The sequence below is a fragment of the Bos mutus genome, chromosome 14, assembly GCF_027580195.1.
Source record: "Bos mutus isolate GX-2022 chromosome 14, NWIPB_WYAK_1.1, whole genome shotgun sequence".
NCBI classification, from domain to species: Eukaryota; Metazoa; Chordata; class Mammalia; order Artiodactyla; family Bovidae; genus Bos; species Bos mutus.
In genome coordinates, this window is record NC_091630.1 from 34,393,503 (window position 1) to 34,681,860 (window position 288,358).

Consider the following 288,358-nt stretch of genomic DNA (forward strand, 5'->3'; position numbering starts at 1 on the left):
CCACGGAATTCTCCAGGCCAGAATACTGGAGTGGGTAACCTTTCCCTTCTCCAGGGCATCTTCTTAACCCAGGCATCGAACCCAGGTCTCCCGCACTGCAGGCAGATTCTTTATCAGCTAAGCCACAAGGGAAGCCCAGGAATACTGGAATGAATAGCCTGTCCTTTCCCCAGTGGATATTCCTGACCCAGGAATTGAACTGGGGTCTTTTTCATTGCAGGCAGATTCTTTTACCAACTGAGCTATCAGGGAAGCCCATGGACTATAAAGTCCATGGAATTCTCCAGGCCAGAATATTGGAGTGGGTAGCCGTTCTCTTCTCCAGGGGATCTTCCAAACCCAGGGATCTCCCGCATTGTAGGCAGACGCTTTTACCATCTGAGCCACCAGGGAAGCCTCATCTTGACCCAATTTGAGTATTATCAGCCCCATTTCTGATAGAATTATGGTAGAAAAAGATACCTAATGAAAAAATTTATGAATGGTATATTACATATTTATTTTGAATGAGAAATGTTTACTGTAAGATGGAATTTACAGCTTAAGTAAAAAATTCTTTCATGACATTCTCATATCCACACCCGAGTTTAATGCCAGCATGGTCTGAAAGTAAAGTTGACATAGGTTTTCCAAAAAACGTTATAAAAACATACTGTGAACAATGTAGTAACATTTTAGAAGGCACTAAAATTTAAATATTTAGATGTTGCACATGAGAAATTACTGTACATGAGCTCCATTAATGAGGTTAACATTAGATAATCACATCTCCATTTCCAAGCTTCAAAAAAGGAAGAAGAAAGTTCTTTTAGTTTTACCCCCATTTTAAAAGGACAAGATACTTTGGGCAGGCTAAAAGATTCATTCTCTTGGGCATTTTTAAAGAAAAATGCTACTTTTTCTAGAGCCTTATAAAACATTATCTATGATTATGGGGTTAATATCAAACAGCCTTTGCTTTTCTTGGCTTATAACATTTAATTTTCCATTGGTTAACATGCTAGCTTTTTCTGTTCTTTTTGTTCTTGGGTAAGTGAATGATTTATTAGACCTGGTACTCAGTTTATGAGCTTTTCTCATTTCAACTTGAAGAAACTGCAAATATTTATAGAAGATGAACCACATGTATTTGTTCCTGAAAAATGTCAGAATTTAGCACTCAAATCAAATGCCGAACAGAAGCTATTCCCTAACACTACATACTGCGGAGATTTAATTTCCATTGACATGTTTTCCTAAACAGTTTTTCCCACTACAGTAATTCCTAACTCAAAAACTACTGAAATCTTCTGTTAAGTATATGCTCACATATTACTGAGTTATGGGCACCTAAATAGTCCTACAGAATTTCAGAAAGATTCCCATCTTTAAAAAATACAATAATGAATGAATGAATCCGTTAACCATATGCCACGAGGGAAACACTACATGAGACTATGTTTGAACCAACTTTCCTTCTTTTCAGTTTGCTCTCTGATCCTTCAAGGCCGCTTTGCTTTTATTCACAAGGAAATTCTAAATCTAGGCAACAAGAATTCGGGAAATGAACCAACAGTCTACCACCCACAAAGGCAGGGACTGGCTCTACCAATAATCCCCTCTGCCTAAGAGTCAAACTCAAACACATGCTCGCTCAAACAAGGAATCACCATGGAGGGACTGCAAAGCAGTATATATAATGTTCCTGAAGGTAACATGGCAATAAAAAGCCTCAGAACTGTATATACCCTTTGACCAGTAAGTCTGCTTCTAGGAATTTATCCTAGGAAAACAAATTACATGTGAGCAAAAACCCAATATCCTCAATGGAGAGCCCCGGAGCACACCCTTGGTCACAGCTCACACGGAGGCTGCTCCACACCTACCACGGCTCCCCACAAGCCCGCTGGTGCTCACACCACTCTGTAAGTAATACACCTGTCTCCTTCTCTCCTCTCCTCTGGACAAGGAGAGTCAGGCACAACCTGTCTGTGTTGTTGTTGCTCAGCTGCTAAGCAGTGTCCAACTCTTTGCAACCCTATGGACTGCAGGCTTCCCCATCCTTCACTGCCTCCTGGAGTTTGTTCAAACTCATGTCCGTTGAGTTGGTGATGCCATCCAACCATCTCATCCTCTGCCGCTGTCTACTCCTTTTGCCTCAGTCTTTCCCAGCATCAGGGCCTTTTCCAATGAGTCAGCTCTTCGTATCAAGTGGCCCATCTGCCTAAGGGCACACTAAAGGGAAAAGAAGGGAAAAGAGCCAGGGTGGAACCCAGCTGATTGATCCTAGGGTCCCAGTGCTGCCTCCAAAATAGTGTTGCAAAAAAAAAAAAGGATTTCTCTTCTTATCTGTTACCCATTCCTTCTGACTATCTTTCTAGGGCCATGTCTTCAAAGGGAAAATCACAGCAAGAGTCTCACAGGCATACCTCCACCATTTTGGGGACTCACTGATTTTGGTGTTATACAAATGGCAGGATTTTTAAAAATTTTCTTTAAAATGAAAAATTATTACAACTGTCCTTTCCCACTGAATGTAGTACTTATTTCTCAATTCCTCTTTCTCCACTCATAAAACTTGCTATTAGCAGAATTATTAATACAGTTCATGGTATAAAAAAATAAACATGAAGTCCTCAATTCAAACACATACACACACACACAGAATGAATTTCATTTTCATACAAAACATGGTCCTTTAGCAAAATGATTTTTTTTTTAAAATTCTTGTGCCCTGTGAATGGCCTATGAGCATGGGGACCGGCCAACCATCATCTGAAGAAATGAAAAGCCAGCCACAGGAAGTACACCAAGCGATCCCAGGCCTGAGAACAAGGGGTGCCAGGGCAGGAGCAGGAAGCCTGGGCTCCAGCTGCGCTCACTGGCAAGCGAAGAAGTCCGAGAATTCAGAGCAGGTGCCAGGGCTTCCAGGTCAGGCGTCGGGACAAGCAGCACAGGACCGGTGGTTGAAATGTGGCACCGAAAAGGTAACAAACGTGATGAAGCCTGTAGGTGTGAACTGGTGAAACTTTTGGTCGAGCCTGCTTTATCGTCAGAAATACACAGGTATAAGCAAAAGAAAAATAAGAAGCTAAACATAATGTGTATATATATACACACACATATTGTCTAAAACCAAATGAGTGAGCACTCAAGATTCCTTTATTTTTATTTTATTAATTGCTAGAAAGACTTTCCAGTATTCCAATGTGCTTCTTCTAAGAGCTACCCCAGTGTGATCTCAAGAGTCTATGTTAACTTCTTTTTCTGGCAACTTCCTCTTCTTAGTTGTTGTATTCTTGAAGAGCCTGGGCCATGAAGAGCTTGCCTAAGTTCTGGGCAGTGAACTCCTTGATGTTCTGGCAGTAAGTGTTAATCTGGCCTGTGCATTCAGGAAAGTGAAAAAGAGTCATAATGTTCCACAAATTGCAAAATGACCTAGAATACTAGTCACATGATAAACTCAGCATAATACAGAATTTTATTATGTTTTGAATCAATAACAAAAAAGAAGCAGACTCAAAGATACAGAGAACACACTAGGGGTTACCAGTGGAGAGAGGTAAGGAGGGAGGCGTAATACAGGGGTAGGGGAATAAGCGGTACAAACTATTAGGTATAAAGTGAGCTAGAGGCTACACAACACAGGGATATAGCCAACATTTTATAATAACTACAAATGGAGTATAAACGTAAAAGCAACGGAACCGCTAGATTGCACAGCTGTTACTTACACAATATTGTACAGCAACTATACAGCAATAAAAATTGTTTTAAAAGAGTTAAGAATTCTATTCTCTCATAAGGGATAATAAACAATTTCAGTTGTTTTGAAGATAAGCTATCTTCCATTCTTGGTTACATGGAGAATGAAGAAAAACGACAACTTTTTAAAAGACAATCAGCAGTTACTAGCACATGTTAGTTGTCAATCAAAATGTACTGACAGTGTAGATCAGACCAACACTGTAACTAAGAGAAGTGAGAAAACACCACTAGCTCTTCTCAGTCAGGTAGAAAGGAGACACCAACCAAAGAACAGAAACTGACCAGATCCCCCTGCCCCAGATGCTAACAACTACAGGAGTTTTGAGTCCATGCTCTGGAAGTATTAACAGCCTCCTGCTGCACCTCCAGAGCCAAGACAGAGCCAGAGTGGGAGTCCACGTGAGGGGAGGGCTCCATTACTGCCCGAGTCCTCAGATGAGTGATCTGATCTGATGCGACAGTTACACATTTCTTAAAAGTGTAAGAAATACAATTTTGCTTAAACTGGACCTTAGGTAAGAAATGTGTCTCAGTTTCCCAAATTTAATTTATACATGTACCAGAAAGCTTTAAGGAATTTGGAATTTTCTCCTGCTCTAAAATATGTCAACAGAAATGAGAAACTGTAGAGGATCAGCTTTTCTGTGAGTTGGATTTTCACACTAACAAATCTCTTGGACAACTGGCTGACTAAAACAAACAGTATTCAACCACATTTACATAGAAATAAGTTATTACAGCTCAGTAAGAGCATGAATGTTATATATTCAACATCAGGTCCTAGCACAGGACAAAAGGCCTCCACTACCTTAAGGCAGTGTTAAATGTTAGGTATCCCCTGAGAAACTCCATCCAGAGTTACACTCATGTTGCTACAATACGAGTCAAAGTAAGGGAGATGCTTCTTCGAGTCAAAAACTACAATTAATTTCACATACCCACATTCAGGCCAGGCTCAATCAGGCTAGAGCACCAAAAGAGGGGTTTCAGCTAAATGATCGTTTCCATTATGAGACAATAAACATTTTCTCTTGGTTTCTATGTTAGATGATCCACAATAAAAACTTTCTCATTTTAGAAAGTTGATATAATCCCACCTCAGAAGTGTCTGTTAAGATAAACACCGAGTGGAGCACTGAAAAGGACCTTAGAAATAACAAGGACTGACAAACTCTTAAATTTCAGAAATTACAGATGCCAGATTCAAGTTCATCATTCAACCATTTGAAATACACTATCTTACTGTTAGTGAACCTCCCACCGTCTTCCGCTTCCTAAAGAATAAAGAAAACCAGCCATGCTCTGCACGGCCAGCAGTACCTGCAATGAGCAGAGAATCCATCCTGGCAGGGGGCTGGTGCGGTTTGAAGAGTTTGGACAGATCCTCCTCAGGGAGGGGGGGTTCTCCTCGGCTCTGGCGCTGCATGTTCTCCTGCTGGCGACGCTGCTGATACTAAAATTCAGACGGGGGACGGCTGGGTTACTGTTCTCTACCCAAGGAGAAAAATAACACCTCCCTCACTTATGCGATAAGCAGAAATCCCACTGCTTTGATTCCAATCTCGGTTTTATAAACGCAACCCTTCCTAATCCTTGCCTCTAAGAGGCTAAATATTGCGACAGTCATGCCAATCAAAGAAAACTTTGTTATAAACTCTAGTGTCATTCTGAGTTCTAAGAGTCTAATCTAACTAATGATTTGGAAAAGCAAAACTGGTTATGTGAGGGGGCTTCAAAGGCAAAGAAGCTCAAGAAGAGTGAGCAAAAAGGGAGGAACTTGACCATTTATGACAACAGGGTAATAACAGCACTACAAGTATGATGCATCCTAACTTACAGAACTAAGTAATGAAATACCACAGTGTAGAATTTTTTCAACTTTATCTCTATTGACCAAAAGAACAATAATATTGATGATGTTACTATTATAACATCACTGTAACAACATACTATTATCATAATAGTAAATACTATTATTATTCTTAACAACAGATAAACCACCACAGCTGAGAATGAGTATTAGTTCAGATAACACTTCAAAAACTTTCAAACTCTGGATTCTATGATTCAACGCAGAAAAAGTGGGAGTATATATAAAGACATAGACCAACTATAAACTTACAGTTCTAATTACAATCAAGATGCTAATAGCTGTGAACTGCTTAAAACAGCAAAGGGAGTAATAGCCCATGCACAGCCTTAAAAGGTCAGGTAATGGCAAACCCAGCAGTATCCACAGGACTGGAAATAGTCAGTTTTCATTCCAATCCCAAAGAAAGGCAATGCCAAAGAATGCTCAAACTACTGCACAATTGCACACATCTCACATGCTAGTAAAGTAATGCTCAAAATTCTCCAAGCCAGGCTTCAGCAATACGTGAACCGTGAACTTCCAGATGTTCAAGCTGGTTTTAGAAAAGGCAGAGGAACCAGAGATCAAATTGTCAACATCTGCTGGATCATGGAAAAAGCAAGAGAGTTCCAGAAAAACATCTATTTCTGCTTTATTGACTATGCCAAAGCCTTCGACTGTGTGGATCACAATAAACTGTGGACAATTCTGAAAGAGATGGGAATACCAAACCACCTGACCTGCCTCTTGAGAAATCTGTGTGCAGGTCAGGAAGCAACAGTTAGAACTGGACAGGGAACAACAGACTGGTTCCAAATAGGAAAAGGAGTACGTCAAGGCTGTACACTGTCACCCTGCTTATTTAATTTCTATGCAGAGTACATCATTAGAAACTCTGGGCTGGAAGAAGCACAAGCCGGAATCAAGATTGCCAGGAGAAATATCAACAACCTCAGATATGCAGATGACACCACCGTTATGGCAGAAAGTGAAGAGGAACTAAAAAGCCTCTTGATGAAAGTGAAAGAGGAGAGTGAAAAAGTTGGCTTAAAGCTCAACATTCAGAAAACGAAGATCATGGCATCTGGTCCCATCACTTCCTGGCAAATAGATGGGGAAACAGTGGCAAGTGTCACACTTTATTTTTTTGGGCTCCAAAATCACTGCAGATGGTGACTGCAGCCATGAAATTAAAAGACGCTTACTCCTTGGAAGAAAAGTTATGACCAACCTAGATAGCATATTCAAAAGCAGAGACATTACTTTGCCAACAAAGGTCTGTCTATTCAAGGCTATGGTTTTTCCAGTGGTCATGTATGGATGTGAGAGTTGGACTGTGAGGAAGACTGAGCGCCGAAGAATTGATGCTTTTGAACTGTGGGGCTGGAGAAGACTCTTGAGAGTCCCTTGGACTGCAAGGAGATCCAACCAGTCCATTCTGAAGGAGATCAGCCTGGGTGTTCTTTGGAAGGAAAAATGTTAAAGCTGAAACTCCAGTACTTTGGCCACCTCATGCGAAGAGCTGACTCATTGGAAAAGACTCTGATGCTGGGAAGGATTGGGGGCAGGAGGAAAAGGGGACGACAGAGGATGAGATGGCTGGATGGCATCACCGACTTGATGAACGTGAGTTTGAGTGGACTCCTGGAGATGGTGAGGGACAGGGAGGCCTGGTGTGCTGTGATTCATGGGGTCGCAAAGAGTCAGACACGACTGAGCAACTGAACTGAACTGAATGGCAAACCAGGGTAGGCTAGTAAAAATTTTAAGTTCTTAGATTCCTAAAGAAGGGAAGTAACTTGCCTTGAGAAGATTTCTATTTACTATAAGGCATGAGAACAGAAGTTAGACAAATCTAAAAAGGGTTATGAATGGTGCTAAGAACAAATGTCAAGTGTAAAAATTTATGACAGAATTCCAAAAAAACTCTCTTAAAATTGGTTCCCAGAATCAACTGTCTCATTAGTGACAGATTCTCAACTTGATCTTCCAGTTGAGCCTGAACTATAGGAAGGGCCAGTAGGAGAAAGGATCAAGATGGTTTTATTTTCCCCAGAGACATTCAACATTACTGTCTTCATCACCATCTTTTCAGTTAAAAAAAAAAAAAAAAAGGTATTTTATGTATGCTGAAAAAATACATTTTAAATTTCAGTAAATATATGAACATTGAAATTAATTTTTAAATAAAATACTCTCAGAACAACTTAGTTGTGCTTAGAATTCTATAGTTACCAACACCTAAAGTACATTGTAATGAACAGACTAATCAAACACTCGCATGGATGTACACCCTGGAATCAACTATCTATGAACCAAATGCTAAGAATATTCTGGAGCAATATAGTCCAAAACAGTATTCCACGAACTGTGAGAATCAATCATGTGGCCTTCAGGCAACACTGACAAAGAAAAGTATGATTGGCCAGAGCAGTATGGATGTGCATATGAGAACATCCAGGTAATCCTAGGGTTTTTCTGTATTATACTATCTGTTTCACAGCAGTTGGTCTGTGATACGTTATTTGATAGGTTATTTCCTATCAAAATTGCTTGCTCTTAATCACAATTGCTCAGTTCTTAAAATGAACTGGAGATTGATAACTGTACTGCAATAAGCCACTAGCAGACCAATTATAGTTAGTAAAGAAATGAGCTGTGACCCTCCAGAATCTCTCTGCCTGATTTTCTCAATAAATGTAGCCCTTATTTGCATAACCTTGGCATTACCATCTGAGCTTAAAATACTAGCTCTCTTCAAGATAGGTATTATTAAGTACAACTTGCAAATAATCTATTAGGAACATATTATATAAAGAATAATCTTTTAAAATACGATACAGAGTTACCAGCTAAGAGTCAATGATTTATTAATTTAGGTCATTTTGAAGCTGACTCTTGAAGCATCACACTTAGAAATGAATTCTATGTTAGCTGATTTTCCCAGATACCAACCTGATGTTTCTGCTGCTGCTGTTTACTCGTGTTCCTCATGTACGTGTTATATTTAACTATATCTTGACTCATTTCATCCACTCTGTCCATCAGCAACTGGAGTGTCTTCCCCAAGTGATTGCTGAAATATAAAGTACAGATACTGACATGTCGAACTTTTAAAGTTAAAGCTCTGCCACTGCTCTAATGTGATCTGCCATTTGCTTTAAAAAAAAAAAAAAGCACACACATACAAGAAAGCAAGGGTGGAGGAAAGAATGTGAGTCAGCACGTTATTAAACTTTCTGTATCAAACCCACAACTGTAACTACAATGGTATTTGAAATAGTTCAGTTTCTTACTGTCAGAGCATACACACGTCAAAACAGTAAACAGTTAAACGTAACAGCGGCAGGGTTATCTAAAACGTGTACTTTTGGAACACCAAGTTTAACCTAAGCTCACTACTCCTTACACTTCCTTATCCCCACCACGGCCCTCCCTAACTGTGCTCCAGACATTCAGATTAGAAGTCACAGAAAGGAAGAACCAGGCAAAGAGACTTGACACTTCTGGCACGTGATTTCTCTACCTGGCAGGTTCTGAAAGAGTAACAGCAGCATTTATTCTGCAAGGCCAAATGAAGAGGGCTCCTTTCCCTCTACCCTTCCTAGAATCTGAAATACAGTCATTTTTCATCTTTTCCTCTCCAGAAATTTCGACTGTAGCTTACTTACCAAAATCTTCTTATAAAGTGATGCTAACGGCTTGTACAATGCCCATCATATTCACTGATTTCCTCCTGCAACAATCTCCTACCATGGTGAGGCCCACTACACACAGATGTAATCTAAAAATAACTAGCTGACAAACAGGATTCACTCATTCGTTCCAAAAGACTATTTACTAAATGACTATTCTGTTCCAGTCTCAGTGCTGTTACTAAGGAGCGCTGTTAATGAGGAGACGACAGTGAATGAGACGTTCCTAGTCTTGCTCTTCACTAGCTTACAGTTGACAGGAAGAAGGGAAGAGACGAGATAGACACTTAGATAGTATGGTCAGAATATTTCTTTTAAAAGACGACAGGTTGAAAGCAAAGGATTAGAAGGCATCAGCCATGCAAAAAGTATTCTAGGTGGAAGAAAGCACAAGTGCTGAAGGCCTGAGATGGGCAACAACTAGACAGATTTTAAAATATGGGGCCTGATGTGGGAGGAACAGAGACAGGTTAGGGAGGTCAGACAAGCACGTATGAGGAACTGCTGGCTGTCCATGCAACACTCCAAGAACACAGTGCAAATGAGACCTGTGACTCTAACATGAATGGTGCCCTGGTGACATGCTGCTGCTGCTGCTGCTGCTAAGTCGCTTCAGTCGTGTCCGACTCTGTGCGACTCCATAGACGGCAGCCCACAAGGCTCCCCCGTCCCTGAGATTCTCCAGGCAAGAACACCGGAGTGGGTTGCCATTGCCTTCTCCAATGCGGGGAAAGTGAAAAGTGAAAGTGAAGTCGATGAGTCTTGTCCGACTCTCAGCGACCCCATGGACTGTGGCCCACCAGGCTCCTCCATCCATGGGATTTTCCAGGCAAGAGTACTGGAGTAGGGTGCCAATGCCTTCTCCACCCTAGTGACACGTTTTGCCTTAAATTTTAAAATGACCACCCTGGCTGCTATACAAAGAATACACTGGAGAGTAGAAACCAGAAGATGGTAAAGAGTCAGAAAACTAAAATCACGGCATCTGGTCCCATCACTTCATGGCAAATACATGGGGAAACAAAGGAAACAGTAACAGACTTAATTTTTTTGGGCTCCAAAATCACTGCAGATGGTGACTGCAGCCATGAAATTAAAAGATGCTTGCTCCTTGGAAGAAAAGTTATAACCAACCTAGACAGCATAGTAAAAAGCAGAGACATTACTTTACCAACATAGGTCCATCTAGTCAAAGCTTTGGTTTTTCCAGTAGTCATGTATGGATGTGAGAGTTGGACTATAAGGAAAGTTGAGCGCTGAAGAATTGATGCTTTTGAACTATGGTGTTGGAGAAGACTCTTCAGAGTCTCTTGGACTGCAAGGAGATCCAACCAGCCCATCCTAAAGGAAATCAGTCCTGAATATTCATTGGAAGGACTGATGCCGAAGCTAAAACTCCAATACTTTGGCCACCTGATGCAAAGAACTAACTCATTGGAAAACACCCTGATGCTGGGAAAGATCGAAGGTGGGAGAAGGGGACAAGAGAGGATGAGATGGTTGGATGGCATCACCGACTCAATGGACATGAGTTTGAGTAAGCTCCAGGAGTTGATGATGGATAGGGAGGCCTGGTGTGATGTAGTCCACGCGGTCACGAAGAGTTAGACAGGACTGAGTGACTGAACTGAACTGACAGAAGTGCTGGAAAGAATGAAGAAAAATTAGAACACTCACACATTTGTAGTGAGAATGTAAAACAGTGCTGCCACTGTGGAAACCAGTTTGGTGGTACCTCGAAGAGTTAAACACAAAGTTATCACATGACCCAGCAATTCTATTCCTAGGTGTGTATATAAATATATACATACACACACACTCAAAAGAACTGAAAAATCATGCTCGTACAAAAACTCGTACGTGTATGTTAATGTCTGAATTATTCAAAACAGCCAGAAAGTGGGAACAAGAAAAGGATAAATAAATTGTGATACATCCATATAATGGAATACTACTGCATCATAGAGAATAAAGTATTGATCCATGAATGAAACTTAAAGGCATTACACTAAGTGAAAGAAACCAGACACAAATGCCACTTATCATATGGCTCTATTTATATGAAATGTCCAGAAGAGGCAAATCCATAGAGACAGAAAGTAACAAGTGACTGCAAGGGGACGGGGGATGAGAATTGGTACTGAATGCACAATACTGCAAATATATTAAAAATGGTTAAAATGGTGCCTTCCTTTTCTGTGAGTTTATCTCTGCTTTTAAAACTGCACACACACACACACGAAATACACTGTGGTATTAGACAGTAGTGGCAGTGGCATGCACTAGCCCCGTGGCAGTTAGCACGGAGGAAAACGGGCAGAACTGAGAGAGGAATCAAGGGTGACTCCCAGTTTCCATGCCTGAGCAGATGCATGGTTGGTTACAGCACTTAAGACAGAAAAGAGCCTGAGGAAGAAACAGAATGGGAATCCTGGGAATGAGTAAAACTAGATCCAGCTAAAACATGAATTCTATATGGATTCCATCTGTAACCTAAACAAAAAGAACACTTTGACTCTTCATCTTAAATAGCAGACAGAGCACAGGTCTGGCCTCTGTGGGTGTGTATAAATCAATCTTTTAATTCTAGGTTTGGCACTGCCTACCTTACCTTGAGAGCTTGGCCTGATGACTTAACCTAAAAATCAAGTGCTTTTTGCAAATTAAATCTTATTTAATATTTATCTTATTATAATCTTGTGAATCACCTTTAACTTTCAGATATTTCTTCTTCCTTGGAAATCAGATTAAGTATTCACTCTGGTTTTTTTTCCAATTTCTTAATAGTCTGATTTTAATTCATCTGTAATTTGAGCTGATAGTGCAAGATGAGGATTAAAAATATTTTTCCCCCAATATCTAATCAAATGTCCAGATCGACTGATTATTTACACTGCTTTCCAAATAACTTCTGAAATTTAACAATACTGTGTCCTCTCGCATGCATTCTTTCAATATACATTACTAAGTACATACTTACTTTCCCAGTCACACTCAGAACATTCTACTGAGAAGAAAGGAACACAAAGAGAGAAGTGCAACACAGTGGTGGGAGACTATAATAGAAGAGAAGCATAAAAGATAGTTTGATAGGATCAGATGAAGACCCTCCAGATTATGTGACAGCTGTATTTTGAGTTTTTGAAGAAGTTGGAGACGGGAGCTGAAGACAAGGAACACGGGGAGGGACACTTCAGATACTGTGTGTAGGAAGCCTGTTCAGAGACACTGGCATGAAAAGTGTGACACATCTGCAGAACCACAATTAACTCAGTACATCAGAAGCTCCTCGGAAGAAGGGCAAGATGAGGGGAAAAAGAGAGCAATGAACCTGAAGAGGCAAACAGTCACACAGCAGAGACTCTTGGAAGCCAGGGCTAGAAGTCTGGATTCTATTCTAAGGACAGACAAAGGGGTCTCAGCCAAAATTCTAAGCAAAGGAGTAATGTGATCATACACTTTAGTTTTAGCAAGATAACTGCAATGAAAGAGGAAAAGGTCAGAAGCAGGAAATTAAGAGACTGTGAAAGTAATCAGGAAAAGAAATAATGAGCCCCTGACCGAAGGTAGCCACAGACAAGGATGAAGATGAGATCACCCCAGGAATCACATACAGGAAGACAGACCCCAAGGAACACATAGTTTAGGGATGAGCAGAGGAAGGCTGACTGTGGAGAAAGACAAGAAACCCAGTAGTAGAATCCTAGACTCAAAATATTTCAGGAAGAATCTGTTATCAGCACTTTAAATGCTTAAGAGTCTACCATATCCAGCAATATCGTGATTAAGTCATCTTGTGTGGCTTGAGCAAAAACTCTATCACAGAATAGATGGAACACTGAGTGTTTAGGATAAGTGGGAAATGAGTAAATACAGACAGTGACATGCAGAAAATCCTATTAAAAAGTTTGTAAAGGAAAAAATGAAGTAAATGGTGAAAGGAAATGGATAAACTGATACAAGGTCAAAAGCTGTTCTTTTTGGAACTTCGTCTTTTAAGATGAGAGAAGCTTAAACAAGTTTAAATGTCCTTACTTATTCTTAGGAGATGCACGTTCAAGTATTTAGGGGTTAAGTATCAGGTCTGTAATTTACTTTCAAATGGTTCAGGGAAGAACCCATTTATGTCTACAAAGAGAGTGGGTGCAAAGGTATACAAGTAAAGGTTTATGCATGTTTATTGTATGACTTAACATTCTTTCAATTTTTCTCAAGAGTCAAGCATTTAAAAAAAAACTTTTTATTTTTTTTAAATGGAGAAAGCCAGTCAACAAATGTAACAGAAAAGAATCAGTACAAAGAGGAACTGGAGATACTCAGGAAAAAGGGTGCAGAAAAAGAGAGACCAGATGAGACCTCAGGGAGACCCTGAACTCTCATGTTCACCAGTGAAAGAATTGAAGCCCAAAGAAATACGAAATACTGTAATTCACTACAGGATTATTTGTTATATAAGTCATTTATATCCTGAAGTGCAAAGAAATTCAGAGAAGGGAAAGGTCAGCCCCAATCCTTGACTGGGTGATGGAGGAGAGGGTAGAGAGACAGGAAAAAGCCACTGAGGAGAATTACTGCCACTGCAGAGAAACATCGAGTATTTGTTTCCAGATCTTGTATCCGGGAGTCTGACTGCACCGATTTCAGCAACAAGAAAGGTACTACCAGAACAGACCTTCCCTCACCACCAAAAACTGTCTTTCACGTAAAGTACTAGCGTCACGTGTTATATAGGCAAATGTTATACTGGAAGAGCGCAAGCACAGGTATGCGGACTGTAAACATCTCCTAACAGTCTGTTACAAGAATGCTCTTCAGAAACCTAACCAGCAAGAAATACTTGAAAATCTGCACAGTTCAGGTCTTGAAGGCTAAAAGGAATTAACAATAATACAGAACTGTTTCACAGATAACGTTCACAGGGAATCAGGTACATTACCAAGAGCAACTTTATGGGGATCTTTTCAGTACCAGTGCAACCAGAATACTGAAACAGAGTTACTCCTCAGAGTCTCAATAATACAGTCTTTTCTTTTATTGCCCAGGAAACAAAGAACTGGAAACAGATAACTTAAACAGATGTGAACCAGGACGCACAGTGATAGGCCTGCTCTGGCTGCAGTGTCAATTTGTCCTTACTATCCTTCATGTATGATGCCCGCACTTAGTTTATTTTTTAAAGAGGAAAAAAAAACAGATTTTTTTTCATGTGTGAAAAACTGAAGGCTTGTGTAACACATTTTTAAAAATTAATAAAGGCTGTTATGAAATAACCACACCAAAACTTCCATCTAATAAAATTGAGAATCAGAATTTTTCAAATGAAAGGGAATGTAGTATGTTTTATTCATAGCATAGAGCAAATTTATCAGGTAAATCAAAAAACTGATATACACATATGGGTTGTGAAAAGCAAGACCAAGCAAAGTGTTTATGGAGCTACTTCAGAATGATTTCTGAGGCAGTTTCTTAGAAAAAATTTGTATGGCAAATGATGATTAACATCATCGTGCTACTAATGTTAGAAATTAAAATCTGAGAGGCATGAAGGTTACATTTATTTCAGTGTTTTAAATTAGTATTATCAATTCGGGTCAATGTAGCAGTCCATTAATATAAGCACAGCTTCAGGGTTGCTTCTTTTTTTCTCCCCAAAGGAATAGCAATTTACCCTTTTAAATAGCTTCACATGGAAAGCAAAGGCCTTTTCCTATTTCACATAAAATACAGAAGATAAAAACTATAATAAAATAAATATTTGTCCTGATCTTAGTTGCTATGGTGAACTAGGAACAGTTTCTTGGCTATTACAAATGCTGCTTTGGACAGACAGACATTGCAGACCAGCTCACTGGTAATGGGAAAGCAGAGAAGGGCTGTATTTGTTTTGTATGATCAATAAAGGAAGCTTGGGAAAAGGTGAAGACATAAATTATATAAGCAAAAGCTTTCACATAGTAAATTTAAAATTATTATATAACTATATACTTAATACATCAAATTGTAACCTTGCATGTTGAAAAAGGTTCTTAGCTCAGTGCTTTAAATACAGGTGTGCCAAGTGTGTTTGTGAAAGCAATCAAGAAAAATATGACCTTCTAAAAGAGACAAATTAAAGGACTATTATGAATGTATGTTTGCAGTCAAACAGTACACTCTTTAGTGCCAAATGAGCCTTACAACCTGGCTGTATTACTTAGCACTCCGTTTACCATCCAGTTTCCATCTCCTTCCTCTGTAAAGACTTTCTAATGGTCTCTGTGATGAGTTCAAGCAATGGGAAGGTGGTTCTTCAACCACAGCCCCACCCGTCCTGGTGCATGGACAAGAGCACTGGGCACACTGTGCTTCCGGGTTTATCCTCACTTGGCTTAGACTGAGGAAGCACAAAGCCTGTATATTCTTTTGTAAAGCTTCTATCTGGGATAACTAAAAATCTGATGAATACCTGAGCTTCTGTTCCAAGCTGGCTGCTTTAAGAAAACACACCTTGTTTTTCATTCAGCAGCTGCATATTCATAGTTTACCTACACCTACCTGCTGATAGCTTCCTCCCGCCACAGAGAACAATCACTAGCATCAAGCTTAAAGAGCATTTAGGAGGAGCCACTCCAGTACTCTTGCCTGGAAAATCCCATGGATGGAGGAGCCTGCTGGGCTACAGTCCACGGGGTCGCACAGAGTCGGACACGACTGAGCGACTTCACTTTCACTTTTCACTTTCATGCACTGGAGAAGGAAATGGCAACGCACTCCAGTATTGTTGCCTGGAGAATCCCAGGGACGGGGGAGCCTGGTAGGCTGCTGTCTATGGGGTCGCACGGAGTCGGACATTGACTGATGCGACTTAGCAGCAGCATACTTGACTCTGTTCATATTTCTGTTAAAAGCAATAAATGAGGGGAAATGAAACATTAATTCCATAAAGGAAATACCCTGTTTTGGCACACCTCAGTCAGCATTTTACCAATATAATAAATAGTATCTTAGCAACTAGATAGCTAAGGCAGTCAGGATGGGGCAAATTATGTTACCACTGGCTAAGAGAGCAAAAACCAGTGTCAGGTTCAGAAAATTCTAATTTTGATTGAAAATTCAAGTGGAAAGTTTACTGCTATACAGAGTCTACATCTGAACAAGGGCAAGTGCCACAGTAAAACAAACAAGCATTTCTGGTTTTCTCCTACACATTATTAAGTATCCAGACATAATACCATAGCCTCTAATGTTCGTGTACAATAAATAAGGCTGAGCCACATCAAAAAACCCCTCCTCCATGGGCATTTACCATCTCAAAGCAAAAATGACACGGCAAGGCAGCTGTCAGCTACAATGACAAGAGGTAATTAGTATTCAAACCTCATCTCACTTTATCAATAACCATGGTGCTCTTCCAGGCTTCCCTCATGGCTCAAACAGTAAAGAGAATGCCTGCAATGCCAGAGACCTGGCACTGCAGGTTCAATCCCTGAGTAGGGAAGACCCCTGGAGGAGGGCATGGCAACCCACTCCAGTATTCTTGCCTGGAGAATCCCATGGACGGAGGAGCTTGGTAGGCGGCAGTCCATGGGGTCGCTAAGAGTCAGACACGACTGAGCGACTTCACTTTCACTTTTCACTTTCACGCATTGGAGAAGGCAATGGCAACCCACTCCAGTGTTCTTGCCTGGAGAATCCCAGGGATGGGGGAGCCTGGTGGGCTGCCGTCTATGGGGTCACACAGAGTCGGACACGACTGAAGTGACTTAGCAGCAGCAGCAGCAGCAGGACAAGTACTATGTGCTGTTACTATGTCTTAAGAACCTCCCAACATGCTTAAGTCATTTTTTTCCCCTTGTTTCACAGGTAATGTCTAAATTAAAAAATCTTTTGCAGAAAGTGATTTAAAAAAAAAGGGGGGGACTTTTCATGAGACAGGGTTGCTTACCTGCTAGCAAGACTGAGCAATTCATGTTTGTCTGCTACAGCTGACTTCTTCTCTAGCTCCCACATTAGAACGTTGATCAGATGTGAATTTTTAATTACAATCGGCACTTCTTCAAACATGTGCTCAAAGGTGATATTTCCCTTTTTCAATCTGCAAAGCATGTTAAAAATACTTTATAGTCTGGTGGTCAGAAGTAAGTGTTAAAGTGACTATTTCATACATTTTACATTTTTCCTAATTACAGGCCCTCTTCAGGGTTTTTGTTTGTTTCATTAGCAATCTTTAAAAAAGGGAGAGAATTACAGAATCAAGCACAAGTTGAGTGATTTGAACAATTCGGAAAATGATCTGAGTTGGAGCTGTAAGACCAGAAAATAAGACTCTTGGCCACAGAAACAATTCTTTCTTCATAATCAGGTATCTTTGAAATTCCACATACTAAAAAATGCAAATGTCATATGAAATTATGCTATATAATCTATATCTAAAATATTTAAAACAAACAGCTAGAAAAGAGAAATACTCTCATTCTTGGAAAGTTCACTTTAAAAACCAACTGAACTCAAAGAGATGAACAATGAGCAGGACACTCACAGGCTATTCCACACACAATGGTTGAAAACACAGCAAGAATACAACTTCTCACAGTTTAATTATAATTACCATACCCAGGAGATGTTCATGAGTTAGCTTTTCTTTTAAAATTCTTTGTATGTTAATTTCTTTAGGAGCCAAATGGGAAATTAGTCATGAACTGTCTGTCCCAAATGAAGTCAAAGCCACTAACTTTAATTTATTAAGAAATACATATTCCTATAATTAACAGAAAATGAAAGAATTCGAAATTTAAAAAAATTTTAATGTAAATATCCCAGTGCCATTATGCAGGATCACAAAACAGCTTTAATAATTAGTTCTCTGCATTCCTGTCACCTATAAAATTTCCCAAAAGCCACACTCCTTACTAAACCCTTAAAACGTTGTCTTTCCACACCCCGTCCCCCACAATGAAACAGGAGGTCAGAAAATAAGACAAACGGCTCACAACTGTTCTGACACAGAGCTTACAAACTGACAGCCGCTGAATACCCATCCCATCTCCTTTTATTTAATCATGTATTTCTTCAAATCCAGTAGCTAATTAATTCTCATTCTAACTGCATTCACCCATGGTGAGAACAACAGATGAGACATTCCATAAAGAACAGTTTAAACATGGAAAGGGAGAGATCAAGGGGCACTCAGCCATGCAGACACTTCTACCGTCCACATGTCAGAAGCATTACCGCACCACCGCCGAGGACTCAATTCGTGTGGCAAACTAGTATCTTAAAAGAAAAATGCCCAGTCCTTAACATATGCCTTATAGGCCCCCAAACACTTACGCTTCGGGAGAAAAATCCTTTTCTTTACAAACTTCCATCAATTTAGGAGTCAGTCTGTATGCCTTTAGTGAGAGAGACCCTTGGGCAGTTTTTATGGGATCTCAAATAAAGAAAAGAGAAAGAAATTACTAAGAATTTTGTCACTACCAGTGCTCAAATGACACTGGTTCTGAGCACATTCTGTTAATTATTGTACAATCTTAGCAAAATGAAGATCAAAATAAACATAAATGAAGAATAAAATAAAAATCAATGAAGATCAGAGCACAATCTGAAGCAGATTCAAAGCAATATAGCAAACGCTAAGTGAAAAACTATCATCCTACTTATACTAGGCAGAATAACTTCCACCTGAAACTATAAATATAAGATACAAAATACAGTTATTTTCAGATCTACTCAACTGGAACCAGCAATCTTCACAAAAATTAAATACAGCATATGTTCCATACATCTTATATATATCTTGCATAATTAAAAGCAAAATACTAATATTAAATATGAAAACTCCCTGGATGCACTTGTGTATTTCCTCTATCCCTAATTTAAATGAATGGCCCTGCAAACACTTTATCCATCCTAATAATCACTGCTCACATTTTTTTAGTTAAAGCAAATTCTAAAAACAAAACCACTAAAGTCAAGGTGCAATCACAAGTGTCTTTTTAGCTTTAAAGAAACTAATTTTGTCAAAACTAACTGCTTAAACACTCCAAGAGTAAGGGAGCTTAGCACTTGCTGCATGATAACGGCTCCGGCATGCCAATATTCGCCTAAAACCTGTGTTAACATTCATGTTGCCTGAAACTTAACACAGTGAAACTTTTAGCAATAGGTGATAAAATGAAAACCAAAATAGATTGAAACAAGTGGAAAATTCATCAAGGTCTGATGATGCAATGTTTCCAGCCAATATAAGTACACTTTAACAACTTGTTCTTTACTGTAATCCAATTGTTAACATACTGAAACAATTTGGGGGCAGCTCATAAGATTGATCGTATTCATTAGTATTTTTTCTGACAGATACTCAGGACGTTACATTTACTTCTCAGCTGGAAACTATATGCAAGTCTGCCAGATATGGCAAACTGTGAGTGTTTGGGGAGGGGGAAGGCTATAAAGCTGTTAAATTGCCTACAGTTCTGATACAGCACAGAACATCTGGTCTGGAGAGCTTGAGGAAACACCATTAAATTGGCCGAAAAGAAAAAAATCTTTGTGCTAAGAAACAGTCCAGGTTTTGTACGCTGCTGTCAGAGGTATAAAAAAAAAAAACTTGGCACACTGTGTTATGATTGGTCAGTCACGTACAGAGCCAGACACTCTAGCAATCGGGGTTTGTTAGACATCTGGTCTAGTTCCACCAGCCCCTTCAAATGAGGGAGGGGAGATGGAGGAATAAAAATGAAGCAGCTACTCCAGCATTCCAAAATGTACACATCAGGGCTCTGATAGCAAGAAAAATAAACAGAAAGAAGGAAACCCTGTCTAGACTTAGCTGCTGCTGAGGCTGCTGCAGAAACAGGGTTGGTATTTACTTGGGAAGGCCTGCCAGGCTGCTCTTAGAGGCAAAAGACAGAAAGCAAAAATAGTAGTAGCAATAATATTAAGGGAAGAAAAGAATAATAAAGGAAACTCCTACTAACCGTAAATGAGAACGACAGACTCCTCAATGGCATGCTGGTAACTGAACTGAGAATCCAGAAGGGCCCGGGTGACGAACGAGCCGTAGTATGTGGACTGGTACCAGCCCACGTGGAGGTGGTCGATGTTTACATGGCGCAGGCTCCGCATCATCTCCATCTGATATTGGACTAGATGATGGGCACGAGGGGGACAAAAGAACAACTGTTTAATGACATCACCTATATGAAAAAACAAGCCTTTTTGGAAACAAATTTCTATACAGCTATTTCTTATCTACAGGGAACATTTTTCCAGATTTTTAAATTCACTCACTTTACAATAAAGAAAACAAATTAAGCCTTCAAATCATTAGGGCATTCCTTTTCTCATTAGCCAAAAAACATTCTGTAGAAACAGTATTTAAAAACTAATAATATTAATAGTAATGATAGTATATTAGTAGTAATATAATATAGTATAATAGTAATAATTTTAATAGTAATATTAACAGTAATAATAATGCTTTATTGCAAACAAGTAATTATTTATTAAATGTGGTCTCTTTTAAGAAGAAATTTATGAATTACTAAATTGGTTGGCTGTAAGAAGTTTTGTTTGAATGAATAAGTTGAGAGTAGTTATCACTGTTTTCAACAAAGCTTTTAGAACTAAGAAGTTAAAACCATCAAGAAAACTAATGGGGAAACAGTTAACTACCACATGATTTAAGTATGAATAGGACACAAGCTGCAGCTGATTAAAAATATAAGAATTCATTTTTGCCTTCGTCTGGTGCCCCCTGCTGCATGTGCTAAATTTTAAAAAGAATTTTTTTCTTGTCTGGGAGTTCCTTTACATTAAGTAATCAATATTACTTATTAGATAAGTCATATGCTAATCACCATGTATGGAACGGAACAGTTGAATTAACTTTTATTGTCAATGACTATAATATACATTATTAACTCAAAGCCGTATTACCAGGAAAATCGGTGCAAATTGACAATACAATAAATAATGTATTTTAAAAAGCAATATAGCCCAATAATGAGTAGCAAATACGTAAAACAGGAGAAAATTTTATAGTTAGTGTAATAGTCAAGCTATTTCTGTATAATAAACGCACTTAAACATACTTGTTTAACTCAAATCGAACCATTTCATTTTTTAAATTTTTAATCAGGTTTCAGCAAAAGTGGGTTAAATGTCATTTCCTTGGTCACAGTGCTATGGTTTTACAAATCAAACAAAATTTAGGATCAAAGAATATAAAAGAAACTTCCTCAGATGGACATGGTCTTTTCAACGCCTGTTACTAGGTAAAGAAATTATAAATCTGCTTATTCCAACGAAAGTTGTATTTCTCATGATAAAAGATGGCAGCCAACTCATCAACTATTCAGAATTAAGTGCTTTTTGAATTTTTCTTTTTATATACAACATGATGGTCTCAAGAAGCAGCAGTCTAAAATTAATACGGTGATCCTGTATCAAATATCTCTTCTCTTAATTTTTTCACTCTCAAGCATATAAGAGATCCCCTTCCTAGCCAGTTAAGAGATTTCCATCAACCACATAAAACTGGGATAGAACCACTACTATGATCTCTGTTTTAAAATTTCACAATTCTTTTAAAGTAAAATCACTGATTCGGCTAGTAAATTTTAATCAAATGTAATTTATGAATGAAAAATTCTAACATTACCAGTAAAACAGGAGCCAGAGCTAAATTTAGTATTTGTTTTAAACGGACAGGAAAGTAGAGAGAGAGATCAATTACAAGCAACTGACAGTGCAGAACACGACTGTATGGTATGAGCTGTTTTTAAAACAGGTCCTTCTTAAACACCTGTCAACGTACAATTTAGTTACAAAATAAGCACAAATCAGATTCTACCAACTTGCAATAATAATAAAGAAAAGACTTGGAATCTAGCAATCTAGGTTTTCATGCTGGCGCTGGGATTTCTCTCATGGGGGATCTTGCTGTCCTTCTCTGATGCTCAGTTTTCCTATCTCCAAAAAGATCTGAGAGCTCATCCCAGTCAAACTGCTCTGACTCCACACTGCTCACTGGATATGCTACTTGTAAGTAATGATTTTTCTATAAACTAAAGCCAGGCCTCTAGCAGGCATTAATAATTAAAATAAAAATGCCTATCTCTAAGAAATATTTAATCTTACTAATAAGTCAAACAGCCTGAATACAACAGATTTAATAATAGCATTTTCAGGAAGCATGAAGTAAAACATCTTACAATTGGTAGCAAACATCCAGATTCCTTCTTTATACAGAGTCTTACCTTCCTCAAAGCCCCTTGAATAAGGATAAGAAGGAAAATGAAGTATTTCTCTCAGCGAGAAAAGAGACTAAGAGATATGAGTGAAGCCTGTTGCCTTATGGATTTACCATTGTAATAAAAATTTATTTTTAAGGTCACAAGAGCTTTCATATGATGAAAAAACAAATTTAAGGGTTAAGAACAATGAGAGGGGAGTTAATAAAACTGTTCTTGAAAAATCTACAATGAACTGAAATTTCACTATTACACAAAAAATATGTGAAGTTGCAGGTCATTCTTCATCTTGGTTTATAGACTTTAAACCATTCATTTTTTAAATTAAAAAACACATTTTTTTTTTAAATGAATGTTTTCTTGGAGGTATCACAGGGAAAGAAAGGATCTAAAAAGACTGCAAGTGACCCTTGAAAAGGTGAGGCTGGGGTGCCAGAGCTCCAAAGTGAACCTGGGTGGTGCACTGAGGCCCAGTCCTTGCTGCAACTACACAAGAGGCTCCAGGAAACGCACAGTGTAAACAAGCGGTGGTCAGGCACTCAGTCGTGTCTGACTCTTTGCAACCCCAGGACTGTAGCCTGCCAAGGTCCTCTATTCATGAGATTTCCCAGGCAAGAATACTGGAGGTTGCCATTCCTTTTCCAAGGAATCTTCCTGACCCAAGGATCAAACCTTGGGTTTGATCAAACCAATGTGTCTCCTGCACTGGCAGATACATTCTTTATCACTGAGGTACCAGGGAAGCAAAGCTTAAAGAAGTTACTTTGATTTAATTTTAAAAAATTCTAAAGAAGTCATATTTACCCTATTATATGCAAGCAAGAGACAACTCAAAAACAGCCAAGTGAATTTTTATCTCTGCGGTCTTTTAGGTCCGTGTCCTTGTTCTAACGTTCACACAAGACATGACAGACTGTTGGCGCCTTTCTCAGTTTTTCCCTTCCTCCTCCAACCCAGGTTCTCAAAAAGTACAAAATCAACCCCTACAAAAGCTAAACTCTCTCAAAACTGTGCTCCCAACACTCCCACCAATCAACGTAGCTGAGCTGCCACACCAGCTGACACGCATTTATCCCTCTGACAGAAGGAAGAGAGTTGTGACACAGTGGCACGGCAGCAAACTTCACATAGGAAATAAGGGATGGTCATTCCAGATTCTCATCTCCCAGGCAAATGCCACTGCTTTAGTGGCTTTGCTGATCCCTCTCAGGAGTTATGCTGGAGGTGAAAGGGAGAGATACCGGAGGTGGGTAGGTGAGGTATGAACAAGAGACCCAGTTTAGCTAGGATACTGGATGAACTGGGATGAGAGGAGCTCATGTTATCTGGAAGGGACTGTGAGGACGGGTGTCCCAGCCCACAGGCTTTGGTGAGTGGGGACTGCTGCCATTTCCTTCTCGTTCCCGGTCATCCTCACTTAATACCCCCTAACCCCCCGCTGGAGTTTTAAAAGAGGGGTAGAAAAGATGTGACTACACAGGGAGATAGGTTCACTTCTAGCCAGGGACTGCCTCACACCTCCGAAGGAAGAGAATCAGCAAAAAGAAACACAGGAGAAGGAAAAGAAAACCAAAAGTTCCTTGATATAAAGTGCCACAGCTCCCTACTGTGGAGTTAATGCGGATTAATGAAATAATAAACAAGCCTTTACTGGCAACTTTGCTGAGTTGGTTCAGGGTTACAGACACTTTCATTTTTGTTCTCCAAGTTCTCGGATTTAACAGAAGCCCAGGCAGCAACTCCAACCAATGACACTCACTTCTGAGTTAATGGCTAAATATTTCTGGAGAACTTCCCAAAGATGAATAGCAAGGAAAAACCTTTTGGGAGAGGGAAATACTTCAAAATTTATGATAATACTCAACAGAAAGGCTCAGAATTGTGTAGTGAGAAGTTTATGAAAGAATGTTTTAAACATTGTTCATTTAAAAAGCAAACACACCCTCTCAACTGAGGAGAAGCAGTGCATAGCAAATGAATTTCAAAGACAAATTGAAAGTTACTGCTAAGCCAACTCAAATTACTAATACACAAATTACACTTAGATGCAACTGAGGTGGTGCTACAAAACTTGGAAGGCTATAAAAATGAAGTTTTATAAATCTCTTCAACCTCTACAATCATCTTAATTGGTTAAGCCTCTCCCAAGCAAAGGACAGCATGGTTTACAATACTGAATAACTGTTCAGTTTGGCACCAGTATATTCATATTCACTTTTTCCAGATATCTTCTTTTCAAAACAGGCAATTTTAAATTGCCTAGAGCTAAAACTGTCTTAACTGAGGCAGGGTGCCCAATAGTTAACTATTCCTTTCAAAAATCCATCACATTTGTAGGGCTTTCCCTAGTTTTTATCTCCAAATATGAAAACACTGAAAATAATATGCAGTCTTCTATTTAAACGCTATGCTGGGACTCACACTGGCAAACAACCAAATAAGACTTTGAGTTCTCCCTAAGACCACTGGGAAGGATGGTGGCTTAGAAGCTTTTCAGTTCAGCAGAATAATCAGTTAGTATTTTTTTCACCTCAAATTTCCCACCTTCATTTTAAAAATCATCTTTATTTTATTATTTTAAGTGAGCCCTCATGAATGCAATTTATCACCAAAAAAACAGGAACAAGGAATTAACACAGTTGGCCAGGTGGGGATGAGCTGAAAGAAGAAAACTGAAACATACTCTAAAACGATCTGTCTGGCAGATTTGGGGGGGGAGGTGGGCACGCAGTGAACTGGGGAGAGCTTACAGATGTCTTTTTAGAGAACAGTTAAGGAACCAAGGAATAATCTAATTTAAATTTTAAAAATTAAAAACAATTCAACAGATCTATTATTTGACTACTTAACATTGTAGCAAATAAATCTAAATCATTTAAAAAATACAATAAAACCACATTTTAAAATGTGCATATGTATTGACATAGTGTGGAGAAAAAGGGAGAGAGCTAAGCAACAGGAAAGAAACTAGCACTTAGTGAGCACTTATTAAGTCAGCCTTCCTGTTAAGAGGTCTACACATGGTACTTGACTTTATTCCTCAGGATGACTCTAATGAGACAAGCAATCATGATTATTGACATCTTTTTAAAAAGTTGTGTATTACAGCATGTGAAGGGGCAGGACTCAACTGGACTTCAGACTTTCTGACTCTGAAGCCAGGCAACCACCCATTTACAGGATCTCATCTCTTCTTATTAGTAAAGTTGAGAGAATTATTTCTGAATCAATAAAGCATAACAGAGAGAGAGTAGAAACACACAATTTCTAGGTTTTCAGAAACCATAGCGTGTGCATGTTTGATCACTAAATTAACCAATAATTTAGCACTACCAGTAAGATTTTAAGTGATAAAACTACCATCAAGGATTTTTAAATGTCAAAGTTGAGAATTATCACAAATATATAATCAACCTCCTAAAACACTGCATTCTATGTTAGTATTTTAAACTTCTGCCAAGATTACTTTGTAACCAAGCACTGGCTCAGATCAAAGATGCACAAACACATCAAGAAAAGGAACAAAGAGAGACCAGATGTAGTATACATGCTCTTTGCAGCAAGAACAAACTAAGCTCAGCCAAGAGATGCAAACAGCTTTAAAAGCAAGCAAGCAAACAAAACCCCACAACTCTGAAACAAATCGATGATTACCACAAGCATCACAGGGAAAATACATCAAAATTTCCTATCTGTCCTGGCATTAGGGCTGTCCTAAGGACGGCTTGTAAGAAAATTATCACAAAGCTCCCTCCCAGCAGCGCCACAGGTCACAGCGAGTGCGGATGGGTTATCAACCGTGAGGCTCTACCCCAACTACTCGGTGCTTTCCCCTTCATGTCAATTTCCTGCCAAGTGACACATACGTCTCAGGCAATGTTCAAAGCTAGAAGCAGATGTAGATTTAAGCAAACAGAATGTGCATTTGAAAAAAACAAATAAGAGTCTACTTTGGGTAGGAGAAGGTAATGGCACCCCGCTCCAGTACTCTTTTGTCTGGAAAATCCCATGGACGGAGGAGCCTGGTGGGCTGCAGTCCATGGGGTCGCTAAGAGTCGGACACGACTAAGCGACTTCACTTTCACTTTTCACTTTCGTGCATTGGAGAAGGAAATGGCAACCCACTCCAGTGTTCTTGCCTGGAGAATCCCAGGGATGGGGGAGCCTGGTGGGCTGCCATCTATGGGGTCGCGCAGAGTTGGACATGACTGAAGTGACTTAGCAGCAGCAGCTGCTTAGGGTGGAGTACACGTTTCTTAAACGTCCATACTCTCTTCACCAAGTCTGCATTTATGTATTCATCTGTTTTCCCCTCAGTTAATATACCTGTTCTTAAGATCACTCTGGGATTGCTTAAGAATTATGGTAAAAGCTCAGTTTCTCAAAATAAAGTGTCCAATATAAATTCTACTCTACTTAGACATGAATCTATTCTATTTAAAATGAAATAACAAAAATACTTTCTTAATCTTACCAGAAATATCCTTTAAACTGTTCATTTGTCCTGGGTGGTTTAATTTCTTCTTTAAAGTATTTATGAATTCTGACATGTAACTTCTTCTGTATGCAAATCTGGGAAAGGGGGGAAGGGGATATGTGTGCTACTCTACCTTTTAAAACCAGCAAGAGCTTAGAAAACTATTGGAAGCCAGAGGGTTTTTTAAGGGGTTTTAATGTAACTCAAGAAGTATCCTATGAAACAAACTGGATTCTTCACAGAAAATACTACTGCAACAAATTCATATAGTTGTAAATTTGTCCATAGGGGTTCTTCAGGCAAGAACAGTACAGTGGGTTGCAATACCCTCCTCCAGGGGATCTTCCCAACCCAGGGATCGAACCTGCATCTCTTATGCCTTCTGCATTAGCTGGCAGGTTCTTTATCCCTAGCGCCACCTGGAGAAGAAGTCGCCTATGAAATAAACAGGATTCTTCACAGAAAATACTATGTATATACACAACAAATTCATACTCTTATGAATATGACTTGTTACAATGAAGAGCACAAATGTTAGAAGACCAAATGAGAATCTCTGGATTTAGAAAAATAAATATTTCATGCTCTTTTCATGAGGACAAATAACACTCCAACATATTTACAGATATATATACCATGTACTTGTTTAATGTTGGCACAAAGTGAGGTGCTAACAGAAATATGTCAAAATTGTGATTGTTGTTAATGTACTAGGGAATGGTCACAATCATTAAAAAATTATACATATATAGGTAGATGTTGCTGTTTACTAAGTCGTGTCTGAGTCTTTTATGACCTCGTGCACTGCAACCTGCCAGGCTCCTCCGTCCATGTGATTTTCCAGGCAAGAATACAGGAGTGGGTTGTCATTTCCTTCTCTAGGGGATCTTCCTAACCCACGTATCAAACCTGAGTCTGCTGCACTGGCAAGCGGATTCTTTATCACTGAGCCATCAGGGAAGCCCCAGATAGGCAGACAGATAAAAACTGATATATCTCCATCTTAGCATGTTCATGGAGCACAGGAAGTAGCTTGCATTAAAATGTAATCAGTGAAATCACATCTAAGGGAAGTAAAATTAAAGAAGGTGGAAATTAAAGGTGAGGCAGAGACCTGAACAAAGTGAAGCAAGCCACAGATATTTTGGTTAAAACACACAAATTTAGCTCTGAGCACTGGCAATCAATGGAGAAGGAAATGGCAATCTGTTTCAGTATTTTCGCCTGAGAAATCCCATGGACAAGGAAGCCTCACCGACTACAGTCCATGGGGTGGCAAAGAGTCAGACACAACTTAGTGACTAGACAAACAAATGGCAATCAAGGCAAAATGGAAAACATGATGATTTATATTATCCAAAAGGGGGAAAACCAAGATCTCAAAGTAGATTTTCTCTAGTTCTTAACCCTAAAATAAAATTTTCACGTGGGGTTTTAAAGGAAAACTATTATGCAGCTTTTTGAGATGCAAAAACATTTTTCTAATAGAACAATTACAACTGATTTACCTTTAAAAAAATAAATCTAGGTTTTTAAAATAAAACAAGGAGAGACTGTCTCATGATTATTTTTTCATAAAACAGAAAACAGTTTGTACAACTTAGCAACAGAAGAAGCAGCAGCAGCAGAAGAAAAGAAGGGCTACTGAAATGAATTAACAGTTTCATCCTATAAGAAACTACCTAACAAACTACCTACTGAACTACTGTAAAAAAACAGACTGGGGTGCATCAGGAGTAAGCACTAAACGCTTTAAATAAAGAACAAATGATCTTCTTGGAAGTACTGTTTGCCGTGTAGGAGCAAACCTGTTCATTCTGAAACCATTTACTGAGCATCACCTGTGCTGGGAGCTTGATGAAGTTATGCTGACACGATCTTTAAAGACAGTCCCTCCTTCAATACGAGCTGTTGGTTAAATAACGCATTTATCTCTCTGTACCTTAATTTCCTCACCTAGAAAACAGTGGTTTCAACTTCCAACCATCTGATGATGGCAATTTTAAAAACGTACCTCCAGTCCGGACGACTGCTTGCTTGTAACGAGCATTTTCAAGGGGGAGTTCCATAGGTAATGCACTCTGTAAAAGCATGCACTGACTTTTATCAATCCCACCCTCCACACACACCTACTAATTTTGTTTTCTCCCTCCCTGAGAGGTCCTGAGTCACCAATCTTGACCACCTTCTCCCATATTCAGCTCATATAATACTCTACCTGCTCAGTAGCTCTCAAATCTGTTTTCTCCAAGGCAAAAAGCACTTAGAAGTTTTCTAGAATTTTAACTGGGAAACTGCTTATAAGAGGCCAAGAAGAAAAAATTTTAAAAGCACATGTGAAAGTTGCTCCCTCCTCCTAAAGAGAAATACTAGAAAGAAATATGCTGAAATGGTCAAGAAATACACTGAAATGGTAATGGCAACAGTTCTCCAGGGTGTGGGATCAGAGATGATTTCTGTTTTCTTATTTATTCTTACCTTTATTTTCCTTAGTTTTTAGCAAAAGGAGTGTAAAATACATATGATATTCAAGGAGTTGCTGCTGCTGTTTAGTCACTCAGTCGTGTCTGACTCCCTGCAACCCCATGGACTGTACCCTACCAGCTCCTCTGTCCATGGGATTTCTGAGGCAAGAATACTGGAGTGGGTTGCCATTTCCTTCTCCAGGGCATCTTCCCGACCCAGGGGTCAAACCCACATTTCCTGCTTGGCAGGCAGATTCTTTACCACTATGCCACTTGGGCCGTATTAAAGGAGTACATACACATGTATCAATAAGAGTTTTCTTTTGCTGGCCAACTTATTACATTTAACAGAGTCACCAAATAATCTGGATACCAAAGCTCCTAAACTGTGGGAGCAGAGAATTCGGCACAAGATTATTCAGAATCTGAAGTAGCCAGCCTGGTCTGAATCCTGTCTGCTATGGACTGAACTGTGGCCATCCCAAATTTGTAGGTTAAAGGCTGCAATGTGATGGTATGTGGGGACAGGGCCTTTGGGAAGGAACTGGTTTTAGTTGAGGTCATCAGACTGAAGCCTTCACAAGAAGGGAGTAAGTGCCCTTATCAGAAGAGATACCTTAGAGCTTCTTTCCTTTCTCTCCATCCATGGGCAGTACTGAGTAATGAGGCTGTGTGAGGACACAGTGAGAAGCTGGCTACAACCCAAGGAGACAGTGTTCACTAGACACCAACCCTGATAGCATCCTGATCTTGGACTTTCAAAGCTGAAACTGAAAAATAAATTCCTGTTGTTCAAACCATCCAGTCTATGGTATTCTGTCATGGCAGCCCAAACCCAATAAGACCTCGTCTAAATTTAACACACATTAGTTGTGTGATCTATGACAAATTATCTCAGCCGAGGTGTCTGCTCTTGTAAAATGAGAATAAATCAGTATCAACCTCGTGAAGTCATAAAGAGGATTAAATGAAAGCCTTCACAACAAAGCAAAGGCCTTCTGAGGATTACTGAATATCCTCAAGAAGAGTTCAACAGGTTTGCACTGTCACCTATTATTCAGAAATGCTATTTACAATCTAGAGCCTATGGAACTTATCTGAGTCGAAAGTTTTTGAGAACTGGGTTTGGTTAACTTGGTCCCCAAGTATTGAGTAAATTCCCCATTTTCATCTGCATTTTGGGAAGACAGAGAAATCAGGAAACTGGGGAAGAGAATCAGAGGTAGTATATGTGACAAGAAAGTCCATGAATTTGTAACATCAACTTCATGAAAAAGAATTCACATGTGCAAATATGAATATGATCAAAAAACAACCTACCATGAAAAAGGATTACAAAAGGAAAAAAATACTTATTAGATACTAAAACTATAAGCTAATTATATTCAGTACAATAAAGAACAGATTCAATAAAGAAAGAGACAAGCTACAGAAATTAGATTTCGAGAAAAGGTAATCTTGGGTGTTCTATTATTACTGTGTATATAACAATATAATTGCATTGTACTATATAAGTTTCTATCTCCTGATTCCATTTGTAACTCTTCGGAAGGAAGGAAGGAAGGAAGGAAATCAGCTTCCTCCCCCACCCCACAACAGGTGACTTTACAAACTACACTGAGAACAGGAGTGGAAACGGGAAGGAGACTGAGCAGCAGCGTGCCCCCTACAGAAGACACTGACTGGGCATACTGCCCACCCAAGTGACGGGACTAGACTCAATTTCAGTACAGCACACACCTTTCCAATGTGCCATCTACTGCTTCCTGGGGTGAACCACTCCTTTACCTTCAAAGGTCAGGACAAGTGGATTAGAAAATTCGTATTAAAGATGTTCTCAGAAGCAAGGGGCTTCCCTGGTGGCTCCGATGGCAAAGAATATGCCTGCAACACAGAAGACCTGGGTTTGATCCCTGGGTCAGGAAGATTCCCTGGAGGAATGCATGGCAACCCACTCCAGTGTTCTTGCCTGGAGAATTCCAGGGACAGAGGAGCCTGGTGGGCTACAGTCCATGGGGTCTAAAGCTTGAAGGATATAATCTTGTAAGAGTGTCCTTAAATACAACCCAAAGAAGGGAAAGCTGGCAGGAATGGCAAGTGACAGGAGTTACAAAAAAGGAAAGGTTAGGAAGAGGAAATAATTTTCTACAGATTAGTTACATCAACAAAATAACCATACCCCCTATCCAACCCTTTCTTGCCTGTCTCTTTGCCTACATGCTCAGTTCAGTTCATTTCAGACACTTAGTCGTGTGCGACTCTTTGCGACCCCATGGACTGCAGCACGCCAGGCTTCCCTGTCCATCACCAACTCCCTACACGCTCAGCTTCATCCAAACTTATTTTTACATGGTAAGGAATAATGAGGTGTATGCTGAGAACATGACCAAGCAGAAACCCTCATAGCCACCACAATAAATCTGAGGTTTGATTCTCGTGGCTTGTTTTCAATGAGGCCCTGTTACTTCCCTGTTACAATCTCCTTTTCCCAAAACCATATGAATATACGCTTTTGTGGAGAGAGGGTGTAAAGCTTTCACTAAATTCTCAAAGGGGATAAGATCCAACAAAGAGTAACAAGCACTGAGATACAGTGGAGAATGAGCCAAACATGATCCTGGCTCTCAGAGAACTACCATTCCTCTAAGCATGCCGTGGAGGGGGATGAGGCGGGGCAGGGCGGGGGTGGGGTGGGGGGTGGTGGGCAGCAGGGAGAGACAAGATGAGAAGCAGGAATCAGTTCAGTTCAGGGGCAGCCAAACAGATCACCAAAGACACACCATCAGAAAAAGGAGAAATGACAGGCCAAAGTTCCCGAGCAAACACCAGTTTTCAGCAGGACATGCACCAGATGGTCACTCTTACCCCTGTCCTACCAAGACCAGGAAGTCCATCATGGGAAAAGGTGGACAGAGGTTTCATCCAAACGACTCTGCAATTTAGATTAGTAATTCCCAGGGTAGACGAGAGAAAATACTCGCATTTACCCACCAGGTGATATGACTGGAGCTATTAATAGTAAGCTAAGACTGGTCTCAAGGTAAGGAGTGGAAAAATAATAATAATAATAAAGGCAAGGAGTGGTGATCCCAACACAGAGGTAACCCTTCTTCATTTGAGATGAATACACACTCTGGGGAAAGCTGGTCTCTAGTAAAAATGTTACATTCTAAAAATAAACTTAGCATAAACTGTGTTCTGCTATGTTGCAAACGTCCCTTGGAATACAGTTCTAGAGTCACACACACTGAAAGCCTTCCTCAAGCAACCCAGTGATCCTGTTGTCTTTGGCAGCTGTCACAAGGAAACCTCTAGAAGCCATTACTGAAGCTGCTCTAATCATATGCCACTATGTAATCTGAGGCTCCTGAAGATGGTTTTCTATGGTGGGCCTCTCAGAGAGAAGATGAAATAGAGAGTACAGGTGAGAAGCAAAAATCATTGAAAGGCAAAAAAAAAAAAAAATTTATTATAGAAAGATGCTGGAAGGCTACAAAACAGACCAAATAATTCTCTTCCACAATTGGCAGGCAGGATCCTGCCAGATGTTTGAAATAGAATTAACCTCTATGGGCTACACTGATAGAAATAAACTGCACAACTATAAATAAATATCTAGGGAAGCATAAATAACTATCTAGGGAAAGGCTATCTTTGTTTTACTTTCCCTGAACTTGATTGTTCAACCCTCACTCAAACCACCAAAAAAAAAAAACTGTCCCTCACTGCAGTATCCAGATATAGAGCCCGCAGCTTGTGCCGAGGCTTTAGAAAATGTGCCAAAGGCAGATCAAACAATACCTACTTACAAAGCTAATAAGTTTAATCAGAGTATTTGCAATGTTTCAAAGCATTTTCAAACCAGGTAGTATCACCTTAACAACAAAAGCCCTCTTTTATCCCCAAAGGATATGTATCTATTCCTTGCAGAAAAGACTATGATAGTCAGATAAAGGCAATACAAACAGCTTATAGATGCTTCCTTCTTCTATTTCGGGGAAGAAAAATCTTGAATAGCAAATTCGTCCCTTCATATATTCACACTGCAATCTATAACATGCTTGTCCAGAAACAGGGCAAAAAAGACAGAACAGGTCCCCGCAGCTGACATTCTAGTAGAGAGGAGCGGATATGACACAAGGGGACAGCTAGCATTCCTGGGTCTACTCAAATGCTCAATGTTCCCTAAAGAGAGTAACTGGGTAATCCCATACAGTTTTCTGGGCCTTTAAAATGAACAAACTAGCTCTGTTAATAACCACCAGGAAATCAAGCTTGGGAATCAAAGGCCTGGCTACTTACCTTGCAAAATAATACAGTGCGAAAGAATAGTTGCAGACTGAGAAAACAGCAGACTTGAATGGCTCTGCCATTATATACAATAAAATAAGGCAGAGGAAAACCTCCAAATAACCAAACTGCCCTTAAAAATACAGCTTAAAAATCATCTAATTTTTAATTTACCTCAAATGAAAAAAATGATTTGGATTAATGCTTATCACATGGTGACAGTGATCACAGTAAACAGTGGCAAAATGGCAGTGATTACCCGTGTGAGAAATCTGACATTTTCAGAGTTAAGGCATGGACCAGCTAAAAATCCTCCATGAATAAAATTTCACGTGCTCCTTTTCCAGGTTTTTAAAGTGGAATCAATTATCTCTAATGGGCCTTTGGGTGCGAACATTCCAGAGGTAAATGGGAGCGGGGTTAGTTTCACTAAAAATATAATTGCGAAACCCTAACAAGAAGAATGGTCAGAAGAAGGGAAGAAGTAACAAGAATCCCAGTTAAGACGTGACAAGAGTGCTAGACTACCGAGCGTATGTGGGTGCTCACAAAGAAAACAGGCCTCAGGCTGATCTCTGAAGTGAGGAGGAGAGGGTCGAAAAACACTAATTTTCCTCCCTACACAATTTCAGTTCATACTAAGAAGCACTGAAACAATCTCACACGTGAATCATTTGTAGAACATTTAAATGGATATTGGCACTCAGAAAAACCACCGATTTCGAGTTTTTAAAATGTTACCCTAAGTTTAATTACATACATAAAAGTTTAAATAAAATTAAAAACAAACAAAACTGCTGTATATCAGTGGCAGAGATGATTTGCATTTACCTCGGGGGCTTAAATATACAGCCTGGAGATGGAAGACTTGGAGTACAGGTTATATATCTAAGAAGTTTCTTCTCTCCTTCTGTTTCTACTAAATTAGCAGTTCCTTAATCAGACTTGTAGGTCATCAGGAAAAGCAGCCAGTATTTTTACTGTCAGATGATCCTACATTTATGAATGAATGTAACAGACTAGATTCTAATCCTTGATTTCACCAAGTTCCAGAGCTACAGATGTAGTTTTTAAAATAGGCCTAGCTATCTCTTCAATTTCTTCCTCTAATAAACTAGAACTATCAAAGCTCAGTAAAGTAGGAACACTTTACTCATCCCAGTATCATAATCTCAATGTTTAAAAGTGTGATACTTTTACTCAAAATTAATACTGTAAAGCTTCTCATGGTATTGTATGTTTAGCTAAAACATGCCATTTAGCAAATTATTTGAAGGAAGAAATGGAAATAGTTTTTATTGGCACTTGCTACAGTTATAGAGAAGGCATCTATACAAAGATTCCAGCAGGCATCTTTCTCCTTACATGCAGGTTAGAAAAGCAGGGTCAGAGTTAATCTCCTGTCCCACATTTTTAATTGAATATAAAGATAAATATTGAAAGACTGAAATTTTAATTTTATTATTTTCAATATTTCCTTCCATACTAAATTAAGGCTAGAAAGCATAATAGCATTATTTTATCAAGTCTAAAACTAAGCATACGAAAGAGAGTTGGCAATTTTAATTCCAAGACACCATGGATTAAAAGACACCTAATTTCATAAGAGTTCAGACGCAAAGCCAATGAACCTGTTACCTGTAAAGAAAGCAGTGTGTGGGCAGGCACTATGGCAGCAATGCTCTTTTCTTGTCAAAAATACAATTGTATTCTATCAGTACCCTAATATACTTTTTCTGGCCTATATAACTCACAAAATAGTTAAGTAAAAACTCTCTTCTCTTTAATCACGGATTTCCCATGATAAACAATAAAATCACCTGGCACTTTTCCTTCATACAAGAGTAACATATATGCTAAGACTGAATGCTTTTGTGCACATCAATAGTGAAGCTGAGTATCTAGTAACATGCACATATAACAGCAAGTCCTTCTGCATATTCTACACAATTGAAAGTACACAATATTAACTAGCCGTCATTTTGTAAAGGGAAGGATACAGGTACTCCACCTTCTCTCCAAACATAGCATTTCTCATTAACTTTGCTGTCACTTTTACAAGGTTCTCTGCAACAGTGCGACTTCTGCTTGTGTTACTTAAAAAAAAAACAAAGAAGTGCTACTTTGAATGCTGCTCTGATAGATGGGACTCTTGTCCATCGTTAGCAACAAGATTCATTATACTTGGAAATAATTCTTTGGAAAGCAATACAGCTTAAACAACAATGAGGGAAATCATTCAATAATACAATAATTTAATGTAATATAATATGAAAGATAAAAAGGGCTTTCCTGGTAGCTCAGCTGGTAAAGAATCCATCTGCAATGCAGGAGACCTAGGTTCAATCCCTGGGTTAGGAATTTAATGTAATATAATATGAAAGATAAAAAAGGTAAAAACACTCTAAAATTAAAAATGTTAAACACATTTTAAAACCTTAGAAGGAAATATACCAAATTATTAACTATCACTGTATTAAAGATATAAGATGGATAATTTTTCCTTTTTCCAAACTCTCTGAAATACTGTTCTATTAATTTTTTACAATTCAAAGAGTGTACTTAAAACAAGAAAAACTTAGCAAGGGCTGAAAGTTCAAATAGAGTACATTCTGTTCTCTAATTCATAACAAAATTTGCATGCTCACAAAAGTGATAGTTAAGTTTAAAGATATAGATAAGATAGGAAGAGAAAAGGCAAAAAAGAGATGCAAGATTTTGAGTTCAGTAACAGAAGCATTTCAAGAAGTAAACCAGATGTTCCTACTATGGAACTTCAGCAGAGGGTCCACCAGACAAATTCATAATGTCAAAGGCTACATTCAGATCAAAGAGCATAAAAATAGGGTCCATTTGCTACAGAATTGTCCAAGACACTGAAGGGATCAAGTCACACTAAGCTCTCAGCAAAACTCAAAATCAGCCGAAGGCTGTTGAGTAGGAAAGCAGTGCAAAGATGAGAAGACTGCTTCCTCGAGCATGTCACTGGGAAAAGGAAGCTCCGCAATGGGGTCCAAGCACAGAGGTCAGAAGAGTCTCATTTGAGGCCATAAAAAAACTTAAGTTACCAACAGTAATTAGCAAATATTCATTTTATTTGTTTTTACTGCCAAAAAAGCAGTAGAAGCTTTACTTTACTTCTTTCTCCCTAAGCATCTCTCTTCTACTTTACTGTTCTATAGATCAAGTAATATTACGATCCTTTCTCCAGGATTTCTCAAAACCAAATGAAAAAACTCTTTTAAAAAAGACATCCCTGTCGTCAGAAGCACCATGGATCAAATGCCCTCACAAAACACTTTACAGGTCACATTTAAGAGGGCAGACGATGCATACTCTGACTAAATTACCTGCAATAAGTAAATAGCGAACATTATTCTAAGTGCTTGGTCTGTATCTAATAAATTTACCTTTCCTACAAAATTAAAATGGAATTTTACTAAAGACCTGCAGGGTGGCATGAAGCCACTTGAGCAGGAAATGTTTGATTTCTTGGAAATAAGTCTTAGCTTCCAATTGCCAGTTACTTCGATTCAACAACCTAATCAAGAGAACATATAAAAACGAAATGTTGATATGCTGTTTGCTATGGTTGTGATGCACAAACTTTCCCCAGGACCTCTGCTTAGATGATAATCATCTGACACTGAATTATGACTAGTACACTAAGTGCCTGTCCAGAGAAAATCAACTACACTCATATGATTGTTGAAGGTCAAAAATATCTCAGAACACCTACCATCCACAAACAGTAACATCTTACAGACGGTGTCATAAAATAAAAATTTCAATACACATCTGCTCTCCTATCAGGAATAAGAACAGATAGGGCCATACTCCAGACATTGTCACAATGCCCTAAATACCGAATTTATCTCTTTAGTATCAGAGATCAGCCTACTTCCTTACATAACTTCTGCAATTTTGAGTGTTCCTTGTGTACTAATCTGCTCGGGCTGCTATAACAAAATACCAGAGAAGTTTACTTACTCATGGTTCTGAAAGCCGGGGGATCCAAGATCAAAGTGTTGGCTCATTCAGTTCCTGGTGAGGGCTCTCTTCCTAGCTTGCCAGCCTTCTCCCTGGGCCTTCACATGGTAGACAGAGAAGGACAGCAAGCTCCTATAGGGGCTCTAATCCTATCAGACCAGAGTCCCACCCTCATGGTTTCATCTAACCTATTACCTCCCAAGGCCCCATCTCTAAGTACCATCACAACAGGGGTTAGGGTTTCAACATATGGACTCTGGAGGCACACAGACATTCAGTCCCTAACAAGGTCTATTTAAATTTCTCAATTTGTAAATGGTGCGTGTGGATAGGGATGTATGACAAATGCAAAAATGTTTATTTAAATCATAAAAAATTTATTAAAAAAGACTGATATTAATATCCATAAAAAGAACTGTAAGGAAACAATACCAAAATTGGGCAGAAGCAAAAAATAAAATCTCTGATTATCACTAAGATGCTGTTCTGTAAATGCTCTGGTCAAAACAGTGCTCAATGATTATACAACCCAAGCAGGTTACATACATTGAATTCTTTTAATTTTTGCCATCTTTATTCTTCCGAAGCCACAAGATGAATAATAATAGTCTACATTTATTAGTAGCCATCCCAACAGTTCTATGGTGTAGGTATTATTATCCCCATTTTACAGACAAGGAAAGTTTAAGAACCGTCCATTACGGTAGCACAACTTTAGAATGTAGAATTTTAAAGAAGAAAATAAAACCTGTCTCTAATAATTCTCTATCTGGAAAAAGGACTATTCACAAATCTGTAACCTTTCACTTAACTATTAATAAAAAGAGCCTGTCTTTGTTCTGTGTTTTAATCTCAAAGAGAAGCTATTATGCTACAACCACTGGAGAGAGCCAAGATGAAACTGGGCAGAAAGGATCAAGTTTTCACCAGATGGAAGTCCTGCAGACATGAGGGCTTTTTCCAAAATATTTGATTGAAAGTAGGAAGAAACAGAGTGTATCTTCTTAAATGCACTATAAAACTGTCCTTGCTGGATCCCCCACTAAAGTGAAGATGTAGAATGAACACGAGTAAAGCAAAGTTTCCAAAAGAGAAGATGCCAGATTCCTCCCTTTCTTCAATTAATACTCATTTTTAATTACCTTGCAGCTATTATATTCATATTATTCCAAAGAAACAAGATGATGCATTCTTCAACATGATCACTACTTTTACAAAGTTAACACTCCTAACATTAACATAAAACTGCTAAACCATTATGGATGGGAAGGAAAAACACAGAAATCTGGAATATCATGAAATCTTTTCCAGACTCAGAATTATGACCAGTGCTAAAATTCAAAGATTGAAGGAAATAGATAAGAAAATAATTCTTTTGAACTGTAAGCATACACTACAGGAAGTATGCATAGCATGAAAACATTTTATAGTGTTTATAAATCAACATCCTGCAGATGTTATGATTAAGAATATCTACAATTTGTTCAATTATAAAATGTTTTAAATTGTCAAATTAGCAAGAAACTCATATTTGCTTCAAATACTTTTTGGGAAGGAATATGTAAATCATAAATAGTTGTTGCACAACCAACAAAGAACACTACTTTACTGTTCATTTCATAAGAAGTATATTCTTGAAATATGCATCTTCCCAAACCTTTTCGTGCAGAATATACACACACAGTATCAATGACAAAAGTATAAAATGTGGCTGTAGGACAATTTATTTGATATTATGCAAATCACCCAGTCTTTCAGGTTATAAATGCCTGTGCCTCTTCTCTTATTTATAAATAGCCACAGTCTGCATAAAATGAACTTCAAATTCTGATTTCTTAAAGAGTGACTGATATAAGAAACTAACCAGAAGTTTGCCCTAAAGAGAAATGGAACATCTGGTAAAATGTGTACATGCTTCAGGATCTCATCTGCTGCTAAGGTTAGTATTCCAATGTGATGGCTGTCATCTCCACGCTAAGTGGTAAAAGCCTCACGTACTGAAGAGGCATCTTCTTCAACCACAGAGTGCGTTCTTTTTCTCAGCAATGTGCTAACAACTGGGCCTCACAGAGTACTCGGAGAACTATTTCTGTAATAAGTACACCCTTCAGTTCAAAACACAGACCATTCAATAGACTGCTTTCACCATGGGGTTGCTGATTGCATCCCTCTCCCACATATTTTAACCTCAGCATTAATCAAGTCAAAATGTGTGCTACTTCTTGTCTGTGATCCATCAATCTATTCTGCTTTTATTTTTCAATTCACCAATAAGAGAACCCAGAGAAGAAATGGAAGAGGAAAACTGAGAGAAAGTCCAGGTGACCAGGAGCTATGGCATTATTAATTCGAAAAAGAGCCGCTTTCACGAGCACACCATGCTCAGTAGCCTTCCTCCTCCATTTACTTTTAACTTTCAATTTTCTGCCATAAACAGCAACAACAAAATTCTACACTTACTGCAATATAAATTGCCTTACATTTGTGACACTTTTAAAAGCCCCTACTGTGCCATCAAAGGTTCCCAAACAAGGAAAGATCTGCACAGCAGGAGAGGAACCCACTTACATTTTCTAACAGCTGTGAAGGATCAGTCCCCTCGAGTAACAGAAATCAAATGCAAACTGAAAAGTGTTTAGAAATAAAATGTTTCCATCACCTCACACTATCAGCTACTTCCATTAGTATCCAGGAAAGGGACATGGATTTTACTCAGCATTTTAATACAATAAACTTTACTGACAGTAGAAAAGAGAACACAATTACAGACTAATCCTACTATTAAACACAGGAAGTCATCAATGAAGAAAATGAATACTAAACTTCCCATTTCAGCCGCTTCTCTACTGGACTAAACAACGAATCACAAAAGCCTTAGGGAAGAGTTTACAAGTGTTATTTATGAAGCTTGTTTAGGGTTCCGTATTCTGAATTAAAAACATATTACTTAAAATATAAAACATTTAGCATCACATCAGGAATTGATTTTACACCAAGTTCAAAGACGATGATAAAGCCCTATGGAGGGAATTTCATATTATTGTGATGGTTCTGTAAATATCTTGACTACCTACTAATCAGAAAGGATAACAAAGTCTACAGGTCCTGGAAAATAAAAGATGTGTGACCAAATGGGCTCAAATCATCCATAATACACTAAAAATAGAAGGATGTGAAAAGATACTCAAACATCACTACAGAGTGAATCCCAGCTCTCCAGTTCCAGATGACTTCCGCCTGTTATTTCTTGAGCACCTATCTCAATTCACAGATACAAAGGTAAAAGTTGACAGCCAGCTTTAAATCAAGACATAGTCCTTGACTTAAAGCAGCTCAGAGTAAGTAAGAAAGCCACATTAGAAATGTTTGTGTTAGTCGCTCAGTCGTGTCCGACTCACTGGGACCCCATAGACTGCAGCCTGCCAGGCTCCTCTGTCCACGGAATTCTCCAGGCAAGAATACTTAAGTGGGTTGCCAAGCCTTCTCCGGGGGATCTTCCCGACCCAGGGACTGAACCCAGATATCCTGTATTGCAGGTGGGATTCTTTACCCCTGGCACCACCTGGAAATCCCATTAGCAATACCACACGATAAACTGAAGGTGTGTGGGTTGCAGAGTTAACACAAAGGGGAATACAGGGACGGGCAAAGAAAACTTTCTACAGAGGTTCAAAACCTGTGCTGTTTTGAAGGATGGGTAAGAGCTTGCCAGGCAGAAAAAGTTAAGAGCTATAGCTGAGCCTGAGCAAACTACCATGCAAGGTATAGAGTATAAAAGACTCCAAATTTTTAAGGAGCTCTATAAACAATCTCATACTATATAATATGCACAGGGAAAGGAAGAAGAAATAAGGTGGAAACCACACACCTGAGCCAAATCTCAAAGTGTCACAGGCCAGGGGGACATGGGCTTTACTCTGCGGGTACAGAGGCGCCAAACAACGGTTTTAAAGTAGGAAAGTGACACTCTGAGACTTCAAGATTTTTTTTTTTTTTTTAAGGTATCACTCTGGAGGGAAGAATGGACTAAAAAGGAAAAACTTGGGCAAGAAACCTGTTAAAAGGCTACCACAATAATTCCAGCAAGAGATGATAATGAAAGCCCGAAGTTAGGTAGTAATGTAGATAGAGTAGTTAATATGAAAAATGGAATATGCTCAACAACTTTACATGTTGACTTTAAAAGGGGCTTGTGCAAAAAGTTTACATGAGCCACCAAGTAAAACATCAAAATTCCAAAAGGCATTTTAGGCTGTGTACTGCATTAAAGTAACACTGCAAAACAATTTAATTAGTAAGAATCAAAGTTTACACATTCAAGAAAAGGACTAGAAATACACACTGTGCCTTTTCCAACCTTGGCATTCCAGTAAAAGACACAAATTACCAACTGTTATCACAAAATACATTAATCAACAGTGCAGCCTAAAATATTCCAAATAAATAACTGCTATAATTTGTAATTACATTATTTGTTACTATACTATACTACCTAGAGAAAAATAGATGTAGAAATTCAAGAGAAACTGTTTCAGCCATTTGATGGGTTTTACGAAGTATTTTCTACTTGGCTCAATTTTTTTTTTTTCCTTTTAAGTGAGAAGGGCCAGGAGAACTTTGTTTAATCTGGGGCATTTTTACAGGGTTTTAAAACAGCATCATTTCCAAACTGCTTTTCCCATGACTGCTTTCATTCCTGGAATGATTTTCAAATATACTGAAAATCACCTAAATTTACAAAAATCTCTAACAATGAGGACTGCAAAGTTATTTATGTACTTTATGATTCCTTTTAAAGATACTTGTAACAAAAACTTGGTCACAAAAACAATCTATCATTCATTCAAGTAAGAAACCTAAAATGCCCAAGACACCAATCTGGCAGGAATCAGGCCTGACTACTGCCTACACATACTTATACTACAAGCTCTCTCTCTCTCTTGTCGCTAAGTCACGTTCGACTCTTGCAACCCCATGGATTATAGCCTGCCAGGCTCCTCTGTCTGTGGGATTCTCCAGGCAAGAATACTGGAGTGGGCTGCCATTTCTTTCTCCAAGGGATAAGACCTTCCCGATCCAAGGATCGAACGCAGGTCTCCTGCACTGCAGACAGATTCTCTACAACTGAGCTATGAGGATAACACAAGTTAAGGTTAGTTAAAAATATAGTGCTTCAGAAAGCCAAGAGACACCTTCTGACCACAGCTTAAATGTAACACAAGAAAATGTTACTGTCAATGCAAAGCAATAAATAAATAAATAAATACTATATTTAGTCAGCCCAATTTAACCCATAATTTTCCTCACTTTTATCTGTATGATAGTCACATAACTTGGAAAAACTAAAGAAACATTTGAATACCAAGGGAAAAGTTTCAAAAATTCTGAAAGAAGCAACATCAAACTCACCATAAATATGTGAGAGAGTAGGGAAATGCCTTTCTCTGAATGAGCTCCAGTACTAGCTCTAAACACAGAACGGTGTCTACTCTCTCTGGTACCCATATCTTAAGGAAAGGTCCTATACGGCCAACTTCAGCAAACAAAACACTTTGACAGATACAGTGCTTTTAAAAACCAAGACATCTTACATAGAAATTGGAAACAATTCAATAGCCCATTGAGGACAGAATGAGTAAATAAAATGTGATATTCACACAATAGGATATAGCAATTAAAAAATGAATGAGCAACAGAGGATGAACCTCAGAAATATAAGGCTGACTAAAAGAAGCAAAACAAAGAAATCGTAACTGTCATTACATTTATAAAGTTCAAAGACAGACAAAATCAAATAAATAATACATAAAAACACGTAAAACTATGCAAGATAAAGCTTCACGAAAAGTCAAAATCCTAGGTATTTCTAGGGGGAACGCAAGGGAGTTGTGATCAGGGAGATTTGAGGGGTTATATCATATTTCTTAACCAAAGTAGCAGTTCCGTGGATGTTTGCTCTATAATTGTTCATCAAATTGTGTTTGTTTTATGTACTTCTCCTGCAAATAGGTGTAGGAATTCAAGAGAAATTGACCCAGCCATTTGATGAGTTTTATGAAGTATTTTCTACTTGGCTCTTAATTGTTTTTTTACGTTAGAAGGGCTAGGAGAGATTTCTTTAATCTAGGGCCTTTCTACAGGCTTTTAAAACTGTACATATTCTTAAAAACTCAAATACAGCCAGAGGCCCTATCACATTAAAAAGCAGGATTCTCTGTATTTTAATTAAAACTATTACAGGTAAAATGAATCACACCAGTAGCAAAGTATACATAACATGAACATATCTCAGAAAATCCAGGGGGGTCTGACATCTTAATGCCGAATCTACTCCTCCCACATGTGATAATATATTTCTACCTAAAATAATCACTATCACTTTAACAACTGCTGAAAACATTTCTATTTTCACAATTACTACTAAAAGTCAGTCTTACTAGTTCTTAGAAAATACTAAGCCCAGGCAGGACCTTCTTCTTACTGGCCCCCACTCCTTTTTGTTGTTGTTTCCTAGAAGCAAAAAGTCAGCCTAGAAACTTGGAGCTGACAATTCTCTGACACATCACTAACTACTGAAGTCATTTGTCTATATTCTGAAAACACAGCAACCTGAAACAATCAGATGGAGGGCAATATAACTAAAAAGAAAAATAGCTCATCTCTTTCTTTATCCCTGAACTCCACCACGACAGCACTTTAAAATACAAAATGGTTCAGGGGGACAAGAAATTTGAAAAGAAGTTCTAACTGAGCAGAGGCAACTTACTTTGCTTGCTAAGTATTGCAGACACTGAAGCCCAGGAAAGGGTGTACTGAAATTATTAACTCTTCCGACTGCTGTTAACATTACTTTTGATTCTGACTACCATTTCTAGGTTAACTTATATTAGGGTCTAATTATAACCTACTTTTATTATTCTCAGTGTGTAAAAGAAAAATGTCTTAACATAATAGATGCAGCAAATATTCAAAGATTAGTTCTGCTCCATGTATTCACATTAAAGAAAATTTAAAATACAGGTAGAAAATGCTTTAAGTATATTTGCTAAATTAAGCAAGTGACTAAGAAGAAAGCCACCATTCTTAACATATTAATGGCTCTGACAAATGTGAGAATGATATGAACAAGTATCATAGCTAAGGCAAGGAATTTACACCCAAATTAGTGACAGTGTTGTATCTTTGAGTCAACCCCAATGTTCACTGTTCAGATAAACACTGTTGCCTAGTATTCACAGACCCAGTTCAGTTCTGTCGCTCAGTCATGTCCGACTCTTTGCGACCCCAAGGACTGTAGCACGACAGGCCTCCCTGTCCATCACCAACTCCCGGAGTTCACTCAAACTCAGGTCCACTGAGTTGGTGATGCCACCCAACCATCTCATCCCCTGTCGTCCCCTTCTCCTCCCGCCCTCAATCTTTCCCAGCATCGGGGTCTTTTAAAATGAGTCAGTTCTTCGCATCAGGTGACCAAAGTATTGAAGTTTCAGCTTCAACATCAGTCCTTCCAATGAACACCCAGGTCTGATCTGCTTTACGATGGACTGGTTGGATCTCCTTGCAGTCCAAGGGACTCTCAAGAGTCTTCTCCAACACCACAGTTCAAGTGCATCAATTCTTCAGCACTGGGCTTTCTTTATTGTCCACTCTCACATCCATACATGACCACTGGAAAACCCATAGCATTGACTAGATGGACCTTTGTTGGAAAAGTAATGCCCAAGAGGCACTTAATAAACAATCTTAGTGCAAGCATGACTTATTACATAATAAGCTTGATGGCAGCTCCTAATGAGAGCAAATATTTAAGTTAGGAGGTACAAGCAAAACTTTCATTTTCTATTTTAAACAACTGCATCCACGATACACATACATACCACACTTTGAAAGAAATGCTGCTAACAGTGCACAGAGCAGACTCCAGTTCAAGACCAAATGCCACCTTTTGGTTTTGACTATCACTCCCTCTCCGCTCCCTACAAACCCAGCATGGGTAGTCGGGGTTGGGGGAGGCGGGGTGGAGGGGGGAGAAGGGAGACACATGCTTAAAAAGCCCCAAGGGCACTCCGAACAATGTATTCAAGTGTTCTTTCTTTTGGTTGTTTAACATGTACTAAATAATCTTGCATTTCTTGCCTGCCACACTTTATGCACTTTTCAGTTATTTGAATTTTAATTTTGCTTCAGAACACTACTACCAGGAACTTTTATTAAAAACAAACTTTTTAACGGCTACAAAAGACATGCCCTTCTATTAAAAATAGAAGGGAGAGAATAGAACTGGACATTGGGAGATTAGACACAATTACTTTTGACATTATTTCTCTTGGAACAAAGGTTTCTCATAGCTAGTGAAATCACCAATAGAAAATTCCCTCTTCCCAGTGCTCACTTTTTAACACTGGCAGACAAGGTCCTGTTTTCTAAATTAACAACCTGCTAAGAAATCCTCCACAGTCAATAAAGCAGAAATAGATATTTTTCTGGAACTCTCTTGTTTTTTCGATGATCCAGCGGATGTTGGCAATTTGATCTCTGGTTCCTCTGCCTTTTCTAAAACCAGCTTGAACATTTGGAAGTTCACGGTTCATGTATTGCTGAAGCCTGGCTTGGAGAATTTTGAGCATTACTTTACTAGCGTGTGAGATGAGTGCAATTGTGTGGTAGTTTGAGCATTCTTTGGCATTGCCTTTCTTTGGGATTGGAATGAAAACTGACCTTTTCCAGTCCTGTGGCCACTGCCGAGTTTTCCAAATTTGCTGGCATACTGAGTGCAGCACTTTCACACCATCATCTTTCGGGATTTGAAATAGCTCAACTTGAATTCCATCACCTCCACTAGCTTTGTTCATAGTAGTGCTTTCTAAAACCTGCCTCTTGAGAAACCTATATGCAGGTCAGGAAGCAACAGTTAGAACTGGACATGGAACAACAGACTGGTTCCAAATAGGAAAAGGAGGACGTCAAGGCTGTATATTGTCACCCTGCTTATTTAACTTCTATGCAGAGTACATCATGAGAAACGCTGGGCTGGAAGAAGCACAAGCTGGAATCAAGATTGCTGGGAGAAATATCAATAATCTCAGATATGCAGATGACACCGCCCTTATGGCAGAAATTGAAGAGGAGCTAAAGAGCCTCTTGATGAAAGTGAAAGTGGAGAGTGAAAAAGTTGGCTTAAAGCTCAACATTCAGAAAACAAAGATCATGGCATCTGGTCCCATCACTTCATGGGAAGTAGATGGAGAAACAGTGGAAACAGTGTCAGACTTTATATTTTGGGGCTCCATAATTGGAGAAGGCAATGGCAAGCCACTCCAGTACTCCTGACTGGAAAATCTCATGGACAGAGGAGCCTGGTAGGCTGCAATAGATGGTTTCGCTAAGAGTTGGACAGGACTGAGCGCCTTCACTTTCACTTTTCACTTTCACGCATTGGAGAAGGAAATGGCAACCCACTCCACTGTTCTTGCCTGGAGAATTCCAGGGATGGTGGAGCCTGGTGGGCTGCCGTCTATGGGGCTGCACAGAGTCGGCAGCAGCAGCAATCACTGCAGATGGTGATTGCAGCCATGAAATTAAAAGACACTTACTCCTTGGAAGTAAAGTTATGACCAACCTGGATAGCATATTGAAAAGCAGAGACATTATTTTGCCAACATAGGTCCGTCTAGTCAAGGCTATGGTTTTTCCAGTGGTCATGTATGGGTGTGAGAGTTGGACTGTGAAGAAAGCTGAGTGCCGAAGAATTGATGCTTTTGAACTGTGGTGTTGGAGAAGACTCTTGAGAGTCCCTTGGACTGCAAGGAGATCCAACCAATCCATTCTAAAGGAGATCAGTCCTGGGTGTTCATTGGAAGGACTGATGCTGAAGCTGAAACTCTAATACTTTGGCCACCTCATGCGAAGAGTTGACTCACTGGAAAACACTCTGATGCTGGGAGGGATTGGGGGCAGGAGGAGAAGGGGACAACAGAGGATGAGATGTCTGGGTGGCATCACCAACTCGAAGGACATGAGTTTGGGTGAACTCTGGGAGTTGGTGATGGACAGGGAGGCCTGGTGTGCTGCAATTCAAGGGGTCGCAAAGAGTGGGACACGACTGAGCGACTGAACTGAACTGAAGAAATCCTCCTAGCATCCCACTCTGACACCACCCTTTTTACTTATTGGACTGAACTAAATCTAAAGGACTAGAGGGATAAAAGCACAGAAAGATAAAAACATATAATTGTGCAAACACTTTGAAAGGCTCTCAAAATCCAATAAAAGTTTACAATGATGTCAATAATATGAAATAAACTAATAGAAACTGGAGAAAAGAACAATTCCCTTCATAAAACTTACCCAAGATTCCTCTTAATGGCAAATTCTCAGTGCATTCGAAAAGACTGTTAGATGTGCAAACATACAAACTATGTACTTTTTCAGGACTTCAATTACATATAAGGCATCAATGCAGTAAGGGCCAATTAAATTGCTGATTTATAGAAAAGACCACCTCACTTATTATCTTGTACTAAAAGTAAATATTGCTTTAAAATCTAACCTAAGTGGAACTTAGGCAAAACATTTAGAGAATGTATTGGTATAATAAATGACTAAGAATCAAGACAGGATTCCACACCACAATTAAGGAGGACTCAGGAAAAGTACTATCTGTTTTTCAAAAAGTCCTTTACCTGATACCCACACTGAATATACATCTTATATAGTAGCTCTGAGACTCTAATGAGTACCTCTCATTCCTATGACCTCTGACATCACCACTCTTCCTGGTTTTTGAAAATGAAAGTCACTCAGCCATGTCTGACTCTTTACAACCCCATGGACTGTACAGTCGGTAGAATTCTCCACAAAATTCCATATTCATATTCATGTATTGAATAGCATACACATGTCGTATATGCATATGGAATTCTCCAAGCCAGAATACTGGACTGGGTAACCTTTCCCTTCTCCAGGGGATCTTCTCAACCCAGAAATGAAACCCAGGTCTCCCGCATTGCAGGCAGATTCTTTACCAGCTGAGCCACAAGGCAAGCCTAAGAATACTGGTGTGGGTACCCTATTCCTTCTCCAGCAGATCTTCCCAACCCAGGAATCAACCGGGGTCTCCTGCACTGCAGACGGATTCTTTATCAACTGAGCTATCAGCGAAGCCCAATAAGCAATAGTCATGAATAATAATAATAAAGACTTGATATAATAATTAATAATTAAGACCTGATAAAAGATCAGCATATTTCAATGACTACATCAAGAATGAGATCCCAAAGCACTATACAAATTGTTTCTGAAATAGTTTATTATTTCTGCCTGAAATACAGGGTCCAATGACTAGGGCTTCAGAATACTTACACAATGGAGAGGGCTGGGGTGATATTAGCATGATACCAAATTTCTACTACATATCATGCTTAATCCTTGTATCTTGCTTAGTCTTCTTGAGGAAAAAAATCCATATAATTTAAGAGTAAAATTAATGAAGTGTAAATCTGACTATAAAATATGTGAGGCAGAACACCCTTGCTCCAAAAATAGAATGAAAAGCACAAAAACAAAAAAAAAAAACCTTTTTAAAGAAAACAAAGCAAATGAAACAAAACAGGAACAGTTAAGGCAGCATATGCAGCCAAACAAAAAAGGCTAGGATACCAAGCCTCCCTGTGTTACAATAAGGGTACAGACACAGTAGTCTCACTGTGGCTTTTCCAAGGAGTTCCAGATCACCCCTAGGGAAATGCTTAACCTGGATGAAAATTTTTTATAAGAAAGAATTAAAAAAGGATAGAATTTTAAGATTTTAGAAAAGCATTTTAAAAAAAAATGCATGCCTATTTATATACACCTGGATGTGTGTGTTAGTCACTCAGTCGTGTCCAACTTTTAGTAACCTCATGGCCTGTGGCCCACCAGGCTCCTCTGTCCATGGAATTCTCCAGCCAAGAATACTGGAGTGAGTTGCCATTTCCTTCTCCAGGGGATTTTTCTGACCCAGGAATTGAACCCAGGTCTCCCACCTTGCAGGCAGACTCTACCAACTGAGCCACCAGGGAAGCCCTGGTGGATACTGAATACTGAAGACATCTGGATACTGAAGATCTATTGCTGCCTTCACCAACCCAAAGGCTGGCAAATTTGCTCACTTTCCTCCTTTGTTCTACTACCAGTAAATACCTTGCTACAGACTGGGAACAATATGGGGCTTTACTCTACCAGTGAGCTTTATGAATTAAACTGGAATCAGGATGGTTCCTAGGTGACACAGTGGTAAAGAATCCGGCTGCTAATTCAGGAGACCTAAGAGACATGGGTTAGATCCCTGGGGCTGGGAAGATCACCTGGAGAAGGAAATGGCAATCTACTCCAGTATTCTTGCCTGGAAATTCCATAGACAGAGGAGCCTGGCAGGCTACAGTCCACAGGGTCACAAAGTCGGACATGACTGAGCACACAGCACAGGCAGGTACACAGAATGCCCACAGCCCTCTATTGTCCATACATAAGTCACTCTCCCTATTCCTTACAGCACCACTTCAAAGAGGTGGGGCTCCTTCTGCATTAGGTTACATTTTTACCCCCTTTACTAGGAACCTCTTTCTGAGCCTATCCTCCTCACACTGAATTAGTACTAATGGTTTATGTTTCTTCCCTCAGGGCCTACATCTTTATTTGTTCCTATTAAATATCACACTGTTTAAAAATCTTCTAAATTTCAACTTGCCCTGATTAGTCTGAATTATACAATGCAAATTAGACCTCTCAACAAGGCTTGATCTTGAAATGCAATAAACATAATCGCAACTGATTAAGTTAAATTATGCTACCACAGAAGATAGACTTTACATATTTCATATGCTTCCAAGCTATAATGAACTCTAAATTGTACCCCAAATGTACCCAGAGTTACGCTTTTGTGAAAAATACAGTATCTACCACTCATTAAGTGTTTACTATGAATCAGGTACTGTCTTAATGTTTTACATGCATTCTTACTTAATCCCCAGAACAACCCTAAAGGTAGATGGTATCACCACAGTCAAGAGCAGATCACATTCGACTGCAGCAAGATCCTATCCCTGAACCCCTATACTAGAGAGGTATGATCATGGCTAGTAGGTATCTATGGTTTCACATGCAAAATAATTCTAAGAGCAGTTATTATTACCGTAGCTTTAACATGTTGATCGATGTGATATAAAATAAATTCGACATGGCTGATTATTCAAAAAAGTAAACCTATACATTTCCTACACATTTAATTCAAAATTGAGTTTAAGGTGCAATTTTCTAGATCATCATGTAAGTCTAGTCTACAAGTTTAGACTTAGCTGTCACTCACTAATGCAAATTACCCAGAAGACATCAAACTTCTCATCTCTATCCCTTTGGTCATTCCCACTACCAATGCTCAAACGGGTCTTCTTGCAGTTTAATATTTTTTCTTAAACCAGATCTGAATATTGTTAAAATACAAAAACCTTATATAGTTGCCCACTGTCAGTGGTACAAAGGTCAAACTCTTCAACAAAATGATCAAAACTAATATACCCTGTGTTGTAGGTATCGACTGTCTCCACTTTACAGAGGTGGAAACTAAAGCTGAACGCTGGAGTGGGGTGCCATTTCCTTCTCCAATGCACGACAGTGAAAGGGAAGTCGCTCAGTTGTGTCCGACTCCTAGCGACCCCATGGACTGCAGCCTACCAGGCTCCTCCATCCATGGGATTTTCCAGGCAAGAGTACTGGAGTGGGGTGCCATTGCCTTCTCCGGCTTAACTGTCTAGAAGGTAACAAAACTCATCCTGAGTAGGATGGTGCAACAGCAGCTAAAACAAAAGACTAAAACCAACTATCAATTTCCTTAAGCCTTCAACTTCTTAAAGAAAACTCCTCTTCACTTTTTAGTCACTACTTAGCAAAAACATCAATGGCTAAAAGCAAGTATAGTTTATTGTTCCTGTTTTTAGTGAATCAACCAACATTCTTAAAAAAAAAAAAAGACTTATACAGTCTGAAGGGAAGCCAGAGCATCCATAAGTAAAACTGGAATCTAATATGCAAGTTAAATTTAGCATGCTTGGAGTTCAGAGAGTCCATTTATAAGGTAAAAGTTAGGTTAAACATAACACTGGTACTTTTAAACACCTTTTTTGAGAAATGGGATGGGATTTTTCTATCACTGCTAATTTACTTAGAAATTACATGCTTTCCCAAGTTAAATCCACCCTTCTAAATACAGAGTATGCTCAAAACATTCAACCAGCTACCTTTAATCATATAATAAGACTTCTGGTCTAAATTTACTTTGTTAAATTTCTTTATTCTAATCAGTTGTCCTTCAAAGCTAAGAAGAAAAAATACTTTTTCTAAATATGTTCAAATCAGGGAAAAATATATTCTTTAATCACAAAACTAAAACTAAGGAAACTAAAACACTAAAAATGTTTGTTACATTATTCAAACACTGTTAACACTATTCCACTACCTAAAGGATCACTTAAACTAATTTAGCTTTGTATGTAATTTACAATCTCCCTTTTTTGGTTCTAGCCATTCAACAAACATTTTATTGCGCATTTACCCTGTGTCACTATTCTACATATAAGGGAAACAATACATCTTCGCTCCTGAGCTCAGTAAACAACCAGTCTAATAAAAGTGAATAAGAGAAAGAGGTAATTAAGATTAAGTCTGACAGTCCTCATAATATTTACTAGTTACTGAAGCATTTTCATTTATCTCCAAAAATTCTTTGCTACTTTTCCCACCAGGAGGTAGAACTTAACTCTCCCCTTAAGCAGTAACTTACTTCTAGGGACAAATAGTAACTATTCAGTGGAGAAACCTGGCCGTCATCCCCTAAACTGAGTGGCCAAGGTTAGTATCACCAGTACTAAGACATGTTGAGATGATGTCCTTCCCAGTATGATGTGATTAGAAAGGCATTTCTCCTGTATTCTTCCCCAAATTCCATAACCTCAATCTAATCATGAGAAGGCAACACACAGACCAAACTGACAGACAGTGGACAAGAGGCCTGACAATACTTTCCAAAATGCCAGTCAGGAAAAACAGGGAAAAGGTGGACTGCAGGAGACTAAAGAAACGTGACAGCTAAATGCAACAGGTATCCTGAACTGACCTTTGAACAGAAAAAGGATGTGAGCAGGAAAACTAGAGAAATACAGATGAAATCTGTAGTTTACTTAATGGTGGTGTGCCAATTCTTAGTTTTGACAAATGCACCGTGGTTATAAAAGATATTAATAATAAGGGAAACTAGGTAAAGGTTAAACAAGGACTCTTTGCAATTTCTATAAATCTAAAATTATTTCAAATTAAGAGAAGAGAATAATCCACTATCCAGGAACAAGGCAGATTTTGGTTTGGGTAGAAAACAAGTGGTTCAGTAAGCTGGCATTAAGGCGGGGGGCGGGGGCAGGAATTGAGGGTAATGTCGCAAGAGAGAAAAGCAGGAACCACGTATCCTCAAGATTTAGCTCAAATCCCACTAGTTACAACTAGTTACAACCTAGTGCTTAAGTGGCTTCCTCTTCTGAAATCACTTCCTATACAGCCAATTGTACATAACCAAGCACCACCTGGGAATAGTAAAGAACTTAACTTCATAAAGTAGCCACGTGCTCAACACAATAAGTGTTCAAAAAATGTTAACCATTACGACTGAGGTTGTAATGTTATCATCACCAATACAATAATAATGACGACAATGACGATGATAATGACAATATTCAAAGATTACTGCCTCCCCATGGCTAGTTTTCAAGACTTTTACTTTTTAGTGATCTTTCCCAGTTAAAAAGAGAAAAACAAAAACTTCTTGCTATGTGCTTACTAATAGCTAGGAAAAATACCTATTTTATTAATAATAGCAAAATTTTGATGTACAATTGCTTTTTTCCCCATACAAAGAGCCATAATAAAGTTAGTCAACAGATATGAAGAGATATTTGGAGTCAACAATCAAATAGAACTTTAAGAACTGCAGAATGAGGAAATCAAAGGGATGTCTCCAAATTTCAAAATAATCAAGCTTCCAAATCTCCCATGTTTCACATATGATCAACTGCAGACTGATAGCATTCAAGGAAGGGAAAACAAAACTTCCAAAAGTTCCAAAATAAGAATATAAAAGATAAGGAACGTGAGCATCCGTGGATTCTGGTCTTCACTGACTGCAGGGGCCCTAGCACCAATCCCCCTTGGGTACCAAGGGACAGCCGTACATCCTTTCTTATTTTCTTAACTGGGAAGTTAAATATCTGAAATGTTTCAAACATCCCAAAGAAAAAAACAAGCTATTTAAGGCTGGTTTTCAATTATTTCAAGCATTTTTTTCTTCATCTCTTAATTTTACCAATTGTATGTCCATGTGAAGCTCTCACAGTGGCACAGTGGTAGTATACGCTATGCTGGTGGTCAAAGTTGTGTTGACACCAAATGTGAAAGTTTGAAGAGGTCCTTTGTACACAAGGTATTTTGCAGTGTATACAAACTATTGCCAATAATACTGTGTGGGACCACACATGGGAAAATGTTAATTTCTGCATCAAATACTCCTGATATTGAAGTTCTGGTGGGCTATAATGAATATTCTCCAACACCCAATTCATATTCCATTAAGAGATGAATCTGAATCAGCCAGAATGAATTCAGATACTCAATAGTATGTCTGAGATGGCACAGCATAAAAGTAAAAAAGTTTATCTAACTTATGTGAAAAGTTACAGCACATAATATACAACTCTGCCCATGTTGCTTAGATATTAAACCATTAGGAGTAGACAGTAAAGTCGCAAAGTTAACTTGAGTTGTTTCTTCCAAGAGAGAAACTCTTTTTCAGCTGAAATATCAATGTTCTATCGTTTCTGTAAATTATAGAGATTTCCAAGATAGAGTGATAATTCAAAAAGGGTATCAGATACCACCTTATCCAAGTGACCAAAGTTAACATCACCAGTGATGTCATGTGGATAACATTCTAATCCAACAGGATGCAGTAAAAAGAGCACTCACCGTTCTGGGTTTTCTCCTCAAAACTCTAGTCTAATCATGGAAAAATATCTGACAGACCTAAACTAAGGGACATTTTACAAAACACTTAATTGGTACTCCTCAAAACTACCCAGATGAAGGAAAACAACGAAAGACTGAGGAATGGAACAGACCAGAAAGGACTACGGGAGACACGACGACCAAAAGTCACGTGGGATCCTGGACCGCATCTGGAAAAGCGAAGGACACTGATGGAAAAACTGGTGGAATCTGGATAAAGTCTGGAGTTCAGTTAACAGTAATGCACCAATGTTGGTTTCTTAGACTTATGTACCACAGGAATGTTAAGATGATAACATTAGAGGAAGCCTGGCTGAGGTCTATAGAAACCTCTCTAAATTATCTCTGCAAGTTTTCAGTACACCCAACATTATTTCAAAATAAAAAATGTAATAAAAAAAAATTAAAACTCCAGAAGAACTTGTTTATAAAAGTTATCTAGGAACAAACTTATGGCTGCCAGGGGTGTGGGGGGCTTGGGGGGAAGGGACAGTTAAGGAGTTGCGGATGGGCATGTACACAATGCTATATTTAAAATGGATAACCAACAAGGACCTACTGTATAGCACATGGAACTCTGCTCAGTGTTATGTGGCAGCCTGGATAGGAGGGGAGTTTGATGGAGAACAGATACATGCATGTATGGCTGAGCCCCTTCCCAGTTCACCTGTAACTATCACAACATTGTTAATTGGCTATACTCCTGTACAAAACAAAAAGTTAAAAAAAAAAAGTTATCCAGTAGCCACAGATAAACTTTCTTGGAATGAACACTATCACTAATGCATTCAATCACCAAGCTAAGTTTCATAAATATTTCAAATACACCACCAAGAAGAAAAATCTGAGATTAAGTCACAGTATTATAAAGAACATGACAGTCATTAACTCAACTACATTAACTTAAGACTCTTCAGTTCAGTAACTTCTTACTACTTACTGAACAAAACCCAAATTCCTATAAGGCTCTAAATGACAGAGCCCCTTATTTCTCACTCAGCAGGATTTATTCAGATAGCCAAGCTTTCTGAGAGTTGCTAGACAACGGCAAGCTCATTCCCACCTCAGAGATGGCCTTTGCACTTGGTTTTCTTCTAGTCCTGGTTCTCAAACAGCTGAATACATCTCAGGACCAGGGACCCATTTAAGGTGGGGTGCCAACTGCTAAAGTATCTGTTCATTTCTTCCACTCTACTTAACACAATGTATAATTATTTCACCTGGTTAACTATCTTATGTTTCTCTCCTCTAGGTGTTCACTAGGTTGTCTCTAAATATCTGGCAAAGTTCCTGAAACAGCTGGACTCAGTAAATATCTTTTGAATGAATGAATGAATGAATCTACCAACTTGTAAAAACTATTCTCAAGACAGGACATGACTGTCTAAAGAATTCCATCCCATGAATGGACAGTTCTGTCAGAATAGTGAAGTAAATCTTCTTTACTCTTTATTTCTATTTTTAGTAGATCATAGTTCTGTCCCTTGGAGCTTTAATCCTCTCTTAAGACAGCCCTGAAAATATCAATCCATAGCTATATCACACTGACTCTTCCAAACAACATGTGTACTTTTCAAAATGCCCCCCAAAGCTCCCTGAATTGAAAAATATTTAATATTTTAGTAAAGCTTTTATTATGCCCTGCTGGTTATCAACAGCTCACATTTGTCTTACCCACCTGCTCTGTGATACACACCAGTATCTAAGAACAGATGCTTTTCACAAATTATGCAAGAGGAAAAGGGATGACAAACAGGATTGAATTCTTCTAGAATATGTCAGATACTAAAGCTATTTGATACAGGAGGTCAAGCCCTCAAAATGTGTGTATAAACCTGAACTCAACCTTTTGCCATTTCTTCCAATTCTCTGGTATCACCTTTTCACTCTTATTGCTACTGCCCACATTTCACTCAAACCTCCATTATCCATTCTGTTTTTCCTGCTTCTAGACCAAGATAGACAGACAGATTTTATATCCTCACACCCCTGCTGGGGAACCTAGAATGACACACAACTGCTTCAAGTTTAAGCCTCTTTTTTTTCAAGGATTCTGTCTTCCATAATCTGACTCTATTATTATTTCAGACCATTCCCCCAAACTAAGTCTTTGTTCTAAGTGACAGGCCTCATATTTCCCTGCTTGTATCACCTGCTTGTTTCTAAATCTATGGCTCTGCATTTTATGAGTTCACCTTTCCTCAATCAATGAGTCACAAACCTCTAAAACTTAAAAGCACTACCCTACTTTCTAAAATAAGAATGTTACAAAGCTCTTGGTCAGCAATTTTTCCAATGATCAAATATTTTCCTATTTTTAATAGTTTTTCCTTTGTCTTACCATGGAAAACAAAAAGGCTGTTGATTGATTAACACTTCCATACGCTTCTTTCAATACCAAGGGCAAATCAGGTATAGTAAAAGAAGACCATTATATTCTTAAGTGCCTTTAACCACTTAAGGCTTAAAAGTTATTCTGGGACATGGAAACTTCAAGCCAAGCTAACAACAGTTGTAAGAGTACTCAAAACTCAAGACAGTGAAAATTAATGAGCACATCAATAAATGTACAAAGCATTTTACATGTAAACTTTCAAAACAGCACTTTTAATATGCTAAGGACAATAATATCTTAAATTATTAAATCTCCCCTGTCTTCTTTTTACTAATCAAAATGAATATTTATGTCCCTAGGCCAAAACATTTGCTTAACGATGGTACTTAACAAAGATACTATTAGGTACTTGTGAAAGACTATTTCTAAAATTAGTAGAAGGAATATCTGTTGATTTTAATGACTAAAAATTTCATTCATCTATATCAACAGGCTAACTAAAGTTTAACTTTTCAAGTTCAAAGACAAAAAGCAAGACAATTTATCAAATTCTGTGATTAGTATAATTTATTCATTATGGGTGAAGTAGTTAAAAAATCTTTCCATAAATTCTCAAAGATGTTCATCAAAACCACTTAATACCAGCTGAAGGGAAACCAATAGCAGTACCACATTCTCAAAACATGAAATATATATTTTAAATGCACGTATTTATATCAAACAATAATTAACTGAATTATGCCAAACAGCATTATAGTGCCCCACTACTATATGATAAACAAAAGTGTAATTATGATCCAAGTAAAAATCTAAAGAGAAGCAAAGTCAGATGAACTTGATACTCAACTGCTGTACTTTCAAGCTTTTAATTTTGTTTAAAAGCTTTTCTCATTCTAAGGATTGCTGAGCTGTTGAACTTGCTCAGCTTGGCCAGGGCCTTTCTTTTCAAAAATCTCTCTGCAATGAAAGAAATTATGGTCTAAATCACAAAGATGACAAGAAACCTTAGCAATTTAAATAGACAAGCCTTGAAATAATATTGTGATCAAAGTATCAAGCAGCCTAATAAAACCCAGGTGGCTCAAGCTTATCATATATGGTACTCATTACCACAATTGCACTATTTAATCTACTTCCTGGTGTCAACAAAAACTTTCTGTTATTAATTCCCTCCAGTTATGGATCTGCTTAAGTTACTGCAGTTTTCTGATAAGACAGCTCTTTGTCCAAAAAAAATTTTTAAAAGAGGGAGCGAGTCTCATTTTAAATGTTTCAGAACTAGAGCCATGGCTGGTAAAAACCACAGAAACCACAGTGGCTTTGTATTATTAGTCATCTATATAAGGTTATGTTAATTCCTAAGGAGGTACCAGATGACTTATGATTAACACAGTTTTATAAGGGCTCCTATGTTTACATCAAAAAGGTAACCATATGCATACGCAAAGAACGGCTTTACAAGTTCTAAGCCTCAGATTCAAACAAGAGATTTACCTACTGACAAAGCTATATAGGTTAGATTCTGCCAGTCAATTCCTCTTACCCATATACAACTTCTCCATCATTCACATGGTTACAACTTGTAAGATTTTAAAGCAATTTTCCCATTTATAGGTCTTACTGACCTTTTAAAAGAGTATTTAAATGTTTCTCAGGAAACTTGTTTTATAGTATAATTTCTTTCCAAAAAGATTCCATTTAGGCAAAGTAAAAATGCTAGCATTATTACATCTACCTCAACAATGGTGTCAAACCCTAAAGCAGCATAAAGATTCTATCCCCCTCCCCACAAAAAAATTGAGAAAAATATAACAGGGTGGCAAGATCATGGTTACTGTCTTTGGATTTTCTACTTGGTCTCAAGCATAGGTACCACAATATCCAAAAGGTGAAGTTGAGAGCTGAATGTGTTTCAAGCCTCTGGTTTACAGACAGCTGGCTGTACTGGGTACAAAGAAAAACCACTCACCACTCAGCGTTTCATGAGTGGCACCCAGTGTTCACACAGATTCCTTACAACTCACAGATCTATTTCCTTTCCACACTCTCTTCTCTTTCACTCTGCTTGCGCAGATGGCAGGCACAGCAGATTGGAAGCACTGCACAGCATACCACTTAAGCATACTGTGTACTCAGTAAAGAAGGAAATTCACATGACAGGCTTTATCAGTATTGTCTGTTTAAGGCATCTACAAAGCGATGTATTCCAGAAAGTCTTCCTGTGTCAAGTCACAGATTGATCTCCAAAGTTAAATTAAACCATCTATTCAACCTATTGTTTGTAACCGCATTTGACAGCATTTAATAAGAATGTATTTTCCCTCCCTTAACCTAACCAGATCAATTTATACTTTTAATTAGGTCCTTTTAGCATTGAAATGGGCTTAAGAGTGCCTGAGCTGACTGTATATATTCAACCATCACTAATTTTCTGTTGACCTGAAGGTTAGAATTGCCCTTCATTTTTATTTAATACCTCGTATACAGGCACAGACTTAAGAAACTTTCTGAATCTAGTGTTAAATTCAACAATCCAGCTGTGCTAATAGTAATGATAACACCAAAAAGTCGCCTTTAAGTAAATACGTCATGCCTACATGTCACAACTACATGCATCTATCTCTCCCTCACTCACAACGATTTCAACAAAACACTGGGAATATGGAAAACCCTCCTAAACTGTGGTGAATTAACATAATAGATGAGCAGGTTGGAATTTCAGGCTCTAGATTAGCCACTTATTCTAAACTTGGGCCTCTCTAGGCTTCAGCTTCCAAAGTGTACAAAAACAATCACAAAAGTTCCTCTTGTGATCCACTCTGCAAATGTGAAAACTGAGACTAGAGACCCATGATTACAATTAGTAATAAACCAGAACTTTACCAGAACTCCATCTAAATTTATGTCTTTCAGAACGTTTGCAAGGTCTGTATATAAATGATTCAAAAATTTTTCTCAACCAAGAGCTATAACGGTAAATGTATACACACACCATTTCCACACATGTGGAACTGGCTGCAACTTATTTTTTATCAAGCTGCCTATAGGATGAGGAGACAAGAAACAAAGAAATACAAATCTGGATTCTAGCAATACATTAGTCTCATGGTTAATCATGTCAAACATCTCCTAAAGGAGCAGGGAAGTAACCCAGACATGCTTACAGTGATTTTAACAGTTCACAGTATGTCTAATACCATCCCATTCCTCATTCATTCGTCAGAAAAAATGGCTAATACCCACAAAGGTGTTATGTCACCACTCTTCATATAACCCTTCACCCTCTTCTAATAATGAATCTTTGCAATGTTTTATTTTATCTGTGTTTCAAAGTAGGAATGGTGGTAAGAGTGGTATGAGGAGGAAAAGAAGAAATTTCTAAATTAAGGAGAAATAATTCACCTTAGCAAGTCTTGCTCACAGACTTTTAAAACTGAGTATTTTTGTTTACAGATTAAATTATTGACAGAGGAAGTTTTACCTACAGATTTGGGAACCCCACCCAAGTGATATCAAAAATAAATATAAAATATTTCTAATACAAAAATGAAAAACATGGTAATTTACAAATCTTGAGGAACCATGTTATTTTACAAAATAATGGAATTACCCTGAATCGCAAATCCATAGATGTGTAGATTTACAGACACATATTTATAATTCTAAGCTATTCTTCAACTACACAAAAACCTTCCAGAGACTTGCACCTGAATAGCAACATAATCTTCACTTAGTATACTAACAATCTGATTTCACTAAATAATGTGCTAACAAATCTCCCCATGCTTCAAGTCACAAACATTGCTCAGAACAGCTAGGTTCTTGAAATAATGAACACCGCAGAAAATATCCTTAGCAGGTATAGACACGAAGTGGCCACTGGAAATGCCTGGCACATAGTTCCCCCTGAAATACTGACTTGATGAGTGAATAACAAAGGGATAAAGAAAGAAAAGAAAAGGAGAAGGTAAAGTGAGAACAGAGCAGCCTGGAAGCTACAGTAGCTTGAGGACAAATGCTATTTGCGGAGGAACTGCTGCTGCCGCCTTTTACTGCTTGCTGGGGTCATTAACGTGTGCCCCAAGCCCAAAGCCCCCACGAGGACTCTGCTGCGGGACTCTTACGACCATTATTGCTGCCTGTGGGACTAGTAGCCTGCCACCTAAAACTATGTGCTCAAGGTCCTCACCCATCCAATTCTACAAAACAGAAACAAGACAGATATATTTCTGCAAAGACCACTGAAATAGCTATAATCCTCTCACCATTCAAGGAGGAGAGAAAGGTTGTCTGTACATTAAAATGTCTGTAGGTTAAATATTAGAGAAAACAAAGGGTGAATGTGCAGAGGGTGAAAAGAGGGGCGATGCAGGGTTGCATTATAAACTCAGCCATTATACTGTTACTTAAGTCGAAATAAATATTGCCTTTGTTTTCAGAAATATTAGAAAGCATCTAAAATGTACTGAGTAAAAATTGCTGATTAAAAAAAAAGGCAGCAAATAATCCTCATGTTGAAACGGGATAAAGATATGAAAAGATCAATCTAAAACTGGTAATAGGTAAGTCTTGGAGAGTAATCTCAAACAGATAAAAGTTTCAAGAGCTATGAAAGTTTCACCTAGAGAGACGAATACAAAACAAACAGAACACTTCACTCTTAATAAAAAGGGCAGTTTGCAAAATACAATATTAGCACCAAAACATCAAACCTAACTATAATTAATCTATCAATCTACAAAACTTGCAGGTCAGATAATATATTGAATTGGGGGAGTGAAGCCAGGTAACACTTCTCCTGGGTAAGATAGAAAGCTAGCTTTAAATGTGATGATTAGGACAATTTTTAGTAAAACAGAAATAGCAAGGATCTTTGGTTACACACTAACTGTGACTTTTTGACATTTTAATTAGTGCCCAGACAGTTCATTTTTAATGGTTATTATCTTAAAGTTTAATAATGAATTCAAATATCTATACCTAATGTCATTGTGGTTCAAAAGTAAGGCTATTTTTATTTAATTAAAATTTAAACCACTGGGAATAGTAATTTAAGGATTACATTTTTAGACTTGGGAAACAGGAATTTTAAATACTATTTAAGTATTGTATCCACCTGTAATTTTCAAATCTTAAAGTATTACTTTAAGTCTGCACAAAATTTGAACAGGTTTTACTTGGCTTCTCTCCAAACCATAGCACTTACGCTTCAGGGACCAAGGGAGGGTACAGTGTAAAGCGCTTTAATTTCTGAAAGCAGAAAAATCTTTTCCCTTGACCACATTTTCAATAGTATATCCTTCCACGCACAGGAGTTTCTCAATTCACTTAAAAAGCGAGGGGAAAATCCTAAATTTTAAAACACGAAGTAAACACAAAAAATATTTTTCAAGCTTTTAAAAAGAAGCAGACTTTGCTCCTACTCTTGTATTTTAAAATCTGCAGACACCCAAACTAGAAGAACGAAAAAGGCATACAAACATCAGGATTGAGGCTTTATATCTGGATTTTACTTCTCATATTCTAATCACCTTAATAAGCCAAAAAAACTAAACATATAAAATATGGTTAAGGTTATTAAGTTAGTTTCAAATCACAAACCATAGCTTTATGAGTGATCAAAATAATTTAAGTAAGCAATAATCTAAAGTTCATTACCCTGAATATTCAGCAATAAATCACTCAGTGTGAAGGATTTAACATTTTCAAAACACCACCGTGAATAACCACCAAGCATCAGTACCCTGGAGAACTGCGGCGTAAGTCAGAGGACAGAGTCTCTCCAGTTACCTGACTATACAGTATTTCATTGAAAATGACACATATATGAAATAGTTTATTAAATATTTAAGATTTATTAAGCATTCTATTTAAATACCTATTAAATATTTTAAATAGAGCTAAATGAAGCAAGGGTCCTGAGTTTCTATAAACAAAGCACTCAACTACCGTCAGGCATCTTTTTATGTATTAAAAGAGCCTAGATGTCAAAGACAACTTCACTACCTGATAGAAAATCAGCAACAAAATTTGAAAAATACTATCAAGGGACATAATCAGCTCTGAATAATAAAGATGCCAAATTAAATATATATTAGTTTGTTCTTTGTTTCTAGAGATGCTTGTGTTATATATGAGGGCCCCAAAATGTGAATAACTTAAACAAACTCAGAAGACATAACTCCCTTAAAAATTACTTAAAATGCAACTGATAATCAACTTTACCTCCCCTGTAACTGTAAAGTCTTCCCCAAAAGGAATGAGTAGCTCATATCTGAGTGTTGCCATCATTTTTTCCTTTTCTCACTCTAAACTTACATCAATTCTATTTCACAATTCTTTACACACTTGTCTCTCCCACCTAAAATCTTTCAAAGCAGTAACTAGATTTCGTATCTGTATCTTTTTCACCACCCACTCAATGTAATTTGCTGGATAAAAGCTGAAAAGAAATTTTTTCCTAAGATATCTGAAACATTTTTATCATACCTCCTCCACTTAATGATCTGAGGCCACAAAGTAAATTTGCTCCTACTTCTCCAATAAGTTTCAAAACACATTCCAATACGGTCTACATAAACCTTCAATATTTCTACTAAGAAAAGTTCTTTGGGAGAAAAAATAAAGCAATAAAAGAAATGGGTTTTTTTAAAAAACTAAATTTGTCAAACAGATCACAGTGATCGCTGACTGTTCATACAGATAGAAGATAATACAAAATAATAACTAAACATCATGTCTTTTCACAGAATGTCCCCATCGGTCTGAGAAAGTATGAAAGGCTTTCTCTGTTCTGACTCAGTGCTTTCCTGAACTCAAAAGCAATACACAGCTGAAGCAGTAACCACCGGCTAGGTTTAAAGCCATTTTGCCCTCACCGTGTGGGCCGCAAGCAAAGGAGAAGGTGAGACTTCAGGAAGCAAGTAATTAAGCAGAGACTTTCTCCAATGTAAACTGCGGCTTAGCCAGGTAGAAAGTATGGAAAATAATGTAACTATACAAACCCACTCTCTCCAAATCCAGTGATACCAAAATAACACCTATGCCATGAAAAATTACTGTGATTACATTTCATTTTAATTACATTTTGGCCAATCCATACTTTAGTCTTTAAAAAGTCTGTTGAAGGCTACACTACTACCTTTCTTTTGGAAGCCTGATGATAAAGTGATAGTGTACGGCACAGTGTTAAGTAGTGTTTCTTGCTCTAACACTAAACTTGAATAACAAAAAAGAAAATAATTTTCAAGTGCCTGAAAATAAACAGAAAGGTTAAGAGCTCTGTGTGTGTGCACACTGCTTCACTGTGTGAAATGACTTCAGTAATTACAGTCAGTACAGTCTCAGCTAGGCATCAGCTCACTCCCCTGACTCCATTTTAGTAGCACAATAGTCTTCATGCTTCATTTCTCTAAGAAACTTATTTGAAGGCCAAGGATCATCCATTGTGACTGACTTAATAGGAGCAAAATTTTCAAAATTGTCTATTCTAAATATGAAAATTATGGATTTGGCTCTGATTCAGAATAAAGTAAGCTTCTTATATCACCTGCAATATTATATTGATTTAGTTGACTGAAAAACAAGACAGTGAGTTATTGGATCTGTGTTTAATTCACTGCACTTTATAACCATATTTAAGGAATTTGATTGTATAAAAAGTATCTGAATCTTATCAGATGAAAATATTTTTCCCTTTTAGCAAGCCTCGGGTTGCGTGTCTGAGAAAACAAATTAGTCTCTAGTTCTCCTAAGCTTGATAATAGTGCCCCCTAATGGGAATTTTAATATGAGTTTTCCTACTTAATTTTTTAAAAATCATATATTCTCTAATATGAGCACATTATCTCTCTAGAAAGTAAATTCTGTAACATAAAAGTGTATCAAGATTTAAACCATTCAAATGAGAGTTATCACATATGCCAAAAAAAAAAAGAGTGAAACTTCACGCCAACAGTTTCTTATTTTCTGAATCACCTTATTGTAACATAAATCCACTTTAGCACTACCCAAAATGTTAACCTCAAATGCAAATTCTCCTTCAGCTATGTTCCGAGTATTCAGTAAGTGAGCAATTAATATGTGCTTGATCAATCAGATAAAAACAGGTTCAGAAGTGAGTTATTCAGAGTCACACAGATCCTAACTATAGAGCTGAGATTTCCACCTGAGTTTTCTGGCCTCATATCACTGTCTTTCCACAATGCCTGGTCACATAATTGCACTAAACATTATTTCTTGCTCACATTTCAAATTAAGTATTTTAGGACTTCCCTAGTGGTCCAGAGGTTAAGAATTCGCCTGCCAATGCAGGGAACACAGGTATAATCCCTGGTCTGGTAAGATTCCACATGCCACGGGGTCGCAACCACTGAGCCTGTGCTCTAGAACCCATGCTCTGCAACAAGAGAAGCCACCACAATGAGCAGCCTGCACACTACAACCACTCTGTGTAACTAGAGAAAGCTCACACACAGCAATGAAGACCCAGTGCAGCCAAGAAGAATTCATTAACAAATAAACTGAGGATTTTATAAAACAAAATTAACTACTTGAGAAAACCACGAGACAATGTAAACTATCCAGGAATGGATTCTGCTTCCAACTGTGCCACTAACAGAGAAACTGAATAATTCACTTCAAATGAACCTCTTAGGCTCACTTATAAATCAAAGAAAGTATGCTAGCAAGCCATGGTCTTCCAATCTAAAATAGTTATTACTGAATTATAACTGTGCATCTCTAGATAGGGTGGTGAATATGGGAATCAGTTCAGTCGCTCAGTCATGGCCGACACTCTTTGCGACCCCATGAATCACAACACGCCAGGCCTCCCTGTCCATCACCAACTCCCGGAGTTCACCCAAACTCATGTGCATTGAGTCGGTGATGCCATCCAGCCACCTCATCCTCTGTCGTCCCCTTCCCCTCCTGCCCCCAATCCCTCCCAGCATTAGGGTCTTTTCCAATGAGTCAACTCTTCGCTTCAGCTGGCCAAAGTATTGGAGTTTCAGCCTCAGCATCAGTCCTTCCAATGAACACCCAGGACTGGTCTCCTTTAGGATGGACTGGTTGGATCTCCTTGTAGTCCAAGGGACTCGCAAGAGTCTTCTCCAGCACCACAGTTCAAAAGCATCAATTCTTCGGCACTCAGCTTTCTTCACAGTCCAATTCTCACATTCACACATGACCACAAGAAAAACCATAGCCTTGACTGGACGGACTTTGTTGGCAAAGTAACGTCTCTGCTTTTGAATATGCTATCTAGGTTGGTCATAACTTTCCTTCCAAGGAGTAAGCGTCTTTTAATTTCATGGCTGCAGTCACCATCTGCAGTGATTTTGGAGCCCAGAAAAATAAAGTCTGACACTGTTTCCACTGTTTCCCCATCTACTGCCCATGAAGTGAGGGGACCAGATGCCATGATCTTAGTTTTCTGAATGTTGAGCTTTAAGCCAACTTTTTCACTCTCTTCTTTCACTTTCATCAAGAGGCTTTTTAGTTCCTGAAATCTATTAATAAAGGATTAAAAATATCTGTCAAAACTAAAGAAGCCTAACTAAGAAGCCTATCAGTTCAGTTCAGTTCAGTCACTCAGTCATGTCCGACTCTTTGGGAATAGAGATATCCAAATACTGCCAGAATAGACTGAAGAGAAATCCCAACCATAATCTTGTGTTTTACACACATTTAATAGGCATATTATAGCCGTTCAAATGAAACAGGGAGACTCTGGCTGGCTTAAGATGAAAAAAAAAAGTTTTTTAAAAAATTCAAATACTTAAGTGCCTAGAATAAAACAGCCTTGGTTAGTTTCTAAAAGTACTACTTCAATTAAAAAAAGATGTGCAGACCAAACTGCAATATCAAGGTATCAATCTCATTCAGAATATACTTTGTGTTACTACACGTTCAAGGTACTATGAGGACATGAAGTCAAATGAGATAACATTTTACCAAAGTTAAAAGTGATCAATGAATGAAAGGAATTTAAAAAACAATCACATTTACAATAGCATCAAAAAGAATAATATACTTAGGAACAAACTTAACCAATGCAGCAAAACACTTGTATGCTGGAAATTACAAAACAGTGCTGAAAGACAAAACAAAAGGAAAAGACATCCATCAAGTATTCATGAACTGGAAGATTTAATACCGTTACGCTGTCCATAATACCCGATGTGATCTACAGATTCAATACAATCCCTATCAAAATACCAATGGCACTTCTTTTTTTTTTCCTTGCAGAAATAGGAAAAAAAACTATTTAAAATTCTTATGGAATCTCAAAGGACCCTAATAGCCAAAATAATGTTGAGAAAGAAAAACAAATTTGGAGACTCACACTTCTTGATTCCAAAACATATTACAAAGCAACAATAATCAAAAGAGTACAGCACTAGCATATAATTCCTAGAAGAAAATATATGGAAGAAGCTTTGTAATACTAGAACCTTCAAAATACTGGTCTTGGCAATGATTTCTTGGAGATTACACCATAAGTATAGGAAACAAAAGCAAAAATAGACAAGCTGAATTATATTAAAGCTTCTGTACAACAAAAGAAACACCAAAAGTGTGAAAGATAATACCTGCAAACCATATGGAGTAAATATGCAGAATATATAAAGAACTCCTTCAACAAAACCCAAGAAATTAGCAAAGGACTTGAAAAGACATTTCACCTTCTAAAGAAGACATAAAAGCAGCCAACAAGCATATGAAGAGGGGCTCAACGTCACTAATATTAAGAAAATGTAAATCAAAACCACAATGAGAGACTGCCTCACACCTGTCAGAATGGCCATCATCAACAAGACAACAAATGCTGACAAGAATGTGAGAATTCAGACAACCTAATTTTCAACTAGATTTAAAAAAAAAAAATCCTTTAGGATGCTGACCTTGGCCTTTGGTAGGATCTTTTTAACTACTATTGGCCTTTGCTAACAAAGCAATTACACCTGCAGCACAAACATTCTGAAATGCTTAAGGAGTATCTTCTTTCTCAAGTAGACAACTCATCTCTTCTTAAACAGTAAGTCAAAAAACTACAGAAGGAAATGGGTGTGGGACAAAGCGACGATTTCTGTCCTTCAGACTGTAATTGGTAAGCTGCTTTCACAATGAGAAATCAGCACAGCTCCTATCCAAATTATCAGAATCACAAATCCCGAATAACTAAAGGCCAAACTAATCAAGTTTTTGATAATATAACTTCATTTCAGAGAATCTGTAGAATCTTTTTCAAGAGACTGAGAACTAGGTTACTCTGATGAACTCCTGGTAACAATTATGAAAGGTTATGGTGAACACTGGATCAATAACCATTTGTGTGAGTACCCTTACCTTCATCAAAGTCAGCATCATCTTCAGTGTGCTGAGGGAAAGGAAAACAGTTGGTAATCTCAAGTCGATCTTCTACAACAAGGCCCAAAAGCACTCCTTGAACCACTTCAGTTCCTTGTCCTTCTTCCTGGTAATGTTTGATAATCTTTAATACCACCTAAAAGAAAAAAATAGAAGTTTAAATATCACTCTTATAGTTTACACTTCCTTTATTTCAAAGACAAAATAAAACTATACTGATGAACCCACAGTTATATGACAGAACTGACCAAATTTCTTACAAACCATTTCCTTTACCCTTACATAAAAAAAATCTTACATAGTCTAAATGTACACCTGAAACTCTTAGAATTTGAAGATGTGTCAAAAATGTCCATGTGGACTTCCCTGGTGGTTCAGTGGTAAAGAATCTGCCTGCCTATGCAGGAGACCCAGGTTCGATCCCTGATCCAGAAAGAGCCCACATGCCATGGAGCAACTAAGCTGGAGAGCTGCAACTACTGAAGCCTGCGTGCCCTAAAGCCTGTACTCTGCAACAGAAGAAGCCACTGAGATGAGAAGCTCCCATACCACAACTAGACAGTAACCCCCACTCACCACACCTAGAGAAGGGTCCGTGCAGCAACAAAGACCCAGCACAGCCGAAAATAAATTAAAAATAAGCAAATAAAATTAAAAGTCCATGTAGAACACTCACAACCTTTAAGTCAAAGATGCATAAAGGTCTGGCATCCAAGAATTCCTTCAGTTGAATCTAACATTACCACTTCAACCTGAGACTATTACAGAGAAAGTGACCCCGTTAACCTTTGTTAACAGCAATATCCTGTCACAAAAGATAAAAATATCAGTAAGACACAGAGATAAAGATATCAATTATCTGAACATCTAAATACAGAACCCTCTGACATACTCTCAACACCTCAAGACGGTTCCTGGACAGAGCATCTCATTAATCAGAGGAAGCAACAACAGGAACATGTATCCAAGAACTTGCTTGGTAACAGAGAACATAACGACAGCCCAGGCACCAGCACTACCTAATTTTTCTCAACAATAAGGATATACCAAATAACCTCTAATGGAATAGCCAGCTCTTCTATTTACTCTCTCCTTTAATATTCCCATTAAAATGAAGAGGTACACTGCATGACTGAATAGGCAATTAAAAGTTCACAGTAACAGTCATAATCAATAATAATTCCTACAACATGAGTCTCTTAATATATTAATGGGCTTTGAACAGTGCTTGGCACATAGTAGTATTAACAGTAGTAGTCTGTATTATTCAGTACAAGGATATGGCCTGAGACTAAAGGGTAATACAGTCTAAAATACAGTGGAAAGCTATCAGAGGGAAAAATAAGTCTAATAACAAAATGGGAATTAGAGTTTTACTGATTAGTGTTTAACTTAAAACAAGTATATTATTGATAGAAATAAATCATCAGTAACCAGTTAATAATACAGGTTACAATTATTGAACATCATGTACCAGGCAGTATTCTAATTATTATACCTGTATTATCAATCATGTAATCCTTGTAACTACCTTAGGAGAAAGCACTATATTATACTCATTTTACAAATAAGAAAGCTGAAGCAAAGAAAAGTTGAGTAAATGGCTAAAGATCACACATCCAGGAAATGGCAGAACCAAGATTTAAACTCCAAAGCTTATGGGCATATTTTAACAAGATGATTCTCATATCAGCAGCTTAATCATTAAAACCATGAGTTAGGAACAGACATGAAGCAAAGACTCTGTGATGAATGGACTCAGAAAGACTTTACACCAGTTTAAGATCCAGACCTAAGAACAGCAAGCAGTCAGCAGGGAAGAGCTCAACACAGAAGGACACCAACTAGACTGGCAGACCTTCAACACTGTGAAGTGGAGAACGTGCATAAGCCTTACACATTTCTGTATAAAAGACCTCTCCGTTTCTTGAAAGGCACAAAAATAGGCTCTAGGGGTCATGCAGGAAGAGGAAGAATGGTTTCCAGCTCTAGCATTTATTAGCTGTGACCTTGGGAAAACTATTTAATCTTCCCAAGTCCTAGATTTCTGACTTGCAAAATGGAACTGTTTCACAGCATTACTTAAGACTATTAAAAATGAGAAAACTGTACAGTAAAGATGTCACACAGGATCTGCCCTGAAATAATGCTCAATAATCAATATTATTGACTTTATCAATAAAAAGAAAACTGTTTAATTCCCATTCAACTTAACTTTACCAACAACAACCATTTTCACAATTAAAAAATAAAAGAAACATCGGTGACTAAGAAGGGCTAAACAAAACTGATAAAGAGTTATTACAAACACACCTATCAGCTTGCCCAGGTTACCTAGTTTCCTGAATACTGAACCCTATTAATGAACCACAGCTGAAATCAAAGTAAATGAGAGATGCTAGAAGATATCTGAGCTCAGTGTATATCTCTGCACCAACTGATTCCTAACAGCTGATTCCTACATGTGGGAAACGGAGTACTGATGACTAGGGCCCAGCACAATTTCACCAAAAGCCAGACCAAAATAACTTTATTTCCCTTTATAAAGAAAATAGAAGTGAGAAAAAACAATTATTATCTTTAAAAATGAATTAGCATAGTTCAAAAATAGCTTATACTGAAACACCGTCTTACTTTAAACAAAGTAAACTGGGAAGGGGTTGAGAGCAAAGTAATGGAACGGCACGGCAGCCTGGTATGCCTGCCCCAAGAATCAGTGCAATGTATACAGTATCCACGGAAGCGCAGTCCTCCAAGTAAGAGAGATTATCATCCCGCTCTTTCCTGCATCACTGACCTGCTACAGCCAGTTCTCTACAATGACCAAGAGAAAAGTTACCAGTAACAGTATTCACCTGAGTAATGGAAAAAGCAGTGGTTTAACTTCATTGGCTAAAGACAATCAACATGAATAAGTGTACCCCCTAAAGGACTAATTATAAGAGAGAAAGTTTAAAACCCTGTGATGAGAACCAGTTCAATGAATTAAACTCTCTCTACAGGCTGGGGACAATCACAAAGAGCACTGTCCAAACAGTGAGGCAGCAGAGGATGTGTCTTACTTTGAAAAGCAAAGTAAGGACCACAGGTGAGTTTCAGGAAACAGGGTATCCATTTTAAGGATGAATTCTCTCTAGCATTTCTGGGTGACCAAAACAGAAAGCCATAGGAAAGTCCTAGTGATCATTAAAATAATTTCCAACTCTAACATTTATGATCTTGCCAATTTAATAAAGTCGAATATAATAAAGCATTCAGAAAACAAAAAACTTTTAACAAAACTAAGCAAACTCATTCTTCATTTTGACATTTTATAGCCTTCCTATTTCCCACATACACACTAACATCTCAATTCTTTAGTTCAAAAAAAAGTAGTGGAATTGCATTACAAACTTCAGAGGACATTTAGATGTCAGAAGGAAATTCTTGAGCAGAAGCAACCCATAGACACATAGGCTTCTGCTACTCTATACAAATAATGAAGAACTTACTGTATCTAGAAAAACATTCCATAGATTATCGATATTTATGAGTAAGACAGAATCCATGTACTGCTCATGGTCTAGATACTCAAAATGTATTTGCTAAAGGAATGAATGGTAAATACCGGTCTATCACTTTTGTCAAAAGCACTCCACTAAGTGCCTCAAATGCAGTTACTCATTAAATCCTCACAATCCCTCTAAAGAGTCAGTAATATTATAGTCCCATTTTACAGAAGAGGAAACAGATAATCTGACATAGATTTATTATAGCAGGGAGGTGAGATCTGACTTCCGACACCAAGGTATATTTAATTACTTCACAATAACTGAGTAACTTGAGGCTTCAAATAGGTTTTTTGTAACAGAGCTGAAACAGAATGTGGTGGCAACAGCTCCAGAAGAAGTCTCCATAACAAAGTTGTAGAAACAGGGTTACTACATGGAGTAAAAAAGTTCAGTGAAGGGTTTACAGGGACAGGCAGCAAAAAGACTGACGGAATGGTGCTGGTGGTCACATTTTTTGTGCCCTAATCACGAGACGTCTGATAGCATGAACAACTGCCACTGGTTGTGTAAATCCTTCCATAACTAAGTGAGGTTCAGCTCTGTACTTCAGCGGCACTGTCCTCACTAAGCCACAAGATGGGAACGTTCCACCACACAAGTCCTGCTCTAGTCCTGCTTACTGGCCTTTCATTTTCTCTCCCCCTAACCACTCATATGCTTCTGTCCACAAAACAGTGCTGACAGACTTTTAATTAACCCTGCTTATTGATGTCATGCTCCCTATTCTTAAAAACAAGATACACGGGAGTTTAATAGCTCTCCAAACAAAAGCATACTCCTCTATTTTGTTTATAAGTGTCACAAATGATCCCACATGCTCAGGAGCTCTATATCATTTGTTCCTAGCTTATCAAAATGACCAGGGGAGTTTTTTTTAATAAGTGAAGAGAGGTCTTTACTCTGGTGACATATTACAGCCATCAGTATTTTAAAAAATACAGATGCCTGAAACCCAATCTCTGAAAATCAGAGGTAATTAACCTGGCCTGGGGCTCCTTATCCTGTATTTTAGGGTTTGGGGGGATGTGGGATTTCTTTTTTTTGGGGGTGGTTTCTATTTTCATTTTCATATTCTCCAGGTGATTCTAACATCCTGCTGCTGCTGCTAAGTCGCTTCAGTCATGTCCGACTCTGTGAGACCCCAGAGACGGCAGCCCACCACCAGGCTCCCCCGTCCATGGGATTTGCCAGGCAAGAGTACTGGTGTGGGGTGCCATTGCCTTCTCCGCCTAACATCCTACTTCATTCTAATTTTTAATGAGGTAGCATGGACCAGCCTTTGTTTCTGTTCTAACACCTCAGGTGATTGCAATGAACTCAAATGATTAAACCACAAGTCTCCTTCTTTGTTTAAGACTCCTTGTGTCGCTAAAAACTGGGTACACTGAGAAATACAGATCCAAGAATGAACCTTTTATTTACAAAAGCATAAAGAGAAACTTAAGCCCTAATTGGAAGGATCTCCACAGTAAAGAAATGAGAGGAAAGATAAAGTGAGCAGTCCAACTGAGAAGCACCCAAGTGCCCTATCAGAGTTAAGACTTATTCTTTATAGCTTGACCCCCTAATCTACAACTACTTATGAACTTGTGCCGGCCAGGTTACTTTATCCTTTTTATCAGTGGGTAAATGAAAAGTCTTCTATAAATTATGCCCTAAGGGGCAGAAACAAACTAACCAGCGGAATCTGAAATTACCAAATTCTTCTACACCTCCCTAACACTGTCATATTCTGGGTCTAAATGCTTATAAATAACTTCCCTGATGTGACCTCCACAATCAGTGTTGTTCTTGGAATAGGTCAGCAGTCTTTAGAACTATCTCCTAGCTTTCTGAAGTCTGCATCTTCTCAGGATGGGCAAATCTTAGTAAAGAATTCCAACTTGCAGGACAGTAAACAGATTTCCTGTCTGCTGAAAATACCTGTAAGGAATAAATTTTTTTTTCCTTACTATCATTTATTATTCAGTGTGGGCAATCTGAAAAAGCAAAACAGACTATCTGTAATCTACAATGAACAAAATACTATTTAAGTGTCTGGCATTAAAAAAAAAATGAAAACCTTTGTCCAAAGGCTAAAAGCAACAAAGGATTTAACTTCCATAACAGAAAATATTTTTATTATAAAGTATTCTGTATTTATTATAAAATACAGAAAGTATTTTATAAGATAAAATATAAATAACAATCTAAAATATCCAAATAAATTATACTAGAAGTCAATCAACTTAAACTTTGAGTTAGTTAATAAGCATGATGGGTAAAATCTTCCATCCTTCCTAGAAAAGGAACATTTAACAGAATCTCTAACCAAAATCACATCAAAAACTTTCAGTTCCATATCAGGGAACAATTAAACCTGGCCAAAATAAAGATTATGCTTTCTGATGAACTGGAGTAATTTTCTATCAAATATGATGTCTACAAAAACCAGTTACTATAGAAAAACTTGAAAGCCCTGCGGAGAATCACCAGAATTCTACAACTGTCATTTTCTTTCATTCATTCATAATCTGTTCACCCAGATACTTCAGTGATTTCCACAGGCCAGTTTTACCTCTGCCAGGCCCTATGAATATGAAACCAAATCAAATACATAAGGTCTTTTACTTCCATGGGACTTTTAAGAACACCAGTTCTCAAATTTTTTGGTCAAAGGGCCTTTTAACACTCAAAAATTATTGTGGACCTCAAAGAACTTTTACATTGATATTTCATACTGAAATTCAAACCAAAAAAATGTTCAAAATACTTTATTCACTTAAAAAAATGCATCAGACACTAACTTAAATTACGACATTTTCACACTTCTGTAAACCATTTACCTTTTCAAAAAGAAATTTTAATCAGGATAAAAGAATGACATTGTTCATAGTTTTGTAAATTCTATTAATGTCTACTTTAATAAAAGACAACTGGATTTCTCATTCTGCTTCTGCATTCAATCTCTTATATAACACACAATGGAGCATCTGAAAACCTCCATTAGACATTCATGAAAGAATGAGAGTAAAAAAGATGAATAATGTTTACTCATTATTACAAAAATAGTTTAAACCTCAGAGACTGCTGGGGGTTCACACTTTAAAAACCACTATTTTAAAATGAAAATTAAGAAAGTTAATGTGCTTATAGATTGTTTAAAGCACTAAGAAAAAGACAGAGAAATGTGCTGTTAAGCTGGGGCGATCTGGTAAAGGCCTCTCTCAGATGACACCTCCGCCGAGGGCTGATGAATAAGCACTCAGCCCTGTGAAGACCTGAGTGAAGAGAGTATGTGTTAACTATGATTTTAAATACTAGTTTAGCAAAAGAGACACAGATGTATAGAACAATCTTTTGGACTCTGTGGGAGAAGGCGATGGCGGGATGATATGGGAGAATGGCATTGAAACATGTAAATTATCACATGTGAAACGAATCGCCAGTCCAGGTGCACTGGGATGACTCAGAGGGATGGGATGGGGACGGAGGTGGGAGAGGGGTTCAGGCGGATTCACGTCAATGTACAGCAAAACCAATACAATATTGTAAAGTAAAATAAATAAATAAAACTGAGATAAAAAAAATACTAGTTTCAAAGAATACTAATATTTGCTTTTCATAAAATATACAAGTTGTATTTTAAGGGTACAAAAGGGCCTAAAGATAGACGAACAGGAGGGCAGCAGGAATACACTCTCAGGCTTCTGCTAAAAGTACTGTTACACCATTAAGAAACCCAATCTGCTGGCAGACACAGATACTACTGCATAAGTCAAAACTAATAATTTCATATCGTTTTTGTTGATGAATTATGAGTCAATATATTAATAAAATCCTTTCAGAAAAGGTTTGCCATGACTTTTATAATCAGCAGTATTTCTAAGAGCAGTGTCAAGGTTATTTTACTTGGTAAATATATGTCTATGAAGTTACCACCCAAGATTCCTCTAATGAAAGTGGCAATTTGAAGTTCAGAGTTAAGAAGCAATTTAAGAACTGTCTCTGGAACTTTCAGGCCTATGAAGTACCTCAACCTTCTCTATCCTGTGTGCAGGTAGAAATGTGAAATAAACTGCGTTTCTGAAAAGCTTAACTAGCCAACCAAGCTAGAAGAGAGAACTCACAAACCAGAGCATTAACTCTCTGAGTTAATACAGCAATATCCATAGGTACATCACACTTAGATACAATCCCCGAGAGCAAGGAGCTGGGTTGCAGCCCAGTTTCAGTCCTGGGTCAGGAAATGGGGTGTTGGCCTTGTTTGACTCAGAAAAGTGGAAACTGAGATCTTTCCAAAAAGCTAGAGCTCCCTAAAAATTGTTGGTGGGAAGGGAGAAAACAGTAATTGCGGTATCTTAATATTAAATATAAACTTACTATATAACCCAAATTCTGACTCCTCAGAATTTACCCAAGAAAAATAAAAAATATTCACACAAAGATATGCTCACAAATGTTCACAGCAGTACTATTTGTAATAGCCAAAACCTGGAGGCAAACCAAAGGTCTACTAAACACAAATGGATAAACAACTGCATATCCATTCTGTGGAATCCTGCTGCTGCTGCTGCTGCTGCTAAGTCGCTTCAGTCGTGTCCAACTCTGTGCGACCCATAGATGGCAGCCTACCAGGCTCCGCCGTCCCTGGGATTCTCCAGGCAAGAACACTGGAGTGGGTTGCCATTTCCTTCTCCAATGCAGGAAGGTGAAAAGTGAAAGTGAAGTTGCTCAGTTGTGTCCGACCCTCAGCGACCCCATGGACTGCAACCTACCAGGCTTCTCCATCCATGGGATTTTCCAGGCAAGAGTACTTGAGCTGGGTGCCATTGCCTTCTCCCTATATGGAACTCTAGAAAAGGTAAAACCACAGCTGACAAGTGGTTGCCTTGGGGCCAAGGTGAGTGGGAAGATACTGAGAGCAAAGGGGCACTAATAACTGTATAACTGTGGTGCCCATAATACAATTTATTTACAACTATTAACACTAAAGTTCATCAAACTTTACATTTAAAATGAGTGGGTTTGGACTTCCCTGGTGACACAGTAAACAGGAATCTGACTGCCAATGCAGGGAACATGGGTTCAAGCCCTGGTCCAGGAGGATTTCACATACCGGGGAGCCACTAAGCCCATGTATCACAGCTAATGAGCCCACGTGCCACACCTAGTGAAGCCTGCTCCACACGAAGAGAAGCCACCACAATGAGCAGCCCGCACACTGCAAACAAGAGCAGCCCCTGCTCACCACGACTAGAGAAAGCCTGCACACAGCATCAAAGACCCAGCAAAGCCATACATAAATACATAAAAAGTTAATTTAAAATGAGTGAGTTTTATCATGTATAAATAACACCTTAACTTTAAAAAACTGGACATACTTTTACAAAGCCTATTTGATGAAGAAACAATTCGTATGTATCCACTCCAAATTTTATTCTTAATTTCAGAGTTCAAAGATCCCAAGGAAGGTCCAAGAAATTAGATTAAGAACCACTGCTACATTCTGACATATATACACATATAAAATATAAGCTCAAGTTTATAATAAGTCTAAATAATCAAAATAAATCTGTATTATTTTAGAAGCCAAGTAAATATTTAGACATTTTCCTTTAAAGTATTTTAGAATTTAATAAGATTAATTAGGTAATTAATATGTTATTTCAGTTACCCAAAAATACCTGTTTAGGAAAAACTAATTCACCACAAATTGGATATTTAAGTGTTTACAAACACGCACACATGCCCCATCAAAAAAAAAAAAGACGTCTAAAATCCACACTACCCAAAATTCTACATTAACAAGTATACTTCTCCAAGTGCATAAACACTAAAAGCAAACATTCAAACCTGAAGGCTGCAAATAACTAAAAGAGATCTAAGAAGTTCTTAAAGTCATATGCAATATTTTGTGTGTATGTACCTAAGGGCATGTTCTTGGAAAAAAAATCCATGGCATTTGCCAGATTCCCAGAGGCCCAAGACATACAAAAAGTTAGAAAGAGTTTTAAAAATTAAGTAGTACTAAAAATGTATTATATATATATGCCATTATGCATTTATGTTTATGTGAACAACGGTGTGGAAGGACATACCTTTTATGAACTTTTATTTATTTAGTTCTAATTACTTACTTAGTACTAAGCAAGTATTTGTTTTTAATTCAGAAAACACCGAATAAAGAAATAATTAAGGGAAAAGATTTTAATCTATAGCAATCATTGCAATTTACTGCATGGAGTTGCACAAAGAACTGATTTAATTTCCTTTTTTGACAGTGCTACTGAGTTGATGGAATGCTATGGACATAAGGTATGTCTTGATTTTAGTATGTTCTTTAGGGTATATTAAAAAAATATATGAACTGAATGAAGCATGGTTAAGTGGCTTTGAAAAAGGGAGCAAAAGGAAAAATCCACACACTATAAGCCTGAGCACCTGCTGACTTTAAATTCTAATCTCTTGCTGATATAGTTACTCCCCAACTCAATTCACAGATGTCGCTGCACACACATATACAAATTACCAGAAAATACCCATATGTACATGCTATCAAGACGAAAGAGGTAACTTCTAGATATATAGACCAGTTTTCAACAAGCAGAGAGATCTGTTTAAGAGAAGTCTAACCTAAGCCAGTTATAAATCAGCAAAATATCAATTCAAACTTTGCACAAACTTATCACAATAACTCTTCCCCAGGAAAAGCAGTAGGTTTCCCATTGTCTTTGTAATACACATAAAAAGGATCTGTTGAAAGCCCAGTATAAATGATTCGGGACCAAACTAGTTTCAAATTGTTGGAACTACACCATCGATCATTTTTAACCTTCCTTTACAAAGCTAAGCTCATAAAGAATGCTCAGAGGTTGCAACCTGTGTTGTGCACCTAGAGTCAACAGTGAATCCACTTGTTCATCTTGTTAAAAGAGTTCACAGACCAAGAAATGCTGACATTAAAATGGTTTACCATGGAATCGAATCATAAAAAGTAAATCTAGTGGTATTTAGCAATTACAATATTATTGACATGCTGGTTATAGGAAGATGCTATTATATAGAATAGGTATAAAAGTCACTAATTTATAACTGTGCTTCTCAAACTACAAGTGGCAAAGAATTCATTTTCCTCCAGTCCACCTCAGACCAAAATTTCAGTCAAAGAATAAAAATTATTTACTAGAAAGAGAAAACAAATTTAACAGACGTAAGAGAATACAAGCCCAGGGATCACAAGCCTGGCTACATAACAATATTAAACTGCTGTCAAAGCTTCTAAAGACCGAGTCTCAATCCCATGCTTATCTCAGGCAGACCAGGGACAGACAGGTCAGGGACCACACCTCACACCTTCCAACAGCACTGGTTTACAGGCCCTGTAACATTAGGAGGTACAGTTCTCTCCCAACTTCAGGAGTGGAACATTCAGAGTTTATAACCAAACACTTCCTAATTTACCTCACTGATAATGAAGTCTCTCAAAATATAACAGCACCTCAACAGATATGAGCTCTAAACTGTGTAGCTATCAAATTCATAGCTTTCCCCAACTCTTGCTTGCTACAGAAGCAGACAAGCACCTGCTGGGTTCTGACCACTACCCTTAGTTTTGATTCTATTCCGAACATTGTATTTTTTAAGAAAGGTAAAAAACAAAAAACTCATTTCAGCAGCAGAAGCCCACTTTGAATCACATGCTCTGTAAGACAGAGTTAAGATAGTGAATTATTATTGCGTAAGCCCAGCTGAAGCCCCAATGTGCAAACCTTGATCTGCTGTCTTCCACTTATTGTCTAGTACACAATAACTCTAGAACTAATCTTTATTTTTGTCAGGAAAAGAATAATGCTCAAGTGAGAGAGAAAACTTTCGTAAAAGCTTAAAACTTAATTCTTGTAAGTACACACAAATGTGAGTTTCTGGTCTGTACAAACTGGAAAATCATACAGCATAGTTAAGCCTGAGCACTAGAATTCAAAATTAAATTTGAATGCCAGGTCTGGGGCCGTAGGCAGGTTATTGTATCGTGCCCAGGTTATTACCTGGGCTTCCCTGATAGCTCAGATGGTAAAGAATCCGCCTGCAATGCAGGAGACCCCGGTTGATTCCTGGATCGGGAAGATCCCCTGGAGAAGGGAAAGGCTACCCACTCCAGTATTCCAGCCTAGAGAATTACATGGTATGGGGTCACAAAAAGTCGGACACAACTGAGCAACTTTCACTTTCATTCATCACCTCTCCTGTGAAGATAAATGAGTCATTCAGTACCTATCTCACAGCATCCTTTGTTCAGTGTCTGATTCTGAGACCCCATGAACTGCAGCAAGCCAGGCTTCCCTGTCCTTCACTATCTCCCGAAGTTTGCTCAAACTCATGTCCATTAAGTTGGTGATGCTATCCAATCATTTCATCCTCTGTTGCCCCTTTCTCCTCCCACACTCAAATCTTTCCCAGTATCAGGCAACCAAAGTACTGGCGCTTCAGCTCCAGCATCAGTCCTTCCAGTTAATCAGGGTTGATTTCCTTTAGGATTGACTGGTTTGATCTCCCTGCATCCTTATGAGGACCAAAAAGTCATTCAGCCAAAATATCTAGCATACTGTGCCTGCTGCTGCTGCTAAGTCGCTTCAGTCGTGTCCGACTCTGTGCAACCCCACAGACGGCAGCCCACCAGGCTCCCCTGACCGTGGGATTCTCCAGGCAAGAGCATGGAGTGGGTTGCCATTTCCTTCTCCAATGCATGAAAGTGAAAAGGGAAAGTGAAGTCGCTCAGTCGTGTCCGACTCTGTGCGACCCCATGGACTGCAGCCTACCAGGTTCCTCGGTCCGTGGGATTTTCCAGGCAAGAGTCCTGGAGTGGGGTGCCATCGCCTTCTCCAACACTGTGCCTACTAAAGCTCAATGAATGCTAGCTACTATTATAATTACTATTATTACAATAAATATTTCAACCAATCTCATTCATTCATCCATTCATCTATCCCACAAATACTTAGTGAGTGACTAGAATATGACAAATATCCTCATGATGCTTACACTTGTCTCCTCAGAATGTTTGGTCTATTCCTTCGAGATCTTTTTCAGCATTATAAGAAACAAATATGACTTATTAAAAATCAGCCACCCGACACCAAACTTCCATTTTCTATTAAGACTTATAACGCACTTGTACCTAGAGCTTTATTCTTTGTTGTTTGTTATTCAGTCATATCCAACTCTTTTGTGATCCCAAGGACGTCGCCTGACAAGCTCCTCTGTCCAATGGTACCTGGAACCATCTCTTATAATAATCAATACCACAGGGTTTCAGGACAATACTGTTTTTAATCTGCTTTAAAAAGTCAATGGTCTGATTAAACTGATTTATTCAAAATATTGCGTCTACGTGTATGTGTATGAACAGATGTTAAGTTTCTTTAAAAACATCATTATCCCCACTAAAAATACATACTAGATCCACTACTAGAGTTTCTTAAAAGTTTGAAACAAAAAAGGCAAAGTCCAAACTGTTCCAGTTGCTGGCCAGACAGAAGAGGTCAGACAGGATGCATGATTCTTAGCTGGCTTTATTCCAGTTGTGAAGATTCTGGGAGGTAAGGTCCACAGCCTGAATTTCTCACATCAATCACCGTCAAAGAACAACTATTACAGTAAAAGAATTTAAGTCTCAGAGAAATTGTAATGCCACAGAATCTCCCCTTAGCATATTCAGTAAAGTCAATATCTAGACTTTCATTTAATTCTGGCTTCTCTCACTGACTGATCTGTGAACTTGGCAGATTTCTTATTTGGTTAAGCCTGGATCATTTTTTTCTAGCACTGAACAAAGAAGGTAGTTACTGCCAAAATGTAAATTCAAAAAGCAGAAAGCAGCATTAGTCTTAAATTTAACACATTTTATGGCTCAAGTGGGATGGGGTTCTATTTCATAAAGGGCTGAGTCAAATAATAAATAGGATTTAAATCACTGCTGTTAAGTTTTGATGTGAAAGAAATTCAAGTAACTTCAGTAAGAGAAAAAAAAGATATTTTGCTCCTGACACATATGGGATTCATTACAATACACTTAATCAATATCATTTTTATAATACTGAAGTTGAAAAAACACATTTTGTAATTATTCTCTTGTATCTACGTTCATTGATGGCCCACAGTATTAAAGTTAAATCAACTAATAAGTGTTGGGCAAGGGGGAAGAAGGACAATGCAACCTCAAGAAAGTCAACAGAGCAGCTCTGCTCTCATCATAAAAACGAGTCATGAGAAAGTACAATGATGCAATTGAACATACAAATGTATAATTTCAATTAAATGTTAACTGATAAGGATGTTTAACTTATAACATTAAGTTTATACTTTACCAACTCAATATATATAACCAATCAGCAAATTTCCCCACATATAGCTAAAAGATAGTTTTCCTAAAGTAAAAGGCTTAGATGGAACAAAATTTCCTCTCATACAAAACAAAAAAAATTTCAAAGTTCTTATAAGCTGTCTGCTTCCTAACAGTTTAATTTTATTATATTCAGAAGCATGAACCACTGCTTCATCAGCAAGCCTTAAGGTGATCTTTAGGTGCTTCTATAATAGTTTATTTCTGCTTCCTTAACAGGATGCAATATTTGCTAAAATAGGTCCAGAAAGAAACATTAAAAAAGAATAAATAGGATTTCCCTTAGGAAATGAAAGTGACAATTTCTTTTCACTACCTATTCTTTTTGGCCTTTTGATTTGTGAACCATGCATACCCAGCAAAATGGCTGTTTAATGAAATAGGTTTAATACATTAAAAACACTTCAATTTTCCAGCATAAAAAGTATACCACAATAACCCCAGGAGGAGGTGATTATTCATGCTTTTTATCCTCAAGAGGTCCTACAGAACAAAACTGAAGATGATGCATTTCTGTACAAAATGTAAAAAGGGTCTTCTTCTATCCCAAAGAAAAAGATGCTGGTCTTGTTTTAAAGGTTACCATTAAACCAAACTTGAAAGCAGTATACCTACAAGTCCTCGTTTGAAGGCTGTAAACAAAAGATAAAGAGTAAAGTTTTGATTTTATTTTGTATAATGAGTTTTTTTTCCAAAGGGCTTTTGCTACTAAGTAAGTGATCTTAAGAGAATCCAAGGGAAACTCTAAGGGACAAAGATAACACCAGAAGACTGGGTGACCTGGGCATACATGTGAGTGTTATCATTATCAGACAGGAAATATTTACTGAACTGATGAATCACACTGTAACAAGCATACTAACAGGCATATTTAATTTTAAAAAGAAGGATTAAGAAATCATAACTTTCAGTTGGCAATGGTGCCAAGCAACAGCACTTGATACTCTGTAAGTAGGAAAGCACACGGAACCACACAACTATTTGAGAGAGCAGTTTGGCAACGTGCTTACTATGCTTAAAAACATGCATAACCTTCTTTAACTCATTAACTTCAGTGATAGGTATTTATTAAAAACCTATTTTTATAGGTATTTCATTTTATCCAATTTATTAAAGCATTGGAAAAACAGAAATGTTAAATTACAAACTCTTAATGGTGTAACAACCCTCAAGTTATGAGCTTATAAACTAATTACCTTTGTGTTTTTTATATTTCTCCAGATTTTTATGAACATATGTTTTTACTAACATCTAATGTTAGTAATTATTGCTATCCCATATATACAACAAACATCTGCTACTTGTATCAAATGAAAACTAGCTGGAGACAAGGATAGAAGGTAACGGTATTGAGAAAAAAAAAGTTTCATATTAATCATCAGGATACAATGAATACCTATAGCATTTAGGTACTTGAGAGAAAAATAAATCCTTAAAATTTTATGTCAAAATACGGTTAATATTCAGACCCAAAGAGTGAAAAAGCTTTATACTTTTATTAAGTTAATACTCAGTTACCACTATTTCACTGAATTCATTTTTTTTTTCTTGTATGCTTGGGCTTGATACCAAAATCAATAAACTCCAGAATACGGTGCTTGTATATACCAGTATCACTTTAGCCCTTTCAGTTTTGATGAAACAAGTAGTTTTCATCAAATAGATGGCTTTGTAAATTATACTATACTTTGCTGTCAAGTCTAATCTTTACAGGAGATAACCATTTTATAGAATGATCTTGTACGAACAGTAGTTTGCAGAGAAAAAAATAAGCTATTCTCTATTTTCCCATGTCGAGCCAAATGAAATAATATTCAAGTAGCACAATTTATTTTTTTCTCTTTTATTTTCACTTTACACAGTTTAATTCATTGATTTTAACTGGAGTATAATTACTTTAAAATATTGTGATGGATTTTGCCATACATCAATATGAATTGGCCACAGGTATACATGATAAGTGGAAGTGAAGTCGCTCAGTCTTGTCCAAGTCTTTGCTACCCCATGGATTGTAGCCTACGAGGTTCCTGCATCCATGGAATTTTCCAAGCAAGAGTACTGGAGTGGGTTGCCATTTCCTTCTTCAGGGGATCTTCCCAATCCAGGGATGGAACCTGGGTCTCCTGCATTGCAAGCTGATGCTTTTACCATCTGAGTCAATATGATATTTTACAAGAAAATTATGAACTAATTACCCAGAGAAAAGCAAATGCAACCAAGTTTTTATGTGAGTGCCAAAATCAGAAACTTTTATCTAGAAGACTATCTAAAGTCAGCTTGGTAAGGTAAGAGAATCTGACCACAAAAAATAAGAACTGACAAACACCCTCTTCAAAGCCTAATACTTTATAGAGGCTTTTCTTCCCAACATTGGGGCTAAAGGCCCAAAAAAGGGTTGCCAAGGCTGAAAACAGCTGGATAACCTTGTGAAATCGTGTACATTAAGATCAGAAATTCTGATCATAACAGAGTTGGTTGAAGCCAAAGGTGACAAGAGAGCAAAAGATAAGAAACCAGTAGTCTACAACAAATGCTAAAGAACTTCTCCAGGTGGGAAAGACAAGAAGAAAAAAAAAAAAAGACCTACAAAAACAAACCCAAAACAATTAACAAAATCATAATAGGAATATGCTGCTGCTGCTGCTGCTAAGTCGCTTCAGTCGTGTCTGACTACGTGCGACCCCACAGACAGCAGCCCACCAGGCTCCTCTGTCCCTGGGATTCTCCAGGCAAGAATACTGGAGTGGGTTGCCATTTCCTTCTCCAATGCATGCATGCAAAGTCACTTCAGTCATGTCCGACTCTGTGCGACCCTATGGACAGCAGCCTACCAGGCTCCTCTGTCCACCAGGCTCCTGGAATTCTCCAGGAAAGAGGACTGGAGTGGGTTGCCATTTCCTCCTCCAATAACAGGAATATACATAATGATAACTACCTTAAGTGTAAATGGGTTAAATGTTCCAACCAAAAGGCACAAACTGGATGAATGGACACAAAAACAAGACTCATATATATGCTGTGTACAAGAGACCCACTTCAGGCCTGGGGACACATACAGACTGAAAGTACGGGGATGGAAAAAGATAATTCATGCAAATGGACATCAAAAGAATGCTGGAATAGCAACACTCATGTCAGATAAAACAGACTTTAAAACAAAGACTATTACAGAGACAAGGAAAGACACTACATGATGATCAAAACATCAATCCAATTAGATAAAACAACTATAAATATTGATGTACCCAACACAGGAGAGCACCTCAATACAAGAGGCAAATGCTAGTAAGAGCCATAAAAGGGGAAATCAACAGTAATACTGTAACACTGGGAGATTTTAACACTCCACTTATACCAAAGGATACAACTGCACTCATCTCACACACTAGCAAAGTAATGCTCAAAATCCTCCAAGCCAGGCTTCAACAGTACGTGAACCGTGAACTTCCAGACATTCAAGCTAGATTTAGAAAAGGCAGAGGAACCAGAGATCAAATTGCCAACATCTTCTGGGCCTTCGAAAAAGCAAAAGAGTTCCAGAAAAACATCTACTTCTGCTTTACCGGCTACACCAAAGCCTTAAACTATGTGGATCACAACAAACTGGGGGAATTCTTAAAGAGATGGGAATACCAAATCACCTGACCTGTCCCCTGAGAAATCTGTATGCAAGTGAAGAAGCAACAGTTAAAACTGGACATAGAACAACACACTGGTTCCAAATTGGGAAAGAAGTACGTCAAGGCTGTATATGGTCACTCTGCTTATTTAGATTATATGCATCATGAGAAGCGCTGGGCTGGATGAAGCACAAGCTGGAATCAAGACTGCCAGGAGAAATATCAATAACCTCAGATATGCAGATGACACCACCCTTGTGGCAGAAAGTGAAGAAGAACTAAAGAGCCTCTTGATGAAAGTGAAAGAGGAGAGTGAAAAAGCTGGCTTAAAGCTCAACATTCAGAAAACAAAGATCATGGCATCCGGTCCCATCACTTCATGGGAAATAGATGGGGAAACAGTGGAAACAGTGACAGACTTTATCTTTTAGGGCTCCAAAATCACTGCAGATGGTGACTGAAGCCATGAAATTAAAAGATGCTTGCTCCTTGGAAGAAAAGCTATGACCAACCTAGATAGCATATTAAAAAGCAGAGACATTACTTTGCCAACAAAGGTCAGTCTAGTCAAAGCTATGGTTTTTCCAGTAGTCATGTATGGATGTGAGAGTTGGACTATAAAGAAAGCTGAGCGCCAAAGAATTGATGCTTTTGAACTGTGGTGTTGGAGAAGACTCTTGAGAGTCCCTGGGACTGCAAGGAGATCCAACCAGTCAATCCTAAAGGAAATCAGTCCTGAACATTCATTGGAAGGACTGATGCTGAAACTGAAACGTCAATACTTCGGCCATCTGATGTGAAGAACTGACTCACTAGAAAAGACCCTGATGCTGGGAAAGATTGAAGGCGGGAGAAGGGGATGACAGAGGATGAGATGGTTGGATGGCATCATCGACTTAATGGACATGAGTTTGAGTAAGCTCCCGGAGTTAATGATGGACCGGGAAGCTAGGAGTGCTGCAGTCCATGGGGTCACAAAGAGCTGGACACGACTGAGTGACTGAACTGAACTGATACCAATGGATAGATTATTCAGGAAGAAATAATAAGGAAACACAAGCTTTAACAGACACATTAGACCAGATACACTTAATTGATGTTTAGAGGACATTCCATCTGAAAGACGCAAAATACACTTTCTTCCCAAGGGCACATGGAACATTCTCCAGGGCAGATCCCATCTTGGGTCACAAGTCAAGTCTCAGTAAATTTAAGAGAATCGAAATCATATTAGGCATCATTTTTGACCACCCTGCTATGAGATTAGAAACCAATTACAGGGGAAAAAAGACCGTAAAAAACACAAACACATGGAGGTTAAACAATATGCTACTAAATCCACTCCAGTATTCTTGTCTGGAGAATCCCATGGACAAAACAGCCTGGCCGGCTACAGTCCACGGGGTCGCAAAGAGTCAGACATGACTAAGTGACTAACATACACACACACAAACACACACAACCCAGAGATCACTGAAGAAATCAAAAGAGGAAATGTAAAAAAGCCTAGAAACAAACGACCAAAAAAACACAATGAACCAAACCCTATGGGATGCAGCTAAAGCAGTTCCAAAAGGAAAGTTTATATAATAGCAATACAATTCTACCTCAAGAAACAAGAAAAGTCTCAAATAAACAATCTAACCTTACACCTAAAGCAACTAGAGAAATAACAAATAAAACTTAAAGTTAGAAGAATGAGAGAAACCATAAAGATCAGAGCAGAAATAAATGAAATAGAAACAAGACAATAGCAAAGCTGGTTCTCTGAGAAGATGACCAAAATTGATAAACCTTTAGTCAGACTCATCAAGAAAAAAAGAGAGATGACTCAAATCAATAAAATTAGAAGTGAAAAAGGAAAAGTTACGACTGAAATACAAAGGATCATAAGAGACTAATACATGTGAACAACCTCGAAAATATGGACAAATTCTTAGAAAGGTACAAACTTCCAAGACCGAAATCAAGAAGAAATATAAAATACGAGCAGATAAATCGCAAGTAATAAAACTAAAACTGTGATTAAAATCTTCCAACAAACAAATGTCCAGGACCAGAAGACTTTGCAGGCAAAGTCTATCAAATACTTAGAGAAAAGCTAACACCCATCCTTCTCAAACTCTTCCAAAAAACTGCAGAGGGGGAGGAACATTCTCAAGCTCATTCTAGGAGGCCACCATCACCCTGATACCAAAACCAGACAAAGCTATCACAAAAAAAGAAAATTATAGGCCAATATTACTGATAAACATAGACACGAATATCCTCAACAAAATACTAGAAAACAGAATCCAACAACACATTAAAAGGATCATTTACCATAATCAAGTGGAATTTACCCCAGGGATGTGAGGATTCTTCAAGATATACAAATCAATGTGATTGACCATATTAACAAACTGAAGAACAAAAACTGTATGTTCATTTCAGCTGATGCATACAAAGCTTTCAACAAAATTCAACACCCATTTAATGATAAAAAAAAAACTCTCCACAAGGTAGGCATAGAGAGAACCTACCTCAACATAAATAAAGGCCATATATTATATTACAAACCCAGAGCAAACATCATCCTCAATGGTGAAAAACAAAGCATTTCTCTAAGATCAGGAACAAGACAAGGGTGCCACATTTGCTACTATTCAACATAGTTTTGGAAGTCTTAACCACGGCAATCAAAGAAGGAAAAGAAATCAAAGGAATCCAAATTGGAAAAGAAGTAAAACCGTCACTGTTTGCAGAGGACATGATAGTATACACGGAAAATTCTAAAAATGCTACCACAAAACTACTACAGCTAATGAATGAATTCAGTAAAGTTGCAGGATACAAGATTAATAAGCAGAAATGTCTTGCACTCCTACACTAACAATGAAAGACTGGAAACAGAAATTAAGGAAACAATTCCATTTATCATTGCAACAAAAAGAACAAAATACCTAGGAAAAACCTATTTAAAGAGGCAAAAGATCTCTATGCAGAAAACTATTAAGATACTTATGAAAGAAATCAAAGATGACACAAAGATATACCATCTTTTTGGACTGGAAGAACCCATATTCTGAAAATGATTGTACTACCCAGAGCAATCTACAGATTCAATGCAATCCCTATGAATCCACCAATGGTATTTTCCACAGAACTGGAACAGAAAATTTTACAATTTTTATGGAAACACAAAAGACTCCAAACAGCAAAATCATCTTGAGAAAGAAATGGAGCTGGAGGGATCAGGCTCTCTGTACTACAAAGCTACGGTCATCGTGACAGCATGGTACTGGCACAAAAAAAAAAAAAAGAGAGAAAGATCAGTGGAGCAGGCTAGGAAGCTCAGCCATAAACCTGCACACCTATGGTCACTTAATCTATAACAAAGGAGGTAAGAATAGAAGAACAAAGAAAAGACAATCTCAATAAGTGGTGGTTGGAAAACTGGACAGCTACATGTAAAAGAATGAAATTAGAACATTTCTAACACCATACACAAAAATAAACTCATAATAGATTAAAGATCTAAATATAAAGCCAGACACTCTAAAATTCTTTAAGGATAAAATAGGCAGAACACTGTTTGACATAAATCACAGCAAGATCTTTTTTTGACCCACCTCCTAGTTATGAAAATAAAAACAAAAATACACAATTGGGACCTAATTAAACTTAAAAGTGTTTGCACTTAAAAGCAAAGGAAACCATAAACAAGACAAAGAGAAACCCCTCAAAATGGGAAAAAACATTGCAAAGGATTAATTTCCAAAATACACAAACAGTTCACGCAGCTCAATATTAAAAAAAAAAAAAAAACAACCAACCAAATCACATGTTTAGAAGATGTGAAGAGAGATTTCACCAAAGACACACAGATGGCCAACAAACACATGAAAAGGTGCTCAATATCACTAATCACTGGTGAAATGCAAATCAAAAATATAATGAGGTATCACCTCACTCCAATCAGGATGGCCATAATCAAAAACTCTATAAACAATAAATGCCATCAAGGGTGTGGAGAAAAGTGAACCTTTTTATACTGTTGGTGGCGATGTAAACTGATACAGCCACTATGGAGAACTAAAAACAGAACTATCACATAACCCAGCATTCCCACTACTGGGCATATTATACCCAGAGAAAACCATAATTCAAAAAAGACGTTTAAAAAGAAGACACATAAACCCCAATGTTCACTGCAGCACTATTTCCAACAACCAGGACAGAAGCAACATAGATGTCCACTGACAGATGGATAAAGATGCTGTGGTAGATATAGACAATGCAATATTACTCAGCCATAAAAAGGAATGGATGTGAGTCAGCTGAGCTGAGGTGGATGAACCTAAAGTCTGTTACACAGAATGCTTTATATTACAATACGTAAAACAAATAGCCATTGGAAAAATTGCTGTATAACACAGGAAGTTCAACCTGATGCTCTGTGACAACCTAGGGGGTCAGATGGCTGGGGCCTGAGAGGTGCTGGGAGGGAGGTTCAAGAGGGAGAGGACATATGTATAATTCTGGCTGATTCACAGTGTTGTATGGCAAAAACCAATACAACACTTAAAGCAATTATCCTCCAATTAAAACTAATTTTAAAAAAATTATTTGCAAAAAAAGATACAAGCACCCCACTGTCTACTGCAGCACTATTTACAACAGTCAGGACACAGAAGCAACCTAAACAGACATCAACAGAGGAATGGATAAAGAAGATGTGGTACATACATGCAATGGAATGTTATTCAGTGATAAAAAGAAATGAAATTGGGTCATTTGCCAAGAAGTAGATGAACCTAGAGACTGTCATACAAGCAGAGTCAGAAAGAAAAACAACAAATATTACATATTAACACATATATGTGGAACCTAGAATAGTAGTATAGATGCCTTAGTTGCAAAGCAGAAACAGACATACAGATGTAGACAAAAAACTTATTAATAACAAAGGAGAAGGGCAGTGGGATGAATTGGGAGATTGGGCTGACGTACATACACTTGCGCTTTGCGTTTAGTCCCTCAGTTACATCCAACTCTTTACAATCCCATGGGCTACAGCCTACCAGGTTGCTCTGCACCAAGGAATTTTCCAGGCAAGAATACTGGACTGCCATGCCATTTCCTATTCCAGGGAATCTTTCCAACCCAGAGATCGAGGTGATTCTTAACCACTAGCACCACCTGAGAACCCATATATACACTAGTATATATAAAATAGACAGCCAATGAGAATCCACTGAATAGCACAGGGACTCTACTAGGCTCCATGATGACCTAAATGGAAAAGAAATCTAAAAAAGAGGGGACATGTGTATGTATACATATGGCTGATTCTATGCAATATAGGAGAAACTGACACAGCAGTGTAAAGCAACTACACTCCAAAAAAAAATTCCACTGCAACACTACTGACACTAGCCAAGACAGAGAAGCAACCTTATAAAAAGGCAATGGATTTCAACAAGCTCTCTGACCTTAAGGGCAAGAAACTATGGCCAGGATGTCTGCAGGGTCATCCAAGTCTTGAAAGCAACCTGAGATGAAAAAGTCAGATGGACTTAGGTTTGCCTACATGTGGCAGGTAACTTCACTTAGGGATACCTACGAGTACTGAAAGATGAACTCCCCAGGTCGGTAGGTGCCCAATATGCTACTGGAGATCGGTGGAAACTAACTCCAGAAAGAATGAAGAGACAGAGCCAAAGCAAAATCAACACCCAGTTGTGAATGTGACTGCTGATGGAAGTAAAGTCCGATGCTGTAAAGACCAGTATCACATAGGAACCTGGAATGTTAGGTCCATGAATCAAGGCAAATTGGAAGTGGTCAAACAGGAGATGGCAAGAGTAAACGTCAGCATTCTAGGAATCAGTGAACTAAAATGGACTGGAATGGGTGAATTTAACTCAGATGACCATTATATCTACTATTGTGGACAGGAATCCCTTAGAAGAAATGGAGTAGCCATCATGGTCAACAAGAGTCCGAAATGCAGTCCCTGGATGCAATCTCAAAAACGACAGAATGATCTCTGTTTGTTTCCAAGGCAAACCATTCAATATCACAGTAATCCAAGTCGATGCCCCAACCAGTAACACTGAAGAAGCTGAAGTTGAACGGTTCTATGAAGACCTACAAGACCTTTTAGAACTAACACCAAAAAAAAAGATGTCCTTTTCATTACAGAGGACTGGAATGCAAAAGTAGGAAGTCAAGAAACATCTGGAGTAACAGGCAAATTTGGCCTTGGAATACGGAATGAAGCAGGGCAAAGGCTAATAGAGTTTTGCCAAGAGAACGCACTGGTCATAGCAAACACCCTCTTCCAACAACACAAGAGAAGACTCTACACATGGACATCACCAGATGGTGGATACCAAAAACAAGATTGATTGTATTCTTTGCAGCCAGAAGGAGAAGCTCTATACAATCAGCAAAAACAAGACCAGGAGCTGACCGTGGCTCAGATCATGAACTCCTTATTGCCAAATTCAGACTTAAATTGAAGAAAGTAGGGAAAACCACTAGACCATTCAGATATGACCTACATCAAATCCCTTACCATTATACAGTGGAAATGACAAATAGATCCAAGGGATTAGATCTGATAGAGTGCCTGAAGAACTATGGATGGAGGTTCATAACACTGTACAGAGACAGGGATCAAGACCATCCCCATGCAAAAGAAATGCAAAAAGTCAAAATGGTTGTTTGACGAGGCCTTACAAATAGCTGAGAAAAGAAGAGAAGCTAAAGGCAAAGGAAAAAAGGAAAGATATACCCATTTGAATGCAGAGTTCCAAAGAATAGCAAAGAGAGGTAAGAAAGATCCTCAGTGATCAGTGCAAAGAAATAGAGGAAAACAATAGAATGCAAAAAACTAGAGATCTCTTCAAGAAAATTAGAGATACCAAGGGAATATTTCATGAAAAGATGAGCACAATAAAGGACAGAAATGGTATGGACCTAACAGAAGCAGAAAATATTAAGACGAGATGGCAAGAATACACAGAAGAACTGTACAAAAAAGATCTTCACATCCTAGATAAACACAATGGTGTGATCACTCACCTAGAGCCAGACATCCTGGAATGTGAAGCCAAGTGGGCCTTAGGAAGCATAACTACAAACAAAGCTAGTGGAGGTGATGGAATTCCAGTGGAGCTATTTCAAATCCTGAAAGATGATGCTGTGAAAGTGCTGCACTCAATATGCCAGCAAATTTGGAAAACTCAGCAGTGGCCACAGGACTGGAAAAGGTCAGTTTTCATTCCAATCCCAAAGAAAGGCAATACCAAAGAAAGTTCAAACGACCACACAACTGTACTCATCTCATTTGCTAGCAAAGTAATGCTCAAAATTCTCCAAGCCAGGCTTCAACAGTACATGAACCAAGAAGTTCCAGATGTTCAAGCTGGATTTAGAAAAGGCAAAGGAACCAGAGATGAAATTGCCAACATCCGCTGGATCATCGAAAAAGCAACAGAGTTCCACAAAAACATTTATTTCTGCTTTATTGACTATGCCAAAGCCTTTGTGTGGATCACAACAAACTGTGGGAAATTCTTAAAGAGATGGGAATACCAGATCACCTGATCTGTCTCCTAAGAAATCTGTATGCAGGTCAAGAAGAAACATGGAACAATATGGAAGAACAGACTGGTTCCAAATTACGAAAGAAGTACGTCAGGGCTGCATATTGTCACCCTGCTTATCTAACTTAGATGCAGAGTACATCACACGAAATGCCAGGCGGGATGAAGCACAAGCTGGAATCAAGACTGCCGGGAGAAATATCAATAACCTCAGTATGCAGAGGACACCACCCGTATGGCAGAAAGTGAAGAACTAAAGAGCCTCTTGATGAAAGTGAAAGAGAAGAGTGAAAAAGTTGGCTTAAAACTCAACATTCAGAAAACTAAGATCATGGCATCTGGTCCAATCACTTCATGGCAAATAGGTGGGGAAAGTGCAAACAATGACAGACTTTATTTTGGGGGGCTCCAAAATGGTGATTGCAGCCATGAAATTAAAAGACACTTGGAAGAAAAGCTATGACCAACCTAGACAGCATATTAAAAAGCAGAGACGTTACTTTGCCAACAAAGGTTAGTTTAGTCAAAGCTATGGTTTTTCCAGTAGTCATGTATGGATACAAGCATTGAATTATAAAGAAAGCTGAGCGCTGAAGAATTGATGCTTTTGAACTATGGTGTTGGAGAAGACTCTTGAGAGTCCCTTTGACTACAAGGAGATCCAACCAGTACATAAAGGAAATCAGTTCTGAATGTTCATTGCAAGGACTGATGCTGCAGCTGAAACTCCAATACTTTGGCCACCTGATGTGAAGAACTGACTCACAGGAAAACACCCTGATGCTGGGAGAGACTGAAGGCAGGAGGAGAAGGGGACAACAGAGGGTAAGATGGTTGGATGGCAACACAAACTCAATGGACATGGGTCTGGGTGGACTCTGGGAGTTGGTGATGGACAGGGAACCCTGGCATGCTGCATGCAGTCCATGGGGTCGCAAAGAGTCGGACACAACTAAACTGAACTAGTACTCTTCCTGACTCTCCTTAACATACGTAGATCATTCATTAACACCATATGATCGCATGCCAAGATGAGTAACACAAGTTCTCACCATAAAAATAAAAAGTTCAGAGAAAAGAAGAGACTGATGTGGCCCAGAGCAGCACTGCTCAAATATTAAATGTTATAAATCACCTGAAACAACAGATCAAGAGAAATTCTGAGATACTGTGTTTCTGTCTTTCTAACAAGCTACCAGGCAAGGCCAATTCTGCTTGTCTTGCTGGTCCTTGGACCAGACCTGGAGTATCAAAAGTGTAATATACATAAGGAAGGTTAAGATTCAGACTGGTTTAGGGGGATCAAAGAGGGTTTTTACGTGAAAAGTCCAATAGGAAGAATTAGCTTGATCTTACCTAGGAATAAAGAGATCACCTGACTACAATGACAATTAACTCGTCCATTCTATAAGGATACACTGAGTACCGACGGCACAACGTACATAAAAAACAGGCTGTCAAGTCTATTGGAATGGACAGTTAACATTACCGAGGGATACCATTTCACACAAGGAAAGCAAGTCATCTCACTGTCCATTAACTTGTAGAAGAGGAAAATTATGTTCTACGCATGCAATGAAATGCTAAGTAGTAATGACAATGAATGAATTAGAGCTCCTCACTCTGGAACAGAATAATCTCAAGATAATGGTGTGAGATACATATATTTATGATTCAAGAAACAGGTGAACATGCAATATGATTTAACTAACACTTCATCCTTTTTATTAATATAAACACACCAAAGTAAACAAGGCATTCGGGGATACTCTGTGTGATACAGCTATAAAGAAAACCAAAAAATTACTGAAACAAAGCTCACAAGAGTGATTACAGGTATAAAACAGGGATGGGAGAAAAGCATGAAATGGAAAGGACTTCATAGAGACTAAAAATTCTATTTCTCAAGTTAAAAGCCAGGTAAATGGATATTTATTCTGTGATTACTTAAATTATGTATTAAAGACATTATTTTACATGTATATCCTGTTGTTTTACAGTTTTTTACTAATGTTACCAATGATCTTATTAAAAACTAAATCAAGAAACTGGTGATGGCAGATTCTAGTAGCATTGAGTTGAAGAAAGATTGGAAGACCACAAATACAGATGAATTATTTAACCACTGACATCAAAGGAAAGAAGTGGGAAAAAAAAAAAAGAAAAAAAAAAAAAAAGAAGAAGTGGGGACTAAGAATGAACACAAGTGAAAGTCGCTCAGTCGTGTCCAGCTCTTTGCAACCCCATGGACTATGGAATTCTCCACAGTCCACAGAATTCTCCAGGCCAAAATACTGGAGTGGGCATACTTTCCCTTCTCCAGGCGAACTCCCCAACCCAGAGATCGAACCCAGGTCTTCCACAATTGCAGGTGGATTCGTTACCCACTAAGCCACAAGGGAAGCCCAAAAATACTGGAGTGGGTAGCCTATCCGTTCTCCAGTGGATCTTCCCGACCCAGGAATTGAACCAGGGTTCAATTCTGCATTGCGTCTGCATCTGCATTGCAGATGGATTCTTTACCAACTGAGCTATCAGGGAAGCCCAAGAATGAATGCAAAGTGCTAAGTAAAAAGAGACAGGGTTGGACATTTTAATATGGAAAAGCCTGACAATCGCCACGTATTAAGAGAAAGGTATAAGTAAAGATTGATGAAACAAAACTAAAGGTTCGAAAAGAAAGGCTCAAGAAGAAAAGGAAATCTGGTCCTGGCTATCACCAAGGTGCCAGAAACAAATGTGATTAAACATCAGACTAAGCAAATTAGTCCTGGGTGGCTGGAATGAGCCATTCCTATGAAGCATGGGAATAGTGGCATGTTAACCTGAACACAAAAGCCAAGGACATCTTGGTCAGCCTTGAACTCATTGCAAAGGCACTAAAAACATTTCAAGAGGGAAGTTAACCATGTCTGAACTTTCACATTAAAGTGCATGTTTTAATAAAAGTATGAAGGATGGACTGAAGCAGGCTAAGAGAACAATTAAAGACGCTATGAAAATAATCTACAGAAAAAGATATCAGAACATGAAATGGAAGTACTACAAAAAGAAACTAAAATACTTTTTTCATCAATTTATCCTATCTATCTCAATTAACTAATTCAGTTTTGGAACATAACAGATGAAAAGTCGTAATACCTGTCTGCCCTCAGTAGCTTGCATTCTACTGGGGGAGAAAAACAAGAAAACAAACAAAACAATTGCAAGTAGTGGAAAATGCTATAAAGGAAATGAAGGTGATGTAATGGAGAGTAATGGGAATGAAGCTATGTTTTACACGGTAGTTAGGCAAGGCCTCTCTTGAGATGCTGACACTTAAGCCAATACCTTAAAGGCTCAAAAAAAAAAAAGCCACGGAGTAGGAAGATATATTTCAGACAGTATTTCAGGCTGAGAAAATAAAACACTGAAAGCTGGCTGTGACTGAGGCTTAGAAGAAAGTAGGTGAGTCTGAAGAAAGAGACAATAATAGCAGGGCCTTGAAGACTGAGTAAGAATACTACATTTTAAGTGGATCTGGTTGGTGGAATCTAGAAGAAAAGCAAATGAAATGTGATATATTTTGGACATAGAACCAACAGAATTTGCTGAGGGACTGGACGCCAAGGGTAAAATAAGAACAAGCATACCTTAATGCTCAGGTTTTGACTTTTCAAACAGGTAGATAGCAGTTCCATTTACTAAGATAGGAAAGAGTGAGGTAAGATTGATGCGTGGAAGAGAAGCAGGGCAAGAGTCAAAAATTTTATTTTGGACACATTAAGTTTGAAGTTCCTATGAGATATCCTAACAGTGACAGCAAGATGCGTAAGAGTAGCATTCAAGAACCACCTCTGACAAGAAACATAAACCTACGAGTTATCAGAATACAAATTTAATATTTAAAATCTTGAAAAGAGGGCCTTAAAGAAAGTCTACTACTATAACTGTTGCAAATGTAACAGCAGCAGCTAAAAGTACATGTTAACACCTTTTACCATTTAACTTACCAAGCACAAAGAGATTAATAATATGCCCGACGTCATTCAGCTAATTTTAGCGCTGGATTTCAAGCCAAGCCGTCTGACATCAAAGTTGCGCTTTCATCTGCTTTGTCAAGCAGAGACCAGGTGGAAGGACGCCTAAACCCAAATCCCAAGGCACTCCAATATTCACAAAGAGGGAAAGAAGTCAACATAAGGTATTTATTCCAATAACGCGGTTTCACGTAACCGCTGAACCACAGGCTCAAAAGTGGCTACAAACTAATCTCCACTTGGAAAGTTACAGATGTCAGATCCCAACAGGGAAACAAAGTTTACTCTTCCCTTCCAAAAGCCCTATATCCGTATCGACACCTCCGTCACATACTTGCCTCCCAGAATAGTCATTCTCCAAATACCCTGTCCCAAGCATCTCAAAACAAGCCCCCAAGAAATCTGTCACACACACACACACCCGAGCCCAGGTCCACTTTCTGAGTCCTCAACTCCCCGATGAGACGGCAGAGAAGGAGGCCGCGTCTTCCGAACATAAAGTGAAGATAAAGACAGAAGGTTTTACAGGAAATCCTTGGCCCAGCTTCAGCAAGCCCAGAGGGGAGACTGCCGGAGAGCACGCCTGGCAAGACCGGGCTGGGAACTGAGCTCCCCACGTGGGCCGGGAGAAAAGGAACCCCACTCACCAAGCCATCTATCTGCACTTGCTTCACGGCTGAATCTCCGGATCCTCCTTTGCCTTTGCCTTTGCCTGCAGCGCCGGTGGTAGAGCTGGAAGAGGTGGCAGATGAACCGGTGCCTTCCTTGCGGGACGCCATCTTTCCAGCCGGACAGGAAAAGAGAAACGTGAGTTGCCGGAAGCGGAAGTAAAGTTTCACTTGACGTCAGGCGCAGTCTGGCGTTCGATGGGCGGAGCTGTTAGGGAAGGCGGGCGGGGCTGTTAGGGAAGGCGGGCCGGGCTGTTAGGGAAGGCGGGCGGGGCTGTTAGGGAAGGCGGGCGGGGCTGTTAGGGAAGGCGGGCGGGGCTGTTAGGGAAGGCGGGCCGGGCTGTTAGGGAAGGCGGGCGGGGCTGTTAGGGAAGGCGGGCGGGGCTGTTAGGAAAGGCCGGCGGGGCAGGCCCCGCTCCCTTCTCTTTTCCAGCCTTTCTTCGGCAGTGGAACGCCTTGCGCATGTGCATTGTGCTTTTGGGGGCTTCTTTCGTATTGAAAACTTTAAGAAAGGCAAAAAGAAATTTTTGAAAGTGTTTTCCCCTTTATGTTTAATCGGTATTCACTAGGTAGTGAATCATAATTGCTTTATAGCTAGCATTCATGTAGCGTGTCATTCGTATAAAGTGCTTTCACTTCTAATTTTTTTAATTAATCGGTAGTCCCAATGTGACAAACTATGAAGAGCTGTACTTACTTCAATAGCATATTTGGCAATTGAGACATGATTTGTCAAACGTCATTCTGTTCATTAATGGCGAGCTTATATTGAAGGTTTTTTTTAATTTCTTTCCAATTTTTGTCCTTGGCAATATCTAAGATTTTCCAGTCATGTATGTTAATCACACTACATGTGAAACTGATTGGTGTCATTTCAGGGGGGCTCTGAAGAGCTCCAGTACTATAGTCCTTTATGTCTCAGTACACAGAAGAATTCAACAAGAGCAAAGTGGTAGATAAAAAGTGATTTGTTAGAGTAGAACACTTGTGAGGCTTACAAGCAGGTGGGCAAGAAATGCCATGCCCCAAGAACTAGTTGGCTACAGCTTTATAATCAAAGGAAAAGAGGGAAAGAGGAGATAACCTCCCTTGTCTTTCTTGAGTAGACATCATGTTTTCATCATTAGCTCCTCTAGGCTGAGCAGGGGAGTTTTTCTTGTCCCTGTGTGGTCAAGCTAGGTCCACAAATTACTTTTTATGCATGCAGGGAGCATTTCGGAGGGATCATTGGGCAGGATGTGGGTCTCTTGCCACCATTGTTTTATTGTTTGTTGGTGTGTCCCATGCTTCTCCTGCATGGTTTTCTTGCTAAGCAAGCCTGCTTGGTTTTGTGGTGAGGCAAACCTGCTTTCTCAAGTAATCATTAACTTACAGGGGTCTCCCATATTTTTCTACTTATAGAAAATCCCTAGTGGGATTAACTATTTAATCACCTATTTTATCCTGTCATTCTGTCCCTACCACTGGGTTTTTGTAATCTAACCCTAACTAGAAAGGGCCTAGAAGTGATAGGGACAGAATGCGTGCGTGTGTTCTAAATTGCTTTAGTCCTATTGAACTCTGTGCAACCCTGTGGGCTGTAGCCCCCAGGCTCCTCTGTCCATGAGATTCTCCAGGTAACAATACTGGAGTGGGTTGCCATGCCCTCCTCCAGGGGATCTTCCCGACCGAGGATCCAACCCACATCTCTTACATCTCCTGCGTTGGTAGGTGGGTTCTTTATAGCTAGCGCCACATGGGAAGCTCAGGGACAGAATGTGAAAGTGAAAGTCGATCAGCCATGTCCAACTCTTTGTGAACCCATGGACTAGATAGTTCATGGAATTCTCCAGGCCAGGATACTGGAGTAGGTAGCCTTTCTCTTCTCCAGGATCTCCCCAACCCAGGGATTGAACCCAGGTCTTCCGCACTACAGCGGGATTCTCTACCAGCTAAGTCACCAGGGAAGCCCAAGAATAACTAGAGTGGGTAGCCTATCCCTTCTCCAGCAGATCTTCCCAACCCAGGAATTGAACCAGGGTCTCCTGCATCTCACGTGGATTCTTTACCAGCTGACCTTCCAGGGAAGCCCAATAAGATGAACAAATAGTTAGCTTAGAAACCCCATTAGGGAATTGTAGATAGAGAGGGAACTTTAGGGGGATTTGGGAGACTACAGTAAGACTAAGGACTGCTCAAGAAAGTAATGGAAAACTTTCTGAAACAATGTGAGCCTACTTGAATCATAAAGCAAAGCAAGTCACTTAGCATCAAAGTCAGATTGGTTTGCTTAACGATAAAATCAAGCTAACCTGCTGGCAACAAAGCCATGCAACAAAAACAGGAGACATGCCCCAAAACAATAAAACAATGGTGCCATGAGACCTGCATCCTGCCCAGTAAGCTAAGGGAATTAATAACCCCCCAAAACATTGTTCTTTGGCCCCTAAGACATGTTCTTTGTGCCATTCCCCCCAAATAATAAAAAAATTGTAGAAAATAACTACAATCTGTCCAGTGCTATCAAGTTAATGACTTCCAAAACAGGATCTGCACACACACACACACACAAAATCATTTATGGGAAGATGTGTTCTCAAAATGAAAGTCACCAATATACTGAAACCTAAAAATATGTTTCCAAAGCGCTGTGACAGTCTTGGCTTGACCATATGGGGAGGGACAAATAAACTTCCCTGCCCTACCCAGGTAGGAACTGGTGTCCAAACATGAAGCTTAGTTAAGAAAAACAAAGATCTTCTCCCCCTCCTCTTCCTCTCATTATAAAAATGTAACCCACTGAGCACTCAGGGCAGTGCAACATTTGCCTGCATGCTTGTGAATCTTACAAGCATCCTATTCAAATAAATCACCTCTCATCTATCACATTGCCTCTCGATAAATTCCTTTCTGCGTTGAGACATAAAGGACTGTGAGACTGAAGCTCTTCTGGAGCCCTGACGCCTAACGGGTTTCAGAAGGAATGACATGTCCTTCACTTGAACACCTAATTTTAATTAAATTTTTTAATTTAAGAACTGGAGCATGTTCAGCCCTTGTACATCTTCATTCCCTTATCTTTACTCTGTATCTCAATACTCCTCCTGCAATGCCGACGATTCCTGAATTTATATTTACCCAGACCTCTCCACTCAACTCCACAATGGCATGTCTATCTATTCAACATCTTCACTTAAATGTCCCACAAGCACTTGCTCCAACTTAACCTTTCAAAAATTGAGCTCCAGATACCTCCCCCTCTTGAAAAAAATGTTCTTCCCCAATCTTCTCCAGTCATTAGATGGCAGTTCTTTTCTTCTACTTGATAAGAACAAAGCTTTTGGGACATCTTTGACTCCTCTGTATCCTTCACACTCGACCAGTGATTCATTGGAAGCTTGTGTAAACTCCATGTTAAAAATGTATTCAAGGGCTTCCCTGGTGGTCCAGTGGTTAAGAGTCCACCTTGCAATGCAAGGGACGCTGGTTCCATCCCTGATCCGGGAAGACCCCACATGCTGCAGGACAACTAAGCCTGTGTGCCACAACTATTGACCCTGTGCTCTGGAGCCTGGGAGCTGCAACTACTGAAGCCCAGGTGCCCGAGAGCCCATGCTCCATGATAAGAGAACCCACCACAATGAGAAGCCTCAAAGGGCAACTGGAGAGCAGCCTCTGCTCGCTGCAACTAGAGAAAGCCCAGGCAGTAGTGAAGACTCAGCACAACCAAAAATTAATAAACAAAATTATTTTTAAAATGAAATAGTCTTAAAAAATAAATAAAATGAAATAGTCTTAAGCCTAAACATATCAATAATTAGATTAATATAAATGTTCTATATTAAAATACAACTATTGGAAGAATTTCAAGCTGGTTTTAGAAAAGGCAGAGGAACCAGAGATCAAATTGCCAACATCCGCTGGATCATCGAAAAAGCAAGAGAGTTCCAGAAAAACATCTATTTTTGCTTTATTGACTATGCCAAAGCCTTTGACTATGTGGATCACAATAAACTGTGGAAAATTCTTCAAGAGATGGGAATACCAGACCACCTGACCTGCCTCTTGAGAAACCTGTGTGCAGGTCAGGAAGCAACAGTTAGAACTGGACATGGAACAACAGACTGGTTCCAAATAGGAAAAGGAGTAATTCAAGGCTATATATTGTCACCCTGCTTATTTAACTTATATGCAGAGTACATCAAGAGAAACGCTGGGCAGAGTAATATCTCTGCTTTGGCAAATAGATGGGGAAACAGTGGCTGACTTTATTTTCTTGGGCTCCAAAATCACTCCAAAATCACAGATGGTGATTACAGCCATGAAATTAAAAGGTGCTTACTCCTTGGAAGGAAAGTTATGACCAACCTAGACAGCATACTAAAAAGCAGACACATTACTTTGTCAACAAAGGTCCATCTATTTAAGGCTATGGTTTTTCCAGTAGTCATGTATGGATGTGAGAGTTGGACTATAAAGAAAGCTGAGCGCCGAAGAACTGATGCTTTTGAACTGTGGTGTTGGAGAAGACTCTTGAGAGTCCCTTGGACAGCAAGGAGATCCAACCAGTCCATCCTAAAGGAGATCAGTCCTGGGTGTTCATTGGAAGGACTAATGTTGAAGCTGAAATACCAATACTTTGACCACCTGATGCGAAGAGCTGACTTATTTGAAAAGACCCTGATGTTGGGAAAATTGAAGGCAGGAGGAGAAGGGGGCGACAGAGGATGAGATGGTTAGATGGCATCACTGACTCGATGGACATGAGTTTGGGTAAACTCCAGGAGTTGGTGATGGACAGGGAGACCTGGCAAGCTGCGGTTCATGGGGTCACAAATAGTCAGACCCAAATGAGCAACTGAACTGAGTTGGAAGAATGGATAAAAACACTGATAGAGTGGCACGGTGGATGGAGTCCACCTACCAGTGCAGGAGCTATGGGTTCAATCCCTGGTCCAGGTAGATACCATGTGCCTCAGGGCAACTAAGCCCATGCGCCACAACTGCTGAAGCCAGTGGGCCCTAGAGCTCATGCTCCCCAACAAAAGAAGCCACTGCAATGAGAAGCCCATGCACCACAATGAAGAGTAGCCTCTGATCGCCACAACTAGAGAAAGCCCTCACAAAGCAATAAAGACCTGGAGCAGCCAAATATAAATAAGAAAAATTGTTTTAAAAAAAACTGGTAGAATGGATAAAAACAACCTAATAGGCTGTCTAAAAGAAACTCATATAATGATATAAGCACATTGACAGTAAAATGATGGAAAAATATATCATTCATCAAAAGAAAGCAGAACTGGCTGTATTAATATCAGATAAAGAGAATTCTGAGCTAAGATAATCAGCAAAGATGGAGGAACATATATAATGATGAAATGGTCAATCACCAAAAACACAGCAATTCTAAATGTGTATGTTCTAGCAACAAAGCTGAACTTACTATGTGGAGAAAAAATTCATAGAGCTCAAAGAATAGACACATTCACAGTCATAGTTAGAGATGTCAACTCTCCTTTTTTAACAATTGATAGAACAACTACAGAGGAAATCAGCAAGGATATAAAGGAATTCAGCAAAATCATCAATCAAAGGATCTAATCAACATTTATAAAACACTCCACACAATAGCAACAATATACACAGAACCCCATGGAACACAGAAATCATATCCTGAATGAGGAACCAACCTCAACAAATTTAAAGAAATTAAAATTATTCAAAAAATCATTCAGAGCATGTTCATCAAGCAGAATGGATTCAAACTGGAAGTCAAAATATAAAGGTAACTGAAAAATTTCCAAATACTTGAAAACTATACAAAAAGCTTCTTTTAAAATTTATTTTTAATTGAAGGATAACTGCTTTATAACATTGTATACAACATGCTTTTAATAACCCATGGATCAAAGAGGAAATCTTAAGGGAACTTTTAAAACACACTGAATTTATTCAGAGGAAACTGAATGAATATGAAAATATTAATATAAAATGTCAAAATTCATGGCGCACAGTTACAACAGTACTGAGAGGAAAGTTTATAGCTAAATGTATACATCTGCATTTAGATGCTTATATCTTTCCTTTTCTCCTTCGCTTTTCACTTCTCTTCTTTTCACAGCTATTTGTAAGGCCTCCCCAGACAGCCATTTTGCTTTTTTGCATTTCTTTTCAACGGGGATAGTCTAGTGGTGGTGATGGAATTCCAATTGAGCTATTTCAAATCCTGAAAGATGATGCTGTCAAAGTGCTCCACTCAATATGCCAGCAAATTTGGAAAACTCGGCAGTGGCCACAGGACTGGAAAAGGTCAGTTTTCATTCCAATCCCAAAGAAAGGCAATGCCAAAGAATGCTCAAACTACCCCACAATTGCACTCATCTCACACGCTAGTAAAGTAATGCTCAAAATTCTCCAAGCCAGGCTTCAGCAATACGTGAACCGTGAACTTGCAGATGTTCAAGTTGGTTTTCGAAAAGGCAGAGGAACCAGAGATCAAATTGCCAACATCCGCTGGATCATGGAAAAAGCAAGAGAGTTCCAGAAAAACATCTATTTCTGCTTTATTGACTGTGCCAAAGCCTTTGACTGTGTGGATCACAATAAACTGTGGGAAATTCTTCAAGAGATGGGAATACCAGACCACCTGACCTGCCTCTTGAGAAACCTGTGTGCAGGTCAGGAAGCAACAGTTAGAACTGGACATGGAACAACAGACTGGTTCCAAATAGGAAAAGGAGTACGTCAAGGCTGTACATTGTCACCCTGTTTATTTAATTTCTATGCAGAGTACATCATTAGAAACTCTGGGCTGGAAGAAGCACAAGCTGGAATCAAGATTGCCGGGAGAAATATCAATAACCTCAGTATGCAGATGACACCACACTTATGCCAGAAAGTGAAGAGGAACTAAAAAGCCTCTTGATGAAAGTGAAAGAAGAGAGTGAAAAAAAGTTGGCTTAAAGCTCAACATTCAGAAAACTAAGATCATGGCATCTGGTCCCATCACTTCATGGGAAATAGATGGGGAAACAGTGGAAACAGTGTCAGACTTTATTTTTTTTGGCTCCAAAATCACTGCAGATGGTGACTGCAGCCATGAAATTAAAAGACACTTACTCCTTGGAAGGAAAGTTATGACCAACCTAGATAGCATATTGAAAAGCAGAGACATTACTTTGCCAACAAAGATCCGTCTAGTCAAGGCTATGGTTTTTCCAGTGGTCATGTATGGATGTGAGAATTGGACTGTGAAGAAAGCTGAGCACCGAAGAATTGATGCTTTTGAACTGTGGTGTTGGAGAAGACTCTTGAGAGTCCCTTGGACTGCAAGGAGATCCAACCTGTCCATTCTGAAGGAGATCAGTCTTGGGATTTCTTTGGAAGGAATGATGCTAAAGCTGAAACTCCAGTACTTTGGCCACCTCATGAGAAGAGTTGACTCATTGGAAAAGACTCAGATGCTGTGAGGGCTTGGGGGCAGGAGGAGAAGGGGACGACAGAGGATGAGATGGCTGGATGGCATCACTGACTCGATGGACGTGAGTCTGAGTGAACTCCGGGAGTTGGTGATGGACAGGGAGGCCTGGTGTGCTGCAATTCATGGGGTCGCAAAGAGTCGGACACGACTGAGTGACTGAACTGAACTGAACTTTATAAAAGATGGTATATCTCAAATCAATAACCTAATCTTCCTCTTCAAGATCCTAAAAAAATAAGACCAAAACAAGCCTGCAACATGCAGAAGAAATTAAACAACACTAAACATATTTGATCATCCAAAGAAGGTTGCTCACAACCATTCAGTTGTACTTTTGCAGCCCTCCAAAAGGCAGTTTTGATGTTGTGGTTGTTATTTTCACTATGGATATTCATATACTGGAAAAGACAAATTTACCCTATATTCCCAACAGTATGTTCTTCATTCTCTCTATCCAAGGAATTAAAGTTTTCAGCAAAGTTCTATATTTGCTGGAAATATTTCAGATTTAGTCAGAGGCACAGAGAGAGGATGGCAAGGACCTTCCAAAGCAAGCTGTGGGTTGATTACCACATGGGGACAGGAACCAAAGGAGAGCCTGCCATACATGAGTGAAAAAATGAAAAAATAAACAGTCTGACTGGGTCTGCTTTTGTGGCATGGTAACTCAACCCACTCAGAAAACACAGCCCAGTGAATGTCAGACTGTGACCAGTCCATGCCTTAGACCCAGCATTAGAGCTGTTTCTAATACAGTATTAGAGCTGTTTCCTCTCAGTTGGCTAAGACTTACCTAAATACCCTTCAATGCAATAAAATAGACACCAAAGTTGAAGCAAAGAATTTCTTAAAATGTCACTTTATTCCTACTCAGTATTAGGATGAGCCAAAGGGTTGTGTTTTTTTTTGTTGTTGTTTTTTTTTTGAACGTCAATTTATTCCTGTTCAGTTGTTGGCTTTTTCCAGCCCTCTACGGAAGGCAAGTTTCCTTTGGACATCTTGACAGTCTGAGTTGAGCAAGGGCTTTTAGGCAACCTCTATAGAGCCAACTTAGCATCGGTTCCAGCCCTGGTTTGAAGGAAGAGGGTAGAAAGTCCTCTGACCTTTCTATTTACTGTCTCTCTGGGAAGTAACTATATGCTCATGACATACAAGTGAAGGATGGTTCTTCTTTGGTAACCATTAGGAACAAAGAAACCACCATTTTTAATAAAATTTTCAGTGGGAGCCTGTAAGGGTGTATGCTTTTATCTCATCTGTGTAGATTATTTTCTAGGAAAGGAACAGAAAAATCTCCTTTTCTCCTTTCATCCCCTGTTACGGGATGGTTACAAGTTCTCCCCAAATATCAGATTAGTCAGTTCAGTCGCTCAGTCGTGTCCAACTCTTTGCGGCCCCATGAACCGCAGCACACCAGGCCTCCCTGTCCATCACCAACTCCCCAAGTCCACCCAAACCCATGTCCATTGAGTCAGTAATGCCATCTAACCATCTCATCTTCTGTCGTCCATTTCTCCTCCTGCCTTCAATCTTTCCCAGCATCAGGGCCTTTTCAAATGAGTCAGCTCCTCGCATCAGGTGGCCAAAGTATTGGAGTTTCAGCTTCAACATCAGTCCTTCCAATGAACACCCAGGACTGATCTCCTTTAGGATGGACTGGTTGGATCTCCTCGCAGTCAAAGGGACTCTCAAGAGTCTTCTCCAACACCACAGTTCAAAAGCATCACTTCTTCGGTGCTCAGCTTTCTTTATAGTCCAACTCTCACATCCATACATGACCACTGGAAAAACCATAGCCTTGACTAGATGGACCTTTGTTGACAAAGTAACGTCTCTGCTTTTTAACCCTAACTCCATTGTTAGGGTGTCATAAGTAAGAAGGTATATAGAGAAACAGAAAGTCTACTTTAACACTACTCAGTTATAAGGAAGGATCAGAAACACGCTACTCTGGAAATGAGAGGAAAGGGCAAGCGCTGTCTCATCTCCTCCCCTCTAAAAGAACACATAGTTCCATCACAATTGAACAAGGCCCGGGGAACAAAAATCAAACGTAAGCAAAGCCAGAAAAAAAAAAACATACAAATGGGGCAAAACTGAAGTTGTGAATTAAATTCACACACTCTTTAGAAGTTCATAAATATTTGCTTGACCGAAGAAAATCATTTGGCTTAAAACGCTCAACACTTGGCTTAATATTTAACTAGAATGGAAAAGATGCCTTTGGGAGATACTTGAAAACAGCTAATAGCAACACTTCTGCGTTCAGCCTCTTCACGATGGTATCTGGGATAAAACAAGAACATATACAGAACATCCTAAATGTCTTTAAGGTAAAACATTATACAGGTAGTATTATTTTTCCTTTAAAAATAGATTTTGTTGTCTAGATTTAACAAACAGTCCATCAGTTAGGTTAGCCCATCGGTTTGGGCTATGAGCAACCAAAAATAAATGAGTAAACAAAAAACAGTTTAAATTATTTTAAACAAGAAGGACATATGTATACCTATGGCTGGTTCATGCTGATGTTGGATAGAAAACAAAATTCTGTAAAGCAATTATCCTTCAATTAAAAAATAAATTAATTAAAAAAGAAGGAGATGTATTCTGCCACACAATTAAATGTCTAGAGGTATGCACACTACAAATGAAGCAGCATAAAGACTCCAGTTCTACATTTTTATGAGTCTCTTGTCTGTCTTCTGTCATGTTTTGGTTCTGTCCACACCCTGGCTGAAGCTCCAATACTCTGGCCACCTGATGGGAAGAGCCAACTCACTAGAAAAGACCCTGATGCTAGGGAAGATTGAAGGCAAGAGGAGAAGGGGATGACAGAGGATCTCTTGTTTGGATGGCATCACCAACTCAATGGACATGAGTTTGGGCAAACTCCAGGAGATATTAGAGGACAGAGAAGCCTGGCATGCTGCAGTCCATGGGGTCTCAAAGAGTTGGACACAACTCAGCGACTGAACAACAACACGAATTGGCTAGCCACCCCTATAACCTCAAAATAGCTGCTAGTACTAAAGAACACAGTACACTTCATTTTTATAATTCTTGTAAGAAAAAGAAAACCTATTCCCCAACTATGGGGAAAAAAGTCTTTCTCTTTAATCTTAGATTGATTTAAATCATATGCCTTCTTCTGTATACTTATGTGGAATGAGATTAAGGGAGGTTATACTTTGAAGAACCAAATGGTTTGTTCAGTATTATGAAAAGTCACAATAGAGAGGGTAAAGAGAGAGCCAATGAAAAGAAAATAATACTATGAATTATATTACCTATGAATCAGCATGTAGGTATTTTCTATATGTTTGTTAAAATAATAATAGTTTTTTAAATGATATTTGATCTTCTCATCCCAGTATTTTGATGTATGACCTACCAACTAATATTAAAAGAAAATGAGTCCCATTGAAAACATTAGCACAGATTCTAAGAGTGACTTTTATTTGGTATAATATCATGCAATTAATACCTTGTATTGGTGTAATTCAGTTATAAATACAAGACTTTGAAATAGTATTCTACTGAAATATTTAAAGCCTGTTTAATTTCTTGCCACCAGAAATTCAGTTTCTGCCCTGAAGTCTCCCTGCTGCTTAAAAATATATACTAAACCGTGAGTGAAAGGGTTGTCTTCAAAATTTTGTTTAATATAAATAGATAATGTTTTTAGAAAATCCTTTAATGCCATATTTGACATAATTCTCAATTTTAAACTCCTTTAGGTAATAGTAATAATATTTGCTTACCTAGAGTAATTTTATAAGGATTCATTAATCTTCTAAAAATGCTTTGATAGGTTAAAAAAAAATGACCCCATACAGCATGAAGTTCTCTGGCAGTTTCAGTTATGATTTCATTAAATTTCAAATGATGGTTTATTTATTACGCATGTATCAAAGTACAACATTTTGCACATTGCTACCGCTTTTCAACTTTTTGCTTTTCTCTCCCATTGTATGTTTTTACTACTTTAATTAATACCACTGAACACTTTGTTAGTGAAACTCCAGTGGAGAGCATTATTCAGACCTATTGTGAAATACTTAATTCCTTTTAACTTACCTCACATGGCAGTATTTTTTCTCTGTATAATTTCATTCAAATAAACTATTTAGCAAGCAAATTTGCTAGTCTAATTTTACACCCACCTGACAACAGCCATCTGATAACCAATGGTGAATTATGTGCTGATCACTGTCTGGTTTAGAAATATCCTTGACAAAGAGCAATCCCTTGTGATTTTTTTTCTAAGACACAGTTTCTCCTTCATCATTTCAGGAAGAGTCCATGGTACTAGCTAGGCCAACAGACAGAAATTTTGCTTGCTTCCTTTAATTGACAGCTGGGTGACACAAACATTTCCTTGATGTTTCTTGCCCAAGCAGCTAAGGGTCTTCATATTTAGCTAACTTTTCCAAACAGGAGATACATCCCACTGACACTCTTAGTTCAAATCAAATTGTTTATACTTTCAAAATAAGCAAATGTCAAGATAGCCTCTATAGAATGTAAAAAGATTTAGTTTATTTTATTTGAAAAAGTATTTTACATTTACATCTACTTCTGCTTTATTGACTATGCCAAAGTCTTTGGCTGTGTGGATCACGACAAACTGTGGAAAATTCTGAAAGAGATAGGAATACCAGACCACCTTATCTGCCTCCTGAAAAATCTGTGTGCAGATCAAAAAGCAACAGTTAGAACTGGACATGGAACAACAGACTGGTTCCAAATTGGGAAAGGAGTACGTTAAGGCTATATACTGTCACCCTGCTTATTAACTTATATGCAGAGTACATCATGCGAAATGCCAGGCTGGATGAAGCACAAGCTGGAATCAAGACTGCTGGGAGAAATATCAATAACCTCAGATACGTAGATGACATCACCCTGATGGCAGAAAGTGAAGAGAAGCTAAAGAGCTTCTTAATGAAAATGAAAGAGAAGAGTGAAAAAGTTGGCTTAAAACTCAACATTCAGAAAACTAAGATCACGGCATCTGGTCCCATCACTTCACAGCAAATAGATGGAGAAACAGTGGAAACAGTGGCAGACTTTATTTTCTTGGGCTCCAAAATCACTGCAGATGGTGACTGCAGCCATGAAATTAAAAGACGCTTGCTGCTGGGAAGAAAAGTTATGACCAACCTAGACAGCTTATTAAAAAGCAGAAACATTACTTTGCCAACGAAGTTCCATCTAGTCAGAGCTATGGTTTTTCCAGTAGTCAGAGTTGGACCATAAAGAAAGCTGAGCGTCAAAGAGTTGATGCTTTTGAACTGTGGTGTTGGAGAAGACTCTTGAGAGTCCCTTGGACAGCAAGGAGATCCAACCAGTCTATCCTAAAGGAAATCAGTCCTGAATATTCACTGGAAGGACTGACGCTGAAGCTGAAACTCCAATACTTTGGCCACCTGATTCGAAGAACTGACTCACTAGAAAAGACCCTGATGCTGGGAAAGTTTGAAGGCAGGAGGAGAAGGGGACAACAGAGGATGAGATGGTTGGATGGCATCACCAACTCTATGGACAGGAGTTTGAGCTAGTTCCAGGAGCTGGTGATGGACAGGGAAGCCTGGTGTGCTGCAGTCCATTGGATCACAAAGTTGGACATGATTTAGCAACTGGACTGAAGTGATTTTACATTTCAAAAACAAAAAACTTATAAACTAGGATTTTGAAACTGTTCAAAGAAAGGGTAATTATATTGGCAAAAACTAACCAACATCGAAATTTCATCAAAGACATCTGCCAAGATAAAATTCTCTGATTCTGGCAAGTAGCTTTAACTTGGGCTTCTGTGATGGCTCAGTAAAAGTAAAAGAACCAGCCTGTAATGCAGGAGACGGGAGTTCGATCCCTGAGTCAGGAAGATCCCCAGAAAAAGGAAATGGCGACCCACTCCAGTATTCTTGCCAAGGATATCTCATGGACAGAGGAGCCTGGAGGGCTACAGTACATGGAATCGTAGGAATCGAACACAACTTAGTGACTAAACAACAGCTACAACAAACAACAGCATACTTGCATGCCCTTACAACCGGAGCAGGCAATGGCACCCCACTCCAGCACTCTTTTGCCTGGAAAATGCCATGGACGGAGCAACCTGGCAGGCTTCAGTCCATGGGGTCGCTAAGAGTCGGAATGACTGAGCGGCTTCACTTTCACTTTTCACTTTCATGCATTGGAGAAGGAAATGGCAATCTACTCCAGTGTTCTTGCCTGGAGGATCCCATGGACAGAAGAGCTTGGTGGGCTACAGTCTATGGGGTGGCAAAGAGTCCATTTGGACTGAGGGACTGAGTACACACACAGTTTTAACTTAGTTTAACTAGGTTTAACTTGGTTTAACTAAGTTTTAACTTAGTCTGTCAATGTTTGGTTATGGCTGTATATAAAAGAAAAAATGTTTCGATATAGGGTTCTTCTTGGGTGAAAAAAATGTACCATTCTGGTGAGTGGTATTGATACTGGGGGAGGCTCTGCATGTGTGGAGGCAAGAGCTACATGGGGAATCTCTGTATTTTCCTTTATATTTTGCTATAAACCTAATACTGCTCTAAAAAAAAATACAGTTTCAAAAATGAAAAGAAATCAAAAATAATATTTTTAAACTACAATATAAGTTTATTTTTCTTCTTATGTAAAACAAGCTCAGAGGTAAAAAGGCTAGATTTGGAAAGGCAGTTTCATAGTCACTGATGGCCCAGGCTCTTTCTCTTTTCTACTTTGCTAGCTTAGCACGTGGGCTCCATCCTCTCATTTACCTCTTGCTCTAAAATAGGCTACAAAGTCCCCTTTATTACATCCAAATCCTGGGAGTGGTTAGAAAGATGATGGAAAAAAAAAACAAACGGAAGTGCCCACCACCAAATGAAACCAATTTCCTTTAAGCAGCTTTCCCAGAAGTCCCTTGTAACATTTATACTTAACATATCTTTGGCTAAAACTTAATCCTATGACTATACTTAACTCCACAGAGTCTGGGACATGGATTCTCTTTTCTGGGCGCACTACTGTCCAGAATGAAATTAGGATCCTATTACTAAAGAAAAGAGAAGAGATATTGTCAATTCACAATTTGTGTCACATCCATTATGTTACATGTGGGATTTTGTGGGAAATTTCATGCAGTCATTAAAAATAATGAAAAAGTACTATGCCAATTAACTTGGAATATGCGTGGAGAGGATTTTTACGAAGATCATTAGGTGAGAAAACTAAAATAGACAGAAGTTATAAAATATGATTTCATTTTTGAATAGCAAAGTGACAAAAATCTCTAAATATGTATGCAGTGTACATGCAAATGAGTATGTGAATATGAAAAAAGTCACAGAAGGGTACCCAGTAGATTATTATGTATTATTTTGGCAAGGAAGAGGAGATGACTGTCTTGTGTTGTTCTATTGTTCCTCTTGTTATAGTAGGCCTGTGTTATTTTTATAATTTGAAAACCATAAAATGTTTTTTTAAAATATGGCAGCAGAACCAACCTTTGTAACACCTTCCTTTATATATAAAAATTCACAGTAAGCAGGTCCCAGATGGAGTTTAGAGGATCTTAGTGAAGGACTAATAGTCTCTCAATGCAAACCAGTCTACCTGAGTTGCTTTAAATTATTTATTTTGGGAAATTACTTATTTAAGGAATATGTTAGCTGGGTAAAAGTAGGGGAACATTGCATTCCTTTGGAGCTAATGGATGTTAACAAATGTTTGTAAATATTTAAATATGAATATAAGGAAGAATAATATCATGACAGATATCTTTGCTGAATTATTGGAATATGAGCATTTATGAAATTAAACAAAATAAGCTTTATGAACTGTATTTAATATTTACCTATTTAATTCCATTTAGGACATGAATCTTTCATGAAAAGTCTGGTTTGGGAATTAGTCATAGCTTGCAAGAATAAATCATACTTATGTCAACTTGGCTTCATCAAAATTTCATGAAGAAAGAGCTTCACAATTGTGTACAACAACATATAAATTATATTTGATCCAGGTGTAATAAAGAATATGAAGACTATGAAAAAATAAAGAAAAATAAATTAATCCCCTACTGCAACTGAATGTCTATTTGGCCTGGAAAATGTCCAGTGTTTGAGTGACCTGAGGGGGAAAAAAAAACAGCAGCTAGCAATGCTGAGACATTACTGTTCCTGCACTCTAAGTTCAAGAGAATTTTCAATAATTATTTTTAAAAGTTAATAATATTATAATAATTTTCAAAGTAAAATTTCAGGTTCAAACTTATATCCAAATAGTTTGTCCAATAATGGCAATATTTGGTTCCTGCCTTTGTTGTGGCCAAATGTTGATTTTTCAATACTAGGTCATTTGGTATCAGGCAAAGATATACTCAGTAGACCCGGAGAAGGCAATGGCACCCCACTCCAGTACTCTTGCCTGGAAAATCCCATGGATGGAGGAGCCTGGTAGGCTGCAGTCCATGGGGTCGCTAGGAGTCAGACACAACTGAGCAACTTCACTTACCCTTTTCACTTTCATGCATTGGAGAAGGAAATGGCAACCCACTCCAGTGTTCTTGCCTGGAGAATCCCAAGGACTGGGGAGGCTGGTGGGCTGCCGCCTATGGGGTCGCATAGAGTCGGACATGACTGAAGTGACTTAGCAGCAGCAGCAGCAGCATACTCAGTAGACCACTTAATGAAAACGTCCCATTGGGCAAACAGTGACACTTTACTGAAGATAGTCCTTCTGGAACACTAATATGCATAATAAATGACTTGCAGGAGATTGTAATAAATGTCACCTCCTCTCTGAATAGTATCCTTCTCCCTCAATACTTGTTCTGAATCAAATGGGCATATTAAACAAGCATACTTGCAGCCTTTCTGCATGTCCCAGGATCATGTTTTGAGAAACACTGATGTAACAGAAAATTCCGTTTTAAACTTGATAATCACCAGTATCTACTGTCTTCTTGCTTGTGAAATAAGGGATGGTTGTGTAAATAGCACTCACATACACAGACCTTGAAAAAAATTGCTACAGTTTACTAAATTGAAAAAAATACAAAAAAATAATATGACTCAACCCTAGTCCTGAACCACATATTTCTTACTAGTGAAATGTGGCCAACAGGATGGTAGATAAATCTGTGAGTCTGTTTTTAAAACTGTTTTAACTGTTTTGCAGGACTGGGATAGTATATTTTCTCTGTCTGTGGTGGGATTATAGTCAGAGTGGGGTTGTTGGCACACAGGGATAAAGAGAGTATTCAGATTGAAAGGTCATGAGGAATTCTACTCAAGAACTGTGATTCCAGTCCCACAGTAACTCTTCATGGCTTCCAACTCCTAGATTTATTTTCGGTTAAAAGATGCAGCCATTTAAATGATGTTGTACTGGGAATCAAGACAGGGTTTGCATTATAAATTTCAATTTCAGTTTCATAAACCTGTGTCTTCAAATAAAACCGCAAATGCAAATAACACATCTCTATCATTTTGTAAGTTATTCTTCTGCGTTGGTTCTTTCAATCTTCAGCTAGAACTAGATCTGGGACAGATCCAGGTCAAAATGCAAAATCCCATACTCCCACTCTCTAATTATTTTGCCTAGAATTGAAGTAGATATGTAGCAATTAGTCATCGGGACTCAAAATTTTCAGATTCACCCTCTTCATTAATCAAGTTGACCAAGTAATTTCTAAACTTTTGGTCTGCTTCGTACCTCTCTGTTAGTAGCCCAGTAGGTAATCTTCCTACCTTAGAGACTATAGACATAAAAGAGGTTCTTAAAAGTCATCTAGTCCTGCCGACCTATTTGCCAGTGAGGAAGTTGAACCCAGCTTTTGTGGGGAGTTGCTCAAGGTCAAATAACTTGGGTTAGGGAAAGAATGAGAACTCTAGTTAGGGACACTGACTCTTGGAAAAGGAAGCTCTTGAGAAATCCTCCTGAAACGTTCCTTGCAAGTCATTTAGGATGGTCTCCAGAAGAAATGCAAAATGGTAGTACTTTCCGCCCTGACATTTGCCTCTTTAGAGACAGTGGTCTTATGGGGGAGATGTGGAGGGGTGCCAGAACACTTGAACTTCAGTCAGGAGACCTGGGTTCCACTGGTAGTTCTGACACTATAGGACCAGGTGTCCTTAGTACTCAGGCTCAGCTTCTTTATAGGAAGGTAACCATTGCAAACCGGCCCAATCACAGTCATCCAAAACACTTTGATCCCTTTCTTCCCTCATTTGAGAATTATTAGCCTCTTGAGAAACCTAAATGCAGGTCAGGAAGCAACAGTCAGAACTGGACATAGAACAACAGACTGGTTCCAAATAGGAAAAGGAGTACGTCAAGGCTGTACATTGTCACCCTGCTTATTTAACTTATATGCAGAGTACATCATGAGAAACGCTGGGCTGGAAGAAGCACAAGCTGGAATCAAGCTTGCCGGGAGAAATATCAATAACCTCAGTATGCAGATGACACCACACTTATGCCAGAAAGTGAAGAGGAACTAAAAAGCCTCTTGATGAAAGTGAAAGAGGAGAGTGAAAAAGTTGGCTTAAAGCTCAACATTCAGAAAACTAAGATCATGGCATCTGGTCCCATCACTTCATGGGAAATAGATGGGGAAACAGTGGAAATAGTGTCAGACTTTATTTTGGGGGGCTCTAAAATCACAGCAGATGGTGATTGCAGCCGTGAAATTAAAAGATGCTTACTCCTTGGAAGGAAAGTTATGACCAACCTAGATAGCATATTCAAAAGCAGAGACGTTACTTTGCCAGCAAAGGTCCGTCTAGTCAAGGCTATGGTTTTTCCATTGGTCATGTATGGATGTGAGAGTTGGACTATAAAGAAAGCTGAGTGCCGAAGAATTGATGTTTTTTAACTGTGGTGTTGGAGAAGACTCTTGAAAGTCCCTTGGACTGCAAGGAGATCCAACCAGTCCATCCTAAAGGAGACCAGTCCTGGATGTTCATTGGACTGATGCTGAGGCTGAAACTCCAATACTTTGGCCACCTCATGGGAAGAGTTGACTCATTGGAAAAGACCCTGACGCTGGGAAAGATTGAGGGTAGGAGGAGAAGGGGACGACAGAGGATGAGATGGCTAGATGGCATTACGGACTCGATGCACATGAGTTTGGGTGAACTCCGGGAGTTGGTGATGGACAGGGAGACCTGGTGTGCTGCGTTTCATGGGGTCGCAAAGAGTCGGATACGACCGAGCGACTTAACTGAACTGAACATTAAAGGAGGAAATACAAAGTAACTTATCTAGAACAGTGCCTAGGCTATATTAAGTCTCAATATTTTCATTGATTACTATAACGCCAATTTTTCAGCTGCTGCACCAAATAACACGCAAGAGGGGGGGTGTGTGTGTGCTCGCGCGCGCGGGCGCCAAATCGCTTCAGTCGTGATCGAGTCTTCGCGACCTTATGGACTGTAGCCCACCTCTGTCCATGGGATTCTCAAGGCAAATTCTTGAGAATCTGAAGTGGGTTGCCATGTCCTCCTCCAGGGGATCTTCCCGACCCAGGGATTGAACCGTCGTCCCTTAACATCCATCTACATTGGCAGGCGAGGTTTTTTTTTTTTTTTTTTAATTTATTTTTTTATTAAAGGATAATTGCTTTACAGACCTTTGTTGTTTTCTGTCAAACCTATGAATTAGCCATAGATATACATATATCCCCTCCCTTCTGAACCTCCCTCCCACCTCCCTTCCTATCCCACCCCTCTAGGTTGGTACAGTACTATTTTCTGTTTACAACTCTGCTTTCTACTCTTTCTTGTTCCTCTTGATATCCTGTAGCATCTGATTGTGTCTTCTTTCTTGGTTCTTTTCCCTTGGTCTTCATGTCACTCTGGCAGGCGGGTTCTTTACCACTAGCGCCACCAGCGTGTAGTACTTTTAGTCTGACACCCGACTGCGCATGCTCGCTCCTAATCGCACATCTAGTTGTTTTCCCGCTTAAGTGCAAGCTCCGCCTCCGAGGGCGTGTCCCTTAGAGCGCGGGCACCACGATGAAGCGCGCGCTCGACTAGGTGTGACGTAAATCGGGGCGACAGATAGGGCGTTTGCTTCCGGGGCCAAGGGTATTTGTTTCCGGGGAAATAGATATTGCCGGTCGTGGGTTAGTTTTTTGGTTCGAAGCTGCCTCCTGGTCGGGTGGCCTGGGTCCGGGAAGCCAGGCATGAAGATCACTAGGCAGAAACATGCGAAGAAGCATCTTGGCTTCTTCCGCAATAATTTTGGAGTCCGCGAGCCATACCAGATACTGCTGGACGGCACTTTCTGTCAGGCGGCTCTACGGGGCCGCATCCAGCTGCGAGAGCAGTTGCCCCGCTACCTCATGGCGGAGACTCAGCTGTGCACCACCAGGTGGGCCTGGACGGTCCGGGTGGAGGCGCGGGGGACCCGCGAGTGCGGTAGCAGCCGGGCCGCAGCTCGCAGGCATCCATTGCGAGCCCTGCAGGGGCAAAGCGCCCCGCCCAGTAGGAGCTGACCGTTCAGCCGGGACGCGGAGGAGGGTGGGCGAGTATCTACCGTGTAGACAGATGGTAGTGTCGTGGGGGTATTTGCTTGTCGTTAGTCTGGAGGACAAGCGCATGTCCTTTGCAGTTCAACCTGGCTTCCGACCCCAGTGCTACCGGTTTTGTGATTCCGGCAAGTTATTTAATCTCTTGAGCCTAGAATTACTCATCTGTTAAAAAAAAAAAAAAAAAGCTCGTAACTACTTATACATTTGCTATAGAAGTCTGACGAGGTATAGTATTTGGGGATCGTTTATTGGTATCTCAAAACCTATCTTCTCGAAGTGGTTGCTGGTTGTTTGCAAAGCTTTTCCCAGTTTAAGAATTTTTCAAGCTTCACAACTGCCTCATGGTGTAACATCTTCGATTCCCAGAAAGATAAGGCCAGACTCGATGTTAAGAACTTTGTGCAAGGTCCTCTGTTTATTCAGCTGCCTTTTTTGAGCACCAACAATATGCCAGGCACTGCTCTAGCCAGAGGATAACTGGATGAACAGGATGATCTCCCAAACCGAATGGCCAGCTAAGTGTATAAAGTGTTAGTCGTTCAGTCCTGTCCGACTCTGTGCAACGCTATGGACTGTATCCTCTCAGGCTTCTCTGTCCGTGAAATTCTCCAGGCCAGAATACTGGAGTGGGTTGCATAAATCAACCGCTAATTGATACGTTTGACTCCAAGTGTAGTTTCCCCATTTCCTCAAAGTGTGGAAGCATGTAAGATGAAACCATGTGGGGTTGTTTAGAGAGAGGGTGGAATCAAGGAAGGTTTCATAGAGGAAGTGACTTGAGCTCAGTCACAGTTCAGTTCTGAAGGGAAGGACATTTTTTGAGTGAAAGATCCCTTGTAGAACTCTTGAACGAAGGAGTGAAGTTGTGAAATGAAAGGGAAAGAGGTTAGAGCACAGTGTATACTCAGGAAAGAAGCTGGGAAGAAGATAGAGGCTGCATAACAAAGAACTACTATTCATAAACATAGTAGTTTTTTTTTTCGTTTGTAGAATATTTCCTTTAAAAAGTGAAAAAAGAAATTTTAAATGACTATAAGACCACACCAGTGACTTACTACTGTCATTCATCCAGTTCTTTGCACACACACACATAAGAATGGGCTCTTACTTTGCATATGATATTAATGGCCTGCCCTTCTCACCTAATGCTATGCTATGCTAAGTCACTTCAGTCGTGTCCGACTCTGTGTGACCCCATAGACGGCAGCCCCCCAGGCTTCCCCGTTCCTGGGATTCTCCAGGCAAGAAGAGTGGAGTGGGTTGCCATTTCCTTCTCCAGTGCATGAAAGTGAAAAGAGAAAGTGAAGTCGCTCAGTTGTGTCCGACTCTTAGCAACCCCATGGACTGCAGCCTACCAGGCTCCTCTGTCCATGGGATTTTCCAGGCAAGAGTACTGGAGTGGGGTGCCATTGCCTTCTCCGCTTCTCACCTAATAGTACTCCATAAACAGCTTTCTGTATTCAGAACTTCATACAGATTTCATCCAGTTAGAGAGCTTCAGATGGGACATAGATATCCTTAATTTTTGATCCCCTTTTCCTTCAGGACTGCCAGATCCTAATGGCCTGTGCTCCAGAGTTGATTTCTTTTGTCTACAAACCTTGTCCATTTAGCTCTGTCTGTCATAAATATTAATATTTTTAATACAGTCTGTAATATACATGTGTTTGAAAAGTAGTGGGTGAAATTATATTTTGCTCCATTTTTCCCCATAAAGAATTTAGCTTCTGAACTTCTGGAATATTTCATGCACAAAAATAGAATAGCATGACAAAATATCTACCACCCAGCTTTTGCAGTTATTGACATGACTATTCTTACTCATTTATTTCCCCCACCCCCCCTTAACCTTATTGATAGGTTATTTTAAAGCATATTGTTCTGTTAATTCTTGGTGTGTGTCAAGAGGTAAATGCATTAGACATGATAAATATCTTCTAGAAAAGATAACTGCAGCTATGTAAGGGGTGAGTTGGAGAAGCAAGAGAATGAAAACAGGTAAACCCATTTTTTGGTTGTCTAGTCAAGAACTAATGGGAGAGAGGAAAGGCAGGAACCCCAGGGTTTTACAAGGAGATGTCACAGAAGTAAATACCAAGCTGAGATAGAACTACCCACCTATGGGACAGGGTAGAGGTGGGAGTGAGAAAGCGAAGATCAAATAGGATTTCGGATTTCTAAACAAGGTATCTGAGAAGATAATAAATTCAAAGCATTAGCAAGCCCTGGAGAAGTTTGGAGACAGGAAAGTAGTTTGATTTTAGACATAGTGAATTTGATGAAGAGCTGATGGTAGGCCATCCATGGGAAATATTCAGTAAATGTTTGCCAATTTACTCCTGAAATTCAGAATAGCATTCAAAATGGGTAACTGTAGAAAGCAAAATCTCTTCAAATGGGATGATAAAAGGGATGAGGCAAGGTAGAGACAGGCAAGGGTTGGCTCAGGTTGAAGAACCTTTTGACTCACTATTTCTCATAATTTTTAAGTGGGATAGAGGAAGTACCTGAGGATCTTATTAAAATGCTAATATTTGACTCCTCCATAAGAGGTTCAGATTTGTGGATGAGAAATTAGGCTTCCCAGGTGGTAAAGTTGTGAAGAATCCGTCTGCCAGTGCAGGAGACGCAGGTTCAACCCCTGGGTTAGGACGATCCTCTGAAGTAGGAAATGGCAACCCACTCCAGTATTTTTGCCTGGAAAATTCTATGGACACAGGAGCCTGGTGAGCTATAGTCCATGGGTGAGTTGAACATGACTGAATCACTGAGCACACACACATTGGTAACAGTTTGAAAAACAGCACCTTAATATGAAAATGCAAAGTGAAAGAAAGTTGTGATTGCTTTTAAACAAGCTGGTGAGTTGAGAATGTTTACTTTTCTGAGCTGAAAATACTTTAAATTAAAGGTGTATCGATTTGTACTTGAAACAGAAGCCTTTAGCACTCTGGTTGGGGCATCTGTTGTCAAACTACTTAGATTCACATTTCACTCTACCACTTTTGGTTGTTTGAATTTGGGCATGTTACTTGAAATCTCCCAGAATGAGCTGTTCTAAAATAAGGATAATTTTAAAGGAAGCTGCCCGACTTTGTAGGGCTGTTTTGAGATAAGGGAGAATTTATGTCAAGAGCAGTTAGCATGCTGCCTGCATATGATAAATGCTCAGTACATTTCGGCTATTCATTAAGTTCCTTCTACTTGGTGTATGCATTTTTCCAGGTCTTTTGAGAGTGAAATGGTTACTGTATGGCTTGTAGTTTTTGAAAAAGAACTGAGATTGTTTTTTATACTTGCTTTATGTGAATAACTGATATGCATCTGTTATAATTGTGAGCTGCTAATAACATTTTATTTTCCAGATGTGTGTTAAAAGAGTTGGAAACATTGGGAAAGGACTTATATGGGGCAAAGCTGATTGCCCAGAAATGCCAGGTTCGAAATTGTCCCCATTTCAAGAATGCAGTGAGTGGATCAGAATGTCTGCTTTCCATGGTGGAAGATGGAAATCCTCACCATTATTTCCTGGCAACACAGGTGACACGTTTTAAAACCAGAGTCAATTTTAATCATCTCTGTTTATACTTTATGTGGAGCTATTTGTCATTAGAAGAAATTAGATGGATTAAGCATAATGGTTTTCTTCTTCATTACTAAAATATCCTTTTAAATAAAAAATTATTGACATAGAGATGTGATGATATGTTTTAGGGCTCTTAAAAGGAAAGTAAGTAGAGCAAAGATTTTACATTTTATGTTTATACATGTTTTTTCATGTGTCTATATTTCATACTATTTATGTATATATGTATTTATATATTCATGTGTATTCATATTTACATATGAATACATATATTCAGAAAGTTGTGTTTCATATTATTTAAGACCATACCACCAGTATGGAACTCTTTCAGGCTTTTAAAGACTGGGATGCAGGGGAGGAGAGACTCTCTGGGTGAATATTAATAAGTTCACATACGTACAGATTTCCTTAAATATGCTTGTGGAATATTAAAATTACACAGTTAGAGGCAGAGCTAAGTGAAGAATCTGAGTCAGCTAGTTCCTACTTTATTTCTATTCTTTCGATCTCTGTGAGCATTCTTGAAACATGTATCAGAGTAGGAATGATGGATATCACTTAACATATTTGCCGTTGCATTAGTTTGTATTTTGAGGTCCTAGAAAATTAGTGGTCTTAGAATATTGATCAGTATAGAATATTGATAATTCCAGTTCACATTGTTGATGCTTAACTGTGCTCAGTTTTTATGTTTTTCTTCTTTTGTCATAAAATATACTACCGTTAGGGGGACATACTGATTTGAGAAGTAAAACCGGTGATCTTTTATTTTTAGTATAGTCCTCTTTAAGTTCTTAGAAATCTATTTAAGGTATCTAATTATTATATTTGAACTAAATAATTCTATTTTTCTCTTTAATAGGATCAGAATTTGTCTATGAAAGTAAAGAAAAAGCCTGGAATTCCTCTCATGTTTATTATTCAGAACACTATAGTCTTGGACAAACCTTCTCCCAAAACGATCGCGTTTGTTAAAGCAGTAGAGTCCGGTCAGCTTGTCTCAGTGCATGAGAAACAGAGTATCAGGCAACTCAAAGAGGAACAGGGTTTAGTAAAAGACCCAGAACAGAGAAGAAGAAAAAAGCGCAAGAAAGTAAGTGGCCCCAATCCTCTTAGCTGTTTGAAGAAAAAGAAAAAAACACAGGATACGAACTCATCTGCCTCGGAAAAGAAAAGGAAAAGAAAAAGAATCCGAAACAGATCTACCTCAAAAGTACTTTCTGAGAAGCAGAATGCAGAAGGGTAATAAGTCCTTTGGTTACTTTTAAAGACTTTCAAATATGAAAATAAATTTCTTTTAGAAACTGAAAGTACTTATTTTTATAAATGAATATTGACCCACAAGCCTTTATAAAATTATTTTTTAAAAACCAGTGGATGTATTTAGGTGTAATCATTTTTACTTTTCTTACAGAACTTAGAGGGTTTTTTTTTTGATGTAAAACTGTTAATCTTTTTCTGTCTTAGTGCTGTCCCCCACCCTCCAACATTATGTGGAGATGGTTTATAGTACCAAAATGCTTGTGACTAAAAAAGAGGTAATCCTTCTCATCCTTCTTTCATGTTCACAGAAGCAACTTACTCTTGCAACTTATATAGTGGTTGTAGAATTTACCTTTATGTTTCCAAATAATATGAATATGTTGCTATCTTTTGATCTGCTGATTATTTATTAACTTTCTACTAGAAAGAGTGAAAATTTTGCTTATTTTACTTAACCATTTTTCTAGTATATTAATATTTCAGTATTTTTACATCCCAAATTCAGTATTTTCATTATGAAGACTACCAACTTAATTTACTACTGAACCAAGTAGCATGCTGTGGTTGACGTTATTTCTTATATTACTTTTTTTGTTATTTCAGAAGTTAATAATGGGCTTATTTTCTTCTAGCATCTGACTTGATCTTGCCATATTCAATAATTCTGGAAAGGATCTCATAATTTTTTATATGATTGTTGTTATTCAGTTGCTAAGTCATGTCTGACTCTTTGCAACCCCATGGACTGCAGAACACCAGGCTCTTTTGCCCTTCACTATCTCCTGGAATTTGCTTAAATTGGTGTTCACTGAGTCCGTGATGCTATCTGATCATCTCACCCTCTGCCTCCCACTTCTTTTGCCTGCGATCTTTCCCAGCATCAGGGTCTTTTCCAATGAATTGGCTCTTCTCATCAGGTGGCCAAAGTATTGGAGCTTCAACTTCAGCATCAGTCCTTCCAATGAATATTCAGAGTTGATTTCCCTTAGGATTGACTGGTTTGATCTTGCAGTCCAACGGACTCTGAAGAGTCTTTTCCAGCACCATGATTAGAAAGTATCTTTTTAATATAAATTTATTTATTAATATTAGAGGCTAATTACTTTACAATATTGTATTGATTTTTCCATACATCAACATGAATCTGCCACGGGTGTAGTTCTTTGGTGCTCAGCTTCTCTATGGTCCAGCTCTCATGTGTATATATGACTACTGGAAAAACCATAATATCAGGTAATTTCTTTCCCCTGGTGATACTTCTGGAGCCAGCTCTCTGACCTCCAATGTGGAAACATTTTCTGCCAGGTATATTCCTCAGCTATCACCTAGGTATTTCCTGTCCTTATCCAGAGAATCTATTCTGTAGCCTAGATTCTTCTTGGTTTCCTCTTCTGTGGTGGAGCATAGAGTGTGCAGGAGGTACATTTTTTGAGGCTCAACCAGTGTGTCTAAACCTATATTTATTGTACCAATAATCTAGCAAGATAAAGAATTCTCTATTCCTAATTGTTTATAAGACCCTAGGGGGAAAAATCCCTTTACTCATTTCGAGTTCCATTTGTCCAGTGGAGAGGATGATTTTCTTTCAGGTATACATGTTCACTTCAATGACAAGAATTCTCTTCCATTCTTGGAATAATACTCTCTCAGATTGGCTTTAAATATTGTTTTTAAAATGTCTTAATAGTTCAATTAGGAATTGAATAATCTAACTTTTCTTTTTTAGGCCCCTCCCAAATTGTTTCAATCATCAATCAGGCCAAAATTAAAATGTTTTTACACTGTAAGATTGAAGTATGAAGTTCTTAGATTAATCAGTAGTTCCTGACTTAAGAGTCTGTGATACCTTCAAATAGTGGTTCTTAATCTGTATCCTTATAATATCATGATCATGTATGAAGTACTTCATGAATAAGTTCTTATTCATGGCTAAAATAAATGACTTTAAAAATATGAGACAATTCAAATTTATTCCTATAGAAATATTCTAAGTTGAATTCAGAGATGCTTTTTTGATGGAAAGTGGAATTTTAGCTTTACACCAGGAGCACCACATAGGCTGTATTACCTCTCAAGCCAGGTGAGTGTTTTCTGTTGTCATTTCATGATTCTGTTTAAATTGTTTATGTGGGAACATTTTTTTAAAAGGAAAGCGAAAGTACTAGAAAAAGGTGAATATAGTTCTATAGTTTTGTGAGGAGAAAACATTTGTCAGTAATGACAAGAGTTGAGATTACTAAATGTAGACAAACTGATAAAGCAAGTGAAATGCACACTGATAATACTTGTTTCAACGTTCTCAAATGCATAAATTTTAGGTATTTTTCTTTTTAACAAGGTTTGATTGCCTATTAATAGAACTGGTGAGCTGGGAAAGTCAAGTCATTTTTAATGAATAGTAATTTTTAAAATATAAAAGTACTATGCATTATAAAACATTTAATATCTTAAAATTTTGATTGCTGCTAAGTTGCTCCAGTCGTATCCAACTCTGTGACGCCATAGATGGCAGCCCACCAGGCTCCCCCGTCCCTGGGATTCTCCAGAGTGGGTTGCCATTTCCTTCTCCAATGCATGAAAGTGAAAAGTGAAAGTGAGGTTGCTCGGTCGTGTCCGACCCTTAGCAACTCCATGGACTGCAGCCTACCAGGCTCCTCCGTCCATGGGAGTTTCCAGGCAAGAGTACTGGAGTGGGTTGGTGAGCTGGGAAAGTCAAGTCATTTTTATAAAATAGTAATTTTTAAAATATAAAAAGTACAATGCATTATAAAACATTTAATATCTTAAAACTTTGATTAGTCATATGTATTTTTTCTTGGCAAAGTTTACTCTAAATGTAACAAAAGGATCTCATATCTTTGTACTAGTTCTTCAGTGAATATTACCCATTGCCACCACCTGAAAATTGCTAGTGCTACTTGCTTTATTTCTCTGTACAAATTAGAGAAGGAAGTGGTGGGCCGTAGGAGTACGCACATATAATCCATTTTGTGGTTTGGAAAAGAAAATGTTAAGAACCTCTTTACAGGTTAGCAACTTGTGTTGTTGGGGATAAAATACATGTGCTTTTGCATTCTCTGAAGTTTGCCAGATTTCAGATTCTATATTCCCTGTATTTTCAAAGCGCTACAGCCGTTTCTAAAAGGAACCAGTCATAGCTGCCTGGTGGCAGGTTGATTACACTGGATCCTTTCCATCATGGATGGAGTAGAAATTTATCCTTAATGGAATAGAGCCTATTCTATATATGAATCTTCTTTTCTTTCCCATTATGCTTATGTCAGTATCACTTAACAAAATGCCTTATTTGCCAACGTGGTATTCTGTCAACACTGCTTCTGATCAAGGAATTTGTGGTATTAAGTGGTCTTGTTCTAATATGTCATTATGTAAGTAATGCTATTTTGGAGACAAGACTTTGAAAGGATGGATATTCTCTTAGAAGAATATCTTACAAGACACAGTATAAGATTTGAACCAGAGGTCAACATATGGTGTGTCACTTCCATAGCTAGAATATATGGGTCCAGAAATTAAAGAATGGAAGTCGGAGTACTTCCTCTTACTATTATGTTTTATAACCCACTCAGAATTTTTACTTGCCCTCAAACTTTGAGCGTTGCTGGCTTGGGGGGGTCTAGTACCCAAAGGAGAAATGCTTCTACCAAGGGAAGAACAATAATTCCCTTAATTTGGAAGATGAGACTGCCACCAGGTCATTTGGGGGCTTCTTTTTTTAAACATTTATTTTTGTTTGGCTGCACTGGGTTTTGATCGTTGCACGCAGGCTTCTCATTACAGTGGCTTCTCTCGTTACTGAGCACAGGCACTAGAGTTCTCAGGCTCAGTAGTTGTGGTGCACGTGGGCTTAGTTGCTTCACGGCATGTGGGATCTTCCCAGATCAGGGACTGAACCCGTGTCTCCTTTATTGGCAGGCAGATTCTTTAACACTGAGCCATCAGGGAAGCCCTCAGCTAACATCTTGGCTGATTTCATGTGAGGCAGGACCACTCAGTTAAGTCACTCATGAGTTCTTAACCCATGGAAACTATGTGAAATACATGTTTGCTGTTGTAAGCAAATAAATTTTGCAATAGTTTGTTATGTAGCAAAACAACTAATATAATGAAGTTTAAAATATCAAATATGACCTTGTGACCAGTTACATAAATTGTGCCTCTAACAGCTATGAGTATTTTCTTTCTTGTTATGTGTGTATGTATCTAGAACTATATGTGCTTAGTCGCTCAGTCGTATCCGACTCTGTAGCCAGCCTACCAGGCTCCTCTGTCCATGGGGATTCTCCAGGCAAGAATACTGGAGTGGGTTTCTATGCCCTCTTCCAGGGGATCTTCCCAACCCAGGATCGAACCCAGATCTACATTGCAGGTAGATTCTTTACCATCTGAACCACCAGGGAAGCCCAATAACTATATGTGTATATGTATATATAATATGCATACACATATACATTATATAACTCTTGCCTGGAAAATCCCATGGACGAAGGAGCCTAGGATGCTGCAGTCCATGGGGTTGCTCAGAGTCGGACACGACTGAAGTGACTTAGCAGTAGCATACATTATATAAATGTTATACATATATAAATATATGTGCATATACATTATGTATAAATGTACAATATATATATAAAAGAATCATACATTCACATAATACTATCTCTTCCTTTTCCTAATTAATTTTTACATGTTTTTTAAATTTATTTTTTAATGAAGTACAGTTGATTTAGTGTTGTATTCATTTCTTCTGTACAGCAGTGACTCAGTTATACACATATATACATTCTTTTTTAATATTCTTTTCCATTATGGTTTATCCCAGGATATTGACTATAGTTCCATCTGCTATACATTAGGTCCTTGTTTCTTATCCTTTCTATATGTGATAGTTTCCATCTATTAACCCCAAACTCCCAGGCCCTTGCTCTCCCACCCACTACAAGTTTTTCTTATTTGAGATTAACTTTACCATTTAATCTTTTGGTAACAGAATTTCAGCTGGGACTGAGATTGAAATTAAGGGGTAATTAGCATAGCCTGTGTAGCTGCAATGACCATTAGTATTTTGCATCTTCTGATTTTGTGAAGTGTGAGAATAACTTCTTTTGTATGAAGGACAGTTGCATCATACAACTGGGAGTTGTTGAATTATTGTATGAAAATTTAAAGTGTAAAGAAGGGTACACATGAATGCTGAGTAGCCAAAGGTGAGGCAGCTCCAAGTCCACCTTTCTGTGCTCTGTATTGTGGCGCTGGAGCTTTGCAAACCACAGTTGTCTGGTGGCAGTTTTCTCTTAGATTCTGCCAATGAGGGGCACTAAGGCAGGACCTGGAAGGAGCATGGAAGAAGAAAGGGTGTGCTTCTTCCTGTGAACTTACTATAGACTCCTTGAGTGCCTGGGGTTCTTGAGAGTGCCACTTCTTCACTCTAGCTGCTGCAGTTTCTTGCCTGCACCCCTTACCCCTGACCAGAAAGCCGGCACTAGCTGGCTGGAGCCCATTCTGAGCTGAGAGACATTGGAGTTTGCCTTCTCAGCTGTTTCAGCTCCAAGGGCTCCTTCTCCGTGTTCTGTTTTAATAATCTTTAAAATTTCTTAAAATTTTTTTTGGTTGTTCTGGGTCTTTGCTGCTTTTTGTGTGGGCCTTCTCCAGTTGTGGCCAGCAGGGGCTACTCTTTGTTGAGATGTGTGGGCTTCTCGTTGCGGTGGCTTCTCTCATTGTAGAGCGCAAGCTTCGGTAGTTGCAGCATGTGGGCTCTAGAGTGCGAGAGCTTCAGCAATTGTGATAAACAGGCTTAGTTGCTCAGAGGCATGTGGAATCTTCCCAGACTGGAGATTTACTCATGTCCCCAGTCTGCATTGGCAGATGGATTCTTATCCAGTGGGCCACCAGGGAAGTCCTGTTTTAATAATTCTAACCTCTTCACTCTATCCCCTTGCTTTAAGGGCAGAAGTTGGTTCCTGCAGTTGCTACCTCCAGAATTTTTAGGGTTCTCTTTCTACTGTTTAGTGTCCTGGTTAACAACTTGATACCTGATTAATATGTGTTTGTATTAAATTATCTCTTTCACATGACTGGTGTGGTTTTTCTCTCCCAACTAGTCCCCAGTCTAAGGGTTCCAATTAGCCAGGCCTGATTCAGGTGTTCATTCTGGAGCTAGAGGTGAAGGGGTCAGCTCTACTCAAATTGTATAGACTGAGATTGGATAAGGTTTAGTCCTCCTCAAAGGAAAAATGGGACACTATTATAAAGAGAGGTGAGGAGGGATCAGGCAAAAAAATCACATCTGAATATGAGGATAATCTTTAAAGATAATGAGAAGTTTTCACAACCTTCTTCTCCCATATAAAAATAGCCCAAATAAAATCATTGTGAAAGTGAAAAGACAAATGGAAATCAGATGCCATTTCACGTTCACTAGGATGGGTTATAATCACACAGACAGGAAATAACAAGTGTTGTTAAGGATGTGGAGAAATTGGAACCCACATACATTGCTCGTGAGAGTGTAAAATGGTGCAGCTGCTTTGGCAATCCCTCAAATGCTTAAACATAGCATTATCGTATTATCCAGCAATTCTTTCCCAGGTATATCCCCAAGAGAAATGAAAGCATGTGCCCACACAAAACTTGAACATAAAAATTCATAGCAGGATTATTCGTAATACCAAAAAGTGAAGACAACCCAAATGTGCATTAACTGATAATGGATAAATGTGATATATATATATAAATATCCATATAATTTATTTGGCAATAAAAAGAAATACCTATGCATACTACAACATGAATGAATCTGGAAATACGCTAAGTGAAAGAAACCAGTCACAAAGGATCATATAGTGTATGATTCCATTTATATGAAATGTTAAAAATGGGCAAATCTATAGAGGCAAAGTAGATACCTAGGGGCTGGAAAAGGTGAGAGGATGGAGGCAAGGGGTACAGGATTTTGGAGTAATGAAATATTCTACAGTTGATTATGGTGATTAGATGTACAACAGTGTGGGCATATTAAATCCTTGAATCTGTACACTTTAAATGGGTGAATTGTGCTATGTGAATTATATCTCAGTAAAACTGTTAAAAAGTATTGCACAAAAGTATACAGTGGACTTCCCAGTGGTACATCCAGTGGTACATTCTTTACCATACAATGACTCTGATAAAGAATCCACCTGCCAATGCAGGAGACTCAAGTTCAATCCCCAGTTCAGGGAGATCCCCTGGAGTAGGCCATGGCAACCCACTACAGTTGGACAGAGGAGCCTGGTGGGCTGTAGTCCATGGGGTTGTAAAAGAGTTGAAGACAACTCAGCGACTGAACAACAGGTGTACAATACATACTTTTTATTCATGAATTAGTCATACAACCAAGTGAATTGAACAAAATATATTTCTGTGCTCTGAATATTTTAAAGGAGCAGCTAAAGAAGAAGAAAAAAAAATGTATGAATTGTTTCCAGTTTCTTTAAAGGAAAAAAAATTACCAGCAAGCTCTTTGGGTGGTAATGTTTCATTTCTTTTTGTCCTAGAAATGAATCCGAAGTGGCTCTCTGCCAGTTTGCTCATGCTCATTAGCCACTCCCTGATGCAGTCAGAAAAATACCATCTGTTCCTTTCAGTTGTCAAAAAGTTACAAATTATCTAAACCTTTCCACAGGTAGTAAATCCTGAAAAGGTACATCTTCCAAATGATCATCATTTTCTGTAACTGTTGTACAATGATACTTTGTTTAACTTGATGTGAAAATGATAATCCCTAGGTAATGAAATATTTAATCTCCAAAACCGAATTAGCAAATGTCAGTATTTTACATGGTGAGCAATATGAGCGTGGTGCTGTTTAGCTGTGTGATGTAACAATGTCCATACTGGCACTTAGGAAGTTTTCTGTATTCAGGAAGAGCAGGCCATGAAAGGAAATTATCTGGGAATCGCATGGATGTTTAGAAGAGTCATATTTGTTATTAGCATATGCTGTCCATGTTTGTGCCTGTTAGAATGATGGCAAGCCCAGACATCTGGGCAGGTAGGTAGCATCCCTGATTAGAATAATTCAGTGTTTTTTTAAAAGTAAGTTAATTTTTGGTTGCACTGGGTCTTTGTTTCTACACGCAGGCTTTCTCTAGTTGTTGCGAGTCGGGGGCTACCCTTCGTGGGAGTGCACAGGCTTCTCATTACAGTGGTTTCTCTTGCTGTAGAGCACAGACTCTAGGCACACAGGCTTCAGCACTTGCAGCACGTGGGCTCAGGAGTTGCACCCTGACGGCTCTAGAGTGCGGGCTCAGTATTTGTGGCACACAAGCTTTACTGGCCCTTGACATGTGGAATCTTCCCAGATCAGGGGTCGTACCCGTATCTTCGGCATTGACAGGTGGATTCTTATCCACTATCCCACCAGGGAACTACTAGGGTTTGTATGTCTCATCGATTCCTCATAAAGTACCTTTACACGCTAGTTATCACCAGGCTTTTCTTTGATTAAAGTTCAAAGACGACGGTTTTATTTTACCCTTGTTTTCCAGTAGTGCTTGATGTCATTTCTAGCACCTAGGTCCTTACTAAATGTTGAGTGAGTGAGTGAATGAATGAATGAATCAAACTGGATGGAATGAACTCTATTATTTTAATCACCCGTATTCCAGGGTCTCTAGCCTTCCTAACTCATGACTGTCAGTATCACACTGTTTCTTTATTGTGTGACAAAATAGGGACTGTTTAAATTTGCTTGCCAATGTAGCACATACATGAGGAGGGCATGGCAACCCACTCCAGCAGTCTTGCCTGGAGAATCCCCATGGACAGAGGAGCCTGATGGGCCAGTCCATGGGGTTGCAAGAGTCGGATGTGACTGAGTGACTCAGCACAGCACAGCGCATAGCACATACATAGCTCCAAACTTTATTCCTTGAGCACTTTGCTATTTGGAAATAACCAGTTGTTAGAAAAAAGAATCTTATATTTTGGTGAAAGGGAAGAAATACTTAGAAATACGTTTGATTGGCAAAATATCATGTATCCTAACTGAAAAATTGTTTATTTCATATGCTTCTAAAATCATTGACTACTTCTCTCTTCACTGTGTTATGAATTATTCCGATTGTGGTAAAATGACAATGGGTACATATTGGGGGTATTGAGAGTGTCCACTTCATTGCACATAAGACACATTCTTTGTTAGAACAAGTGTGGTTGCAGTGCGTGACTACCCATGGGGCCCCTTCATCAATTCTGGAACTCCGTTTCTCAGAGGTCATCAGGACTTCCCAGAGGACAAAGATACACTATCTTTCCTTTCCATCTCTGTCAACCAAAAGAAAAGCCTATTATAAGGAAACATCCATCTAACCACATTCAACAGTGCTGTCTGATTCAGTGGCCTTCCAACTGTGTCATTATCCTTCGCACTCATACACACTCTGCTCTGACATTCTGAAAAGACAGTTTTCATACCATTCCTCATTATTCCTCTCTGCAGTGAGAAAGCATTTTAGTCTCTGGATGTAATGTCCTGTCATCATGTACCTGGTCCCTACTGTGCTCTGGCTAAACACACTCCAGACCATCTGAAATTTTAGGGGTGACTTTGGAGAGGTAACAAAAGGAGAAGAAAGTGATTCTGCTAAAACCGAAAAAGGAAAAGGGAATTCAGAAATAGGTATATATGATTGCGTCTCTTATTTCTGCTTTGCGAGTAAGATCACCTTTAGTGTTTTTCTAGACATAGAGAACAAATATATGGATACCAAGGGGAAAAGGATGGTGGTGATACGGAGTCCTGCGCCAAGGCCACAGACATGGAGCCAAGAACAAACCAGAGGGCTCCAGAGGAGCCCACCTCTGGAACTGAGCAAACCCCTTTGTAACTGTTGCTCAAAATACCACCCCCCTGCCGCCCCACCCCCCTCCCCTATCCTTACCAGCCAGCTTCCTGACCCCAAATTAGGCAAAAATTCTCATCCTGGTACTCACCCTATTACCATAACCAATCACGTAATGCCAATCTGCCAGCAGGAATTTTCTTTGGCTTGAGGCTATAAAAATTGGCAGCCTCAAGGAATCCAGGAAAAACATCGACTCTCCCTGGCCTGTCAGGAGGTGTCAGCCCACTGCACCAGCAGTGCCCACATTATTTCTGCTCTTTGTTCTTAATAAACTCAATCCTTTCTGCAATATTCTGTGTCTGAAAATTCTTTTCCAACCTGTGTTAGGACTGCCACACAGGTGGGAGGAATTGGGAGATTGAGATTGACACATATATAGCACTGATACCATGTTATCAGTACTAGATAAAATATATAGTTATACTACATAAAATAGTTAACTAATGAGAACCTATTGTATAGCACAGGGACCTCTGCTTAATGCATTGCTGTGACCTGAATAGAAAAGCCCAAAAGGGAAAGAATACATGTAAATATATGGCTGATTCACCTGCTGTACAGTGGAAGCATTTATAAAGCAACTATACTCCAGTAAATACTAATTTTAAAAAAATAGGTATATATGAGAAACAATGCTGTGAGACAGTGGCTCTTAGTCTTACATGCATCAGAATCATGGGGAATAGTAAAAACAATGAATAAATGCCCAAACCCACCCGAGAGACCTAGATTCCTTTAGTCTGATGAGATTTGTGTAAATTAAATGTTCCTTATGTGTTTCTAATGTGCCATCAGATTGAGAACCCAGCATAGAAAAGAACTTGGGTTTGGGAGTCAGGCAGTTCCAGGTCCAATAAAATGGGGTAACTGTCAGCCTCAGTGTTTGTTTTTTTTTCCCCATGAGTGTATGTGTTAGTCATTCAGTCGTGTCCATTCTCTGCGACCCCATGGACTGTGGCCCACCAACTTCCTGTGTCCATGGAATTCTCCAGGCAAGAATACGGGAGTGGGTTGCCATTTGGGTAAATGTGGATTGTAAATAAGATAGTTTCTGGGCCTTAGTATATGGTTAACAAGCTCAGTTCCTAAGGCCACAGCCGCATCAGCATCAGCTGGGAGCTTGTTAGAAATGCAAATTGAAAGCCAGAATTTACCAATCAGAATCTTTGGGGGCGGGGTCTAGGAACTTGGGTTTTAACACGTCTTCCAGGGGATCCTTATGCTGGCTAATGTGGGAACCATGCATTAGATGAGAAGAGAACGCCAAACCAGGACAGAAGGCACCACCAGGAATCTGGGACCGCCACGAAATTTCAAATGTATGACCAAGGAACCAGAGTCCAAGGCTAGAGCCAGAGACACCCCAAGGAGTAAGTATAAGGGAGAAGTGGGTCTTTCAAGGAAACTGGTGGTGTTTCCAAACTAAGGGGAATGAACGTTAGTTAAAAACATGGCTCTTCCCTACAAATATGGAGGGGGTGTCGAATTATGGCGTTTGTTTTTGAGGATGAAACAAAAATAATGCTGGCAGAAGTGTTTTTCGGTTAGTGTCTGGCCCGTAATAAGTATTTAGTGAATTATATGAATTTTTTTTTCAGAGAAGGCAATGGCACCCCACTCCAGTACTCTTGCCTGGAAAATCCCATGGGTGGAGGAGCCTGGTAGGCTGCAGTCCATGGGGTCATGAAGAGTCGGACACGACTGAGCGACTTCACTTTCACTTTTCACTTTCATGCATTGGAAAAGGAAATGGCAACCCACTCCAGTGTTCTTGCCTGGAGAATCCCAGGGACGGCGGAGCCTGGTGGGCTGCCGTCTATGGGGTCACACAGAGTTGGACACGACTGACGTGACTTAGCAGTAGCAGCAGCACATTGCTAATTGGGGATGTTCAATTTAATTAGGAACTATAATCTTTGTGCTTTATGTTTCTGGCGTTAAATGGTTAAAGAAAATATTTTAGGTGATACAAACAAATTTTAACACCTCACAAAGTCTCCTTTGGAAAGCCGGAAAATGGGGTGGAAAGCAAAAACTTTATAGGGTAAAAAGTAAGAAATGAGGAAGAAAAATAGGAGATATCTGATTGGCTGGAACCATAGTCAACCTTGTTTATATCCAAAATGTATGAACAGCTCACAAAATTCTATTAAAAAAACTTGATTTTAAAATGGGCAAAAGATCTGAATAGGCATTTTTTCCAAAGAAGACATATAAGTGGCCAACAGACACATGAAAAATTACTCAACATCACTAATCATCAGTGTAACACAAAGATTATATCATTTGTAAGTTATATTATCATTTGTAAATATTTTCTCCCATTGAGTAGGCTATCTTTTCATTTTGTTGATGGATTTCTTTGCTGTGCAAAAGCTTTTAAGTGTAACTAAGTCTCATTTGTTTTTGCTTTTGTTTCCTTTGCCTTAGAAGATAAATACTGCTACAGTTTTTCAAAAAGTGTTCTGCTATGTTTCATTCTGGGAGGTTTTTTTTTTTTTTCATAGTTTCAGGTCTTACATTTAGGTTTTTAATACATTTTGAGTCTGTTTTTGTATAAGGTGTCAGGGAATGTTCTAATTTCATATTTTTTACAGTTAGCTGTCCAGTTCTCCCTGCACCACTTATTGAAGAGATAGTATTTTCACCAGGGTATATTCTTGCCTCCTTTGTTGTAGATTAGTTGACTATAAGTGCGTGGACTTATTTCTGGGTTCTCTATTCTGTTCTATTGATCATGTCTGTTTTTGTGCCACAAAACCATAGCTTTGTAGTATAGTCTGAAGTCAGGAAGTGTGACATGTCCATTTCTGTTCTTTCTCAAGATTGGCAATTTGGAGTCTTTTGTGTTTCCATACAAATTTTGCAGATAATTTGTTCTAGTTCTGTGAAAACTGTCATTGGTATTTTGATAGAGATTGCCTATTTTCCTTTTTGGTTGCACACTCCTAAAAGACTTGGGACTTTATCTTATACTCCTTTTTATCTAAATTAATTAGGATTTGCTTTGGCTCTGAATAATAGGTAAAAATGATAGTGTCTTGAATGAGTGTATCAGCTGTTATTGTTTAGTTGCCAAGTCGTGTCTGACTCTTTTGTGACCCCGTGGACTGGAGCCCACCAGGCTCCTCTGTCCATGGGGTTTCCCAAGCAAGAATACTGGAGTGGGGGTGCTGTTTCCTTCTCCAGAGAATCTTCCTGACCCAGGAATCGAACTGAGTCTCCTTGGTAGGCAGATTCTTTACCACTGAGCCACATAGGAAGCCCAGGTGTATCAGTCAGGTAGGCATTCCTAAATAACAAGCCATGCTTAACTCACTGGCTTAAATCAGTAATCCTCTACAGTTGTTGTCTGTGTTTTGACTGACCTAGGCTGAAGTTGATGGGATCGTTCGCAGGTTTGGCAGCTGAGGCAACTCTGCCACTCGCTGAGGTCTGTGGTTTGATTGGGATGGCCTCCTTCTTCCTTGGGTTGGGGTGGGGGCAAGGCTAACCAGGGTTGTTCTTCTGGTAAAATAAGAGACACCAAGCAGCAAGCAGGCCCCATAAGGCCTGGTCTCAGAATCAGCCCCTGTTGTTTCTACTCACGAAGAAGTCACATGGTTGAGCCTGCAGTCAAAGGGTCAAGACACATGCCCATGACAAGGCCATGAAAAGGATGGGGGTATAGGGAGGAGCAAAGAATTAGGGGCAGTTGTTCATTCTGCCACAACAAGATATAATTTTTTTTCATCTAAAAGTCCAAAAGTTCAAAAAATTCTCAGGAACTCAGGTTGCTTCTTTTTTTAGGCTGTGTGGCCTGTGAGAATATTAGTTCCCCCATCAGGGACTGAACCTGGGCCCCAGGAAGTGTAAGTGTGGAGTCCTAACCACTGGACTGCCAGGGAATCCCTGCTTCTATCTTGTTGGTCCTTGGTGCGTGGCCTCATAGTCAGGGTTAACTCGTGGATTAAGGTGGCTTTCTTAGCTCTGTATCTGGTAGGAGGAAGGGACAAGACGAAGGGGACAAAGGGCACAGGCCAACTGTCACTTAAGGGAGGTTCCAAGTAGTTGTCACATGACACTTGTACATCATGTGGCCACTGTTGGTTCCAAGGGAGACTGAAAACATAACCTTTATTCTACTTAGCCATATACCCAGCTAAATCAGAGCATCTATTACTAAGGAGGAAGAGAAGAATGGATATTGGGAACAAGACAATGATTTCTGCATATAGCCTTATTCAGAGTATGCTATGCTATGCTAAGTCACTTCAGTCGTGTCCAACTCTGTGTGACCCCACAGACAGCAGCCCACCAGGCTCCCCCGTCCCTGGGATTCTCCAGGCAAGAACACTGGAGTGGGTTGCCATTTCCTTCTCCAATACATGAAAGTGAAAAGTGAAAGTGAAGTCGCTCAGTCGTGTCTGACTCTTAGCGACCCCATGGACTGCAGCCTACCAGGCTCCTCCGTCCATGGGATTTTCCAGGCAAGAGTACTGGAGTGGGGTGCCATTGCCTTAGTGCAATAAATATTTGTTGCTTTTACTGTAAATTTTTTACATGCTGTGAAACAGGGTTATTCTTTATGGAAAAAGAGAATAGCTATTCTTAATAATAAGAATAAAAAATGTTTTTTAAAACTCAGTGGTGCACATGTTTGGCACTATAAGTTCTTTCTGGTCCCACAGTCACAACGGACTGAGAATTTTTTGTATGAAAAATCGCTAGACTTGACTCAATGACTCTAACAGTATTCAAATCAAGGGATTGAAACTAATAAAATTCAAAACCACAACGTGGTATCACTATGCACCTATTAAAATGATGAAATTGAAAAAACAAACAAATGGTGGCGAGGACATAGAACAACGGGAACTCTGGTAGGCTGCTGGTGGAAGTGCAGAATGGTCCAACGATGTTGGAAAACAGTTGGCTGCTGCTTGGAAACAGTCACTTACTGTGAGACCCAGTAATTCCACTCTTAAGTATTAATCAAGGAGAAATTGAGGCGTATGTCCACACGAAAACCTGTGTTTTGTGCAAATACTTACAGCATCTTTAGTCACAGTCACTAAAATGTACTGGAAACAAAGTGTCTATCTGTAGGAGAATGGATGAAGAAATTCAGTTACAGCATACAATGGAATACTACTCAGCAGCAAAAAGAAATGAATTACTGAAGTAATTCATGCAGTAAGATGAATACATCTCAGAATAATTATGCCGAGTTAAAAAAAAAAAAAGCTACAAACTATGTGATTTCATTTATGTGACATTCTGCAAAAGACAGAATTATAGGAAGAGAAACTGATTAGTGGTTGATAGGGGCTGAGAGTGAGAGAAGAATGATGGAAAGAGCATAAGGGAACATTTTGGAATAAGGGAGATATTCTTGATTCTTCAAAATTGTATCTTTTGTCATCTTTCATAGAACTGTACACCTAAATATAAATTTTACAGTATATAAATTATATATCAGCAAATGTGACCCAAAAAATTCTTTTTTACATCTTTTTTTTTTAATTGAAGCATAGTTGATTTACAATATCATGTTAGTTTCAGGTATATAGCACAGAGACTCAGTTACATAGATTATTTTTCTGAATCTTTTCCTTATAGATTATTATGATGTGTTCAAATAGTTCTCTGTGTTATACAGTAGGTCCTTGCTGTTTGTTTTATAAATAGTGGTATGTATCAGTTAATCTCAAATTTCCATTTTATCCCCCACCACACTACCCCCTTTGGTAAGCATAAGTTTGTTTTCTATGTCTGTGAAAAATTATGTTTCTTCTATCAAAAAATAAACAATGCAAATTTAATGAACTCAGGAAGAAAAGCTGATTGATTTTAAAGTGGTGGTTGAAGCTATTTTGTATTAAGAAAATAGTGGGAATTCACTGGCAGTCGAGTGGTTAGAACTCTGCACTTTCACTGCCACCTTGAATCCCTGATTGGGGAATGAAGATCCCACAAGCCAGGCACGACCAAAAAGAAAAAAAAAAGAAAGTCAATTATTTTTATAATAAAAGATTCATTTATAACCTAGAATTAACTCTAGCTTCAAATAATTAATTACTTTTACATGTTTTATTTTAGCCTCATATCTGTAATTGTTCACCATGGAACAGATAAACCCATTTGGGAAAGTGCTTCTCTCTCAGCATTGTTTAATAGTGACTCAGGTTATAGTCCATTGGGTATTGAAGGGCCAAAAGGAATTGTTTTCATAATGTAAAATGGCATATCCTGGAGCTGTGGAAATTGTATGAGAAAATTCTGTAAGATTAATTGTTCTGTTCTGGTAAAAGAAAAGATTAATAATAACTGTCTCACAGATTCAAGATAATAGTGCTTTGCTCTCATTATCACCTAGCCTTAACTAAACATGAGAACCAAAGATTTCCCTGAGGAGGAGCTGAGGAACCCATGGTGTAAAGAAATACATCCCCCTGAGTGGAGATAAGAGGTGTGAGGGTGGGCTGAGGAGGCGAAGGGGGTATAGCAAGAAAGTTAGTCCCAGGGAGAGACTTACCCTCAAAAGGTTTAGGTCTAACCCTAGAGAAAGACACACACTGACAAGTAAGGCAGTAAGGTGTGACAAGTGGACAGACGTGTTAAATTCCACCTCTGGGGCCTTGGAGGTCATGTGGTTTACATGAAGGGGTAGTTCTACAACTGAGATGAGAGAGGAGTGAGTGTTCTGTGTAGCTGGAGTAGTTGAGCAGGGCGTGGAAATATGAAGGCTTCAGAGTAGGCAGTTGTGTGGGCTTGGAGTTTGGAGAATAGACGGGTTGTGGTTACAAAAGAGGCTGGTACATGTGGGGAGACGGACAGGAGGCAGCTCTGTGAGTCCCTGCAGAATTTTACCTCCATGCTCCAACAGGCATGGAGAGCCAGTGTGGAGAGTGGTATAAACAGATGACCCCCAACTTACGATGGTTCAACCCAAAACACTTTGTTGTTTAGTCGCTCAGTTGTGTCTGACTCTTTTGAGACCCCATGGAGATCGCCAGGCTCCTCTATCCATGGGATTCTCCAGGCAAGAATACAGGAGTGGGTTGCTATTTCCTTCTCCAGGGATTCTTCCCAACCCAGGGATCGAACCCCCATCTCCTGTATTGGCAGGCAGATTCTTTACCACTGAGCCACCTGGGAAGCAATTCATATTCCATGGAGACCGTACTTTGAATTTTGATCTTTTCCAACGCAAGCAGTATGCATTATGATAGGCTTCCCTGGAGGCTCAGCCAGTAAAGAATCCACCTGCCATGGGTTCAATCCATGGGTTGGGAAGATCCCCTGGAGGAAAGTATGGCAACCCACTCCTCTATTCTTGCCTGAATCCCAATGGACAGAGGAGCCTGGTGGGCTACAGTCCGTGGGATTGCAAAGAGTTGGACACAACTGAGCGACTAAGCAGGCACATTCCCTTATGATGCTGGGCAGTGGTGTTGAGCAGAAGCCCCCAGTCATCTATGTGATCACAGGGGTAAACAACCTACACACTTGCAACCTCTCTGTATCCATATAATCATTCTGGACCCATATGACCATTCTGTTTTTCACTTTCAGTAGAATACTCAGTAAGTTACAGGAGATATTAAACATTTTATTATAAAATAGGCTTTGTTAGATGATTTTCTCCAACTGTAGGCTAATGTAAGTGTTCTGAGCACTTTTAAGGTCAAAGGCAATGGCACACCACTCCAGTACTCTTGCCTGGAAAATCCCGTGGATGGAGGAGCTTGGTGGGCTGCAGTCCATGGGGTCGCTAGGAGTCGGACACGACTGAGCGACTTCACTTTCACTTTTCACTTTCATGCATTGAAGGAAATGGCAACCCAGTCCAGTGTTCTTGCCTAGAGAATCCCAGGGATGGGGAGCCTGGTGGGCTGCCATCTATGGGGACGCACAGAGTTGGACACGACTGAAGTGACTTAGCAGCAGCAGCAGGCCAAACTATGATGTTTGGAAGGTTTAGATGTTGTTGTGTTAGTTGCTCAGTTCAGTTCAGTCGCTCAGTCGTGTCTGTCTCTTTGAGACCCCATGAATCGCAGCACGCCGGGCTTCCCTGTCCATCACCAACTCCCAGAGTTTACTCAAACTCCTGTCCATCGAGTCGGTGATGCCATCCAGCCATCTCATCCTCTGTCATCCCCTTCTCCACCTGCCCCCAATCCCTCCCAGCATCAGAGTCTTTTCCAATGAGTCAACTCTTCACATGAGGTGGCCAAAGTATTGTAGTTTCAGCTTTAGTATCAGTCCTTCCAAAGAACACCCAGGACTGATCTCCTTTAGGATGGACTGGTTGGATCTCCGTGCAGTCCAAGGGACTCTCAAGAGTCTTCTCCAACACCACAGTTCAAAAGCATCAATTCTTCGGCACTCAGCTTTCTTCACAGTCCAACTCTCACATCCATACATGACCACTGGAAAAACCATAGCCTTGACTAGACGGACCTTTGTTGGCAAAATAATGTCTCTGCTTTTGAATATGCTATCTAGGTTGGTCATAACTTTCCTTCCAAGGAGTAACTGTCTTTTAATTTCATGGCTGCAACCACTATCTTCAGTGATTTTTCTCAGTTGTGTCCAACTCTTTGTGACCCCATGGATAGTCTGCCAGGCTCTGCTGTCAATGGGATTCTCCAGGCAAGAATGCTGGAGTAGGTTGCCATTTTTTCCAAGGGATCTTCCCAACCAGGGAATAGAACCCATGTCTCTTATGTCTCCTGCATTGGCAGGCAGGTTCTTTACCATTAGCAACACCACTAGGAAGCCCAACTTGGTTATATACATATATATATTCCTTTTCAGATTTTTTTTCCCTTATAAGTTAGCACAAAATATTGAGTATGGTTTTCTATTAAGTGTACTTTGTACTTAAAGATATTTTCAGTTTACTATGCATTTATCAGGATGTAGTTCCATCATAAGTCAAGGAAGAGCTGTATCTGAATTTTGAATAAATCACATTGGTAACTCTGAGGAGTATAGGGTAAGAGGTAGTGGGGTGGACAGTGGTGATGGATAGACCATTAAGGAGATTATTGCAAAACTCCAGCTGAGAGATGATGGGGGTCTGAAATGAGAGGCAGCAGCTGTAGAAATGAGTGGGTCAATTCTGAGAGCTATGTAGTACCTTCTTCAGAATAAAGTTGTGAGAAAAATGTAGAATCTTGGATAAGGTTCATTTTTGGAAAAAAATAAAGATTAAAAGCTATATCATCATCTGCTCCAGCCTTACTTCTGTAGTAAATCCATCACCACCAGCTTACTGTTTCATGCCCTGGTGTCCTGTCTCATATCTTTTTATTGGCTTCATTCTGAGGCAGGGTCTCCAGACGAGGCCAGAAAGATGGCCCAGCACTTTTAGGCTTATGGAGAAAAGACCTAGAACTGGGGATGCTGTTGAGTGCTACTTCTCAGGCTGGGTCAGCGTGGGTGTGTGTGGACGTATTTCACATAGAGAAGAGAGGTGTATCGGAAGATAAAAGACAGCAGATGGCATCCATTATATATTCCAGCTTTCCACAGTAGATGGGGTTTTGGATTGGTATATAGTATCATGTTGCTGCAAAGTTAAAGAGACAACTAGGCTAACTGGCTTGGGTTTCCAGGGGTAAGTGCGGGTTCATCTGGTACCACCCAATGGTCTATGTCTGCTCTGTCTTAATATTTCTCAGGATGATTATTAATGATCTAAGCTGATTGACTTTTATCTCATACAAATGCTGAACCAGACCAGTACTAGGGGAACAGGTGTAAATCAGGATAGTCCTGAGCAAGCTGAAGCACAGGGTCACTCTCATTCTGGGTCTCTGCATTCAGCTCAGTTTCCGGAAGTCTCCTGGTTAGTTGATGCTTGCTTCCTTTGATCTGATTCTAAAATACGGTGCCAGAGTTATTATGATCCATCTTCTGCCTCCTTGCCATGTGTGTTGGGGTGGTTCCACTTCCTGGTCCTTCCCTACTTTTTCTTCTCCTCCATTCCTCCAACAACACCAGAAGATATGAATGTTAGCCTAACCCCTTCAGGAGATGAACCAAAGGTAGGATCCAGTGACCATTTGCATTATATCAAAATTTTCATCCCTAGGCTTGTATTTTATGATATTATATTGATTTTTTAATTTTTTTGGAAAAATGAAAAAATTGCAGGTGACAACAAGAATGAATCATTTTGATTATTTGTGTGTGTCTATATCTTGAAGTATCTTAGCATTATCTGTATTTTTCTCTCCATAGACTGGGCACCTTAGGACCAGAGACATGTTTTATTAGCCTTAGTGTCTTCATTTCTTATCACAGTGCTTGGGGCTTGTCAAACATTTCAACTAAACTAAAATCTAATATCAAGTTGATGGTTGTGCTGTTAAATTCTGCAAAAGAGTTAAACTGAGGAATTATTCAAATGGAGAACCTACACACTTTTATTTGTGTCCTCAATATAGATTGAGCAGTAGATCACATACATTGTTAGAGTGTCACCATGTTTAATCCACTGCTCTTCTTGGTAGTGATAACAGATACATACCGTCACACCAACCCTGACAAGAGTATGGTGTTTGTGTTCAGTGGTATTTAGCGTCTGAGGAGCAAAGCAGGCCAGATGAGATAAGTTCTGATTGATCAATTCTCTCAGCTAAAACTTAGCAATTCTCATAATATTTTTCACAATGTTAGGCCGAGGCGGTGTGCTGGTAACTGTTTACCATCCAGCTCTCCTGAGGATGAAGAAAAAAAAAAAAGGCTCTGATTTGTAAACCTTGCCAGTTCTATGATGTAAATACTCCGACCATCACTGATTCCCAACTACCAGCATGATGTAACCAGAGGAGGAGCTGGAAAGAGGTGCAGACTGGTGTGAGTAGGCTCCAGCATATCCTGAGTACATTAGTGCAGAATTGTCCCAAGCCTGAAGCAGATGTCTCCGTATTTTTAAAAAGTAGAATTTTATTTTACTTATTTAAAAATTTTTTTAAGTTTTACTTTTGGATGTTCTGTGTCTGTGTTGCTGTGCATGGGTTTTCTCTGGTTGCAGTGAGCGGGGCCCACTCTGTAGTTGTGAGCTAGCTTCTTATTGCGGCGGCTTCTCTTGTGGAGCACAGGCTCTACAGCGCTCGGGCTTTAGTAGCTGTGGCACAGGGGTTGGTTGCCCTGAGGCGTGTGGAATCCTCCTTGACCAGGGATCAAACTCACGTCCTCTGCATTGGCAAGCGGATTCTCAACTACTGGACCACCAGGAAAGTCCTGGTGTCAGACAGCTATTCATTGACCACCTCCTATACAGGTGCTTGGGAAACAGGAAAAAAGCAAAGATTTCCAAGCCTATGGGATTTAAATTCTTTTGGGGAGGGTGGAGACAGAAGATGAACAATAAACATATTTAACAAATGAGTTATATGATATAGTAGAAGCTGATAGAAAGTGAAAGTTACTCAGTCATGTCTCTTTGTGGCCCCGTGGACTATACAGTCCATGGAATTCTCCATGAATTCCAGAATACTGAACTCCAGAATACTGGAGTGGGTGGCCTTCCCTGTCTCCAAGAAGTTGATAAGTGCTACAAAAAACTAGATGGATTGAGAATGTAAGAGAGATTGTAATTTTAAACGGGATGGTTGGACTGCTCTGAGATGACATTTAAGCAGAAATTTGAAGGAGGTGAAAGAAGCAAGACTTCTAGATGTCTAAGGCAGGGGTGATCTAGACAGGGGGGCAGCTGGTGCAAAGGCTCTGAGGTGTGAGGCTGTGTGGTAAGTTCAGGTGGGAAAATGGAGGAGGGAAGAGGGAAGGAGGGAGAGAGACTGATTGACTGAAGGCAGAAGGAAAGGTCATGGGAGAGTGTTCGTATGACAAGGGAAGACAGACCTCATAGAATATTGGGAGCATTCTGGATTTTACTCAGAAAAACTGGAGAGCCACAGTAGGCCAAGCAGGAAGTAAAAACCCGGTGAGTAACTGTGCTCATAAGAAAAATCATATTATCTATTCTGAAAATAGTTACTCAGTCCCCTGAATAAAAAATTTTAAATTATTTAAATTAATTGGAAGCTCTAAATATTACATTTCACTTCTGTCAGAACATTTTTTTAATTCACCTTTATTATGCAGATAGTTTAGATATCAGGGAGAAAAAAACTCTGGAAATCTATTAAAAGCTTTTTTTGAAGTCTTTAGAAAGGCAGAGGTGATGAATATAAGGAAATATTTACCTCATTATGTAAATTAGATGTAGGCACCCAAGCCATTATAATATTTCATTTGAAAGTTACTAAATGTTCCTGGCTTTGAGACAGTGTCATTTACATCATTCTTTGCACACCTTGGCAAATTACTGTTGTTTTAGGGATTTGATTGTACAGATTGTTTGTGACCCTATGGACCGTAGCCCACCAGGGTCCTCTGTCCATGGAATTCTCTAGGCAAGAATACTGGCTGCTGCTGCTAAGTCACTTCAGTCATGTCCAACTCTGTGCAACCCCATAAACGGCAGCCCACCAGGCAACCCTGTCCCTGAGATTCTCCAGGCAAGAACAGTGGAGTGGGTTGCCATTTCCTTCTCCTGTGCATGAAAGTGAAAAGTGCAAGTGAAGTCGCTCAGTTGTGTCCGACTCTTAGCGACCCCATGGACTGCAGCCTACCAGGCTTCTCTGTCCATGGGATTTTCCCGGCAAGAGTACTGGAGCAGGTAGCCATTCCCTTCTCCGGAGCTTCCAAACTCAGGAATTGAACCTGGATCTCCCCATTGCAGACAGATTCTTTACCATCTGAGCCACCAGGAAGCCCCCTGTGCAAACTGAAACTAGTCCAAAATGATGAAAACAAGGGTGGATTCAATGGAGGAGACAGTAATATGTCCCCACACCTAGGGAAGGGTGTGAAGCTCAGCTTTATGAAGACCAGGAACTAGGAATTGAATCAGAAATATAAATCCAACATAGCTACTCCCTCCAGCTCTGTGTCTTTCTCTCTAGGATTTTAAGGGCTCTTGTCTCTGGATTTTATCTGTACATTTGCTTTGCTTTTTTCACTTCCCAGATGACCACTTGCCTCTTCCCAAGCTTGCCTTTCTCCTCCTCCATTCACTGATGTCCTTAACCTCAGAGTTTATACCACATTATAAAGCTAGGACAGACTGCTCATAAATCTATATTCAGCACTGACGTATTTAACTACCATATATAAAATATACAGCTAGTGGGAAGCTGCTATATAGCACAGGGAACTCAGCTCAGTTCTCTGTGATGACCTAGAGAGGTGGGGTGGGTGGGGGTAGGAGGGAGGCTCAAGAGGGAGGGAATGTATGTATACATACAGCTGATTCACGTTGTTGTACAGTAGAAACTAGCACAACATGGTAAAGCAATTATACTCCAATGAAAAAATATCCATATCCTCCAGAACCTGAATTGAGTTTTTGCAAGAGGGAATCTGATTGGCCCCAGGGTCTGAAATAATTCAGTCTTGATCCAATCAGCTGAGTAGAAGGGAAATGTTCACATGCACTAATTAAACAAATGTTGACTGAGAGTATCACGTGCTACTTGCTCTTATAGGTTTTATGCGTGCTGCAGGGACCATACTCTCCAGCGTCTATGAAGCTGAAAATGCACTGGTGCTTGCATTCCATCCTGTGTAGATGTGCGTGAAATAGGATGGTGTTAGAGAAAGGTTAACAGGCATCCTAGAAGAGTATCCTGTTTGGGGATCTGCCGAAAATAGAGATGTCACATCTCTCTGCACTAGGTCGTACCTTGATTCTTTTGACTGCAATTACAAGTTAAGGGATTCGCCTTCCCTTTATTCCATACCAAGCCAAGTAATCCCCTCTTTGCCAGAAAGTGAGACATTACAATGTCATTTATCCTTTCCTGTCCCAGCTAATAAAGTTCTTTATGATGGAAGTAGGTACAGGGCAGGGGCTGATTTCACTCTACAGTGAAATCTCAGTTCAGTGGACCAGGCAGTTGTTCCATCAAATAATTGTTAACAATATCAGTTGAATTTTTTGATGATTTGCAATGTTGATTTGCAGTGGCTTAAGTACTTTATGTCTGTTATCTTGTTTAATCCTTACCAGTCTGTGGAGAAGGTCCTCATTTTTACACATAAGAAAACTTAGCAGAGAGGTTGAGTGAGTGGCTCTCGGTCTCTCAGCTGGCAAGTGGTGAGCCAGGATTTGAATGTAGAGTCTGTGGAACAATCACTAAGTCACGCGCTTTCTAAGGCACTCCTGGTGATGGTGATTTTGGGGGGTTTGAACTAGTTTTAGTGCCTTTCCTGGTACATAAACGATAGGTCCATAGAGATTGCCAGTCTCAACTTTCATCAGCCTATCTGTATGTAAGATGTCAGGCACTCTGATTCATGGAAATATGTATTTCAAATGAGTAAGCAAGCAAGATTTTTTAACCAAAGGGCCTCAAGCAGAGGATTGGTGGGAATTACAAGTTCTTCCCCCTCCAGATATACAGCTTATCCTTTAAAAAGAGTGTGTCAGCCTTTAGAGTTAGATACTTCGCTTCAGTGTCTTTCCCAGGTTCTTTGAGCTAGCATGTGATGAAATCAGGATCTGAAAGTAGGACCTGTGGTCTTAACCACTAACTTACATTGTCTGAAAGGTACTTGTTGTGATGGTGATGGTAGAGAATTACAAGAGATGACACAAGTTGTGGTCTCTCAATCACATCTACTTGCCAGTAGAAGGGAAAATTTTGATGTTGGTGATGATGATGATGATAAGGAGGTGTCCCAGGTCCATTATAGTGAATTTTCCTAAGGGTCTCTTCTAAAATCCTTCAAGACCAACCCTTGTAAAGACTGCTATGACCATCCATCCCCTTAAACAGAGTTGATTGTTCCTTTCAATATCCAACAGTGTCCATTGGATATATTTCCATTAAAGTATGCAATCTCACTATAATACTTTGTTTTTGAATTTACAGTCTGTGAACTCTAAAGTCCAGAGATTTTCTCTATTCTGGTCACTACTGAATCCCTACCGCCTAAGCACTTGTCCTGTTGTGTGTAGTGGACACACTGTTGTCAACAAGAAAAAAAGGCAGACAAACCAGTGCTTTACTGATAACCATCTTCTGTGGCTCCTTTGGAAACTTTTTCAATTATTAGTTCCCCTATTTCCAGCAATAAAATTCTTCAAAATGTCCAAGGTTCTTTGAAGTCATTAAAGAACTAATCTGAGGTCTTTGTGGTATTACTTTATGACCCTGTACTAAGTCCAAATCCAATTACTATTGAGCGTTCTTGTTCATATTGCAGTTTTTTCCCTTTTCCTTAGTATCCATAATAACCATCAGTTGCAAGTTTATGCATCTTGTCATGTTATATCTATCTATTTAGAGGTCACACTATGGCTTTTCCAGTGGTCATGAATGGATGTGAGAGTTGGACTGTGAAGAAAGCTGAGCACCGAAGAATTGATGCTTTTGAACTGTAGTGTTGGAGAAGACTTTTGAGAGTCCCATGGACTGCAAGGAGATCAGTCCTAGGTGTTCTTTGGCAGGAATGATGCTAAAGCTAAAACTCCAGTACTTTGGCCACCTCATGCGAAGAGTTGACTCATTGGAGAAGACTCTGATGCTGGAAGGGATTGGGGGCAGGAGGAAAAGGAGACAACGGAGGATGAGATGGCTGGATGGCATCACAGACTTGATGTGAATTTGAGTGAACTCCGGGAGTTGGTGATGGACAGGGAGGCCTGGCGTGCTGCGATTCATGGGGTCGCAAAGAGTCGGACGCGACTGAGCGACTGAACTGAACTGAACTGAATTTCAGTTCAGCAGAGTAGGCCATTTGGTTTGCCTATAAAACTTCTAATTAGCAGAAGTGAAGTTTATTCATTTAATCATGAATTTACTAATGGAATTTAAAATGCATTAATCTTATTAAAAATGAAGCCACATGGGTAAACTAAGGGGGATAGGAAGCCCTTAGGAATTTTAGGATAGAATAATAAAATGATTTGGGCTTCTCTGGTGGCTCATTGGTAGAGAATCTGCCTGCAGTGCAGGAGATGCAGGAGACACAGGTTCAATCCAGGGTAGAGAAGATCCCCTGGAGGAGGGCATGGCAACCCACTCCAGAATTCTTGCCTAGGAAATCCCATGGACAGAGGGCGTGGCTGGCTCAGTCCATAGGGTCACAAAGAGACATGACTGAAGCAACTAAGCATGCGTGCAATAAAATGACATAGCTGTACATTAAAAGGTTCTCTCTGGAAATTGTGTGGGAAAACAACCCTAGCAATACAAAATGGAAGATGGGAGAGTATTTGAGAAGATACTGGAAGATCCTGAGAAGATGTAGGTTGCAGTAAGTTAAAGGTGGTAAGATTTTGGATATATTTTGAAGAAGAGCTAACGATTTGCTGAAGGGCTGATGTAAGGTGAGAGAAAGAGGGAGGCAAAGACACCGCCAAAGTTTTTTTTTTTAAAGTTTCAAGTTAAGATTTATTGGGGGCAAAATGAGGGCTGCAGCCAGGGAGACAGCTAGGTCTAAGAAACGACTCCAAAGAGTAGTGGGGAAGGACAGCATACATGTGATTTTGATAAAGGAGTACGTGCAATCCAGCATATTTATTTTTTAGAAAGTTTCTGCTGGTTTCATGAAGCTTCTGCTAGTCATAAGAAACAGTTGTCACAATGAAGGATTCTAGTGCTTTTGTAGATATGAGGAAATACAAGAATTGGGCTCATAATATCAGCTCCTGAGAATATCTAACAAACTGAAGACTGTGCTGCCAGTTTTCCGAGAGCACAGAGCGCCTCATTTCTGCTCTTCACCTTGAACTCCTCCAGTGGGTGTTGAAGGTCAGCAGCTGCAGCAGCACATGATTTAATCCTTGTAGAGGTAGATGGCAAGCACCCACAGCAAGTGCCAATTTGTAGCTGACAATCATAAAGGCTGGAGTGTCCCGGAACTCAGTCCCTGAACCTTGTCTCTTCTCCAGATATTCATATCATGGAAGATCTCATCCAAACAAATCAATAAGCTGACAGTTCCAGCCAGGACTCTCTCGTTAACTCTTATAACAACAATGTTTACAGACCACCTAACCATGGGTAGCAAAACAATGACTAGAAGTAACACAGAGACTTTAAAATCTACTTTCAGGATATTTTTACTTTATCTTGGGAAGCAGGGTTCTCTCCATCAAGTCGTTTTTTTTTAATATAAATTTATTTATTTTAATTGGAGGTTAATTATTTTACAATATTGTATTGGTTTTGCCATACATCAACATGAATCCACCACAGGTATACATGTGTTCCCCATCCTGAACCCTCCTCCCTCCTCCCTCCCCATACCATCCCTCTGGGTCGTCCCAGTGCACCAGCCCCAAGCATCCAGTATCGTGCATCGAACCTGGACTGGCGACTCGTTTCATATATGATATTATACACGTTTCAATGCCATTCTCCCAAATCATCCCACCCTCTCCCTCTCCCACAGAGTCCAAAAGACTGTTCTATACATCAGTGTCTCTTTTGTTGTCTCATATACATGGTTATTGTTACCATCTTTCTAAATTCTATATATATGCATTAGTATACTGTATTGGTGTTTTTCTTTCAGGCTTACTTCACTCTATAATAGGCTCCAGTTTCATCCACCTCATTAGAACTGATTCAAATGTATTCTTTTTAATGGCTGAGTAATACTCCATTGTGTATATGTACCACAACTTTCTTATCCATTCATCTGATCTCCACACTGTTCTCCATAGTGGCTGTACTAGTTTGCATTCCCACCAACAGTGTAAGAGGGTTCCCTTTTCTCCACACCCTCTCCAGCATTTATTGCTTGTAGACTTTTGGATCACAGCCATTCTGACTGGCGTGAAATGGTACCTCATTGTGGTTTTGATTTACATGTCTCTGATAATGAGTGATGTTGAGCATCTTTTCATGTGTTTGTTAGCCATCTGTATGTCTTCTTTGGAGAAATGTCTGTTTAGTTCTTTGGCCCATTTTTTGATTGGGTCGTTTATTTTTCTGGAATTGAGCTGCAGGAGTTGCTTGTATATTTTTGAGATTAGTTGTTTGTCAGTTGCTTCATTTGCTATTATTTTCTCCCATTCTGAAGTTTTTAATCTGAATGATTAAAAGAATTTCAGTGACTGAGTTAGGACAACCTGAATGAATCTCAGTCTTATGAAATCTCATGACGGTATAAATACATTCTATTCCCTTGGGGGATAGGAAATGAAGCCATGTGCTTTTGGAGTATACCATTATCTTAGTCATATTGTGTATTTCAGTCAAAAAGGAATAAATTAGGTGTAGGGTGATGGTCCTGGAAGAGGAACTGTCCACAGACTTTGTTGTTCAGTTGTTAAGTCATGTCCGACTCCTTGGGACCCCATGGACTGCAGCTCTCCAGGCTTCCCTGTCCTCCACTATCTCCCGGAGTTTGTTCAACTTCATGTCCATTGAGTTGGTGATGCTATCTAACCATCTTATACCCTGCCACCCCCTTCTCCTAATCCACAGACTTAGAATTCGTGAAAAATGGAAGTTACACTAGGCAGGATACTTATGGTTACAAGTAACAGAAGACTTCCGTTTAAAAGACAGTTTATCGGGTCACACAACTGAAAAGTTCAGGGGTATGTTTAGCTTGTCTCATCTGGCTCCAGGTACTTGATTTTATTCAGACCACTCTCTGATTCCATCTTTCACTTATGCTTTTCTTTGTTTGGGTTTTACTCTCAGGTAAGTGTTCAATACTTGGTGGCTTCCAGAATCTGCAGTTTTGAGATGGAGCATAGAAGAAATCACCTCTGTGCACTGATATCTGTACATTAGAATTTATTAAATTGTCACTTGGATTATTTAATTCTTTAATTCTCATCTAAGTTTGTATAAAAATATAGTATAACTTACTATCAACCCTCAGTATGATCAATTGAGTCTTGTATTATTATAATCATGTGAAGATCATACTCACCATTGAAATTTAGAACTTTCACTCACTGCTGTTCATTCATATTTCCTTCATTTGGCTTCAGTCCCTTGGTAAAATTATATACGTCCTTGCAGGACGTGTATAATTTGGGGGGTGCAGTATAATGATGAATGCATTTGCTTTTCTGTAGGATTGCATTCTAGAAAAGAAGCTTAAATTCATTTTCTTCCCAGTCCTTTTTAGAAACTCTATTGCAAAGAATTTTAAACATGTAGGTATTTTTTAAAAATCCCAAAATAAGGACCTCTGATGCTGCTGCTGCTGCTAAGTCGCTTCACTCGTGTCCGACTCTGTGAGACCCCATAGATGGCAACCCACCAGGCCCCACCATCCCTGGGATTCTCCAGGCAAGAACACTGGAGTGGGTTGCCATTTCCTCCTCCAGTGCATGAAAGTGAAAAGTGAAAGTGAAGTTGCTCAGTCGTGTCTGACTCAGCAACCTCATGGACTGCAGCCTACCAGGCTCCTCCGTCCAAGGGATTTTCCAGGCAAGAGTACTGGAGTGGGTTGCCATTGCCGTCCCCGAAGGACCTCTAGTGTAGTCTTAATATTAGAAATGATTATGTAATATGGGAAATTTTAGTTATATAATGCATTATTATTATCTATAATCACAACGCTCTGCATTAGCTCTCTAGAACTTACCTTCTAACTGGAAGTTTGTATCTGTTGACCAACATCTCCCAGTTCCCACATCTCCAACCCCTGGTAATACCATTCTATTCTCTGCCTGTATTAATTTGGTTTTTTTAAGTTCCACATATAAGTGATATCATATTGTATTTGTCTACTCTGATTTATTTCCCTTAGCATAATGTTTTCAGGGTCTGTCCATGTTGTCGCAAATGGAACTTCCTCTTTCTTGCGGCTGAATAATATTCTGTGCATAGCTGACCCTTGGACAAGATGGATTGCACTACATGGGCCCACTGATACAAGGATTTTCTTCAATAAATTATACTACAGTACTACACAATCTGTAATTGGTTGAATTTGTAGATGCAGAATTGTGGCTGTGGAGGGATGACTGTAAAGTTATACATGGATTTTTGACCGGGGAGGTAGTGCATCAATGCCTCTAAACCCTCACATTGTTTAAAAGTCAACTGTGTGTGTACGTCTGTATATAGAATAATATGTGCTTCTTCTCTCCCTCAACCATTCATCTATTGACTTATGCTTAGTTTGTTTGTGTATTTTGGCAATTATGAATAATGCTGCACTGAACATGGGGTTGCAGATAACTGTTTGATACCCTGTTCTCATTTTCTTTGAGTATATATTCATAAGTGAAATTTCTGGATCATATGGTAGTTCTAATTTTAATTTTTTGAGGAACCTCCATGATGTTTTCACTGTGACTGAACCAATTTGCATTTTCATCAATGGTACACAAGGGTTCTCTTTTCTCCACACCTTTGCTCAACACGATCCTTATCTTTTGTGATGATAGCCATTCTAACAGGTGTGAAGTGATGTCTCATTGTGGTTTTGATTTGCATTTCTTTGATGATTAGTGATGTTGAGCATGTTTTTATATACCTCATGGCCCTTTGGATATTGTCTTTGGGAAACTGTTTCCTTTGCCAATTTTAAAGTCAGATTATTTTTGCTAAGTTGTATGAATTATTTACATATTTTGGATCTTAACCTCTGCTGTGATATGATCTGCAAATATTTTCTTCCATTTTGTGCATTGCTTTTTCATTTTTTGGTGGTTTGTCCTACTGTGCAGAAGTTTTTTAGTTTGATATATACATTTACTAATTTATGCTTTTGTTGCTTTTGCTTTCATGTTATATCTTAAAAAGATCACTGCCAAGACCAATGTCAAGGAGCTCCTTTCCTATGTTTTCTTCCACATGCTTTACAGTATCAGGTCTTTGTGTCTTTAATCCATTTTGAGTTAATTTTGTGAGTTGGGGGTCAGATTTCACTTTTCTGCATGTGCTTATCCAGTTTTTTCAACATTGAAGAGATTATCCTTTCCCCACTCTTAGCTTCCTTGTCAAATGTTAGTTGAGTGTAAAGGGGTTTATTTCTGTGTTCTTGACTCTGTTACATTAATCTATGTGTCTGTTTATTAGCCAGTGTTGTGCTTTTTTTTATTACTGTAGCTTAGCATCAACAATAATATAGTTTGAAATCAGGAAATGTGAGCCTCCAGCTTTATTTTTCAATTAATTGAAATTGAAAAACGCTGGGTCTTCGTTGCTGTGCATGGGCTTTCTCTAGTTGTGGTAAGTGGGGATTACCCCCTGGTTGCAGTGCCTGGCTTCTCACTGAGGCTTTTCTTGTTGCGAAGCACAGGCTCCAGGCACACGGCCTTCAGTAGCTACAGTGAATGGGTTCAGTGGTTTTGGCTCACAGGCTCAGTTGCTCCATGATGTGTGGAATCTTCCTGCACCAGGGGATCAAACATGTACCCCTTGCACTGGTAGGTGGATTCTTATCCACTGGACCATCAGGGAAGTCCTTGTTTTTTTCCTTCATGATTGAATTGGCTATTGGGGGTCTTCTGTGTTTCCATATATATTTTAGGATTGTTTTTGTGTATCTGTGAAACATGCTATTGGAATTTTGACACAGGTTGCACTGATTCTGTAGATGGCTTTGGGTTGTATGGACATTTGAACAGTATTCATTCCTCTGATTCTGATCATTGGTTATTTGTATCTTCTGTTTCTTTAATAAAAATCTTAGTTTCTGGACTTCCCTGGTAGTCCAGTGGTTAAGAATGCACCTGCCAGTGCAGGGGACACAGGTTTGATTCCTGGTCCAGGAAGATCCCACATGAGCAGAGCAACTCCAGCCCTCAAGCCGCAACTATTAGAGCCCATGCTCTGCAACAAAAGAAGTCACTGCAATGAGGAGCCCGCACACTGCATTGAAGAGTAGTCCCTGCTCACTGCAGCTAGAGAAAACCCTCTAGCTGCACAGCAACGAAGACCCAGAGCAGCACCCGCCCCCCCAAAAAAAACAGCTTCATTTCCATTGTACAAAACTTTCACTTCTTTGATTAAAGTTATTCCTAAGGATTTTATTGTTTTCCATGCAGTTGTGAATGGAAAGTTTTATTTCCTTTTTCAGATGTTTCATTATTAGTGTTTAGCAACTGATTTCTGAATGTTGAGTTTATATCCTGCAAATTTACTGAATTTATTAATTTCCAACGGTTTTTTGGGTTGGGTTTTTAGGGGTTTTGTATATAAGATTATACCACCTGCAAATAACAATAGTATTTCTTTCTTTCTGATTTGGATGCCTTTTATGTCTTTATTTTGTCTAATTGTTCTAGGTATGACTTCAAGTGCTATGTTGAATAAGAGTGGTGAGAGTGGGCACCTTTGCTGTCTTTCGGATCTTAAAGATTTTCGACCTTTCACTGTTAAGTGTAATGTGATCTGTGGGCTTGTCATATGTGCCTTTATGATGCTGTGGTATGTGCCTTATGTGTTTAATTTGTTGAGTGTTTTTAATCATAAAAGGATGTTGTATTTTGTCAAATGCATTTTATACATATTTTGAGATATTCATTTAGTTTTCATCTTCCATTCTATTAATGTGTGTGTCACATTTTTTATTTGTGTATGTTGACTCATTTTCATGCCATGGGTAAATCCTACTTGGTCATGATGTATAATCTTTTTAATGTGGTGTTGGATTCAGTTTGATAATATTTTGTTGAGAATTATTGTATCTATTGTGAAATAAAATTTATATTTTATGGCAAGAAAAATTTAAACATAAAATTTCTCTGCCCATTGGTCTCCTCTCTCCCTTTCATTGTGCATTGGGTATCTGCATCATGTATCAACCAAACCTCCACATCAGCAGAAATAACTGCTCAACCATAAAGAGCAACATTTTCTTAGCATCACCAAGGCAACTCCTTAAAAGATAAGTCCTTTTTCATCTCCTTAGGGGTCACATGACCCACCACTTTGTACTTGCGGAAACTGTCAGTAGCATTTAATGTGCAGCCCACTGTCTGAAGAAACATGCCTGACTGTGCTTGGACTTTTAATGGACAGAAGAGTTCTCAGAACTTTCTGAGAGGCTGTTCCTGCATTATAATCCTCAATTTGACTAAAATATTTTTTCATATCTTTCAAGGTTGACTGATTAATTTTTCTTTGATAGTATATTCATCAGAGATTTTAGCCTATAGTTTTCTTTTCCTGTGATGTCATTATCTCACTTTGATAGTGCTGACCTAAAATGAGTTTGGAGTGCTCCCTTCTCTTTTGTTTGTTTGTTTTGAAAGAGATTGTGAATGATTGTCATTAATTCACAAGAAACCCTCTGGTCATGGGGTTTTCTGTATTGGGAGATTTTGATCACAGATTTAGTCTCCTTACTAGTTATTGTAAGGTTACATGATTTAGTCTTTGTAAATTGTTTGTTTCTAGAAATTTTTTCATTTCACTAGGCCTTTAGTTGTCCACAGTAGTTCATTATGATCCTTTGTATTTGTGTAGTATCAGTTGTAATGTCTCCTCTTTTGTTTCTGATTTTGAATCTTAGAGTAGGTAAAGTTTTGTCCATTTTTTTTTTAAATCCCAGCTGTTTTTGTTGATTTTTTTAAAAAAATTGTCTTCTGGATTCTATTTCATTTATTTCTGCTCAGATATTGTTTTCTTCCTTTGGCTTCCTTTGGACTTTTTTTTTTTTTTTTCTGGGTTATGGTGTAAAGTTAGATTGTTTAAAATTCTGATTTTCTTAATATATACATTTACTGCTATAAACGTCCAGAACATTTTTGCAGCATCCTGTAAGTTTTGGGATATTCTGTTTCCACTTTTGTTTTGAGACAGTTTTTTATTTTCCTTTGATTTCTTTTTGACTCATGGGTTGTTCAACAGTATAGTGTTTAATTTCCACATTTTTGTAGATTTTTTCAGGTTTCCTCTTGTTACTTATTTCTATTTTTATACTGTTGTGGTCAGAAAAGGTACTTGGTATGATTTCAGTCTTAACTTTGCTATGACTTGTTTTATGGCCCTTTATATCATATCCTGGGGCTTTTTCCGTGTGCACTAGAGAATAATGCATATTCTGCTTCCATGAGACGGAATTTCCATAAATGTCTGGTTGGCCCATTTAGTCTAATGTATGGTTCAAATTCAACATTTCCTTGTTTGCTTTCTGTCAGCATGATCTGTTCATTGTTGAGAGTGAGGTATTGAAGTTCCCCACTATTACTGTCTATTTTTCCCCTGAGATCTGTTAGTGTTTGCTTAAATCTATTTTGGTGCTTCAATGTTGGGTGTCTATAATTGCTCGATCTTCTTGATTAATTGGCTCCTTTATCATTATGTATTGACCTTCTCTGTCTCTTCTATTTTTTGGCTTATAGTCTATGTTGTCTGATTTAAATACAGCTACCCCTGCTTTCTTTTGGTTTCCACTTGCATGAAATCTATTTGTACATCCCTTTACTCTGAGACTCTGTGAGCTGAAGTGAATCTCTTGTGTGAAACATATATGTGCATGCTCAGTCATGTCCAACTCTTTGTGATGCCATGGATTGTAGCCTGGCAGGTTTCTCTGTCCATGGGATTATCCCAGCAAGAATACTGAAGTGGGTTGCCATTTCCTCCTCCAGGGGATCTTCCTGATCCAGGGATCAAACCCGCGTCTCCTGCATTGGCAGGCATATTCTTTATCACTAAGCTACCTGGGAAACCTCATGAAGCATACAGTTGAGTTTTAAAAAAATCCATCCACCCAGTCGGTGCTTTTTGATTGGTAAAGTCAGCCTATTTCTGTTTGAAGTTGTTATTGACATGTAAGGACTTGCTAACGCCTCTGGTGGTTTTCTGGTTGTTTTGTATTTCCATTCTCCCCTCTCTAGTTTCTACATAGCTTTGGCTTTTTTTCTTTTTCTCGATCTTTTATTTCTTTGAAAAGCTTTATCATTTGTGCTGAGCTATATGTTAGAAATTGAACACTGGAAATAATAGTCTGATTCTTGGAAACTTTTTGGAAAATGCAAAGAAATTATAAAGAAGATTAGATCTGCAATGTGTGTGTGGAGTTTAATGAAAGCATTCACAATTTAGGTTTGATTAATGGAAACCTCCACTTACAAAGCTGAATACCTTTGTTAACTGGTGATATTCCATGGCAATGTGCTGTTTCCTCTTTTATCTTTTGTGCATCAACTCTAGGATTATTCCATGTGGTTACTATGAGGCTTACGTAAGACATCTCATAGATAAAAGTCTATTTTAAGCTGATAGCAACTCAACTTTGTTTACAGAAGTTTCAAACTTTTACTTCTTCATTTTATTTTTTATGTCAATTTTGGTATTATAATTATATCTCTTAATATTGGTATTAGTTGTAATTATAGTAGCTATAATTATTTTTAGTATTCTTTTCCTTTGATTTTTATACTGTAGCTAAGTGGTTAACATCCCATGCAATTACAGAATTAGTTTTCTAAGTTTGACTTTATATTTTCCTTTGCCAGTGTATTGTATACTTTTGTATGTTTTTATGCTTACTCCTTGGAAGGAAAGTTATGACCAACCTAGATAGCATATTCAAAAACAGAGACATTACTTTGCCAACAAAGGTTCGTCTAGTCAAGGCTATGGTTTTTCCTGTGGTCATGTATGGATGTGAGAGTTGGACTGTGAAGAAGGCTGAGTGCCGAAGAATTGATGCTTTTGAACTGTGGTGTTGGAGAAGACTCTTGAGAGTCCCTTGGACTGCAAGGAGATCCAACCAGTCCATTCTGAAGGAGATCAGCCCTGGGATTTCTTTGGAAGGAATGATGCTAAAACTGAAACTCCAGTACTTTGGCCACCTCATGCGAAGAGTTGACTCATTGGAAAAGACTCTGATGCTGGGAGGGATTGGGGGCAAGAGGAGAAGGGGACGACAGAGGATGAGATGACTGGATGGCATCACTGACTTGATGGACGTGAGTCTGAGTGAACTCTGGGAGTTGGTGATGGACAGGGAGGACTGGCCAGACACGACTGAGCGACTGATCTGATCTGATGTCATTTCATTTCAACTTGAGCTCCTTTCAACATTTCTTACAGGTCTGGTGGTGATTAACTCCCTCAGCTTTTGTTTGCCTAGGAAAGTTTGTACTTCTCCATATATGAAGGATAACTTTGCCAGATAGAGTATTCTTGGCTGGCAGTTTCTTTTCTTAGAACATTAAGAATGTATCATTCCACTCTCTCCTGGATGTCTAGTTCTCTCCCCCAGGTGTGGGAAGTTCTTTGCCGCTGTTTCTTTAAATCTGTCCCCTTCTTCCTCTCTTCTCCTTCTGGACCTTGATTATCCTATTTATTTTTGGCTGCACTGTGGTCTTTGCTGCTGCATGGGCTTTTCTCTAGTTGTAGAGAGGAGGGGCTACTCTTCAGTTGCCGTGTGTGGGTTTCTCATCGTGGTGGCTTCTCTTGTTGTGAAACAGTCTCTAGAGGCATGAGCTTCAACAGTTGCAGCACATGGGTTTGGTAGTAGTGACGCGTGGGCTTAGTTGCTCTGCAGCATGTAGAATCTTCCTGGACTAGGGATTGAAGCCATGTCGTCTGCATTGGCAGGCAGATTCTTATCCACTGCACCACGAGGGAAGTCCCTGGACTCTGATTATTCTAATATTTGTTCTTCAGTGGTGTCCCATAGATCATGAATGCCTTCTTCTCTTTTTTTTTCCATTCTTTTTCTTTATTCCCTATAACTGGGTTATTCTTTATTTCCTGTAACTGGGTTATTTCAAAATTCCTGTCCTCTACCTCACTTGTTCTGCCTTCCGGGTGCTCTGCTCCACTGCAGATGTTCTCTATTGCATTTTCCATTTCATTTATTAACTTGTTCAGCTCTAGAATTTCTGTTTGGTTCTTTTTTTTCATAGTTCTTCTCACTATGCTGGCTCCTGGAAACCTCTCTTGTTTTCTAAAAGCTCAAGCTATAATTTCCCCCTTGCCCACAACCTCTTGCCTGTTTTCTAAGCACATTCACCATCTGCAGAGCTTCCTCTTGGAAGCGTGCAGGGAGCCAGCTGCAGAGTGGAGGGAGGTAGGGGGGTGTGGGTTTAGCACTCTAGGTGTCGGGGGTGCCTGTGGACTTGGTGGCTTCCTGGGTGGCACTAGTGGTAAAAAAAAAAAAAAAAAACCATCTGCCATTTTGAACCTGTGTTTTTGCACATATGTGTGTGTAATTTCATTGAATTGTCTTTCTGAGTTGGGTTATATTTTTCTTTGGGTAGCTCATTGAGTTTCTTCAGAACAGCTATTTTGAATTCTTTATCAATCACACTACAAAATTTTGTGTGTTGAGCTCTGTTATTAGAGGATTATATTTATCTTTTGGTGATAACATATTTGAAACTTTATGTTCCTTATAGTTGCGCATTGCTGCTTTTGCATTTGAAGAAGCAGACATGTCCTTAAATCTGTGCTAGTTACCTTCAGATAGATATTCAGTTCCCTGGTGCTAGTATTTTCTGGGGTTTTCTCTGCCTTTGTGTGGGTACACCTGTTCTATTCATCTTGCTCCCTCTTGTGGCGGAATTCTTAAACTCTTATTTCTTCTCTGGTTCTTAACAACTCACTATGCCGGCTCCTGGAAACCTCTCTTGTTTTCTAAAAGCTCAAGCTATAATTTCCCCCTTGCCAAAAACCCCTTGCCTGTTTTCTAACCACATTCACCATCTGCAGAGCTTCCTCTTGGAAGCATGCGGGGAGCCAGCTGCAGAGTGGAGGAAGGTAGGGGGGTGTGGGTTTAGCACTCTAGGTGTTGGGGGTGCCTGTGGACTTGGTGGCTTCCTGGGTGACACTAGTGGTAAAAAAAAAAAAAAAAAAAAAAATCTGCCAATGCAGCAGACATAAGAAATATGTGTTCGATTCCTGGGTGGGAAAGATCCCCTGGAGGAGGGCATGGCAACCCACTCCAGTATTCTTGCCCGGAGAATCCCCATGGACAGAGGACTTGGTAGGGAGCTCTCTGGCTGTGAGATTCCCAGAGGCTTGTGGGTGGGCTTCCTGCTGACTGTGTTTGCTTTAATGCCCCTTGACAGTCTTACTTGTCGCTTTGCTGATCTGTCTCCTCAGAGACATGGAGGTCCCACCTCAGTCCTCTTGATGCCGCTGGAGAGAAACAGGTTTCTTTAGCTGCGTCTTGCACCCCTGGGATAGCTGCGTTCTCACTCACCACTCTCTTCTCTTCCTGCAGGGGGTTCACTTCTTTCTGATAGGTAACCCCCACCCACATGGTGTTTGGGGTGGGGAGACTGGTGCTGGTCAGGTTCTTACTGTCTTGGCTACATTCAAACACTTTTTTCCCTCAGATGAGGTACTGGAATCTTTCCTCAGGTATGCTGGACTAATATGTCTGCCTTTTTTAAAACTAAATTTATTTATTTATTTTTAAATGAAACAAAGATGAATATTTTTAATGATAAAAGGTACAATTCACAAAGAAGATAAGACATCATAAACCGTTAGATACCTAACAACAAAGAAACAGAGATACATAAACCAAATATCAGAAGAAATATAAGGGAAAGAGAAAAAATGTATAATATTTTTATTATATTAAAATTTAACATTTCTCTGAGACATATTAATATTTCTCTGAGAATATTCTATCAAGTGCAGAAAAAAGAATAGGAACATCTTGAATGATGTTATTAATAATTTAAATATGATACATTTCTATTTATGTTAATAAAATGTCTCTCTTGACTGTGGGTTTCTGCCCTGTTCAGCCCTCTCCAGGCTTTTTCCTGACTGCAAGTCAGGGGTTGAGACAGGTTTGCTGCTCAGCTGCTCCACCCTGTAATGAGGTCTGGCTGCTTGTTACCAGATACAGGAACCCACTCCAGTATTCTTGCCTGAAGAATCCCATGGACAGAGGAGCCTGGTGGGCCGTGATCCATAGGGCTGCCAAGAGTCTGACAGGACTGAAGCGACTTAGCATAGCATAGCTGGTGAGACCCCTCCTGGTTCCCTGAGCAAATGTCGCTGGATCTCATAGCTCTGTTCTAGGCTCTGTGGTTCATGGATGGATGTCTAATTCCTTGTTGGAAAGGGGCGACTAAAGGAGGAATGTCTTATGCTGCCCCAATGCTGTCACCCTGTCTGCAGTGTAATGTTTTTATATCCTATGCTCTTGAGATAATCACCACAATCAAGCTTATTAACATAGCCATTACCTTATGTAGTTAACAGTTTTTGTGTGTGACAACTAAGATCTACCTGTTTTGGAAATTTCAAGTATACACTACAGTACTATTGAGTTGATAATATCACCATGCTGTACATTAATCAGTCCTAAAGGAAATCAACTGTGAATATGCATTGGAAGGACCGATGCTGAGGCCAGTACTGGCCACCTGATGTGAAGAGCTGATTCATTGGAAAAGACCCTGATGCTGGGAAAGATTGAGAGTAAAAGAAGAAGGGGGCGACAGAGGATGAGACGGTTGGATGGCATTATGGACTCCATGCACGTGAGTTTGAACAAACTATGGGAAATAGTGAAGGAAAGGGAAGCCTGGTGTGCTGCAGTCCATAGGGTCACAAAGATTCAGACACGACTGAGCAATTGAACAACAACAATTTATTTACCCCATATAACTGAAACTTTGTACCTTGTGACTAATAACCTCTTCGTTTTCCTCTCCCCCTCTCTGCTTCTATGAATTTGACTATTTTTAAAATTTTTATTTATTTGTTTTTATTTTTTGGCTGTGCTGAGTCTTCATTGCACACAGGTTTTTCTCTAGTTGCAGCAAGTGGAGAGCACACTCTAGTTGCAGTGCACGGATCCCTCACTGTGGTGGCTTCTCTTGCGGAGCACGGCTCTAGGTGCAGGGGCTCAGTAGTTGCAGCCTGTGGGCTCCAGAGCTCGGGCTCAGTAGTTGTGGTGCACTGGCTTTCCTGCTCCGAGGCTGCGGGATCTTCCCAGACCATGGATGCAACCCATGTCCCCTGCACTGGCAGGGGATTCTCAACCCCTGGACTGCCAGTGAAGTCCTGAATTTGACTGTTTTAGATTCTGTATGTAAGTGGTACTAGATAGTACTTGTCTGTAAGTGTGGGACTTATTTTCCTTAGCATAACGTCCTCGAGGTTCATTTCTGTTGTCACAAATAACAGAATTTCTTTTTTGTTTTTTTGGAGGCTGAATGATGAATGATATTTCTATGTTATATACATATCATATTTTCTTTTCCCACTCATCTGTCAATGAATGCTTCGGTTGTTCCATATCTTGGCTATTGTGAATAATGCTGCAGTGAACATGGGAGTTCAGGTATTACTTTGAGGTACTGATTTCATTTCCTCTGGATCTATATCCCAAAGTGGGATTGCCATATCATGGGGTAATTGTGTTTTTAATTTTCCATGACCATCTGTACTGTTTTCCATGATGCTTTACCAGTTTGCATTCCCACCAACAGTGTACAAGGGTTCCTTTTTCTACATATTTCCCCATTCGCAACTTCATCCAAATACCCTGTACTTTACACAGAACCTGGTGTATAAAAGATACTTTATTTTGCTGGATGGCTGTTAAAGGAGCGTTGTTAAACCTGCTACTCTGTTGTTATGGTGATGTTGCTATGTTTTAAGACATTAGCTTTTTTATCTTCAAGAAATTTGCTTGCAGTGTCAGTGGTGCCTTTTTGAGAATATTTAAAAAAATTTTCATTGAAATATGGCTGATTTACAATATTGTGTTAATTTCTGGTGTACAGCAAAGTGTTCAGTTCAGTCGCTCAGTCGTGTCCGACTCTGCGACCCCATGAACTGCAGCATGCCAGGCCTCTCTGTCCATCACCAACTTCTAGAGTCCAACCAAACCCATGTCCATTGAGTCAGCGATGCCATCCAACCATCTCATCCTCTGTCATCTCCTTCTCCTCCTGCCCTCAATCTTTCCCAGCATCAGGGTGTTTTCCATTGAGTCAGCTTTTCACATCAGATGGCCAAAGTATTGAAGTTTCAGCTTCAAAATCAGTCCTACCAATGAACACCCAGGACTGATCTCCCTTAGGATGGACTGGTTGGATCTCCTTGCAGTCCAAGGGACTCTCAAGAGTCTTCTCCAACACCACAGTTCAAAAACATCAATTCTTTGGTGCTCAGCTTTCTTTATAGTCCAACTCTCACATCCATACATGACCACAGCAAAGTGACTCATATGTATATGCATATACTTTTCCATTATGGTTTATCACATGATATTGAATATGGTTCTTTGTGCTGTGCATAAGTAGGTCCCTTGTTGCTTATCCATTTTCCATGTAACAGTTTGTATCTGCTAACCCCAAACTCTCATCCTTCCCTCCCAAGCTCTCCTCTACCTTGGCAACCCCAAGTCTATTCTCTGTCTGTGAGCCTGTTTCTGTTTCATAGATGTGTTCATTTGTAGGACCTAATCATTTTATTCTGCAGGTGGGAAAGTACCCCAGCTCAGCTGACAGCACAGTAAAATCTTTTTCCTTGCTGTCTGCATATGTACACAGCTGCACGCATGTGCACATACACAGATATTGATGTCAGCCAGGGGTGCAATGAGCAATGCAGGCAGCAAAGGTCAGGAACAGCCAACTCTGCGCAGAGGAGGTAGGTACAGAGTCAACAGAGAGAGAGAGAAAGGCATTCCAGGTCCAGGGAATGGCAGCAGTGGAAGCTGTTTGTTTAGTTACTAAGTTGTGTCTGACTCTTTTGCAACCCTATGGACTGTAGCTCACCAGGTTCCTCTGTCCATGGGATTTCCCAGGCAGGATTACTGGAGTGGGTTGCCATTTCCTTCTCCAGAGAATACTTCTTTTGGCCCCTAGAGGAGCTTCAACCTCCTCTAGAGGTCCCCTCATCAATAATCTCCATGATTTTGTTATTCCATTCCTAGAGAAGTGCTTCCCTGGTGGCTCAGTGGTAAAACCTCATTGTCTGCCTGCCAGCATAGGAGCCACAGGAGCTACAGGAGACACAGGTCTGATCCCTGGGTCTGGAAGAAACCCTGGAGGAGGAAATGGCAACCCACTCCAGTATTCTTGCCTGGAAAATGTCATGGAAAGAGAAGCCTAGCTGGCTACAATCCATAGGGTCAAAGAGTTGAACGCAACTGAGCACACATACAAAAATAAAATTGTACCCTCAGTACCCAGCTGGGTGTGACCATCTTCTTGGGCTTCCCAGGTGGCATTAGTGGTAAAGAATCTGCTTGCCAGTTAGAAGACATAAGAGACATAGGTTCAATCCCTGGATCAGAAAGATTCCCCTTGAGGAGGGCCTGGCAACCCACTCCAACATTCATGCCAGGAGAATCCCATGGAGAGGGGAGCCTGGCGGGCTATGGTCCACAGCATCACAAAGAGTCAGATACCACTGAAGTGACTTAGCATGCACGCATGCATGCCTAAAGGAAAGATCTGAAAATCTGCAAATGACAAAAGCATCTACTGACATGTTTTTCAAGGTGTGAGTTTCTCTCTTGATCATACAGCCATAGAAAGACTGGTTCTTGGCTATTGATCTCTGGAGCTGCCTCTCTTAGGAAGACCTTGAGTTGTTGGATTTATTTACTTATTTAATATATATTATCTGGATGCTTGGCAGTTGCCAGGCACAGATCTAAGGCTTGAAATTCAGCAATAAACAAGTGATAGCAGGTCATGTATGGATGTGAGAGTTGGACTATGAAGAAAGCTGAGTGCCAGTGAATAGATGCTTTTGAACTGTGGTGTTGGAGAAGACTCTTGAGAGTCCCTTGGACTGCAAGGAGATCCAACCAGTCCATCCTAAAGGAGATCAGTCCTGGATGTTCATTGGAAGGACTGATGCTGAAGCTGAAACTCCAATATTTTGGCCACCTGATGGGAAGAGCTGATTCATTTGAAAAGACCCTGATTCTGGGAAAGATTGAGGGAGGAGGAGAAGGGGATGACAGAGGATGAGATGACTGGATGGCATCACTGACTCTATGGACGTGAGTCTGAGTGAACTCCGGGAGTTGGTGATGGACAGGGATGCCTGGTGTGCTGTGGTTCATGGGGTCGCAAAGAGTTGGACACAACTGAGCGATTGAACTGAACTGAAAGAGGACACCCTGGTTTAAGGTTCTTTTCTGCCCTAGTCTCTAAAGAAACTCAATACAGGTCCAACCTCAGCAAGCATGCCAGGTCCATAGCCTCTTTGTAATCCCAGGGAGTCTTGCCTCTACCACTCGACAGGTGGTTCTTAAATACAAATTCATATTGTGTTAACTTAAGGTTCCTCCTGCCTCTCCCTCCCCCAGTTTTCCCTGAACAAAGCTGAATAGGCCAAGGATGGGAATATGATCAAACAAACCAATCTGTAGGTCAATTGATAGAATAAACTTTTCTGATAATTTTGCCCAACAAGGACCAGTCATTAATTTGGACCCATTAGATTCTCTCCCCTTGAAATTTGACTGAGATGCAAAAAAATTGGTTCTTTGCTGGGTGGGGGAATATTACCCCAAGGGACATCAGTGCCATGAGGAAGCAAGAACTTTTGAGTATGCAGGGGATAGTCATATCAATAGTACCTATATCTTATTGAGGTTAAAGGATTAAATCAAATACAGTATTTATTGGAGTTTACTTTCACCACCAGACACATCCACAGCTGGAACTTATTTCTGCTTTGGCTCAGCCTCTTTATTCTTTCTGGAGCTATTTCTCTGTTCTTCCTAAGTAGCATACTGGACACCTACAGACCTGGGCAGCTCATCTTCCAGCTTTATGCCTTTTCATACTGTCCATGGGGTTCTCACTGCAAGAATACTAAAGTGATTTGTGACTGAAAAACAACAAGAACATATGCACTATTTAGCACAGTTCTGAAATATATGGCTTTTATTTTCCCTGTTCTGCAGATAAAGAAAATGAGTATACTAGAGTTCTCCAGAGAAACCAATAGGTGATTAGAGAAAGAAGAAAAAATTATTTATAAGGAATTGGTTCACATAATTATGTAGTCTGAGAAGTCCCTTGACCTGCCATCTGCAAGCTGGAGTCAAGGAAAACCAGTGGTATAGTTTCAGTTGAAGGCAGGAGGTGGCCTGTATCTCAGCTAGAAAATAGTCAACATGATTTCTCCCTCACTCCATGTTGTTGTCATTCAGTCGCTAACTCATGTCCCCGTCTTTGTAACCACATGGACTGCAGCATGCCAGGCTTCCCTGTCCTTCACCATCTCATGCTCCCTTCTCCAAGTTGGGGTGGGCAATCTGCTTTACTTAATCTCCTAATTGTTGATTTCATCCAGAAATACTCTCACAGACACACCCAGCATAATGTTTAACCAGCTATCCCACTTCCAAGGGCAAAGGAGAAGCCCCAGCAAGATGGCAGAAGGGGTGAAACTGCATTTAGAATCAAACCCCCTACCCACCAGAGATACTCAGAGGGCTCAAACATACCTTGTGCCAGAGACCCAGAGACGCCACAGAAACTGAGACAGAACTGTGTTTGGGTGTCTCCTGAGGTGGTATGGGCCAGCAGTGGACTGCTTCTGGAGCAGGGGCTCTGGGTGCAGTAGACCTTGGTATGGCATAAGTCCTCTTGGAGGACGTCACTGTTAACCCCACCATAGAGCCACCAGAACTTACACGGGACTGGGGAAACAGACTCTTGGAGGGCACAAACAGAACCTTGTGTGTATCAGGACCCAGGAGAAAAGAGCAGTGACCCCACAAGAGACTGACCCAGACTTGCCTGTGAGTGTCCAGGAGTCTCTGGCAGAGGTAGGGGTCAGCAGTGGCCTGCTGCAGGGTTGGGGGCACTGAATGTAGCAGTGCATGCATGGGACATTTTGAAGGAGGTCGCCATTATCTTCATTACCTCCACCATAGTTTGGCCTCAGGTCAAATAACACTGGAGGGAACACAGCCCTGCCCTTCAACAGAAAATTGGATTAAAGATTTACTGAGCATGGCCCCGCCCAACAGAACAAGACCCAGTTTCCCTCTAGTCAGTCTCTCCCATCAGAAAGATTCATAAGCCTCCTATCCTTCTCCATCAGAGGGCAGCCAGACTGAAAACCACAATCACAGAAAACTAACCAATCTGATCACATGGACCACAGCCTTGTCTAACTCAATGAAACTATGAGCCATGCCATGTAGGGCCACCCAAGATGGACAGGTCATGGTGAAGAGTTCTGGCAAAAAGTGGTCCACTGGAGAAGGGAATGGCAAACCACTTCAGTATTCTTGCCTTGAGAACACCATGAACAGTATGAAAATGCAAAAAGATAGGACACTGAAAGATGAACTCCCCAGGTCAGAACTCCAGAAAGAATAAAGAGGCAGAGCCAAAGGAAAACCAACACCCAGTTGTGGATATTGCTGGTGATGTAAGTAAAGTCTAGTGCTTTAAAGAGCAGTATTGCATAGGAACCTCGAGTTAGGTCCATGAATCAAGGCAAATTGGAAGTGGTAAAAGGGGATGGTAAGAGTGAACATTGACATTTTAGGAATCAGCAAACTAAAATGGACTGGAATGGGTGAATTTAATGTAGATGACCATTATATTTACCAATGTGGGCAAGAATCCCTTAGAAGAAATGGAGTAACCATCATAGTCAACAAGAGTCCAAAATGCAGTGCTTGGATGCAATCTCAGAAACAACAATGATCTCTGTTCATTTCCAAGGAAAACCATTCAATATCACAGTAATCCAAGTCTATGCCCTGACCAGTAATGCTGAAGAAGCTGAAGTTAAACGGTTCTATGAAGACCTATAAGACCTTTTAGAACTAACACCCAAAAAAGATGTCCATTTCATTATAGGGGACTGGAATGCAAAAGTAGGAAGTCAAGAGATACCTGGAGTAACAGGCAAATTTGGCCTTGGAATATGGAATGAAGCAGGGCAAAGGCTAATAGAGTTTTGCCAAGAAAACGCACTGGTCATAGCAAACACCCTCTTCCAACAACATAAGAGAAGACTCTACACATGGACATCACCAGATGGTCGATACCAAAATCAGACTGATTATGTTCTTTACAGGCAAAGATGGAGAAGCTCTATACAGTCAGCAGAAATAAGACCAAGAGCTGATTGTGGCTCAGATCATGAACTCCTTATTGCCAAATTCAGACTTAAATTGAAGAAAGTAGGGAAAACCACTAGACCATTCAGATATTACCTAAATCAAATCCCTTACAAGGGAAGTAACAAATATATTTAAGGGATTAGATCTGATAGAGTGCCTGAAGAACTATGGAGGGAGGGTTGTGACCTTGTACAGCATTCATGTGGAGTTGCTCCTATGTATGTACATGTATTCATTTACTCAGTACCTTATGTGCTAGGATTCAGTGATTGAGATATAGCCACCTTTTCTAAAGTTTGTGATCTGTCTGGGGGAACAGACACATAACGAGTAAATTTTATTACATTGAGACTAGTGTTATAGTAAAATTCCTCTCAGCCATAAGATTCTTTGATTATATAATATGTAATATCTGAATTTTTTTCAGGGGGCACGAGTCAAGGTATACCTATAAATAAGAAAGTAAATTTATAAATTTTAAAGATTCATTCAACCTGAAGGCTTTCAGAAAGGCTTGACAGGGAAAGCAATATTTGAAGACTGAGTAGCATTGAGATATGTACACTGTCATGTGTAAAATGGACTTTCCTGGTAGCTCAGTTGGTAAAGAATCCTCCCGCAATGCATGAGACCCCAGTTCAATTCCTGGGTCAGCAAGATCCACTGGAGAAGGGATAGGCTACCCACTCCAGTAGTTTTCTTTGGCTTCCCTGGTGGTTTAGCTGGTAAAGAACCTGCCTGTGATGTGGGAGACCTGGGTTTGATCCCTGGGTTGCGAAGATCCCCTGGAGAAGGATAATGGCTACTCCAGTATCCTGGCCTGGAGAATTCCATGGACTGTATGTATAGTCCATGGGGTCTCAAAGATTCAGACACAACTGGGTGGCTTTCAATTTCACTTTCATGTGTAAAATACTATTGAGTGAGAAGATGTTGTATAGCACAGAGAATTCAGCTTGAGGTCTGTGATGATCTAGAGAGTGGGATGGGGGTGGGGAGAGAGGTTTAAGTGAGAGGGGATATATGTATACATATAGCTGAAGCTGATTCACTTTGTTGTACAGCATAAACCAACACAACGTTGTAAAGTAATTATCCTCCAATTAAAAAAGAAGTGAAAAAGTAGATATATGCCAGGGACAAAGAAGTATTCAATAAATGTCTCTTAAATCAGTGACATAAGGAAGTACCAGTCTTTCTTGACGCTGGTATATATAGTGTTGAGCCTTTATAAAAGCTGATTGCCCTATTTAAATTAAGTGTACTCTGGTAGAAAAAGTCTTTTTGAAGCTTCATTCTAAAGTAGGCACAGTTGGCTAACTGAATGAATAAATGACTGTATTAATAGCATAAACTACTAAATGTGGGCCAAATAGATTTATGCTGCTCACACTAGAGCCTTGACAGTTATGATCAGGGTCCAGTAGCCTTGGTTTCATGCCCCTGGTCTTTCATTAAATCATCTCTAAGGACTTTCTAGAATTAAGCCAAGATCTAAGGGACTTAACACTTTCCTAGCTTACATACTCAGTATTTGCTCAAGATTAACTGCCCTTTAGTGCTAATTTTCTGAGCTTTTTCAGGCCTTTCCCCATGAAGTCACAGGACGGGATCATAACAAGAGCTGGGTCACTCTTTTCTTCATTCACACTTCATTAAGCTTGAGCATCACCATTATAGCAGAATAACTCCTGTTCTGACTTAACTCCAGTGGGACCAATGTGTGTTTCTCCAATGGGGTTCATGGACCAGCAGCATCAGCTTAGCTGGACCATCACCTGCTTAGCATGCAGATTCCTGGCCCCACTCAAACCAACCAAGAAAAAGCCTTTTTTTTGCGGCAAGAAAGTATGATTTTTTTAATAAGCACCCCAGGTGATTGTGAGTCACCAAAAACAAGACCAGGAGCTGACTGTGGCTCAGACCATGGACTCCTTATTGCCAAATCCAGACTTAAATTGAAGAAAGTAAGGAAAACCACTAGACCATTCAGGTATGACCTAAATCAAATCCCTTATGATTATACAATGGAAGTGAGAAATAGATTTAAGGGACGAGATCTGATAGGTAGAGTGCCTGATGAATTATGGACTGAGGTTTGTGGCATTGTACAGGAGACAGGGATCAAGACCATCCCCATGGAAAAGAAATGCAAAAAAGCAAAATGGCTGTCTGGGGAGGCCTTACAAATAGCTGTGAAAAGAAGAGAAGCAAAAAGCAAAGGAGAAAAGGAAAGATATAAGCATCTGAATGCAAAGTTCCAAAGAATAGCAAGAAGAGATAAGAAAGCCTTCCTCAGTGATCAATGCAAAGAAATAGAGGAAAACAACAGAATGGGAAAGACTAGAGATCTCTTCAAGAAAATTAGAGAAACTAAGGGAACATTTCATGCAAAGATGGGCTCGATAAAGGACAGAAATGGTATGGACCTAACAGAAGCAGAAGATATTAAGAAGAGATGGCAAGAATACACAGAAGAACTGTACAAAAAAGAGCTTCACAACCCAGATAATCACGATGGTGTGATCACTCACCTAGAGCCAGACATCCTGGAATGTGAAGTCAAGTGGGCCTTAGAAAGCATCACTACGAACAAAGCTAGAGGAGGTGATAGAATTCCAGTTGAGCTATTCCAAATCCTGAAAGATGATGCTGTGAAAGTGCTGCACTCAATATGCCAGCAAATTTGGAAAACTCAGCAGTGGCCACAGGACTGGAAAAGGTCAGTTTTCATTCCAGTCCCAAAGAAAGGCAATGCCAAAGAATGCTCAAACTACCGCACAATTGCACTCATCTCACACGCTAGTAAAGTAATGCTCAAAATTCTCCAAGCCAGGCTTCAGCAATATGTGAACTATGAACTTCCTGATGTGCAAGCTGGTTTTAGAAAAGGCAGAGGAACCAGAGATCAAATTGCCAACATCCTCTGGATCATGGAAAAAGCAAGAGAGTTCCAGAAAAACATCTATTTCTGCTTTATTGACTATGCCAAAGCCTTTGTGTGGATCACAATAAACTGTGGAAAATTCTGAAAGAGATGGGAATACCAGACCACCTGACCTGCCTCTTGAGAAACCTATATGCAGGTCAGGAAGCGACAGTTAGAACTGGACATGGAACAACAGACTGGTTCCAAATAGGAATAAGAGTACATCAAGGCTGTATATTGTTACCCTGCTTATTTAACTTCTATGCAGAGTACATCATGAGAAACGCTGGGCTGGAAGAAACACAAGCTGGAATCAAGATTGCTGGGAGAAATATCAATAACCTCAGATATCCAGATGACACCACCCTTATGGCAGAGAGTGAAGAGGAACTCAAAAGCCTCTTGATGAAAGTGAAAGAGGAGAGTGAAAAAGTTGGCTTAAAGCTCAACATTCAGAAAATGAAGATCACGGCATCCGGTCCCATCACTTCATGGGAAATAGATGAGGAAACAGTGGAAACAGTGTCAGACTTTATTTTTCTGGGCTCCAAAATCACTTCAGATGGTGACTGCAGCCATGAAATTAAAAGACACTTACTCCTTGGAAGGAAAGTTATGACCAACCTAGATAGCATACTGAAAAGCAGAGACATTACTTTGCCAACCAAGGTCCGTCTAATCAAGGCTATGGTTTTTCCAGTGGTCATGTATGGATGTGAGAGTTGGACTGTGAAGAAAGCTGAGCACTGAAGAATTAATGCTTTTGAACTGTGGTGTTGGAGAAGACTCCTGAGAGTGCCTTGGACTGCAAGGAGATCCAACCAGTCCATTCTGAAGGAGATCAGCCCTGGGATTTCTTTGGAAGGAATGATACTGAAACTGAAATTCCAGTACTTTGGCCACCTCATGCGAAGAGTTGACTCATTGGAAAAGACTCTGATGCTGGGAGGGATTGGGGGCAGGAGGAAAAGGGGATGACAGAAGATGAGATGGCTGGATGGCATCACCGACTCGATGGACGTGAGTCTGCGTGAACTCCGGGAGTTGGTAATGGACAGGGAGGCCTGGCGTGCTGTGATTCATGGGGTGGCAAAGAGTTGGACACGACTGAGTGACTGAACTGAACTGTACTATCACATCTCCCTAATCCATTCATCTGCTGATGGACACTCAGACTGTTTCCATACATTGGCTATTGTGAATAATGCTGCAGTGGACCTGAGAGGGTAGATATCTCATTGATATCCTGTTTTAGTTTTTGGATTTATAAGTAGAATTGCTGGGTTATATTTTATGGGAGTTCTATTTTTAAGTTTTTGCAGAACCTCTCTGCTGTTTTCCAGACTGGCTATAGCTATATTCATTTCCACAAACAGCACAGTCAGTCAGTTCAGTTGCTCAGTCATGTCTGACTCTTTGTGACCCCATGGACTGCAGCACGCCAGGCTTCCCTGTCCACCACCAACTCCCAGAGCTTGCTCATGTCCATCAAGTCAGTGATGCCATCCAACCATCTCTTTCTCTGTCATCCCCTTCTCCAACAGAGGATGAGATTCCCTTTACTAGCATTCCCTTTTTCTCCACACCCTTCCCAATACTTGTCTCTCGTCTTTTTGGTGATTGCTCTTCTGACATTAGTGAGGTGCTCTCTCATTGTGGTTTTGATTTGCATTTCCTTGATTATTAGTGATGTTGAGCACTTCATGTACCTCTTGGTCATTTAGATGTCTTCTTTGGAAAATGTCTGTTCAATTTCTTTTTCCATTTTAAATCTAAGCACTCATTTTTTGTTATTAAGTTATATGTGATTTCTTTATATATTTTAATATTAATCCATTATTAGGTATATGGTTTGCTAATATTTTCTCCCATTCTGTGGGTTGCCATTTTTTTTTGATGTGCAGAAACTTTTTAACTTGACATAATGCCACTTATTTATTTATGCTTTTGTTGCTTGTGCTTTCGGTGTCCTATCCGAAAAGCCATTCACAAGACCAATGGGAAGGAGCTTCTTTCCTATGTTTTTTTTTTACAAGTTATATGATTTCTGGTTTTATGCTTAAGTCTTTAATCCATTTCAAGTTCATTTGTATGAGTAGTATAAGATAAGAGTTGAATTTCATTTTTCTGCCTATGGCTATCCAGTTTTCTCAGCACTACTTATTGAGAAGAGTGTCCTTTCCCTGTTGAGGATTATTTGCTCCCTTGTCTAACAGTATTTGATTATATATATGGGGGTTTATGTCTAGGCTCTTAATTCTGTTCTCTTGGTCTATATGTCTGTTTTTATGCTAGTACCATACTGTGTTGACTACTGTAACTTTGTATTATTGTTGGAAATTAGGACGTGTGATGCCTCCAGCTTTGTGGAATCTAAAAATTTGAACACACAATTTCTCACGAGCATGCCATGCTGCATAATAGCATTTTACCCACAGTGGAACTTCTTTCAAAATTGGAATCAGTCCTCTCAAACCCCACCACTGCTTTATCAACTAAGATTACGTAATATTCTGAATCCTTTTGTCATCATTTCAACAGTCTTCTACTTCTTTGACAGGAGTAGAGTCCATCTTAAGAAGCCACTTTTTTGCTCACTCTTAAGAAGCAACTCTTCATCCATTAAAGTTTTATCATGAGATTGCAGCAGTTCAGTAACTATTATGAAATTCTAGCAATTCAGTCACATCTTCAGGCTCTACTTCTAATTCTAGTTGTCTTGTTAGTTCTACCGCATCTGTAAGTAGTTATTCCACTGAAGTCTTGAGCCCCTCAAAGTCAACCATGAAAGTTAGAATCAACTTCTTCCAAATTCTTATTAATGTCGATGTTTTGACCTCTTCCCATGAATCCCAAATGTTCTTAATGGCATCTAGAGTGGTGAATCCTTTCCAGAAAATTTTCAGTTTACTGTTCCCAGATCCATCAGAGTATTCATTGTCTATGGTAGTGATAGCTTTACAAACTGTATCTCTTAAATAATAAGACTTGAAAGTCTTAATTACCCTTTGGTCTATGGGATGCAGATCAGATCAGATCAGTCGCTCAGTCGTGTCCAACTCTTTGCAACCCCATGAATTGCAGCACACCAGGCCTCCCTGTCCATCACCAACTCCTGGAGTTCACTGAGACTCACGACCATCGACTCAGTGATGCCATCCAGCCATCTTATCCTCTGTTGTCCCCTTCTCCTCTTGCCCCCAATCCCTCCCAGCATCAGAGTCTTTTCCAATGAGACAACTCTTCACATGAGGTAGCCAAAGTACTGGAGTTTCAGCTTTAGTATCATTTCTTCCAAAGAAATCCCAGGGCTGATCTCCTTCAGAATGGACTGGTTGAATCTCCTTGCAGTCCAAGGGACTCTCAAGAGTCTTCTCCAACACCACAGTTCAAAAGCATCAATTCTTCGGCGCTCAGCCTTCTTCACAGTCCAACTCTCACATCCATACATGACCACAGGAAAAACCATAGCCTTGACTAGACGAACCTTTGTTGGCAAAGTAATGTCTCTGCTTTTCAGTATGCTATCTAGGTTGGTCATAACTTTCCTTCCAAGGAGTAAGCGTCTTTTAATTTCATGGTGGCAGTCACCATCTGCATTGATTTTGGAGCCCCAAAAAATAAAGTCTGGCACTGTTTCCCCTGTTTCCCCATCTATTTCCCATGAAGTGATGGGACCGGATGCCATGATCTTCATTTTCTGAATGTTGACCTTTAAGCCCACTTTTTCACTCTCCACTTTCACTTTCATCAAGAGGCTTTTGAGTTCCTCTTCACTTTCTGCCATAAGGGTGGTGTCATCTGCATATCTGAGGTTATTGATATTTCTCCTGGCAATCTTAATTCCAGCTTGTGCTTCTTCCAGTCCAGCGTTTCTCATGATGTACTCTGCATATAAGTTAAATAAACAGGGTGACAATATACAGCCTTGATTTACTCCTTTTCCTATTTGGAACCAGTCTGTTGTTCCATGTCCAGTTCTAACTGTGGCTTCCTGACCTGCATATAGGTTTCTCAAGAGGCAGGTCAGGTGGTCTGGTATTCCCATCCCTTTCAGAATTTTCCACAGTTTATTGTGATCCACACAGTCAAAGGCTTTGGCATAGTCAATAAAGCAGAAATAGATGTTTTTCTGGAATTCTCTTGCTTTTTCCATGATCCAGAGGATGTTGGCAATTTGATCTCTGGTTCCTCTGTCTTTTCTAAAACCAGCTTGAACATCTGAAGTTCACAGTTCACATATTGCTGAAGCCTGGCTTGGAGAATTTTGACCATTACTTTACTAGCATGTGAGATGAGTGCAATTGTGCGGTAGTTTGAGCATTCTTTGGCATTGCCTTTCTTTGGGACTGGAATGAAAACTGACCTTTTCCAGTCCTGTGGCCACTGCTGAGTTTTCCAAATTTGCTGGCATATTGAGTGCAGCACTTTCACAGCATCATCTTTCAGGATTTGGAATAGCTCAACTGGAATTCTATCACCTCCTCTAGCTTTGTTCGTAGTGATGCTTTCTAAGGCCCACTTGACTTCACATTCCAGGATGTCTGGCTCTAGGTGAGTGATCACACCATCGTGATTATCTGGGTTGTGAAGCTCTTTTTTGTACAGTTCTTCTGTGTATTCTTGCCATCTCTTCTTAATATCTTCTGCTTCTGTTAGGTCCATACCATTTCTGTCCTTTATCGAGCCCATCTTTGTATGAAATGTCCCCTTGGTATCTCTGATTTTCTTGAAGAGATCTCTAGTCTTCCCCATTCTGTTGTTTTCCTCTATTTCTTTGCATTGATCACTGAGGAAGGCTTTCTTATCTGTTCTTGCTATTCTTTGGAACTCTGCATTCAGATGTTTATATCTTTCCTTTTCTCCTTTGCTTTTTGCTTCTCTTCTTTTCACAGCTATTTGTAAGGCCTCCCCAGACAGCCATTTTGCTTTTTTGCATTTCTTTTCCATGGGGATGGTCTTGATCCCTGTCTTCTGTACAATGTCACGAACCTCATTCCATAGTTCATCAGGCACTCTATCAGATCTAGGCCCTTACACCTATTTCTCACTTCCACTGTATAATCATAAGGGATTTGATTTAGGTCATACCTGAATGGTCTAGTGGTTTTCCCTACAGTCTTCAATTTAAGTCTGAATTTGGCAATAAGGAGTTCATGGTCTGAGCCACAGTCAACTCCTGGTCTTGTTTTTGCTGACTGTATAGAGCTTCTCCATCTTTGGCTGCAAAGAATATAATCAATCTGATTTCGGTGTTGACCATCTGGTGATGTCCATGTATAGAGTCTTCTCTTGTGTTGTTGGAAGAGGGTGTTTGTTATGACCAGTACATTTTCTTGGCAAAACTCTATTAGTCTTTGCCCTGCTTCATTCCGTATTCCAAGGCCAAATTTGCCTGTTACTCCAGGTGTTTCTTGACTTCCTACTTTTGCTTTTCCCACTTCTGACAGAATGTGGTCCACTGGAGAAGGGAATGGCAAACCACTTCAGTATTCTTGACTTGAGAACCCCATGAACAGTATGAAAAGGCAAAATGATAGGATACTGAAAGAGAAACTCCCCAGGTCAGTAGGTGCCCAATATGTTACTGGAGATCAGTGGAGAAATAACTCCAAAAGAATGAAGGGATGGAGCTAAAGCAAAAACAATACACAGCTGTGGATGTGACTGGTGATAGAAGCAAGGTCCGATGCTGGGAAGAGCAGTGTTGCATAGGAACCTGGAATGTCAGGTCCATGAATCAAGGCAAATTGGAAGTGGTCAAACAAGAGATGGCAAGAGTGAATGTCGACATTCTAGGAATCAGCGAACTGAAATGGACTGGAATGGGTGAATTTAACTCAGATTACCACTATATCTACTACTTTGGGCAGGAATCCCTCAGAAGAAATGGAGTAGCCATCATGGTCAACAAAAGAGTCCAAAATGCAGTATTTGGATGCAATCTCAAAAACAACAGAATGATCTCTGTTCGTTTCCAAGGCAAACCATTCAATATCACAGTAATCCAAGTCTATGCCCCAACCAGTAACGCTGAAGAAGCTGAAGCTGAACGGTTCTATGAAGACCTAATGGGATGCAGAAAGGATGTTTATTAGCAGGCATGAAAACAACATTAATCTCATTATCCATCTCCCTCAGAGCTCTTGGGTGACCAGAAATGCTGTCAATGAGCAGTAATATTTTGAAAGAAATCTTTTTTTCTGAGCAGTAGGTATCAGCAGTGGGCTTAAAATATGCAGTAAACAATGTTGTGAAGCGATGTACTGTCATCCAGGCTTTGTTCCATTTATAGCACATAGGCAGAGCAGACAGATCATTCCTAAGGACCCTAAGAATTTTGCCATTTTGGAATGGTAAATGAGCATTGACTTCAACTTAAGGTCACCAGCTACAGTAGCCTCTAAGTAGAGAGTCAGCTTATCCTGTGGACATTTGAAGCCAGACACTGACTTTTCTTTAGGTATGAAGCCCCTGGCTGGCATTTTTTCCCAATGTAAGGCTGTTTTATCTACATTTAAAATCTGTTGTCTAGTGCTTGTGCTCATCCTCAGTCACTCAGTCACGTCCGACTCTCTGTGACTCCTTGGACTGTAGCCCACCAGACTCCTCTGTCCAATGGATTTCCCAGGCAAGAATACAGGAGTGGGTTGCCATTTTCTACTCCAGGGGATCTTCCCAACCCAGAGATCAAACCCATGTCTCCTGCATCGGCAGACAGATTATTCACCACTGCCCCACCTGGGAAGCCTGCTGTCTACTGTGACCACCTTCATTCATGATCTTCACTGGATCTTCTGAATACCCTGTTGCAGCTTCTATATGAGCACTTGTTTCCTCACCTTGCACTTTATGTTATGGAAATGACTTCTTTCCTTATGAACCTCTGTTAGCTTCAAACTTTTCTTCTGCAGCTTCCTCACCATGTTGAGCCTTCATAGATGTGAAGAAAGTCAGGGCTTTGCTCTGGATTAGGCTTTGGTTAAAGGGAATGTTGTGGCTGATTTGATTTTTCCAGACCACTAAAACTTTCTCCCTGTCAGCAATAAGGCTGTTTCACTTTCTTACAGTTGGTGTGTTCACTGGAGTAGCACTTTTAATCCTCTTCAAGAACTTTTCCTTTTGTCTTCATAACTTCATAACTGGGCTCACTGTGCAGAAGACCTAGCTTTTGGCCTGTCTCAGCTTTTGACATGCCTTTCTCACTAAGCATTATCATTTCTAGGTTTTGATTTAAAGTAAGAGACATGTGACTCTTCTTTTCCGTGAACACTTAGAGGGTATTGTAGGGTTTTTAATTGGCCTAATTTCAATATTGTTATTTCTTCTGGAATAGGGAAACCTGAGGAGAGGGAGAAAAACAGGATTGACCAACCGGTGGGTGGAGGAGTCAGAACTTGCACATTTATCCATTAAATTTGTGGTCTTATATGGGGTGGTTTGTGGCACTCCAAAGCAATTACAATAGTAATATTGAAGATCACCATAACAAATATAATGAAAAAGCTTGAAATATTTCAAGACTTACCAAAACATGACACAGAGACAAGTGAGAAAATTCTTTAGGAAAAATTGGTGCCAATAGACTTCAACACAAGGCTGCCAGAAACCTTCAGTTTGTTAAAAAAAAAAAAAAAAAAAAAAAACACATCTGTGAAGCACAAAAAGTGAAGTGCAATAAAATAAGATATGCCTGCATAGATGTTTGATGCTATAAATTTTTAAGTTCTTTTTTGATTGTATGCCATAAATTTTGACATGGTGTTTTTCATTTTCTGTTATCTCAAAGCACTTGGTAATTTCCCACTTGGTTGGGTTAGAATGTATTGTTTGCTTTCCAAATTTTTTCATTTCTAAATATTTGGAGATTTTCTTGATATCATTTTTAATGGATTTCTAATTTAATTCTGTTGTGTTTAGAGAGCATACTTTGTGTATTTTGAAAGTTTTTAAATTTATTGAGACTTGTTATATGGAACAGAATGTGATCTGTTTCTGTAAATACTCCATGAGCGTTTGAAAAGATGTTTTCAGCTGTTGTTAGGTCTCGAGCTCTATAAATATCAGTTGGGTCAAGTTGGTTGATGGTCTTGTTCAAGTCTTCTATATCCATAATATACTAGTCTGGGTTCTCTAGAGAAAGAGAACCAATAAAATACATATAAGAAGAGATTTATTAAAGGACTTGACTACTGTAGTTATAGATGCAAAAAGTCCCACAATCTGCCTCTGTGAGCTGGGGAACCAGGAAAGCTGGTGGTATAGTTCAGTCTTGTCCAAAAGCCTAAGAACCTGGAGGCTGCTGGTTGAAGTCTTAGAGTCTAAAAGCCTGAGAACTAGGAGCTTCAATGTCTGAGGGCAAGAGAAGATAGATATTTCAGTTCAAGAAGAAAGGGAATTCACCCTTCCTTCACATTTTTGTTCTATTCGGGCCCTGAAGGAATTAGGTGATGCCCATCCCCTGGTGGCTCAGACAGTGAAGAATCTACCTGCAATGCAGGAGACCCAGGCTCGATCCCTGGGTTGGGAAGATCCTCGGAAGGGAATGGCAACCCACTCCAGTATTCTTGCCTGGAGAATTCCATGGACAGAGGAGCCCAGTGGGCTACAGTCCATGGGGTCACAAAGAGCTGGACATGACTGACTAGCACACACACATCCCCATGGAAAGGCATCATTGGAAGGATTTCATTGGAATGGCTGATGCTGAAGCTGAAGCTCCAGTACTTTGGCCACCTGATGCAAAGAGCCAACTCATTAGAAAAGACTCTGATGCTGGGAAAGATTAAGGCAAGAGGAGAAGGGGGTGACAGAGGATGAGTTGGATGAATGGCATCACAAATTCAATCGACATGAGTTTGAGCAAACTCCAGGAGATAGTGAAGGACAGGGAAGCCTGGCATGCTGCCATTCTTGGGGTTGCAAAGAGCTGGACACGACTCAGTGACTGAACAGCAACAACATTGCCATTGGTGACATCTTCTTTACTCAGTCTACTGGCTAAAATGCTAATCTTTTCTGAAAATACAGACACATCCAGAAATAATATGTGTGAAGCGCTATGAAGTGAAGTGCAATAAAACTAGGTATGCCTAAACTATCATATACAGTATTTTCACTGCCCTAAAAGTCCTCTGTGCTCTGCCTATTCATCTCCCTGTACCCACTGCAACCACTGATCTTTTTATTGTCTCCATAGTTTTGCCTTTTCCAGAATATCATATAGTTGGAATCATCCAGGATGTAGCTTTTCCAGATTGGCTTCTTTCACTTAGAAATAGGCACTTAAGGTTCCTCCATGTCTTTTCCTACCTTAATAGTTTATTTATTTTTAAAAATATTTATTTATTTGGCTGCAGCAGGTCTTGGTTGGGGCACACAGGATCTTTGGTCTTTGCTGTGGCATGCAGGGCATCTCTAGCTGTGGTATGTGAACTTGTAGTTGAGACATGTGAGCTCTATTTCCCTGGCCAGGATCCAACCCCGGCCCCCTGCATTGGGATCAAAGAGTTTTAGCCACTGGACCATCAGGGAAGTCCCACTTTGCTTATTTTTAGCACTGACTTTATTTTTTGGGGCTCCAAAATCACTGCAGATGGTGATTGCAGACATGCAATTAAAAGATGCTTACTCCTTGGAAGGAAAGTTATGACCAACCTAGACAGCATATTGAAAAGCAGAGATATTACTTTGTCAACAAAGGTCCGTCTAGTCAAGGCTATGGTTTTTCCAGTGGTCATGTATGGGTGTGAGAGTTGGACTGTGAAGAAAGCTGAGCACCAAAGAATTGATGCTTTTGAACTGTGGTGTTGGAGAAGACTCTTGAGAGTCCGTCCCTTGGACTGCAAGGAGATCCAACCAGTCCATCCTAAAGCAGATCAGACCTGGGTGTTCATTGGAAGGACTGATGTTGAAGCTGAAACTCCAATACTTTGGCCACCTCGTGTGAAGAGTTGACTCATTGGTAAAGACCCTGATGCTGGGAAAGATTGAGGGCAGGCGGAGAAGGGGACGACAGAGGATGAGATGGTTGGATGGCATCACCGACTCAGTGGACATGGGTTTGGGTGGACTCCGGGAGTTGGTGATGGACAGGGAGGCCTGGCATGCTGCGGTTCATGGGGTCACAAAGAGTTGGACATGTCTGAGTGACTGAACTGAATAGGTATATAGTGGTACCTCACTGTTTTAATCTGTGTCTCCTTGATGCTATATGATGATAAGCATCATTTCATATGCTTATTTGCCATCTGTTTATCTTCTTCAGTGAGATGTTTGTCAAGATCTTTGGCCCATTTTTAAATTGGGTTGCTTATTTTCTTACCATTGATTTTTAAGAGTTCTTTGTATATTTAGTGTAACAGTCTTTTTTAGATATGATTTTTGGGAAGATTTTCTCCCAATTTGTGGCTTGTCTCCTAATTCTCTTCAAGTCACATTGTTTTCCCTCTGAGAGTTAAAATATTTTGATCTATATTCTCCTGGCTTTGCCTTGTTTTCAGTATGTGATCTTCTGTCTTCTTTTCTGTTTATCTCTACTTAATGCTTTTTTTTTTTTTTTTTGGCCACACCACACAACATGGGGGTCTTATGGGATCTTAGTTTCCCAACCAGGGATAGAACCAGGGCCCCCTGTGGTGGAAGCATAGAGTCCTAACCACCGGACCACCAGAGAATTCCCTAATTTATTTCCTGAATCCCATTCAGTTGCTTGTCTGATTTTTTATTTCAGACATTATAGTTTACACTTCTAGATGTTTGATTGGGTTCTTTAAAATTCTTTTCCCTATCTCTACTAAATGTGCTTCATCTTCCCTCTAGCTCTTAAAATAATGGGATATATCCTATTAACTGTTTTAATGCCCCTCTCTACTAATTCTAAATCTGTGTCCTTTGGGGCCTGTTTCCATTGATTTCTTTTTCTTCTTGTCATGGGTTGTATTTCCTGCTTCTTTGCAGGCTTAGAATTTTTTAAATTGGATTCCATATACTGACTGTTAGATCTTGTTGAATGACTAGATATTTTTGTATTGCTAAAAGTATTTTTAAAATACAGTTGAGTTCCTTGGAAGAAATTTAATCCTTTTAAGTATGTTTTTTAAGCATTGTTAGGTAAGACCAGAGCAATATTTAGTCTAAGGCGAATTCTGTCCCACTATTGAGACAGATCTGTTTTAAGTATCAGCACAGTACCCTGTAAATTATTATATTCTCTGTTCTGGCTGGTAGGAACTATATTTTAGCCCTGTTTGAATTCCAAGTGTTCTTCCCTGTAATGCTTTCAGATGGTTCTTTTCCTGCCCTTGGTAGTTTATTTACATACACGTGCTGATCGTCAGTTGAAGACTCAAGGAACGTCTTCTGGCGATCTCTGAAGCTTGTTCTCTGCTTCTCATTCATCTCTGGTTCTCTGTCCTCTGAATTCTAGTCTCTGGACTCCCTAATTCATCTCCTCCTTCCAGAAGGTTTGCTGAGTTCTTCCTAGGTTCCTTTTTTGTACCCTGGAGCCTAGAAAGTGTCTCCAGACAGAAAGCCATGGCAGTTAGAGGAAATTCTTTCTTCCAGCTCTCAGGGAACATAGTCCTTTGTTGCCAATGTACAATGACTTGAGAGCAATTGTTTCATATATATTGTCCTGTTTTTCAGTTATTTCAGGTGAGAGAGTACTAGTTGCTGTTATTCTATCTTGGTTAGAAATATAAGTTACTTAAACTTTTTCTAATTTTATTTTTATGCATACATTATTTTTGTGTTCTTTTCCATTATGGTTTATCCCAGGAGATTGGTAGAGCTCCCTGTGCTATACAGTAGGATGTTGTTTATTCATTCTAAATGTAATAGTTTGCGTCTACCAACTCTAGCTCCCAGTCCAAAGCTCTCCCTTTTGCCTTCCCCACAACAGCAACAAGTTACTTCTGAATGTCTGAGTCTGTTGCTATCTTGTAGATAGGTTCATTTGTTTCATATTTTAGATTCCACACATAGGTGATCTCATGTGCTATTTGTCTTTCTCTTTCTAACTTATTTCAGTTCACATGATAAAATCTCGTTGCATCCATGTGGCCACAGATGGCATTATTTCATTCATTATTTCTTTTCATTTATGGCTGAGTAGAGAAATAGAAGTTTCTCAAGGGTAGTGTTTTTGAGACGTTATTCCTAAAATGTTAGTAAACTTTGGGAAGGAATAGCTAGAGGAAAGAGGTCAATCATGGTTTAGTTTCCAAAGAAGGGGAGGAAATGCGTGGATATGTGTAAGGTGAATCCAAATGTGAATATTAGGATTATTGGACTATTAGGAATGAGTCTTCTGTTTTTGATGGTGGACATTCTGTGGACCAAGATGAAATCATTTTTACTTAAGGTCTCACCACTAGATGGGGCTATGTGGGAGAAAAAAATACCTGGGGAGATGGGTCTTCCAAATTTGGGGGCAGTTCTCTGTATTCAAGGGGCTTCCTTGTGGATCAGACAGTAAAGAATTCACCTGTAGTGCAGGAGACTTGGGTTTGATCCCTGGGTCGGAAAGATCCTCTGGAGAATTCAAAATGGATAACCAACAATGACCTACTGTATAGCACAGGGAACTCTGCTGAATATTATGTGGCAGCCTAGATGGAAGGGGAATTGGGGAAGAATGGATACATGTGTTTGTGTGGCTCAGTCGCTTTGCTGTGCACTCGAAACTATCACAGTTAATTGGCTATACTTTAATCTTCAATATAAAATAAAGTTTAAAATAAATAAAATAGATAAAAGCAAGGTCATACTGTATAGCACAGGGAACTATATTCACTATCCTGTAATATACTATAATGGAAAAACATGGAAAAGGATATATACACACGCATATATATATATATATGAATCGCTTTGCTGTACACCAGAAACTAACACAACATTGTAAATTAACTGTACTTCAGTGTAAGAAAAATAAAAAAATGTAGAAGAAGTAATAAACCTCTATGTACCCTTCATAAAAGTTAGGGGCCGTTGGGTATATGTCGAATCAGACCTTTCTCTCGAGCCTCTTGTGTGGGATAATAGTCATTATTCATGACAATAGCAACTATTACTTCTTGAGTACTTGCTATGTGCAGGAATTCCTGAGATGGTTGGATGGCATCACCGACAGGATGAACATGAATTTGAGTAGGCTCTGGGAGTTGGTGATGGACAGGGAAGCCTGGCGTGCTGCAGTCCATGGGGTCACAAAGAGTTAGACACGACTGAGCGACTGAACTGAACTGACACAATTGATGTAAATACACAACAATCTCTGTGGGTAGGTATTTTATCATCATTTTCTAAATGAAGGAATCAAAGTTCAGATAAATAAAATGACCCATGTCTCTTGGGTATTGAAAGTTATAGTTGGGATTTAAACCCAAATCAGTATTATCTCAAAGCCAAAATGCTTATATACTATGTCATGCTGAAGGAACTCTAGCTGGCTACTTTAGTTTCCTCTGGAGGAGATGCTAAGGGACTAAGAATTTGGGATGTTTTTTGGTACCCAAATTCCGCAAAGCATCTTGAGGAGGAAGTTGTCATGCATAACCAGTATTGGCCTGGCTTGAATCAGTCCTGGAAAAGACAAACTAAGGGACTTGATGGAGCTCTCATTCATCATGAATCAATTTGGACATCCAGGGCACGGTCTGGATTTTACCCTTTGAAATCTAAACTCACCTTAGACAGACTGTCAGGTTTCCTCTAGAAGGCATCTCATGTTTATCCAAGGCCTGGAGGAGAGTTGGTCAGGATGTCATATAGTTCCACTTTAGCAAGTTCTTTCTATTCTATGTTAATAGAATCAAGAAAATTGAGTTCTTATCATCTTGGGTAAGAGTTCAGAGCCTCAGTTGTTAAGGCTAGGATTTAATTTAATTTAATTCAATAGACATTATTGCTACTGCTGCTGCTAAGTCGCTTCAGTTGTGTCCGAGTCTTCGCTATTCAATGCTGATTCAATGCTCTATCTACACCAGGCACTTAGGTTGGGAAATCAAAGAGGTGTGAGACATAGACCACACCCTAGAGGAAATCAAAGTCCAACTGGGGAGGTGGATGGATAAACAGATAATTATGATTAGGTAGATTAAGTACAGGAGAAGGCAATGGCACTCCACTCCAGTACTCTTGCCTGGAAAATCCCATGGATGGAGGAGCCTGGTGGGCTGCAGTCCATGGGGTCGCTGAGAGTCGCACACGACTGAGTGACTTCACTTTCACTTTTCACTTTCATGCATTGGAGAAGGAAATGGCAACCCACTCCAGTGATCTTCCCTGGAGAATCCCAGGAACGGAGGAGCCTGGTGGGCTGATGTCTGTGGGGTCGCACAGAGTCGGACATGACTGAAGTGACTTAGCAGCAGGTTAAGTACAACAGAACATATGCACAGAAGACTATGAGGGTTCAAAAGAGGGGCAAGTGGTCCTGGCCTGAGGTTGAGAATGTTAGACTAGGACTCTTCAGCTGGTTTCAGGAGCCGTGTGCAGAGTTTCAAGACCTTTAACTTATTATTGACTGGGGTATTTTTGCAGAAATTAATGCCAATGGCTGGCGATTTTAATTTTGGTTGGCCCCAAATTAATTGTTATTTCACTAACACTTTGTGGGTTATTATATTCAATAGTTACACGTGACGCACCTGTAAAGTCTTCCAATTTTTTGTGAAACGTTGTCTTCAATCCACTCATCTCTAGAAGCAGAGGAGCACTCTCCAACAGCATGAGTTTCATTTTCACTTTCCATACCAGAATCAATCACTAAGGTTTTTTTTTGTTGGTCTCATATTCACTTCATCTGAATCAGAACTATATTCTGAAAAACTATCATCTTCTGAGACACTAATATATGTCACTCAGACAATCAGAAAGTGTCTGCATGAAATTCACTGAAAAATTCTTCCTCACTCAAAATTTTGCGATGTGTCATTTTTGAAAATTGTGTGTGTGTTATGATATACACAGAGCTGGAACAAAAACCTAATGGAGCAAAATGTGAATGATAACAAAATCATAAGTTGTATGATGAACCCTTGATCAATTTTAAGCTCTAATGACTTTGCATGGTGCTGTTAATTATATCACTCTCTAAAAACGTATTGATATGTCTTTGGTCAATTATACTAGATGCTCCCAGGCATGTAGCAGCCATGCCACATTGGTGGTGGTGGTGGTCCCATATGTGAACCCAGAGTCACGGAGAGGAGAGTGGAGAATTCCACATGGCATTATGAGTTTGTCTTTGATGTGCTTTGTAATTTGAATATGTCAGTGGGCCTTTTGGGTTTTATCAGGTGTCAGTCTTGTGACTGCATTTTTTAAAAAGTGAAAGTGAAAGGGAAGTCGCTCAGTCGTGTCCGATGCTTTGCAACCCCGTGGACTGTAGCCCACCACGCTCCTCTGTCCATGGGATTTTCCAGGCAAGAGTGCTGGAGTGGGTTGCCATTTCCTTCTCCAGAGGATCTTCCCAACCCAGGGATCAAACCCAGGTCTCCTGCATTGTAAGCAAGATGCTTTACCGTCTGAGCCACCGCTAAAAGATTTATTTTTTGACTGCTCTGGATATTCGTTGCTGCACCTGGGCTTTCTCTACTTAGCACAGGTCAGGGCTGCTCTTCATTATGGTGCAAGGGCTTCTCGTTGCGGTGGCTTCTCTTGTGAAGTGTGGTTTTAAAGCACAGGCTTAGTAGCTGTGGCATGGACTTAGTTGCTTTGTGGCATGTGGGATCTTCCTGGACCAGGGATTGAACCCATGTCCCCTTCATTGACAGGCAGAGTCTTAAACACAAGATCACCAGGGAAGCCCCTTGTGAATGCATTTTAAGTCACTTGTTGGATATTAACAGAAGTCAGGAATTCTTCTGGGAGATGATGGGGTCAGGATTCTGTTAGTGCAGAGAAGATTCTCCTGAAATATATATTGAAATAAGACTTCAATCTGATTACATTCTACAGTCCTAGAAAACAACAGGAACCAAGCTATGTTAAAATGTAAAAATAATGATTTATATCACCTCTTATAGCAAGTTGTACTTAATCCTTCTCTAAAATTAATTTGTGTGTGTGTTTTTTTTAAGTAAGATGTTGATCAAAGGAAAGTACAGAGATAACCACTATATTTGTTTTCTATTGCTGCTGTAACATGATCACATGGATGATATCTTACAGTTTTGGAGGTCAGACATCTGAAATCACTTTCATTGGGCTTAAGTTAAGGTGTTGGCAGGAGTGGTTCCATCTTAGAGGTTCTGAAGGCAACATATTTCCTCGCTTTTTCCCATTTCTGTGACCAGTTTCCTTGGCTTGTAATTTTTATCCTCCCTCTTGAAAGTACATCACTCTGATTTTGCTTCTGTCATCGTGTCGTCTCCTCTGACCCTGACCCTGCCTCCCTCTTACAAGGACCAGTGTGGTTATATTAAGCTGACTCCAGCACTCCAGGATAGTCTTTTCCCTTCATGATCTTTGATCACATTGGCAAGCCCTCTTTGCCAAATAAGGTAACATTCACTAGTTCTGGGAATTAGGTCATATTCAGGGACCCCATTATTCAGACTACCATAACTGCTGTTTATGTGTTTCCGGATTGACTTTTAATATTCTTCAAAAATTTATACAGTTCAGATTATTCTCTATATCTACATTGGTATTATGCTTTTTTTTTTTAAAGCATTTTTTAAAGTTTTTACTGCATTTGTTACACTGTTGCTTCTGTTTTTTTATTTTCTGGTTATTTGGCTGGGAGGCATGTGGAGTCTTGGCTCCCCAACCAGGGATTGAACCTGCACCCCCTGCATTGGAAGGCAAAGTCTTAACCACTGGCCCACCAGGGAACTCCCTCAGTTTTATGCTTTTTCACTTAATCTTATATTATTTATTCATCTTAGTATAGTTTTGGGAACTCCCTCAGTTTTATACTTTTTCACTTAATCTTATATTATTTATTCATCTTAATATAGTTTTTTGAAAGAATAATTTTTGATAGCAGCATTATTCTTCCATGGGGTTATGTCATAATTTTTTTTAGCCATTATATTATAATTTTTGTTAGGAACTTTGATTGTAAGTAATAGAAAGCCAACTCTAGTTGGTGGAAACAAAGAGAAAGTTGACTCTGGCAGTCTGAAGTGTGAAGGGTTGAACAACCAGGCTCTGTGGGTTTCAGCAGGGCTTCAGAAGCCCTTAAATGCTCTTTCATTGAAGCCTGCTATTTTCCCCCATGTCATGATTTCATCCACTAGAGAGGGGCTGGATGACCACAAGCCCTCTGTCTAGCCTGGCCAGTGCAAATTCCCTAACAGAAAGCAAACTCCTAGTCTCATTAAAGTCTGAATTTAATCTCAGGGAATTCAACTGCAGGTCCTGGTAGTAGAGGTCCTTGCTATTTAGAATGGTTCATGGACCAATAGCATCAGTATCATTTGGGTGCTTGTTAGAAATTCAGAACTCAGGCCCCACTCAGGACATAATGAGCATCCTACGTTTCTAGAAAGGCTGGGTATAGATTACGAGATGGGACCAGCCTTGTAATCTGCCTTTTAACAATAGTCCAGGAGGCTTGCACGCCCATGGATATTTGAGAAGCACTGTTATCATAACTTATTTCTGTGCTTCTGTTTTGGTGGATGTTGACAAAGCCTGTGTTGACTGCCTGGCAATCGAGTTTTGTAGCTGTGAGGATGGACCAGAGAGACAATGAAAACAAGCAGCCCCACAGGCATCGGGAATCACACTCATACCAACTGGTCATTACCGTTGCACAATGGTTTCTGACCTCATGGGGAACTAAACTAGAACAGCCAAGATCTGCAGCTGTGGCATCCCAAATTTGTCTAAAGCACCCCCGGAAAATATGGCCTTGTCAAGTAAATCTTGGGTCCCTCTGGTCTGGGCTCTGCCCCTGCCTGGCTTACCCCAGAGCATCAGCCAAGTCATCCTCCTGTATGTTTGTTACTAAAGTAAAAACAATGGGTAGTCAAGGGTGATGTAGTATCATTGAATGGATTACCTGTGAGCTTTTTCTTATTCTACACACACCACCTACGGACACCGGCATCTGGGACTGCTGTGATTCTTCTCCCGTTAAGAAGTGTGTTTACAAACTCTTGCTAGCCAGGAAATGTCCAGCTTTGAATAATACCTAAAAAGAAAACTACAGGAATTTGCAGAATGATTTAAAAATGATCCCAAATATAATAAATAATTGGTAACATGGGACTTCCCTGGTACTCCAGTATTAAAACCCCATGCTCCCAGTGCAGTGATGCAGGATTGATCCCTGGTTGGGAAACTAAGATCCCGTGTTTCATGGCACAGTCACCAAAAAAAGTTGGTAACACATATATGGGTTAGTACAGGGGCACTGTGGACTTTGGCATCTGGTACAGCTGTATTGTCACAGAGTCAAGATACAGAACCTTCTGTGCCTGGGTCCAAAGCCTAGAGAGGATATTAGGATCTATCAGATAAGGTAACAGGGCTTCCCACGCGGCACTAGTGGTAAAGAACTTGCTTGCCGATACAGGTAGACGTAGGAGATACAGGTTTGATCCCTGGGGTTTGGAAGATTCCCTGGAGAAGGGCATGGCAACCCACTGCAGTGTTCTGGCCTGGAGAATTCCAAGGACAGAGGAGCCTGGCAGGCTATAGTCCACAGGGTTGCAAAGAGTTGAACACAACTGAAGCGATTTAGCACTGGAGCTCTGGCGATAAGGTAACAGAAAACTCACAGTCCAACCAGATTAAGTAATAGGGGCATTGAGCCTCTAACCTTAACAGCTGTTCAGAGGGAGGGCTGCTCTAGCCACTGGATGTCTGGGCTTTGTCTCTGTTTTTTCATTCTGCCTTCCTTTGTGTTGGCTTTGTATTTAGAGTAACGCAGACCTAGGTTCGATTCCTGGGTTGGGAAGATCTGCTGGAGAAGGGATAGGCTACCCACTCCAGTATTCTTGGGCTTCCCTGGTGGCTCTACTGGTAAAGAGTCTGCCTGCAATGTAGGAGACCCTGTTTTGATTCCTGGGTCGGGAAGATTTGCTGGAGAAGGAATAGGCTACCCACTCCAGTATTCTTGGGCTTCGCTGGTGGCTCAGCTGGTAAAGAATCTGCCTGCAATGCAGGAGACCTGGTTTCTATCCCTGGGTTGGGAAGATCCCCCTGGAGAAGGGAATGGCTATTCACTTTAGTATTCAGGCCTGGAGAATTCCCTGGACTGTATAATCCATGGGGTCCCAAAGAGTCAGACATGATTGAGTGACTTTCAGAGTAACAACAAGATGGCCACTTGTTCCAGACATCAGTTCTTACATTCTACTAGTCCAAATTTCATCATGTGTCACGTCTACACCAGTAGCAAAGAAAACAGGTCCTCATGATTGGCTTAGACAAACAAAGACATACTGAATGGACTTGACGATGGGACCAGCCTTTCTAGCAACATAGGATGCTCAGTGGATCCCGCCCTATTTTCATTCTGATTCTCCCAACAGGACATGAAGCATGGGGATGTTTTAGAACACAGGTGGGATGGGACTGGAGGTGGGGCAAGAGGAGGAAATATGGGGCAACATGAGGGATCCTTGTGTGAAAGAAAATGGTGTCTTTACTGTTTTAATATCTATCACCTAATTATGATATTTTCCATAGTTTTGTAAGATGTTACCATTGGAAAAAACTAGACAAAGAGTACCAAGAATGTTATTTCTTATGATTGCATATCAATATACAGGGATCTGAAAATCAGAATTTTAAAAGATTGTATTAAAGTAGTAGTTATCTTGAGTTTTTTGAGTTTTTTAACATCCCCTTGAATTTTTCTCCCTTGGCAAGTGCCTCTCTTGCCTCTCCCACACCAAAGGCATACAAGCTAAATGCCACTTTCTAGTACATAATCTTCAGCAAACAAATGATTGTCCCCTAAGCCTAAGTTTCCTTATCTGCAAAATGGGAATGACCATAATTGTTACCTCCTGGGGAGAATCCCCTCTGCCTTTTCTAAAACCAGCTTGAACATCAGGAAGTTCATGGTTCACATATTGCTGAAGCCTGGCTTGGAGAATTTTGAGCATTACTTTACTAGCGTGTGAGATGAGTGCAATTGTGTGGTAGTTTGAACATTCTTGGGCATTGCCTTTCTTTGGGATTGGAATGAAAACTGACTTTTTCCAGTCCTGTGGCCACTGTTGAGTTTTCCAAATTTGCTGGCATATTGAATGCAGCACTTTCACAGCATCATCTTTTAGGATTTGAAATAGCTCAACTGAAATTCCATCACCTCCACTAGCTTTGTTCGTAGTGATGCTTTCTAAGGCCCACTTGACTTCACATTCCAGGATGTCAGGCTCTAGGTGAGTGATCACACCATCGTGATTATCTGGGTCATAAAGACCTTTTTTGTACAGTTCTTCTGTGTATTCTTGCCACCTCTTCTTAATATCTTCTGCTTCTGTTAGGTCCATACCATTTCTGTCCTTTATTGTGCCCATCTTTGCATGAAATGTTCCCTTGGTATCTCTAATTTTCCTGAAGAGATCTCTAAGTCTTTCCCATTCTGTTGTTTTCCTCTATTTCTTTGCATTAATCTCTGAGGAAGGCTTTCTTATCTCTTCTTGCTCTTCTTTGGAACTCTGCATTCAGATGTTTATATCTTTCCTTTTCTCCTTTGCTTTTCGCTTCTCTTCTTTTCACAGCTATTTGTAAGGCCTCCCCAGACAGCCATTTTGCTTTTCTGCGTTTCTTTTCCATGGGTTTTAGAAAAGGCAGAGGAACCAGAGATAAAATTGCCAACATCTGCTGGATCATGGATGATCCATGGAACAAGCAAGAGAGTTCCAGAAAAACATCTATTTCTGCTTTATTGATTATGCCAAAGCCTTTGACTGTGTGGATCACAAATAAAGTGTGGAAAATTCTGAAAGAGATGGGAATACCAGACCACCTGACCTGCTTATTGAGAAATCTGTATGCAGGTCAGGAAGCAACAGTTAGAACTGGACATAGAACAACAGACTGGTTCCAAATAGGAAAAGGAGTACATCAAGGCGTATTGTCACCCTGCTTATTTAACTTCTATGCAGAGTAGATCATGAAAAACGCTGGGCTGGAAGAAGCACAAGCTGGAATCAAGATTGCCGGGAGAAATATTAATAACCTCAGATATGCAGATGATACCACCCTTATGGCAGAAAGTGAAGAGGAACTCAAAAGCCTCTTGATGAAAGTGAAAGTAGAGAGTGAAAAAGTTGGCTTAAAACTCAACATTCAGAAAACGAAGATCATGGCATCCGGTCCCATTACTTCATGGGAAATAGATGGGGAAAGAGTGGAAACAGTGTCAGACTTTATTTTTTGGGGCTCCAAAATCAGTGCAGATGGTGACTGCAGCCATGAAATTAAAAGATGCTTACTCCTTGGAAGGAAAGTTATGACCAACCTAGATAGCATATTCAAAAGCAGAGACATTACTTTGCCAACAAAGTTTCATCTAGTCAAGGCTATGGTTTTTCCAGTGGTCATGTATGGATGTGAGAGTTGGACTGTGAAGAAGGCTGAGAGCCAAAGAATTGATGTTTTTGAACTGTGGTGTTGGAGAAGACTCTTGAGAGTCCCTTGGACTGCAAGGAGATCCAACCAGTCCATTATGAAGGAGATCAGTCTTGGGATTTCTTTGGAAGGAATGATGCTAAAGCTGAAACTCCAGTACTTGGGCCACCTCATGGGAAGAGTTGACTCATTGGAAAAGACTCTGATGCTGGGAGGGATTGGGGGCAGGAGGAGAAGGGGATGACAGAGGATGAGATGGCTGGATGGCATCACTTACTCGATGAACGTGAGTCTGAGTGAACTCCGGGAGTTGGTGATGGACAGGGAGGCCTGGCATGCTGTGATTCGTGGGGTCGCAAAGAGTCAGACACGACTGAGCGACTGAACTGAACTGACTGACTGAGGGAGAATCCTAGGGACCGCGGAGCCTGGTGGGCTGTCGTCTCTAGGGTCGCACAGAGTCGGACACTATTGAAGCAACTTAGCAGCAGCAGGGTTTTTGTCAACTTTAAGCAAGATAATGCATATAAATAACTAGTCCAGGGCCTAGTATATAGCAAATTCTATTTGTTTTATTAAAATTTTTTTTTTGTTGTGGTATAATTACAATGTTGTCTTTTTTTTTTTTTTTTTTTTTTTTTTATTTTTAAACTTTACATAATTGTATTAGTTTTGCCAAGTATCATAATGAATCCGCCACAGGTATACATGTGTTCCCCATCCCGAACCCTCCTCCCTCCTCCCTCCCCATACCATCCCTCTGGGCCGTCCAGTGCACCAGCCCCAAGCATCCAGCATCGTGCATCGAACCTGGACTGGCAACTCGTTTCCTACATGATATTTTACACGTTTCAATGCCATTCTCCCAAATCTTCCCACCCTCTCCTTCTCCCACAGAGTCCATAAGACTGTTCTATACATCAGTGTCTCTTTTGCTGTCTCGTATACAGAGTTATTGTTACCATGTTTCTAAATTCCATATATATGCGTTAGTATACTGTATTTATGTTTTTCCTTCTGGCTTACTTCACTCTGTATAATAGGCTCCAGTTTCATCCACCTCATTAGAACTGATTCAAATGTATTCTTTTTAATGGCTGAGTAATACTCCATTGTGTATATGTACCACAGCTTTCTTATCCATTCATCTGCTGATGGACATCTAGGTTGTTTCCATGTCCTGGCTATTATAAACAGTGCTGCGATGAACATTGGGGTACATGTGTCTCTTTCCCTTCTGGTTTCCTCAGTGTGTATGCCCAGCAGTGGGATTGCTGGATCATAAGGCAGTTCTATTTCCAGTTTTTAAGGAATCTCCACACTGTTCTCCATAGTGGCTGTACTAGGTTGCATTCCCACCAACAGTGTAAGAGGGTTCCCTTTTCTCCACACCCTCTCCAGCATTTATTATTTGTAGACTTTTGGATCGCAGCCATTCTGACTGGTGTGAAATGGTACCTCATAGTGGTTTTGATTTGCATTTCTCTGATAATGAGTGATGTTGAGCATCTTTTCATGTGTTTGTTAGCCATCTGTATGTCTTCTTTGGAGAAATGTCTATTTAGTTCTTTGGCCCATTTTTTGATTGGGCCGTTTATTTTTCTGGAGTTGAGCTGTAGGAGTTGCTTGTATATTTTTGAGATTAGTTGTTTGTCGGTTGCTTCATTTGCTATTATTTTCTCCCATTCTGAAGGCTGTCTTTTCACCTTGCTAATAGTTTCCTTTGATGTGCAGAAGCTTTTAAGGTTAATTAGGTCCCATTTGTTTATTTTTGCTTTTATTTCCAATATTCTGGGAGGTGGGTCATAGAGGATCCTGCTGTGATGTATGTCGGAGAGTGTTTTGCCTATGTTCTCCTCTAGGAGTTTTATAGTTTCTGGTCTTACGTTTAGATCTTTAATCCATTTTGAGTTTATTTTTGTGTATGGTGTTAGAAAGTGGTGCAGTTTCATTCTTTTACAAGTGGTTGCCCAGATTTCCCAGCACCACTTGTTAAAGAGATTGTCTTTAATCCATTGTATATTCTTGCCTCCTTTGTCAAAGATAAGGTGTCCATATGTGCGTGGATTTATCTCTGGGCTTTCTATTTTATTCCATTGATCAATATTTCTGTCTTTGTGTCAGTACCATACTGTCTTGATAACTGTGGCTTTGTAGTAGAGCCTGAAGTCAGGTAGGTTGATTCCTCCAGTTCCATTCTTCTTTCTCAAGATCGCTTTGGCTATTCGAGGTTTTTTGTATTTCCATACAAATTGTGAAATTATTTGTTCTAGCTCTGTGAAGAATACTGTTGGTAGCTTGATAGGGATTGCATTGAATCTATAAATTGCTTTGGGTAGTATACTCATTTTCACTATATTGATTCTTCCAATCCATGAACATGGTATATTTCTCCATCTATTAGTGTCCTCTTTGATTTCTTTCACCAGTGTTTTATAGTTTTCTATATATAGGTCTTTAGTTTCTTTAGGTAGATATATTCCTAAGTATTTTATTCTCTTCGTTGCAATGGTGAATGGAATTGTTTCCTTAATTTCTCTTTCTGTTTTCTCATTATTAGTGTATAGGAATGCAAGGGATTTCTGTGTGTTGATTTTATATCCTGCAACTTTACTATAGTCATTGATTATTTCTAGTAATTTTCTGGTGGAATCTTTAGGGTTTTCTATGTAGAGGATCATGTCATCTGCAAATAGTGAGAGTTTTACTTCTTCTTTTCCAATTTGGATTCCTTTTATTTCTTTTTTCTGCTCTGATTGCTGTGGCCAAAACTTCCAAAACTATGTTGAATAGTAATGGTGAAAGTGGGCACCCTTGTCTTGTTCCTGACTTTAGAGGAAATGCTTTCAATTTTTCACCATTGAGGATAATGTTTGCTGTGGGTTTGTCATATATAGCTTTTATTATGTTGGGGTATGTTCCTTCTATTCCTGCTTTCTGGAGAGTTTTTATCAAAAATGGATGTTGAATTTTGTCAAAGGCTTTCTCTGCATCTATTGAGATAATCATATGGTTTTTATTTTTCAATTTGTTAATGTGGTGTATTACATTGATTGATTTTATGGATATTGAAGAATCCTTGCATCCCTGGGATAAAGCCCACTTGATCATGGTGTATGATCTTTTAATGTGTTGCTGGATTCTGATTGCTAGAATTTTGTTAAGGATTTTTGCATCTATGTTCATCAGTGATATTGGCCTGTAGTTTTCTTTTTGTGGCATCTTTGTCAGGTTTTGGTATTAGGGTGATGGTGGCCTCATAGAATGAGTTTGAAGTTTACCTTCCTCTGCAATTTTCTGGAAGAGTTTGAGCAGGATAGGTGTGAGCTCTTCTCTAAATTTTTGGTAGAATTCAGCTGTGAAGCCGTCTGGACCAGGGCTTTTGTTTGCTGGAAGATTTTTGATTACAGTTTCAATTTCCATGCTTGTGATGGGTCTGTTAAGATTTTCTATTTCTTCCTGGTCCAATTTTGGAAAGTTGTACTTTTCTAAGAATTTGTCCATTTCTTCCACGTTGTCCATTTTATTGGCATATAATTGTTGATAGTAGTCTCTTATGATCCTTTGTATTTCTGTGTTGTCTGTTGTGATCTCTCCATTTTCGTTTCTAATTTTGTTGATTTGATTTTTCTCCCTTTGTTTCTTGATGACTCTGGCTAATGGTTTGTCAATTTTATTTATCCTTTCAAAGAACCAGCTTTTGGTTTTGTTGATTTTTGCTATGGTCTCTTTTGTTTCTTTTGCATTTATTTCTGCTCTAATTTTTAAGATTTCTTTCCTTCTACTAACCCTGGGGTTCTTCATTTCTTCCTTTTCTAGTTGCTTTAGGTGTAGAGTTAGGTTATTTATTTGACTTTTTCTTGTTTCTTGAGGTGTGCCTGTATTGCTATGAACTTCCCCTTAGGACTGCTTTTACCGTGTCCCACAGGTTTTGGGTTGTTGTGTTTTCATTTTCATTCGTTTCTATGCAAATTTTGATTTCTTTTTTGATTTCTTCTGTGATTTGTTGGTTATTCAGCAGTGTGTTGTTCAGCCTCCATATGTTGGAATTTTTAATAGTTTTTCTCCTGTAATTGAGATCTAATCTTACTGCATTGTGGTCAGAAAAAATGCTTGGAATGATTTCTATTTTTTTGAATTTACCAAGGCTATCTTTATGGCCCAGGATGTGATCTATCCTGGAGAAGGTTCCATCCATGCGCTTGAGAAAAAGGTGAAATTCATTGTTTTGGGATGAAATGTCCTATAGATATCAATTAGGTCTAACTGGTCTATTGTATCGTTTAAAGTTTGTGTTTCCTTGTTAATTTTCTGTTTAGTTGATCTATCCATAGGTGTAAGTGGGGTATTAAAGTCTCCCACTATTATTGTGTTATTATTAATTTCTCCTTTCATACTTGTTAGCATTTGTCTTGTGTACTGTGGTGCTCCGTGTTGGGTGCATATATATTTATAATTGTTATATCTTCTTCTTGGATTGATCCTTTGATCATTATGTAGTGACCTTCTTTGTCTCTTTTCACAGCCTTTGTTTTAAAGTCTATTTTATCTGATATAAGTATTGCTACTCCTGCTTTCTTTTGGTCCCTATTTGCATGGAAAATCTTTTTCCAGCCCTTCACTTTCAGTCTGTATGTGTCCCCTGTTTTGAGGTGGGTCTCTTGTAGACAACATATGTAGGGGTCTTGTTTTTGTATCCATTCAGCCAGTCTTTGTCTTTTGGTTGGGGCATTCAACCCATTTACGTTTAAGGTAATTACTGATAAGTATGATCCCGTTGCCATTTACTTTATTGTTTTGGGTTGAGTTTATACACCGTTTTTGTGTTTCCTGTCTAGAGAATATCCTTTAGTATTTGTTGGAGAGCTGGTTTGGTGGTGCAGAATTCTCTCAGCTTTTGCTTGTCTGAAAAGCTTTTGATTTCTCCTTCATACTTGAATGAGATCCTTGCTGGGTACAATAATCTGGGCTGTAGGTTATTTTCTTTCATCATTTTAAGTATGTCTTGCCATTCCCTCCTGGCTTGAAGAGTTTCTATTGAAAGATCAGCTGTTATCCTTATGGGAATTCCCTTGTGTGTTATTTGTTGTTTTCCCTTGCTGCTTTTAATATTTGTTCTTTGTGTTTGATCTTTGTTAATTTGATTAATATGTGTCTTGGGGTGTTTCGCCTTGGTTTTATCCTGTTTGGGACTCTCTGGGTTTCTTGTACTTGGGTGATTATTTCCTTCCCCATTTTAGGAAGTTTTCCACTATTATCTCCTCAAGTATTTTCTCATGGTCTTTCTTTTTGTCTTCTTCTTCTGGAACCCCTATGATTGAATGTTGTAGCGTTTAATATTGTCCTGGAGGTCTCTGAGATTGTCCTCATTTCTTTTAATTCGTTTTTCTTTTATCCTCTCTGATTCATTTATTTCTACCATTCTATCTTCTAATTCACTAATCCTGTCTTCTGCCTCTGTTATTCTACTATTTGTTGCCTCCAGAGTGTTTTTAATTTCACTTATTGCATTATTCATTATATATTGACTCTTTTTATTTCTTCTAGGTCCTTGTTAAACCTTTCTTGCATCTTCTCAATCCTTGTCTCCAGGCTATTTATCTGTGATTCCATTTTAGTTTCAAGATTTTGGATCAATTTCACTATCATTATTCGGAATTCTTTATCAGGTAGATTCCCTATCTCTTCCTCTTTTGTTTGGTTTGGTGGGCATTTATCCTGTTCCTTTATCTGCTGAGTATTCCTCTGTCTCTTCATCTTGTTTAAATTGCTGAGTTTGGGGTGTCCTTTCTGTATTCTGGCAGTTTGTGGAGTTCTCTTTATTGTGGCGTTTCCTCACTGTGTGTGGGTTTGTACAGGTGGCTTGTCAAGGTTTCCTGGTTAGGGAAGCTTGTGTCGGTGTTCTGGTGGGTGGAGCTGTATTTCTTCTCTCTGGAGTGCAATGAAATGTCCAGTAATGATTTATGAGATGTCTATAGTTTTGGGGTGACTTTGGGCAGCCTGTATCTTGAAGCTCAGGGCTGTGTTCCTTTGTTGCTAGAGAATTTGTTTGGTATGTCTTGCCCTGGAATTTATTGGCCCTTGTGTGGTGCTTGGTTTCAGTGTCGGTATGGATGCATTTGATGAGCTCCCGTCAATTAATGTTCCTTGGAGTCAGGAGTTCCCTGGAGTCAGGGTTTGGACTTAAGTCTCCTGCTTCCGGTTATCGGTCTTATTTTTACAGTAGTTTCAAAACTTCTCCTTCTATACAGCACCATTGATAAAACATCTACATTAAAGATGAAAAGTTTCTCTACAGTGAGGGTCACTCAGAGAGGTTCACAGGGTTACATGGAGAAGAGAAGAGGGAGGAGGGAGTTAGAGGTGACCCAAATGAGATGAGGTGAATCAATAGTGGAGAGAGTGGGCTAGCCAGTAGGCACTTCCTTATGTGCACTCCACAACTGGACCACTCAGAGATGTTCAGGGGGTTATACAGAGAAGAGAAGAAGGAGGAAGGTAACAGAGGTGGCCAGAAGGATAAAAGGGGGGAATGAAAAGGAGGGAGACAGATCCAGCCAGTAATCAGTTCCCTAAGTGTTCTCCACCGTCTGGAGCACACAGAATTTCACAGAGTTGGGTAGAGTAGAGAGGGGTTAGGGAGGAGACACAGGCGACCTGGTGGAGAAAAAGGAGAGTCCAAAGGGAGAGAGAGCAGTCAAGCCAGTAATCTCACTCCCTAGTGAAAAATGGGTCCTGAAGATTGGGTCCTTAAAGGTACAAAATTGGTAACAAATACATAAAAGCAAAAATTAAAAATCTAGAGTAGAGTTTGGAATTTCAAAAATATGATGTTAAAGAAAAGAAGAAGGAAAAGAGAGAAAAAACGAACAAACAAAAACAAACAAGGTCATGAAAATTATAAAGAAAGTACAGGTACAAAATTGATAACTAATACCAGAAAGCAAAAATTAAAAATCTAGAGTAGAGTTTGGAATTTCAAAAATACGATGTTAAAGAAAAGAAGAAGGAAAAGAAAGAGAGAAAAAATGAACAAACAAAAACAAACAAGGTCGCGAAAATTATAAAGAAAGTACAGGTACAAAATTGATAACTAATACCAGAAAGCAAAATTAAAAATCTAGAGTAGAGTTTGGAATTTCAAAAAATACGATGTTAAAGAAAAGAAGAAGGAAAAGAAAGAGAGAAAACGAACAAACAAAAACAAACAAGGTCATGAAAATTATAAAGAAAGTACAGGTACAAAATTGATAACTAATACCAGAAAGCAAAATTAAAAATCTAGAGTAGAGTTTGGAATTTCAAAAATACAATGTTAAAAAAAAAAAAAAAGAAGAAGAAGAAGAAAAATAAAGAGAGAAAGCGAACAAACAAATCTGAACAATGTCACAAAAATTATAAAGAAAATACAGGTACAAAATTGATATCAAATACCAAAAAGCATAAATTAAAAATCTAGAGTAAAGTTTGGAATTTCAGATATACAATGTTATATAAAAGAAGAAGAGAAAGAAACAGAGAAGGAAAAAAAAAAAGTCAGAAATTATAAAAAAAAAAAAAACTATAGGTACAAAATTGATAACATATACCAAAAAGTTTAAAAATTAAAAATCTAGAGTAGAGTTTGGAATTTCAAAAATACAATGTTGAAGAAAAAAACAAAAACAAACAAAAAACAAGGTCAAAAAATTATAAAATATATATATATGAAGTTTGCTGAAGAAAAAAAAAATAGGTTTTTTTTTTTTTTGCAAAGTAATAGGTTATAAAAGTGAAATTTAAAGGAACAATAGAGGACTTAAAAAATTTTTTTAATTAAAAAAAAAAAAAAAAGGAAAGAATGATCGTAAAAATAATAAAAATATATCTAGGACTTTTTTTTTTTTTTTTTGTGGGTGTTGTGAGTTCAGTTCATTTTGGCTAGTTCCTTGGTCAGATTTATATTTCTCAAGATCTATAGGCCCCTTCCTATGTAGTCCGTAGTAACCACAGGGTTTTGATCTATTGCCTGTAGCTTCCAAGGCGTTTCCCTCTGTTATATCTTCTTCTGTTTGCTAGTCTCTTCAGTATCTGGTTTCCGCCCTGACACAAAGGGCACGGTGGAGGACACTTTATTTTCTTTTTTTTTTTTTTTTTTTAGGCTTACTTGTTCAGTCACGCTGTGGGGAGGGAGGGAGGGAGGGATGCTGCAAACAAATGACACTGGCGTGGGCTCGCAGTGCCTCAGCCACCCTGGGTCTGCCCCTGCTCACGGCATGTGTAGCCTCCCTGTCCACACTGCTCGGACTCTAGGTTGTTCCGCCGGGAACAATCCGAGGCTGGCCCTGGGCTGCATGCACCTCCCAGGTCCAAGCCGCTCAGGTTCAGGCACTCGGGTAGTCCTCAGAGGCGCAGACTCAGTTGGGCCTGCGTTTTGTGCTCTTCCCAGGTCCGAGCAGCTCAGGTGATGAGGTGTTTGGCGAGCGCCAATGCTGCGACTTATCGCCTCCCCACCACTCGGTTATCTGGGTGTTAAAACCGGCGCACCTTCTCAGGCAGATGTTGACCGTCCAGACCCCCAAGAAGTTTTAGTTAGCAAAGAAGCCTGCTTACAGTTTTATAGATAATGTCTCTCTGGGGCTGCGATTGCCCCCTTCCGGCTCTGGCTGCCTGTCACCGGAGGGGGAAGATCTGCAGCCGGCTATCTCTGTTCAGTCCTTTGTTCCGTGCGCGGGCCTGGCGGTCTTAGGTTAGGGCTGGCTTTTCGCGTGGTAAATATCCCACAGTCTGGTTTGCTAGCCCAAATTATTTCGCTCAGATAGCGCTCAGGGTATTCAGGCCAGATTCTTACTCTCAGAGATGCAGCCCACGCCGCACCTCCCTGCTCAGCCCCGGCTTGCTAATGGCGGATGCAGGCGTCTGCGCTGCTTCTCCGCTGGGGGAGTTACCGTAGGGCTCACAATCTGCGAGTTTTAATTGTTTATTTATTTTTTCTCCCTGTTATGTTGCCTCTGTGCTTCCAAAGCTCGGCACAGATTCGGCAGTGAGAAGGTTTCCTGGTGTTTGGAAACTTCTCTCTTTTGTTGTTCCCTTCCCGGGACGGAACTCCGTCCCTCCCTCTTTGTCTCTTTTTTTTTGTTTTTAATATTTTTTTCCTACCTCCTTTCAAGAGTTGGGTTGCTTTTCTGGGTGCCTGATGTCCTCTGCCGGCATTCAGTTGTTTTGTGGAATTTACTCGACGTTTAAATGCTCTTTTGATGAATTTGTGGGGGAGAAAGTGTTCTCCCCGTCCTACTCCTCCGCCATCTTGGCTCCTCCACAATGTTGTCTTAGTTTCTACTGTACAACAAAATGAATCAGCTACATGTATACACATATCCCCTCTTTTTTGGATTTCTTTCCCATTTAGGTCACCACACAGCATAGATTCCCTGAGCTATACAGTAGGTGTAAATTCTATTTAAATGTTAGTTATACAACCTATTGTAACACGGTAACCAGAGCATCCATGTGAAAAATGTGCGTACATGGTAGCAGGGAGTAGATTAGATGGAAGATTCATTTTATTTAGTGCCTCAGTGTCCAAGCACCTTGAGCACTAAAAATGTAACCTTCCTCCTCAGGGCACGTGACGTGTATGGACAGTTCCCCCCGGGTCCCCTGTTTGGTTTAATGTGGTATGGTCACCATCTTGAAATTCTTATTAATTTTTTTTAACAAGGAACCCATTTTTTTGCAGTGTCCCCAAAATGTATGTAGCCAGACCTATCCCTCCTTAATCAAAGCCCATGTCCCCTTGGAGAAGGTAAGATAGACCAGTCTCTGCCTCCTCCCTTGCTTTTCCCCAGTAGTCCTGGGAAGTACGTTCAACTCAAGTAGAGGGAGTTCTCCTCCCAGACTTGGTCTCCCGCGGCCCCATATCTCCTCATTCAAAGATACTTTCCCAGCCCACCCCCACAAGTAATGCCGACCCTTAAGTGGAAACCTCCTTGGTTTCATGAGTATGGGTGGGGTTGTCTGTAGAGGGTTTTCCTCCAAATTTGTGGGTTTAGGTACTTGTGCTTGATCAGTTTTTTATTAGGCGGAAGAGTTTTTTGGACAAGACCAGGGCTCTACTTTGCCACAGTTTAAAAAAAGAGAGAATCTGTGGGTCTTGAAGAAACAGAGGAGGTTCAGGAAGAAAAACGCATAAAATCATTAAACTATCACTTTAGTGGTATTTCCAAGTTGTCAAAACCACTCTGAAGTGTCACTTGCTAAGGAGAAGCATTCCTGGGGTTTTACAGACCCTGGATTGGGAAAGAATTTCTCAGTGAGAATGCTGAGGTTGTAGTCAGTAAGATGATCCAGTGGAGAAATATTGCCCTTGGACTTGAAGGGTTTGCGTCCTGTTTGTCCAGGTGCAGCACTTGTGTGCAAATGTGTGCACTCAGCCGCTCTGCCACTAGGGTCTGCCAAGACAGGCAGCTGTGCCCTGGGCTGGTGGGCTTAGCCTGGGGGTGGGGGGGTGGGTTGCACCTCGCACCTCGCAGGAAAGTGAGGGGGGCCTGTGGTTCCTCGTGGAGAAAGGATGTGCCTGGAATAACAAAGGAAAGAAAGAAAAACAAAACAAACCCGCAGCATAGGAGTTCCAACCAAGCTTAGAAGTGATGAAAGTGAAAAGAAAATTTTAGCTGGAGTCCAAACTGTGGCTAGGGTTATGACAGTTAATAAATCAGTGCATCTGGAAAATGTTCAGTCTCAACAATAAAATTAGGAAGCAATACTTTCATTCGACTAGTGTTATTAAAAAGTAGTAATTATTAAAACATTTATATCATCTTTCTGCAGGCATCTTTTATTTATTCATCATGAGGCTTGCCATCTCCAAGAAATTAAGGTATGTTGTGTGTATTGATAAAAATGGATTCTGCCACTTACTAACCATGTGGCTTTGGGTGGATTACTTAAGATCTCTGAACCTCTATAAGTTGAATTTCACAATAACTGTAATTTTTTATTATTTTAAAACCTTTTTATTTTGTATTGGGGGGTTGCAAAGAGTCAGACATGACTGAAGCAACTAACACACTTTCACATGGCTGATTAACAATGTTGTGACAGGTACAGGTGAACAGCAAAGGGACTTAGCCATACATAGACATGTATCCATTCTCCCCAAACTCCCCTCCCATCCAGGCTGCCACATAACGCTGCGCAGAGTTCCATGTGTTATACAGTAGGTCCTTGATAACTGTCCCTTCAAGTGGTGGTTTTCAAATATTTTGGCAGCAGCCTGGAGTAAACAACAATCTTTATCACAATGTAATATGCGACATACACCCATATGTGCATAAGCAAAACAAAGCTTCCATACATTTATCTTGGTTTTTTTTGTTTGTTTTTTTCATTGCATTTTATTTAAGAAATAGTGGTGGAGACCTACTAAACTGATTTCATAGCTCACTGTTTCAAAAATGGTATTATGGGTTGGTCTGCCCATGAAATGAGTCATCTCACTATACAGAGGAAGCAGTGATTACGTTTTGGTGTGCACAGTTCCATTCCTGTCATCATGCGTGTGTACATGTCTGTGTTTGTATAGTATGTGTGTATATAAGAATATGATACTCACAGATTTGTTACCAAGTTTTACATTTAATAATATACCATCAACATACCCTTGTTTTTCTAATTTTTAAAATCTCCTTTATCCTTAAATACTCCCTCAGGTTTGTCTTTACCTGACCAGCAATCTGTTACCAGGAATTTTTCACATTCTTTGGTGCAGCATCCATGCCTTTCAGGGCCATTTATGCCCTCCTTGGATTATAGAAATCATACCATGGGGTGGGCACTGTAGGTGCATCATGTACACAGTAGGTGCTCAATGAAGTAACAGGAATCGAACAACTCACTTGTCCCTACAGTGAGCTCAGATGTTAAGGCAAGATGTTCTGAGACCTCTTTCAGGAAATGAGGTCCCAGCTTAGGGCAACTTTCCTATCCAACAACCTGTAACTCTGGAGTTTGGATGACATAGCTGAATTTATTTGGTCCACTGACACCCTATATATTATAGAACCCAAGCTCTGCTATACCAGGAATTTATTCTGTAACCTGAAACTCTGAGTCTTCATTTACTCGTCTGCAGTGATGACGATCCTAACACCCACCTCACAGGGAGATGACGTAACAAATGAACGCTCTTGAACGTCTTGAACATTCTCAAGAGCTGTTGTGAAATGAGTTTTTTCTATAAACCCTCACCTGAATGGGATTTTTGTCCTTTGTAGACCATACTTCAAATCACAGCGTTTTCAAGTTCCTTTTGATGAATAAGTACACCTGGGTAGACATCCTAAAGGAGCTGTATTTTTTTTCAAGTTAAAATTTAGATTTCACTTATAAACATTTTTATTTATATTCATGACATAGGCAACCAATGTACCTTTTGGTCTCTCGGAGTCTGGTTTGTTTTATGACAGCACCTTCCAACAGGACTTGATTTGTTTCTGATGAGAACTCCCCCTAAACACTAGTAGATATACTAGAGAAACCGCTAGGCCTCTAGACATACCACTGAACATAATTTTAGGTTATGCTGACAGGAAAAGGGATCCTGGAGGCCTGTGTGGTTTATTCATCTATTGGCCTGTGTATTGATTTGTTCAATAAACATTAAGTACTCACTTATTTTTGCCAGACACTGATGCTGCCAGAGGTGCTGGAGTTGAGATAGTAAGGATGGTCTTTGACCCTGGGAGCTCACATTTCTGTGGAGGAGGCTGACTCGTCAACCGACAACTCTACTATAATATAACAGGCCTGTAATAACACTGTAACTACTTGTTGAGCTCTTCCAACATGCCAGAGACAGTTGTGGAGCTGAGACTATATTGTGTACACACAGCGCTTGCCATCAAGAGTTCATACGCTAGTGTTAGGGGAAGAATTATGTTTTGGCAGTTATAGGCATAGAGGTGATGGTAGCTAACTTTCCTTGGGGAAATCATGGAAGACTTCCTAGAGCAGGTGATGTTTAAGCTAAGCCTTAATGGTTGAGTAGGGCTTCCTGGGTGGTTTGGTGGTAAAGAATCCACCTGCAATGCAGGGGACTCAGATTGGATCCATGAGTCAGGAAGATCCCCTGGAAAGGAAATGGCAACCCACTCCAGTATTCTTGCCTGGGAAATTCCACGGACAGAGGAGTCTGGCAGGCTACAGTCCATGGGGTCGCAAAGAATCAGATATGTCTGAGTGAACAGCAATGATTGAGGAGGGTCTTTGCAAATGAAGGCTATGGAGGTAGAAGCTATGGGAGAGGGTGGATGGGAGAGAGAGGGCTTTCCAATCAGAGGAAGCAGCATCTGCCAATGCATGTGTGGTTACCTCTGAGGGGAGTGGGAAGAGATGAAAAGATCAGATCAGAAAGGGATTTATGTGCCTTAAAAAGGAGTTTAGACTTCATTCTTTAGATGTAGAGGCTCAACATTGTGAGACTTATATGTTAGAATGATTTTTCAGTAGCAACGAGAAAAATGGATTTCTTTGGGACTGAAGTGGGCAAGAATGTTGTCAGAAAGAAAGGTTAGGTTAGGAGTCTGATCCAGTTATCCAAAAGGAAATTGATAAGTGCTTGAACTAAAAACAGTGGGGTTGAGAACAGAGAATAAGGGATGGATTCAAGAGAAATCTTGGATATAAAATCTGTAGACCTTAGAATGTTTGCTGGAGACTTCGTTCAGGAGTATTAGGGGCGAATTTAGTGAACCCTAGGTGTCTGGTTTCAGTGACTTAAGTTGTGGATACTTGATGGTATCATAAAGAGACCATAGGATATTACCCTGTATGTGCCTTTGCTAATTTTCAGGTTGTTTGAAGAAGTCATCACTGTCCATGGTGCAGGCAGACAGCTAGTTGACTTGTGCAAGTCCTTTTAGGCTCAGAAGATAGTTTTGACATAGAAGACCTGGGTTCGATCCCTGGGTTGAGAATATCCACTGGAGAAGGGAATGGCTCCCCACTCCGGTATTCTTGCCAGGAGAATCCCATGGACAAAGGAGCCTGGTGGGTTACAGTCCATGGGTTGCAAAGAGTCAGATACAACTTTCACTTTTTTTCAAGTATATATACCTGTATGTATATATATGACCTAACCAATACTGACCCTGCTTGTTTAAGTGACCGCTGCATGTGTTTATAGATACCACTTTATTTTTTTCTCATTTTAAAATATTTGTTGTGGCTTTCTAATTTCAAAAGTAATACATGTTCGTTATTAACAAAAAAACTCAGGAAATTTCAGAGAAGCATAACAAAGAATCAACACAGCACCATACAGAGATAACCACAGTAAGATTTCCAGATTTTTCCAAGAAAATACAGATAATGTACAAAATTACAGGTAGGTAAACACTTAAATGTTGCTTATTAAAATTGAAATTGCATTACTTCATGGGGTTTCCTACCGTTTAATAATCTAGTTTTACATTTGATATTCTATGTACTCACTTTAAACTATTCCCAAATTTAACTTAGAAACAGGTCTAACCCAGACACCTGGTCTTTAAACTCCTTCTACACTGAGCTAAAGCCCCTGCCTAGTTAGTGCCAGCCACTACTTTTGAAATCCTATCCTGTGAGATATCACTTTGTTTACTTTTCTAAAATAAATTGTATTTGTTTATTTTTGTCTCTGCCGTGTCTTCCTTGCTGCTGGGGCTTTTCTTTGGTTGTGATGCACAGGCTTCTACTGCGGTGACGTCTCTTGTTTCAGAGCACGGGCTCCAGGGCATGCAGGCTTCGGTGGTTGTGGCACATGGGGTTAGTTGCTCCGCAGCATGTGGGATCTTCCCCAATCAGGGACTGAACCTGTGTCTCCTGCATTGGCAGGCAGATTCTTTACCACCAGGGAAGCCGATATCACTTTATTTTTAATGACATGTTACTGCAGCAGTACGGTGTGAAGTTATGTTCCTAGGATCTGGAACCACACCACCTGGGCACAGACCCTGTCTCCATGCCTCACTTGCAGGCTGACCTGGGGCAAGGAATAGAAATGCTTCATCCCCGAATCTCCCTGCCTCTATTAAGTGATTATCACAACTGTAGTTGCTTCGTAGTGGTATTGTGAGGATTAAATACGTTAACCTCTGGTAATAGAACATGGCCTGCCTGGTACATAGTAAGTACTCTATGACTTGCATCTTATTATCATGCCAAGAACAGCTCTACGAAGCAGCTCCTCTTAGAGTCCCTGATGCTGCTTGAACGGCGTGTGTGCCTGTCGCTGACATGCAGAGCCCGTGCTCTGTGCCACAGCTGTGTGTGCATTCCGTCCTTCAGTTGCACAGCAGAGTCTCGAGGCCCTGAGTTCAGACAGTGTCATGATCCAGTGTTAAGTATAAAGACACAGAGGTGAGAGATGGTGAGCAACCTGCCCCATATCCCACAGCTAGTGAGTAGGGGAACCAGGACTACCTAGCTCTAATGCCCATGGATATAATCCAGGCTGTTGCTCAGGCAGCCAGTGACCAGAGCGGCCAGTCATTTCTAGTAGGACACTGGCTGGAAGGGTCTCATTATTCCAACAGCAAGAGCTGCCTTGGATTTCTGAGAGCCTTAGTCTAGTGCCACACAGGAGGATGTGCTGGGACCTAGCAGGTGTCCTTCCCTCAGTGTGCAGGAGAATGATCCCACTTCTCCCTTTATCTCTTCTCCCAGCCGTCCTGTCCATCACGTTGTCTCTCCTCCTCATCCTTTTCTTTCAGGGATTTAGACCTGCTTGTAGAAGCCTTGACACAAAAGATCCAATTTAGCAGGTTGCAAAACATTATAAGACTATGATCTAGAAAAGGTTTCAAATGGCAATTGCCTCAACCATGTTTAGCTGAACCGTATAAGCCTCTTAGAGGAGAATATACTTTGAATACACATGGCCTGTGTGTGTTCAGCTTATCCATTTCTACATCATCGCCTTCATGTCCTGCTGGAACTTGGTAAATATCAGGTCTCATTTTTCATTGTGCCTTTCAGTTAAGTTCTGCATATGCTGCTGAGTGTTAAGATGGATGTTGCCATCTTTCACAAAGCTTTCTCTGAAGCACAAAGATCACAGGCTGTTTGATACAAGTGTGAAATATTACTAATCACACTGTCTTTTTCGATTGCAAGCTAGGACTCTTGAAGGAACTTAGGAGTAAGTTATTGATATAGCTTATTTCTAGGGCACTGAAGTCAGAAATTTGTGCCATCCCAGATCATTGTTTATCATCTCAAAGCAGACTTGGGACCTATTCCAGCCCAAAAGTCTGCTATGGACAGCTTTCCTAAGTTTGTGGAAGTTGAGTTCTCTAAGCTTTGCATCAAAACACATGTTTTTCTCATGAAGACATACCCAACCTTTAGCAATCTCTCATGTCATTTTCTCCAGATAAAGAAACCTGGTATCCACCCAAGTCTCGTGTGTGCTGTCTTACTCCTGGATATTTGAAAATCTACACAGCAAAAAAAAAAAAAAAAGAGAGAGAGAGAGACAAAACAGATAAACTGAGTCAATCTAGCAGCAATCCATGGCTTTTCTGCAAGGATTCACTCCAGAGATTCTTTACATTAAAAGCTTTTCTTGAAGCTTTAAGGTGATCTAGAAAACCCAATTTACACAAAACTTTTCTAGAACTTATATTTTCAGTGTGTGCTAAGTTGCTGTAATTGTGTCCAACTCAGTTGGACACAGTGGGACACAATTGTGCGACCCTATGGACTGTAGCCCGCCAGGCTTCTCTGTTCATGGGATTTTCCAGGCAAGAATACTGGAGTCTGTAGCCGTGCCCTCCTCCAGGGGATCTTCCTGACCCAGGGATTGAACCCATGTCTCTTACATCTCTGCATTGGCAGGCAGGTTCTTGGTCACTAGTGCCACTTGGGAAACATATTTTGAGTAAAATGCTATTATTTATGTTCAAAATCATTGGTTAGCATAGTTTAAATGCAGATCTAAAAAAAAAAAAAGATCCCTTACATCCATACTTTTAAAATATGATCTTTTGATACTCCATATTACAAGCAGACAAGTCCACAAAATTTTTGGTTTGAGAGGAAGTGAATTCTCACGGACTCACGTATAGTTCCTGTATTTCATTTTTGAACACATTGTTATATTCATGGTGTCATCTTATGAATTTGAAGGTGACTTGAGGCTTCATACAGGTACAAGCTCACAGAATCAAGAGAGAGAAATGTGTGGTTTTGCCTTGTTTTCTTTTAAAGTTACCATTCTGCTGGGTGCTTGTTAAGGACTGAAGGATTTGCAGAGTGCTTCATATACAGCTCATTTCATCCTTGCATGAGATTGATGAGGCTAGAATTGATTGTCTTCATCTTGCCCATGAGAAAACTGAGGCTCTTCTAGGTGAAGTGATTTGTCCAAGGTCACACGGTTACCTTTATAGTTCTTGATTTAAACGCAGCCTCGTGCTGTGTAAAAGGTCATACTATGAGCCAGTGCGCTTGCCACCTGACCTCAGCTCCATCTCCAGGCTGAGCCATTATGTTGTCAGGTAAAGATTCAATGGATACCTGTGTGTTGCTATTCCCCAGCAGGTGTAAGGAGGGCAGTGGTATCTGTCGTCATTGTGGTGAAGGACAGGAGACATGCTGGATGAGAAGATACTTTTAGAGTACCTTGATATTATGTAAAGAGTGGCGATATGAGCTGGCGTCTCCCTCTGAAAGAGTGGAGGGTTTATACCACCCTGTATTATGCTTTTGTGTATGTCCACATACATTATTTCTTGAGAGATCAGGAATGCATCTCATTATTTTAATATACTTCATAGCATCTAGCAGGTTAATGAGTGTTAAGTAAACATTTATTGAATGAATAATAGGGTTAGTAGTTAAAATTTTTTTGAGCCCTTACTGGGAACTCAGGCAGTGTTCTAAATATTCAATATATGGTGAGCTCATTTAGGGGCTTCCCTGGTGGCTCAGATGGTAAAGAATCTGCCTGCAATGCAGGAGACCCAGGTTTAATCCCTGGGCTGAGAAGATTCCCTGGGGAAGGAAATGGCAACCCACTCCAGTATTCTTGCCTGGAGAAATCCCATGGACTGAGGAGTGTGGTGGGCTATAGTCCATGAGGTCTCAAAGAGCTGGACACGACTGAGCGACTAACACATACACACACACACACACACACACACACACACTCATACTCATTTAGTCCTTATAACAGCTCTTTGTGGTAGGTTCTAACATCCTTCCCATTTCACAGATGAGGAAACTAAGGTACCAAGAGGTTGAATGACTTCGCCAAGAACACAGCTAGAAAATGGGAGAAGGAGAATAAAAGCTTATGTCCTTTGGCTCCAGAATCTTCTCCCCTAACTATTGTGCCCTAAAGCATCTCTATAAAATCCTGCCTCACTATTTCTCCCACTTCCGTTGCAATGAGTAGGCCCCTCCCTGTTTTATTTTTACCATAGCATTTCTCAATGCTGCCGTACTTTATACTTGTTTAATTGTTAGTTTGTTTTCCTTTTTGGTTTATCCTCCTACCTTAGAAACATAAGCTCCAAGAGGGCAGAGGTTTCTATCTTCTTTCTTTACTGCTGTGTCCCTGACACTTATTCCTGACACATTTATGAATTACTAGTAAATATGGAACACTGCCTGGCACACAGTAGGCAGCGAATAGCTCTGCACTGAATGAAAATGACTGAATCATGGGCATGTCTGTAAGTTCATCGGAACTGGCCACTATTCAGGATCCATCCTGCTGTAATTCTGCTTGCAGTGGTGCTTTTGAATACAGTATGGTAAATGGTAGGTATATAAAACAGATTTCTCTAGGCTAAAGAATGCATAAGAAGTCACCCTTTGCTTCATCAGAACTTTGGTCCCCATGTCTTGCTTTCTTTCTCTTTCTCTCTGTCTCTCTCTCTCAGGCTATTTCTTTGGAGCACAGAGGTCCTCTGTGTTCACTTTCCTGCCCAGGCTTCTAAGACCCTCTCTAGAAGGCACTCTGTGCCTTCACCCCATCGAAAGGATGCCTGAGGCCTTTGTGAACAGAGCAAGCCCTGTGCAGGGGCTTTATTGGCTTTCTGCATAAGCCAAGGAATATCAGCCTCTTTCTCTCTCCTTTACCTTCTTATTGGTCGACTCCGGACCACCAGGTTCTGGTCCATTAAAGGACCTCAACAAGTGGTGCCCAGTGTGGGGCTTGGTACACATAGGCAGATTCGGACAGAGTGACCCCAGGGCCTATTGAGGCCAATTCAACCCAAGGGGCCCCCCGACATTCAAAATGGAGATGAAACAACAAGAACCTCAGGAAGAAGAAATTCCAGTATGGGCTATGTCCACTCTAAAGATCTCCAGAAAGCACTGCCCTCGGCAGCATCACCCCTATGATCTCCCCACTTGGGGACAAATAAAAACCCTTACTAATCGAGCTGAAAATTTGGTCTCTCAATGGGGATTGCCTCGGAGTCCTGAATACATTCTCCTGGCAATGCTCAGTCTTTTGACCTGTACCTCCCCTCCACCCACCCCTGCTAGAGCTCGGACTAATACCCAAACCCCCTCTATTACAGGTGGTCGAATGGACAGAGAGAGGACCAATCGTTTCAACTAATGACTCTATACATATGCCCCCTCCCTTCACACCCTGGGGAGAAAGGAAAACTAATTAACATTTCTTTAGGCTATGAAGTCTTTCCACTGTGCCTGGGCCCAGAGAAATTATGCATAAACGTCAACCGACAAACTTGGGCTTTCGGCCTGCCTCCAAAAGAAGACTTTCGGACATTGCTTGGATTATTTACTGCCCTTTCTTTGTCTGTAAACCATGTTTATACTACTGAGACTTTAGGGAAAGAGTTAGGAAAAAATAAAAAAACATTATACAAAGGGTTTACTTATAAAAACTTTACTTATACTCCTGTTCATTGGGACAAATGTCAAGCCAAATCAAAAAAAATCAATGTTTGTAGCTAATCATACAATTGTTGATTGGGGACTCCATGGTATGGGTTATCTGACAGCTCAGATGATATTAACAACACTGTGTGTGATATGGAAGGTCACTGACACTATGATGGAACGTTACTATGACAAAGGACTTCTTGAGTGGCTTGACGGTGGATTAGCCATACCTCATCCTAGGATCATCCTCGATAAACAGAGTGGGCCTGAACAATGGGACATTTGGAAACTTGCTGCGAACACCAGGACACCGAAGAACTTAAAACTTGGACCGGACATTTCATAGGGACGAGTCGTGGTCATAGTAACTCTTTCTTTCGCTATAATCAGTCATATTTTATACAGGCCTGTGTCCCACTTCCTTTTGTTATAGCCATAGAAAATTTACAGTTTAATAAGACTTTTACGTTCTGGAACTTGTATTAATTGCAAACTATATTCTTGTCTTAAAAAAAAACAAGTCAAGAAGTAGATACAGAATGGTAGCTGGAAGGGGTATCAGTGGTAGAAGAAGGTGTCTGTGGGTGGAAAGATTTACAGACTAAGAGGAAGGAAGATGTGAGTGGAGGTGATTGATGACTCGGCAAAGGGAGACAGGAACTGGTTCAGAGAGCCAGTGAAGGGGCCAACCTCTGAGAAGGTGGAAGACTGCCACTGCTTCTGAAAAAGGCAAGAGGAGGTGATGGCTGGTAATAATGCAGAGAGATTCGAAGTACAGAGAAATTGACAAAGACCCTATTGCATGCCCTCCCTTGAGTTTCCCAGGATAATAGCAGGATGAAGGTCTCTGCAGATGATACTTAAGAAAACTCTGATTTAAAAAATGATGTCAGATAAAATGATGGTTTGCCACTACTGAAACAGGGAACAGGGGACCGAACTTCACCTTATTTAGCGCATTCATTTCTTATAGGCAGTCAATAACAATGACAGGTAGTCAAGACTGGGATATAATTAGTGTGAGATTTCTCTCTGTGACACTGTCAGGAAAAGGAGGTCTTGTTTGATGAAAGAGCACTGACGTAGGCTGTTTTCATTGACTACTTTTACTGGAACAAAGCAATTGCTTCATGCCTTGATGTTCCTATAGGATCAACCAAAGGTTCAAGACAGTTGGAAAAAAAGGACATCTTCACTCCCAAAGTGATGTATGTAGTCACTGACTTTCTTAGACCAGGAAGTCACTTGTGATTCCTGGTTACTTGTGGCAATCAGATGCTGCTCTAACTAACATCACCAACTATATTGTTCTAGTCAATCTAACATCTGCTTCTAATTTATTACTCAAAATTTGCTTTTGCACCCTTTCTTTATCTTCCCAATATTCTCTGAGACACTAATTTTTTCTCATTCGCAATCATTTCTGTTTTTCAGGAATTCTCCTACTCAGGAACTCACTCTTTGTATTAGTTATTGCTGAATATCAAAATTACCCCCAAATTTAGATGCTTAAAGCAACAAACATTTATTATCTCATAGTTACTGTGTCAAGAGTCTGGGAACAGATTAGTTGATGGCTTTGGCTTAAGGCTTCTCACAAGGCGGCAAAGGAGTCCTGGCTTGAGCTGCAGTCTCATCTGAAAGCTCTCCTGGGGGAGCATCAACTTCCATATTGACTCCTCCATGGGGCAGCTCACAACCTGGTAGCTGGCTTCCTCAGTGAGCAAGAGAGGCAAGAAAGAAGTCAGTCTTTTTGTAACTTAATCTTAGAAGTGACATCTCATCACTTTTGCCATATTCTATTCATTAGAAATAAGTCACTAGGTTCATCCCACATTCAAGTATAGGGAGAAACTTGAATATCAAGAGGTGAGTGGGGCTTCCCTGGGGGTCCAGTGGCTAAGACTTCATACTCTCTACACTGGGGGCCCAGGTTTGAACACTGATCAGGTAACTAGATCCCACATACTGCAGCTAAATATCCTGCATGTCTCAACTAAGACCCAGCACAGCCAAATAAATAAATAATAATAAAAAGAGGTGAGGATCTCTGGGGACCATTCTCGGAACTGCCTGCCACAGTCACACTGGTGTCTCCCCGCTAACCCCTTGCAACCAGCAATAGTAAATCAGCTATAGCTCATTGTTGTCATCACTCTGCATAGACAAGCTATACTCTCCCAAACTTCACCCCACTAAATTTGGTTCAGATGTTGAAACTGAGGCCACTGCACATGCACCAGGAGAATATGAAATGATTTATTGCTCACATAATGATGCTTTCTAGGGAGATCAGGACTGGTTCCCAAGCTGGTCCAGTAAAGGAGAAAAAAAAAAGACTTGAAAGAGCAAAGAGAAGAGACTGATATGTAGTTTTATGGTGGTTAGGGGGTGAGTGGGATGAGGGTCCCTGTGTGGGGGTCAAGGCTTATGTGGCTTGAACTGCCTGCTGGCAGCAAAGGATGCCACATGTGGGCTTTCTTATCAGTTTTCCCAGATGTACAGCAGAAGGGGAAAAGGAAGTGGTAGGGCTTGAAAACTGTCAGCAGTCAAATATCAAAAACGGAGTCAGACTCTTTATTACCCTTGAACTTCAGTGGATAAGATCGGGTATTAAGATTCTAAGGTCTGATTCTGTGATGGATCTGATGATTGATTATTTTGTGTTTGAACTCACCCACTCACAGAAGCACATGCCTAAAAAAGTGAGTAGACTATAAATGTGTCCACATAGTTTAAAAATTTTCCAATAGTTTTGTCCTCAAAATAGTCACCTTGGGGAATCTTTTCTCCCCCAAATCACAATGTTATGATTTATCTAAAATATATTGGCATTTTGACAGTTGTCTTCAGCAAGTTTATATTTTGATAAAAACAGCTCAGAGTGTTTTTCAACTTTTGCTTTTCAGTTTTAAAATGATTTTTCTTTAATAGTTTGCTACATCTCTTCTTTTTTAGAATTAACTTTATTAAGGTATAATTTACATACAGTAAATCAAATTTATACATTTTGATGAATTATGACAAATATGCACACCTGTGAAACTGTTGCCAAAATAAAGATACAAAAAATTTCCATCACAACAAAAATTGTCCTGTGGACCTTTGCAATCTGTCCTTGCTTATTCCCCCAGTCAGGTAAGGTGACCACTTTCCTGCTTTTTTGTCACTGCAGGTTGTTTATCTTTATTTTTCAAGTTTTATAGAAACTAACTTATGTAGTATGTTCCATTTTGTGCCTTTCACTTAACCTAAGTGAAGAGGAACTAAAAGGCCTCTTGAAGGTGAAAGCGGAGAGTGAAAAAGTTGGGCTTAAAACTCAACATTCAGAAATGAAGATCATGACATCCGGCCCCATCACTTCATGGGAAATAGATGGGGAAACAGTGGAAACAGTGTCAGACTTTATTTTTTTGGGCTCCAAAATCAGTGCAGATGGTGACTGCAGCCATGAAATTAAAAGACGCTTACTCCTTGGAAGAAAGTTATGACCAACCTAGATAGCATATTCAAAAGCAGAGACATTACTTTGCCGACAAAGGTCCATCTAGTCAAGGCTATGGTTTTTCCAGTGGTCATGTATGGATGTGAGAGTTGGACTGTGAAGAAAGCTGAGCACCAAAGAATTGATGCTTCTGAACTGTGGTGTTGGAGAAGACTCTTGAGAGTCCCTTGGACTGCAAGGAGATCCAACCAGTCCATTCTGAAGGAGATCAGCCCTGGGATTTCTTTGGAAGGAATGATGCTGAAGCTGAAACTCCAGTACTTTGGCCACCTCATGTGAAGAATTGACTCATTGGAAAAGACTCTGATGCTGGGAGGGATTGGGAGCAGGAGGAGTAGGGGACAACAGAGGATGAGATGGCTGGATGGCATCACTGACTCGATGGACGTGAGTCTGAGTGAACTCCGGGAGTTGGTGATGGAGTGGGAGGCCTGGCGTGCTATAATTCATGGGGTTGCAAAGAGTCGGACACGACTGAGCGACTGAATTGAACTGAACTGAATGCTTTTAGATTCATTGATGTTATCATGTGTATTTATAGTTGAACCTTCTTAACTGTTGAATAGTGTTCTGCTGCATAGGTATAACACAATTTGTTGATCCAGTCACCTGCTAATGGACATCAGAGTTTTCTTCATTGTTAATGAACTTTTATGGGCATTTGTGTATAAGTCTATAGATTGACTTATACTTTTATTTTTCTTGGGTAAACACCTGGGATTGAACTTAGTTATATAGTAGGTAAATATCCAAGTTTTTAAGAAACTGCCAAACTTTTCCAGAGGTTTCCCTGGTGGCTCAGTGGTAAAAAATCTCCAATGCAGGAGATATGGGTTCCATCCCTGATCTGAAAAAGGAAATGACAGCCTACTCCAGTATTCTTGCCTGGGAAATCCCATGGACAAAGGAGCCTGGCGGGCTCCAGTTCAAGGGGTCACAAGGAGTTGGACATGACTGAGCAACTAAGCAGCAGCGGAAGTTATATGTTGTAACATGTCGTGGTTTTCATTTGTGCTTTCCTAGTGAGGAATTATCTTGACTAGTTTTTCATGGCATTATTTGTTCTCCAAATCTCTCTTCTCTGGTAGATTACTATTTAAGTCTTTTGTCTCTTTTTAGCTGGATTTCTTGTCTTACTGTAGAGTTGTGCTTCTTGTATATTCTGTTTACAAATCGATTTCTATGCGTGTATATATAAAATATCTTCTCCTAGTCTATGATTTGACTTTTCACTTTAACAATTCTTGAAGAGCAAAAGTTTATGATATTGATGAAGTTGTTTGTTGATTTTTTTATTTTATAATTCATGCTTTTGGTATTTAAGATACCTTTGCCAAACCCAAGATCATTACAGTTTTCTCCTGTGTTTTCTTTTCATGGTTTCATAGTTTCAGTTATATTGAGGTCTAGGATTCAAGTTAATTTTTATTATGGTGTTGAGGTTCATTTTTTTCCTCAAATGGCTTCCCCATTACTCCAACACCATTTATTAAAAAGATTATCCATTTCCCATTGCATTGTCCTTGTACTTTTGTCAAAAATCAGTCTAAACTGTATGTGTTTGTTGGTCTATATCTGGATTCTGTGTTCCATTCTCCTGATTTGTCTCACTGGATCCAGTATAACATTGTAATGATCACTGTAGCTTTACGAGATCTTTGAGGGCTTCTCAGGTGGCACTAGTGGTAAAGAATCTGTCTGCCAATGCAGGAGACACAGCACTCAGGGGTTTGATCTCTGAGTTGGGACAATCCCCTGGAGAAGGAAAAGGCACCCCATTCCAGTATCCTTGCCTGAAAAATCCCATGGTCAGAGGAGCCTGGCAGGCTATAGTCCATGGGGCTGCAGAGAGTCAGACACCACTGAGGAGTGAGCACACACATTTTTGAAATTAAAAAGTGTATATTCTTTAACATTTTCATTCATTTGCAAACTTGTTTCAGCCATACTCAGTTCTTTGTATTTCCATATCCTGTTGGTCTTTTGATTGGGAGTACATGGAACTTATATATCAATTTGGGAAAGAATTGATATTTTAACAATGAGAAGTCTTCTGATGCAAGAACACAGTACATTTCTCCATTTGTTGTATCTTCTTTAAATTTATACTCCAATACAAATTTTTAAAAAATAAAAAATTCTCTTAGCAACGTTTTATAGTTTTCAGCACACAGGTATTACCTACCTTTTGCCAAATATGTCACTAATTTTTCATATTTTTAAATGCTATTGTCAAAGATATTTAAAAATTTAAATTTTCTGATATGTTGCTCACACATAAAAATGTAAATAATTTTTGTGTATTGATGTCATTTCCTACAACTTTATCAAAGCATTTTAATATGTATTTTGGGGACTTTTTTACACAGTCATCCCCTATAAATGTTGCTATAAATTTTTTATACATGCCCTTTATTAGGTGGAGGACATTTTCGTCTGTTCTTAGTTTGCTGAGAATTTTTATCAGGAATAGATTTTGGATTTTGTTAAATAAAAGCCTTTTCAGTAGTTGCTGAAATGATATGACATTTTGATTTTAGTCTGTTAAAATGGTGAATGACATTGATTTTTCAAATATTGAAACAACCTTGAGTTTCTGAGATTAAACCCCACTTGGTAACTGTGTGCTATAGTTTTTTATATGCTACTAGATTTAATTTGCTAACATTTCATTGAGAATTTTTGCATCTATGATTATGAGAGATATTGGTCTATATTTTTTGTTGTTGTTAATGTTTCCTCTATTATTTTTCTCTGGACTAGTTCATGATTTTCTGCTTCTAATTATTTCCTTTTCTCTTTTCACCCCTTTCCTCTCCCCATCAGTAGCCACTGGTTAGTTCTCTGTATTTGCAAGTCCGTTTCTGTTTTGTTATATTCATTCCTTTCGTCTTTTTGGATTCCACATATAAGTGATAACATAAAGTATTTGTGCTTCTCTGACTTATTTCGTTAAGCATAATATCTACCAGGTACATCCATGTTGTTGCAAATGGCAAAATTTTGTTCAGTTTATGGCTGAGTAATATTCCATTATAAATATGGACTTCCCTAGTGGCTCAAGCAGTAAAGAATGTGCCTGCAATGCAGGAGATTTGGGTTTGATCCCTGGGTCAGGAAGACCCTCTGGAGAAGGGAATGGCTGCACACTCCAGTGTTCCTTATTGGCTAGAAGGTGATATCCCTCAGTGGGGTTTTCATTTGCTTTCTTCTTATGTGTGAGATTGAAAATCTTGTATTATATTTAAGGGTCATTTGCCTTTCTGTATGTTCCTGTTATTTGACTTTTTTTCGCCATTGAGGAGTTGGCATTTTCCTGTCTTCAATTCTTCGAGTTTTTTAGACATGGTGATCAGCCCCCTCTTGTTGTAAACCTGTTCCAGTATCTTGTGTATATTTTCACTTTGTTTATGGTGTTTTTTTTAATCCCATGCATATGGTTTTCATTTTTATGAGGTAAAATTTACTCATGTTTTCTTTTATTACATTTGGATTTTGAGTCATATTAGAAAGGACTTCTGGTCCTCATGCATATTTTTAATATTCTCAGAGTTGAAATTCTTTGCCTACTGAGAATGGATGTTATATTTGCCAATAGCCTAAAATTATTTGGAATAAAATCTGATGAATAAGGTAGGACAGCAAATTGAATAATGACAATTTTGATTAAATTACAATGTTTTTGTGTAGTTAAGAGATTGGCTTTTATATCAAATGCATACATTTTTCTGAAGTTGATTCCAAAGTGGAATTTTAGAAATATGTAGCTGGATAATATTTTTAAATATTAACTTTCCCTTCTACTGTAGTTCCTTCCTTCCTTTTTCCCACTTAAGAAGGGAGTCTGGGGACAGTCCTGTGGTTAAGACTTCATGCTTCCATTGCAGGGAGCACGGGTTCGATCGCTGGTCAAGGAACTAAGATCCTGCATGTCATGTGGCGTGACCAAAAAAAAAAATGGAGTCTATTCTGGACTTTACAGCCTTGGAGGAAATCGGCTATGACCAACCATGGGAAGGTTGATGTCTCTAGAGAGAAATAGCTAATGATACCTTTTAGCAAGAAAAAGCTTCAGCAGACTTATAAAGAAAAGTTTCTATGTCTCAAGCAACAGAGAACCACTGAACCTGAGGAAGCCATCAGAGAGGAACAGTGGATATCATATGGGTAGCTTGTGTGGACAGATGATCAACACAGAGAGCCCCTCCTGTATGATGTGAGACTGAGGAAGAACTTGGAATCAAAAGATTCCCAAGCTGGTTGGGTAGAAACACCAAGAATGATATGCGGTTTCTTACCAACTTGGTTGTATAGAGTCTTGAATTTGAAGTTTAGTTTATAGAAAAATAAATATGGTGTATACATTTAGATGAGATCTACTTTTTTTTTTTTTTCAAATATTATGAGCAATGGTTAACATAAACTTGTAGTTTCCCAAGTGAGGGATTTGAAGAGATACATTCATTTGCTTGTCTGCTGAGAGGGTGGGTGGCTCAACTGAATTTGTTTCTGTCACCTTATCACAGGGCTTTTAATTTGAATGCTTAGATACCTAAGTGATCCCTCAGATCACTAGGAAATTGGAAGGCAAAAAGATTACATCTTCAATAACTTCTAATTGAAATATAGAATTTCTTTCTATTATAAACGTTTGCAACACACCTTAGAAGTGTTAGCAATATTTATCATTTCATCAACAATAGACCTCACACAGATTTTCATCTCATAATACAGTTACTACAGGTGTATCAACATGCTCTTTACTACTTGTTGTTGTTTAGTTGCTGAGTAGTATCTGACTCTTTGTGACCCCATGGATTGCAGCACGCCAGGCTTCTCTGTCCATGGGATTTCCCAGGCAAGAACACTGGAGCAGGTTGCCATGTCCTTCTCCAGGGGATCTTCCCAACTCAGGAATCGAAACCTCATCTCCTGCAATGGCAGGTGGATTCTTTACCACTCAGCCACCAGGGAGGCCCCAAATTGTGGTAGTTTATAGATTTATTGCTAAATGTTCTTATTTATTTAACAAGTAAGCACTATTACTATATCACAAATATTTTAAATATTTTGGTAATTTATATTTGAACATAATTTGTTTTCTTTGTGTTCGTATGTTTTGTCTTGAGCATTTGCAGACATTATCCTGACAAATGGCCCATAGGCTTCAGTAGATAGTAAAATATGTTCTTGGCATAAAACAATTTAGGAGTGCCTGTTTGGTAAAATTCCAGGCTGGAGTCACCTCAAGAAGAGACAAGATAGCAATAAGGCAGCTCCTAGCTTTTCTTTTCCAGCTCCTCCTCAGCCAGAAGATTTGAGGATGTAACTTAACTCTGAGAGGATCTGACCTTGTACAGTCATTTCAGGCTCAATAAACCACAGGAGTCCAGCAGTTTATCTGTCTGACTTGACAGTTTCCACCAGGAGCGGCGTTTACTAGGTCTGAGGGCCTGAAACTGCTCTGCAAGCCTTGGCTGTTGACAAATTTGCCTCTCTTCTTAACTTATGAGCTGGTGCCAAGATGACTTCTCATATCAGTGAAATATCCTTAAAGCTGACATTCTGGGCTTGGGGCCTCTTCTCATTTCACCAGCACCAATTCCATCCTGTCTGAATCCACTGCATTCAGGGCCCAAGGCCTCTATCATCTGACTCGCTTCTGCCCTCCCAAACGGCTTCTTCTCTGTCCACATCCCCTCCAGCTGCGGCAGGTGATGGTGCCAAGGGGCTGGAGGATTCCAGCATCCAAGACTTGCAGGCCCCTGCCAGGACCAGCTATCAGCTTTCACCATCTGAGAAGAAGAGAATGGAATCAAAATCAGGCCGAAAGCAAAGGCTGTGCTGAGCTGAAGTCTCTGATCTTGTCTTTTTTTTTTTTTAAACACAAAACTGTCTGATCCAGAACCCCCTTACTTACAGATCAACCTGATATTAAGACTTCCCAGTCTCTGCTACCAAAGAACGTTTTACCGCACGCAACTCCATCTTCTGTTTTAACTGTAGTAATGAGAACTAACATTTTATAATGTCTGAAGTGCTTTTTTAAAAAAATTATTTATTTATTTTTTGGCTGTGCGTCCTCATTGCTGCATGCAGGCTTTCTCTAGTTGCAGCGCGTGAGGGCTACTCTTCAGTGTGGTACATGGGCTTCTCATTGCGGTGGCTTCTCTTGTTCCGGAACACAGGCTCTAGGTGCGCAGACTTCAATAGCTGCAACATGCAGGCTCTAGAGAGCAGGCTTCAGTAGTCGTGGCACATGGACTTAGTTGCTCCATAGGATATGGAATCTTCCAGGACCAAGGACTGAACTTGTGTCCCCTGCATTGGCAGGTGGATTCCTACCCACGGCACCACCAGGGAAGTCCGGAAGTGCTTTCTTAATTATGATTTTATTTGCCCTCCGAGCAATTGTGTCCATCAGGTGTTCTTGCTCCCATGTGACAGAGATGTCTGAGCCCTGATAGGTTTAAGGCTATCTCTGTAAAAGCACTGGCTGGAAGGTAACCTTGGCCTTCTGACTCCAGAGGCAATGCCAGTTTCACTGCCCTGTACTTTCTGCAGTCTATGTATGTGCATGCTCAGTCCTGTCTGATTCTTTGCCACCCCATGGACTACAGCCCACCGGGCTCCTCTGTCCTTGGGACTTCCCAGGCAAGAATACTTGTAGTGGATTGCCATTTCCTGCTCCAGGGGATCTTCCTGATCCAGGGATCGAACCCATGTCTCCTGCCTTGGCAGGCAGATTCTTTACCAACTGCGCCACCTGGGAAGCTTTCTACTGTAGAAAGAAGTAAATGCTCAAGCTTGTGATTTGTTGGCTGTTTGTGTTCTGCACTGAGGTTTTGTTTCTTTCAGACAACGTTTTAAAAGAATTCATATGCATTCCTAACATTTACAAATTTGTAAATTTCACATCAAATCCAGGTTCCTGAATTTTTCCCTCTCTGGATGAACTAAAAGGTTTGTATGTAGGGTATACAATACTGCAAGGCAATAATTAACTAGAGCTGAGTAGTGAGGTTTCTTTTAGATGGGGTGTGAATTACCTAGATTGCCACAGTCCCCACCACTCCCTGTAGAGTCCTGGCATTGAGGCTGAATATCAGTTGTCATTTATTATTATCTTTGTTCTATTTTTCTTATAGTAGAATTAAAAGAGAAATGGAAAACAACTCTTAAACTTATATCTCAAAAGTGGGAAAGTGAAATCTAGGCCTAGAGAAATTTGTTCATTTTTAGCCTTAATTGCCTGAGTCATGTAGGAATTTGAGTGTGATTCCTTATGGAGACAGTTGTTCCCAAATCTAGATGCCCATTGTAAACATTCTGGAAGATTTTTAAAAATACATGACTCTGGGCTGTGCCACAGACAGACCCATTGAGTCAGAATCTTCAGGTGTGGGCCCCAGGATTGGGAAAGATTGAAGGCAGAAGGAGAGGAGGGTGACAGAGGATGAGATGGTTGGATGGCGTTGCTGATTCAATGGACATGAACTTGGGCAAACTCCAGAAGATGGTGAGGGACAGGGAAGCCTGGCATGCTGCAATCCATTGAGTTACAAAGAGTCAGATACAACTTGGCGAATGAACAACAATGGCCAATTTTGTTAATGTTTCATTGAATGAAGACTTTGGTCTGGTCAGGTCTCCTGAGGCTTGAACCAGCATATAGGGTGGGGTTAATACCAGGCGAGTAGGGTGGAGGGACCTAGCTCCAGCTTCTGGGGGCACCTGCCGGGAACTGCCATATGGAGGCTTCTGGGAACAAGCTATGCCTAGTAAACAAATAAAAGTAGGGAATATAATGAATAATTATGACATTTCATTTGGAGTTACTTTCCACAAAGCAATTTTGTGTATGTGGTTTTATTTCATGCTCAGGTGTGTATACTACAGATAGCCTAAGCAGAGATTCTGTACTTAAAGTGGGTCAGGGGTTGTTAATAGCTGCTGTGTGTTATGTTCCCCATAGACTGTCAAGAACCCCTTCCTCTCTACTAAAACATTGAAAAAAAAAAAAGTCACTTAATAGGGACTTCTCTGGCAGTCCAGTGCTTAAGACTCCACATTTCGGGGCTTCCCTGGTGGCTCAGCTGTAGAGAGTCCACCTGCCAATGCAGGAGACATGGGTTCGATCCCTGGTCTGGCATGATCCCATGTGCCTCGGAGTAACTAAGCCTGTGTGCCACGACTATTGAGCCTGTGCCCTAGAGCCTGTGTTCCCCAAGAGAAGCCACCACAGTGAGAAGCCCTTGCACCGCAACTAGAGAGTAACCCCTGCTCACCACAACTAGAGAAAAGCCCATGCAGCAGTGAAGACCCAGTGCAGCCAAAAATAAATAAAAATTATAAAAAAGGGTTCTTCACTTCTACTGCAGGGGGCATGGATTTGACCCCTGGTTGGGGAACTGAGATGATGCATGCTACATGGAGTGATCAAAAGTATTTAAAAACAAATAAAATTTTAAAAGAGAGGAATGATGGAATAAAAAATAATATTTAAAAAAATCAGTTAATAGTATTCATACTGAAGATAAGTTTGGCAGAGTATTGACACTATGTGAGCATCACCATAAAAGTGGCTTGGGGTGGGATGAAGGCTGTTGTGTTAAAAGTAAAAATTTGGTCTGAACCTGGTTGGTTGATGAGTGAGAGGCTAGTGAGATTATGGGAAACTTGGTCAAACAAATGTAAATGTTGCAGAGAAAAAAATTAGGGTGGTGTTAGAAAACAAGATAGGCAGCTTGAAAAGGAATTTAGTTATATGCCAAAGGGAACAGAGGGTTGGAACATAATTGCCCTAGATTATACTTTACAATATGATCCTCTGGGCTGGCTGTATATAACTTCTGTGTAAGGATAAGCCTGTATCATCTTAATGGATTTTTGATAGAATACCAAAATTTTAAAGTAACAAGGCTGTGCTGCTATCAAGAAGTAATTCTCCTCATAACTCATTTTTTATTTTAATGTTCTGTACAGTGACTTGCTCATCACTCTTTTTTTCTTTCTCTTAACGATCCTAAGTATATTTTTCCAAAAAGCAACCACTGACAACCCTAAAGCCATTGTTCAGAGCTCTGACTCCTATAAGCCTCTCAGGTAATACTGTTCCTCGTATTCAATGTCATCTTTCTTATCCCGTCATTTGCTTTCTTGGCTGCCAAGCGTCTTCCATTTATCTGTCTCCTTTTTCTTGTGTCAGGCCATTCTGAGTGGTAATTTTTCATCCTGTCTATTTCCTTATCCCAGTGGTCCATTCATTTCCTTCAGGCTCCCTTTCCTTCCTCCTCCATGCCCCACTTCCTGACAGCACTTTCTGTCGTGAAGTTTTGAAGCATTTCAAGAGTTGACAGCTGAAGACGGTGATGGGGCTGAATGAGAAGATGAGCTTATTGAAAAGCCATCCCAGGGTTTCACATTAGAGCTCTTGGTGGCAAATGATGGAAAATCAACTCAGCTTAAGGAAGGAATTCCCAGTAGTAAAGACTTTGTATGCCAGTGCAGGAGACACAAGAGATGTGGGTTTGATCCCTGGGTCAGGAAGATCCCCTGGAGGAGGGTATGGCAACCTGTTCCAGTAGTCTTGCCTGGAAAATTCCATGGACAGAGGAGCCTGATGGGTTACAGTCCATAGGATCACAAAAAGTCGGACATGACTGAGCATGCATGCACATAGCTTATGAAAAAGGGAATTTATTGGTTCATGTATCAGAAAGGGTAAAGCAGGATAGGAAGGATTACTGTCGGAACCTGGACTCACAAACTAGAACCAGAATTCAATGAATTTTTTTTTTGATGTTTCATTCTATAGATGCGTTTCCCTTATGTGCTGGGAAATACGGCTACTGACTTTAAGCTCCAGATTCACATCCTCCAGCAGACAAAGGGCTTTCTCTCTCCTGCCCACCCCCTCCAACTGCAGATCCATATATTATTCCCAGGGAAGGCATTTGATTGGTCATGGGGTTGGGGGAAGGGACTAGGATATGGCACTAACAACCTCACCAGAACCATCCACAGGGAGAAGAAAAGAGTGGTTCTTGGGATTCTAGGACAATAAAAATAGTATATAAGCGTTATAGAATTAAAGCAACTTTTAATAAATTTTTTCCTACAAAATTATACGGGAAAGAAGTCCCTTCCTCTGTAGTAACGCTTATAATTAAAAAATTACTTTGAAGAAAAGATTTATAGTACAGGTGTTCCAAACTACAGGGCTTTTTGTTTTAATCTAACACCATGTTAGATTCTTTTAAAAAAAGTCTAGCATGCATGCATGCTAAGTCACTTCAGTCATGTCTGACTCTGCGACCATCTGGATTAACCCGCCAGGCTTCTCTGTCCATGGGATTTTCCAGGCAAGAATACTGGGGTGGGTTGTTATGCTCTCCTTCAGGGGATCTTCCTGACCCAGGGATTGAACCCACATCTCTTCACCACTAGCGCCAGTAATCCATACTGGTTAAGTAGTTTCCTCCCGCACTGACTCTGGGCTTGGTGGTTTGATTTGTTCTGGCCAGTTGGACAATAATACAAAACAGAAGCTTGAAACATGTGGGCATTGGGGCTTACCTTCACCTACTGCTATTGAGAACCCTTTTAAGCCTGGTTAATGTGCTAGATTATGAATGGCATGGCCTGGTTATACCCATTTCTCTACAAACAGTGAACCATTGAGGTCATTGACCACCAGTTGAGCATGAAAACAAGAGTGAGCAAAGATGACACCACGTGGAGCAGCAGTGATCCATCCCTACTGAATCAAGCCTTAATTTCTGAGGACGGTGAGGCAGCAAACCATGTGGTCATCTGAGGGGAAGCCATTCCAGACAAAGAAAGTTACCAGCATAATATTCCTGGAGTATGATGGGCCTGACTTGGTCCAGGCATAACAAGGAAGCCTGACTGACTGGAGTGCAGTGAACAAGGGGAAAGGAAGTAGGAAATGTGATCAGGGAGGTAATGGGCGAGAGTGAAGTTACCTGGGACCAGTGCCTACAGTGACTGGCGTTTACTCTGAGTGACATAGGAAGCCATTGGAAGGTATCGAACCGAGTTGTCATGCATCTGGCGGAGGTTTTAACAGGATCACTCTGGCTTCTGCCTTGAGGACAGTTTGATGTGGGGGAGTTGGCTAAGGTGCAAGGGAAACCAGTTGGGAGGGATGATCCAGGGAAAGAGATAATGGACACTTGGATGATAGCCATAAAGGTGGTAAAAGTGGTTGAATTCTGGCTATATTTTGAAAACAAAATAGCAGGATTTGTTGGAGGGTATGATGGAGGATGTATGAGAGACATTAAGGAGTCAAGGAGGGACCCCAAGGTTGCAGGTTTGAGGAAATGGTAGTTCCATTGACTTTGATGGTGAAGTTGCAGGAGGAACTTGTTTGTAGGTGAAGCTCAGAAGGCCAGCTCTGGACATGTTAAATATGATAGGTTCGATAGATATCTCAGGGGAGAGGTCAGGCGGGCAGCCAAGAGCTAAAGATTAAAGTCAGCTAGAGGTATAGGGTTCAGCGTCATCAGCATGTGGGTGCTATTTAAAGCCATGAGACTGGAAAAAATTACCAAGGGAATGTGCACAAATGAAAAAGACTTTCAAGGACTGAGCCTTGAGGTATTCCAATGCTAAGGATAGGAAGATGAGGAGGAAGTAACAAAGAAATCTGAGAATGAGCTTCTAGTGAAGAGGAAAAAATAAACAGCAAGAGAGTGAATGTGAAATACCCCAGAAGCCAGGTCAGGAATATATTTCAAAGACGAACCAAGTGGTCAAAGGAGCAAATGTGCCAACAAAATCATTGTTGTCAGGCCAGCAAAATCATTATTGACCCTGTGATAGTCCTATTACTGAGTATAAAATGACGAACGATTTCTGGTTCAAATCTTCTGTGAGCTGGATACTCCAAGTTGAACCTAGAGCAATGAAACGGCGTTGGGTCTGTTGACCAAACTGGGTAACATGAGGGTCAGACCTTGGACTGTAATGGATTCGTGGGGCCTTGTGAGGCTCTTGGCAATCCCTGTTTGTATCTGCTTTTAACCATAGTTTGGCTTTGTCACGTGCAGGGCCTGCCTGGGAATTCAGTCTTCACATGTGCCTCTAACCAGCCTGCCCTGTCAGAGCTAATCTATTAGCTGCTTTATGAGATATCCCATCTGGGCTGGGTCTTTCATGGATAGGTTTTTGGAGTCATTGCCACACACATGGTGAATGGAGCAGTAGAAACTATGACCTTTATCACAGTCAGATTGGAATTGTTCAGCAGAGACTTGCCTGGGAACCAGAAGATTTTGTTTCTAGTGCTAACTCCATCACTTACTTAGATCTGGTATTTAGGGTAAGTTACTAAATTTCTTAGTATATTATCAGGAAAGGTTAGATTATACAGCTGTTAATAAATTAGCAGTAAAATCTCAGTGGCTTAACACAACAAAGGCTTATCCCTTGCTCCTGGTATATATTTATCCCAAGTTTATGAGCAGCCTCTACTCTCCCTAGTTACTCAGGGACCAGCTTGATGGAGGTCCCACCAGCTAGTAGCTTCTGACACACTCCCACCCTCTTTCATCCCTTGAGCTCAGGGGAAGAGAAGAACAGGACTGGGAGAAGAAAGTGCAAATGAGTTTTTCACTTCCTCAGTTCTGAAGAACTATGCTTCATTTCTGCTCAAAGCCCATGGGTGAAAGCTAGTTTTGTGACCTCACCTAACTATTGTCAAGTCATGAAGCGTAAAGAAACAAATGAAATCTTCACTGACCATTGTAGTCTAGGTCATGCTAAGTTTCTATATCTGTTACCATTAATAGCAATACTGTTGTTATTATCATGGAGATATGATTATTTATCTCATAATAATTCTATTATTTATCTCAGATGTTAGGATTAAGTGAGATAATTCAGGTGACATGCTTAATATAGAGCCTGACTCCTAACAAATGTTGGACAAGTTCTAGACATAATAAATGTATTATTATTATTATTAATAGGGCTTTCCTGGTGGTTCAATCGGTAAAGAAGCCACCTGCAAAGCAGAAGACTGCCTGCAGCATAGGAGACCTGGGTTTAATCTCTGGGTTGAGAAGATACCCTGTAGAAGGAAATGGCAACCCACTCCAGTGTTCTTGCCTGGGAAATCTCATGGACAGAGGAGGCTGGTGGGCTACAGTCTGTGGGATCGCAAGAGTCCGATATGACTTATTTTTATTATAAAGTGGGCGATAAATTGTTCTTTTGTTATTATCATCATCATCATTTTGTGATTCTCTTAAGAGCAAAACTGATTTTGCCTAAGCCCTTAACCGTTTGTCACTTTTGGGTCATTGTAAAGTCATTCTGTCCTGAAGTTTGGCTTAGGATCAAGACAAGGGCTGTTGACAAAAACATTCCAGGAAAACTGGAATTGAAGACGGCTTCTCTTTACCTTCTTCCCTTGGCCTACCCTTTTTGCCAGTATTCCTGGCCACAAATGCCTCTGTCGGCAACCCAGGAAGAAGTCTGAAGATACTGGAAGCATTTAGCTCTTTCTCCTCTTAAGTGATTTCCCAGGGTCCAGAGCACTTCTTACATGTCCAGGCTCTCAGAGTGTGAGACACGGGAGGCTGCAGGGGCGGCTCAGTTTTCCTGGCAGTCAGGCTCCCTTGTAAACAATGGAATGAGGTGGACTTAAAAAAATGGTCCTACTTGACAAGCAGACTTACTCTTGTCTGGAAATGTTTTTCAACTTTCTCTTTTCTATCTGGTTTGTCGAGGTATGAAGATCCCACATGACCTGATTTAGAAGCAGAAAGGTCTGTTGAGAAGCCCTATTTGTTGTTAAATATAGGGATGTGGAGAAGACTGTACTGAAGGAAGGAGAAATGCCAAGTGGTCCTTTGAGCCTAGACTCTCTACAAAGTCCAGCAAGATTGAGTAGCCCAAGAGTTAATCCTGCCCACTGTCTGCTACCTAGGCTTTGCTTCCTTACATTTGACCTTGAAATCAGTCCTGCTCTTTTTTACCTCCACGCCCTAATTCTTTTTAAAAAATTGTATGTATTTTTGGCTGTGCTGGGTCTTTGTTGCTGCCCATAGGCTTTCTCTAGATGCAGCGAGCAGGGGCTACTCTCCAGTTGCAGTGCACAGGCTTCTCATTGCAGTGGCTTCTTTTTGGGGAAGCGTGGGCTCTAGGGCGTGGGCTTCAGTAGTTGTGCTGCACGGGCTTAGTTGCCCCACGACACGTGGGATCTTCCTGGACTAGGAATTGAACCTGTTTTCCCAGTGTTGGCAGGTAGATTATTTGTCATTGGCTCATCTGCGATGTTCCCCTTCTTTTTTATGCAATTATGTATTATGTGTGTAATAGGTATCTATCTTTTAAAATCTATCTGTCTAGGCCAGGTCTCAGTTGTGCCACGTAGGACCTTTAGTCACAGCATGCAAAACTCTTAGTTGTGGCATGTGAGGTCTAGTTCCCTGACCAGGGATCAAACCTGGGCCTTCTGCATTGGGAATGTGGAGTCTTAGCCACTGGACCATCAGAGAATTCCCTGCCCTGCTCTTCTATCTATCATCTGTATTCTACCTGCCAAATGAAATCACACTCATTCTTCAAGGTCTGGTTCAAATGCTGCTCACTGCCTCCTTGAAATCTTTGAAGATGTCATTGCAAGGACTATGTTTTTGTGGTATTAACAGTGTCCGGTGTTTAATAAATGTGTGTCAAGTTGAAAACCTCCCTCTTCGTTAATTTTATCCTTTAGTTTATGTTTTTGGAAGCCATCGACTATGTCAGAGTTTGTGGCAAGTTGTTTTTGCCCCAGAATCTCATCAGGAAAAACATTAAATATTGAAATTCCCCCAAACTTTCAAGTTTATTAAACTTGAAATAGTTACTCCCAGACATCATCCCTAACTACATGGTATTCCCTTACCTTCTGTGAAGTTGACTTGTAGATCAAGGTTTAACCTTCAGTTCAACTTAGTTCAGTTGCTCAGTCATGTCTGACTCTTTGTGACCCCATGGACTGCAGCATGCCAGGCCTCCCTGTCCATCACCAACTCCTGGAGCCTACCCAAACTCATGTCCATTGAGTCGGTGATGCCATCCAACCATCTCATCCTCTGTCGTCCCCTTCTCCTCCCGCCCTCAATCTTTCCCAGCATCAGGGTCTTTTCAAATGAGTCAGCTCTTCACATCAGATGGCCAAAGTATTGGAGTTTCAGCTTCAACATCAGTCCTTCCAGTGAACACCCAGGACTGATCTCCTTTAGGATGGACTGGTTGGATCTCCTTGCAGTCCAAGGAACTCTCAAGAGTCTTCTCCAGCACCACAGTTTGAAAGTATCAATTCTTCTGTGCTCAGCTTTCTTTATAGTCCAACTCTCACATCGATACATGACTACTGGAAAAACCATAGCCTTGACTAGATGGACCTTTGTTGACAAAGTAATGTCTCTGCTTTTTAATATGCTGTCTAGGTTGGTCATAACTTTCCTTCCAAGGAGTAAGCATCTTTTAATTTCATGGCTGCAATCACCATCTGTGGTGATTTTGGAGCTCTCCAAAATAAAGTCAACCACTGTTTTCACTGTTTCCCCATCTATTTGCCATGAAGTGATGGGACTGGATGCCATAATCTTAGTTTTCTGAATGTTGAGCTGTAAGCCAGCTTTTTCACTCTCCTCTTTCACTTTCATCAAGAGGCTCTTTAGTTCTCCTTCATTTTCTGCCATAAGGGTGGTATCATCTGCATATCTGGGGTTATTGATATTTCTCCCAGTGATCTTGATTCCAGCTTGTGCTTCATCCAGCCCAGCGTTTTTCATGATGTACCCTGCATAATAGCTAATAGATAAAGAGCAATGACCACAGGCCAAGCACTGTAAGTGCTTTGCTTGCATTGTATTATTTAATCCTCATAGGATCCTTGACTAGTTTTTGCAGTAGAGAACCAAGATGTAGAGAAGTGAAGGCAGTCCCATGGTTGGTTTCTAGTTAGAGACAGAGCTGTTACTCAATTCACCTTTCTCTTATTCCAATCTCATACCCTCAGCTCAACCAAACTCTCTCAATAAAGAGAAACTATCAATTAAAAAAATGTGTTGGAGTACAGTTGATTTACAATATTGTATTAGTTTCAGGTGTACAGCACCATGATTCAGTTATACAGATACATATATTTATTCTTTTTTAGAGCCTTTCCCCCTAATAGTTTATTACAGAATACTGCCTTGAGATCCCTGTTCTTGTTGGTTATCTATTTTATATATAGTAGTGTATGTTTATTCCAAGCTCCTAATTTATTCCTCCTTCCTCAAAGTGTTTCCCCTTTGGTAATTATAGATTTGTTTTTGAAATTTGTGAGTCTATTTCTGTTTTGTAAATAAGTTCATTTATATCATTAAATTAGATGCTTTGTATGAATTATGTCATATGACATTTGTGTTTCTCTGACTTGACTTAGTACACCTATCAATGTTTAGATGATTGCTATTTACATGATTATTATCCATCCATGAGTTGGTTCTCTTGTTTATTTTCCTACTGTGTAGGAGACTGCCAGCAACTGGGATAATTAGAGTGGGACTTGAGAACCCCTTTGGCCAGATGCCCTGTGGAAATAATACTGTATCAGTCTGCTCAACTTGGACAACCTCATTCCATCTCTGAATTGTGTGGGAATTTCCCACTGCACAGCTGTTGGCCATTTGAGAACTAATTAGTCCTAGAGCATAAATAATAACTGACCACGGGGAGGGCTCTTCCTCCTTCCAGTTGGGGCTCCAGATGCTGGCCGAGTGTTTGACATGACAACTCTAAGGCTGGGGCTAACTTGTGGTATCTGAAAATATCATCTAGGAATTGCCTGCCTCAGAACCACAGGAATGCTTGTTAAAAATGCAGATTCCTGGGCCAGATTTCAAGTCTTTAGATTCATAATCTCCCACATGCCTCTTGCATTCATAACATCTGAGAAACACTGCATTGTTGGGCTTTTGGAAATTTGAGAGGGTGAGACTTTTGTCTCTGTGTGTAATTTTTTTCTAGCCCTGCTTCTAAGAAGAGGTTTCTGTTAGGTTTATGCTTATAAAATGGTTATACAGTGGTTATCATACAAGGTCGTAGAGGCCATGAGCTGAAGCATAAAGTCAAGTAAGAATTCTCCTGTTGGGCTTGGAGAATCAAATAAAGGCCCTGGGAGAAATGAAGACAGTGTTATTTAAAGAGGAAGCAGCCAGCCTGTGGTCTTTGAAGTGGTGGCAGAGAAAACAGTCCTGGAAGCCTTGCTTTCCTTCCAGCTTTTATACTCCACGCAACAGAAGCCACACAGCTGGGGCTGGATCTGCGTGATGTTGGAAGCAATTTTGGATCATATATCACATTTAAAAATCAGTGTTCAAGAAAATCTGGATTCATGGCCTCTCTTGATAAACCTCTAAATGTGGCATCACTGGGTCCTATTTTCTGAACCAGCAGTTGATGAGATTTTAACAGACACCACCCACCCCTCCCACTTCTGTTTGTCCAGTTCACCACTATCCTCCCCCTGCTGTCTTGCTGCACACCCGACCTTGTCACTCATTTCCATTACCTGCCGGACGTGCCTAAGCACATACCCTCCTGACAATGCATGGCTGGGAGAGAAGTGGGAGGAATACTGAACAGGAAGCAGAGGCTCCTGGAAGCATGTTCTTGGAATAAGAGCCCCCCCACCATTTTAAATTCCTATGTTGACTCACTAGTTGAAAAAAATGTAAATGTTTAGAGGAAACAGCATGAAAGCAAGATGACAAGGAAGGACCAGAAAGTAGTCAAAGTAAGTGGCTCCAGTCACCTCCTAATGCCCAGGGCCCTCAGCTCCACCTGGGAGGTCACATCCAGGGATCGCTTCCCATATTTATGGAGCAAGGCTGGTTGTCTATGTATGTCTTTGTCCTCCAGGTTTTATAAATGATAAATTCTTCTTCTTTTTTAAATTGGAATATAGTTGCTTTTTGGGCTTCCCTTGTGGCTCAGTTGGTAAAGAATCTGCCTGCAATGTGGGAGACCCGGTTTCAACCCCTAGGTCGAGAAGATCCCCTGGAGAAGGGAATGGCTCCCCACTCCAATATTCTTGCCTGGAGAATTCCATGGACAGAGGAGCCTGGCAAACATGGGGTTCATGGGGTTGCAGAGGGTTGGACACGACTGAGTGACCAACACACACACATAGTCGCTTTACACTCCTGTGACAGTTTGTGCTGTACAGCAAAGTACAGTATGAATCAGCCATACATACATATTTATTTCCTCTTTTTTGGATTTCCTTCCCATTTAGACCCCACCAAGCACTGAGTAGAGTTCCCTGTGCTATACAGTAGATTCTTATTGGTTATCTATTTTATATGTGGTAAGTGTATATATGTCAATTCCAGTCTCCCAGTTCATCCCCCACACTTTTGGTGTCCGTATTTGTTCTCTACATCTGTGTCTCTTCCTGCTTTGCAAATAAGATCATCTATGTCATTTTTCTAGATTCCACATATATGCATTAATATACAGTATTTGTTTTCCTGAAGTGATAAATTCTTAAATTATATCTATGAAAGCGAAAGTGTGAGTTGCTCAGTCGTGTCCAACTCTTTGTGACCCCACGGACTGTAGCCCACTAGGCTCCTCTGTCCAAGGAATTCTCCAGACAAGAATACTGGAGTGGTTGCCATTTCCTTCTCCAGGGGATCTTCCAGACCCAGGGATCAAACCAGAATCTCCCACAGATTCTTTACCACCAGGGAAGCCATAAATTACTTTTATAGAAGAGACTTAGAGACTTGTAGAAATGAATTTTTGTGTGTGTGTGTGTGATATTGTGTATATAGTGACAAAAGAAAAATATTTTGATGCAGGTAGTTACATACTTCCCGATACTTTCTAGGTACGAGCTGTTGGTCTGGTTTGATGCTTATTGTGTTCATAGAGTATGTTATTTGATTCTCACAAACCCCATGAGTTTGTGAGATCTTGCTACCCAACCTTAAAGATAAGGAAACTGAGGTTCAGAGAAAAGAAGAGGTTTGCTTAAGGCATATTAGTGGTAAGTGACAGTTGTTCAGTCGCCAAGCTGTGTCCAATTCTTCTCCACTCCATGGACAGCAGCACAGCAGGTTTCCCTGTCCTTCACCATCTCCTGGAGTTTGCTCAAGTTCATGTCCATTGCATCAGTGATGCCATCCAACCTTCTCATCCTCTGTTGCCCTCTTCTTCTTCTTCCTTCAATCTTTCCCAGCATCAGGGTCTTTTCCAATGAGTTGGCTCTTTGCATCATGTGGCCAAAGTATCAGTGAAGCTTTCAGCATCAGTCCTTCCAAAGAGTATTCAGGGTTGGTTTCCCTTAAGATTGACTGGTTTGATCTCCTTGCTTTCCAAGGGACTCTCAGAAGTCTTCTACAGCACCATAGTTTGAAAGCTTCAATTCTTCGGCACTCTGCTTTCCTTATTGTCCAGCTCTCACATCTGTACATGACTACTGGAAAGACCATAGCCTTGACTATATGGACCTTTGTCAGCAAAGTGATATCTTTGTTTTTAACACACTGTCTAGGTTTATCATAGCTTTCCTGGCAAGAAGTAATCGTCTTCTAATTTCATGGCTGCAGTCACCATCCACAATGATTTTAGTACCCAAGAAGAGGAAATCTGTCACTGCTTCCACCTTTTCCCCTTCTATTTGCCATGAAGTGATGGGACCGGATGCCATGATCTTAGTTTTTTAATATTGAGTTTCAAGCTGCTTTTTCACTCTCCTCTTTCATCCTCATCAAGAGGCTCTTCAGCTCTTCATTTTCTGCAATCAGAGTGGTATCATCCGCGTATCTGAGGTTGTTGATATTTCTCCTGGCAGTCTTGATTCCAGCTTGTAACTCATCCATTCTGGCACTTCACATAATGTGCTCTGCATTTAAATTAAATAAACAGAGTGACAATGAACAGCCTTGTCATACCCCTTTCTCAATCCTGAATGAGTCAGTTGTTCCATACAGGGTTCTAACTGTTGCTTCTTGACCTGCATACAAGTTTCTCAGGAGACAGGTAACGTGGTCTGGTATTCCCATCTCTTTAAGAGTTTTCCACAGTTTGTTATGATCTACACAGTCAAAGCCTTTAGCATAGTCAATGAAACAGAGGTAAATATTTTTCTGGAATTCCCTTGCTTTCTCTATGATCCAGTGAGAAATTTGATCTCTGGCAATTTGATTTCAGGTTCCTCTGCCTGTTCTAAATCCAGCTTGAACATCTGGAAGTTCTCGGTTCATGTAGTGCTGAAGGCTAGCTTGGAGCATTTTGAGCATAACCTTACTCACATGGGAGATAAGTGCAATTGTACTAAAGAATAGACCATCCTTTAGTACTTCCCTTCTTGGGAACTGGGATGAGGATTGACCTTTTACAATCTTGTGTCCTCTGCTGGGTTTTTCAAATTTGCTGACAATTGAGTGTAGCACTTTATTTATTTATTTATTTTTATTTTATGTTATTTTTTAACTTAACAATAATGTATTGGTTTTGCCATATATCAAAATGAATCCACCACAGGTATACATGTGTTCCCCATCCTGAACCCTCCTCCCTCCCCCCTCCCCATACCATCCCTCTGGGTCATCCCAGTGCACCAGCCCCAAGCATCCAGTATCGTGCATCGAACCTGGACTGGCAACTCGTTTCATATATGATATTATACATGTTTCAATGCCATTCTCCCAAATCATCCCACCCTCTCCCTCTCCTAGAGTCCAAAAGACTGTTCTATAGAGACACTGATGTATAGAGTGTGGCACTGTAATAGCATCATGTTTTAGGAATTTTTAAATAGCTCTGCTGGAATTCCATCACCTACACTAGCTTTATGGGCAGTAGTGCTTCCTAAGGTCCACTTGACTTCACACTTCAGAATGTCTGGCTCTGAGTGAGAGATTACATCATCATGATTATCCTGGTCATTGAGATCTTTTTCGCACAGTTCTTCTGTGTAGAAAGGTGAAGTGACAGAGCTGGGGTCTTAAATTCAACTGTGTCTGATTGTGAAGTCAGTAGTTTTTCTACCAGGGAGTCTAATGTTATATTTTCTCATTTTTTTTTTCATGGTTTCAAGAGACATGTTATGGTTGAAGACATATATAATGGTATTTATTGGATTGTGTTATACTAACCAGTAGGTCATGCCACCTTAGAAATTTAACAGCATTTTTCTAAATAATAGGAATGTTTACTTGCTTTTAGGTTAGGACAATCACAGATGACTCATTCTAACTTCTAAGAATTTATAATTATTTTTCACTTATTTAGCATTGTATGGTTTAATATTTTTGGAAAAAGATCCTTAAACGAAAGTGTATTAAAATCTGCAATTTCTTTCAAAGAAAGTGGGAAAGTTTTGCCAATTAACTATAATGATCATTCTTTCATTTCATTCATTTTTTTCTGTAAATTTATTGAGATAATATTGATATATAACATTGTACAAAGAGCACAGCATGTTGATCGATACACCTATCTATTACAAAATTATTACCAATATGGTGTTCACTAGTTCCTGTATCTCTTCACATAATTACCACTTCTTTTTTTGTAGGGAAGATATTTAATATCTATACTCTCAGCAACTTTCAAGGATATAAGAAGATATTATTAATGATAATCACCATCATGTACATTAGATTCCCAGACTCATGTCATAACTGAAGTTTATTCTCTGATCAACAACTCCCCTTTTCCCCCACGTCTCAGCCTGCGGTCCTACCATTCTACTCTGCTTCTGTGAGCTCAGCTTTCCTAGAGTCCACACGTCAGTGATATCATACAGTATGTGTCTTTCTCTGACTTACTTCACTTAGTCTAATGTCCTCAAGGTCTACCTATGTTGCAGTAAATAGCAGGATTCCCTCGTTATGATTGAATAATATTCCATCGTGTGTGATGTATATTTACATACATTTGTATTTACATTGTATATTCATATTTTTTCCCCATTTTTTTTTTGTTGTTGTTGAAAAACACTGAAGTGGTTTCCATCAGTTCAGTTCAGTTCAGTTGCTCAGTCATGTCCGACTCTGTGACCCCATGAACTGCAGCACGCCAGGCCTCCCTGTCCTTCACCAACTCCTGGAGCCTACCCAAACTCATGTCCATTGAGTCAGTGATGCCATCCAACCATCTCATCCTCTGTCGTCCCCTTCTCCTCCCGCCCTCAATCTTTCCCAGCATCAGGGTCTTTTCAAATGAGTCAGCTCTTCGCATGAGGTGGCCAAAGTATTGGAGTTTCAGCTTCAACATCAGTCCTTCCAATGAACACCCAGGACTGATCTGCTTTAGGATGTACTGGTTGGATCTCCTTGCAGTCCAAGGGACTCTCAAGAGTCTTCTCCAACACTACAGTTCAAAGCATCAATTCTCTGCTCAACTTTCTTTATAGTCCAACTCTCACATCCATACATGACTACTGGAAAAACCATAGCCTTGACTAGATGGACCTTTGTTGACAAAGTAATGTCTCTGCTTTTTAATATGCTGTCTCAGTTCAGGTCAGTTCAGTCGTTCAGTCGTGTCCGACTCTTTGCGACCCAATGAATTGCAGCACGCCAGGCCTCCCTGTCCATCACCAACCAACTCCCAGAGTTCACTCAAACTCACGTCCATCGAGTCGCTGTCTAGGTTGGTCATAATTTTCCTTCCAAGGAGTAAGGATCTTTTAACTTCATGGCTGCAATCCATATCTTGGCTTATTCTTTGGTGATAGCCATTCTAGCTAGTGCGAGGTGATATTTCATTGTGGTTTCTGTTTTTTCTTTTTTGATTTGAAGTTGTGTGACTTCTTTTTATAATTTGAATATTAACTTCTTATCAAACAGATGATTTACAAATATTTTCTCCAATTCTGTAGGTTACCATTTCATTTTTTTGATGGTTTCCTTTGTGCAGAAGCTTTTTACTTTGTAATCCCACTTATTTTTGCTTTTGTTGCCTTTGCTTTTGGAGTCAAATCCAAAAAATCGTGAAGACCAATGTCAAGGACTTTACACCCTGTGTTTTTGTCTAGGAGTTTTACAGTTTGAGGTCTTAAGTTCAAGTCTTTAATCCATTTTGAGTTGAATTGTCTGTGTGGTATAGGATAGGGGCCCATTTTCATTCTTTTGCAGATTTCCTGGGAAATCTTATGGACAGAGGACCCTGGTAGATTGCAGTCTATGGGATTGCAAAGAGTTGGACATGACTTAGAAACTAAAACAACAACCCAGATATCCCAATGTTATTTATTTGGTGCCTTTGTTGTAAATCAAATGATTTATATATGAGTGAATTTATCTCTGAGCTCTGTATTCTAGTTCTTTGATCTGTTTGTTTTTATTGCCAGTACTGTATTATTTTAATTACTATAGCTCTGAAATATAAATTGAAATTAGGAAGTATGATTCCTCCAGCTTTGCTCTTCTCAAAATTTCTTTAGCTATTTGGGGTCTTCAAAGTCAATTTCCCTGGGGGTTCTCAGTCCCTTTGCCAGATCCTCAAGTTGGGAAATCTGTTGTGGGTCCTAGAACTTTCTTAACAGTATGAGAATTTATTTGCTATAACTCTTCTGCAGTTTGTGGGTCATTTGCTTGGTGGCTCTATGGTAGGGTTAATGGCGACCTCCTCCAAGAGGGCTTTTGCCACACCCAGGACTGCTGCAATCCAGAGCCCCTGCCCTTGCAGCAGGCCACCACTGACACATACCTCTACAGGAGACATTCAACTACTCAAAGGGAGGTCTGGCTCAGTTTTTGTGGGGTCTCCTGGTGTCTACAAGGTTTTGTTTGAGCCCTCCAAGCGTCTTTGGTGTGTATGGGGTTTGATTCTAACTGTAATTTCTCCTCTCCTACCATCTTTCTGGGGCTTTTCCTTTGCCCTTGGACGTGGGGTATCTTTTTTTGGTGGGATCCAACACTCTTCTGTCGATGGTTGTTCAGCAGCGAGTTGTAATTTTGGAGTTCACAGGAGACAAGCACATGTCCTTCTACTCTGCCCTTTGTCATTCCATACAAAATTTTCAGTTCATTTCAGTTCAGTCATTCAGTCATGTCTGACTCTTTGCGCCCCATGGAGTGCAGCGCGCCAGGCTCCCCTGTCCTTCACCATCTCCTGGAGCTTGCTCAAACTCATGTCCATTGAGTCGGTGATGCCATCCAGCCATCTCATCCTCTGTTGCCCCCTTCTCCTCCTGCCTTCAGTCTTTCCCAGCATCAGGGTCTTTTCCAATGAGTCAGCTCTTTGCCAGAGTATTGGAGCTTCAGCTTCAGTCCTTCCAATGAATATTCAGGGTTATTTCCTTTAGGATCGACTGGTTGGATCTCCTTGATGTCTAAGGGACTCTCAAGAGTCTTCTCCAGAACCACAGTTCAGAAGCCTCAATTCTTTGGTGCTCAGCCTTCTTTATGGTCCCACTCTCATATCCATACATGACTATTGGAAAAACCATAGCTTTGACTATATGGACCTTTGTCAGCAAAGTGGTGTTCTTTTTTTTAATACACTGTCTAGGATTGTCATAGCTTTCCTTCCAAGGAGCTAGCGTCTTTTCATTTCATGGCTGCTGTCACCATCCGCAGTGATTTTGGAGCTCAAGAAAATAAAATCTGTCCCCATTTTTACTTTTTTACCATCTGTTTGCCATGAAGTGATGGGACCAGATGCCATGATCTTAGTCTTCTGAATGTTAAGTTTTAAGCCAACTTTTGCACTCTCCTCTTTCACTTTCATCAAGAGGCTCTTAAGTTCTTCTTCGCTTTCTGCTATAAGGGTGGTGTCATCTGCATATCTGAGGTTATTGATATTTCTCCTGGCAATCTTGATTCCAGCTTGTGCTTCCTCCAGTCCAGCATTTCTCCAGCATCTCTCATTATAAGTTAAATAAGCAGGGTGACAATATACAGCCTTGACGTATTCCTTTTCTTATTTGGAACCAGTCTGTTGTTCCATGTCCAGTTCTAACTTTTGCTTCTTGACCTGCATACAGATTTCTCAAGAGGCAGGTCAGGTGGTCTAGTATTACCATCTCTTGAAGAATTTTCCACAGTTTGTTGTGATCCACACAGTCAAGGGCTTTGGTGTAGTCAATAAAGCAGAAATAGATGCTTTCCTGAAACTCTCTTGCTTTTTTGATGATCCAACAGATGTTGGCAATTTGATTTCTGGTTCCTCTCCCTTTTCTAAAACAAGCTTGAACATCTGGAAGTTCATGGTTCATGTACTATTGAAGCCTTTCTTGGAAAATTTTGAATATTTCTTTGCTAGTGTGTGAGATGAGTGCAATTGTGCAGTAGTTTGAGCATTCTTTGGCATTGCCTTTCTTTGGGATTGGAATGGAAACTACATTTTCCAGTCCTGTGGCCACTGCTGAGTTTTCCAAATTTGCTGGCATATTAAGTATAGCACTTTCACAGCATCATCTTTTAGGATTTGAAATAGCTCAACTGGAATTCCATCACCTCCACTAGCTTTGTTCATAGTGATGCTTCCTTAGGCCCACTTGACTTCACATTCCAGGATGTCTGGCTCTAGGTGAGTGATCACACCATCATGATGATCTGGTTCGTGAAGATCTTTTTTGTAGAGTTCTTCTGTGTATCCTTGCCACCTCTTCTTAATATCTTCTGCTTCTGTTAGGTCCATACCATTTCTGTCCTTTATTATCCCCATCTTTGCATGAAAAGTTCCCTTGGTATCTCTAATTTTCTTGAAGAGATCTCTAGGCTTTGCCTGTCTGTTGTTTTCCTCAGATTATTTTATTTCTGTTGGAATTTTGTTAGGGATTACATTGAATCTGTTTATTGCATTAGGTAGTATGGATATTTAATAATATTAATTCTTCTAATTCATAAGCACAGAGTATCTTTCCATCTATTCATGTCTTCAGTTTTTCTCATCAATATTGTATAGTTTTCAATGTATACTCTTTCACTTCCTTAATGAAATTTATCCCTAGGTATTGTATCCTTTTTGATATAATTGTAAATCAGACAATTTTCTTAATTTCTCATTCTAATAATTTATTGTTAATGTGTTGAAATGAAACTGATTTTTGTGTACTGATTTTGTATCTTACAACTTTACTAAATCTGTTTATTGTAACATTTTTCTTAAGGGGGAGAGTCTTTAGGGTTATCTATATATACCTTGCTTATTTAACTTATATGCAGAGTACATCATGAGAAACGCTGGGCTGGAAGAAGCACAAGCTGGAATCAAGATTGCCGGGAGAAATATCAATAACCTCAGATATGCAGATGGCACCACTCTTATGGCAGAAAGTGAAGAGGAACTAAAAAGCTTCTTGATGAAAGTGAAAGAGGAGAGTGAAAAAGTTGGCTTAAAAGCTCAACATTCAGGAAATTAAGATCATGGCATCTGGTCCCATCACTTTATGGGAAATAGATGGGGAAACAGTGGAAAAGTGTCAGACTTTATTTTTGGGGGCTAAAAGATTACTGCAGATGGTGATTGCAGCCATCAAATTAAAAGACGCTTACTCCTTGGAAGGAAATTTATCACCAACCTAGATAGCATATTCAAAAGCAGAGACATTACTTTGCCAACAAAGGTCCGTCTAGTCAAGGCTATGGTTTTACCAGTGGTCATGTATGGATGTGAGAGTTGGACTGTGAAGAAAGCTGAGCGCCAAAGAATTGATGCTTTTGAACTGTGGTGTTGGAGAAGACTCTTGAGAGTCCCTTGGACTGCAAGGAAATCCAACCAGTCCATCCTAAAGGAGATCAGTCCTGGGTGTTCATTGGAAGGACTGATGCTAAGGCTGAAACTCCAATACTTTGGCCACCTCATGCAAAGAGTTGACTCACTGGAAAAGACCCTGATGCTGGGAGGGATTGGGGGCAGGAGGAGTAGGGGACAACAGAGGATGAGATGGCTGGGTGGCATCACTGACTTGATGCATATAAGTTTGGGTGAACTCCGGGAGTTGGTGGTGGACAGGGAGGCCTGGCGTGCTGTGATTCATAGGGTCGCTAGAGTCGGACACGACTGAGCGACTGAACTGAACTGAACTGATATATATTATCATGTGTAAGTAGATACAGCTTTACTTTTAATTTTCTGATTTGGATGCCTTTATTTATTTATTTTGCCTAATTGCTCTGATTAGGACTTCCAGTACTGTTTTTAATAAAAAGTTCAAAGAGTGGGCGTTCTTGCCTTGCTCTTCATCTTGGAGAAAAAGCTTTCAGCCTTTCACCATTTAGTATGATGCTAGCTGTGGGCCTGTTATATGGATTTTGCTATGTTGAGGTACATTGCCTCTACAGCCATTTTGTTGAGAGTTTTGATAATGAAAGATGTTGAATTTTGTCAAATGCTTTCTGTACCTCTGTTGATTCTTACCCTTTTGTTACTGAAGTGTATCACATTGACTGATCAGCAGATATGGATCCATCCTTACATCCCTAGAAAAAATCTAACTTGGTTGTGGTGTATGATCCTCTTAATATACTGTTATAATCAGTTTGCTAATATTTTGCTATTTTTGCATTTATATTCCACAGGGATATTGGCCTATAGTTTTCTTTTCTTGTAGTGTCCTTGTTTGTTTTTGGTATCAGGGTAATGCTGGGCTGGTTAGATGAATTTGCATGTGTTCCTTCTCTTCTATGTTTTGGAAAGGTTGAGAAAGTTTGGTGTTAATTCTTCAAATGATTGATGGAATTCACCAGTGAATCCATTTCCTCCTTTTTTTTTTTTTTATATATATAGTGGATTGTTTTTGATTACTGATTCAGTCTCACCACTTGTGATTTTTCTATTCAGATTTTTTATTCCTAATTCAGTCGTGTAGGTTCTAGAAATTTATCCACTACTCTGGTGCCATGTATTGTTTATAATATTCCCATATAATACTTTGTATTTCTATTATAAATTTGTCTCCCCTTTCATTTCTAATTTTGAGTCCTCTTCTTTATTAGTAGTCTACCTAGACATTTGTCTATTTTGTTTATCTTTTCAAAAAAAAGCTCTTAGTTTCATTTTTTTCCCTAATATCTTTTTTAGTCTCTATTTCATTGATTTCCACTTGAATTTATTATTTCCTTCATTTTATTAACCTTAGACTTTGTTTTTTCTTTTTTATAGTTTATTAAGATGTAAAGTTAGGTTGGCTATTTGAAATCTTTTTCTTTTATAGGTATTTTTATTTATTGCTATAATCTTCCCTTTTACAACTGCTTCTGTTGCATCCCATAAGTTTTGGTTTTATCTATTTCCAATTTTTATTTGTTCGAATTTATTTTTTATTTCTTTTTCAATTTCTTCTTCAACCCATTTGTTGCTCAAGGGTATTTTGTTTTATCTCCACATATTTGTGAATATTCTAGTTTTCCTCTTGCAGTAGATTTCTAATTTCATACCATTGTTGTCAGAAAAGATGCTTGATATTGTTTTCTTTAATTTGGTGACGTGTTTGATGGTCTAATATATAGCTATTCTTGAATAATGTTCCATGTGTACTTGAGAAGAATGTGTATTCTGCTGGTTTTGGATGGAATGTTCTCTAAATGTCTAAATCCATCTTGTCTAATGTATCACTTAAGTCCAACATTTCATTTTTGAATTTTGGTCTAGGCGATCTATCCAGTGTTGAATGTGGGGTACTGAACTCCCTACTATTACTGCCTCTTTCTCCCTGCAGAGATGTTTAGTATTTGCTGTAAAGCAAAGGCTTCCCAGGTGGTGCTAGTGGTAAGGAGCCCACCTGCTAATGCAAAGGACGTTAAGAGACTTGGGTTCGATCCCTGGGTTGGGAAGTTTCCCTGGAGGAGGGCATGGCAATCCACTCCAGTATTCTTGCCTGGAGAATCCTCATAGACAGAGGAGCCTAGAGGGCTACACTCCATGGGGTCGCACAGAGTTGGACACGACTGAAGCGACTGAGGACGCATAATGTGTACATTTGGGTGCCTTGATGTAGGCTATGTGAATATTTTTAACTACTATATCTTGGTGAATTGAGCCTCTTTATCATTATGCCTTGACCTTCTTTGTCTCTTATTAATGTTTTTGGCTTAAAGTCTATTGTGTTTGGTACAAGATTAGTTGCCTCCACATGCTTTTTGTTTCTACTTGTAAGGAATATCTTTTCCCATCCCTTCACTCTGAAGTGAGTCTGTTGTAGGTAGTATATATTTGGGTCTAGATTTTAATCCCTTCAGCCATTCTGGGTGTTTTCATTGGTGAATTCAACTCACACATATCTAGAGTTATTATTGATATGCAAGGACTTAACTAATGCAGTTTTATTAATCATTATCAGTTTCTTTTTATGTTTCCATTGTTTGTTTTTACCTCATTTCTGGCTACTTTTGTAAATTGGTGATTTTTTATGATCATTTATTCTGTGTCCCCTTTCTTTATCTTTTACACTTTTACTATAGGCTGTTGCCTTGTGGTTACTAAGATGGTTACATAAGACATCTGATACATAAAACAGTCTATTTTAAGATGATAGAAACTTTAATTGTCTACAAGAGCTTCACCTTTTTGCTTTTCTGCCTTTAAATTTTTGAAGCATTATTTACTTTTTATATAGTGTGTTCATTAACAAATTATAATAGCTACAATTATTTTTAATACTCTTTTGATATTTATACTGTAGTTAAGTGGCTAACACATCGTCCTACTACAGAATTAGTTTTCTAAGTTTGAATGTTTACTTTTACCCATATGCTATATACTTTTGTACATTTTCATGTTACTGATTGACATTATTTCATTTCAGCTGGAAAAACTACTTTTAGCATTTCTTGCAAAGTGGGTCTAGGGCTGATGAGCTCCGCCAGATTTTTTTTTATGCTCTAGAAAATTCTGGGCTGGCAATTATTTTTCTTTCAACTTTGAATATGTCATTGCATCTCTCCTGACCTAGACTTTTAGTTGAGAAATCTGCTTAGAGCCTGATGGGAATTTCTTTATAGGTTATTATCTTTTTCCCTTGGCTGCTGTTAGGATTATCTCTTTATTTTTGATTTTTGACAGGGTCATTATAATGTGTCTTAGATATGGTTTTATTTGCACTGAGTTAATAGGGTTATATTAGCTTTGTATACTTGGATATATAATTCTCTACCCAGACTTGGAAAGTTCTCAGCTGTTATTTCTGTTTTAAATTGAGGTGTTGTTATCTCTGCAACCCCATGGACTGCAGCACCCCAGGCTGCCCTGTCCTTCACCATCTCCTGGAGTTTGCTCAAACTCATGGCCATAGAGTCGGTAATGCCATCCAGCCATCTGATTCTCTGTCGCCCCCTTTTCATCTTGCCCTCAGTCTTTCCCAGCATCAGGGTCTTTTCCAGTGAGTCGGCTCTTTGCCAAAGTATTGGAGCTTCAGCTTCAGTCCTTCCAATGAATATTCAGGGTTATTTCCTTTAGGATTAACTGGTTTGATCTTCTTGCTGTCCAAGGGACTCTCAAGAGTCTTCTCCAGCTCCATAGTTCAGAAGCCTCAATTCTTTGGCTCTCAGCCTTCTTTATAGTCCCATTCTCATATCCATACATGACTACTGGAAAAATCATAGCTTTGACTATATGGACCTTTGTTGGCAAAGTGGTATCTCTTCTAGGATTGTCATAGCTTTCCTTCCAAGAAGCAAATGTCTTTTAATTTTGTGGCTGCAGTCACCATCTGCAGTGATTCTGGAGCCCAGGAAAATAAAATGTCACCATTTTTACTTTTTTTCCATCTGTTTGCCATGAAGTGATGAGACTGGATGCCATGATCTTCATTTTTTGAATGTTGAGATTTTTTTTTTTTTCTTAATTTTATTTTTAAAAAAAATATCACATGCTCCCCATCCTGAACCCTCCTCCCTCCCAACCTCCCCATACCATCCCCCTGGGCCTTCCCAGCGCACCAGCCCCAAGCATCCAGCATCGTGCACTGAACCTGGACTGGCATCTCGTTTCATACATGACATTTCACATGTTTCAGTGACATTCTCCCAAATCTTCCCACCCTCTCCCACAGAGTCCATAAGACTGTTCTATACATCAGTGTCTCTTTTGCTGTCTCGTACACAGGGTTATCGTTACCATCTTTCTAAATTCCATATACATGCGTTAGTATACTGTATTTATGTTTTTCCTTCTGGCTTACTTCACTCTGTATAATAGTCTCCAGTTTCATCCACCTCATTAGAACTGATTCAAATGTATTCTTTTTAATGGCTGAGTAATACTCCATTGTGTATATGTACCACAGCTTTCTTATCCATTCATCTGCTGATGGACATCTAGGTTGCTTCCATGTCCTAGCTATTATAAACAGTGCTGCGATGAACATTGGGGTACACGTGTCTCTTTCCCTTCTGGTTTCCTCAGTGTGTATGCCCAGCAGTGGGATTGCTGGATCATAAGGCAGTTCTATTTCCAGTTTTTAAGGAATCTCCACACTGTTCTCCATAGTGGCTGTACTAATTTGCATTCCCACCAACAGTGCAAGAGGGTTCCCTTTTCTCCACACCCTCTCCAGCATTTATTATTTGTAGACTTTTGGATCGCAGCCATTCTGACTGGTGTGAAATGGTACCTCATAGTGGTTTTGATTTGCATTTCTCTGATAAAGAGTGATGTTGAACATCTTTTCAAGTGTTTGTTAGCCATCTGTATGTCTTCTTTGGAGAAATGTCTATTTAGATCTTTGGCCCATTTTTTGATTGGGTCATTTATTTTTCTGGAGTTGAGCTGTAGGAGTTGCTTGTATATTTTTGAGATTAGTTGTTTGTCGGGTTGCTTCATTTGCTATTATTTTCTCCCATTCTGAAGGCTGTCTTTTCACCCTGCTAATAGTTTCCTTTGATGTGCAGAAGCTTTTAAGTTTAATTAGGTCCCATTTGTTTATTTTTGCTTTTATTTCCAATATTCTGGGAGGTGGGTCATAGAGGATCCTGCTGTGATGTATGTCAGAGAGTGTTTTGCCTATGTTCTCCTCTAGGAGTTTTATAGTTTCTGGTCTTATATTGAGATCTTTAATCCATTTTGAGTTTATTTTTGTATATGGTGTTAGAAAGTGTTCTAGTTTCATTCTTTTACAAGTGGTTGACCAGATTTCCCAGCACCACTTGTTAAAGAGATTGTCTTTAATCCACTGTATATTCTTGCCTCCTTTGTCAAAGATAAGGTGTCCATATGCGTGGATTTATCTCTGGGCTTTCTATTTTGTTCCATTGATCTATATTTCTGTCTTTGTGCCAGTACCATACTGTCTTGATAACTGTGGCTTTGTAGTAGAGCCTGAAGTCAGGTAGGTTGATTCCTCCAGTTCCATTCTTCTTTCTCAAGATCGCTTTGGCTATTCGAGGTTTTTGTATTTCCATACAAATTGTGAAATTATTTGTTCTAGCTCTGTGAAGAATACTGTTGGTAGCTTGATAGGGATTGCATTGAATCTATAAATTGCTTTGGGTAGTATACTCATTTTCACTATATTGATTCTTCCAATCCATGAACATGGTATATTTCTCCATCTATTAGTGTCCTCTTTGATTTCTTTCACCAGTGTTTTATAGTTTTCTATATATAGGTCTTTAGTTTCTTTAGGTAGATATATTCCTAAGTATTTTATTCTCTTCGTTGGCAATGGTGAATGGAATTGTTTCCTTAATTTCTCTTTCTGTTTTCTCATTATTAGTGTATAGGAATGCAAGGGATTTCTGTGTGTTGATTTTATATCCTGCAACTTTACTATAGTCATTGATTATTTCTAGTAATTTTCTGGTGGAATCTTTAGGGTTTTCTATGTAGAGGATCATGTCATCTGCAAATAGTGAGAGTTTTACTTCTTCTTTTCCAATTTGGATTCCTTTTATTTCTTTTTCTGCTCTGATTGCTGTAGCCAAAACTTCCAAAACTATGTTGAATAGTAATGGTGAAAGTGGGCACCCTTGTTTTGTTCCTGACTTTAGAGGAAATGCTTTCAATTTTTCACCATTAAGGATAATGTTTGCTGTGGGTTTGTCATATATAGCTTTTATTATGTTGAGGTATGTTCCTTCTATTCCTGCTTTCTGGAGAGTTTTTATCATAAATGGGTGTTGAATTTTGTCAAAGGCTTTCTCTGCATCTATTGAGATAATCATATGGTTTTTGTTTTTCAATTTGTTAATGTGGTGTATTACATTGATTGATTTGCGGATATTGAAGAATCCTTGCATCCCTGGGATAAAGCCCACTTGGTCATGGTGTATGATCTGAATGTTGAGATTTAAGCCAGCTTTTTCACTCTTCTCTTTCACTTCTCTTCAAGAGGCTCTTTAGTTCCTCTTCACTTTCTGCCATTAGGGTGGTATCATCTGCATGTCTGAGGGTGTTGATATTTCTCCCAGCAATCTTGATTCCAACTTGTGCTTCATCCAATCCAGCATTTCGCATGATGTACTCTGCATATAAGTAAATGAGCTGGGTGACAGTATGCAGCCTTGATGTACTCCTTTCCCAATTTTGAGCCAATCCATTTTTCCATGTCTGTTTTTAACTGTTGCTTCTTGGCCTGCATACAGGTTTCTCAGGAGACAGGTCAGGTGGTCTAGTATTACCATCTCTTTAAGAATTTTCCACAGTTTGTTGTGATCACAGTCATAGTCAGTGAAGAAGAAATCGATTAAAAAAAAAAAAAATTCCCTTGCTTTTTCTATGATCCAACGGATATTTGCAGTTTGATCTCTGGTTCCTCTGCTTTTTCTGAATCCAGCTTGTATATCTGGAAGTTCTCAGTGACTACATATAGTTGAAGCCTAGCTTGAAGGATTTTGAGCATTACCTTGCTAGTATGTGAAATGAGTGCAATTGTATGGTCATTTGAACATTCTTTGGCTTGCCTTTCTTTTGGATTGGAATGAAAACTGACCTTTTCCAGTCCTGTGGGCACTGCTGAGTTTTCCAAATTTGCTGGCATAGTGAGTGCAACACTTTAACAGCATCATCTTTTAGGATTTGAAATAGCTCCACATGAATTCCATCACCTCCACTAGCTTTGTTCACAGTAATACTTCCTAAGGCGCACTTGACTTCACACTCCCTGATGTTTGGCTCTAGGTGAGTGACCACATCTAGAGTGATCATGGTCATCTGGTTCATTAAGACCTTTTCTGTATAGTTCTGTGTAGTCTTGCCACCTTTTCTTAATCGCTTCTGCTTCTGTTAGGTCCTTGCTGTTTCTGTCCTTCATGATGCCCATCTTTGCATGAAACGTTCCCTTGGTATCTCCAGTTTTCTTGAAGAGATCTCGTCTTTTCTCATTCTGTTGTTTTCCTCTATTTCTTTGCATTGTTCACTCAGAAGACTTTCTCTCTCCTGTTCTTCGGAATTCTGCATTTACTTGGGTTTATCTTTGCCTTTCTCCTTTGCCCTTTCTCTTTTCTCAGCTATTCGTAAGGCCTCCTCAGACAACCACTTTGCCTTCTTGAGGTGAATATATCATTAGTTTTAAGTGCACAACATAATGATTTGATCTTTGTATATACTGCAAAACGATCACAGGTGAACACCCATCACCATATGTAATTACAAATTTTTTCTTGTGAGAACTTTTAAGATACACTATTAGCACTTTCACTTATGCAGTACAGCATTAACAACTGTCGTCACAGTTGTGCCATGTATGACATCCCTATGACTTCTAAGTTGACGTTTATACATTTTGACCTCCTTCACCCATTTCACCAATCCCTCCTTCCCCATGTACCTTTGGCAACCACTAATCTGCTCCCTGTATCTGTGAATTTGGGAGTTTTTGTTGTTTTAGATTCCACATATAAGTGATATCACATGGTCTTTGGTTTTCTCCGACTTATGTCATTTAGCATACTGTTCTGAAGTTCTATCCATTTTTGCAAATGGTGAGGTTTCATGTCATTTTTTATGGCTGAAGAATATTCCATTGTGTGTCTGTGTGTGTGTGTATAAAGGACACACACGGTTTTTATCTATTCATCCATCATAGACACTTAGGTTGCTTCTATATGTTGGCTATTATAAAAAATGATGCAATAAATTTGGATGTGTGTCTTCTTTAGTGTTTATTTCTTCCTATAAATATCCAGAAGCAGATATGCTAGATCATACGTGAACTCTATCTTTAATTTTTAAAGGACCCTCCATACTGTTTTCCACAGTGGCTGCACCTATTCAGTCTAACAGCGTACCAAGTATTCCCTTTTCTCCACATCTTCACCAACACTTGTAATTTCTTGTCTTTCTGATAATAGCCATTCTGACAGGTGTGACATGCTATCTCATTGTGGTTTTGATTTCAATTCCCTGATTATTAGAAATGATCTTATTTTTTTCATGTATTTGTTGGCCATATTTTTTTTGGAAAAATGTCTGACGCTCTCCCCATTTTAAAATGATTGTTTTGCTATTGAGTTGTATGATTTCTTCAAGTTTTACCTATTAATCTCTTATCAGATATATAATGTAAATGTTTTCTCCATTTTTTCTGGCAGTTTCCTTTGCTGTGCAAATGCTTTTTGGTTTGATATAGTCCTACTTGGTAGTCTTGTCGCTTTCTATGGTCAGATCCAAAAAAATCTTAGTTGAGACTGATTTCAAGGAACTTATCACCTGTTTTCTTACAGGAATTTTATGGCTTTACGTCTTTCAAACTTCACTTGATTTATAGTAAATTCTGTAATTTCCAGCCTCATTCTTTTGTACGTGGTGGTGGTTTTCCGAATACCATTTTTGAAGAGACCGTCATTTCCCAATTGTATATTCTTGGCTCCTTGGTTGTAAGTTAACTGGTAAAGTTCGTATCTAGGCACCTTCCAGGTGGGCATTTTGTCTGCTCCCTCTGATTTGGGTCTGGCTCTGTGTGCCTGTGCACTCCTGAGTCGGTTAATTCCTTTGCTGTTTGCTACAGTCCTGTGGTTTGAATGTCAGCTTGTGAATCCTGCTGGTTATCAGAATTAGCTGATCAAGGGTCCTTCCCTCAGGCAGCAGCCATGAAAGCTGAGGCATCAGACATGTGTATGATCTCGTCTCAGGGATATAGTGGTGACTTGAAGCAAGCTAGACGTGTCTGTTGGTTTTCCTAGTCTCTGAAGAGGATCACAGTCAGCCCCTACAGGAGTGCTAAATTAGAAGCCTGAACCCTAAGCATCAGCTTTTTTTCTCCCCTCTGTGTATTTATATTAAAAAAATATTTTTGAATATAACTACTTTACAGTGTTTTGACGGTTTCTGCCGTACAGCAACATGGATTAACTGTATGCATACGTACATCCCTTCCCTCCTGAGCCTCCGTCCCACCCTTCTAGGTCATCACAGAGCACTGAGCTGAGCTCCCTGTTATGTGGCAGCTTCCCACCAGCTATCTTACCCGTGGTACTGTACGTATGTCAGCGCTCTCTCCACTTGCTCCACCCGTCTTCTTCCCCTGCTGTGTGCACAGGTGCTCTGTACCTCTGCATCTCTACCAAGCATCAGCTTTCAAACAGAAGCTTTTCTTTATTTCCTGAGTGCATGAAGTCTTAAGTGTCTTAAAAGTTCACAGCTGGTGGTGGGACAAGTCAAATGCTTGAATGTAAAGATGGGTACATTGCAAGTTACCTATTGAATGCCCTGGCTAAAGTAGATTTCTTAGATGGATCCAGCAAATCTCCAGAATGTTGTTAATTGGCTACATTTGTTTAGACCCCCAAGGACACACCCCCACCCACCATGTCATAATTTCTATGTACTTAGCAATTACAAGACTGTAACTATGCCCCAAAAGATTCCTCAGCATCAGCCATTTATTGGTTTCATTTTAATCTTAATACATTCTAATACACCAATACACCTTGTAAAGACTTATTATTTTGTACTCTAAATATCTCTTGAAAAATTCACTATTTGTGTGGATAATTATTCTAGTTAAGGCAAAAAAGATGAAGCAATATTCTTGGGGAATGCCACCAACTGAATAACAATACTCCAAAATTTACAGCTTATAACACAACTTTTATTAGAAAAGTTATACATAACATAGCATCAACTATTTTCAAGAACAATATTAAACCCGATAAGCAACAAAAACCAGACTAACAAAATGTGTAACGAGAAACTAATGACCTTTCTATAATCAAACATTCAATTATCTACAATGTCTTTATACAAAGGGAGAAAAATCCATGGTTTACAGGCACATGATACTGAAATAAAGCGGCAATAGCAATTTATACAATTACCATCTCAAGAAAATGAATCATCAAAACAGGAATTACGAGTTCACAAATTTAAAACATCTCACATAATTTAAAATTATTGGGTATACACCGAAGTCTGAGTGATTTTTTTTTTTTCCACACAAGTGCCAACACTTAAGCTAGAACTTTTAGTGTGTAATTTTGCCCTAAAAAGTTAAGACATGTTTTGATAATCATAACAGTCACATAATTTCTGGTGCTACCTGGTCTGTTAATATTTAAAGCCTTTATTTGGATGTTTTTCACTTAATTTATAGGAAACTATTGGATTTCTGTTGCAAAGCTATTACAGTTCCAAAGGAGTGTGCAAGCTTTGGAAAAAAAGATCAGTACTAAAACTTACAATAAATATCAAAGAAGCCATTAGTTTTTACAGCACTGTCTGCTTAAAGGTTAAGTCTACCAGTTGTACAGTTTCCCATCAGTCTGTCCTTTCAGTTAGCACAGCAATTTCTATTTTCATGATCTGAATACTCAAATATGTCCAAACATCTTTTTAAAACCTTGATTTACAGCTCCTGGAAAATCAGAGATGCTTTTTATACTCATTCTACTCTAAAAGTCTATTTCTGCTCATTTTAGAGTCTCACTAAAACAACAGATGTCAGCACAGTTAAAAAGTTTCAAATGGAATGATTTACAAAATAGGGCACTTTAAACCAAGTCCTACCTTTTTATAGTTACAGTACAATTTCACATACCAACCCCCACCCCCAGTGGTGAATTGTGAAATTATACTTTAAAACTTATCCCGAGAAGACAGTCTGTCTGGGGCACCATCCCCGAAGGCCAATGGTCCCTTCTAAGACTGCCGGGTGCTGCTGATGGGAAAAGACAATTTCTGTCAAAGATTCACACTACTGTTCTTAACTGGCAGGTGTTTTTCCCTGAAACGTTCTCCTTTAGAATGCAGTAATGGAGAACTAAGAGAAAAACTCCAACCTTCCGTTGCTACTCAATTATATGCGCCAATATTGCACACATCTGTTCTGGACTGATCTTGGGGTGCTTGCTTTCTCCACCAGAACACAAACACCATACGAGCAGTTCTGCTTAAAGAGGAAATGGGTAAATTTAAAATACTGGAAAAAATGAAAAAAGGCAGAGACTTTGTACAGACAAAAATCTAAATTTTCTGGAAGGGTTTTGTGTGCCCTACACACGGGGGCAATTTGTACACACTAGTGAAATGAACACTAGCTCTAACGCTTCTAGCTGCTCAAATAATGTGGAACCTTGGTCCCGGTGTTGCAATGATATCACTGTATGGTTCTTCCTGTGTCAGCTCAATAGCTTGTTGCTTTTTAAGAACCAAGAAGCTGTAGAACTTTGCTGCAGCTTGCTTTCTGTTCGTGTTTCGGCACAACTCAAGCAAACTGATAGATTCAGCTCCAGTTTTAGCAAGAGCTCGCTGAAATAAAACCAAAGAGGAAGGATTAAATGAAAGTAATCAGCAGACCAAAGCAGTAATTTTAGAAGCATACTATTTTTGTATATTATGTGAATGTTTCTCATGTTTAAAAAAAGCAAAGGGACAATGTTAACACAGACTCATTTCTTTCTTTGTAGATTTAATCGAACTGATAAAATAGTAAAATGTAGCACTTACAGTTTCCCAAACTTTCAACTATCCTTTGAATCTATTTTAGGAGACCCTGAGCATCTTGCCTGGTATTTCATAGACACTCAAGCAATCTCCTCTGTATCTGATACATGAAGGCCCAAGGATAAGTGACACTCTAACCCTGTACAATGATTTGACAAACTTAATGATTCAACACATTAAATCTGCTCAACCCAAAATAAGATGTATACACACACCAAGAAGCTCTGCTTTGCAGAGTAACAAAGGGAAAGTATTCACCTGGATGCTTTCCAGGCTCGATTTTAGCCTAACAGCTTATGTATTAAAGTAGTTTAAGGTATGTGCTTTTGGAAGAAGTTTCACAAAAGGCAGACTTGCTGGTTATACAGCATGTAACTTTTCCTTTTAAGGAAACAATGCCAGAAGCCTTTGATGAAATTTTTCTCTAAGCCTTCACTGGCATACCTGAAGACCATGAAGCATCTGCTGGGTCCTTTTGTTCCACCTTCTTTCCTCTTGATCCTGATCGCCCCCTGAAGCATCTTCATCCTAAGTGAAAATGACCCCACACAAAAACTGACAAAAAACTGACAAACTTATCTCCTGAAAGCTCTAAATTGTGCATTTTGGTTAGTGGAAAAAACACTTAGCATTTAGTTCAGTCTGTTCTTAAATCACAGAAGAACGTCCTCTGTGCATTTAGCTGACTACATGATGCTGTACTGATCTAGAAGCGTGGGTCTACACAGTGTGGTCCATGGACTAATGCTGGCAGGCAATGGGTTACTGGCCGCTCTAAGAAACTTACATCAAGTGTTTCAAAAGAAATGGGCTATAATTTATATTTAACCGTAATAGCCTGGTTCCCAGTCACCTGCCACCTACAAGACTGAGGTTGGCACCGGCCAAGAGCTGAGATACTCCCAAACTATATTGGAACTATACATAATATCCAAAGGACCAGGAGTTAACAATTTCAAAAACATCAGAAAGTATAATTTTAAATACTAATTGAACACAGTCTGAGATTCTCTAGAACACAGGCTAAATTCTTACTTTAAAACAATGTAAGGCTCATAATCAAGCCCTAAGTGGTTATGAAACCTATGCTGGCATAAATTACAAATATGAACAGATGGTAATGAGAATTAGTCTTGGAAGAAACTTTAAACATAAAGGTTTAAATAAAATATTTGACAGGACATCAAACAGAAAAATATCTAAGTCTTCTGTAACAATCTTAAAGATCCAACAAAAGCAGGGGCGGGGGTTGGGAAGACAAAAGACCCTGAGCAGCCAAAGTGTGCATGAGGAAAAGGAAATCCATTCCCAAACTACCTCTACTTTTTTAAAAAATAAAAACCAGATCAGCCAAGTCACATCCCACTCCACTCTAACGAAAAAACAAACCCCTCACAAATAGAGGGGTTATACGAGAGGCAGATGTTAGTAGCAGTAAGAACTGACCCTCAACCACAAGAGAACGTCGCAGAGCAGCTTACAATTTAGAAGTCAAGAAATCAGCGAAAGGGCAAACCTCTTGTACTCCAAAACCCACAAGGGACCAAGTGAGTTCTTTAACACAGCATAAAACTTGAGGGTCTTGATGGTCTAGCGCAGTGGTCCACAACCTTTTTGGCACCAGGGACCGGTTTTTGTAGAAGACAATTTTTCCACGGATGGGGTGGGGTGTGATGATTTGGGGATGAATCAAGAGCATTACATATATCGTGTGCTTTATTTCTATTACTACGTTGTGATATATAATGAAATAATTATAAAACTTACCATAACGTAAAGAGCCCTGAGCCTGTTTGCCTCCAACTAGACGCTGCCATCTGGGGGTGATGGGAGACAGTGGCAGGCGCTCCACAGCACTAGCATCACCACCTTGGCTCTACTGGCATCAGATAATCATAAGGAGTCCCTTGCATGCGCACTTCACAGTGGTTTGCACTCCAATGAGCATCTAATGCCACTGCTGATCTGACAGGAGGCAGGGCTCAGGTGGTGTGAGGATGGGGCATGGCTATAAATACAGATGAAACTCCACTCCTTCGCCTGCCGCTCACCCCCTGCTGTGAGGCCTACCTAGGTCCCAACAGGCCTTGGACCAATGGTTGGGGACCCCTGGTCTAGACCACTAAGAATTTTGCTAAGTTTTGCTTTTATTCAAACATTTTTCATCACTCTGATAATTAACTCAGCTCCAATATGAAAAATAACAACAAGCTGGTGGAAGATTTTCACTAAATCTGGATGGGAATGTACTCATCAGATCTTTTTACATTTCCTTACCTCCTCCTCCTCATCATCTTCTTTCTCCTTCTCCTTCTCCTTCTCTTTTTCTGGTAAAAGTTCTAACTCCGGAATTAACTGACAGATATTTGGAGGTTCTTCTGGGGGCAGCTCTACAGGAGGTATTTCCATCTGCTCTGCCTGCTGAGGCTTTTAAAGCAACAAAAACAAGGCAATTTAAGGATGCACATTTTAAAGGTAGCTTCTTTTAAGTATGTAGTTGCTGCAGTTCTCAAAATGAAAAGAAATACTGGAGTCACACCTCCACACTTCCTCATAATCAAAAACTGATTACAAGTCTCAGCATTAGTTTACACAAGAAAATCCATTCACTGTCTTACTATCCTAGAGCAAAGGTGCTTTGTTTTTATACTTACTATTTGCAAACACTTAACAAAAAACCCTCAAAACTTTCTGTATTAACATTTTAGGAATAAACAGAATCCACTGACTCCAAGGGCAATGCAAAAAGACTCTACCATTAATTAGCCTGGCACAGGCAACCATTACTGTGTAAGACTGCCTTAAGGTCATTGCAACTCAGCTTGAGTGCTAAATAGGCCTTTGGGCTCTTCCTGAAGCAAATAATACAAATGAGGAGACTATTTTTCTGGATCCATTTCTTGTATTTTCTTCTCTGACTTAATACAAACAAACGAGAACATTAAAATACTGACAAGGAAACAATTATCCAGAGAGTGGTACTAAAGCAACCCACCTATTACCTGCTCCCCTTCCTCAACTCAAAGAGAAAAATATGCCCAGCCTTTTACAACTCCTTAACACCAGGGTGGGGTGGGGAGGGGGGGGAGCTTAGAGAACTATATCTTCATGGAGGCTGAACCAAGAGCCTAAGGTACCAAAAAGTCTCCCTATGTCCAAATTAATGTATTCTATAGACTTAAGCTTGGGAAGCTTCAAACCAGACCACCTTCCTTTTCACTTACAATAGCACACTGAAATGAACTTAATGGTAGCCAGCTTAAACAAAGTAGCAAGATGCTACTTTACTTTTTGGACAAATATATTCTAGTTTCTTAACGAGATAGCCTGAAACTACTTTGTACTATAGATATGCAGGAATGTTTGCTAAACAATAAAGCAGAATCTGGACGAGAACAGAGGCCTAGGAATAAATCTACACTATACGGTCAATTAATTTAGCACAAAGGAGCCAAGAGTATACAAAAAGGAGAGGACAATCTCTTCAATAAATGGTGTTGGGTAAACCAGACAGCCACATGTATAAGAATGAAATGGATTAAAGACTTGAATCTAAGATTTGAAACCATAACACTCCTAGAAGAAAATACTGGTAAGAAACTTATTGGTCTTGACAGACTTTTTTGGATTTGACACCAAAAGCAAAGGCAATAAAAGCAAAAATAAACAAGTTGCACATCATCAAACTAAAACACACTACAAAGGATACCATCAGGAAAATGAAAAGGCAACCTACAGAATGGGGAAGTATCTGCAAATCATTTATCTGATAAGAGACTAATATTCCAGATATATAAACAACTGAACTTAGCTCAAGAGCAAAACAAACTGAAATGGGCAATGGATCTGAACACAAATTTTTCCAAAGACAATATACCTGATGACCAACAGGTACAAGAAAAGGTGCTCAAAACATCTCTAATTAGTCAGTGTAAATAAAAACCCCAAGAGTATCACCTGACACCTGTCTGAATGACTAACCTGTTAGAACACCAAAAAAGACGAGAGAGAGCAGCAAGTGTTGGCAAGGATGAGGAGAAAGGGAACCCTCATGCACTGCTGGTGGAAATGTAAACTGGCTCAGCCATTACGGAAACTGTGGAAGTTCTTCAAAAAATTAAAACTTAAATTAAAACTAGAAATTTCACCTCCAGGTACTTATCCAAAGGAAATGAAATTACTATGTGGAAAAGATGCTTCCCTGCTCACAGCTAAGCTATGAAAACAACCTAAGGGTCCATCAACACATAAATGGATGAAGAGAATATGATACACACACAGATATAATATTCACCACAAGAAATTATGCCTTTTGTGACAACACGGATGGACCTGGAGAGCACTATGCTAAGTGAAATGAAAGATGAGTCCTATATGACAGCTGTATCACTTACATATGCAATCTTAAAAAGCTGACATTCACAGAAGCAAAGAGTAAAATGGTGGTCATGAAGGCTAGAAGGCAGAGGAAATGAGATGTAGCAGACGTTGGTCAGAGTATACACTTCCAGTTATAAGTAAGTTTGGGGGATCTAATACACAATATGATGATTACAATGAACAATACAACTGTCCCTGTGTATCTGCAAGGGATTAGTTTCAGGATCCCTTCTAAATAGAAAAATTCATGGATACTAAAGTATCTTACATAAAACACTTATTCCAGACAGCCCTCAGTATACATCCATGGATAAGGAGGTTCAACCAACTATAACTACATACTTGAAAATTGCTCAGAGTAGATGTTGTGTGACAAGAAAAAAATCTAATTCTGTATAAAGTGATGGATAGTAACTAAACTTATCATAGTAATCATTTCACAATATATACATGTATCAAGTCATTATACTGTACACCCCAAACTAATACAATTTATATGTCAATTTTATCTCAATAAAAATGGAGGGAAAATGTTCCATCTTGCTAACAGTTATTTATTAGCAGGAAGCTTGTTCTATTTTATTCAAAATGTATTTAACAGGTTCCTTATGTTGCTTTTCTTATTCTATCTAGAACTGTCTGATTCACCATGGGCTAATGTTTGAGAAATAAAATAAAATTAGAACCTAGTATCAAGGAATCCATATTAGCCAAGGATGTTCAGGCCACTCTGAAGCAACACTATCCAAGAAGAGTCAGAAAAAACCAAAAACTTCTACACTAAAAACAACTCCCACTCAGGGCACACAATATTTAGATCCCTGGCTGCCATTTTTTCTCTCTGGATCCATTCCTTTTCTGCCCAAACCAAGATACTTCAAAAGGTCTCCTTAAATAACACTTGCTACTACTAGGGATCTAAAATATTGTCTGAACATCCCAAACATTTTGATGGAGACGTGTGCTTACAGGGATCATGGGTTCTGGGTCAATCTGTCCCGCTTTTCGTTTAACTCCCTGAGGTGGTGGTGGGGGCATGGCGGATTCATCCAAGTTTGTTCTGCTGGTCTCCATCGACTCCTGGAGGCGGCTGGGCTCTTCCAAAATGGGCTCATCTACAATTGGTCACATGAAGAGAAGACTTAGGTCATACAGTCCTTAACAATATTTTAGAACCATTTAATAGTAATATGCTACAACATAGGTACTTTGCCTAGTAAGGAAGGCAGAATAAAATTTTACCTCCACAAAAGTTACTCAATTTATAACAATACATTTAAAAGTGGGAGGGAGCTTTAAAAGGACAGGTGCCACTTCCAGTCCAAGGCAGGACAATCCTTTAGCAGACCAGCACTCAGCCAACTCCTAAACCTCTAAGCAATCAGAGAATATAAAGCATGTATTTCCCTGTTCAAAATTTGAGTACACTTCTTTGTTCCTGATTTCTTTTACTTGGGCAATATATAGGTAAAATTTAACCCAAATGTTCACTTAAACTTTATGAGGGAACTATTCTAGTAAAACAGACCGATAACATCACGCTGCTGATGTTGCTGCTGCTGGTCCTCTCTAGGAACCTCTGGATTTTCAAATTCTTTGAGGAATTCATCCAAATTATCAGCCTCTCCTCCTTTCCTCCTTTTTCGAAGATCTTCTGGTACTAGTGGTGTAAGACAGCGTGTAAAGAGCTATAAAAAATTAAAAAATCAATTATATAATCTCTATTACAAATCACAAGAAATGAAACCCTACCACTAACATTACAATGTTTTAATAGTTGGTGTATATATACGTAAAATTGAGCACGATTTCTACTTAATGTTACACCATATTCACACTCCATTCTGTAATTTGAAGTCCTGTAAGATTTTCATTGCAGCAATTTTAGATAATTTGAGGATGACATTTTTTTATCCATTGTTTAACTTGGGGATTTAGTTTTAAATTTATTGACCTGCAGTTTATTTTCACATTCATACACTTAAAACTCAATCTAACTGAAATCATACCCAATAGCTTTACATAGTACCCTTTTCACTTAATGATATAGTAATTTTATATTATTTCTAGTATGTTTAATGACTGAATATTCCACTGAGTGGAAATATATATGCTTGTGCATATATATGCCACGCTTGAAAGATTTTTTAATATTTTAAGGTTCTTTAGAAAAATTTAACTGTAAATATAATTATTTAACATCTTCATAGAGTTTTTTCCCCCATATTTTAAATTATCTCAGGAAAAATTACTGAAAATGAAACTACTAAGTCAAAAAAAAAAAACTTAAGAACCTTCTTCCAAATGACTATGATTGTGCACCGAAAAAACAGCAGTTTTAACAAAGCTTGCTGCTTTAAAGACTTTGTTTTTAAACAATCGGTTCTAAGAATATTTCAAGTCTAGAAAACGGCTTGTAAATTAAAAGAAATTCTCATAAAGCCAGAAATCTGTATTGTGGGAAAAGCAGAACCAAGCCATGTTTTAGCCAGAAAGCATCATCTAAAGAATGTAGACTTGAACCACGGTACACACTAAGGCAACAGAACTAATAATTTATCATAGGAAGCTGAGAAAGAACTATTATTAAAAACACCAGTGGCTTTTTAGAATAGTGAAAATTCATTCCACATCTTTTAGAAATGTAGGTGTCACTTATAATCTTCCAGATCAGGTTTATGTTCAGTATACTGTGGTTTAAGGGAGAAAAAAGATGCCATATGGCTGGCTGAACAATACCTGATCAAAAATGATTTAAACAAAAGGTTTTAACGTTTATTTTAAAAAACGATCAAAATCTGTATGAAATTTTAAATTCTGCAAACGCTATTACCTTCAGTAGTCTGTTATTCCATAAAGGCTGAGCAGGTAAAGAGAAGAGTTTTTCCACTCCTCCTGTCTCTTTCCACATCATCAATTTCTTGGTGGGTGGTGCCAGATCCAAAGTAGTAACAATATCAGAATAATCACTAAGCTGGGCTCTAATTGTCTTGCTATCCAACTCTTTGACACTGTCAACAATGAGCTTCCTCTTCCTCTTGGCTTTTGTTTCTTTGACTGGCATGATAAAAGAAAATAAGATCATCTTTCTAAGAGGCGAGCAAGAACCGTACAACTTTGGTCTCATTGTATTTCTGCCTTTCTACATGTCTAGAAGAAATGTTAAACTTTCATGAGTACAGAATCTATTTTAACTGATGCTTCCCAAGCATCATATAGAAGCTGACATATGATAAATGTTCAATAAAAATTTGCTGAATGAGTATGTATAGACTTTTAGCACAAAATGGGCAAAAAAAAAAAAAGTAAGAACCAATTCATTTTTGCCCATGTAGTTTTATACTGTAAACACGAAACATACCTCACCTCATTCAGAGTTAGACCCAAGCACTAGGTTTTGCCAATTAGCTAAGTGACCATTAAAAAAAATTAACTTCATTTTGCTAACGTCTTTATTTTCTCATCTGAAATATGGCCAACCACTTACAAGGGATTGTAAAATAATTAGTATAGTGTCTGGCATAGATTGAGGACTCCATAAATGGTTGCAATTACTATGATTTTTATTAGAAAAGTTACAATTCATATATGGCAGCTGCATAAGCAGCTTGATGAAGTGAAACAAGCCCAAACCCACTTAAATGAACCTGAAACTCCATCCTATACACTTTTGTGTGTTCACTTCTAATCCTTACTAAATTCTTACAAAGCAGGTAACATTATCTCAGTTTCTTAAGATACAGAAAGGCTCATGGTATTAAATACATTCCTCAAGATTTCATTCTGTCATACGTTATATAACTCTATTGGTTTTAAAGATAAAATATGCACGTGGTTCGAAAGTCAAGAAGCTGTTACACAGTGATGGCCTCTGTCCAGCCCCTGACCTCCACTACTGAGTTTCCTTTCTTGAAATTACAAGTTCAAGTTCTTTTAACAGGTGGCTACACTCAGCTGTCTTAAACAATGCAGTATTTGTCCTTACCTTTTTTAATAGATCTCTGTGATATCTGTTAATAATACAGTACATAATTTACTTAATTACCAAGGTTACCCTACTACTGAAGTTCCGTGAGGAAAGACTCATTCATTTTTATATTTTCAGTTCCTAAATTGTGTTCGTTACATAGAAAAGTACTCTTTTTTAAACCAGAAGCCATGTACCAATTCTGGTCATCAGATTCTACGTAGGAAATCTCGAAAGTTAATCTTGTTTTAACTTAGAAGTAATAACAATATCTTGAGTCACACTGTAAATAGCTTATTCCATCCCACTGTACCCATAAACCATTTAGAAGTTTTTAAGTTTCACATCCAAATTACATATTGCCTCTTCTACTCAGAAGAGGCACCTCCAATTATACTTTGCTATGCTTCTTATTTAAGCACTAGCTAGTCAATCTTATTATCTTACTGAAAAATGCCTTGCAGTGTTTTTAAACTGTTATACACGTGACCTGTTCACATTTTTATAACCCCCAAAGACTGAGATACATATGTGCAGGAAGCCTGTTTCATCCTTTGGAAGTTATTTCACAGCAACTTGTAAAAATTCTGTAAGATACTAAAATTGTCATTGATTAAAGATTCTACGATAGATGTCGGACAAAGGAGAAAAATTATTTAAAATGAGGAGATTACTAGAAAGTGTGTTTGCTCACCAGTGATATCAATAGGTTCCAAAGCAAAGGCTTCTTCCTCATTTGGAACAAGCGTTGTCTGATCAGTCATAGTTGGCATTGGTTCGACAGGATCCACTGAATCAGGACTATCAGGCCCACCCACTATAAAAGTAGAAATTTGGTCACAAAAGTAAATTTGGAATTTGGAATTTACTATACATCCAACAAATGGTAGGGGAAAAACCCCTTTGAGTAACTGAAAGAAACCCACTGGTACCAAAGAGAAAACATTTTTCTAATTATAAGGTATTTCCAGTTGACCTACTGGCCAAAACACAGGGAGGAGCACAGGGTTAAACACATGAGAGACTCAACCATAAGCACTGTTTAAGATTCACAGTTCATTAAAAGCTGAAATGTTTAGTTTTTGGTCTTCTACATGAAATATGTTTTTGGATGCCATACAGTCACACGCAATCACCGAGCATGAAATGCTTACTTGACACGTTATCATCCTCGTCCATATCATCATGTGCAGGCTGCTCTGGCAACATCACCCCCGCCTCAGACAGGGCAGGGGGGTCGTCAAAGATACCACCATCATTGTTACTAATCAGCTTGTCATCTGAAATAGGGAATGTAACTTAGTTGCAGTTTAGAAAAGAAATGCTGAAAGATCAATAGCCAATCACTGGGAAAATAAAATTATGTCAAAATGGATTAAATTAAAAAATTTAAATCTGTATTCAATATGCATCTGTTCTCTTCATGGTGGTATATGGAAGTATTAAATACTTCCACACATGGGAAAAAAGTCTCCTTCTTAATTTTAAAACTTATACTTACAGACACAAATAGAGAAGCCTGAAGAATTAGTAAAACTTAAAATTCCAAGACAAGCACTTATAAACAAAATTAGGTATTGCTAACATTTTAAGGTTACAGGCTTACGGAAAACTTCAACTGAACCAACTGGTCACAACTCACACATACATACCTAGAGAGATGCTCAAGGCTGAGATTAGCAGCCACTCTAAAACACTGCAACTAAATAAAGAATTTATCACCTTGTAGTGACTTACCTAATATACCACCATCATTTCCTTCTCCAAAATTGTCATCCTTATACTGGTCTTCATACTCTAAATGGTTAATTTTCTCATTAAGATTGCTGGTGCTCTGCTCAGGCTCTAATAGGAGATTAGAAGCACCAGTGCTTGCTAACATGTCATCGTCCTCGAAAGCGCTGCCTTCTCTCATTATCTCACGATCATCCATTCCAAAGTCACCTAAACAAATTTTAGTCAGTCATTAGTTGAAAAAAGTTCGAAATACTGCTGATACAAAAGAAAATGCGTTATGATTTAATTATAATGCCATATTTGCCTAATAAAGTCTTATGTATCTTTGAATATTAAAACATCTGGTTTAAACTTTAAATCTTCAGGATCTACATTGCATAAACCGATTCTGGGGCGTGATCAGAAAATTCAAATAAGATCCAAATTTAGGTTATCCTAAATATGTTTAGTGACATAACTTCAACATTACAGCTAGTGGCTAATGATTTCCTTCTCTATTACCAAAATCATTTTCTTGTAGAATACTGATGTTTCCAACTTCTTCTCTCATGGTTATCTCTTCCACTCTACTCTGGTTCAGGCTGAACTGCTGGGCCACATCGATGTCACTATAAAAGAATTTCAAAAACAGTTTAGTCTTAATTCTCACTGTATTGTTTTATAAGGGAAAACATATCTCAATTCTATTCTATAAGGGGGGAAAAATGTATACACACAACCTATGGAGCCTAAATATTTGACATTAAATAAATACAATCCAAGAATCTACATGATTTAGAAGCGAATTTCATTTGTATTTAAATTTTAAAAATGTTAATGACCAGTGAGCAAAATATAGTATGCTGAAATCACTACATAAAGCAACATGGTATACAGAGAGGAAGAACTTAGAGATGCTTGGGTTTTCATCAGGGCCCTGCTAGGCTATGTGAACACTGACGTTAACTGGCTTTTCTGGAACTCTGTTTAATATGAACCAACCTCAGATTGGGTGATAGTGCAGCATGCGTTTATTGGGGGAAAAACACCTGCACATAAGCAGACCCTTGCAGGTGAAACTGGTGTTAAGGGTCAACTGTACACATTAAACAGAACTGGCAATGTATCGATAAAGAAAGAAACTGGATGATCAGCACCTGGAGTTCATAATACTAATCACTCTTCCTTTTTAGCTGTGTTTAAAAAGGAAAAATTCCACCATAAAAATTAAAAAAACAAAAACAAAACACCAAAGTATAAAGAGAAAAAGTAAAGCAGTCAAATAGTGCTGAGTACTAATTAACACAATAAATTCAAAGTAAGTAATAAATTTACATTTAAGTCACAGATTGTTTTTTTAAAAAAGCAAAAAAAACCAAAAACATTGTTAAACAATAAATGGGGCTTGATGTAGAGGGTTTCTTGGTTAATTGTGCTACTTAATCACTTAGTCACAGTCGCATTCCCTGTCATGGTCATGATAGCTGGCTTCTGAAGACTTGAGGGAGGCAGACAACACAGCACAGTGCTCTGTTACAATGGTCATCTCTGGACAACCTTTCTGTTCTCAAACGTGTGTTGTGACAATGACCTTCACTCGCTCTTTGTATAAAGTTATCTCACATGTTTATTAAAAGAAGAAAAGAACAAAACTTGTGGCTGAGTATAGCTTGGTCAAGATGATAAAATGGTAGAAGACTTTAGTAAATACCTCTGGAAAAAAATCATGAAGCTACAGTTCAAGTTTATTGATATCATCATGTAAAGCAAACAGCTAGACAGCTGTTCAATTTACATAATGGCCTAAGCAAATCAGAATTCTCTTTAGCAGTGTTAAAGCTGACATTGTTTACATGGTTTTCTTACAGAAGAAACACTTTTGGGTTATATGTTTCATATTTATATACTATCATAAATACAGCATATGCATTTTGGCTACATGTTAACTCAATGTCAAAACATCCCCCCAAAACTATGTTATTTGTAAGCCAGTAATGTTTTTTGGTACACCAAGTCAATAATTAAAGAAAAAGAAAAAGAGAGAGAGAGACATACTCTAAGTCAGGCAGTGGCTGATCAAAATCATGAAATTCTTCAGGTAAAGTAATGGCATTGTACGCAGCTTCTCGATTTTCCTCCGGCAGGTCAACAACACCTGGAAAAGTAACAGTAGGCTTCAAGCCCTGGCTAAAGCAAAGTTTACCAAGGGGTCAAGGAAGGTAAAATGTCAGTTTAATTTCCTAAGGTTATATTCCAGGAGGGTTGCTTCAGTACCACTGAAGCACAAGTACTTTAGCTTGTTCTATAATCCTAAGTCACACTACTTGAATCACAAGAAAAAGGTCAAAGCACTAATTATGAATTAAACTGAGAAATCTTTACTAAAAGGACATAGCATCAAATAAGTATTAGTAATAGCTTTCTATATGAGCATGAAATTTATGAGGAAAAGGAATGACTGCAAAAGAGTATCCCAAATGCTAAGAGGAATTAGTTATTCTAGAAAAGTGGGATTAAATTATTTTTATTTTCTTTACATTTCCTCCTATATTTTAAAGTGGTCTATAATAAACATGCATTGATTTAAAAGATAAAAAGAAACAAAATGTTATTTTAGCAAAATACGCTTAGTAGCCACAAAGTAGAAAACAATCAAGTATCATGGCCTCTGCCTAAGCATTTTACTTTTAATCAAATCTTAGAATCTCAAAGATTGCACTATTCATGTTACAATAATTTGAAATAGAAGAATACAACATCAGTAGAAATTAACAGTATAAAGCAGCTCTCCTACACACTGAGATTGTTTTAATCAGAATAAAATTTCATCAATACTTAAAAAAATTATACAATTGTAATTATCTATGCAGATCGAAGTTTGGTTCTAAGGGTTCAGTTTTAGAAATCAACTATTACCTAAAACAAAACAACAAAGAAATATAGAGAACGTTTAAAAAAGTTTTAACAACTTCAGTTAAAAGTGAATTTGATTTTAAGACTACATTAAAATTTTAACATTTTTTTTTCTGAGCTGTATTTTTAAAAACATAAAACAATGAGTTTTCAACACTTCAACCTCTGATGACTGCTGAAAAAGGAATTAAAAGGGCAGCTCCAAAGGAATAACAAAAAAGGTCTGCCATAATTCCATTCATAGAACAAAACTGAAATGGGCTATCTCCCTTGAAACACTGCCTCTCCAAGCTTTGCCCATTTTTGAAGGGCTCCTTGTATTGCAATTAAAACAAACTATGCCCATCTAGAAATACATGCTTAGCAGTTTTCACCCTGAACACAATGAACTTCAAAGTTAAAACAAAAAAGTCAACAATACCTGGCCGAAAAGCCATCTTTATCTTAATGAATGCCTCATTACAATCTGCCAGGAGGTATTTGGCTTTTCTGTGATAGATTCGAACTACTCCCAGTAAGAGATGTCCTGACGTTCGGAGTGCCATCTTCACCTGCGGATTAACATTAGTTTATACAGTAATGTTCTGGTTTTAGAGAAAATTTCAAAGCCTGTATATTGTGCAATTTATAGGCAGTTTATATATCTTCATACTTTTAACCATTTATTTGAAGTTACCTCATAATCACGACTGAGCGACTTCCCTTTCACTTTTCACCTTCGTTCATTGGAGAAGGAAATGGCAACCCACTCCAGTGTTCTTGCCTGGAGAATCCCAGGAACGGGGGAGCCTGGTGGGCTGCTGTCTATGGGGTCCGTACAGAGTCGGACACGACTGAAGCAACTTAGCAGCAGAGGCATAATCATGTATATTTTTTCTCACGTGTAAATTTCCTGAGTATACACGAGAACAGACTGACAGAAATCCATGAATGAACATGGATGTGAATGTAGCTATTAATGAATGTAGCTATTAAGCAAGTATTAAGGCAACCCATGAGGTGTTACCATTAGCACATTAAGTATGTGACACTTTTGGATGCCAATCCAGAGTCACTGCTCCTTGTCAATTAACTGAACTCTGATTTTATGTGGGAAGTGAACATCCCCAGACTTGAAAGATGACAGTCTCGTTCATCTGTGCTGATGCTTGTTTCTGAGTGGGCATATAGCCTAGTTCAACTAACAAGGAGTATTAACTAGGTCAGAGAATTCTGAGACTTTCCCAATTAAAAATACAAAACAAAAATCTCCACAAAAAAACTGAACACTCTCTTCCTTCTCCCCTCCTGTGCTGTGAGCAGGTGGGGCTTACAACTGCTTGCAGTAGCCCTGTAACCACAGGGCACAGGCGTGAAGACAAGGACAAGAAGCCAACAAACTAAGAAAGATAAGTCTAGGTGAGTCCTTGCATGACATGTTTTAACTGCTGAACCAATCCTAGATCTTCCTACTTCTAAAACTTCTAGTTAAACAAGACTGCTAATTTCCTGTCTAAGCCCCTTTTAGTTTTTATTACCTGACTGGAAAGCATCAGATCAGATCAGATCAGATCAGATCAGTTGCTCAGTCATGTCCACTCTTTGCGACCCCATGAATCGAAGCACGCCAGGCCTCCCTGTCCATCACCAACTCCCGGAGTTCACTCAGACTCATGTCCATCGAGTCAGTGATGCCATCCAGCCATCTCATCCTCTGTTGTCCCCTACTCCTCCTGCCCCCAATCCCTCCCAGCATCAGAGTCTTTTCCAATGAGTCAACTCTTCGCATGAGGTGGCCAAAGTACTGCAGTTTCAGCTTTAGCATCATTCCTTCCAAAGAAATCCCAGGGCTGATCTCCTTCAGAATGGACTGGTTGGATCTCCTTGCAGTCCAAGGGACTCTCAAGAGTCTTCTCCAACACCACAGTTCAGAAGCATCAATTCTTCGGCGCTCAGCCTTCTTCACAGTCCAACTCTCACATCCATACATGACCACAGGAAAAACCATAGCCTTGACTAGACGGACCTTTGTTGGCAAAGTAATGTCTCTGCTTTTGAATATGCTATCTAGGTTGGTCATAACTTTCCTTCCAAGGAGTAAGCGTCTTTTAATTTCATGGCTGCAGTCACCATCTGCAGTGATTTTGGAGCCCAAAAAAATAAAGTCTGACACTGTTTCCACTGTTTCCCATGAAGTGGTGGGACCGGATGCCATGATCTTCGTTTTCTGAATGTTGAGCTTTAAGCCAACTTTTTCACTCTCCTCTCTCACTTTCATCAAGAGGCTTTTGAGCTCCTCTTCACTTTCTGCCATAAGGGTGGTGTCATCTGCATATCTGAGGTGATTGATATTTCTCCTGGCAATCTTGATTCCAGCTTGTGTTTCTTCCAGTCCAGCGTTTCTCATGATGTACTCTGCATATAAGCTAAATAAACAGGGTGACAATATACAGCCTTGATTTACTCCTTTTCCTATTTGGAACCAGTCTGTTGTCCCATGTCCAGTTCTAACTGTTGCTACCTGACCTGCATACAAATTTCTCAAGAGGCAGATCATGTGCTCTGGTATTCCCATCTCTTGAAGAATTTTCCACAGTTTATTGTGATCCACACAGTCAAAGGCTTTGGCATAGTCAATAAAGCAGAAATAGATATTTTTCTGGAACTCTCTTGTTTTTTCGATGATCCAGCGGATGTTGGCAATTTGATCTCTGATTCCTCTGCCTTTTCTAAAACCAGCTTGCACATCAGGAAGTTCATAGTTCACATATTGCTGAAGCCTGGCTTGAAGAATTTTAAGCATTACTTTACTAGCGTGTGAGATGAGTGCAATTGTGTGGTAGTTTGAGCATTCTTGGGCATTGCCTTTCTTTGGGATTGGAATGAAAACTGACCTTTTCCAGTCCTGTGGCCACTGCTGAGTTTTCCAAATTTGCTGGCATATTGAGTGCAGCACTTTCACAGCATCATCCTTCAGGATTTGGAATAGCTCCACTGGAATTTCATCACCTTCACTAGCTTTGTTCGTAGTGATGCTTTCTAAGGCCCACTTGACCTCACATTCCAGGATGTCTGGCTCTAGGTCAGTGATGACACCATCATGATTATCTGGGTCATGAAGATCTTTTTTGTACAGTTCTTCTGTGTATTCTTGCCATCTCTTCTTAATATCTTCTGCTTCTGTTAGGTCCATACCATTTCTGTCCTTCACTGAGCCCATCTTTGCATGAAATGTTCCCTTGGTATTTCTAATTTTCTTGAAGGGATCTCTAGTCTTTCCCATTCTGTTGTTTTCCTCTATTTCTTTGCACTGATTGCTGAGGAAGGCTTTCTTATCTCTCCTTGCTATTCCTTGGAACTCTGCATTCAGATGCTTATAACCTTCCTTTTCTCCTTTGCTTTTCGCTTCTCTTCTTTTCACAGCTATTTGTAAGGCCTCCCCAGACAGCCATTTTGCTTTTTTGTATTTCTTTTCCATGGGAATGGTCTTGATCCTTGTCTCCTGTACAATGTCACGAACCTCCGTCCATAGTTCATCAGGCACTCTGTCTATCAGATCTAGTCCCTTAAATCTATTTCTCACTTTTACTGTATAATCTTAAGGGATTCTTATGAAGTTTAGAGTTATAAATTCTTACTTAAAACTGTAATAAATTTCTGACTAAATCTAAGACATATCCGATGATGAATCTCTTACCCAATTAAAACACTGCTCTCAACGGAAAAATGAGACTCTCCCTTTATGGTTTGCCTTAGGAAATTTGAAATTAATAATGACTACGCCTAATCCTTCACGTGAGAAAAAAAGGAGGCAAAAAACTCAACCATGGTATGCCATTATCTTGTCCAGAATTAGCAACTTTTAGAAGGTGGTGCACAGAAAACAGAGTAGTGGTTACCTTAGAAGAAGGGGATGGGGGAGAGGCAAAGGGGTAAAGGGATCAACTGCATGGGAATGGATGGAAACAAAACTTTAGGTGGTGAGCACGTTGCACGGTATACAAAAGTTGAAATAAAAAATCTATTATATAATGTTATAAATCAATATCACCTCAAAGTAAAGTACTTAAAAATGAAGATAATAGTTTAAAAAAAGGTAGTGTTTGGACAAAGGCTTTCTTTCTTTCTAGATTAGTTTGGTTCATAATTTAGTCTAGAAGGAGCTAAAATGAGATGTGGAATTTTTGCTTCTGAGCTTGCTCATTAATAAGCGTGTGGGTATGATGAAGAACACAGGCTATATACATCCAAGGACAGCTCTACAGGGGCTAAGAGGGACCGTTCCAACCAGAGCAGGGGAAGGCATGGAGTTCTGAGTGTACCATCTGTCTGACACTTGTTCTAAACCACTAAGTCAACATTTCCCCGCCAGAACTGCACAATGAGAACAAACATTAGAAATTTTTAGGTCATTTCACCCTGTGGAGGTATCTATTGTGATACATTCTATCACAATAAACCAAAATCAAAGAAAAAGAGATTTAGAAAGGATTTTAAAGTTATAAGTGTCCCTAATGGCGTACAAAATACTCTGCACATATCATGAAAAAATGTGTTTTTTTAAAAGCCAAATCAGCTTCAGTATTTGCTTATGGATTTTGTTAAAGATTAGCCACACATATCTATTTCCAGAAAAGAGTTCAATTTCTCCTTTCTCCATTTACTAATTCAGTAAGCATACCTATAAAAACAAAACATTTCTCAATTTGACCAGCAGTGCACACTGGTACAACTTCCCCACAGAATACATTGTTAATGCATCAGATATCTTAAAAATAAGTATGTCACCTGTTCCAACAATCATATTCCTAAAACATCAACATTAAAGAAAGACACAGAACAAAAGATTTTACAAATAACGGTTACCAAATGGTTGTTTTTTAAAGAGGAAAATAAAAACTTATAATCATACCACTTAAAGCAATCTTTAGTAATATTTTAGCGTGCCTTCTAGGCTTTTATATGTGCATACACACAATTTTCCTTTTTGTGTGTGTATGTGTACCTAAAACTGCATATTGTTTTGTAATGAGCCTTTATCCAGGAAAAGCTCTGTCTATAGTATTATTGTAATTTTTAATGGCTGCATTAAAAGACCAGAGCAATTCAGAAAATTTGGGAAAAACTATGGATTAGCTCCCTCCTTTCAAAAAACGCAGCTGGGAAAATAAAGCATGCACAATCACAACTATAGATTACAAGTCCATCACCCTTCATCTGAAGTCCTAGGGGTCAAATGTGTTTTGGAATTCAAAGCTTTTTTGAATATTATGAAGTTAATGCAGTACGCATGCCATTTATCAAAACATGCCCAGAAGTGTCTGCAACAGCCCCCCCCACCCCCAAGCATACACATTAGTGTTTCTGCAGTGAATTTATGAAAACACAAATGACCTCACTTCAATTACAGTCAAGTGTGTTTCTGGGTTTTCCTGTGTATTTTAAGTTCTGTGCGCAAGACACTATGACACTGTACAATACAACTGCTAAAATGATGGCAGAGTTATGAACAGAGCTTTTCCTGAACGCAGTCTTGTTACAAAACATACAATGCAGTTTTTGTATACATTCATTAAAAGGGAGAAAAATTACATGTGTAACCCACGCACCCATGAAGGTCTAGAAGGCATACCAAAACACTGAAGGTTTCTCTAGGTGGTAGAACTAAAGGTCACTTATTTTCCCATTTGCAGAAAGTTTTCTAATTAGTATTGTCTTCGAAATAATAAAACATCTTTAACACCAATAAATTCTACATTAATAACTCTAAAACTGGCTGAAATTCCATAGAAACTTTAAAACGTACTCTAATTCCAAATCAAACTTTCACTTCTCCCCTGTAAAACATCTTTCCATATAACTTTTCTGAACAAGTCTCTGCTACATCCCAGCTTTATTCCTGGATCCTCTTGCTCTTTCAGCAATGAAGAACTACTCTCATTTAACTGTCAATTCTAATAGTAGCTCCCAATGCTGATCCAGAGATCTGGAATCTTTAAAAACAGGGAAACCGGTAGATGTATGTGTATATGCATATGTAAAACTACAACATCCAGGAGAGGACCTTTAAAACACAGACGTAATATATGTATAAAAAAATTACATTCAAGGACTATACCTTTATTTTGAGATTAGCCCTTCACACATTTTTTAAATCAACCTGTTTGTTCCTCAATGAAATGCTAATGATGTCAGTAGCTCTGTGTCTGTGTGTTTTAATGGTCCTTCGTTGGCAACACAAAAAACATGTATTAAGGCATACTATTTGTGAAATCCAAGGGTGGAAACCACTGCTTCAGAAGTTTCAGAGGATATCAAGAAAATTTCTAGAAACAGAGCAGCAAACAAAGCAGATAAGGTTAGGACATTCCCAAGCCTTCCATTCTAGTGGCACACAGTAATTAAATATTTAGGGAAAGTGCATGGCCAAGTACAAAAGTTCTATGATGGGGAAAAGGTTTGTATCTTCAAGAAACAGCAAGCAGGCTTGTGAAGCTGAGGTGGAGCAAGTGTTCTGGACACTGTTCACCATATGGATAAAGTAGTTAGATCTGGCTCCTGTAAAATTTTCCAAATGATGGGTCTTTATTTTGAAAACTTTATATAAGTTCTATAAATCCCTCAATCAAAAACACCTATACACATATTTAGTACAAAAACATCTAGAAAGTCAAATATAAAATATTTGGGTACTGCTAGACCATGCTTATCTGTCATTAAAAGGCAAATGAAAATTATCTTTGTACTCACAACAGAATTTTTAGAAACAGAATTTTTAGAGAAGAGAGTATCAAACTGAAACTCTGGCTAATTTATGGATTTTCTTTACCCCCAATATACACAGATGCCTGCCTAAGAAATCGTTTTTACAGAATTCTATTTCACACATCAGTGAACAATCCACAAAGTAATAAAAACATCAACATCAAACATACCTTTGGTGAGATGATACTCTCCACACTGCTCTCTAAATTACACTCAAACACATGGGCTTTGGTTAGCTTCTTATCCCAGTGGGCCGCAAGCCAAATTTTGGCCAGCGGCCCTCTTTTACTGAGGACAAAATGTGCGTAGAACATTGTTCTGGTTGACTATGAAACAGGAGGAAACCTGAGGGGGAAGAAAAATTAACACAAATGCCACATGAGAACCGAATTATCAAGATGTACAAGAAATCAGGCTTCCCTGAAAGCTCAGTTGGGAAGGAATCCACCTGCCATGCAGGATACCCTGGTTTGATTCCTGGGTCGGGAAGATCTGTTGGAGAAGGGATAGGCTACCCACTCCACTGTTCTTGGGCTTCCCTTGTGGCTCAGCTGGTAAAGAATCCAACTGCAATGAGGGAGACCTGGGTTCAATCCCTGAGTTGGGAAGATCCCCTGGAGAAGGGAAAGGATGCCCACTCCAGTATTCTGGCCTGGAGAATTCCACGGACTGTATAATGGGGTCTCAAAAGTGTTGGACATGACCGAGCGACTTTCACAAAAAATCTGAAGTTTCCTTTTAAATCTGAGAACTATGTATGAAAGGCTCAAGTGAAGTAGAGTATAAATTAAAAAAACAAAACAAAAAAAAACCTATTGTTTAATTTTGATAGCATTAAGAAAAAGACTGCTCCCCCCATACTAAGGTGAAAAGGGGACAAAGGTCAGATCACTTTCATGCCACACTAATCTGTATTGGAACAGAATTAACACTGGATGGAACTTCAAAAAGGGTAGGTTTTCTGATGACAATTTTTACTTACAGTGAAAAAACTTTTTTATCTTACAATAAAAGTGCTAGTATGTTTTTTCACTGTAAGTAAAAATTGTCATCAGAAAACCTACCCTTTTTGAAGTTCCATCCAGTGTTAATTCTATTCCAATCCAGATTACTAACTGTTAAAGTAAGAAGTAAGTTTGCTTTTGGCCAAAAGTTAGAAAATTTATTCCTCATGATAAGAAAAAAATGTCCAGGAAGAAAAACACTCAAGCACAGATATTAATCAATGAGGAAATTTCCATTTTAGAACCCCATTTAAAAAATGAGATTCTCAGCCAAATGCATTACACAATAATTGCTACCTCATGTCAAGCATTTTACATTTCACCAAGTTGATAAGTAAGTGGGTTGGCCCCATTTCACAAGTGAGTAGTTTAGAAAAGCTGAGCCTTAAAAAGAAGCATTACCTAAGTTTTCTCAACTCAGGAATTTGGAAAGCACTTGCCCTCTTATAATTTAAATACTAAATCAAGAACAATGATACAGTATACAATTCATCGTGACTGAAATATTCTTAGTAGAAATACAAGTATGTTATTTTCCTTTTAGTAATCTAATGTATAAATACTAAGGCAAAAAAACAGCCTGAAATACTCAAGCTCAGAGAACACATGAACTGTGTAAAACTGTAATTTCCCTTATACCATGTAGTTTTTCTTTTCCACAGATTTTTAAAAATCTTTCACCAAATGAATTCCTATTTTTTTCGAAAATGTCCGTAACTGGAAAAAGGTAAGTCATACTTCTACAGAAAGCATGAAAAGTAAGTAAAATTTTAAAACTTATTTCACACCTATCCCTTGCTCCCTACCATTCCTAAATTCTGGGCAAACACCAAATCTTCTTTAAACTTTATCATTTTGAGAATGTTACATAAAGGGAATCATTCAGTATCTGACTTTGGAATAGCTTTTTGGATTCAGCATCATGTTAAAACATCTATCAAGGTGTTTGGTGCATTTATTAATAGTTTGTTTCCTTTCGACGCTGAGTAGCCTTCCCTGGGACGGGTATGGTACCACAATTTGCTTAGCCATTTTACCTATTGAAGGACATTCGGTTGTTTCTAAGTTTTTTGACGATTTCAAATAAAGCTGCTATAAATACTTGTGTATACAGACTTTTGGTGAATATAAGTTTTCACTTTCTAAGACAAATAGTCTGAGCTGTAACTGGACAGCACAATGAATATTCCTTTAATTTTTAAAGAAACTTTAACACTGCTCCTATCAAAATTCTAGTGAGGCTTTTTAAAATAAGCTACCAACAAGATTTTTCTAAAATTCATAAGGAGAGGCAAAAGACCTAGAATAACTAAAACTAATTTGAAAAACAAAAACTGTGAAGACTCATTCTACCCAATTTTAAGACTTATTTTAGAGGTATAATAGTCAATTACTGTATAGTCAGAAAGACACACAAATCAATGGAACAGAGGAGAGAACACAGTAATATATCCACACAATTAAGTCCAACTCATTTTTCACAAAGATGCAGAATTTAAAGGAGGTAGTCTACTACTTTTTGACAAATGACACTTCAGTGATTAGATATCATCCCACAGGCAAAACAAACAACAACAAAAACATAAAACCCTCAACCCAAATCTCACCCATTATATAAAATTACAGACTTAAATACAGAACTATAAAATTTTAAAGGGGAAAAAGAAAACCACAAGAAAACACCTTTAACACCTAAAGCTTCGTTAAGAATTTTTAGACATCACACCAAAAACACGTCCCATAAATTTTAGGGGAAGAACCTATTATGAAGGAACCCACTGAGGATGCAAAGACAAGACAGAAAATGAGAAAACATATGTGCAAGCCACATATCTGAAAAGGACCTGGATCCAGAGTATAAATAAAGAACTCTCAAAACTAAAGAGTTAAAAAAAAAAAAAAAATCCAACTAGAAAAGGGGGGTGGATTTCAAGGAAGAGAATATACTGAAGGCAAATTAAGAACAAGCTCAGCACTGCTAGTTAAGAAAATGCAAATTAAGACTCACTGAGATATCACTTCACACCTCTTTTAAGAGCTAAAATAAAAAATAACGGCAACAGCTCATGCTGGTGAGGGTACAGAGAAGCCGCATATCTCATAAATGGCTACTGGGAATGCAAAATTTCCTTTTGAATTAGCTTAAGAAAAAAAGATCCAGACTAAATTTGAATTTTCATGATTTCACAAAGGGACCCTAAATTTAAATAACTTTGCTTACTGTACTTTCAATTAAAAACTGTGCTCATTCTTTGCAGTAAGGTACAGAAAATACATATATATCAAACATATTCCAGGCAAGAGATTTCACGCCTGTCAAAAATGTTTGGGAGGGTGGTGGTACAAGAGTAATCAGGTCAGGTCTGCCTCATATTGATGCCAATAATTTGATGGAATTTTCATTCTCTGAAGTAGATGCTTTCAGGATCATCAATTCACACTAGGAAAAATTTTTCAAAAGAAAAAATAGGCTTCATCAACTGCCTAAAGTTGTGAAGTTTTTCTTGCACATGCGGAGTTAAGAAAAGAACTAAAGAAGAATTCAGGTCACCCTAAAGTAAAAGGACTAACCCCCCCACCCCCCAATCAAAAAAACAAAAGAACAGCACCTCAAGTGTACCCTATACCCTAGTAAATCAAAATATGCTTCCCATAATCAAAAAGAGCCTCCTATGTTGTAGCACTTCTACTTCGAGCCTTAAAGTTTGTTAGCATAAAAATCAGGCTGCCTCTATAGTTATAAATATAGTCCACAGGGTTTTGCTGAAATCCAATATGGCTTTGAAATGTTACTAAAAACACTGACTTAGAAATATAGTCACTGTTACGCACAATAAGCCCCAAGTTTTACTACAGAAGATAGTCATGTTCCAAATAAGTTAAAAGAACTCTTACTATTTAGCTCCTACAACACTCTGCTGCAGTCAAATACTAAATATGTATTTAATGAAAATGAAAATGAAATATACCAAGTGATCTCATAATTGATACATGTAAAAAATTTTGGAAATTTTAGAAATTGAAACTGGCATGTCTCAACAGGTGTCAGTAGCTCACAGCCAGCACTTCAGCTGCTGGTTAAGAGTTCCATGCTTAAAATATCCCAGCTATGTCCAGGCAGAGATTCCTAAACAGATGCTTTCTTGGCATTGGATGGGGAGTAACTAAAGCAGAGTGGTGCTAAAATTAATCTGGGAAACAATTAGCAACAGGAAATCACCTTAATAACTAAAGGAAGCCTGATGGACAGTAGTGATCAACTACTGGCTTATATCTAAATAAGAGTAAAATTTGATCATCCTCGCCTTTTGCAGCATTTCTTTCCCTTACTGATACCAAACCTTTAGCCTGCCCCCCACCCCCACAAAAAAAGGTTGATTAAAAGTTCTCAAGATTCTAAATTTTGGAAATCCCTTACAATAGATCTTAGCAGAAAGCCTACATTTCTGCTTACCAGAAACATAGCTTACCAATTTCGTAATTTATCAAATTTTTTCTAAAGCAGCAAACAACTTTAAAAAACTGATCCTAAAAAGTAATGTAAAAAATCTGATATGAAACGGCAGACTAGTATTTAGGAACATATTCAGGAATGCAAAAAATGGCAATTTAAGATATTTCAAAAAAACCAAAGTCAAATTACAGCTCACGTTTCTACAATGATGTTAAATCATTCTAATATTTCACTCATCTGTTAAAAAGCAGGGCAACATAGTGGCTGTATAAATTGGTATGCCCTCTTCGAAGGGCAATTTGGCAAAATCTTATACTCTCCAGCCAGAAACTGGGCTTCCATTAATAAGCCAAAGGTATACTTGATGTATAATAATGATAGACCAAAAATTAAACTTACTAAGCTCTAAGGATTTTATGTGTCCATCCTCTTCATGACAGTCTTAGAAGATAAATACTGGCCCATTTTATAGACCAAGAAAGAAAAGGAGAGGTGTAAGGAACTTGGCAAAGGTCACCAGTATTCAATGCAAATGCAGCTTGAACTTCAGAGCCCACAAGTCTAACTGTTTTGTTGCCTTGCCAGCTTGACTACAACAAAAGTATTAGAAAAAAACCTACCTAGCCCCTAAGACAGAGAAAACAATGGCACCCCACTCCAGTACTCTTGCCTGGAAAATTCCATGGACGGCAGAGCCTGGTAGGCTGCAGTCCATGGGGTCTAAGAGCTGGACACAACTGAGCAACTTCCCTTTCACTTTTCACTTTCATGCATTGGAGAAGAAGTGGGGACGCACCCCACTCCAGTACCCTTGCCTGGAGAATCCCAGGGACGGCGGAGCCTGGTGGGCTGCCATCTATGGGGTCGCACAGAGCTGGACACGACTGAAGCAACTTAGCAGCAGCAGCAGCCCCTAAGAAGTGATTTTAAGCAAATCAATACAATCATGCAATAGAATTCTATGCACTCTCAAAACGATGATAAAGTATTGAAAAAGAGAATTCTCTCTATACGTGTATGTTAACACGCACTTGCAGGAGCATAAAATACCTGCAGAATGAAAACAGAACTGATGAAACTGGTCACCTTTGAAAAGTAGGTCCGGTGAGAAAGGAAGGCCTACCCTTCTGCACTGACGGGCTTTTTTTTTTAACATAAGGCATATACAAATGTCACCTATTCAAAGTAAAAACAATTCTATTGGGAGTGCTTTTCCAGTCACTAGTGAATTAGGCTGGTTATTCTGTGGTGTTCATTTTTCCTAACCATAAAAAACTGGAAGGTGGAAATTCAGTGATTACTAACCTTGGAAAACATCAACATCTAACTCAGGTAAGAATGGAACTGTCTTCTGGGGGGTGTTTGGGGGGAGGGTCTCCAGAACAAAAGGTATTTGCAATGCTAACACAGTAGAGCTGCGTCCCTTTTGATACTAAAGATCTCTGAAGGAGCGTTTTACAACCAGATAGTCCTAGGTTCAAGTTCAGCTCCCTCCTTAGCTGTTCTGTAACTGTTAAAAGTGATTTAACATGTGAGTCTCAGCCTTCTCAGCTCTAAAATGGGGATGTTTCCCAAAAAGGATTTTGAGAATTAAAACATCATACCCAACACAATGCCTTTATAGACGCTGTTACTCTGGGAAAAAATCTCCTCCAGAATATATAGAAATTATCAAGATCATGCCTAACAACTCTGATATCACAACATTTAAACATAAAACACAAAATCTTCATTCTCAACATCAAGAACTTTCCTTTCTGTACCAAATTATAAGAGAGAAAACTCAGAATCTTTGTGTTCCAATAAATTGGAACTCACCAGGAGAATCTCATCCTTAAGAAGTTAATTCTAGAGTGCAGTAATGTGTTGCCTCTAAACACAAAAAAAGGTGAAGATTATGCGCTACCAGCATAATTGACTTGTATATAAAAAGCACAAAGTCCACTGAGTTATTCACTACTGTCACCTCATCTGCAAACTCTTAAATAATTTAATCACTGGATATGGCACAGGTCCCCATCAACGTCTTTTTAAAAGTCATTGATTAGCAGCCTCCAACAATAGCAAAGAAATTTAATGACCCTGCAACTTCAAAAAACTTCCCCAATCTGTCTTCAACATTCTGCACAATCACACAGCTCACTGGCATTGACATTCATTGGAAGAAAACAGAAATTTATTTTCTGGAATTCAATGATTACTCTAAACAGCGTAAGGAGAGCAGATGTTAAACTTTGGCTTGCAAAGAGAAGCCGATAAACACTAGCCTTTACCAGAAACCCTTAAAAACACAAGCGCGTTTTTGAACGCTGGAAGCCTATCTATCAAATCCAAAGGTGGCCAAACCCTCCAGCATTTCCCTCTTTGAAGAAGGTCGCGAAGTCTGGCAGCACAGCTCGACAGTGTCACCACTAAACTATTACAGATCCTTCTCAAAGCCTTTCTCAGTGAGGAAAAAAACACCTCCTATTTGTCAGAAACACACACCTCCCTCCCAAACACAACATTCAATATCCTCAATCTCCAGGAAAAGTCTGGGAGGAAAACCAATTATGCTAATTTCCCAAGAATCAGAGGCAACTTCCCTTGGTCGCGTTTTCTATTGGTCTAACATTTGCTATCCCCATCGTAACCATTTTCCTTAAAAAAAAAAAAAAAAAAAAAAAAAACGGGGAAAGGGGGAGCAGCAGCAGTCCCCGGCTGGGGGCCCGCCGCATCCTCCCGGCCCGCGTGTCTCCGATCCCGGCACCCGCGCGCGAAAGACGGTTGCGGCCCCTCGGAGCTGGCATCGCGGGCTGTCGCCGCCTCCCGCCCCGAATCCCGCGTCCTCCCAGACAGCCATTTTCACCCGAGGAGTAGGCGGCCCGGTCCGAGAGCGGGCTCGTTCAAACCTCCTCCTCGCCCTCCGCGGCCCAGGCTTTCCCCTGCTCCCCGAGGGACCCGCCGAGTAACGGCTCCTCTGGCCTAGAAACAGACCTGGACCATTTGTTACCTAACAAGAGACGATGCGGGCCCAGGCGGCGCGGGTCCCGGCCGACGGCGGGCCTGGGGCCAGGGACCCGGGGCGGGCGGCGCTGCCGTCCCGCAGCTCAGAAGAGAGGCAGCACGGCTCCGTCCCGGGGCGCGGGCTGTGCCGCGGTCTCCCTCGTCCTCCCGCCCCGCTCCGGAGTCCTGCTCCCCGACGGCAAGACGGCGGGGAACGGGTGGTGGGGGGGGAAGCTGGAGCAAAAGAAGGGGTCGGCCGATTATCTTACCTTGCTCTCCGCCGGGAGTTGGGCGGGCTGGGTGGCCTGGGGAGGGGAAAAGGGTCGGGGAGGGGGCGGGGAAAGGGAGGGGAGCCCTAGTGCGGTGTAGCTTCGCAGCAGCTCCCGCTGCCGCCACAGCCGCCGCCTCCTTTTCCGATTCACTCAAACAAACAAGATGGCTGCCGTTACGCCGCGGCTCTTCCTGCCGCCCAAATCCTCGGTTCAAATCGGCAGGATGTTTACGGTCAAAAATGGCACCTGTGCGCCTGCGCAGCCAGCCTAGGACCCAAAAGGAGCGACGCAGGCGCAGCGACCATTTCCTTTTCCTAGGAACCCGCCCTCTGGTTAAGCAGCCCCGGACTGAGCAAGCGCAAAGGGAATTCTCTTGCTAGAGGGTTTTCTAGTTTCGCGACACTGGCAAGTGGCTCACGCACAGTGCTTGCCACTGAAGCGCTAATTGGATTCAGTTTTATTCTTTGGCTTATTTTAAAGGGGAAAAAAAAGACAACAACTTGTCTCTGTGCAGTTTTATGTGCCCCTGACACATTCATTTTAATGATTCTGTAGCAACTAAGGTAGCATAAAACCATTATATAAGTTATTTAAAATGTAGGGGTTCATTCATTCATTCAACCTATATTTATAGACGGTCTTCTCTGAAACACATGCTAAGGTCTGGAATCTAAGGACTATATGAGATAATATCTGCCTAAGTGCTATTTCCCAAAGTGCTTAAGAAAATACAATGGTCTTGCCCCCGCCTCCTGCTCAAGCTTCCTGGCCCCTCTACCTCACTGTGCTCCAGTCACTCCGCCTTTTAAAGTACCAAATGCACTACGAACGCTCCTGCCTCACGATTTTTGCACTCGCTGGCCCCCGTGCTTAGAACAGTCTTGCAATTCCATCCCTTCCCCTTTTGTCTGATTTCTTTTGCTTTTAATTTAAAAATGTTTTATTGGAGTATAGTTGATTTTCAATGTTTTAGTCTCAGGTATATAGCAAAGTGAATCAGTTATACACACACACAGTCTATCCACTCATTGATTCTTTTCCTAAATAGCCATTACAGAGTATTGAGTAGAGTTCTCTGTGCTTCAGTAGGTCCTTATTATTTTATACATAGTAGTGTGTATATGTCAATCCCAATCTTTCCATTTATCCCCCACCCTCTTACCCCCTGGTTACCGTAAGTTTGTTTCCTACATCCCTAACTTTATTTCTGCTTTGTTAGATAATCTCACACATCTTAGTTGAAAAGCCACCTCAAGAGTCTTCCCTGATCCTCTGTATTATGTAGGATAACACTATTACTATAAGAAAAGGTCTTCATCCTGCCCCAAACTTAAGGGCTTTACAACAAGGCCCTGCCAGTTTCTGCTTGTATGACCATGAGTAAGTAACAGCCTCTCTCTGTGCTTTTGGTTTATCACCTGAGAGGATTGTTGCGAGGATTCATGAATTAATATGTGTAGAAGATTTTGGAATGCCGCATGGCCTATTACAAGTAATCTAAGTTTTATTACTATCTTCATTATCATTATCAAAATTATTCTCCCCTATAATTTTTTCCCCCTAATGAATGTCACCCTGAGCTAGACATAATGCTCCAAGCCAGAGGAGGAGAGTAGGATCATCATCTTTGAATGTGGACACCTAGCGCTTTTAATCCAGCCCAGTTGTGTGCTAGTTTTTCAACTGCCCTGGGCCCTTCCAGTGTTTTCACACTATACAATACAACTCACTTTTAACTTTCTTGTGTTGTAGCAACAGGTGGATAAGAAAGTGAGCAGCTTTATCCTCCACTTATTCTGGGTCACCTGATTTTGGCTTCGGGCAGGGTTCAACTCACAAGCTGGAGTCCATTAGCCTAGTGGTCATGGCAGCAGGAACTCAAAGCTTCATCAGGTGACTCCTATTTTAGTTGGGCAATGTTTTTATTTCTTATTTTTTAATGGGGAGTTTGACTACTGGAAAAAACATAGCCTTGACTAGATGGACCTTTGTTAACAAAGTAATGTCTCTGCTTTTTAATATGCTATCTAGGTTGGTCATAACTTTCCTTCCAAAGAGTAAGCATCTTTTAATTTCATGGCTGCAGTCACCATCTGCAGTGATCTTGGAGCCCCAAAAAATAAAGTCAGCCACTGTTTCCCCATCTATTTGCCATGAAGTGATGGGACCGGATGCCATGATCTTCATTTTCTGAATGTTGACTTTTAAGCCAACTTTTTCACTCTCTACTTTCACCTTCATCAAGAGGCTCTTTAGTTCCTCTTCACTTTCTGCCATAAGGGTGATGTCATCTGCATATCTGAGGTTATTGATATTTCTCCCGGCAATCCTGATTCCAGCTTGTGCTTCTTCCAGCCCAGTGTTTCTCATGATGTACTCTGCATATAAGTTAAATAAGCAGGGTGACAATATACAGCCTTGACGTGCCGCTTTTCCTATTTGGAACCAGTCTGTTGTTCCATGTCCAGTTCTAACTGTTGCCTCCTGACCTCCATACAGGTTTCTCAACAGGCAAGTCAGGTGGTCTGGTATTCCCATCTCTTTCAGAATTTCCCACAGTTTATTGTGATCCACACAGTCAAAGGCTTTGGCATAGTCAATAAAGCAGATATAATGGTTTTCTGGGAACTCTCCTGCTTTTTCGATGATCCAGCAAATGTTGGCAATTTGATCTCTGGTTCCTCTGCCATTTTTAAAACCAGCTTGAACATCTGGAAGTTCACGGTTCATGTATTGGAGAATTTTGAGCATTACTTTACTAGCGTGTGAGATGAATGCAATTGTGCGGTAGTTTGAGCATTCTTTGGCATTGCCTTTCTTAGGGATTGGAATGAAAACTGACCTTTTCCAGTCCTGTGGCCACTGCTGAGTTTTCCAGATTTGCTGACATATTGAGTGCAGCACTTTCACAGCATCATCTTTTAGGTTTTTCCAGTAGTCATGTATGGATGTGAGAGTTGGACTATAAAGAAAGCTGAGCACTGAAGAATTGATGCTTTTGAACTGTGGTGTTGGAGAAGACTCTTGAGAGTCCCTTGGACTGCAAGGAGATCCAACCAGTCCATCCTAAAGGAGATCAGTCCTGGGTGTTCATTGGAAGGACTAATGTTGAAGCTGAAACTCCAATACTTTGGCCACCTGATGCAAAGAGCTGACTCATTTGAAAAGACCCTGATGCTGGGAATGATTGAGGGCAGGCAGAGAAGGGGACAACAGAGGATGAGATGGCTGGATGGCATCACCAACTCAATGGACATGGGTTTGGGTGGACTCTGGGAGTTGGTGATGGACAGGGAGGCCTGGCATGCTGTCATTCATGGGGTCACAAAGAGTGGGACACGACTGAGCGACTAAACGGAACTGAACTGAACTGAATGGGGACTTTAAGAGGCAATAAGGATAGCTGTTGAAATTCCAAGCTACGTAGGGAAGGGGTGCGAGCACTGTTATTATTTTCAATGTTATTTCCCTCAACCAATACAGATTAAATGTTTAAAACATTTACAGAACTTCTGTGGTGGTCTAGTGGTTAAGAATCTACCTGCCAATGCAGGGCACATGGGTTCGATTCTTGGTCTGGGAAGATTTCACATGCAGTGCTGCCAACTAAGCCCATGTGCCATAACTACTGAGCCCATGCTCTAGAGCCTGTGAACTGCAACTTCTGAGCCCATGCACAACTGCCGAAGCCTGCACACCTAGAGTCTGGGCTCAACAACAAGAGAAGCCACCATAATGAGAAGCCCACACATTGCAACTAGAGAGCAGCTCCCCTCCACACAGCTAGAGAAAGCCCGTGTGCTGCAATGAAGACCTGGCTCAGTTAACAAACAAAAACAAAACTGTTACAGAAGTAGATGATCAACACACAGTAACAGAGTTCTTTAAGATTTAAACACAATTTCATAGACTTAATCATCAGAATTGCTAGACTTTCAAAGCATAATTCTCTATGACAAAATATATAGTGTAAGTAGGAGAGGTTAGATTAAAAGTAGGAGAGATTAGATTAAGAGAGCAATAAGGCAAATGGACAGATTTTCAGGATTAATAATGGAGTGTTAAATATGAGTGTTAAGTATGTTGTAACAGAATTAAAAGTTATTTAAATAAATAAAAAATCAAAGTAAAAAATATTTGTTTTATGAGGTTACTAAAGTTCATTAGAGTCCAGAAAGAGTGAATAAACCCTTTAAGATTTGGTATAAACATTTTCCAGTCATTATCCATCCATTTTTCTCTGTTTAGATTCTGACTTTTCTTCTAATGTCAACAATATTTTTTATCTCTAAAGAGGATGGTACTATTTTGATCAAAAAGGGAACACATTCTAAGGACAACATAGTCGAAAATGTTATAATCAGATGTATTATATTTAAGAAGCAGCAGGACTAAGGACAAAACATTGGTATTGAAATATCATATTAAGATATTAAGTTAGCTAAATCACAGAAATGTTAGATTTCATTCACAATCACATGCTCAGCTTCAGGCATGTGGGTTTGAATCAGGATCCTGCTCTGGAGAGGCGCTCCAAACATCCCTGTCAAGGCCGTACTACGGGTCTGTTCAGGCAGGTAGGTGTCTGCAAAGAAATATCGCCAGGGGCCAGGAGTGGCCCCAGGGATGCTGCAGGTCTCTGGACCAGGTGGGAATGTGAATTTGTCAACCCCTGAGATTGAGGCTTCTCAGGTGGCTCAGTGGTAAAGAATCCACCTACCAAGCAGGAAAGGTGGGCTCGATCCCTGGGTCTTGAAGAAGGAAATAGCAACCCACTCCAGTATTCTTGCTTGGAGAATCCCATGGACAGAGGAGCCCGGAGGGCTACAATCTATGGGGACATGACTGAGTAACTACGCACACACAGTTAGTCCCTATAGTCTTCTATCTTTTATATTGCTTCCCTACTGTTATCATTCATTGCTTTCATGCAGTGAGTCCATGAGAATCAGAGGCAAAGGTGATCATTGTATCTTATGTTTGGGATCTAATAGATCAATGGCTCTTCATCCAGTGCTGCCACCCT

General features: G+C 39.5%; 3 protein-coding genes and 1 long non-coding RNA gene across 4 annotated transcripts; 2 read left to right on the plus strand and 2 right to left on the minus strand.

The window, feature by feature from the left end:
- Positions 1-3,136: 3,136 nt before the first annotated feature.
- On the minus strand, positions 3,137-98,516 carry EIF3H (eukaryotic translation initiation factor 3 subunit H). The gene is made up of 8 exons (XM_005897247.3): positions 98,355-98,516; positions 68,521-68,677; positions 20,253-20,420; positions 18,604-18,703; positions 17,219-17,368; positions 8,555-8,675; positions 5,068-5,200; positions 3,137-3,361 (listed from the first exon to the last, which is right to left on the minus strand). The coding sequence occupies exons 1-8, from the start codon at positions 98,484-98,486 to the stop codon at positions 3,264-3,266; spliced, it is 1,059 nt and encodes a 352-aa protein (XP_005897309.1). The 5' UTR covers positions 98,487-98,516; the 3' UTR covers positions 3,137-3,263.
- A 19,427-nt stretch (positions 98,517-117,943) lies between these two features.
- UTP23 (UTP23 small subunit processome component) lies at positions 117,944-123,340 on the plus strand. The gene is made up of 3 exons (XM_005897248.3): positions 117,944-118,221; positions 121,747-121,921; positions 122,830-123,340. Exons 1-3 carry the CDS (start codon positions 118,034-118,036, stop codon positions 123,211-123,213), a joined length of 747 nt encoding a protein of 248 aa, XP_005897310.1. The 5' UTR covers positions 117,944-118,033; the 3' UTR covers positions 123,214-123,340.
- Positions 123,341-134,371: 11,031 nt separating this feature from the next.
- LOC138990749 (uncharacterized) lies at positions 134,372-221,203 on the plus strand. The gene is made up of 3 exons (XR_011466850.1): positions 134,372-134,508; positions 204,465-204,513; positions 220,935-221,203. It is a non-coding gene; the product is annotated as an uncharacterized lncRNA (long non-coding RNA).
- A 32,830-nt stretch (positions 221,204-254,033) lies between these two features.
- Positions 254,034-283,532, minus strand: RAD21 (RAD21 cohesin complex component). The gene is made up of 14 exons (XM_070382193.1): positions 283,330-283,532; positions 275,788-275,962; positions 269,295-269,424; positions 268,016-268,115; positions 266,483-266,589; positions 265,982-266,188; positions 265,399-265,524; positions 264,939-265,061; positions 263,111-263,334; positions 261,806-261,965; positions 261,247-261,392; positions 258,175-258,324; positions 256,342-256,425; positions 254,034-255,702 (listed from the first exon to the last, which is right to left on the minus strand). Exons 2-14 carry the CDS (start codon positions 275,929-275,931, stop codon positions 255,511-255,513), a joined length of 1,893 nt encoding a protein of 630 aa, XP_070238294.1. The 5' UTR covers positions 275,932-275,962; positions 283,330-283,532; the 3' UTR covers positions 254,034-255,510.
- Positions 283,533-288,358: the final 4,826 nt, after the last annotated feature.

What these genes read in the sequence shown, in the direction of transcription:
- RAD21 (XM_070382193.1), bottom strand. Translation starts at nt 275,931, where the DNA reads ATGTTCTACGCACATTTTGTCCTCAGTAAAAGAGGGCCGCTGGCCAAA. An exon ending in GGAACCTATTGATATCACTG is followed by an intron (nt 263,335 to 264,938) that starts GTGAGCAAACAC and finishes TTATCATGCCAG; the next exon opens with TCAAAGAAACAAAAGCCAAG. An exon ending in AGATGCTTCATGGTCTTCAG is followed by an intron (nt 255,703 to 256,341) that starts GTATGCCAGTGA and finishes GTTTTATTTCAG; the next exon opens with CGAGCTCTTGCTAAAACTGG.
- EIF3H (XM_005897247.3), bottom strand. Translation starts at nt 98,486, where the DNA reads ATGGCGTCCCGCAAGGAAGGCACCGGTTCATCTGCCACCTCTTCCAGC. An exon ending in GTCTGTCGTTCTCATTTACG is followed by an intron (nt 18,704 to 20,252) that starts GTTAGTAGGAGT and finishes TCTTTATTTGAG; the next exon opens with ATCCCATAAAAACTGCCCAA. An exon ending in AGCAGCAGCAGAAACATCAG is followed by an intron (nt 5,201 to 8,554) that starts GTTGGTATCTGG and finishes TCTGAATTTTAG; the next exon opens with TATCAGCAGCGTCGCCAGCA.
- UTP23 (XM_005897248.3), top strand. Translation starts at nt 118,034, where the DNA reads ATGAAGATCACTAGGCAGAAACATGCGAAGAAGCATCTTGGCTTCTTC. An exon ending in ACTCAGCTGTGCACCACCAG is followed by an intron (nt 118,222 to 121,746) that starts GTGGGCCTGGAC and finishes TTTATTTTCCAG; the next exon opens with ATGTGTGTTAAAAGAGTTGG. An exon ending in ATTATTTCCTGGCAACACAG is followed by an intron (nt 121,922 to 122,829) that starts GTGACACGTTTT and finishes TCTCTTTAATAG; the next exon opens with GATCAGAATTTGTCTATGAA.